This window comes from Mustela putorius, unplaced genomic scaffold, assembly GCF_011764305.1.
Source record: "Mustela putorius furo isolate JIRA1106 unplaced genomic scaffold, ASM1176430v1.1 tig00003898_pilon_pilon_pilon, whole genome shotgun sequence".
Lineage (NCBI taxonomy): Eukaryota > Metazoa > Chordata > Mammalia > Carnivora > Mustelidae > Mustela > Mustela putorius.
In genome coordinates this window covers 23,619,610-23,907,967 of record NW_025422047.1, presented here as the reverse complement: position 1 = coordinate 23,907,967, position 288,358 = coordinate 23,619,610, and the positions used below count along the sequence as shown (strand labels likewise).

Sequence of the window (288,358 nt, the reverse complement as noted above, 5' to 3'; positions counted from 1 at the left end):
TGATGATTGCCACATAAAAGAAGTATTTTAGGAGTTTTTACCTCTACTTATCATACTTCTTTGCACTTACTGGGTTTAAAATCACGACATCATTTTTTTGAAAATAATTTCTATGTACCCTATGAAAATTTCACTGAGAAATTAAGTTGGTAAGAGTTTCCTTTGGATGTTATCATTTTAAATCATTTAGAAAACACTCTGGTTTTGCTAAATGGTATAAGAGACAAAAAGCCTAAAATATTTAATATATTAAACTCTTTTGGCCCTTCTACAAATCATGTAAAATCAGGGGGCAGATGGGGAAGGAGTCTCAGGAAGGCAAAACTAAATTCAAGACTTAAATATTTCTATGTTGAAATTTAGTCCACAGTGATATATATACAAACTGACTTCTCATTGAGATGAATATCAATAAATTGACTGACCTGAGAGATAAATATTGATTTTAGCAAGCCCAAGGTCTGCATTTATACCAGACAATTCTTCTTGATATTTCCTAGGATACAGAGTCAATAGATGAATTGTTATATTTACATTCTGAATAATTTCCTGAGTCTGCAGGAAAGTAAGGTTTTTCATTCTGTTTTGGAGAAGTACTGACCAATTTACATCTGTATTTTGTGAAATGCTTTCTAAAAAAATACCCAAATGGAATATCACTGTATTTGTTGTTCTGATATTTGATTCACATTAATAACACTGAATATCATTCCCAATTCACTGCTGTTATTTATATTCAATATTTTTCCATTTAACATATTTCTTTTAATATGTTTCCATTATATTCAGAAGACTTTGACATGAAGCCAACACATATGGTCACTGAAGCTAGCCGGGAAAAAAAATAAAATTTAGCCATTATTTAGCCATAATTATTGTTTGTAAAACCAATTTATTGTCCTGAGTTCTGAATCCTAACTATCATTTTTCAGTCTCCATTCCTTTCTTTTTTCCTGGTTACTTATACTGTCTGCTTTACTTCACTACACATAAATCTTTCTGAATCTCAAAGTTAAAGAGCATTAAATAGATTCCCTGAACCTTAATGCTGAGAAGACATTAATGAAAAACAGGATGTCCATGTAATGTAACTTGTCACTATTCACCCCAAATCCTCCCTGGTGGATTCCCATGAGGAAATGGTCATGCCACATTTATACATTTTTTTGTTTAAGCTGCTCACCTAACCTTTAGAGAACTTAATTAAGACGTCGAAAAATAACAGCATATACTTCATAGAAATTGAATTTTCCATTAAAAGTTACCAAAATAGGGGCGCCTGGGTGGCTCAGTGGGTTAAAGCCTCTGCCTATGGCTCAATTCATGATCCCAGGGTCCTGGGATCCAGCCCCACATCAGGCTCTCTGCTCAGCAGGGAGCCTGCTTCCTCCTTTCTTTGCCTCTCCGCCTACTTGTGATCTCCCTCTCTGTCAAATAAATAAATAAAATCTTCAAAAAAAAAAAAAAAAGATTTAAAAGTTACCAAAACAAATGGATAAAAGCTTGCATAGCTGGAATGAAAAACAAAGTGAAGATGTCAGCTAAAGGGAGATAAAAGATAGAAAGAAAATTACTGTGTCATCAAAAAGATAATGAAGTTTAAAAGAAATAAAAAAATATGAGTACATTTGTAGAACATAAAAAAACAGTTTGTCTAGAGCCAATAAAAAGAAAGAAACTTTGTTGAAGGAAATGTCACTAATTAAGTATTGTTAAAGCTGAAATGAACATTTTATATTGTGTTTTTATAGGCTAACAATTTTTTTTTAAAAAGTACTTAAATAAGCAATATCTAGTCTTACACAGATCCGGGCACAGACTGTATGACATTATCTCTACAGGAATACAACCTAATCATGTGGTGCTATGACACCATGAGGCAAAGTGAAAATGCATTTTGGAAGAGACCTTGAATTTGTATGCTACATACAGAAGGAAGCAAATGAATTTTTTAATCCATGGAAAGGATGAAAAGGCAACCCCTTTGAAAGTAATCTACAAAGAAACAAAAAAACCAATTCTATCCCAACCATTCTAGCCTGAGATTAGTCTCATTATTAGCAGAAGTTAAAAATTATAATTATAACACAGAAATAAACCCACAATTCTATGCTCCATGAATCTTCAACAGAGCAGGAAAGAACATGCAGTAGGAAAAAGATAGTCTCTTCAACAAATGGTGTTGGGAAAACTGGACAGCAATATACAAAAGAATGAAACTGAACTACTTTCTTACACCATACACAAAAATAAGCTCAAAATGGATTAAAGACCTAAACGTGAGTCCTAAAACCATAAAAAAAATCCCAGAAGCAAGCCCAGGCAGTCAACACTTTGACATCAGCAAGAGCGATTTCCTTCTAGCTATGTCTCTTGAAGCAAGGGAAACAAAAGCAAAAATAACCTCTTGGGACTACATCAAAATAAAAAGCTTCTGCACACCAAGTAAACAATCAACAAAACTAAAAGACAACCTACTGAATGGAAAAAGGTATTTGCAAACGACATAGCTGATAAGGATCAGTATCTAAAATCTATTAAAGAATGTATCAAACTCAACACCCCAAAAAACAAATAATCCAATTAAAAAGTGGGCAGAAGACTTGAGCAGACATTTCTCCAAAGAAGACACAGAGATAGCCAACCAACACATGAAAAGATACTCATCGCTATCAGCAGGGAGATGCAAATGAATGCTACAATGAGATATCACCTCTTACCTGTCAGAATAACTAAAATCAACAAGAACAAATAAGTATTGGAGAGAATGTGGATAAAGGGGAAACCTCTTGCACTGTTAGTGGAATGCAAATTGGTGCAGCCACTGTGGAAAAGAGTATGGAGGTTCCTCAGAAAGTTAAAAATAGAACTGCCCTGTGATCCAGCAATTGCACTAGTAGGTATTTACCCAAAGAATACGAAAATACTGAATCAAAGGGATACATGCACCTCGATGTTTATAGAAGCATTATCTTCAATAACCAAATTTTAGAAAGAGCCCAAGGGCCCACTGACTGACGAATGGATGAAGAAGTAGTGGTCTGTGTGTGTGATGTACATATGTATGTATGTATCTATCTATATATAATGAAATAAAACTCAGCCATAAAAACTAATGAAATATTGTCATTTGCAATGACATAGATAGAGCTAAAGAGTATAAGCAAAATAAACTAGTCAGAGAAAGACAAATACCATACGATTTCACTCTTTTGTAGATTTTACAACACAACAAATAAGCGAAGGGGGGAAAAGAATGAGACAAACCAAGAAACAGATTATAGAGAACAAACTGATGGTTGCCAGAGGAAGGTAAGTGGAGGTATAAGGGAAATAGGGGATGGGGATTAAAGTGTACACTTACCATGATGAAAAAAAATAAAAGAAAATGATAAAAATCATAATTGTCATAATTATATTAAATTATATTTTCAAAATATAACCTTATACTGCAAGACAGTGTAATAACAAGTAATGGTGAGATGTCACTTGTCATAAGACTGACAAAGATGAAAATGCTACCAATAAACAGTGTGGGGAAACAGAGTTGCTGTAGTGTAGAACATGAACATCTTTTTGGGGGAACAACATGATGGCAGAAGTGAAATATTAAATATAAATATTCTTTAATCCAACAAGCCCATTCCTAGAAGTTCATTCTAAATAGAGATTATAATGTGGATGTAAAGATATACTTATAGTAGTGTTGCTTGCAATAGCAAAAAACAAATCAAACAAAACAAAACAAAACAAACAGCAAACAAAACAAAACAAGCAGCAACAACAAAAAATGAACCTAAATGTTTCATCAGTGAAACAGAGTTCATTAAATGGGATGGTCAGTATCCTTTAACAGTGGAGATGCCTATTCATTGATATGTCTTAAGGAGATCTTAAGAAAAATAAAATTTATATATACATTTATCATGTTTGTATATACATATGTATTTGCAAATGTGTGTATGTGTGTGAATTTCATTTTTCTTCTTTTATTACACCTTTTTGCATTTGCATTTTATACAATGAGCATATATTTACTTTTCTAAACAGATAGAGTAAAAAAAAAAGAAACAAGATATTGTATTGTATTGTATACATGGAATCAAGAAGCAGAGACAGAATGACCTGCTTCAAGGTTCACAGGTAGTTAACAACAGGACTAGTACTAAGGCTCAGTTTACTATGATACCTCAACCTGCATCCAAGGAATAATAGAAAGGTTTGAGTTTGTCCCCCATTAACATGCATTAATATACAAGATTACACTGCACTATAACACTTCCATTTGAAAACAGATAAGAAAGAGTCAAACAAGAGGGTAAAACAACCATAACATAAATCTTAAAGATCATCATTAATTCAACTTTGAATTTTTTTATATGACGACTATAGAGTTCACTCTGTGCCTATTATATTAGCAAAACCTCATGTTGCTGATAGCCAGCAAAGGAACCTCAAATAAAGTAATATACCCAAAAAATGTAATATATAAAATTATATATTTAATTATTAATATATAAGTATTATATATAAATACATAATTATAAATTAATATGTAAATATTACATATTAATATAATATATAGAAAAACATTATATAAAACACAAGTAGAAACTGAGGCTCAAGCCTGACTTCTTCAAGCTCACAATAAAATAAAATACCTTGTAAAATTGGAATTATAATTGAAATGGCAATCAAAGGAGTATAGAACATATTACATCTATCAATGGTGCATGTCATTCAAAGACAAATATTTATTAAGCATATGGAGCTTCAACTCCAGCCTGTTAATGTTTATTGGTGTCACTCTTTTGCTTTTGTAGACAGTTCAACAACTGACAGTTCTACAATTTATCTTTATATCTCCTCTGTCTCCATATCAGCACCACAGAACACAAATGATTTATCTGCCTAAAGGGAAACCACTCTAAGTCCCAAATGTAGATACTCGATTAAAAAAAAAAAAAAAAAAAGTAGGGACACCTGGGTGGCTCAGTTGGGTATGGTCATGATCAGTTCTGGGATGGAGCCTTATGTCAGACTCCCTGCTCAGTAGGGAGTCTGCTTCTCCCTCTGCTCCTCCCCACTGTTTGTACTTTCTCTCTCTCAAATAACTAGAGAAAATCTTTTTTTTTTAAGTATCTTAATGTCATATTCCCTCTAAGACTTTTACCTGGGAGAATTTACAGGATCATGGCATACAATCAAAATAAGTTAATACACATATTGGGGCACCTGGGTGGCTCAGTGAGTTAAAGCCTCTGCCTTCAGCTCAGGTCATGATCCCAGAGTCCTGGGATGGAGCTCAGCAGGGAGCCTGCTTCCTCCTCTCTCTCTCTCCATTTGCCTGCCTCTCTGCCTAATTGTGATCTCTGTCAAATAAATAAATAAAATCTTTTAAAAAAATAAGTTAATACACATATTAACAAAGTTAAAATTCATAATTAAATAAAACAAAATTGCATTAAACAACACTTCAATAAAGTACGAGAAATACAACCAGATATTTAGGCATAACTGGGGCTAACAGTAAATTTTACTTTCACCTTACTAATGGCTCAGTTATCCTAACCTTGCCCAGATGTCACAGGATTTAACTCTGTGACTTAATAGATTCAATGAGAGGTGGCTGCCAATATAAGAGTTTTCTCAGCCAGGATTTTGCCTCAATTGAATATACAGCCCAGGGAATCAGAAAGGCCAATGTTTACCTAGTTAGTCACAGGATGACTCGTGGGGGGTATTTATAAATTAAATAAATCATCTATGGCTCTCGCAGTAGAGCAGAGGAGATTCAAAAGTACGTCACAACTTACTCAGATCCATATACCAGGGAACACCTATGACTAAGTCCCCTGATTTGTCTAGAAAGGAGCACTAGGTATTCCTTAAGGTGACTAAACCCCTTGGATAATGTCTTAGCTTGGACTGCTATAAACAAAATGTCATAGAGTGGGTGGCTTTAACAACACATATTTATTTCTCACATTTCTGGAAGCTGGTAAGTCTAAGATCAGGGTATAAACAAATGCATTTTCTGCTGAGAGACTTCTTCTTTTGCAAACTGGTGTCTTTTCACATGGCAGAGCTAGGACAAGAGCTCTTGTCTTCCTTCTCCTTAAAAGGACAATAATCCCATTATGACAGCCCAACACTCCTGACCTCATCAGTATCTAAAAAGCTCCCAAAGGCACCACCTCTAAATACCATCACACTGGGGAATGGACTTCAACATATACATTTGGGAGCCGAGGGAAGGACATAAACATTTAGTCTGTAATAGATTACAAGTGCATTCCCAATTGGTTATTGCATACCAATCAGAATGGTTTGTTTCCTGGGACACAAAACAATTTTGGCTGAGGGAGAGACTGGAAAGGAAAGCAGAGGTGCTTACTCCCTCAGACCTGGAAGAAATAACAAGGCTATAAGTGCTTACTTCCAACACAAATGTTACCTAAGGATGACATAATCACAGTATAATTCAAGGGACAACAAGAAAGCTTCCCAACTACACTGTTTTCCCCACACAAATTCAAATAATCATTAGGTAGAAAGTAAACATTCCAGGAATGGATGGGGGGGGGGGATGATTACCAAACATTTCAACTTAGGTTAATTGTGTTTACTCAGATTTTTCCCAAAGTTAAAGTTCATGGGAGAGATTTTTGATGAAAGGAACTGAAGAAAGAAAAGGTAGTTTTGGATTGGGAATACTACAGAGAAAAGAGAGCATATGTACAGGGAGGGCACTGGGCAGCCAATGACAGACAATAGGAAAGCATGTATGTGAGGAATCATGGATGGCCAGAAGGAAAAAGAAAAGGAAGACAGGAATGTGTGAGGGAAAATGTGAACTTTTAGATTCTACTGATTAGCCCGGCTCTCTCCCTGCATGAACTAAAGTGCAGCACTCACTGAACACTTGCAAAGAACCCAGCACCCAGAAACCTTGAGATGCACCATGGTGCAACATAGCCAAGAACAGAAAAAAAAAGGGGGGGGGATGCTTGGTTAGGACTCAGAAGACTGTAAATTAATCTGGTGATTCTGGGATGTCACATTCCTTCTCTGGGGCCTTGTTTACAAATTGCACTCTCTCAGGAAGGGTTTTTCAATCTTAGAACTATTTATATTTTTAATCAGATAATTGTTAGCTAGGGGAGGTTATCCTGTGCATTGTGGGATATGCAGAAGCATCCCTGGCCTTCATTCACTAGATACATTAGCATTCCTCCAGTTATAACAACCAAAAATGTCTCCAAATGCTGCCAAATGTCCTGTAAAAAACAGCCTCTCTCAGTTGAGAACCACTGCCCTGCTACTTGTAATTTTTTCATTCTTTAATTGTATGTGTTTAATATGCCAAAGTAATATATAGTAAAGCAGTAAAGAGCATAACATCTATAGTCAGAGTACCTGGGGTAAAATCTCTCTTTACCACTTGGAAATTACTTTTGGCAACTTATTTAATTCGTTTGTAAAATGAGAACTGTAATACTACCTCAAAGTGTTCATTAGGGGATCAATGTATATAAAGTACCAAGAACAGCAAGTTCCTCTTTGCACACAATTTTATAAGTGTAGCTATTTTAATTATTATAGTCCCAATCTTTCACCTACAACATTGGGCTGGTACTCTGATGACACATAGAGGATTCTTTTGACTTGCTTCCCCAGATTAACTCCCCATATCAAACATGTAATATGCAAAGCTATCCTTTGGAGGAAATGTCGGCTAGACTAAAAGCACCATGGGAAGAAGAACAGATTTATGAATTCAGTTCTTTGTGTTCAAGCCCCCAGCATAAGACCTGGTATATAAGACACATTCAAGAAATAGGTGCTAATGGATACACCAACTGATACAAGAATGATGTAGAATACAGATAATTTCAAATGTATTGCTTGAGATTCCAAAAAGCCTAAAAGTGAGTAAAGTCTTATTTATATCTGATAGTACCCTTTATGCCAAAAGATAAAATCATATCCCCAAAAAATCATAACCATGTACTTGAACTTTACAGAATAGCATTACTCTGATATCAGTAGTAGCTATGAGAACAAACTACTCTTTAACCATATTTCTTGCAACACTGAGGAACCAATAAAGAGAATAAAAAATTAATTTGACTGCATCTGCAGCTTGTGCCCCACTCTCCATTAAGGACACTGGATTCCTGGGAACCTGAGTGCCTCGGTTAAGCAACTGCTTTTGGCTCAGGATATGATCCTGGATCATGGGATCTGGGATCAGGTCCCACATCGGGTTCCCTTCTTGGTGGGGAGTCTGCTTCTTCCTCTGACCCTCTCCCTTCTCATGCTCTCTCTCTCTCAGATAAATAAATAAATTCTTTTAAAAAATAAAGACACTGGATGCTTAAATTCTAATATAGCTATTCAAATCCCTCTGCCCTCTTCTCTCATGTTCTCTTGCTTTCACTCTCTCTCACTCTCTCTCTCCTTGCCAAACAGCTCTACAAAGGAAATGGAAAAACTGAGAGTAGAAACTTGTGAAATATAATTCTCCCAGCAATAAGGATTTTTATTGTCAATCTAAAAACAGCTGACACTGCCTGAAAGTAGGACCATAAAAATAAAATACAGCACACATCCCATTTGCCTACACTTGAAGGAAATGAGACATTCTCACAACTGTTATGGCAGTGAATGTTAGCACGTTTGGTAGTTTGCAACAATGGAAAAAGGGGGGCACAGGGGGAGATCTCCTGAGCCTTAGGATACCTCCTTGGTTTTCAAACTGCAACAGCTTAATTTAAGAAGCTATACATTGAAAATACATCTTCATGATGAAAATGTAGTTCAGCTTCTTTATAGTTCTTACTCAAAAATCATTATCTGCTAGTTATAGGAACAGAAAAGTAACTCTTGCACTAAGATTGTTGAAGTCATTTCCTTTTCTACTTTCAAAATTAAAATTCTTCAGAATCAAAATTTTTTATTCCCTCTCTTATTGGTCTCCCCAAATATTCTAAACCTTCACAACTCTTACCTCTACGGAAACCTTTCTTTTTCCCTGAAAAATATAGTCAACTATGCATTAAGTGCATCAATGTCCTGATTAGAAATGTATCTGTAATTTAGATGTTCTCAGATTAGCTATTTCTTATATCCTAAGGGACTGTGATCTATCAAATATTCTGTTTCTACCCAAACCTATACCCTCCTTCTCCTTCTCACTGTACTCTTTTCTTCAGAATCCAAATATGCATAAATTTTCCTAATCATAAACTTTTCCTCTGAATGTCCCTCTAGATTCTCTCTGACTATTGCTCTATTTATGCATTCCTTCAGAGTTAACATCTTAAAGGAGTAATCTGTGCTCTTTTTCACAGCCTCATTACCAACATGAATCTATCCATTCTAACGTAGCCTCTGATCCCATTCACTAAAGTCATTGTTGGGGAGGCCAGTAACAAATCCTACATTTTCAAAATCTATATTCTTCATGTGACAAATACAAAACAATTACCTGATGAGAATTATTAGGCTTTTCCTTCTCCAACCAAAGATGTATAGTTTTGCCCTGTTTCTCTTACCTTCCCTCTAAAGAAGATTCTTTCTTGCCAGATGAGTTTCTTTGGGATTTTATGATGGAGAATCAGGAAGGAAGAGGTAGGAATACAGGCCGAAAGGTAAAGAGCTAAAGATGGTGGAGGAAATTTGGGAGAACATTTTTTGAAAAGGTGCTATAAGAGCAGTAATACTGAGAGAAATAGATGAAACAGAATAAAGAATGTGATTATAAATTTACTCTATATTATTAGGCAAATAAATGGAAAACCAAGTTGTTTTGAAATTATTTTCCATAATGCTCATGTTTTTTTTTTATTATGACATTTCTCAGAGAGTGGACAATTGTTATATTTATCATATCTGATTTTTCGTCATTTGACATGACCAATTAAACCTCCATGAAGGTCTTGATTTTTTTCACTCCTATCATTTTTCTTCGATTTTTCTTTGACCTAGTTTTGTATCTCTAGCATCCTGATTAATACCATAAATGAACTTCTCTTCTCTCCTATCCAAAGAAATCCATGATTGGAGACTGACCTAAATTCTCTCCCCTCTTCATTAAGCCACCCCCCCTTGCAATGAGAATATACTTGTTATGAGCTGAACTGAATCCTCACAAAAGTCATATGTTTAGATACTAACCCCCAAAACCTGGGAATGTGAATGTATTTGGAGACAAGGTCTTAAAAAAAAAAAATGGTGAAGTCAAAATGAGGTCCTCAGGGTGGGCCTTAATCCAAACTTACTGCTGTCATAAGAAGAAATTTAGACACACAGAAAGACACCAGGAAAAGGATCATGTTAGGGCACATCAAGAAGCAAACACAGAAAAAAGACCATGTTAGGACACAAGAAAGCAGCCATCTGCAAGCCAGAGAGAGACATCTTAGAATGAAAACAACCCTTGAACTTAAGGCTTTAGACTCCAAAATGTGAGAATATATATTTGTTATTTAAGCCACCTACTGTATGGCATTTTGTTACAGCAATCCTAATGATACAACACTTAAATATTTGTTTTGGTATTAGACCAAATAAAGATTAAGTTACTACTAAAGTCTGATTCTAATTCTGTATTCTGAAACAAACTTACACAATACTAAAGCTGAAACTTCTTAGAGAGAATTTAGTTGTTTTTTTCATTTTGGGGGTATAGTAGTTTTTCATCTTCTGAGGGTGACTAGATTCCTTTTTAACACTTATGCAAGCCAGAGTCCCTTCCTCAGCATAGTGAACATTAGAACATATACATAACTTTGTGTATATTTTATCTTATTTGGAATTGATTTTATTCTCATATGAATAAAATTTTTATATGAATAAATTTTTTTGAAATTTATGAATAAATAATTCCCTAATTTTTTCATGAAAAAATTAAAAGTCACTTTCTGAAATAAAAGACAATGACTTGCATTGGTTAAATAAAAAGAACACTAATCTGGCTCTACAGCAAATTTCAGTAAGAAACCTGATGTAAAAGTTTTAGTTTACTTTAATACATCAGTATCTTGGATATTCAACAGATTTATGACTTTGTTGTAGTTTGAAAGCAGGAGGAAGTGAAAAAACCTAGCTTACTATATAAGACAGCACTGCCATATTACCAGAATTAGAATTAGAATAACTATTACTCTCTTTGCCAGTGAAGGATAGGATTGTGTGAAGAAACAAAACACTTTCCAAGTCCTTTTGAAGAAATTCTAGTCACATCATTTCCACCAGTCAATAAGGTCACCTTTGGCAAGCACTGCATCACTGATCCTGTCTATTTCAATGAGAAAATAAAATAAATCCATATTTTGATGTTAAGGTCATTGAAGCAGGGGTAACTTTCAAAGAAGTTTTTCAGTACTTGGATATATTCAAAGATTTCTGCCAATGTATAAAATGACAGGACTGTCAGTCTCACCTCCAGGCTCTAGAAGCACTAGGCCTGGAATTAGAAAGTTTGTATATTTGTCAACTCTGTCTACCTCTCATGATATGAAAACATGGCCAAAAGAGCTCCTTCTTTTCAATATCATTGACAGGCAATGTAAGTATCTTAAATCAGAAGATCTTCCCTCCTTTCTTGATCCAAATCATCTGACAGTGAGCCAATCTACAAATACATTTTTCCCTGTCAACTTTTTTTGTCACTTGGGCTTTTTTGTTCTCTCAAAACAAATAAACCTTCTGTTTAAAGTTTAGTGAAACACTTAAAAATGCAGCAAACTTTTTGGTATTCAAAAACTTTATATTATGCTTGAATTTGTGACAATTTCTTGAAAAGACAATGACTGAAAAACCTGGCTTTGAAAAAAAATAAATAATCTGACTTTGAAGAAACTGGCATCATTCATAATAAACAGAATTCTTTTTAAGATTGTTGACTGGGTCTTTGATACCAGTACATCCTAATGTCAAAAGCAATGAAAAGTGAAAATGATGTGGCTTCTTCAAAGTAGGAAATCCAGATGGTAGCCAAGCCTGTTGATGTTTCATTGGGGTACAAAAAAGCTAAGATGTTTTTTGCCCCTAGTCGAAGGCTTTCTCATTGAAGAAATTCTCACCATTTTGAAAGTGTCTATGGTCACTGACATTTTTAAAAGTAACTCAAAAATTAGAACATTCTTTTTGATAGTTTTAGTTTGTACATAAATTAGAAAACCAGTGTTTGGTAGCACAGAAAAATAAAAGTAGTGTCATCTGATTTTATACTGAAAGAAAAATGACACAGTTGTAAATTCCTCCTACTTCAGGGTATCAGAAAAAATGTCAGCAAATCTGATGTGTATGATGTCATTTGTTGAAGATCCTGTTTCCATTTTCTTTTGTGGCTTCAATCACAAACGAACTCAAAAATTTCAGAAGACCATGCCAAGTGTCTCCAGTTTTATTTGGCTTCTCGTTCTTAGCAATGTCCTAAGTGAAATCTGACCTAGAGAAAACTATGTAAAGCCAAAAACCTCCTCCCAGTGTCAAAGAATCTTGAGAAAAAAATCATCAGTAAAGAGACAGCATTGTGCTCATGGACAAGCTCTTCTCAACCACCAGGTAGTACTGGCCATTTTTCTCCCTCTGGCTCAGACTCCTGAAGCAACCAGTGGTAATGGTGTGACAGTGCTGCTTATGCCTATCCCGGCCATTTTGCAATTGTCCACATTATATATGATGTCCACCATTATATGTCAAGGTATCTCCTTCTAATCTCAAGAAAATGATACCTGCACCAATTGGATTCTTCTCATTGCAGAAGCTATTCACATGGCCAGTGAGCCCCAAAAGCAATCCAAGGCAGGCCCATGTTCTCAGCTGAGGGAAATAAATCCTTACAGCCTTGCTCTAAGTTATACATATGTTCTCAATACTGGCCAGAAACCTACTGTATTCATTATTTGCTTTCTCTCATAACTCCTATTGAAGTATAATCCTGCACAGAGATACAGGAACCCTATGTTCTTCTGGATGTATTGTCAGGGCATTTTTCCCTAAAAATGACAAATTAGAGTTTGTTTCTCTTGCTCTATAAATTAAACTTTGCTTTAGGTTGTGAACTGCCAAATGAGACTTTGAAAAAATTTGTAACAGCAATTTTTTAGCTAGTTGACATGAAACTGAGTAGCTATTCGAATAGCTAGAAGGTAGAAGCTACACTAATAGCTAGAAGCCACTAGTATTAAAGTCTCCCTATGCTCTAGGTACTGGTACCCATTTATATGCATTAACAAGCATACAATATTTTTTTATTTTGTAACTGTACAAGGATGCAAAAACTTTGACTGGAGTCAGGGCATTAGAACAGAGGAGGGCAGAGAGGGGATGACATGGCATTTAGCCCCGATCTACTTTCTGTGATTACCTTGGAACTTCTATGGACAGAGAGAATGAGGCAGAATCTGACAATATATTTAGGTGTTGGACACAAGTAAAACTGCTTTGGATCCAGGTATCAGGATGGAGTACAGAGTAGGGAAAGAAACCAGTTCCCTTATGTATTAGTCAAGGTTCTCCAGAAAAACAGAAATAGTAGGGAATATTAAAAATACATATATATATATATGGGGGCCTGGGTGGCTCAGTGGGTTAAATCTTCTGCCTTTGGCTCAGGTCATGATCTCAGAGTCCTGGGATCGAGCCCTGCACCAGGCTCTCCACTCCGCAGGGAGCCTGCTTCCTCCTCTCTCTCTTCCTGCCTCTCTGCCTCTCTACCTACTCTATCTCTAGCTCTGTCGGTCAAATAAAAAAATAAAATCTTTCTTAAAAAAAATATATATATATATATTTAAATATATTCATATCATTAAATATATGTATATATTTAATTATATATAAGATACTATTTTACATATATGTATCTATATATATACATATACTATATATATATGTATGTGTGTGTGTATATATATATGATGAAATATAAGGTACTGATTCACAGGGTTACAAATGCAGAGAAGTTCCATTCTGCCATCTGACTGGAAAGGATGCTGGTGGTATAATTAAAAGGCCTGAGAGCCAGAAAGCCAGCCTGAGTCTGAAGGCCTGAGAATCAGAAGCACCAAGCATAGGAGAAGAGCAATGTCCTGGTTCAAGTAATCAGGTACTCAAGTAGTAAATTCAACCTTCCTTGTCATTTTTTTCTACCCAGACCTTCAGTGAATTTGATGATGTCCACCCACATTAGGGAAGGCAATCTGCTTTTCTCTAAGTCTATCAGTTCAATTGCTAATATCTTCTAGAAACACCCTAGACATATACACAGAAATAATATTTGGGCTTTTGAGCATCTAACGGCCCAGTCAAGTAAACACATAAAATTAACCATCACACCATACTTCACGTGGAACTATGAACTGCTCAGGTGTCTTGAAGATTAGAAGTTTGGAATCAACTGAAACAGTAACTTTGGCTTTAGACCTGTGCCCTGGTGCTCTTATTCTGGGTACCGATAGCAGTGAAGTCTCTATAAGTAGCTCTGTAGAAAATAGAAAGTGAGAAATGAAGTAGAAGGAGCAGAGAACAAGGACACTGTGTCATGATAAATTCTTCTGATAGCTAACTTAGGGCCCATGAGATATTGCTTCCAAAGGAAACTCAGAAATAAATGGGAGACATTTTGAGGATGCTATTAGCAAGCACTCAATACAATGGGAATGCATCCCATTACACTTTAAAAAGAAAGTGCTGTCTTTCCTTATAGTCACATGCTGTTTGGTCTAGAACATTAGGATTATGTATACAGTACCATATAAGGTCTTGATTTAGCATACAGATAGACAGGAATCAAAGAATCCTGAGCATAAACATAACTGAGGTGATTAAGAAAACAAGCAGGATAGTGTAGCCATACTGTTTATTCAAAAACAACTTCTTTTTTAGATTAAGGCAAAATGATAATGCAAACAAATCATGAGCCAGTGATAATGAATAACACAATTTATTGCCCCTGAAGTTGAAATAAAGAAAAATAATCAAAAGATGACTTGAAGCCCACTAGGATAACTAGGGTATCATTGTTTACTTACATATTATAGAGTTAACTTTTCATAAACATTAAGCATTACCTTCATGATAGGTATGAATCACATACTGTATACCAAGTACAATTTATAATTATTTTAAGAATTCATGATATAAATATTGGACTTAAAATGAAAATAATATACATGTTCTGAAATATTGAAACAAAATGTTAGTACCATTTATTGTTTGATCCTATTTTCTTCTTTTCCTTATCTTCTGTCTTCTATCTTTCATTCTATCTTCTGTTTTCCACATATTATCATCAAAATGTGTTTTGTTTCCTACTTTGCCCCTAAACAGTACTAGTGGCAGTCTTCATATGAGTTTTTGAACAGTGCACTAGAGTTTCAGCACATAAAGAGATGAAGAAGTCAACAAGGAAAACTTGATACCTAATTTCTATCTGCTGGGTTCCAGTAAAGGCAAATCATTCCGCAGTGATTCTAATAAAATTACACTGTTCTCAACATCCTACAAAGTCCCTACCCATACACACCACCACAGGCATCATCATTGCCTCCACATTGTCAAGTGGCATAAGATTTTTTGTATAGGAGAAAGCTGTTCAAATGCTCAGAAAAGGCACTACAGGGCACCACATATCTCACAGGTCACTTCAGGAGATTATTCTGGATAAGCCCCAATAACCTAAAATGGCCCTTGGAGCAGCATCAAGTAGTTTTTTCAAGAGCTTATACTTCCTGCCAGTGACTTCAGTCAAGTTTTGGAACACCTCCCAAGGGCTTAGAAACCTCTAAGAAAAACCTCCTTTGTATTTCCCAGCTTTGTTTACAAGCATTGATAAGCACTTGGGTATCAGTCTGTTATGAATTTGAATACATGTGCATTTCCCAATTGTTGGTCATTAAATGTGCCTTAATTTTGATTGCAAGTTTACTGGCTCCCAAGTTCTAGGCCTGAATAAATTATTGGATTTAGTGACCCATTATTTAGAACAAATATTAATATATGTATGTATCTGCCAGGTTCTCACACCTATACAACACTGATGTATTTCTAAGATCTAAATATTAAAATTCATGCTCATCCAGAACAAAGGCACACAGCTATTTCATAACATGATGGCATGGCGGGGGAGGGAAGAAGACTTGAGAGTTAGAATTTAAACCACTGTGTTGCATCAGATCTAATATTATCAAAAAAGTTGTGGTTTCATGTTGTTTTAATATTAGGGGTTTTTTTTATTTGAAAAAAATTAAATGTATGAAAAGCTGCAACAACTGCCACATGTCTTTCACCTAGAAGCCCCATTCAAGAGTCATCAACTATGTGACAGGATCTTAAATCTCCATCAGTCCAGGATGGCTGATGTGGGCCACTTCCAAATCAGTCACCTTCCTCAAGAAGGTGCCAACCCCTGTTGTGTCACGCCTTTCAATCACCTTCTTCCTCTGGACCAACATCTCACACAAGGCCACTTCCGTGTTCAAGCCTTGACTCCTCCTCCCACAGTTACTTTCCTCACTCATTAGTTTAGACTGAATCATTTGCATGATACTATCTTCCTTTAAAGGGTGTCCAGTCCTGATCTGGCTGGCAGTTAAACTACTGGCAGGTCTTCTTGATCATAAAGGGTTTGTTTTAGTTTGTTTTAAAGAGGGCCTGTTTTGGCTTTATCTTTTGTCCTGGAATGTGTTCTTTATTTTCTAGCAGTTATTCCTAAAATAGGGCCTTTCTGCAGTACCGGCTAAATGGATAAGGTGTTTCCCAAGGTCCCTCTCACTCTAGCTAGTCATGAACACATGCCACTGCGTAACCTTTGGTACCTCCCTTCAGCTATCAGCCCTGCAGCAGATGTTCTCAGCTAGCCACAGTCTTGCCCTGCACAGAGGCAGCAATATCCTCATGGAGGACTATGTCCTCTATGTCCCACTGTTGACTTCTGGAGCTCTACTCCATAAAGCTCTTCCTCTAACAAATTCTAGCTACTTGAGCAGTCTCAACTCTCTACCTATTCAGCTCAGTGACACTGGCTCTGCTCAGGATCCATCTCTGCTCTTTAATAGTGAAAGTGTTCAGGCAGAAAGACACAGTGAACCTAGAATACCCTTTGTAGGTTTCCCTTTTTCCAAAGATTGGTACTGCCTGTAGTACCATCCCCCAAAATGGTGCATCATGGACTTCATCCAGTGTTGTAGCTGTTTATAGCAGGAGAGTAATCTTGCCACTAACTCTTCTGCTAGAAGAGGATCAAGTCTGTCGTTAAAGGCAAAATTAATTACTGAATAAAAATATAGTCAGATATACTAATCATAAATTAAATTGAAGGGTACAATTTTAGAATTTTTTAAAGGGTCTTAGCAAAAGGGATGAGAAAATTCTTTTTTAAAATAGTAAGTGAGGGTGCCTGGGTGGCTCAGTGGGTTAAGCCGCTGCCTTCGGCTCAGGTCATGATCTCAGGGTCCTGGGATCGAGTCCCGCATCGGGCTCTCTGCTCGGCAGGGAGCCTGCTTCCCTCTCTCTCTCTCTGCCTGCCTCTCTGTCTACTGTGATCTCTCTGTCAAATAAATAAATAAAATCTTTAAAATAAATAAATAAATTAATTAATTAATTAAAATAGTAAGTGAATTTGGGCACCTGGATGGCTCAGTGGGTTAAGCCGCTTCCTTCAGTTCAGATCATGATCTCAGGGTCCTGGGATCGAGTCCCGCATCGGGCTCTTTGCTCAGCAGGGAGCCTGCTTCCCTCTCTCTCTCTCTGCCTGCCTCTCTGTCTACTGTGATCTCTCTGTCAAATAAATAAATAAAATCTTTAAAAAAATAATAAATAAAAATAAATAAATAAATAAATAAAATAAAATAGTAAGTGAATTTGGGCACCTGGATGGCTCAGTGGGTGAAGCCGCTGCCTTCGGCTCAGATCATGATCTCAGGGTCCTGGGATCGAGTCCCGCATCGGGCTCTCTGCTCAGCAGGGGGCCTGCTTCCCTTCCTCTCTCTCTGCCTGCCTCTCTGCCTGCTTGTGATCTCTGTCAAATAAATAAATAAAATCTTAAAAAAAAATATTAAGTGAATTTGAATGACTACAGCAGTACTTTATTTAGTACAGTAATGTAGTTATGATTCTTCATAGTACTGATCAGCCAATATGGAAGAATTTACTCTCATGCAAATAAATGCTTAGCCCCTTTGCTGCAATTTCTAATCTCTTTCCTTTACTCCACAAAGGTCTCTTTTAGTGCTAATACATTCTATTACCTGAAGATACATTGATTATTTGGCAAAGAATAAGCAATCAGTTATAGCATGGATTGCATTAACATGTCACTTGGAGCACCTGGGTGGCTCAGTCAGTTAAGCATCCAATTTTTTTTTTTTTTTTTTTTTTAAAGACAGAGAGGGCAAGTGGAGTTGGTGGGTGGCACAAAGGGAAAGGGATAGAGAGAATCTCAAGCAGACTTCTCCACGCTCAGTGCAGAGCCTGATGTTGGGCTTGATCTCACGACTCTGTGATCATGACCTGAGCTGAAATCAAGAGTCAGACACTTAACCAACTGAACTACCCAGGTGCCCCAAGTGCCTGACTCTTCATTTTGGCTCAGATCATGATCTCAGGGTTGTGAGATTGATCCCAGTGTCCGGATCCACACTGAGCAAGAAGCCTGCTTGAGATTCTCTCCAGCCCTCTCCCTCTGCCCCTCCCTGCCATACACAGTCACTCTCTCTTTATAAATAAAGAAAAATAAAATAGAATAAAATAAAATAAAATAAATAAAATGCCAGTTTGGCTATGAATCTATCAAGTGTGTTCTCCCATTGAAGTACATAATACATTAGTGCTAACAAAATCCACCAATAGAACAATTCTAAATAGTAATGGCAAAATCCACAAATAGAATAATTCTAAAAAATATAGAAACACAAAGTCATCAACCAATACACCCATAAGAGCATCCTGATTGATTTGAATAAATGATGGTGTGGACGCAATTCCATACAGACCATGCCAAGTTAACTGTAACAGCATGGATTCATTTAGTGCTGCCATTTCCTGAAATGCATTCACACTTCTAAGTATGGTATAACTGGCTTATTATCAATGTATATCTTACTCTGAAATATCATCACTGAAGTCTGTCAGACTTTTCATGAGTACCTAAAAAAGGTAGTACAACTCATGGAAACTGATCACAATATTAAATTGTCATATACTTTATATTCATGCATAATTAGCTGGTTTTTAAACATCAACTTAATCATATGCTATGGTTGAAATGGATGTACTTGAGGCTTACCACTGGAAGAGAATGCCAAGGACTGGAAGAGTGATTAATGGGCAACTGCCCTAATTTGGCAAGTGGTGAGACATGTACGTCCTCTTACATACATAACCCCTATGATTTTCCTCAATGCAAGAAGCACTCTACGTCTATAGCTCTGATTTTCCACACACTACAGAGAACAGAATGCATTATGGCAGGGAGCTGACTTTTCTCTTATAGCCACATAAGATTCTCAACTAATTTCAAGTCTGGTAAAATAAAAGGGATCAAAACCACTTTTTTTTCCAAGAGAGACAGATATTACTAAACAGTTTTCACTGAGACCTAGTTTGGCAGAGAAGTTATTGTCACTCAACAGTACAGAATGTAAGCAACATGCAAAGCAGTCTCCTCAAAGACTATGGATGATATCTCAGGAATTACAGTCAGCAGGATTCAATGAAAATCTGACTACGGCGACTTACCAAAATATAGAATGATTTAATCCATAATTGATTTAGCTGCTCAAGAAAGTGTTCATGATCTATAATAATGATGTTTATAAAAGAATTCCCACCTTCTACCATAAGAAAAGTGTTTTTTAAGTTAAGAGATGTGTTTGCCATTCTGTAATGAATTAAGAGTAGTATTTAAAAACACATGGAATAAAGCTGTTTATAAAAGTTGTACATGAAGAATACTTTGAGAACTATGTTATTTCAGGGAATGGATATGATAGTTCTTCTGTAATGCAGTTAGAGAAGTGTTTAAAAACACACATAATAAAAATGTTCTAAAAAGCGATAACTGCTTACTATAAAGAAAAAAGTGCTTTTTAAAGTTAAGGGGTGTGTCTGGCACTCTGTAATGCATTCTGAGAAGTGTTTAAAACACACTGCAGATATTTTTTAACTGCTCATGGTTCTAAGTCTTTTCTCAATCAAAGGTGGCTATTCTACCACCAAGTGTATGTGTATTCTAGGCAGAAAGAAAGAGGAAGAATAAAGGGCAAAAGACAAAAAAAGTCAAAGAAACAAGGCGTCCTTTCCTTTTTAAAGTAAAGCCTTTCTTCAGAAACCTCTTCTCCCATACATAGCAACTTCTGAATGTATCTCTTTAGTCAAAATTATCAAAATTATTACAACTTTAAGATAAGTATTTAATTATATTATATCAATATATTAATTATATTATATTCTGTCATTAAACAATGGAAAAATAGCTATTGAATAGGCAGCTAGTAATGTCCATCTTAGGGTCACTTGTGTTAGATTGGCTGTGTCTGATTTAACCTTATTTATCTCTGCAATATCAGTTGAAGTCTTGAATTTTATTAACTACCTAACTATTCCAAGATCCAAACTGGTTATTCTGTGTCAAATTAGAAAATAAAGGTAAATTAAAAGCTATATATGAGGGGTGCCTGGGTGGCTCAGTGGGTTAAAGCCTCTGCCTTCGGCCCAGGTCATGATCTCAGGGTCCTGGGATCAAGCCCCACATCAGGCTCTCTGCTCAGCAGGGAGCCTGCTTCCTCCTCTCTCTCTGCCTGACTCTCTGCCTACTTGTGATCTCTGTCTGCCAAATAAATAAATAAAATATTTTTTTTTAAAAAAAGCTATATATGATTCGGAACTTTAAATAGGTCTGGCAATTTTTTTTAAAGATTTTATTTATTTATTTGTCAGAGAGAGAGATGGCACAAGCAAGGGGAGTGGCAGGCAGAGGGAGAAGCAGGCTCCCTGCTGAGCAAGGAGCCCAATTCAGGACTCAATCCCAGGACCCCAGGATCACAACCTGAGCCAAAGGCTGATGCTTAACAAACTGAGCCAACCAGGGATCCCTGGCAATTATTAATAATAGTAAAAACAGTAGAGTACTGATTATTAATGACTTAATGATTATTAAAAGAATATTATAAGTTTTTAAAATTACAGATTTTGTATATTAGCTATAAAATCATCTAAGCAAGATAAGCCTTAATAGAGTGGTTTAAAATTTATATATACCCATATTGAGCAAAGTAAAACCTTAGACATGTGAGCTAAAGTAACAATGGAATAAATACTGTGTCTTCAAAGCTCAATGTCACTGTTACAGGAATTAAAGTTAATGAGATTGCCCTAAAGAGAGCATGCCCAAGACTTCAACTAGACACAAAGCAACCAACCTAGGCTAAATCCTCTGAGGAAGCTGCTCTGTGCTGCAAAAAATTATTTTTGGAAAGAATTACTGCAGGTGAAATAGATGAGAAATGCTGTTTCCTGAGTTTATGGAAGCCTATAACTATCAATTCAAGTTGATAGTTGAATACATTGTAGACCCTACACTTTTTGTCACAGATACTGGATTATTTGGATAATCCTTTCTCTTACTCTATTGAGTGAAAAGCAACTAATTCTCTAAAGTCTTTTTCTGGGGAAACTTAAATATCAAGTAACCAGGCAGTTCACTTTAAACAATTAAAATTAAAAATAAAATGACAGTTTGCAACACGATGGTACATTATAATAAGTCTATTCTCAAAGAGAATCTAGCACCATAAATCTAGAATTGTTTAAGAATTCTTAAGAAAAACATCTAATATTACATAAGAAATTATTTTTGGTCAATAAATACAATGTTAAATCTGGACAGTCAGCAGTACTCGCTTATCTAAACCCTAAAATGAATCCAAGTATATCCTGAGGAATTCAGATAGGACAGGTCGATAAAATATAATCTACTCTGCCTTATTTTTTTAATTCTCAAGGGAGGTGGTGAAGAGTAGGGACCCTTGACTTACTAACTAATAATAAAACCCAGGACACTTTTACAGATGGAAAAAAAGGTGAAAACTGTCTACAGAAGGATGATTCCAGGGAGAATCAACTTGATTCTCATCTTGACAGAAAATCTTATTTTGGTAGTACAATCCTGGTGCTGATTATAAAGCACCAGATTATCTCTGAAAGCCAGAATGAAAGATGAGGCTGAAAGCACAAGGTTTGGTAGATAATTTGCTTCAAAAGTTCAAAACTTACTCCCCTAGTTCTTTCTGAAGTTGTTTCTCCCTTACCTACGAGGGATATAGATCAAGTTAACTTATAGAGAGTTTGAACAACAGATCTATAGACCTAGGAACATCAGGCAAAATTATCAGGTAACATATGGTCATACTCAAAGCAAGGAATTATGACATCCTCAACTCTGAACAAAGAGACCTTTGTGGTCCTAATCTGCTGACAGCCAGATAAACCAACAGAAAGGAAAAGGGAGGCTTCAGCTTTAAAAAAGAAGCAACCTAAGAGAAAAGACATATAGATACTAACATTTAGATTCCCAATGACAGAGTCTAGTTCTCACCCAATAACCATATACTGCAGCTACCTTATAACAACTCTTAGTCACACACAAAATTTTCAAACAGCTATTTGGTGCCTTACTCCTAAAACTATCAGTTTATTATCATCAGATATTCAAAGAAAGGTTAAAACATTAAAAACAAACTAAAGCAAACAAAAAACAAAAGGAAGTTTAAGAAGAAATAAACTTAAAAAGTATAAGCAATTAATGACATCAGAGAGATCATAAAAACACTAAATCAAGAAACTAATATTAGTAAAATATGAGAAAAAACAGGAGGAATCTTACTTTATAAGACTGTGTTGCTAGCAGACTGGCTCTGCCTCTTGCTGGCCTTGAAGAAGCAACAGAAAACATAGAAGAAAAAAGAATAGAAAACATTAACCCTAGGGAACAAAAAGTCATCTAAGAAATAAACATATAAAACACAGTATGGCATAGCCATGATAACATTTATGGACATAATGATGTAAATTCTGAATGCTGACTCTATAAAACTTCCAAATTGAGAATGAGGGGATAAGTACATATTTGGTATAAGAAAAATTTATAAGAAAACTAATTCATCATCTTCACAGTAGTAATAACAAAATCCATTTTTGGATTTCTATACTCGGTGCAATCTCTAAGCACCAAGATAGACTATTTCATACATTGATCAGTAGCTTTATTCATGCTTCTCAGCATTCTGAGCAGTACTTCCTCTTGCCCTCTTCCTTGACTTTCCATATCTACCAAACCTAACACTGTCTTAGCCATGCCAGTCCTTTTTGACTACTCAGCTCCTGCAACTCCCCTGACTCCTTCCTTTACTAAAAAGGCTATGCATTAAATGCTGGGTGAAGCCCTATGAAGAAAACTAATCTAATCTCCCCAGTGAGAATGAAACTATTTAGACCAAGAACACCAACTTCCTGGGTTATTTGAAATAAAAATCAAAACTGCTACTAGTTACAGCTACTGAATAAAACAATGGGTTTTCCTGGAGGTGGAGACCTGCAGAGCTCCACTCAGGACAATGCAACTTTGCTGAAGCTTCTGAGATTCTCCCCCAAATCCTAGCCACATCCCAATTAAATCTAGGGCATCACTAGAGGGGGAGGAGAAGACAGAGCTAAAATCAAAGTCATAGAAAAATAGTGAACAGAGATGTATTTTATAATAAAGTGTTTAATTTTCACTAAAAATTTTATTTTATAAAATCTGAACACTTTTACCTGTTTTATTTTTTAAACTATGTTCAAAATTCATGGAATTATATATAAAGCAAAATAAATATTGAAATGCCAAGATTATTGTTTTGCTTAAGTAGCACAATCAATTCATAACAGGAAGACAACAGATAGTACCTAAAATTTTGTAAAAACATTAATAGCCATAGAAACACACTATTTGCTAGAGCTCAGCAAGATGGCAGAGGAGTAAGAGACTTAAATTTCATGCGGTCCCAAGAACTGAGTTAGATATTATCAAACCATTCTGAACATCTACAAACGCAAAAAGAGACCAAAGAAAAGAATAGTAGCAACTCTGTGAAGAGAAAAGTGACCACTTTCTGGAAGGTGGGATGTCCAGAGAAGTAAATCCAAGGCAATATTTAGGTAGATAGACCAAGGTGGAGGGGGGAGCCTCCATCAGCTGGCTACCAGCAAGTGATAGAGCAGGGGAGTACAAAATCAGAACTTTTAGAAGTCAGCTCCACTGAGGGTCATTGTTCCAGTGGCTAAGTAAGGGGGGTGGAACACTCACTGGGACAGTGTGATCTCAGGACCCTCCAGGTCACAGAAAGACAAGGGGTGCCTGAGTGTGGCAGAGCTCCCAAATATCAGAGCAGGAAAACCAACTGCAAAGACGGAGCCAAGGAGTGGGCTCTCAGCTAAGGATTGCCATAAAACATGATCCTCAGCACAGTCGGGCCACTACTTTTCAAGCAGGGACCCATGAAGTGGCTGATCCAGGGAAACTCCTCTTCCTCCCATGGGAAGAACAGTACAAGAGCGCACCTCCAGAATCACCTGAGTTTGGAAACTTTAAACAGGGTCATATGACAGAGAGAGAAATGCTCAGTCACATGTCAGGTGAGCATGAAATGTGGCCAGAGAGCAGTGAGACAGGGTTTATTGACTGCTTTTCTCTGAGACCACACTGAGGAGTGGGGACCTGAGTTCTCGGCTCCTCTGGAGCCAGAGATTGGGAGGTTGCCATTTTCATTCTCATCCTCTAAAACTGTACAACGAGCTTTCAGGGAACAAAAGCTACCAAGAGCAAACCAGAGCAGATTACTTAGCCTGGCCCCTGGAAAGCACAGTGAAATTCCATCTCAGGCAAAGACATTTGGGAATCACTGCAACAGGCCCCTCCCCCAGAAGATCAGAAAGAACATCTAGCCAAGGCTAAGTTTACTGGTCAATTGAGAACAGCAAAAGTCCAGCACTAGGGAAATACAGCAAACAGAATTCATGGCTTTTTCCCCATGATTCTTTAGTCTTCCTAAGTTCATTTTTTCCATTTTTTTCTTTTTTTTTTAATTTTTCTTCTTTTCTTTTTCAATCAATATCTTATCAATTACTTTTTAAAAAATCTTTCCTAATTTTCATCTTTACAATTATACTCTATCCTTTGATTGTATTCAACCTTATTTTTGTATATATATAATTTTTTCTTTAAAATGAGATGTAGTTTCTTCTAACAGACTAAAATATATCCTAAATCTACTGTAATGATTTGTTCTATTCATCTGCCTGATCACATTCTCTCCTTTTGTTTTTTCTTAATTTTTCTTCTTTCTTTTTCAATCAACTTATCAACTCCTTTTTAAAAATCTTTTTGAATTTTTATTTTTAGTCATATTCCATTCTTTCATTGCATTTACCTTTATTTTTGTATTAAAAAAGTTTTTCTTTCTTTAAAATTTTGGAAGGCTGTTTCTCCTAACAAATCAAAACTCAACCAAAATCTTGTGTGTGGCTCTGTTCTATTCATCAACCTGATTATATTCTACTTTTTTTCTCTTTTCCCCCAGGTTTCAGGCCTCTCCTGATTTGTTTAGTATATATTTTTCTGGGGGATTGTTGCCCTTTTAGCATTTTGTACTCTCATTCATCTATTCTTCTCTGGACAAAATGACAAAACGGAAAAACTCACCTCAAAAAAAAGAACAAGAGGCAGTACCAACTGCCAGGAATCTAATCAACATGGATACCTAGTAAGATGTCAGTACTAGAGGTCAGAATGATGATTATAAAGATACTAGCTGGGCTTGAAAAAAATCACAGAAAATACAAGAGAATCCCTTTCTGAAGAAATAAAATCTAACCAAGTTGAAATAAAAAAGGCTATTAATGAGGTGCAATAAAAAAATGAAGGCTCTAATTTCTAGGATATAGGAGGCAGAAGAGGGAATTAGTGATAAGAGAAGACCAAATGATGGAGAATAAATAAGCTGAGAAAGAGAGAGACAGACAACTACTGGATCATGAGAGGAGAATTTCAGAGATAAGTGATACCATAAGATGAAACAATATTAGAATAATTGGGATATCAGAAGAAGAAGGAGAGAGGGGGGCAGAAGGTATATTGGAGCAAATTATAGTACAGAATTTCCCTAATTTGGGGACAGAAAGAGGCATCCAAATCCGGGATGTGCAGAGAATCCCCCTCAAAATCAACAAAAATAGGCAACACCATGACATCTAATAGTAAGACTTACAAATCTCAAAGTCAAAGAGAAAAACCTGAAAGCAGCTGGGAACAAGAGGTCTGTAACCTACAATGGTAGAAACATTATATTGACAGCAGACCTAGCTACAGATACCTGACAGGCCAGAAAGGACTGGCATGATAGATCCAGAGCACTAAATGAGAAAAATATGCAGCCAAGAATACTATATCCAGCTAGGCTGTCACTGAAAATAGGAGAGAGAAAACAAAACCTAAAAGAATTTGCAAACACTAAACAAGCCATACAGGACATACTGAAAAGTTTCCTCTAAACAAAAAGAGAGCCAAAAAGAAACATAGACCAGAAAGAAAGACAGACAATATATAGTAAGTCACTTATACACAATACAATGGCACTAAATTCATATATTTCAATAGTTACCCTGAATGTAAATGGACCAAATGCCCAGTCAAAAGACATGGGGTATGAGATTGGATTAAAAAAACAAGATCCATCAATATGATGTCTTTAAGAGACTCATTTGAGACTGAAAGACATCTCTAGACTTGAAGTGAAGGGGTGGAAAACCATTTACATGCTAATGGACATCAAAAGAAAACTGTGGTAGCAATCCTTATATCTGATAAATTAGATTTTAAGCCAAAGACCATAATAAGAGATGAGGAAGGACACTATATCATACTTAAAGGATCTGTCCAACAAGAAGATATAACAATTTTAAATATCTATGCCCTTATCATGGGAGCAGTCAATTATGTAAACTAATTAATAACAAAATCAAAGAAACACATCAAAAATAATACAATAATAGTAGGGGACATTAACACCCCTTCACTGAAATGGACAGATCTAAGCAAAAGATCAATAAGGAAATAAAGGCTTTAAATGACACACTGGACCAGATGGACATCACAGATATAGTCACAACATTCCATCCCGAAGCAAAAGAATACACATTCTTCTCTAGTGCACATGGAACATTCTCCAGAATAGATCACTTACTAGGTCACAAGTTAGGTCTCAACTGGTACCAAAAGTTTGCGATCATTCCCTGCATATTTTCAGACCACAATGCTTTGAAACTATAACCCAACCACAAGAGGAAAGTTGGAAAGAATTCAAATACATGGAGGCTAAAGAATGAATGGGTCAACCATTCATTCATTTAAATTCATCTTTAGATAAATTTAAAAAATTCATGGAAATAAAAGAAAATGAAAACACAACTGTTCAAAATCTTTGGGACACAGCAAAGCAGTCCTAAGAGGAAAGTATTTAGCAATACAAGCCTTTCTCAAGAAACCAGAAAGGTCTCAAGTACACAACCTAACCCTACACCTAAAGGAGCTGGAGAAAGAACAGCAAAGAAAGCCTAAACCCAGCAGGAGAAGAGAAATCATAAAGAGCAGAGCAGAAGTCAATGAAATAGTAACCAAAAGAACAGTAGAACAAATCAGCAAAACTAGGAGCTGGGTCTTTGGAAGAATTAATAAGATTGATAAACCCCTGGCCAGACTTGTCAAAAAGAAAAGAGAAAAGACCCAAATAAATAAAATCATGAATGAAAGACCAACACCAGTGAAATATAAACAATTATAAGAACATATTAAGAACAACTATAAAAGAGCAATTTTGACAATCTGGAAGAAATGGATGCATTTCTAGAGACATATAAACTACCAAAACTGAACCAGGAAGAAATAGAACACTTGAACAGACCCATAACCAGGAAGGAAAATGAAGCAGTAATCAAAAATCTCCCAACAAACAAGAGCCCAGGGCCAGAGGACTTCCCACGGGAATTCTGCCAAATATTTAAAGAGGAATTAATACCTATTCTCCTGAAATGATTCCAGAAAATAGAAATGGAAGGAAAACTTCCAAACTCATTTTATGAGGCCAGCATTACCTTGATCCCAAAACCAGACAAAGGCCTCATCAAAAAGGTGAATTACAGACGAAGGTCTCTGAAAAACCTGGATGCAAAAATTCTCACCAAAATACCAGCCAATAGGATCCAACCGTACATTAAAAGGATTATTTACCACAACAAAGTGGGATTTAGTCCTGGGCAGCTAGGTTGGTTCAACATCTGCAAATCAATCAATGTATTACAATATATTAATAAAAGAAAGAACAAGAAATAAATGATACTCTCAATAAATGCAGGAAAGGTGTTAGACAACGTACAGCATCCTTTCTTGATTAAAACTCGTCACAGTGTAGGGATGAGGGTACCTACCTCAATATCATCAAAACCATCTAAGAAAAACCCACAGCGAATATCATTCTCAATGGGGAAAAACTGAGAACTCTTCCCCTAATATCAGGAACATGGCAAGGCTGTCCACTATCACCACTGCTACTCAACACAGTACTAGAAGTTCTAGCCTCAGCTATCAGACAACAAAAAAGAAATGAAAACGTTTGAATTAGCAAAGAAGTCAAACTCTTTTTTTACACATAAAGTGTAAAACCCACAAGGCTCCACCCCAAACCTGCTAGAACTCATACAGGAATTCAGTAAAGTGTCAGGATTAAAAAAATCAATGCACAGAAATCAGTTGCATTTCTACATACCAACAAGACAGAGTAAAGAAATTAAAGTCGATCCCATTTACCGAAAACCATAAGATACCTAGGAATAAACCTAACAAAAGAGGCAAAGAATTTGTACTCAGAAAATACTCATGAAAGAAATGGAGGAAGAGAGAAAGAAATGGAAAAACATTCCATGCTCATGGATTGTAAGAACAAATACTGTGAAAATGTCTATGCTACCTAGAGCAATCTATGCATTTATTGCAATCCCTACCAAAATACCATCAACTTTTTTCACAAAAATGAAACAAATAATCCTAAAATTTGTATGGAACCAGTAAAGACCCTGAATAACCAAAGGAAGATTGAAAAAGAAAAACAAAGCTGGTGGCATCACAGTCCTGGACTTCAAGCTCTATTAAAAGCTGTAATCATCAAGACAGTATGGTACTGGCACAAAAGCAGATACACAGATCAGTGGAACAGAATAGAGAGCCCAGAAATGGACCCTCAACTCAACTTTATGTTCAACTAATCTTTGGATTAGGAAAAGAATGCCCACTGGAAAAAAGACAGTCTCTTTAATAAATGGTGCTAGGAAAATTGGACAACCACATGCAAAAGAATGAAACTGGACCATTTCCTTACACCACACACAAAAATAGGCTCAAAAATGGATGACCTAAATGTGAGATAGGAACCCATCAAAATCCTTGACAAGAACACAGGCAGCAACCACTTTGACCTCAGCCACAGCAACTTCTTCCTAGATATATCACCAAAGGCAAGGATAACAGCAGGAAAAATGAAGTACTGGGACTTCATCAAAATCAAAAGATTTTGCACAACAAAGAAAACTGTCAACAAAACCAAAAGACAACTGACACAATGGGAGAAGATATTTGCAAATGACCTATCAGATAAAGGGCTACTATGTAAAATCTATGAAAAACTTACCAAACTCAGCACCCAAAGAACAAATAATCCAATCAAGAAATAGGCAAAAGACAGGAACAGACATTTCTCCAAAGAAGCCATCCAAATGGCCAACAGACACATGAAAAAGTGCTCCACATCACTCAGCATCAGGGAAATACAAATCAAAACCACAATGAGATGGCCCTCACACCGGTCAGAATGGCTAAAATTAACAAGTCAGGAAATGACAGATGTTGGCAAGGATGTGGAGAAATGGGAACCCTCCTACACTGTTGGTGGAAATGCAAGGTGGTGCAGCCACTCTGGAAAACAAATGGAAGTTCCTCAAAAAGTTGAAAACAGAGCTACCTACCAATTGCGCTACTAGGTATTTACCCCAAGGACACAAATGTAGTGATCCGAAGGGGCATGTGCACCCGTGTTTACAGGAGCAATGCCCACAATAGCCAAACCCTGGAAAGAGCCTAGATGTCCATGGACAAATGAATGGATAAAGAAGATATGGTACATATGTGTGAGTGTGTGTGTATATACACACATAGGAATATTATGCAGCCATCAAAAGAAATGAAAGCTTGCCATCTGCAATGACATGGATGGAACTATAGGGTATTATGTTAACTGAAATCAATTAATAAGAGGAAGACAATTATTGTAAGATCTCACTGATATGTGGAACTTGAGAAATAAGGCAGAGGATCATAGGAGAAGAGAGGAAAATATGAAACAAGACAAAACCAGAGAGGGAGACAAACCATAAGAAACTCTTAATCTCAGGAAACAAACAGAGGATTGCTGGAGTGGAGGGGATTGGGAGGGATGGTATGGCTAGGTGACAAGACACTGGGAAGGCATATGCTACAGTGAATACTGTGAACTATGTAAGACTGATAAATCACAGACCTGTACTCCTGAAACAATACATTATATGTTAATAAGAAAGAAACAAATAAACAAACACTATTTTGTATGCAAGCAAATACCAGAAGGATTTGAAAGTTACTTCTTTATTCTACAGGACATTGATGCCATATTTCTATATGATATGGACTCATACCATTTTTAACATGCATTTGAGGTTATAATAGTTAAAATGATGTGATATTGGCCTAGAAGTCAATACACATAATCCACTAGAGAAATTTGAAGATTGTTACAAATGATGTTTGTGAAAAAGCTGATTTTTCAGATGAACTAAGAAAGAACTGATTAAATGACTGGCATACCTGGGTAGATGCCATTGTGTACAATCATAGGCCTCACGTGCAAAACTAAGACAAAATATTCTCCATGTGGAAAATAAAATTACACGTTTTTAATAAGCAATGAGTAATGTTTTGTTGATCTTCAAATTTGCTATTACACAGTCAGTGAACAAAGCCTACTCACAGCACTACCGTAAACTCACATATCCCCCATATTCCTCACATAGTCTCTCCCTCTTCTCTGCTTCTTTATTTTAAAAAATGAGATGAATAACTGCTGATAAAAGCAAGCTATATCATTTAATTTCATGGTACCCTATGTAGACCTGCCTTGAAAACAGCAAAGTACCTAAATGAGTGATTGTTATTAGTGTGATTATTGTTTAAAAGGACAAATTCATATAAAACCCTTAGGAGAAAAAGAATATTCTCAAGGTGTGTGTGTGTACGTGTATACGTGTGTACATGTGTGTGTATGCACACACACATTTCTACTAACAATGTTCTGATTAGAATATATTGCATTTTTATGGTTCTATTTTAGAAATAACACATTCTAAGAATAAATTATTTTACTTCTAATAAGTACTTGAATTCAACAGTAAGAAAATGAGCAACCCAATTAAAAAATAGGCAAAAGATGTGAACAGACACTTCACCAAAAAAGATAGACAGATGGTAAAAGCAAAGGAAAGGAGCTTAACGTAATGTCATTAGCAAATTGCAAATTAAAATAACGAGACATTATAATTTAAAAATAGGCAATTAAAAAAATAGGCAAAGGATCTGACCAGACACTTCACCAAAAAAGATACACAGATGGAAAATAAGCATATAAAACGATGCTGAACATCATATGTCATTAGGAAATTGCAAATTAAAATAACAATGAGATATTACACACCTGTTAGAATGGGCAAAATCTAAAACACAACACCAAGTGTTGGCAAGGTGTGGAGTAACAAGAATTCTCCTTTACTGCTGGCAGGAATGCAGAATGGTATAGACATTGTATATCTTTGAAAGACAAATCAGCAGTTTCTTACAAAACTAAACACCCTCCTACCATATGATTGGCAATTATGCTCCTTGGTGTGTCCTAAAAAGAGTTGAAAATTTGTGTCCACACAAAAATGTACACACAAATGTTTTAGAGCAGCCTTATTCTTAATTGTCAAGACCTGGAAACAATCAAGATGCCTTTTAGTAGGTGAATGGATAAATAAACTGTGGTATATCCAAACAATGGAATATTATTCAATATTAAAAAGAAGTGGGCTGTCAAGCTATGAAAAAACATAAAGGAAACTTGAATATGTATTACTAAGTGAAAGAAGCCAACTGAAAAGGCTATATACTGTATGACATAGCCTTTCACTGTATTTACATGACATAGCCAATATATTGTATAATATAACCAACTATATCACATTCTGGAAAAGACAAAACTACAGAGCCAATAAAAGAGCTCAGTAGGTGCCAAGGACTGGGGGAAGGTAGGGTTAGATAGATGGAGCACAAAGGATTTTTAGAGCAAGGAAACTACTTCAATCATACTATAGTGGAGAACAGATCTCATTATGCATTTGTCCAACCAACAGAATGTGCAACACCAAGAGTTAACCCTACTGTAAAGAATGGGCTTTGGGTGATAGTTATATCATTGTAGGTTCTTCAATTGTAACAAACGTACCATACTGGAGCACAATTCTTTTTTTTTAAGATTTTATTTATTTATTTGACAGAGAGAGATCACAAGCAGACAGAGAGGCAGGCAGAGAGAGAGAGGGAAGCAGGCTCCCCGCTGAGCAGAGAGCCCGATGCGGGACTTGATCCCAGGATCCTGAGATCATGACCCCGAGCCAAAGGCAGCAGCCTAACCCACTGAGCCACCCAGGCACCCTGGAGCACAATTTTGATAGTAGGGGAAGTTGGGCATATGTGGAGGCAAAGAATATATGGGAAATCTCTGTAACTTCTGCTTAATTTTGCTGTGAAACTAACACTGCTCTAAACATAAAATCCATTTTTAAAAATGTACTTGGGTTCCAAATATATATGTTTTAATTTGCTAGAAGCATAGAAATGCATTTAAATTAAAAGCAACACACGGTAGACAATTTAGGGTGTTTTAGGGTAGTTTTTTTAAATAACATGATATTTAGAATCCTAAACATATTTGACTTTTATTCCTTGCAAAGTTCAACATTAAGACAAATCCTTAAATGAATTGAGGAGACCACAGAAAGTATGTGAGTGAAATTCATTGGTTTTATGTATTTTGATTAGTTCAATTCCAAAAATTCCATAACAAAGGAGGTAAATCTGGGATGTTATCAACACCATTATCTGCTTAAATTAATTTCTGAAAAGAACAAATCTTAAAATTAAGCCAACCTGTTCACTTCAGAGTTTCTAAATTAAATGCCAAAAACTTGGAAAGTTAGTAAAACAGGCATACATCATACCAGGAAAAAAAATCTACTTGAACAGCACATTAGTTGGGACATTTTCAATTTCAAATGACAGAATCCCAACTCAAACTAGTCTGGATTCAAAATCCAGAGTGCTCACCATTATACCATGTTACCACCATAACTCAAATTAGCTTAAGGAAAATAAAAGGAGTTGGGAAATTTATCCTGTTTCCTGGGAAGAATGGGATAAACCAGATTAGGTTAGGATTAGGTTTCTTCTTCCTTCTTCCTGTGTCCCCAATCTTAATGCCTTCTTTCTCCTTCCCACTCCTACTCCATGCTCACAAATCCTGTGTTAGCCACATCAGAGGAGGACAGAATATTTATTTCTCAAAGCCACTATGTAAAATTCCAATGAAGTAATCTGACTGACTTGCTTGCATCATGTGCCCATCTCTAGGCCAAAATTATTAACTTCACTTGGCATAGAAAGGAAAATGCCCCAAAATGAAGAGGGCAGAAATGGAAAAAAAGGATGTGGAGGGAAATTAAGAAGACAACAGCTTGATTAATATATTTAATTTGATTGATTTTTTATTATACATTTAAGAAGCTGTTTTAACAATACTTTTATTAGGATGAAAATTGTATTTTTATTGGGAAATCCAGACATAAGTATTTCTTAAGATAATCTAAAACCTGATAATAAAGATGTCCAGTACATTAGCCAATCAGATGACATCAAGTACTTCAGAAAGCTTTTTCTTGAGGGGTGCCTGAGTGACTCAGTCGGTTAACCTACTGCCTTTGGCTCAGGTCATGATCCAGAGTACTGGAATCAAGCCCTGCATAGGGCTCCCTGCTTCTCCCTCTGCCAATCCCCCTTGTCCTCTGTCTCTCTCACTCTCTCTCTCAAATAAATAAAATCTTTTTTTTTTAAAGCATTTTTGTAAAAACAAAATGTGGCTAACCTTGTCCTTTATTATTAACTATACCCTCCTGTCAAGATGAACTCCTTTTTTTTTTTTAATTTCTTTAACGATTTTATTTATTTGACAGATAGAGATCACAAGTAGGCAGAGAAGCAGGCAGAGAGAGAAAGGAGGAAGCAGGCTCCCTGCTGAGTAGAGAGCCTGATGTGGGGCCCTGGGATCATGACTTGAGCGGAAAGCAGAGGCTTTAGCCCACTGAGCCACCCAGGCGCCCCAAGATGACTTCCTTTTTGCACTGGTCTGTTTAGATTTTTTTAAAAAATTTTTTCACTTTAAGGCTATAATCAGTCTGTAGAGCTCTGAATGATTATTTACATGACAAGTGACTATGGATTAGATTGCAAAGTAGTAACATATTTACATTAAAAATATTCTCCACATAAATAAAATTATTTTAACCTTACTTCTGAGATGAAACCAAAGTGAAATATTAAATAATTACCATACATTCCATGGATAATTCAGGTTTATAAAATTTTATTTTCCACAATTGGATATCCTGGAGGTATGGAAATTTGCCCAATTTTTTTTCCCCAAATTAATTAACATTCCTTGCCTTGTCTTGACAGTCCAGAACTCAACATTATAGTAAATATTTACTCATTAACAAAACCCTCATCTTCCTTAAAATAGCTATTTTCAGACCGAATTCCCTAGAGTTTTTCTTTCATAGAAATGTTGATTGCAATAGGCTTCCGATAGTGTCTGCTCTGTTCAATTAGATCTGACTGAACATGACAAGAGAAGATGTAAAGTAAAATTAACCTTAAATTCAATGATTTCCCAAAGATCTGAAGAATACTGCTCCTCATAAATGTCTCCAAAATACTAATTCATAACTTAGGAAAACAAAGTAGAAGTTTGTTCCCAGTAGCATTTCCATATCCAACCTCAGTAAAAGTATAAACTCAGATAGCTCAGTGGCATCTCAAGTTCCAACAATGTCACCACTAACACAGCTCACAAATACCCTAAAATATCTTTCCACCCTGACTTTCTTGCAGTGCATTAACTATTCATGTATGTATACGGTAATGAGGTTTGGTAAAGAGTTTGGCAGTGGAGGAAGATAGGAGATTTTAAAAGGATAATGCCTCTCATTATTTACGTTCTTTTACAGTGCTTTTAGTAACAATGAAATAAGAGAGAATACCAACTGCAATTAACTAGGAGCCCACAGAGAGACTGAATTTACACATCCCAGTTATTCAAAAACTGAATTGAATTCAACATCTCTTGGGTCTGGGATCATAAATAACATCTGAAGAAGGATTTTTCCAGTATGGGGAAAGAATATTTTTTCTGTAAGTCCCTTACCTTGACCTTGCTATCCTAGACCCCCAGCGGTTTGACTCATTTCTGGATACCTGATTGCCACTGTTAAATGCATTCTGTTTTCACTTCAACTTCTTTGGTTACCTGGATGCAATTCCTACATTCTAGCTTGCGCCTGCATTTCTATATTTACTTTCCTTTTGATCCTGATTTCATTGGTTGAAATATGCATATTTCAATCCTGATTGAAATATAACTGATATTAAAATGTTTGCCTTTCTTGAGTATACAACAACTAATGGCAATAGGAAGAACGTAGGGAGAAAGGCATCCTTCAATTAAACATTCTCTGTGGAGAGCCTAAAAATGATACTAATACTGCTAGACAATCAAAAGTTGTTTTATTGAGGGGTTGACTAATTATTCAATTCTTTTGAAATTATTCAATTTTTTTATTATCTGAAACATTTCTATTTCTTTTTTTTCTGTTATCTACCTTTTTAGCATTTCACTAAGTTGAAACATTTAACATTCCTTAAATCAGTCTCAACAATTAGATTTAGAATTTGTGAATTTCAGTGATTAGTGCACACAAGAGTCAACGTTCTCTGAAAAAAATACCCAAACTTTAGATAGTTCTAAAAGATTTAAGTATTTTATCATTCTAAAACTCTGGTTTTCAGGGGGTGTAGCAAGGAGAAAATGTATGCCAAATTTTTCTGAAAAATAGTGGGGAGCCAATTTATCAATGCCGGTGGCTAAAACATTTCTTTAAACTAGCATGATTTCCTTTTGGATAATTTGTACATTACATTTTCCATTCACCTATCTTTATCCTTATATGTGTTATTGTTTCTGGATGTTATTATATAAAATATCTGTTTCAGTGACTATTTAAAATTCAGGGGCATAATAATCAAAAACAATTTAATCCTTTAGCATTTTAACTTTTCACTACACAACAAGAATACACAGCATTGAAAAAACGAGGATATCATTTTTATCCTGTTTTAATCTTTTATCTATTCTTATATCTTAAATCAGTTTTTTCTTATAGTTTAAGCTATTTGAGTTTGGCTGCTTTGTTAGGCAGGATTTTTTTCCAAGCTTCCTTTTTCAGTTGCTTTCCAAAGGTGCAAAAATAATCCTGTCACAACAGAGAAGAAGAGCTTATAAAGATGCTTTAAAAAACCTTATCACCAGGAAACAGTGCACAGTGTATTGTATAATATAGTGTCTTAAAATACTTCTGCTTACCTCCTCATTGATGCTGCTACAATATTTACATAACACTGCTAACTAATTCTTCATTATGTAGATTATTTATCCTTTCTCTTGGAGGCTGTCTTCCCAGCACATTTAATATTATCGAAGTGAGGCACTGTTTTTATTCCTACCTGTTTAGCTGCAGTGTATCTCTTCTTAGTTCTGGGCTCCACTGGTGGGTCAGGATTCATGTTTATTGCTCCTTGGGGTAAGAAATGAAAAAGTAGGAGGAGGTTTGTGGCAGGACAGAGTCTTGGCTAGCCATCAAGACAAGTTGTTTATGGCTGCAGGATGGGTTATTTCAGAACCAGAAACAAATAAAATAAAGGAACAGTTGTGGTTCAGAGGAACAGCTGTCCTGGGAGCAGAAAAGTAAAAGTGGAAACTAATATTTTATAAAATATTTCAACAAAAAGACACTTTAAGTATAAGATATCTCAGAGACTAGGGAAAATTATTTGAAGCATTAAGTATTTTCAAGACTTTTTGTGTGGAATACATTTTCAAACCCTAGGCTAGATGTTTTTGTTAACATTTCATGTTGAAGAGTTGATTCACATCAGAAACAAAACAAAAAAATCCTATTTCCATGTGACCAAGGAGAACTCCAAGGCAAACAGAATGTAGGCACTTGGCTCTACCTAGTTTCAATCTGAAGGTCAATCCAGATGGACAAGATCTCTTAAATTCCCTCTTTAACACTTCAATACTCTGTAAAGCCTAGTTTCCCATTAATCTTGCCACACATGTGTCTACCATTATAGCACAGTGCCTCAGGCTGAGAACCCCTAGCTTCCAACACAGTTATTAGTTACCACTCCACAAATAAGTCACCTCATCAAGCAGCAACCAACAATGTCTTGGGTCATACCCACACTCTAATCTCCTCGAGCTTAAATACACTGCTTCTCAAATACAGTCCTTCTCCAGGAGCTGGGGAAATGAAACCTAGAGGTCATTTACAAGGTATGTTTTTCCATGTGATTTCTACCAGTTCCCAAAACAGCCCCAAAGGCAGATGTCTACACTCATAGAGTTGCTGAACTGCCCTAGATTTGTTAGAAAGAAAACAATCCAGGTTAACATTTTTTTCTTAGCGGAAACAATAAACATCTAAATTTTAGAGGTTCTATAAACCTGTATAGTTTTATGTACTAAACCTAGCTGTGTATATATAAAGTAGCCATGCACTCTTTTTCTCACCAAGTCAAACAATAAAATCAGGATCATTCTGCCAAATAAATGCAGTAGTAGTCCTTCCAAAACTAAATTCATATGGCCATTTAATGAGCAAATTAGACCTCTTAATATGTGTAGCTAAACATTAAAGTTATGTGATAATCAAGGCATTGACTATAAATTACTAGAATATGACATTTCCCTGTTTCTTATAAAAATAAAAAAAATATTTATTGACAAGTAGGAAATGACACTTAACTGTGGGGTTTCACAAAGTCAGCTCTCAGTAACACTATGAGTTGGATTTTACCCTCCTGAGACTGAGAAGAAAAACAGCCTCACAGAGAACAAGTGATTTCCCAAGGTTACTCAACCCCCTTAATGAGCTCTGAATCAGTTCTTCTATGTCCAGCCCCAGTGTTATTTCCACTACTTGATGCTGCAACTCTTTATTTGAAAATTTAATCATAAAGAATACTACATCATTAATCTACAAACATGTTTTCATTCCACCTTATAAAATATGCTGAGTATAAAATGCTGTCCTCTGTTAAACTGCATAACCTTGGTCAGGGCTAAGGTAATTCTGATCTACTGAAACAGACCTGATTAAAAACCTAGATCAGAATATAGAACTAAGAATTTGAAAAATAAATGTACATTTTAAAGCTCATGTACATTTTAAAGCTTACACTTTAAGATCTGTTTTCAGTGAGAATGTTTTTTGATGATTTATAATGGGAGTTTTTCAAATTACTTATTATAATAAAAATACTTGATTGTGCTTAGTAACTGTACATAAGCATATTTTAAAGCATTTTAAGAGGATGAACATGATTTAAAACTCCTTATACTAATTTCTGCCTGATGTAGAGGACTTTTAACAGATGCATTAAGGAGATTTAATGAACTTCACAAGGATAAAACTTACAACAGAGCACTTTCTTTAATGCTGAATTTTAACTCTTATACAACACTAGTTTAAAAGTACATTAATGAGCTTTTAAAAAAATCTAAGTAGATTTTAACACGTTTAGGGTTTTACTTTTTTGTCTATCCATAATGCAGAAGGGTGTGTTGTCTCATATGAAATTTTGTTGAACTGTAGATAAGTCATTTTTATGATCCTGTCAATAGCACTACACATTATATTAAGTGTGTTCAGTATGTGTTGAATAATAATTTTCACTTAGTCCACAACTTATATGCAATACATTATTTTAACTTCTGAACCAAACAATGGTATGCCAAAATGCTATCTGACAATGGAACATAACTGAATGACTACTATTCTGTTAAAAATAAAATTAATGAAAGGTACAGCCATTTCATAGCTACTATATTCATCTCTGCTGTTTAAGATTCTTAAGTGATTTAGGCTGTAATATAAATACAATACCATCCTTCCTCTGTGATCCCCAGTGGGCATTTGTTGGCCTTTCCTCTACTTAATATTAAGCATTGTACCATTATTTATAAAGATCAAAGTGGGATGAGAAATGAAAGAGAAAAAAAAAAAAAAGACAAGCTATGTTTTATAGTTTTTTTTTTTTAAATACAGGGTTAATCATTTTCCATAACTATCAGTTACTCTAATTAGCAGGTCAATTATTTAATCATAGCCCCCCTTTTTATCTTTAAATTCTCATACTAGATTCTTGGCTACCTGAGACAATGGAAGTTTTAGGACTTGTGAATACCTTGGTCTTCCACTTATATTTAGTTTAAAAATCCTTTTCAGAATTTTTGTTTGCTAACAACTCGGTGCAGATAGAGCCTACACTCCCTGTATAATCCAATAAAAATAGCTTATGTGTGTTTAAAGTGCTTTTATACATATTAATACTCTTACCAATACATTCGATCTTCCAAGTCCAGAAAAATATTTAGAAAGTTTATATAACTTACATAAGTGCCATCCATTTAACCACAGCCCTGACTCTAGAACACTACCTTCCAATGGGAAGAACCCTGGTAGAAACATACGTAATTTAAAAAAACCTTGGAACGGTAGAAAAACAAAAAGGAACAAATGTACAAATGGCTTAGAATTAAGAAATGTTCCCAAGGCTGGCTGCTGACTTCCAGGAAACAAATTCCTAAAGAGTTTAACAGTCACCCTACTCAAATGGACTAATTAGTCTCTAAATATTCTGAGCCTTGACATCTTACCTATATAAGAAAAATAATACCTGATATAGCTAAATCTACTTTGGTGTGCTTCCATTTCATTAAATCCAGATCTTCCTGAGCAATATGGAATTTTATGTAGTTTTCTATTTAATTACTATTATAAAAATATTGTCTTTATGCCATCTGGAGGATAATGAACAAAATCCAGTCCAATTTTAGAACCATAATCAAAACCTACATTATTGGAATAAGTTACATAAAATACAAAAAAAAAACCCACAAAAACTTTGTTTTTAAGATGGCCAAAGAAGAGCGTCTGAGTGGATCAGTCGTTACGCATATGCCTTCAGCTCAGGTCGTGATCCCAGGGTCCTGGGATAGAGCCCTGCATCTGGTTCCCTGCCCAGCAGGATGCCTGCTTCTCCTTCTCCCACTCCTCCTGCTTGTGTTCCCTTTCTCCCTGTCTCTCTGTGTCAAATAAATAAATAAAATCTTAAAAAAAAAAAAGATGGCACAAGAAATATGAGGTTATTTCCATAAAGAATATGATTTTTAAATGAAGAAAAACTAGGATGAAGAGAGATATTCAGAAATACCCTGACATAAAAGATTTTAATGACAAAGATTTCTCTCTTTCTCTTTCTTTCTCTGTCTCCTAATTTTACATAAGAACCTAGGAGCACAGAATTGATGATCATAACTCATATCTCATGGCCACACTAATCAATGGATTGTGAAAAGGAAAAAGATCGTTGAACTCACCTATAAAAAAGAACAAATACAAAAGAGAGGAAAAAGAGGTATAACCAACAACAAATATGTAAGTAGCTAAGAAGTATAAGAGTGATTTTGAAAACGCCAATAACAAGAATGCAGTGAGGCTTGCCAAAAATTCTAGAGACAGGGAAAGTAGGATTTTGAAGTTATGTTCAGAGAAAATGAACATGTTGCTGTAGAGTAACATTTTTATAATACATGACAAAGAAAAATCTATACCACTCAACTTTTATTTTATTTCCATCTTCTCTGTCAAAGATAGCAAAAATAATGTTAGTGAGAGGCAACTGAAACCCAAGAAATATAAGACTATAAGAAAGCAATTCTTTCCCTAAATGACTTTATATCTTTTGTGCTAGGCAAATTATATTCCAGGTTAAAAAAAGTAACTTTCAAATAAAATGTACCATTGAACTATTTCTTGAGGCATTGTGAATAATCATAAAGAGATAACCAAAATACTAAAGAAAGAAAAAAATGTTATGATTTCTTTTTAAATTAAAAATTAAGGACTCAGCCATAAAAAAAGGAATGAAATCTTGCCCATTTGCAACATGGAGGTATCTAGAGGGTATAATGCTAAATGAAATGACTCAGAGAATGACAAAGATATGATTTCACTCAGACGTGGAATCTAAAAAACAAAACTAACAAAAAACAAGACTCAAATATAGTGAACTTGTGGTTACTTTGGGGGAGGTGGGTGGCAGGATTGGTCAAAGAGTGAAGGGGATTAAGAGTACACTTACCCTGATAACCACCGAGTAATGTATAGAACTGTTAAATTGTTATATTATACATCTGCAACTAATATAACATTGTGTGTTAATTATACGTGAACAAAAAAATAAGTCAAAAAATTTAAAAATGGGGAAAAAGATCAAAGAATTCTGTGCTTTACTGGAGAGTCTGAAATTAATTCCACAGAAAGTTTTAGGAACTATTATTAAAATATGGTTTATAAACAATTGAAAACAAATGATCATTAGGAATTAACACGGGTTCACTAGATACAAATCATGCATGTCTCAATTCATTTTTTTGTTGACAGATTTAGCCCATTTATTTACCAGGTGATTTCTGGACACATATTCAAATTCAAGCAAATTATCAATTAGATATGACCTTAGATGATATACTCATGAACAAGAGAAAGAAATTATTCAATTCCATTATAATTTGCTACTAGTCTGAATGGTTGCACTAAAAATACATTATACATAACAATCTGGATTGACATTTTTAGTAGAACAAGATTGTGTTTTAGGTTCCATTCTCATCAGATGTATCTGAGAAAAATATTACATAAGACTGGATTGAACAGAGAATAGCAGTAGTGGCTAGAGGCCATGAGAATGTACCTCAAAGACTAACTACAGAAAGCCTAATTGACCAAGCACTTCTGATGCTGTGCTAAAATCCAACTGTGTGTTTGTGCTAAAGGTACATCTGCCAAGGCCTGCTCCCAATCAACCACTGAGCCTCTCAGAGATACTGAAGCAAGTCTGTCACTGGAAGTGGGACTCCCTGACAGGTGATTTTGGCTCAAGGCTCCCTAATGGCCTTGCTGAATCTTCCTTGTAATCCAGGATTAGATCTCCAATCATATTGAGGAAAAGATTACTTAGATCCGCACCAAGGTTATACACATGGATCACTGGATTTCAGGTCTTGGCTCCAAAAGAAAATTACAGTTGGAGCTCCAGATTCTAAGTATGAGAGTTTGACATAATTGCAAGCTCTATTCAACAGAAAATGATAATAAGACTATATATGTAACTTCCACAGAATTGAAGAGCATCAGTAGATTCAATGGGAAAGACAAAAGCTAATAAATGAGGGAAATTTCAACATTTTTGACACTGTATTAATCTAAAAGTAGTTCATGTTTCTTCAAAAGACATCAATTTATAAGTAAAATAGGATACATAAAAATAGTTTGGTACAGCTTTGGAGAAAACACACGTGCCCACACACTCCACTGATTTAAAGGAACTAGCCTTCCTTTCTTTTGTCAGGAAATCTCAAGTTTCCCTTCCCCTTCCTTTCCTATGTTGCATATAATGGATGGCTCCTTCTATTGTAGGCAACCCTTCTTGATGTGTGTTAGTGTGGCTCACTACCTGATCTGTAGAGATCTTTATCTTGTGTTTTTTTCTTTTTAACCAATCTGATGGAATGTGACTTTCCATTATTTATGTTTTTAGGAAGGACCAAACGATGCTTTATTTTCTCATTCATGGATAGTCCTAGTGGGCTTGACCTGCCAGCTCTTGAGATATATATCGATAGCCCTGAAAGCAGTTTAAGCTCTCAGGCTAGGAGCCAGAAAACATAATAAAAAACATTTTCAAAAAACTGCTCAGCAAGCATTTGAAATTGGAATTCAGAAGAAACCATGCCAATGGATATAGATTAAAGAATTATTTGCATTAAAATAATAACTGAAGAATCAGAAGAAATATATTTAATGAGGCAGGAAGTGTAAGAGAACACAGGGCCAAGACTGAATCTTAGAAAATGCCAGTGTAACTTGGGTTTGGGGACCTATTTGAGCCTCTCTACAGACAGCTCTTAAACCTTCCCATGGTCCCTACTAGTTCTCTGTGTTCTTCATTTCCTTCCATCTTTGCAGAAGCTCCCATAGACTCAGCCTTCTCCATTTGGTAGTTTCCACCACCATACCAACTCTCGGGATTCTGTTCATGTCAGCTACACAGTAGCACAATCTTCCCAACTTTCCTAATTTCCTTTGAAAATTATATTGACTCTTATCTTTCTCCTCAGAGTCTTTCTCAGTAGCCACTATTATAAACCACAAACACACACAGAAATATAAACTGTGCATGTGCGCATATGCACACATAAGGGATATCAAAAATACAAAGGACAAGAAACACAAGCCATTAAATGCAGTTTTTAATCTTTAACTGAACAAGTAGGGATAAATAGGTGACTGATATTCTTCATTTAGCCCTGTTCTCATTTTTCCCAGAGATTAGAGCCCATTACACCTTCCTTCTTCATTGTTTTGGTTTCTGGGGTTTTGTTGTTGTTGTTGTTGTTGTTTGGGTTTTTTTGCGAGAGAGGGAAAGAGCATGTGCACAAACAGGGGAGAGGGGCAGAGAGAGAGAGAAGCAAGCACCTCTCTGAGCAGGGAGCCCCAAGGATGTAGGGCTTGATCCCAGGACATGGGACTTGATCTCAAGACCCTGGGATCATAACCTGAGCTGAGGGAGACGCTTAACTGAGACACCCAGGCGCCCCACATGGTTCATGGTTCATTGTCTCAATCCCTCTTTAGGAGACATCATTTCAGAAGTTCTCTTGGACTCAGCATAGTATTTTTCAAAGTCTTTTATCCATGATGCATATTAAGAAATACATTTTATATCATTGCCCAGCAAGCACATAGCTGAGTATGTATACATGTGTTTGAAATAATTCCTATCCTTACTGCAACAAATATTTTTCCTTCTACTTTTTGTTTCTTGCTATTGGTTGTTACTTACTAAACTAATCTCATAGTCATCTACTAAACCTAAGAGTAGAGCCACATTTTGAAAAATCTTGAGCCAAAGACCACAATCATGCTTGAAGATAAAATACATGGAGAAGTAAAAGTGCTTGTTCCCTTTGTCTCAAAAGGGTCATGGGCACTTCCCAGGGCAGGCCTCATCCACAAGTCTTCTGCCCTGTTTAGCATTTTCATATATTTGCATAACTGAGTCTATGAAAAAAGGGTTTAAACTTCTGGTAAGAGGTATTCCTAATTACAAGAACACAGGATGAGGCCACAGAGTAATAGCCCTTCCTTCATATCTTTTCTCAAATGTCAGTTTCTCTATGAGGTCTTCTGTGGCTATTCCATCTAAAATCCAAACCTTTATAATGTGTATATTCCCATTCTCCTTCAATAGTTCTTTTTCCTTAGCAGTTGACACTATCTAATAGTCTATACATTTAAAATACATACTTTTTTTTTTAAATGAAATCGATGGAGTTTTTTTTTTTTTAAAGATTTTATTTATTTATTTATTTATTTGACAGACAGAGATCACAAGTAGGCAGAGAGGCAGGCAGAGAGAGAGGAGGAAGCAGGCTCCCCGCTGAGCAGAGAGCCCGATGTGGGACTCGATCCCAGGACCCTGAGATCATGACCTGAGCCGAAGGCAGCGGCCCAACGCACTGAGCCACCCAGGCACCCCTAAAATACATACTTTATTTATTATCTGCTTCTCTAATACAATAGTAACTCTAGAGGGACAGATGCAAAGAACAAGGGTGTTTTTTGAGAAAAACTTAGAAGCAAAGAAAGAATAAAACAAACATTTTTTTTCTGAACTCTCATTATCCAGGAGACGTATGTCTAGGCCAGGTATGGCTAGACTGCATACCCTATAGTAAACATGCAGAAGAGAGGAGGGTTCTCATTATCCCCATGTGTTCTATATGTTTATAGAGACAGGGAGAGAAAACAGCTTTGAATGTAACAATAGAAAATTCTGTTCAAGAAAGTAGCCTTCCAACTTTCTCTTAAAACCTACCAAACATTTCAAAGGAAAATTTTAAGGGAAAAGACATGATCAGACTTACCTTTCAGAAAGTATACTTTATTATAGTGTGAAGTTGGTCAGACTAGCTATTAGCAGTTCCTCTTGTCACTCTCTGTACCTTCTGAGAAACTGGCTAAGTCTTCTCTAGGTTAAGGAATCTGGCTGGTCGGGACCTCAATAAATCTTAGGTAGTTCAGGGAGACACTTGGCTCCATTTGCTGTAAAGAATTTGTGCTTGAGGGGCGCCTGGGTGGCTCAGTGGGTTAAAGCATCTGCCTTCGGCTCAGGTCATGATCCCAGAGTCCCGGGATCAAGTCCCTCATCGGGGTCTCTGCTCCTCGGGGAGCCTGCTTCCTCCTCATTCTCTGCCTTCTTCTCTCTCTGCCTGCCTCTCTGCCTACTTGTGATCAGTCTGTCTGTCAAATAAATAAATAAAATCTTTAAAAAAAAAAAAGAATATGTGCTTGAGTGTTGCCGATGCAGTCATTATGCACAAGACAGTCAGAAAAAGAATTACAACATAATTTTGTTTACTTTATTCCAATTTTTAAAATTATAGTAGACAAGTCAGGAAACTATTTTTTACCTTGTAACTCTAAGGAGACTAATCAAAAATGTTTGCTATTTGGTATAGTTTGTTTTTTACAGGATTTTAATACAATATGATTCCTTTCTACAAGGACTCTAAGATACTAAAACACAGAAAAACCTTTCCTTCTCTTATACCAATTAGGAATTTTATGAGAACCTTGAATTTCTTAAATCTTCTCATTTCTAGATCAGCACTATTCAATATAGAATGTGAGGCACAAGTCTATATGTTGTTTAAAACTTTTGTATACTACATTAAAAAAAGAAACAAGTAAAATTAATTTAATAATATATCTTATGCATGCTAACATATCTGAAATATATCAGCATGTAATAAACATAAATAACTAAATGAGATATTTTGTTTTTTTAATAGTCTTTAAAAATCTTGTGTGTATTTAATATCTATAGCACATCTCAACTCAGAACAGACACATTTTAAGTGTTCAATTTGCCTCATAATGCTTGTCATTACCATATTGGACAGACACATTTCTAGATCCTTTTCTGAGAGAAAACATTGATAAAACGAGAGCAGGAAAGCAACGTGTACTGAGTACCTACTGACAGCCAGACTGTACCAGCAATTTTACATAGATTTAAAATTTAATACTCATAAGACCATGTGAGGTATTTCTTAATATACTCACTTCAGATGAAAAAACTACCACTCAGTTTTAACAAATTTGTTGAAAGTCATCCAGCTTATAATAAGTCTATCTGGCCCCAAGATATCCTCTGGCCATTCTTCTTTCCTTTCTCAAAGCAGATTTCCCTACTAAACATTTTATTATTAATAAATACTTAAGCTAGAGTAATATTACCAAATGCCTAAATTGTTAACTATTAAGGCAAGGAAAGAGGAAACTATATTAATCTTCTTTATTATTTCAAAGGAGCTACATACATTGCCATTATATCATTCCACAAATTTAATTTTGGATTCACTGAATTGTGTATTTCAAGATATGTTTCTCACAGAGATCATAAATTTGGAATCTCTAAAATGATATTTAAAGCCGGTGCTTGTCAGCTTCAGTCATTATCAAATCAGTCCTTTTACAAACTGAACTTCTTGGCCTTGATTGTGAAGGGCATGTGAATATGGTCTGACATGGCTGAAGCAATATGTTTGTTCTGATTTGCTGTGCATGAAAAATACTAATCCCACAACATGTGGGCCTATATTTACAAGGCATTGCAAATTGATGCTCTGCATATTTTGGTCACAGATAATTCTAACATAGCTGAATGTGAAATTGGCCATGTAGTATTAAGAAGAAAAAAGGTAATTGTACTTATTTTGTTGTTTGAATTTGATACATACTACTAGTTAAGAATTACTTTATTTTGATAACCTGTCACTGATTTAAGAAAACAGAAGTTTTTATGAATTTATAAAATGTTCTATGCTCTGATTGAAAAACAAGAAAATAATTTCTTTCAAAAGTGTAAAATTCCAGATACTATTATTGTGAAAGAATAGATTTCAGAAAAAAGCTATTTTTGAAATAGAAACTGATTTCGTCCTATAGAAAAATGACACATGCATAAGAGATATAAAGATAATTTCATAAAAATATTCTATTTGAAATATTTTTAAGTTCTATCTATGATTTTAGCAAAACTGAAATGCAGTATGTATGTGTGTGTATATATATATATATATATCTGTGTGTGTGTATATGTGTGTGTGATATACACATTAGATAGACAATTAAAATAAATAAAAATCAAAAAGAATGATCTTTACTTTTGATAACTTAATAAATCACTGACTAATGAATAATTCATAATTTATTGGTGGACAGGAGTTCACTTTTTCTTGAAACACTACTAATTGTCTTTGGTTTCTTTTTAAATTTTTGATTATTTAAATATTTTCAATGTGTTGAGATAATGTTATCTCTAAACAACATGGTTTATTGATAAGAATATAGGATTTAATCCGAAGCCCTGAATTTGAAATGATTTTTGGTTGTATACCAGTTTTTGTCATGAAAATTAGATAATACAGAATTCAACATAACTATATTTGTTTTACATAAAATGTCATTTTTTTAAATCAAATCACAATGCCGATTAAAGTGTTTAAATATTATTTTGAAATTTTATTTACTTTGGTTTGTATTTATAAGAAAATCCTGATTCACACAGAAAATCAGTTCCTAAAAGCAACAGTTTTGAATGGCATGCCTTGCAAATTCATGACCCATTTGATCATAACTGATACACAACCATGAAAGAGGATTCCTAAGAAATTATATCAAAGTTGAATTATTACAAATTATAATAATGGTTAAGAGTATAACTTTTGAAGTCTGAAAGACCTGAGATTACAGTTCTGCCTCCTTCATGTAATTACTGTTTGACCTTGACCTCTTTAAACCATTTTTTGAGATGAAAATTAGACATACTAATCATACCTACCCCATACGATATTAAGTAAGATGGTATTTACAAATGGATTAGTTTAAGTATGGCATATAATTAGAGTCATGTTAATTTTGAAAAACCATGGATAAATGGGCTCAAACTAATTTAAACCTTCATAATGAAATACTCAGTTGTGTCATTTTTTAAAATTTTGTTAAATGCTAATTTTTTTAAAGTTTGCCCTCAAAATTTCAAAAAAATTTCTTCTTTCTATGGCAAGTGACTTAGAAAGTAATAAATATCCTTATATTCACATACAGTATAAAAACAAGTAAATGGACAGCTCTGAAATATTTTTTCTCTTGTCCAATTGAATTGTAAAGATTTCCTTGTATGTCAGCCTATGAACTAGTCAAGTAATTTGTATGCACATTCCTGTAGTCTCTTAGCTTTATTTTCATACACTGTACTAACTGTATTTTCCTAGCTGCCTGTTAATCTAATACAATTGTTCCAATATAATAGAATGTCATTTAATAAGTTCATTTTTAGCATCAGATTCAAATTGTTTGCATACATTTTTGATAACATTAAGCTGTTTCATTTATTCTGAAAGAATCTGAAAGCTTTGTTTTTATGCTTATTTTGTTTTGTTTCAAATAATGTAACTTGGCAGAGATTATAGAACTCTTTTCAAAATTTCGCTGCATAAACACACTGAGGATTTGAGTAATTTTTATTGCCATAAAAATGATCCCCAACAAAAATAATTTTAACTATCTTGTCATGCTTTTTCTTTAAATTTCTAGTGATTTTGTAGAAGAATTTCTGGAATAATGTTTTATATAATGGCATAATGTTAATATAGTACACATTATTTCATCTTAAGCCAAATCAAACTCACCATTAGATTCTTTCCTTTTTTTCAATTTTTTACCAATAGTTTTAGTTTTAAGAGCAATTATATTTTATTTGAAAAAAGGTAATAAATTTATGAAAGAATACAAAGATTATAAACTATCATAAACTAAGAAGAATCCAAAATTCAAAGTAAGTGCTAAAACTATTTTAACACTATGTGTATGAGTCAGAGTGCTCCAAAAAATGCAATTTATAGGATGATTTATATACATGTGTAGTCAAATGCTCTACCACTGAGCTATACTCCCTGATTTATAGACATGTTGAGAGAGAGAGAGAGATCACAATGAATTGGCTCCATGTTTATGGAGACTGACGAGTTCAAGTACCTACAGGGTAAGCTAGGAAGCTCAGACTCAGAAGAGGGTACAGTATAGTTCCAGTGGTGAAGGCAAGCAGGAGACCCAGGAAGAGTCTACCTATCAATCAGGCTTTCAGTTAAAAGATGAGATCCCATTCACATTACACAAGATAATCTGCTTTCCTTAGTTGGCCCATTTAAATGCAATTGCATCCAAAAACACCCTCACACAAACACTCAAGATGTTTGACCAAGTATCTGCACACCCCATGGCCCAGTCAAGTTGACAGAAGATTAAACATCATGCCACACTATACACAGAGTTCGTTATATCATTATTCACCAGTCCACAACAAAATATTACCCTATGATTTGATCCTGCACTCACAGATATGCCTGATCCTCGCCTGGCATTAAATTGAGTGCAAAGACATACACACATGCTATAATAGTTTTCTCCCTTTCACAGTTTACAATTCTTGGCGTGCAAAGGTCTGAACCTTTTTGGTACCAGTGTAGCATTAAATTATATTGCAATGACTCAATGAAAAGTTTCAAATACATGCACAGAGATGACAAACAAGCTTTTTCTGATAAACGTGAAAAATGAGTTAACCTGGCAAAGCAAGTTAACTGATGATCTCATTCAACATCCTTGATAGATTGTACTCCTTTACTTTATAGTCAAAGTTATTTTCTATTAAATTTTTACTAACTTTCACAGAATCTGAGTCCTCTTTGTACTAATCGCTAGCAGCCATGTTTTGTTCTTATTAATGGGTCACAGATCATTACTCTGAGAAAGTAGAGTTGAACATCAACTCTCTAAAGTTCTGTAAAATATCCACGAGCCCTTCTGGAAAGGAAGAATTTTCCAATTAATTTTCTACCTAGTTTAGAATAAGCATATTCTAAATTCTGGTAAGAATTTAAATAATCCTCATTGACAGTTTGGGATTAAAAATGAATACCTGTCTGGAATTCTTTCCTTTCTACGTATTTTCTGGGTATATTTGGTAAAATCATTGTAACAAATCAACTGTCATACAGGAGCCCTCTTTGTCCCATACATTTCCAGTTTCACACCCTATACTGGCAAGCAAAGTGCGTCTGAACATATATGCATTTTGCCATCTTAGTGTCCTTCAAAAGCACATCAATAGAAACATTTTTTTTTTGTCTCCCTTTAGAACACAAATTATATTCCTACCTGCTCAGCGTATTTTTTGGCCTTTGATTCTTACCTACGGCCTGAGTGAAATTCAATGAGACCTCTGACCTAGAAGGTCTCACTGCATTTTACTTAGAAGCAAATCAATTTTACATCTAAACCCAGAAGAGTTCTAATCCCTGGGCACCTTGTATGTGTATGCAAAATTCTATAGGTATGTGCACGTATACACGTTTTCCTGGGTAGAGTCTGTACCGTTCACTGAATCTTAACTATGTTCTTCATCCCAAATCAGTAAAGCCCTGAACCATTAGGAAGAACCAAGGTTCACCAATTTCCTTTTGTATTATGGTTCTCCAGCATTCTCCAATAAAACAGAAACTCTGTGTGTGTGTGTGTGTGTGTGTGTGTGTGTGTAAAAGAGTGAGTGAAAGAGGGATTTTAAGCAATTGGCTCATGCAATACAGAGGATAGTAAGTCTGAAATTCACAGGGCAGGCTATGAGGCTGGGAATTCTGGCAAGAGCTGATGTTGCAATCATGAGTTCAAAAGTAGTCTTTTTCTTTGGGAGACCTCAGTCTTTTCCCTTAAAGCCTTCAACTGATTGGATAAAGCCCACCCACATTATAAGAGTGATTTGCTTTACTAAAGTCTACTGATTTAAATGTTAATCACATCTAAAAAATGCCTTCATAGCACATCTAAGCAGGCATTTGATTTAAAAAAATTGGGTACCATGGCCTACTCAAGTTGACATATAAAATTAATCATGATACCTTTTATGCCCAAGGGCACCTTTCTGGATACTGTCTTTGATAGTAGTATCCTGACTCACAATAAACATTCAATAAATGTTAGCTTTGTATTTGCACATTTCAGCCTGCTCTTTGGCTTCAGATCTGAGAGGGATCACCTACCATACCTTGGCTAAGAGTAGAATGGACTACAATTCTTCACCCTAACTGTCCTCCGAAAGCTTGTCTGAACCTCTTGACCTCTGTCCAAGAAGGGTATCACGCATGCTATAAAACCTGTTTCCTATTGTGTAATGTCAATAAGATGAACTACTCAAGTTGAGAGATAAGTATACAGAAAAAGACAAACAAATAAAAATAGTCCATAATGAAAAACAGGAGTATAAGCAAAAAACAAAGGAACAAAATAAGGGGCAAATCCTTGTCTCTGTCCACCAAGTTACTCATCAATTTGCTTCCTGAAATAGGACAAAGACATAGAACCATGAAGACCCAGCTCCCTAAAAAATTTACTGCCTAAATTTAAACTGGCTGATCACTGCTATTTAACAATTCTGTTTTTAATTTACTTTTATTCCATATGAAAATAATTCTTAAGGTTAGGAAGGAGGTTAGGAGGAGAGAGATTATAGTTGAAATCATTTTCTTTAAGATGAATACAAGCTATCTTTGGAGGACTTGCCCAACCTGGGGAAAATACTTGTAGTAATCACAGTTACAGGTAAGGGTACATCATATTCCTCAGAGATGATATGCTGATAAATGTTTGAGACTACTTTTGTAGTAGAATCATACAAGTGTTGGGTGCCCAGGTGGTTTAGCCAGTTAAGTGTCTGAATCTTGATTTTGGCTCAGGTCATGATTTCAGGGTCCCCAAGTTGGGCTCTGTGCCCAGTGCAGAGTCTGCTTGTTCCCCCTCATCACCGCCATTTGGAATGGACTAAATAAAATTAAAAAATAAAAAATAATCATAAAAATGATTATAGTTGGAACGGGCCTCCGAGTTCATGATGTCCAATCTCATCATTTAACAATGAAATTATGATGTTCCAGAGAAATTCAGAGTCTTGCTATTATCACTCAGCTATAAGAGCTATTTCAAGCCTTTTCCATGTTTTTCAAGCTTCTTCTGGCTGCTCTCCACTCCCTGTCCTTGTCTCCTGAAAAATCATCTTGCAGTTTTCAAATTAGAACTATTATCTTCATTCTACCTTACCTCAGCTTTTTCTTGATATTCATTCTTTATCTTCCCTTACTCCTCAGGAAAAAACCTCTCCCTGTTCCTTGTCACAGCTAACCCCAATGAATAATCTTGGTCTTTCTCTCACCTCTCCACCCCCCTCCTTTTCTTCTCAGGAAAGACCTGAGAAGTTCAATATATGATCTAAGGATACCAGCACTTAAAACATCTTTTACTTATTTAAAGTTCTCTTTTCTGGTGTCTACTTTGATATTACTGAATCAGAATTTCTGAAATGAGGCCCAGAATTGTCATCTTTATCTAAATTCTCCAGATACTTCTTATGCACACTGAAGATCTGAGAAACACTGCTCTCTACTCTCTATCAATAATCACCTCTTTCTCTAACACATCCAGCAGCTTCCTCTTAACTGTCTTTGAAATGTGATTCTCATTCCTCAATATGGTCTACAAATTTCACTCAGAGATTACTTATAACCCCCTAACTGGGCACTAAAATGACCTTTTCCTAATCTTTATTCTTCCTGACCTCTGTACAAAATAAAAGAATATTCACATCATAAAGCACCGAACTTCTGAAATTTCAAAAGTTGGCCAAAGACAAAGGAAAGAAAATATAACATTACCACATGATTTATGTGTTATTACAGATGATGAACCTCTTCTACTACAAAACAGGAATCATATGGGCTATATCAAACCACCATGATCTCAGAAGGTCTCACACAGTGTGAGCTACTTGCTCACTGAGAATGAGTCGAGTATTGAAAATTATCTTCTACAGGAAACGTGGTTTCTACATGAAATTCAACTATGTCTTATGGTGCTGGGAAGGAAGAAAGGAAGGATCTATTTCAATTTGTGGAAGAAAAAAATTACCTGTGTTGGACTTTTATAGAAAAACTACGTGTCAACATCTAACATGACACTTATATGAAATAATTTTGACTTTATGTCATTTTCAACCTATGTCATGAAGAATCATAAGTAGATACCATAGATAAAATGAAAATTCACTATATAACTAACTATACTCTTTATTAAACCGTTTTATTCCTTAGCCTCAACAAGGTATTCTCATCAGGTTTTCTCAGTTCTTTCTTGGATCTTCCTGATTCGTTTCCCTAAATATGAAGGCATGCTTAACCCCATCTTTGTTCCTTTTGCCTTCATTTTCTCTAGCTTCTTCCACTAATGGGTCCCAATTGTAGAACAAGGCCATCACTTAGTTTCTGAATTAACTCCAACCAAGGGTAGAAGTCTTCTAGTAGCACCAATTCCACCAACTTAAGTAGATTTAATGCACTATAGAAATGATCCCTGAAAGTATAGTCTTTTAAGTAGATTTAAAATAAAGTTCGAGTTCCTAGGTAATGGATTCAAGTGACAAATGTCATAAATGTCAAGATGCTGTGTTGCTCCCCTAAGTTTCCTTGGTATCTTTGAGATCCATTACTTTTTTACTGGAGGATAAACTGCTAGTGCCTACATCATCTAGAAATGATAGAAAGTCTCTGTTCTCTCTTATGCTCACCTTGTCCACAGGTTTAAGTTTCTGCCTTGAACTTCACTTGGTGGGATGATTTGTTGGTCTAAGCTCTCCATTAGACACTATCAGCTTCTCTAATTTGAAGTTCTGTCAAATACTAAAGCTGAGAAACTGACCAAATGGCTGGTGAAACAGACCAAAGTCTAGAGATAGAGTTCCAGTGGATCCAGATATGGAGACTATGGTAGCTGAAAGTAAAAGAAATGGAGGGGAAGGGAGACTTACAGAAAGCTCTTATTTTACAAGAGGTTAGCCTTGAAGGCATTTCTCATTTCAACACTACTATCCAATATTAGACTGAACTTTAATAGTAACTTTTATAATTTATGATATGTTCTCACTTTTATTCAGAAAAGCACACATTTCTATGTTTGAAAATGTCAAAGAATCACTATGAAATTAGTTCTAATCGGATCCTTGCCATTAGTGAAGTGTGAATTCAGCAGCATTCAGAGGAAATGGTTTTCTGAACATAAAAGTTAATCTATCATGCTAAAAGATCATTGAAAACACTATTTTATAAGCCAAATTGATGGCAGCTATATTAATCAAAATATATTTGCAAAGGAAATTTTTAAGGAGTATATCTTTATTTCTACTAGACAAAAGTGCATATATGTCTCCACCCATACATAAGCAGAAAAAAATTACAGAATATTTTATAGTTGGGAAGGACTTAATTATGAAGGTTAGAACTTTTATTTTATAGGTAAAAATACCAAGGCCTAGCAAAGGCAGACTAAATAACAAATCTAACATCTAGTTACTGGCATTACCAACTCTAGACCTCTTCTCCAATGCTATTTCATTTATGCAACAGCTATCTGTTGAATACCTTCTCTGTGTTCTGGAACAATGATCAGTGGAAGGATCCCATATACCAGAAGCCCACAGTGCAAGAGGAAAATCATAAATGCAAATAATACAAACAAAACAGCAACTCCTTCAGCCATGAATTACTATTCTCCCCATATTTAAATTAATTCACTTAAGCTCCTATCTTGTGGATGATGGAAATCATAGCCTTCTTTCCCATCTATTGGCTTCTCAGAAAGTTTGTATTTCTCCCCCTGAACTTTTGCTGCAATTTCCTGCTTTTGATGAATTGTCATTTTTATGTTTCATCTTTCCCAAAGCACCCAGAAATGCAAGATCTTCATATTTATCTTACTTTCTAAAAAGTTGGGAACAGTGAAAGGGAATCGAGAACTACAGTTGTCAGGATCTGTTGGTTGTAATCAATAAAAGAAAAATATAAACTCAAATAGTACTAAACTATCCATTAATTCAATAAACAGTGTATTGATCCAGGCACTGGGGAATTAGTAATGAAAAAACAGTAAAAAAAAATCCCTGTTCTTGGGGAGATGAATTTTTCCTGGGGAACAAAAATAAGCTAGCAAATAAATAAATATGTATATGCAGCGACCACACTAGAGGAGAAAAGGGCACAGGCATTGCTTATTTATTTATTTATTTTAGTTTATCTGTTAAATAGGGGAGTCAACGAAGAACTCGTTGAAAGTGACATTTCAAGAGAAACTTGAAGGAACTGAGAAGCAAGCCATGGGAACATCTGAAAGACAGGAGTTCTAAGCAGAGGAAACAGCAACACAGAAACACTAAACATGGCAGGCTTGAAGAAAAATAAGTCAGTGAGACAGACCAGGAAAGTAGTATATAAGTCTGGAATATAACTGAGGTCCATATCAGAAAGAACTTCTTTTTTTTTTTTTTTTAATTTATTTATTTGACAGACAGAGATCATAGATAGGCAGAGAGATAGGCATAGAGAGAAGGGGGAAGCAGGCTCCCTGCTGAGCAGAGAGCCTGACGTGGGGCTTGATCCCAGGACCCTGAGATCATGACCTGAGTGAAGGCAGAGGCTTAACCCACTGAGCCACTCAGGGACCCCTCAGAAAGAGCTTCTTAGACCAATGAATGGACTTAGGCTTTTATAGATAGTGGAAGTTTATGACTGAAGACTGGCTTTGTTTAGCTTACAATTAGCAATTATATGTTTACTGAATAGAGAAAAGGATATCAGACAGGCATTTGGGAGGCATGGTTATAATGCAGGAGAGAGATAATGTGGATTTAGATTAAGTTAGTAGTAACAAAAATAATGAAATGGTGAGATTCTGGATATATTTTATGGAAAAGCTGACAAAATTTGCTAATGGATTACATGTGAGTTGTAAGAGGAAAGGTGGAATAAGTGGGAGGACAAAGGTGCCTTTTAACAAAATTACAAAAAAAAAGTAAAATCAATAGAAAAATTAGCAACAGAATCAACATACAGAAATCTGTTTTTTTTCTATACACTGATAATGAACTATCACAAAAAGAAAACTAAGAAAACAATTCCATTTACAAATGCATCAAAAAGAATAAAATATCTAGGAATAAATTTAACCAAGGAGGTGAAAAACCTGTACTTTAACACCTGTAAGACATTGTTGAAAAACTGAACACAGCACACCTGGGTGGCTCAGTCATTAAGTATCTGCCTTTGGCTCATGTCATGATCCCAAGGTCCTGGGATGGAGCCCCATTTCGGGCTGCCTGCTCAATGGAAAGCCTGCTTCTCCCTTTCCCACTGCCCCTGCTTGTATTCCTGCTCTTGCTGCATCTCTCTCTCTCAAATAAATAAAATCTTAAAAAAAAAAAAACTGAAGACAACACAATAGATGGAAAGATACACCATGCTCATGGATTGGGAGAATGTTGTTAAAATGTCCACACTACCCCAAATCTACAGATTCAATACAATATCTAGAACTAAAACAAACAATTCCCAAATTTGCATGAAACCACAAAAGACCCCAAACAGCCAAAGCAATCTTGAGAAAGATTAAAGCTAGAGGTATCAGATTCCTGGATTCCAAACTATACCATAATGCATAATCATACTAATACCATAATAATAAATCAGTATAGTTCTGGCACAAAAAGAGACACATAGATCAATGGAACAGAATACGGAGCCCAGAAATAAGCCTGTAATTATATGGTCAATTAATCTGTAACAAAGGAGGAAAAAATATACAATGAGGAAAATACAGTCTCTTCAATAAATGGTGTTGGGAAAACTGGGTAGCTATATGCAAAAGAATGAAAGCGAACCACTTTCTTATACCATATATGAAAATAAATTTAAAATGAATTAACAACTTAAATCTAACACCTGAGGTCATAAAACTCCTAAAAGAAAATATAGGCAGTAAGACCTTTGACAATTGGTCTTACTGATATTTTTTGGATTTGTCTCCTCAGACAAAAACAACAAAAGCAAAAATAAACAAATGGGACTATAATCGAACCAAAAAACCTTCACACAGCAAAGGAAACCATCAATAAAACAGGCAACCAACTAAATGGGAGAAGATATTTACCAATGACAGAGCCAAAGGGGATTAACATCCGAATTACATAAAAAACTCATAAAAGTCAATATCAAAATAAACAAACAAACAAAAAATCTGAGTAAAAAAATGGGGAGAGAACCTGAAGAGACATTTTCCTAAAGAAGACATACAGATGGCCAAGAAGCACATGAAGAGATGCCCAGCATCACTAATCATCAGGTAGATGCAAATCAAAGCTACAATGAGGTACCACCTACACCTGTCAAAATGGCTATTATCAAAAAGACAAGAAATAACAAGTGTTGGCAAGGATGTAGAGAAAAGGGGGTCCTCTTGCACTGCTGGTTGGGATGACTGGGATAGCCACTGCAGAAAATAATATGGAGGTTCCTAAAAAAATTAAAGATAGAACTACCAAATGATCCACCAATGCCACTGCTGAATGTTTATCTGAAGAAAATAAAAACACTAATTTGAAAAGACATATGCATTCTCTGTTCATTGCAACATTATTTTCAATAGCCAAGAAATGGAAACAACCTAAATATCCATTGACAGAAGAAGAGATAAAGAAGATATGGTATATATGCACAATGGAATATTATTCAGTCATAAAAATAATGAAGTCTTGCCATTTTTGACAACATGGATCAACCTAGAGGATATGATGCAAAGTGATATAAGTCAGAAAAAGACAAAAACCATATTTTTCTCATTTGTGGAATCTAAAAAAACAAAAAACAAAACAAATGAATATACAAAACAAAACAGAAACAGACTGATAGATGCAGAAAACAAACTGATGGTTGCCAGAAGAGCGATGATGAGGTAGGAGGATGGACAAAATAAGCGAAGGGTATAAAGAGCTACAATCTTCCAATTATAAAATAAATAAGACACACAGATGTAATATACAGCAGGGAATATAGTCAATAATATTTAACAACTTTGCATGGTGACACCTGGTAAATGCATTTACTATGGTGACCATTTCATAGTTCATATAAATATTGAATCACTATGCTGTACACTTGAAACTAATACAATATAGCATGTCAATTATTCAATCAAATAAGTCAATAAATGAGTAAATAAAATTAATAATCCTATGGGAGTTTCCTTGGAAGGTGGAGAATCAAGAGTTCAATTTTATTCAATAAATGAGATTCATTAGGTCATCTAACTAGAAATCTATACCAGAGGTTTGGAAGGCTTCAGGATGAGTTTACATAGGTCATTTGGTCTTAATGACTAAACCAAATCATCAAAGACTCGTGTTTTTCTTTCCATTTTTCCATCTCAGTCACTGTCTCCCTAAGGATGACCTCCCATATGATCAAAGGATAACTGCCATCAGAAATCGGAACTATGTCTCCACACGCAGTACAACAGGCAGGGCAATTCTCACAACTGAAAGACGAAAAGCCTTGAGGCGCTGCTGTGTAGATCTTTCCTAAAGGAACCCCCCTGCCTCGTCTGTAAACGTTAACTGGATTAGGCCTACTTTACCTTTCAAACTAATCACCATCTAAATGGTATCATGGGATTACCTGATTGTTTAGACCAATCTGCTTTCAGTATTAGAGTAAGAGGAAAGGTTAATCTTACCTAAACCAAAGGGTTGCTACATAATCAAGGAAGAGTGGAAGAGATGTAAAGACAGGCACAATGCCCATATTAATGCACAAAAGAGCAAATGACTTAATATTAAATACTAGATGCAACTATTCTTACAAGCCCCTTGGCAATTCCTATTCTGGGAAAATCTCACTGGCTGAATTTTTTTGTTGTTGCTGCTGTTGTTGTTGTTTTTTGTTTGTTTTTTTTTACCTAGGTTCCCCAAAACAAAGAGTTCCAAAAATCTTTCTTCTATTTCCTCTTCATATAATTTCTCAGGCTCCCTAAACCCCTCTCCCTAGTGTTACCACTAGAATATTCAAAATCCCAATAACCTGTCACTTCATAATGTGAGAAATTAGTTTCATGCCAGTTGTGCATACATACCAATTCATTAAGGTGGCTGTTAAATGAAAGACTGTTCACTCCAGGTATGAACTCCTTAGCACAACAGAAAAAATCTACAGAGGTTTTGAAATTGGGTCTTTTTCCTTTGAACACATGCAGGTTTTTATTCATCCCCTATTAAGCTCTGTAGGTGAGAGGAAGCTATATGGATCTTTATAAATAGATATGAATTGCCTTTAGAAAACAGAATTAACATAACACATAGGATTATTTATGTGTGTTTATCTGAGAATTTATTGTATTTACTGTTTTAAATAGTTTACCCCTTTTTCACAATAATTATTCAGTGAATCAAGATCTCTAAGTAAGGTATGTACAAAGTGCTACAATAGCTAAGTAAAACGGGCATCTAATTCTGCCCAACATGGTGATAAGAATAGGTATTAAGTATCTTTTAAACAGTACTGAAGCTATTACAGTTTCCAAAAGGCAAAACTGTATTCTAGAAAGATACTCCTAACAGTTATGGAGGAGCAATTAAGAGAATGATGAATAAAACAAGATGTCATACAGTCAGTTAGGAAGCTCCAATAACAGCCTAGTAAAGATAGAATAAGGAACTGGTCCACAACACTGACAGATTGGAAAGAGGCCCCAGTTCAAAGATAGAGCTCTGAAACTGAATTACTATTATGCTATTTCCCTAATATTTCATATAAAACCCAGTATAGCAATATGGGGTGATAACTTTGGAAGCATAAAGACTGAATAAACAATTTGTTATTTTTGCCACAATCTTCTGGAATTTGTTATTTTATCAATATTCTTTTTCTTCCTTCATTAACAACACCTGAATTTTGCTTCTAGAGAAATAATACTCTTTTCTCATCAGATACAATCTGGTTAGAGAAATCAAGAGGATCTGTTTTCTTTTATTCTCCAGTTTAGACTAATAAAATAGATATTCTCTGAAATTTGTGAGAGTGGGAGTGGAAAGGAAGGACTAATGATGATCAGCTGATGATGCAACACCTGATAAGACAGTCTGTTGTTACTACTAGAATTCAAAAACCCTCCCCGATTCTGATGGTTTAGATTTTTCAGATTTTAAGTAAGATATCCTTATATCCCCCTCCCTAGAAATTATTTTCTGCCTATGTAAGCTAGGATGGGTTTCTTCTATTCCTTACAACAAAAGCAGCTAAAACAAAAGTATGGTAAAAACATAACATAGCCAAAACATAACAGGGCTAATAATCCCAACCCCCTAATACTTGGTCCAGTAGCTTTTACACCATGCCATGCTGCCTTTAAATATTCAATAAGAGAAAATGTTCTTCAGACATAAAAAATATAGTACCTAATGGAAATGTATTCTTTAACACCAGAATAAATTACAAAGAAGGATATAATAACCGATTTAGATCCCATGAGACAATGGCAAAGAACAAACTGGATATTACACATGCTAGGACTTTATGACAGCACATCCTATCTTAGCCATTTCTGGAAAGTATAAAAGTACTCAGCAAACATAACAAAGTCTTGGGGGTCTGGAAGTAATGGACCATATGCCAAGTGCTTGGATCTTATCATTAAAACAATCTGAGAATTTCTGTACTCTCGTTGTTGTCACTACTGCAAAATTCTATCTTGTGGTTTGCGGGTGAATTCGGGAACCTTCAATCAAGACTTTATTTTTTTTTTATTTTTTTTTAAATTTATTTATTTATTTATTTATTTGACAGAGAGATCACAAGTAGACAGAGAGGCAGGCAGAGAGAGAGAGAGAGAGAGAGAGAAGCAGGCTCCCTGCTGAGCAGAGAGCCCTATGCAGGACTCGATCCCAGGACCCTGAGATCATGACCTGAGCCGAAGGCAGCGGCTTAACCCACTGAGCCACCCAGGCGTCCTCAATCAAGACTTTAAATTGGAGGTTTTGCAAATAATAAGAAGCCTAGTTAAATAAATTGAAAATCATCTTCTTGGTTCACTGAATGTGCAAGAATAAAATTCAGTGGAACCAGGAAGCTCCTTTCTGCTCAGTTTGCCCCCAATTTCAGGTGATGATCAAACTCCTGTGATCATACCTTGATCTTTCTGACTTTTCCAGGATGAAGGAATTCTCTGATTTATCTTCTAAGTGGGAATATGGCTCTTCCACAGTAAAAGTCAAGCTGAAATTTGTAATACAAAACTATTAGGAGGAGGGAAAAGATGAATTCAAAGAGAAATGAACCAACAGGCTAAACAATCCTGAAAGCTGACATATATCAGTGCTGAAAATATTGGCAGATTGCCAGAAAGTTCGGAGGAAGATATTAAAGTTTAGAAGAGCTAACTGGAATGAGAAAAGTAGAGAAAAATCACAACAAAATGGGTAAAGGGAAAAAAATGTAAAATATCATAGTTCAATTCAAGAGGACACTGACAGTATCTCTGCATTAATAAGAAAAATACCAACAACAAAAAAGTAAAAGTTCTTCTTTTTCTGCTTGAAGAATTACTAAAAATGAAAATCTATTACAACTACGCAACAACTCTGACGATTTATCTTATTTAGTAGACCGTGGTCTAATCAACAAGACAAATGAAGAATATTGGTAAGTAAAGTATAATTTCCTTAAGCCTCGCCGTATATACATTTGAAACGACAGGCCATGACCTTCCATTGATCTATTCTTCAAAGTTCCACCGGTAGTGGTGACCCTTTCGTTTTTCCTAGTAAAGTCATGTCATTTAGATTCCAAACAAACTGCAGAAAGGGTGACCACAATTTAATTCGTCCACTCACGAGCTGGGAACCCAAAGTTCTGATAACTGACAGCGGGAGCTACAGACAACGAGGGTCTGTGTTCTCGGGCCGTCACAGTTCGCCCACAGACCCGCGGGCCTGGCAGACTCAACGCAGACGCCCAGCACAAGTAGGACTCCGAGGGCCCACCGGAGTGGGGGTCCCTCCCCTCAAAGCGAGGAAAACCCAGCACCAAAATGCAAAAGGAAAGTGAGAGCTAAAACAAACCCAAGGAGAGGGGCAGTACAAACCTTTTCTGTGAGGTAGTCTCCACGTCAGTGCGTGCCCCAAGAGCCCGCGCACTGGGCCTGAGTAGACAAAACTGGCAAGGCTATTCGGCAGAGGCCGCAAGTGTCAGGACTCCTTGCGGCTGGAATTGGCCTTGGCTTGGGTTCCATGTCCCCATATACTCTTCCCGGAGGTCCAAAGCCCTCGGGGCTGTGGAGCACTCAGCGTTTACGAAGTACTTGTCCAGCATGAGAGGCAGCTTTGCCCAGTCCAGCTCTGCATCTACCATCGTCGCCGAACTTGCTTCCGGGTCTGCGTAATCCGGGTCCTTGCCTTTGTTCTTTCCACTTCCGGTACACCAAGGCATCCACCACGGCTCTGTCAAGGCGCTGGGCTCCATAAGGAGGGAAGTGACGCCCAGAAGGACAGTCCTGACATTCTGGGTGGGGTTTCACCGCCCTGTCGGTGGCTCCCTGTTCTGAGGACCAACGGTGGAGGGTGGAGGTGCAAATATCTTCCTTCAGGTAAATGTTGGGGTGCCACATCTTGGTCAGGAACCAAAAGGTCAGAGGGGAGAAAAGGCAGTCGATGGGGAACTGGAGGCGTGTCTTGAAGTAGCCACCGTCGTAGTTGATATTCCAGGGCCCAGAGGTGACCACTTCTCAGCTGTACATCTTCAACCAAAAGTCACCCAGAAACCCTCGACCTCCTGCAGGCCCTTGAAGCAGCTGCGCCTTCTGCGAGCCGGGCGCTAGCAGTCTTAGCAGAGAACTGCGGATCTTAACAACGCACGGTGTCGGGACAGCAGAGCAGCATTTCTAGATGTTTTTTCTTTGTACAGCTAATGTATTTGAACATTTTTATTGTTACAGAATAAATAATTTGACAAGGGATTTTGAATTAGTTGTGAAAAGCACTGAACAAAAGATAGCATATATACACAGTAGATTGACCTAATACTCTAAAAAGTGGAAGATGAAGGAGACTTCCTTGATGACCAACTGGAAAGCATTTTGATTCCCTATATATTGAATTTTCTCCATCTATGAAAGAGAATTTTGTTTGTATGTTGCTCATCTGGATGACCATCTGTACACAGGTGTAATGGTATGTTATAGATACAGCTTCACATTCTTTTGGCTTTAATTCCTTAAAACATTATTTTATGAGCTATCTAAAGTTACTTTAATAATTAAGCTATGTAAACTATAATACATATTTAGCTTATAGGTGCATTCAAAGTAGCAATAGTCTGAATGATCAAAATGGGATAGTAAAAATAAATTCTACAAGAGAGAACTTTATAAAATTCTTAGTTTGAAAACCTGAACTGAATGTGTTTCTTTCATTAGACATTTAGGCTTCTTATGACCTAGTTCTAAATTTTTTGAACCTTTGCTTCAACAGCACATTTTGAATTTTTTTAAAGCATGCTTCTATTCCCAAATACTCTCTAACATCGTTATAAATGAATCTGCATGCAGTACTTAATAACTACTATCATTTGTGTAAGCATATGTCAGCGATCAGAAAAATGCGGGGTAATTGGAATTTACCATCCCTGCCAATTATATTTCTACAAGATATTGATGACCCATGCATCAAATCTATTCCTGTTGCATAAGAGGATCAATTTATTAGATAATTAAAATTATCTAATTTTAATTGAAAATTAGTTCCTTTGCAGTTTTTATTTTTATCATTGTTTGAAATGTGACATCTACTTAAGAAGATACTGTTTTAACATTTAGACCTATTTCTCATTTGCCAGGACCCACTCTGTAGTTTATTATCTATGTGATATTCCCTCCTTTTTAACATTTTGTGCCATCCAGACCTATTTCTAACCTGGATAGAAAAGGTGTGATGAAAAGAAGCAAAGTTCCTAGACTTAATTGAGCTTTTCCTGTTATAAAGTATTAAAAAGACTACATTATTTTAATGACCAAAGCTTAATAAAGATATGTAACATAAAATATTAAAATAAATAACAACACCTTAATACCGCAAATACCTCCATCTGCAAGCAGTCAGGGCTTAGTTCAACCATATAGGTGAGGAGACTCATTCATGTGTTAGGAATTTCTCCTGGTCCATAATCATTCCATACTTTGGATTTATGAAGGAAAAACTTTTCACTAACTATAGGCTTATCAGAGAAAGGCTTTGTTTTGTTTTTTTTCCTCAGTTCTTCTAATGAATACTATAGTAATTCCACCAAATGACGGTTTTCCAAGGTCGTAACAAAATACTGCAACATGTAAAATATGTGTTTTTTCAATGCTGGGTTTTTTCCTCATTCATGGAATTACCTGAAATCATGCTTATGTATATTTTTAATTCCGTCCCAAAAGCTCCTTCAATTTGCAGTTATTTAATGATTAGTTTACATTGAGAGGGTCGTCTTTTCTAAAATCTGCAGTTGTATAACCAGATTGTCTTAAAGGTCCTTAACTAAATTGCCTGTGGGTCCCCTTTTTCCTTTCAATATGTTAAAATTACTCAAATTAGAAAGGATAGCTTGTTACACAGGTATACAGACAAATACTCCAATAACGTGGGGTCTCATTAGCTGAGCAATACTGTTTGTAGAAAGCACCTACTTTTCCATTAATCCATGTGACTGTGCAAGTCACTTAACATCTATTGTTCTCATCTTCCTTCTTTATATAGAAGTTGAACAAGATGGTCCTTTGGGTTATGTTAAGCTGTAACATTTTATTCTATTCTCAAGAGCACAATTCTTGAATGCTGGAAGTATTCCTTTCCTAACCTTGCACCTACTATGTGTTAGACTTTACAATAAATACTTTTTTCAAAATAGAGCTTATTTTTTAAAAACAGTCTTAGATTTACAGTTAAAAAAAACTGAGATAATACAGAGTTTATTTTTACCCTGCATACAGTTTCATCATTAATACCTGTATGACCATTGTAATTAAAGTTCATAGTTTATCCCAGTTTCCTTAGTTATTACCTTATATTCTTTTTCTGATCCAAGATCCCATCCAGGATACATGTATTTGAAGAATACATGTCAGGCAATTTGTGGGGATTTTCCCCCCTTATAGCTAGCTAGACAGGGGTTGTGGATTTTAGCAAGGAAAACCATAGAGGTAAACTGCCATTTTATCACATCATATCACACAAATTATCAACTTGATTTATAACCTAATACTGATGTTGATGTTGACCTTGATCACCTGGCTGAGGTAGTATTTGTTCACATTTTCTCATCCCATTATCCCCCCTTTCCATATTTTCTCCTTAGGAGAAAACTCAGTATACATATCCCCCACTTAAGGAGTGGGGATTTATAGTCCTCCCTCCCCCTGAAGGCAGCTTATCTACATAAGTTATTTATAATTCTTATACAAAGGAGATTTGCCTCTTCTTTCCTATTTATTTATTTAATCATTTATATCATCATGGACTCATGGGAATTTATCTTATACTTTGGATTATAAACTTATCCTATATTTATTGTATTGCTCAAATTTTTCCAGTTTTGGCCATTTGTAATTCTTTCAGTTGGCTCTTTTATCCTTTCAACATGCCTTATCAATGTAGGCTTTTGTTTTGTGATTTTTGTTTTGAGCACCCCTTAGTTCAGGCTGCTACAATAAAGGCTACCATAGGCTGAGTAGCTTATAAACAACACATATTTATTATTCACCATTCTCGAGGCTGTAAGTCTAAGATCAGGGTACCAGCACTGTTGGGTTGTGGTGAGGAACCTCTTCTGGGTTGTAAACTGCCAACTTACCATTGTATTCTCACATGGCAGAGAAAGATCGAGTGAGCTGCTACCTCTCTTGCCTCTTTTTACAAGTGCACTAATCCCATTTATGAGGGCTTCACCCTCATGCCCTAATAACTTCCCAAAGTTAAATAACTTCCCAAACCTCTAAATACCACTGCATTGAGGATTAGACTTCAAAATACAAATTTCGGAAGAACACAAACATTCAGTCTATAACACTTCCTTACTTCCTAATACTGCGTAATGTTCCAGACTTATATTAATTCCTGATCCAGTCCTAGAATCAACCATTTATCCAAGAAGCCCTGGTTCCTCTTATTGGAAACAGTATAAGAAACCAAAATCTGGGTGCTAGATAATCCTTGTTGTTACTGGGGTGTAATTGTTTCTAGAACATTTCAATTGACAGGTTAAGAAAATATAATTGTATATACTAATCTGTGTATATACACATATCTATAAATATTTCTGTATGTAGCCATTTATATCTATATTAAGCTAAACATGAGTTCACCCTGATGTTTCTGCTCTAATCTTTTACCACATGGATCATTCTTTTTATTTCTAACCTCCACTTAACAGTGAGAAACCTGGCTTCCACCATCTTCTATTCATTTATTTAATTGTTCAATTTGAGTATATATATTATAGCATTGAGTATATATATTTATCAGCATTGTTAATTCATACCTTCATGGAAAACAGCTAAAAGAACAGTTTTTTCCCTTAAGCATTACAGGCTCCACTCATTCCCAGCTATTACATTAGCACCTTTCCCCCTACCTCCTTCTTTGCGAAGTGTGTGTGTGTGTGTGTGTGTGTGTGTGTGTGTTTAATATACTTGTAATACAGTCAGTTTCTTTCATTATAGTCTATTCCAATCTGGAATTCTCCAGCCTTCTGGATAATTTTTAAAATATTTGCATACATAAGGGTCACCCTGTGAAATAAAATTCTAAATGTTTTTGACAGATGTTACTATTATGTATTCACCATTACAGTATCACACAGGATAATTTCAATTCCTCAAATAACAAACTATTTTTCACTTATTAGAACCTTCCTCCACCCCAAACCTCCAGTAACAACTAGATCTTTTTTAATTTATTCTATATTTTAATCTTTATATGCCATTTTAATAATGTCTTATAGTTGGAATCCTAATGTATGTAACCTTTCAGACTATCTTCTTTCACTTAGCAATATGCATTTAAGGATGCTTCATGTCTTTACCTGGGTTGATAGCTTATTTCCCTACCACCAAATAATATTCCATTGTATGGATGTACCACAGTTTGTTTATCATTCACCTGTTGAAAGATAACTTTGTTGCTTCCAGTTTTTTATAATTATGAGTAAACCTACTAAAAACACATGAGGATTTTTTATGGACATAAGTTTTCAAATCAGTTGGGTAAATACTTAGTATTAGAACTGTTATATATAGCAAGACTATATTTAGCTTTGTTTAAAGAAAAAAAACCTGCCAAAATGTCTTCAAAAGTGGGTGCACCATTTTACATTCCCACTAGCAATGAATGAGAGTTTCTGTTGCTCCATTTTCACAGTATTTGGGTTGTCAGCTCTTTGAATTTTGACCATTCTAATAGGTGTGTACTAGTATCTCATTGTATTTTTAATTTGCATTACTCTGATAGCCTATGAAATGGAACTACTTTTTTACATCTTATTTGCCATCATATATATTCTTTGGTGAGGTATCCAAATCTTTTGCTCATTTTTAAAATGAGTTATTTGTTTTCTTTTGTTTGAGCTGTAAGAATTCATTGTATATTTTGGATACCAGCCCTACCCCTCATATTCAGAGTAAGGAACACTGAGTGGTACAGTTCATATGGATAAGACTCACAAAGTGAAGATCAAAGATAGATCTGAGTAAGAGTAGTGCTGGCAAGAGATTTTTGTTCATGTCAATACATACAATCTCTTTCACTTTATATTACAAAAGAATGAAGCTGATGGAATAAAAAAGGTTAAAATTCAATTCTGAAAAACGTCCTAATCTCTCATTCTACTATTTTGCTATTTCTCCCCACATTCAAACTTATTTAGGGGGTGTCATACAGCACCAAAATTTACATGGCACATGTAAACTTAGAAACTGAAATAATGTAAACATCATCTAAATCTATAAACTTTATTTCAACATCAATTTACATAATATGTAAACAAACAGGCTTTCAATCAAAGTTTAATCAACTTATTATTAAATATTAATATAAAACTGACATTCCCTTTAATTTATGTAACTACTGATCAAGAAAACCCTTAATTTGCTTTGTGGTTTCAAACCTCATCTGTCGTCTTCAAGTACGAGGATAATATTCCATAGACAAAAGTTATAAAAGTCAATTTTGGAACATAATTTTACCATTAAGCTTATGTCAACTAGAAAAAGTGCATTTTCAACCAATTAAATCTAAAATAATATACATTCTTTTTAAAATTCATGTTAACCTTTTTAAAGATTTAAAGATACTCTGACCCTATTATTTGGGAAAACAACAACAACAAAAAGCCTTTGAAATATTTAAACTAATATTATTTTCTGATATAAGCATGTATATTTTTGTCTTAGAAATAACTACCACTTGAGATAAGGTGGCCAGATAATTTATCATCCAAAGTACAATTTGTGAATAAGAAAGGACAGTAATAAAAAAAAAAAAGAAAGAAAGAAAGGACAGTAATAATGATAATAATAGTGAAGAGACAATGGGCATTAACTGATTTTGTCTGGACAAACACAGATAAAGGGCTAAGCCTAAACTTAATTTAAAAAATCTGAATCAGGGGTGCCTGGGTGGCTCAGTGGATTAGGCCGCTGCCTTCGGCTCAGGTCATGATCTCAGGATCCTGGGATCTAGTCCCGCATCGGGCTCTCTGCTCAGCAGGGAGCCTGCTTCCCTCTATCTCCCTCTCTGCCTGCCTCTCTGTCTGCTTGTGATCTCTCTCTGTCAAATAAATAAATAAAATCTTTAAAAAAAAAATCTGAATCAAACATTAGCAAAAATACTCAAAAGTTTAAAAATACCTAATGTTAAATGGCACAAATATAATAATCTGTCATTGATAGTGAATACTTCAGAAGTAATTTATTTAACAAATTGCTGATATTCAACTTATTGTAACAATTAGACAATCAATTTAATTTTAGCTTGTTAATAAAAGGTAGGAGACTAAATATAAGATAGAAAAATTTTTGTTTTAAAACTATACTGAGGGGTGTCTGACTGCTCAGTCAGTGCAGCATTTGACTCATGATCTCAGGGTCAGGAATTCAAGTCCATGTCAGGAGTACAATTTATTTTAAAAAAATAATAAATAAATAGATAATTAAAAATATACTGAAAATCTTTAAAATGCTTTCCTTCTCCAAACTTCCCCACCTAACAAGTTCCTAAAAAATCATCATTAAACATGATTTGCTTTTGTTTAAGGCCACATTTTTCAAAGTTGATTCAAAGCATATCAGACAGACTGTCAAACGCTACTGGTTAAGGCAGAACCCTAAGAACATGTCCTACTTTAGGGCTAAGACCTTTTTTTTTTTTTTTTTTAAAGATTTTATTTATTTATTTGACAGAAATCACAAGTAGATGGAGAGGCAGGCAGAGAGAGAGAGGGAAGCAGGCTCCCCGCTGAGCAGAGAGCCCGATGCAGGACTCGATCCCAGGACCCTGAGATCATGACCTGAGCCGAACGCAGTGGCTTAACCCACTGAGCCACCCAAGCGCCCTAGGGCTAAGACCTTTTGATACAGATATTTAACATCTGTTTTTCCTTTTATGGAAAGAAAATGAGATTAACAGATCATACTGCCTGCCTATTGTTTATAAGCAGGGGTAAGTCAAAGTACCTCTTCTCAGAGATAAATTTGAAAGAAGGAAGGAGAAAGAGCCATATTAGAAGATTTCTACTTAAATCTCCCATATTTATTTATTTATTTATTTATTTATTAATATTTTTAAAGATTTTATTTATTTATTTTAGACAGAGAGCACATGCATGTACAAGCAGGGAGAGGGGCAGAGGAAGAGGGAAAGAATCTCAAGTAAACTCTGTGCTGAGCAAGGAGTCTGACAGCAGCTCAGTCCCATGACCCTGAGATCAGACCTGAAACAAAACCAAGAGTTGGACGCTTAACAGACTGAGCCACTCAGGCACCCCTATTTTCTAATTGTTTTAAGTAATCTTTATACCCAATGTGGGACTCAAACTCACAACCTCAAGATCAAGAGTTGCACGCTTTACTGACTGAGCCAGCCAGGTGTCTCTAAACCTCCTATATTTAGAAATCATGTCTGCTTGATTTCATAAAATATGGGAGATACCTTCCCTTTTTTATAGGAAATAAGGCAAAGGAATACTGATTTTCATAATAAATGCATGATAATCTGGGGATAGCAAAATAAAGATGTTACCAGTTAACAGAATCCAGAGGATGGAGCTGCAGGAGAAATTTTCCAGAGCGATGTAGCCCTCAAAAGGGAAGAACAACTTGTATCTAGCAAGGAGAGAGCTGGGAAATGTTTTAATTAACTATTGCTGCATAACACAACACCCTAAAACTTAGTGGTTTAAAACAACTATTTTATTATTGTTCATATTTCCATGGTTTCAGTGGGTGGTTTTTCTAATCCACATGATGTCAGGAAGGGCTACAGTCATTTGGAAGTTCAACCAGGCTGGAAAGTCCAAGATGGCTCTTTCACATAGTTTCCAGTTGGTAATAGCTATTAACAAGACACTCAGCTAGATTCATCCACCAGAGTATTCTCCATCTGGCCTTTCCGTATAGATACGGCTTCTCAAAACCTGGCTACTGGATTTTAAGGGGGTAGGTAGTAGAACCTACATGTCATAGGTTAAATTCTCCAGAAGAAGATTCTGAGAATTTTGGGGTACAGAATGTTTTGTTATTATTGATCCCTGGTGGTGGGGGGGATGTGGAAGTAGCGGGATTAGGCAAAGGAAAAAAATCCAACTGAGATGCAATTGGTTAACCATATGTAGCACATCAGGGCAAAATGTGTAGCCCTTTATACCCTCTCTTTGTTTAGTCTTCAGGGTAGGCATGACCTCAGGTGAGGTAGGTCTCTACAGCTGAGAGAGGTGCTGAAGGAGCTACACTTGATGTCTGTCTGCTGCCTTCATTCCTCACTGCTGAATAACAAGTTCCTCTCTAAAGTAGGATCTGAGTGGCTCATCTTAGATCTGTCATACTATCAGTCCTATTAAAGCCTTTCATGGCCATTGATTGATCAAAGTTGGTTACAAGGGCAGCCCATATTCAAGGAGAGGGGAAATAAATTCCACCACTTGAATTAGGAATAAAATGCATATAGAAAGAAAGGAGGAATTTGGAAACGCACTCCAGATTCTGCCTTCTGACTGTAATAATTCATGTACAAAATAATGTAATAATTCATGTACAAAAAAATTCACTTAACACCTCCCAATACTGCCACAAATTACCATTCCTTTATTGCATCAGCTCATAGACAAAACTCTTATCACCTATATCAGAAAAAATGTAGATGAGGTAACTCCTCAATCTTCTCAGGAGCACCTGTGAACTAAAAACTGAAACACCAACACAATCATCTGCCCCATACACTCCTAATGTACAACAATTAGGAAAGCACCTGGTAGCCTACAATAGAAACCTTCATTTTAACAGTGTAAAACCTAAGGCATATAACAGTTACTTGCCCAAAGCAATTCTGAAATACAGCAGGACATGTCACCATTCCCTCCATCTCCTGTGATAGAGAATGTTTTGGGTTTGTTGTTTTAATGTTTCTTGATTAGGGACCATCTCTGCCCCCTGAGGATGGTTTTTCATGGCTATGCCTCCTGTCATCCTTACTTTTCCATAAGAAGTGCAATGTGTTGCTGCTAAGTAATTTTCTTAGCTGTGTCCTATTCATATGAGATTAAAAACACTGAGGTCCCTTTCCATTTTCCATTTCCATTCTACATCTGTCCCTTTTAGTCTAAGCTCTTAAAATTTCCATTAAAATGTTTGGACTTCCTGTGTACCTAACATATTTTATGATAGATGTTTAAAGACATAACCCTCTCTACTTTGGATTTAAAATCAGAATGCTATAGGAATAACACCTTTAAGATACTTGAAAATCCTTTTTTCTAGCTGAATGGGCTTATGAAGCACTATCTGAAGATTTTTAAAAACTTTATTGTCTATCTGAGGTCAACAAGGCAAGCCCTTAAGATTCTCAAAAAGCCCTATTGTCTAGGAAGGTCCAAGGGACAGATCCTTAATCTCTCTGAAGGTTAAACAGTCTTTCAACTGCACCATTAAACAGATCTTCATGCAGTGGCTGTTTTTCTGGCAGCACTCTGGACTTGATCTTTATTCCTGCTTTTAATTTGCCCTGAAAATCTCATATGGGCTGAAAGAGATGAATATGAGAATAATTTATGTTCTAACCCAGCAAATCCTTATTTGAAAGTCTTTCTTCTAGATCAGAGGTTGGTCATCTATGGCCTACAGGTCAAATACAGGCTGTCACCTACTTTGTCAATGAATTTTTTTGTTGTTGTTGTTTGAGCACAATTACACCCATTCACTTAAAATTGTCTGGGTCCAGTATTGTGTTGTAACTGCAGAGTTGAGTAGTTGCTACAGATGCCATACAGCCTAAAAAGCCTAAAATATTTACTATCTGGCCCATTAAAGAAAATGTTTGCTGACTTACACTCTAGATACTGCTTGAAAATTAAAGGTTTCTTCTCTAATTCATTCCACCCCATTAATGGTCATGCACACCTGAAGAAACCAGTTGACTCTAACAACTTTCTGTCTGGAAACATTCTGAGCCAAATACACAAGGTCATTAGATATATTTTCTCTCATATTACCACAATTGCAGCATTGTCAAACATTCTCCCTCTACAAAATAGGGCATAAATTCACCTTTGCTCCACGCCAAATATCAATTTCTTCACTGTCTTACAGCCTCCATTGACCATCTCTGTGACCTTTCTGACCCAAACCCACTATCTGCTCCCAAAGCCAATGCCACATGTTTTAGGCTTTTGTTACAGCAGCACCTCACTTCTAAGTACCAATTTCTGTTTGGGTTATCTATTAACACAAAACAAACCATCCCAAAATTTAATGGCTTAAAATAGCAACCATTTTATTATCTTTAATGATAGTATATGCTAACTTGGGTTAGACAGTTTCTTTTGCTCCTTTCTTTTGCTGGGGCTATAATCATCTGAGGGCTCAATTTAACCTGTATGTCTAAGAAAGATGTATTAGTTATTGCTATGTAATCTATTACTCTAAAACTTATTATTTAAGATAATAAAAAAGTATATTGCACAGATTTTTGTGGTCAGGAATCTAGGAGCAGCTTAGCTGAGTGGTTCTGGGTGGTTGACTTGATTACAGTCAAGTTGTCGGCTGAATTGCAGTCATCTGAAGTCAGGTAGATCCACTTAAGGATTTGTAGGCAGGTTTCAGTTCCTCACCACAAAGGCTTGTATATAGGCTGAAATGACAACTGGCTTTTCCAACTGAGTGGTCTCTGAGAGGACCACCAATATGAAAAACACGGCACAGTTTGTAATGTTGGAAATGACAGATCACTTCTGTGATATTCAGTTGGGTCATATAAACCAGTACTGGTACAATGTGGGAGGGGTCTACATAAGAGTATGAATAACAGGAAAGCACCCTTATTGGGTGCCATATCAGAGACTGGCTACCACAAAGATACACTCATATGGGTGTCAATTAGTGCCCAATATAACTAGAATGCCTTGGTTCTCATTTTTGTGATTCCTCCATCTATCTTGGGCTTCTCATATCATGGTGGCTGAGTTCCAGAAGGCAGCAAATAGAATCTTCCAGTTCTCTTTGATCTGAGTTTTGAAGTCTCATATTGTCCTTCCGCCTTGTCATTCTATTTGTAGAAGCTAGTCAGTCATAAGCCATCTCAATTTCAAGGAAAGCAGCAATAAGCTCTAACTCTTGATATGAAGAGTGACATGTGTGTACACCCTAAAACACTGATGAAAGAAATTGAAGATGACATGAATAAATGGAAAGACATTCCATGCTCATGTACGGGGAGAACAAACATTGCTAAAATGTCCATCCTACCCAAAGCAACCTAGAAATGTAGTGCAATTCTGATAAAAACCCCCAGTATTTTTCACAGAACCAGAACAAATAATTGTAAAATTTGCATAAAGCCACCAGAAGACTCTAACTAGCCAAAGCAATCTTGAAGAGGACAAAAAAGGAGGTATCAGAATCCCAGATTTCAAGATATACTGCAAAGCTTAGTAATTAAAACAGTATGGCACTGGCAGAAAATAGACACATGGATCAATAGAACAGAGTAGAGAGTTCAGAAATAAACCCATGGGGGTATAGCTCAGGGGTAGAGCATTTGACTGCAGAAATAATCCCATGCATGTATGGTTAATCAATCTATGACAGTGAAACAAGAATATACAATGGAAAAAAAGACAGTCTCTTAAATGGTGTTGGGAAAACTGGATTGCGACATGGAAAAGAATGAAATTAGACCACTTTCTTATACCATATACAACATTAAACTCAAAATGGAATAAAGACCTAAATATGAAACCTGAAACTATAAAATTCCTAAAAGAAAACATAGGCCATAAACTCTTTGACACCAACCACAGAAACATTTTTCCAAAAATTTTTAAATAGTGGTTTGGAGGAATATTTGCATATTCTGGATGTTAATCATTCATTGGTTTTATGTGTTACAAATACTTCCTAAAACTCTCTGCCTTATGTTTTTCATCTCTTTAAAGTGTGTTTTCATGAGCAGACATTTTCTAAAATTAAGCAAATTTATTAATCCTTTATTTTATTATGCTTTTCATTTCTTATGTAAGAAATCTTCTCCCACCTGAAGAAATAAAGATATTCCACTATATTATCTCTTAAATGTTTCATAGCTTTGTCTCTTATCCATATGCATTTAATCCACCTAGAATTGGTTTTAGTGTATAACATGATATTGAACTCCATTTTTACTTGGTTAGTTCCATATGTGTATGTATATGAGTCAGCCAGGTGGCTTTCAGTCTTCAGGGTGGGGGAGAGGGGAATGGATTTTGCCACCTAGAAGACACCTGACAATGTCTGGATACAATTATCTTTATCACAATAGGAAAGAGAGTGCTTCTGGCATCAAGTGGGTAGAGATCAGGGTTGCTAATTTAAAAATCCTACAATTCACTGGAGAACCCCCCACCCCCCAACATCAAAGAATTATCCTATCCCATTGATAACAGTGTTGATATTGAGAAATTCTGCAGTAGATTATTCCCGGGTTTATAAACAACCCCAAATCTTTCGACAATAAAGATTATTTCTCCCTCACATTCATATCATTTGAGGATTAGTCAATGATGTATTCCCCAGCATGGGTCATTGCCAATCTCATAGCAGAGGGGAAAAAGGAATGCACTCATAACATATGTGCAGTGGTTCTACCAGAGTTGTCGCACATCTCTTCCTCTCAAACGTTTTTGGACAAAGTCAGTGGCCTAAGTCTCCAATGTAAGGAGTTAGGAAACAGGGCCAATTAAACCCAAACTAAATATAAGAAAATAGAGACAATTAAAAATAAGAATGAAACTCAGTGAGAAGAAAATAGTCAAACAATATAAAAAATAACTGAAAAGCTGTATTTTGGAAAGATCAATAAAACTGATAAATCATAGACACAAAAGAAAAAAAAAATAGACACAAATTACCAACATCAACACCACAATAGATCCTAAAGATAGTAAGAGGACAGTAAACAGGGGTGCCTAGGTGGCTCAGTCAGTTAAGTGTCTGCCTTCAGCTCAGGTCATAACCCCAGAGTTCTGGGATCTATCCCAGTGTTAGACTCCCTGTTCAGTAGGAAATCTGCTTCTCCCTCTCCCTCTGCCCATCCCCGCCCCCCACTCATGCTTGCTCTCTCTCTCTCTTTCTTAAATAAGTAAATAAAAATCATTAATTAAAAAAACAAAAAACAGGACAGTAAGTAAATATTATGAACAATTTCATGTCAATAAATTCAACAACATAAACAAAATGGGCAAACTCCTTGAAATTCTAAATGTAATATAACAATAATTTCAAAAGTCTGAACAGCTCTAGATCTCCCCAAAAAATTAATTCACAATCTTTTACAAAGAAACCTCCAGTTTTAGACAGCTTTGGAGATAGATTCTACCAAACATTCAAGGATAAAAGTATGCCAACCATATAAAAACTCCTTCAGAACACTGAAAAAATAGGTATACTTCCAACATATTTTATGAGGCAAGTATTACTCTGATACTAAAACTAAAGATATTTTAGATATCTATTACAGATATAACTGAAAGTTACAGGCCAATATAATTTATGAATATAAATTCAAATATTATTAAATATAATAATAGCAAATACATACATTATATATTTATATTCAACCTAGGAATAATTTCCTTTCTTTCTAGTTACTACTTAGTTCTTCTATGGTTGTTAACTAAGATAAAGGTAACGGAGGAGGATTTGAGGTACTCAGTTGTTATTTGTGCCTCTGTGGATGCCTGGAAAAAATGAAGTCAGAAAGGGAGGAGGTCAGGCTAGAGAATATAGATGAAGCAAGTAAAAGGAGAAATAGGGAAAAAAAAAATGGCCCAAACAGCACAAAGAAGGTGACAATGGACATTTTGTTGACTCCTTTCTTATGCCCCCCAAAATAAATTCACCTTTTCCTCACAGATGAAATGTTAGCTCTGGGGACATTATTGAGGATAAGGCAAAACTGTAAAGTGTTGAGAGTTGTGTACTTGTGTTTAGACAATTTATTATTTTAGGAATACCGGTGGGTAGTGGTTTTGCAGTGGTTTATTGTCTTCTTTTTAAGACCCTACTGTGATACACTTAACTAATTGTGATATTTAAAGACTAATATGATTACTGATTAGAAAATTCATAAGGTATATTAGCAATTTGTTTATATGATAATCTCTCAATTTTGAAATCTCACAAACATGTGATAATTCAGTGCTTTTCACTATTTTGACAGCATTAAAACTGATGAAAGACAATTTAGGTAATACAAACAAACACTTGGTGAAGCAGACTGTCTCATTTCAGAGACCTGCAAAATGAGGTGAAAGGCAAGAAGCTTTTATTGGTTAAAGAATGAAAAACAAGAGAAAAATAGAAAATGTCTGATTGGCTGGGGCCTCATACTCAACCTTGTTTAGCGTAAGAAGATCTAGAGTTGGCTTGGCATTTGGGGATTTGCTGACTGGATATACTGTGTTTTTGGTCAAGCAGAACATATATAGGGACAGAGAAGTTACATCAGTTTCAGTTTGCTTAAGTGGCACTTCAGGGAGAAGCAGAAGAGGGATCATCGGGGCGCCTGGGTGGCTCAGTGGGTTAAAGCCTCTGCCTTTGGCTCAGGTCATGATCTCAGAGTCCTGGGATGGAGTCCCGCATCGGGCTCTCTGCTCAGCAGGGAGCCTGCTTCCTCCTCTCTCTCTGCCTGCCTCTCTGCCTGCTTGTGAGCTCTCTGTCAAATAAATAAATAAATAAAATCTTAAAAAAGAAAAAAAAAAAAGAAGAGGGATCATCTTGGGCCTAGAAATTTGGTTTAACAACAGTAACTGCTATTTTTGAAATTTAAATTGTGTATTAAGTATACTACCTAAAATTTTTTTTAACTTCATCTTTCATCCTTTTTAATTACAAAGTAGTAGTAGCAACTGTGTGAATATAGTTTCTCATACTATATGGGCTATGGAACAAAACAGTAAATAGTATTAAACCTAACCATTTAGCAAATGTGGAGGCTTGTGCATATTTAACTTTAGGATGATTACAAGCACTGATCTTAAAATAGTAAAATAAGGGCTATCCATCATAATATAGCTGGCTTAAATGTAGTATAAACTTTACAAATTTGACTCTCCCTTAGTGGTTTGCATCTTCAACTGGTTCCAGATTTCTCTTTCAGAATTAAATATATTTTAAGAAAGGAGAAAGAGAAAAGGAAAGGAAAAATGATCCCAGTTTTAATCCTTTAAAAATCTAAGTTTACTAATCCTCTAAGTATTATTATCTTTTGCTAATTGGTTATTGAACAATATTTTGAAAACTGTATGCCTCCTATTATTTTCCATAAGAGCTGAAACTCTGCATATACTTGATTTGAACTTTTGAGCTTTTAAATATTTTTATCATTTCAAAGTCATGTTAATAAAATGTGTCAGCCACTAAATTTTAATACATTGGTGACCAGCAATACTTGGATTTGTGTAGTCATATATTAACTTTTTTTGTGGCGTTTGCTTTAGTGAAAAGCTTTTTCTGGGATTTCTGAGTTACAAATTTATAAAGTTGTAAAATATTAAAATTATAAATGTGTAAAGCTAAATTTATAAAATAAATATTATTTTAAAAATTATCATATTGGCAGGAAAAATGTATTTTTTAAAAAATCTATTACTACCAGTTGCAACTTGTCTGTGTAAATCAGGATTTTCTTGCTACTCTGCCACCAAATAAAGAATAAATCAGATGCTAAACCTGTTATTTACAACCTGTAATTTCAAATCTTTGTATCACTGAATGGTTTAATTTTTCTCCATAATTAATTTTAAAATAAATTCTATAAATTTAATTCATATAGTAAATTTATTTTACTAAAAGGCTCTTCCCTTCCATTTCATAAAAGGATTTTATATTTATTAGAAAAAGGATTCTACTTAAAATCACAACCTATATTATATATGTGTATATACCTTAACTTTTATTTCCAGTGTTTGGATATCTGAACAGGTTTGTGTGTGAGGGTGGGATAGTTGAAGAATCATAATTATGATTTAATGCTGCTTACAAGGTTATAATGAAGATACTATGTTCATTTAATTGGCATTCAAATTCAAATTGAAAAATTATAGTGCTAAAATTTTTCTGTATTATATCTGTGAAGAATATATAACTCAATGCCTGTCTGTTTGGACATATGCCAATAAAAGGCTGACGTTCATTCACTTCAGAAGTCTTGAAGAAATCATACTAAATTTGGGTGATTAGAAATCCAAATTCTTAGTTATAAATCCAGAGGAAATGTTTATTTGAATTCAATATTATGAGTCCTAACAAATGGAAGTAAACATACTAGCTGAAATCCCGGGAAAGTAACATAAGTGAACTGGTCCTGTATGAGTGATGGCAGCAAGGGCAAGGCCCCAAATGCATGCCCTACCTGAAGGGACAATTGTTATTTAGCATTGGCCAATCATTGCTACATGGAAATGTGGGACCAGAATTATGAGAATATGTGATTTTTCAAAATGACACTGCAAAGCATATATTTTTTACAACATGAAATCTATTTTTTTATTTAAATTCAATTAGCCAACATATAGTACATCATTAGTTGTAAATGTAGTGTTCAATGATTCATCAGAAGTCTTTATTTACTTTATTTACTTTATTTTATTTACTTTACTTTATTTATTTTATTTATTTACTTTAAGTGTTGGCTCCCAAATGGAAATATAGTGCTGGCAAAATAAAATAAGGTAGTTAGTTTGTAACCTCTCAACTATATAAATCAATTATAAGCTCAATTATTTCAAATTTCACAAATCCATTTTGTATGAATTACAGGAATACATATAAGTCTGTATGACCAAAGAATACATTCACTATTTAAAACCACGTGAAGAATTCAGGCTCATGCATAATATGTAAAGCTACTACTTTCAGCAACCAGTAATATATTACAAATCTATAAGTGAATATTCTCCCCAAAAGTAATAGATTTAAACTTAACTATTTAACTCCTTAGAAAATAGAGGTGCATTTCCCTGACTTCTTAATCATATTTCATAGTGTTTTCAATTTAACCTTACAGAAAGTCAAAACTATAAGGATTCTTAAAAATAATTTAATAAAATCCTTTATGTTATGGATGAATAAGATCCAGAAGGGGGAAGTGTTTGTCCAATGTTACAGATCATTAATAGGAGAACCAAAAATCCTTTCAAATAGCACAAAGTTAAGAAGTAATATTTAATATTCCAAACTGAGATTATGAAAAGACTGAAGCACAAAGAGAGCATGTGAGGAAATGTAGAATATGTAGTAAGTTAAAATATACAATAGATACATACCTGGGCAAATTTTACTAGGAGGTCTAACTAAATAAGCTGTCTTATTTTTAGTGGACATTCACTAATATCTTTATGGTTGGCATAAATTTTAACTTGGAAAAGAATTCTGGATGGATGCCATTTGTGAGCATCTGGGGGAATTTCAAAAAGACTTGTGGCAGTGGACAGAGCTGGTGTCCTGACCCTCACTAGTAATTAAACTTAGTATCTGTCATTTATCTCTGTTTTGCAAATAAGCTGGGAACTCAGAGGTTTCTCATTGACAGAAAAATAGAAATTTAGTGGGTGGTTCAATATATAAAGGATTTTAGAAACTGTAAAAGATGAGAACTCTGCTTCTGTCAGAAGAGCTGACAGGATTCAGACAGATTTCAGCAGGAAATGATGGCATTTTCTATCAAAACCACGGAGCCACTTGAGAGACCGGGACTAGATATCAATGTAGCCCGTATGAATTTGCTCCCCATACTAAGTATCACACTTTATTTGTTCTAAAACAAACAAAATTATATTCCAAATCCATAACATCTTGAGTTGTATGAGATTGTATTTGTTGCATTAAATGGAAGGAGCTATATATATATATTTTTTGATGGGCAGCAAGGGAAGGTTTATTGAGTGATTTATTGAGCAATAGCAAAAGTGATAGTAGAAGGCCCCCAAGGAGGGAGGTGACATGAAGAGGTTTCCCAAGGAGGGTATTTTCTTTCCTAGGAATATCAAAGAATCTGGAGGATGTATAGTTGGTACCTGTCCAGGAACTGGGGACATGGGGATATGGGCTGGTCTTTATGTTATGACAGTTATTATCTCCTTATGCTTCATGATGCTGTTATTGCAGTTCATCTTCTGCTGTATGCTGGACACCGATTCACTGACAGGATCAATGCTTGCCATGATGACACCACTCATTGAGTGCAGCCTCAGCAGCAAAGACCTACAGCACTGCCCTGTAGGCTGCAATGCTAAGTGGTTAGTCTTTTCACAGCATCACTTGGTCATTCTCCATTAAGAGAGCTGCATATAAAATGTCATTTTATAACTCTCCCTGTCTCTCAGATAACATCTCTCTTCTTTTGAATGGGCTGTCTTGCCAGTTACCCAGCAAGTGTTGTATTAGGGACCTGAAACACAGAAACCTTTACATCCCCCCACTTAAGGCAGAAATTTCAGATTCAGAATGCTAAACCTTGATTATCTTCTGATAGGAAAAAATTCTTTCATCCTTAAGAGTATCCTAGAGTATCCAAGGTGATACAAAGTAGATTACAGCCCAATAAATTCCCAATACACCAATTCAGGTAAAGGAGCACAGTTTCAAGATAGAACTAGCTTTATAGCTGGTCAGTAAAAATGATTCAGACAAAGACATATGATTGAGTCAGGGACTGGGTGGAAGATTGTGTTAATAAAATAAGCAATTGCAATCTTTGAAATTAGGGACAGGGAGCTGGAAATAAACCTGAATATTAAATTGACAAATTTATTACCTAACTGTGGGGATAATTCAAATCTATGTCCAGCTAATAACACCTGGCTAAACATGCCACCATTGGCGTATTTGAAGTAAGAAAAAGGGAAAAAAGCCCTGCTGTTCCATAAACATATACCAACTAAGCCAACTTATGGATAAATTTCAGTTTACAGGGAACACATTAAACTTTTATTTTTCTACACTTTCTGATTTTTCTCTTCTTAGTTTCCAAAAAGTTCTATTAGACAAAGTCCAGTTTTCCTCAGTTTAAGAGGCAAAATGTTTTGTGAGACCAAAGCCTAGGTATAAAGGAGATCTGAGTGTTCATGAAGTTTAGCATGATGGTAGTACCATTCATTGTGGCTTAGCACTATAAGATGAGTTAGTGGAACAAAGAGATGAAAATGTAGGATGGGAAACATTGGAACACTGAAATAGGTATCTCTCATGTGGTATGATAGGGCTTCTGGAAAATTGAGGGTATATAGAGTCATTTTGGAGGCTCTGAAATATACCATTGGGATGGATACTGATCATTCTGTTCAATCTAAAAGAGAATCTTACCATCTACTTCCTTATCTTTATCCTCCTATTTTATCTTCCTCCTCACGTACAAATAAACAAGCTTTCCTAAATTTTAATAAAGAAAGAATTTCTAATATTTAGGTAATTAGGAAGTTATAACTGCAACCCTCTGGCTTCTCATGATTTCCATGATACATGACAAGAAAAGTTAACTTTGTGCTGGAACAACTGGATTTCCATATGTAAAAGAATGAATTTGGAACCCTACCTCACACCATATACAAAATTAACTCAAAATGAATCAGTGGCCTAAATATAAAGCATAAAATAATAGAATTCTTAGAAGAAAACATAAGAGTAAATCTTTATGACTTCAAATTTTGCAATTGAATCTTAGATATGACATCAAACAGCAGAAGCAAGAAAAGAGAAAAAAATAGGTAAGTTGGAGTTCATCAAAATTGAACACTTTTGCAAATTGAGGGGCAGTGTCAAAAAGCTGAAAAGACAACTTACAAAATGAGAGAAAATATTTATAAATCAAATAAATGCTAAGGGACTGGTATCCAGATTATATGAAGAATTCCTACAACTCAACAAAAATTTAAAATGAGCAAAAGACTTGAATAGACATTTTTTTCAAATTAGATTATAAAGGATATTTGCACTATGAGATGCATAGTTTCTGAAAGGAAATGTAATATACTTTTCTTTAAATAATATTTTTGACAGGAATTAAAACCTAAACAGAAGCTATTGTGTGTGTGTGACCAGGGTGTATGGGGGGGGTTATGTGTGTGTACCATATTCTTTGTTCTACCATTGTAGAATAGCCACATAAATATGATAAATACGTTCTCATTTAGCAAGTAGGCTATATACTTTATGTTCAATAAGCATGTACTTTATGTTCAATAAACAGCATGCATATTATATTTTCAGTATAATGTGTTTGGGTTTCATCCATATTGTGCTTAAATAATATTCCATTGTGGATGATATATAGTATATGTTACATGAGTATAACACATTTTTTAATCCCTTCATTAGTTGGAGATTTGGGTTGCTTCTACTTTCTCACTGTTGTGAATAATACTTCTATTAGAACTCACGTAAAAGTATTTGTTCGAACCCTGTTTTCTTTTGGATAACAACACATCTAGGAGTGGAATATCTGGATCATATGGGATTTCTTTGTTTAGCTTTTTGAGGAACAACCAAACAGGGTGGCTAAAATTCATAGGTAGCAGAGTACTAAGAGGAAAGAACTCCACAGAAATAGACCTTTGGAAACAGGAAAGGGTCTCCTTGGGTCTTCAGCTGAGTACTAATCAGAAGACGCATCGGAGGGAACAACCTAAGGAAATGAGGTAACAGTGCCTGGTGCTCACGCAGAGCTAGAAATAGTTCCTGTTCCCTCTACTTGGAATGGAAAACCTCATAATTCACTGTATATTAGCTAGAGTTAAGAGGGTTTTGCCTCAGTTGTGGGGCAAGATTAGCACTAGATTAGATGATCTGGTCCCACCTCATAAAGCAAGACCACAAAATACTGGACTGTTTCCAATAACCACATTCAAGGGTTAGGATTAGGGTTAGGGTTCACCTCATAAAGCAAGACCACAAAATACTGGACTGTTTCCAATAACCACATTCAAGGACAAAGCTCAAGGATATTTGTAGTAATGCAAAAATATCCAGCATACAACAAGGTAAAATTAATAATGCCTGATATCCCATAAAAATTACCAGACATGTAGAAAAGTAGGACAATATGATTCATATTGAAGAGAAAAAGAAATTAAAACTTCAGAAATGACACATAATGCAGCCAATAAACAAAGATAATAAAATAATAATTGTAACTGTATTCCATATGTTCAACAATCTATAGGATTTATTCATAGATTAAGTGGATACTTGGAAGATATATAAAAAATACCTAAACTTAATTACTAGAGATGAAAGTTACAATATCTGAGATGGGAAGCCTACTAAATTCTTACTTGATCATACAGGTGGAAAGTCTAAGTCTAGTGACCAGAAGTCTGACTTGAACCACCAAAACAAAGAGTCACGGCTCTTCAGTCAAATTCTGGACCTGAGGCAATTTACAAATCCAAGAAGGAGACCTTGGGAAAGGATCCCGCTATACTATAAAATTTTTATATCATGTGACAATGAGCTCATACTCAATGGAATTCACTGGTCTTACGTCTTCCACCATTCTGAAGCAGCTGGCTTGATAGCACTGTGGATTGCCCTTTTGAAAATTAAGTCATGGTATCAGCTAGGTGGCAATACCTTGAAATACTTGTAATACAATGTCCCTCAGGCTGTGTGGTCCATGCTCTAAATCAGACTTAGCGTATAGTTCTATTTCTCCCATAACCGGATTTATAGATCCTTAAATTATTAATGCAAGGCGTGGAAAATGGAAGTGGCTCCTCTCACTATTGCCCTTGGTCTAGAGGTTTTAGTTTCAAAGCAAGGAAGGCATCCACCAGATGACACAATAATGAATGGATTGAGCTAGAAGTTGAGACTGCCATCTGGCCACTTTGGGCAGCTCAAGCCCGTGAATCAACAGGATGAGAAAGTAGTACTGTGCTGGCTGCAGTGACTGATCCTGGATATCAAGGAAAATTGAGGGTAAAGAAGATTTTGTTTGAAATACAGATTCCCTAGAGCATCTCTTTCATTCTCATATCCTTTGATTAAAGTCAGTGGAAAACTACAACTCAATTCACATAAAATTTCTAATACCCCCAGATCCTTCACGAATTAAGATTTTGGTCATCCCACTTGGCAAAGACCCACAACCAGGTGAGGTGCTTGCTGAGGGCAAAGGGAATACTGAAAAGATAGAGGGAAAAGGAAAGGAAGAACATTGTGGAAGAATAGAAATACCATCTATGATGATGTGACCATATGAGGAAGTGAGGACTATAATCATTATATTTATTTTCATGTGATTGTTTATATTATGTTTATGTGTTAATTACTCATATTTCTCTCTTCTATCATGTAAATGTGTTAATAACAGTTACTATTTATATTTTCATATTTAATTTACAGGATACCACAGGACTGGAAACATCACCCAAAGATTTTGTATCATGTCCTGGGGAAAGGACTAGCATGTTTTTAGTCTTATGTGGGATAGTTCATTCTGTATATCACCATTTTTATTAGAAGTATGATTTTGCTATTGTATTTCCTTGGTGATTGAAAATGCTTTAAGAAGCTGAGCATGGGTGCCAAGGAGAAAAGGAGTGGGCTATGATAGCTTTGTGATTTGTCAACTTAGTTAGGCTGAACTACATTTCTCAGAATTCCTTGCTAAGTTTCTAGCTAGGGTAGTCTACGGGATATTCTTTTGTGAGAGCTGGAGGATAGAGAGGAAGTAACAGCCATTTTGCAGCATATATACAACTTCTCAGAGTTATTCAATCAAGCAATAGTCTAGGGCCTGATGTGAAGGGGTTTTGGAGATATATTTAAGGTTTCAATTTTCAGTTAACCGAAAGGGAGATTACCATAGGTGAGTCGGGCTTATTAATCAGGTGGTAGCCATCAAAGCAACTAGGTCTCTGAAAATCAGAGACTTAAACAGCACAGTTGGGCCAAGCAGTTGCTCTCCTGTCCCCTTGAATCTTTCTTTCCTGAGCGCCCATCTGTGGACTTTGGGCTTCCTTGACAGAGCCCAAAATTGTGTGAGCCAGTTCCCTTAACATCACTATCACTATGTAACTCTGTATATGTGCGTGTGTGTGTATAAAATATAAATTTAAAAAATATATATCCTACTGGTCTGCTTCTCTGGTTGAAGCTTGACTTACATAGATTAAAAGCGATTTAAATAACATATGAACCCATCGTAATGTATTTATTTAGGTAGAGGTTTAAACACGATGTAAAAATATTATAAGACCATTTGAGAAAATTTAAAGACCATGGAGACAATATAAACACAGACCAGATATTTGATAATACTAAGGAGTTTTTGTCAATTATTTTCAATATAATAATGGTATTATATTGGATTTTTTAAGGTTTATTTTTTCAGAATAAAAACGTATTGACAGGATTTCTTCAAATTAGTCTGAGAAAAAGGTTAAATTGAAACCACACTGATCAGGGGTTTACAGTATTGAAGGTCAGTATACAGTACCTGGGGTCCATTATACTATATTATCTCCTTTTGCATAAGAATTTTCCCTTATAAAAATAGAAATTAAAAAAATTATTTTCTTAAAGCCTACAAATATTTGACCCTGAGAAGAAAAGGTTATATGCATTTACTAAATTTTCTATCCCTACTACAGACATTAGATAGACCTGCTGTACCCAGTCTCCTATCTCCTTCTGTCTCTCTCTCTCACACACACACACACATCCCTCTTCTTTCTACACCATATACATCAAAACATCCGTATGTAAAATATAGGTTTTATTAAGTAAGCCCTATACATTCTCAGTTATATGAAATGAAACATGGATAAAATAATTTAGAATTACATGAAGTCAATTAGACACCCCTGACCTACCATAGAAATGCTTCCCTAGTGAAACCAAAAGACTAAACAGCAAGGCAAAATCTAGCAAAGTAGAAGTATGGTAATGTATTTTTTGTTAATATACATGGATACTAATTTCTTCTTCTACTTATAAATCTATGTAATATTATTATAAGACAAATGGAACTTTTTATTATTTGACCTGTAATAAACAGTGGAAATAGCAGATAACATTAGAAAGAAGCCTTGACTGGAGCCCGTAAAACCTTGTCTGGAATTTAAGAAGGACTAAGGCTTATTTGAACAGCAGGAAGTAAACACATCGGAATCTGAATAATCCATAAAGTAAGCAATTCCCTGATGCCATTTGTGGGTCTAATGGTTTATCGTTTGAAAATATATTTCACTATATTTATAGTGTCTCATTTATTATTTCTTCAATTCACTTCATCTTGCCATAGTAATGAAGAATCATCTGATCAAAATGGTTTTTTTCTACAGTAAAATGTGAAAAAATAAAATTTTAAATTCTATCCTACTACTTTTTACCTCTGTTCTTGAATTCTAGTCTTAGCTCTAGCTAAGAAAAATATAGGTAGGGAATAAAACATCATGAAGAGTAGAGGATGTAGGGATGTACTAATTTATTATATCATAGTGTAATATAAGAGTGAACAATAATAAACATTTCTACTATCACACATGGGGAAATTGCCATATAAAAGAATCTGATGAACAAAAATTTTTTATGGTTTATAATTGGCAGGCTAAAACAAAAAGTCAAAACTCTTGAGTATTATTCAAGTGACCATATAATTTACTGTTCAAATTGGGACAATTTTGAAAGTATTGAGAATTGCCCGGCCATATGGCCTAAATCAGGACCAGAGCAAATGGAGACTCAGGATTACTCTAGGCATTACCAGAATAAAGTATGTGTAGATGAAGATATGCAAAAACAGAGAATAAATATATCACATATATTCTTTACAGTATCAAGATTGTTTTCCTTGGCATATCATCTTCCACTGTGCCTACAGTATATCTTCAAAAATGTGTATCATTAACAGATTTAAAGATCCTTGTAAAAGTACACAATATTCACTCTGATGTTGACAATTTTCTTTGTAAGATTCTATGGTCATAAGCATACTAAGATAGAAATTTGTTTTTAGAGATGTAGAAATATCTACCAACCCTCCCATTTACAGATTAAGAAAACAAAACTCAGAGCAGGTAAATGAGTTATTTTAGGCCACAAAATCAGTAGGTAGAAAAGTCACAACCAGATTATCAATTTAAGGTTCTTTTTATTTTAAACTTTTAAAATAATTTAAAGAAGAGTTCCAAAGATAAAAATTCCCCTGTTCCCATCAGGCGGCTTCTCCTAATGTTTGCCTTTTACATAACCATGTACCAATTATCACAAGTTTCTTTTCATTGCATCATGTAAAGTGTTAGTTCAGATTTAGTGTCTCTAAGTGCCAAAAGATGTATTTCATAATATTTAGAAAAATGCTCAAAAAATTATTGATCTATTACAAACCAAGGAAATGTACTCAGTGCCAAAGAATTTAGGATTCTTTCAAATATTAACATATCTCTTTATGTATTGGGATGAATATTAAGGCTTGGGAACTTTTTGGAATAATGCTAAAAACACATTTATATTTCCATATAAATTAGGGTGAGCTTTCATAGACTATTTCATAAGTATAGTCACTAACAATGAATTTATGTGATTAAATACATAAAAACTGTTTGAATTTTTAAGAAGAGAAAGTTTAATAAGTAATTTTTCTAAAAAGTGCAATCTTGGAAAGGCATTTCTAACCACTATGTCTATTTATAGAACTTGTTATACAAACCCAAGATGTGGGATTAGGTGATAAACTCTTCTGGTATATATTTGTTCCTGTTTTCTTTGTGCCTCGTAGGATGAAAAAATAATCAAAATATGTACCATATCTATATCTTAAAAAATTAGAAATGTGTTTTTTAATGTGTAGGGGCAGAATAGACTCCAGCTGTCAGAGAAAGTCAACAGAAAAAGATGCAGCTCTGGCAATTGGAAGACTACCAGCATGCATGCATTGAATTAATGCACCCTAGGAAAAGAACTCCATTAATGACTGAAGGGAGTTGGTGTATATATACCTGAGTTTTCTCACACTTTGAGCTAATTCTGAAGCTACTGTTTTAAATGGTTTCCCAGGAATCCCAGTAAGATTAAGCTCTGTTTGCTCACAATGAAACTTGCTTGGTAATTCACCCTTCATTGCCTTCCTTCCATTCCCTGTCTCACTTCCCCAAATCCCTACTGTTTTCTGAAATCACTTTCTAAATACACTATTTGCACTTGAATACTTAAGTCAGGATCTGATTTTGGTAGAACACAAACTCAGAAAAGTTTCCCAAAGCATAGGCTGGAGAGACACTCAAGTAGAGGGAGTATTATGTCGTATAGTTAGTAGGACTCATTGTAGGAAAGGCAAAAGGAAGGAGACAAATGGGTTTTGCAATCTTCGGGGACATCGACTATCTGTGTTTTCTCTAGAAAGCCAATCATTACTACTGAAAATAGATTATCTTATGTCCATGTTACTCTGACTAAAACATAGGAAAGAAAAAAACCTCTACTGAAAGCCAATAAAGACCAAGGATTTTATTCTTCAGATTAATAAAATTTTCTATCAGAGTTGCTTATGTTCATAACTCATCAAGTAAGCAAGGAAGCACACACATTCTCCTGTATCTTAGGGTGTTAGAAAATATTATTAAATTTGTACTGCCAATTGCTTGGTTAATTAAAATAAAGTATTTCTTTTCAGAGAATTAAAATATGAAAAAATGAAATATTTCTATTACATTTTTCAAAAAGTTCATTCAAACAGTTTATTTGTATCATAAGAGGTATAGCATACTATAAACTGGGAAATGATTTTAAAAATTTTTTTCAGTTTTATTAGAATAGATAAAACGTTTATGTCTATTTAATCAGAATGATAGAGGTACACTTAGTGTGAAATGGAGAAGTATGCTTTTTTAAAAAATAATAAAACATAATAGAGAATGGAGAATAAATTGTACTCTCTGATAACCTTCATTGACCAAATCAGATCATAGCTAACTAACCCTTAGATGTCTGACCAGGTCTTAAGATAGTCTCTGAAATTCCTGGCATATCAGAGTTAAATAAATTATTAGTAAGCATGCTATCCACATTTAAAATCATACCTTCTGCTCCTAGTCCCCATGGAATGGTAGGTAGTATTTAAATATTAAGTCTGAAGAAGGAAATAAGAGAAGGGTCAAATAAAAATACAGTGTCATCTCTTAGGAAGCTTATGTCTCAGTAAGGCAATTTAACTTAGAAAGCTCATTTTCAATTTAACTTACACATGGCAATGACAGTGTAATTTTCTAAAATATTTTAGAAATATTTTTAGAAATATTTTTAGAAATTTCTTAACATCAGTTTCCAACTCTCAGGCTTACCCCAATTCAGAAATACTTTATGCTGAATACTTTTGTCCAAGCTTTAATACAATACAGATTTGAACTATCTTCATTTTTGAATTATCTTTGTCCCTGTTTTTTTTACTGTTTTAAAACAATTTAGTAGCAAATCCTAGCCCTCTTCTAATTTTTCATTTGAAAACATCCTTGCATATTTTTGGTACACTTCACAGAACACTTTGATTACACAATGTCTGCCATCAGCTTTTTCTATCTTGACTACCACATACTTATTCCAAACCCTGATTTTCTTTCATCACAGCTCCCTTGTGTTGTTGTTGTTGTTTTTTGTTTTTTGTTTTTTTTTAAATCCAATTCTGTGTATAAATCGTCTTTATTTTGGTCATGAAGGCCATATCAGGGTTTCCTATTACATCATATATCAGATAGAATTCTGGACTTTTTAAAGGTTCACAGACCTTTACCAATATGTACTAACTTACCGGCTTTCCCTTTCTTTGAGGTCTCAGCATATCTTCTTCTCTGACTTGAGGAAAAGTATTTTTCATACTCCAGATGAACTTTTATTCCCAAGCCAAATGTTATTGTTTTCCCCTTGTTCAGTGGACTTTAATCTGTCTTTCATCACTTAAAAAGCGCCAGAAATCCCAGTACCTCCTAGATGTTCCCTGCAATAAAGGATGCTATGAGAAAGGTTAGTATTCTTTTCCATTTCTTTCCCTGTCAGGAATTAAATTTTATTCTATTCTCTTTGGTTATTGCCTCAGATATCCAGGTATTCTTGGTTAGAATATCATGGAATTACAGTTAAATTCTTTATTATGCTAGCTTTTACTGAAGCTATCATTCAGGTTGAAGTGCTATAGTGAAAAGTCCGAGGAAGGAGCATCTTTGTTCTAGAAACCGAGCAACTATGTTTATACCTTTTCACATCTCAAAATACATTTAACATCTTACATTATCTCATTTGACTCGTAAGACCTATGGGAGGTAGAGTTTCAGTCCCTGTTTTAAGTGCAAAGGAGATGAAACTCTAGTGTACTGCAGCATTCAAGAGGGCAGACTTTGGAATCGGGAAGACTTGAGTTTGAATTATTGGGACAATATTTATACCTATGTGACTGAATTATTCATATTGCTAAGCCTAAACTGCCTCATAAAATAGGGACAGTAATAACTCTACGATATTCTACACATAAAGAGCACCACATGTAAAATGGATTGCTTGGCACATGGCAAAAAATAAATAGCCAACATGTTAAAGGATTTTCCCTACACTTTTAGAACATGACTGCAAGGACTTCAAACCAAGACTTCGGGCTCCGAAGCCCATGTTTTTCCATTATCCCTAACTGCTAGCACCCTGACTAATTAAACAACTAACTTGGTAGATGACCTTGAGAAAATACTTCACTGAATCAACTTAGTGATCTGTAAGCTGAGTCTTTTCAGACTTTCAGAGTCTATCGTAGCTGTTATTCTTTTTCCGTAGCGTTGTACACTTGAGGTTCAGACACCCTATATATCCATAAGCCGTGCACATTGCAACTAGTTTTATTACTATATTCATACTTTCTTCAATAACTAGTTTTGTGTACACTCATTCAGCTGTTGCCTGCCTTTAGTCTGCCTATTAGCGCCTCGTGAAGGGAAGACCCATATACCTAGCTTTATTTATACCCTTGCTTGTTCCCGAAAGGATTAAAGGCAGCGAGTAACACTGTAAGTTCCCTAACGATGTTACACTGTACCACTAATGAATACTCTTTTGATGAAACAGCCCGTAGAAAACCGCCGATGAGTTGAGATGCTGTCTTTTCCCTAACTCTTAAAAATAAAAACTAATGTACCTAGCTAGTAGTCCTGGAAGCATAAAGTTAAAGGTTCTTCCTTCAGCCTTGACGCTGTCTCCCCCGTTGTCAACGGTCACTCGAATGCCCTTCTCAGACTAGCCAAAACTGTCGCCGCTCCAGCCGCGGCTTAACCGGGATCCCACCCCGCCCCTTCATTCCCTCTCATACCTAAGTTTCCTGATTGGGAAGGGGCCTGGAGAGCCTGTCCCACATTCCCATTTTATTGGCTAGCATGACTGTCAGTAATCTCTGCTTCCCGCCTTCTAGCCTAGCGCGTTTCTTAGACCCCTTGGTTTCTGCGACAAGCCGCTTACGTTTGCCTGAGCCGTGTTGCCGCGACCGGCGACCTTTCACCCCTCCCTTCCCACAGGAGCACCCCAGCCTCCATCCCCGGCGCGCACCCCCGGGCACGCGCTTAGCCCGCGCACACACACGCACGCGCGTACACACTCTCACACACACCCTCCCCCGCCTCCGGCGGGGCCCCCTCCGCCCCCGCAGGCTGAGGCATCAGCGCTGGGAGGCGGCAGCGGCGGCGGCGGCGGCGGCGGCGGCGGCGGCGGCGGCGCTGCTGAGAGGCAGGGACCCGAGCGCGAAGTGTGTGGGAGTCTACGAACTCAACCCCTCTCTACCCTCCCCTCGCAGCCATCCCCCTCCCTCCCCGCCAGCCCCCCCTACAAGCGGGAGAAATAATGAGCGAGACCGGGCGGCAGCAGCAGCATCGCCGAGCAGCCCAGGCAACGGCAGAACCGCTCCGGCAGCGGCGGCGGCGGCAGCACCAGCAGCGGGAGCGAGCGCAGCGCTAGCGCGGCGCGGGGATCGCCGCGCTCCTTCCCGGCTCCTGCCCTCCTCCGCCGCTCGCTCCTCTCTCCGCATCCTCCACCTTCCCCTCCTCCTGCTCATTCACTCTTTCCCTCACTCTCCCCTCCTCCTCGGCTTCTCCCCGCGCCCCGCCAGCCCTCGCGCTCTCCCACTCCCTCTGCCCGTCCTCCCCGCTCCCCTCCTCCCGCTCATTCACTCGCCCCTCTCCCTTCACTCTCTCCCCCTCTCTCCTTTCTTCTCCTTCTTTCACCCTCCGTCTCTCACACCCCCTCCATTCCCCTGTCTCCTTTCTGACACTGCACTGCAGCTGCTCCTCAGCCCTGCCCCCTCCCCAGTGAGAACAAACCAGCAACATAGCTTTTTTTTCCTAAAGAGATTTCTATTGATCCGATTAAAAAAAAAAAAAAAAAAAAACCTCAAGAAACCCCAAACGCAAAAAAAAAAAAAAAAGAAAAAAGAAAAGAAAGAAAGAAAGAAAAGGAAAAAAAAAAGAAAGAAAGAAAAGAAAGAAAAAAAAAAGCCAAAACAAAAGGGAGAACCTTCTCCCCGTAGCAGCGGCAGGAACTGCAAACATGATGGCGGCAGCTCCCATCCAGCAGAACGGGACCCACACTGGGGTTCCCATAGACCTGGACCCGCCGGACTCGCGGAAAAGGCCGCTGGAAGCCCCCCCTGAAGCCGGCAGCACCAAGAGGACCAATACGGGCGGTGGGTATCGCTTCCACCTCCCCGCTGGCCCCATCCCCCGCCGCCCGCCCCTGCCTCCCTCCCTCCCGCCGGCCTCCCTCCCTCCCGCGGCCCGGACACCTCTAGCCCGAACCCGGCGGCTCCCGCGCCCCTGCCCCGCGCCCCCTCCCCTGCACCTGCCCGGCACCTCGCCGTCCCGGACACATTTCCATTTCTCTGTTTATCATTCATCAAAATGGCGACCGGTTTTTCGGAATAGACCTATCTTTCCATTTAATCGGTCTAAAGACTGACCATTTAAATATCCTAGACCTGGGCAAGGGGGTCCGTTAAAGAGGAGGAGGATGCCCCCCGAGTGAGGTGATGGCCGTCCGAAGATGCGCGCTGCATTTAACAGTCTGATAAAATAAATAAATAAATGGCACTTGGGTAGCGGATAGCAAATGATTGGGGCACCGGAGAGTTTTCCTCTCTTCGTCCCCTTGCTTTGGGCCACAAGTAGTATGCAAAATCTTGATGAGTGCATGCTCTTACCGCACTTATATTGTCGTTGCAAATATCTCATTGATTTGTCTTCAGAGGTGTGCATACGAGGGTGGGGGTGTCTGGTACTCTGACTTGTTAGTTTAACATCCTGCGCTTCCTGGGAAGATGAGTTATAACGGGACCGCTATCGCTTCTTCATTTGCACTGGAGTCATCTTAACAATGCACCCAATGCATCGAGGCAGAGGTGAATTTATCTACAGCATGTACATTAGAGACGGACGGGGGTCTTGGAATGGCACACCCGCAAAATTTGGAACGTTTATTCACATAAGGAAGCTGGATTTACCGGGGTGTTTCCTATTTAAGACTAGATCAGTTTGTCGGAAATTAAAGTTTATGGAGTTGGCTTTATTTTCTAAAACATTTCATTTCACTCTTTCTTGGTTCATCCACCCCCTCTGCTTTAAAAACTGTGGCTGTTTTGGAGAAGGAACATAATCTGTTTGGTCACTTTTAAGTGTGTTTGATATAAATGACTCCTAAGCTTTTTAGTATTGGCAGAATTCTTCTTAAGGTCCTTTAATTAATGAGCTTAAACGAGATCATGGTAGACTAAGAAGTGCTAAAGAAATACACCAGGATTAGTTAGATTTGCCAGTTCACATCACTTTGAGTTATTTCCTGGCAGTTATTACAGGCTTGGAATACACCCTACAGTTTGGGTGGATTATTTGGTAGGAGAAATGTTTGTTTTGCATACTTTAAGTAGGATATAGTCAATGGCTAATTGTAGTCCTTAGGTGTTTGCTAATGTCAAACAAATATAGCTCATCACTATTTACAGTCCTTTTACTTATTTATATTGGAATATGTTAAGCAAAGGTTTGTCATCATATAAATCTCTGAAGTTTTGTTAAAGGGTCAGTTCATTTCATTTTACCATAGTAACCACAGATAGAATTGGAAGTCTTCCATGTTTGGAATAACAACTGGAATTTAGTCATCAGTTTCTACAGTGCTGCAAAATGATAGAACATGTTTAGTTTTTAATTCCAAGTTTGAAAGTATAAATCCTTCAAAATGGGAAACATTTTGTATCTCTTTATTTTTCTTTGCAATTAGCTTATTTTTGTTCTTTAAAAATTTAACCCCATATTTCCTGCAGCTGTATGCCCAATGTTTTAATTGCTGTTTTCCCTCTTGAGGGTGGAGAGGGGATACAAAGTTTGAAATTATCATGTTAACCAAGTATATTTCTTTGCATTTTTCAGAAGACGGCCAGTATTTTCTAAAGGTTCTCATACCTAGTTATGCTGCTGGATCTATAATTGGGAAGGGAGGACAGACAATTGTTCAGTTGCAAAAAGAAACTGGAGCCACCATCAAGCTGTCTAAGTCCAAAGATTTTTACCCAGGTAGGTGCAATGGTGAAGAGATTGTTTGATAAATCCCCAAGGAAAAAAAGGAGAAGATCTACCTGTGCTGTATGTTGTATTGAAAGAAATTCTTAATAGTATGACTTTATTTATATATTGTATTTGTGGAAAATTTTAAAGTATATTTCTACTGTTGGTGTTATGTTTTGTTTCAATAATTGATATACTGTGTCTGATTTAGAACAATTATGAGATGAATCTTTTGGGTATTTCTAAATACTTCTTTCTAATTAGGAAAAAACTCTGAAATTTAAAGATAGAAACATGGACAGCTGGCATCAGGAAATAGGGTTCTTTTGAAGTTTTCAGACATCATTGTAATGACAATTAGTCTAGAGTGAATTCAGAAGAGGGGGTAGGAAGGCTTCTTAAAGAATGGACCATTTACTTCTAAATCCATTATGTACCTCTTTCTGCTTCACTGCTTTGTTTGTTGGCCCTGGAGTGAAGTAAAGAGGACAAGTGCTGCCTCTTCAGATTTTTAAAATACTGCGTTTTTAATGTAATTGTGATAAGGAAATATATTGTTATGTAAGAAGTAAAGTAATACTTCAAAATTTGTGTTATGAACAGCTGTATTAGATTAAAATATGTTAACAGTTGTGTGGTACTGTAACCTGCTGGAAAATGGCAAGTTTCCTAGGTGGTATAATTTTTTTTGTACTTTTCAGTGTTTGTTTTTTATTTCAAGTGTTATATAGTTCTGCGTGTTTTAGCTTTTTCTTTTTTATTATTTTGCTACTTAGTGTAAGGGTTTTAAGTTTAACTAGAAAATCCGCATAATTGAGTAGTATATCTCTTAGGTAAAACATTAACTGATTTGCTTTTACCCAGGTGTAGCTTCTGCCTTTTTTGTTTGTTTGTTTTTGGTTATTTTGTCTCTATGGCCATAAAAAATATTTATTCACTGCTGAGGGGACTGATAATGCCTTTTTTTTTTTTTCCTGGTAGAAAAGAAAAGCTTATTTGCTTTCAGTGATCTAATTTCAGTAAGAGTTCTTTAATAGAGGATTTCTTTTTCATAGCCAATTGATTGGTGGTAGAAAATGAACTATTATGCTAGATAAGGTTTTAGAATGGTCGACAGTATCATTTAGTTATACAAATTAAACGTAGTATATTTGGTAAACACTACAAATAGTGAACTAAAATGTAATGTATTAGATATGCTGCCCTTCGAAAGTTTGCTCCTGTGAGTGTAGTTTTGTAGATGGCTTTCCTTGTCTCTGAAACTTTCCTTATGCATTAAGAAAGTTTACTAACATATTCACATTTATGTGTTTAAAAGGTATATTATGATGAAAAAAATCAATGTGGAATTGTGAAAATCTTTTACAAATAAAAGCACTCAAAAGAGCTTGATTGCAGAATTAATAACGTGATAGTTCTAGGAAAAAAGCTGCAATGGTAAATTAAATTCACTGTCAATAGATGAAAATGAAATAGCTTTTTTGCATTAAACATGAGGTGGTATCAGATGTGCAGGGATGTTACAGAAAATTGGTGTTTATCAAGGATATTCCAAATAGTAAATTAAATGCCTTTTCATTTGAATATAGTTTATTTTCAGTGGGTTGGAAAGGGTGCACCGAGAATTAGATCTTTTGTTTTTAGTCCACTTAGTTATGCATATTTTTCTTATTACATTGAAATTGCTTATTTTATTTATAGTTAGTTCTGAGACACGTTATTCATATACAGCAAGAATATCCGTTGGAAAAAATGGAAAACTGGAATGCGTTGAACAAAATTTTGTGTGTGTAGTGACGTAACCTGATCAAATGTGATTTGAAATGTCTGGTTAAAAGAAAGCATATACGCTCTGCCTGTAACAGGTGGAAACCAAGCACACACTGGAATCAATTTTAAGGATAAAATAAAGCCTTGTAATTAATAAGAAGCCGTACTAATTCTAAACACTTTTTTATTTAAATATGATATTAACTAGGTTATTACCTGTTCAGACAGATACATCTCTCTTCTTCTGATAGACTTCAATTTTAATAGTTTTTCTGTTCACACTTGACCACAAGCCTGTGGAATTATCTAAGGTCCTGGTATTCTTCAAATAGAGCTACTTTCAACTTCTCGTACTCAGAGATATTTAAGCAATACTTACCTGCTCATCTCAGACAAAGTAAATTATAGAACTGTGATTCATATCGCCGAGTTATAAGGACTTTCATGTAGGATTATGCAGTAATTTATTTGGAAGCCCATTTTTGTGTTTCATTTATGTATTTATGACTCCTATTTGATTAGAATGAATATGTTGATGTTTATTTCATGAAGAAATTTTCTGTTTCTCATTTGGTAAGACAGTTTATTTGGGGAAAAGTATACTTCAGTTGTATAACCTAGTGGATTTTCTCAAATTACCTAAGTTTTGAAACAGAATGTAATTGTATTCCAGAGGTTTAGTTAACATACTGATGTATCTAAGACAGATTTCCTTTAGGATATATAATGCAGAGTACAGACACACTTTGGGGCTATTTTAATAAATTTCAACTCAACTGTATGTCCATTGTTTTTATTGTAGCCAATATAGTCTACTCATATTTATCACATTTGTCTGTTTTTTATGGTTTTTTTTTGTTTGTTTTGTACTTAGCTGTATCTTTAAAATATTTTAAGCAACCTTGCTTTTTTGAGTAATTTTAATACTTATGGTTGAAATCTAGAAAATATTTCATGCACATTAATTGGTATGATTTAGAATTTGTAGAACTGTATTTTATACTGTGTACTTCAACATGTCAGCATAAATAAAATAATTTGGGGAAATTGTGTGGTGAGGATTGTAAAGTGCATTTTTAAATTACTGTGATCAGAAAGAAAAGATCTACGAGTGGACATGCTTTATTTTTTGCTGTGCTTTGTAACTCATTTTTTCTTTTCAAAAATCTAAATCGTACAGAATACTACTTATTACCTGTGATTTATGAATATATCTTTTATTCTTACTTGATTAAAACAGCTTATTTATTTGTATATCTTTTCTACAAATAGGTTGCCTAAAGTTGTTGCCTTGTAGTAAAAAACAGCTTTCTCGTTTTGGGGAATATATTAATGAATGCATTTTCAGAATGGTAATAGTGTTCTCTTATTCTTTTATTTGGCATCTGAAGGTGTGTTTAGTTTTCATTAATAGATAGATTGATTTTATTTATTATAAATAATACATGGTTCAGGTAGATAATCCAAAAAACTTATTGAATACATTATTGGTTGGGAATTGTAAAGGGTTTATAAAATGTATTTTTCATATGTGTTTTAGGTTTTAGAACATTTCATAATGTACCTATTGTTATTCCATTATATGACAGTAGAGATATTCATTATATCAAACAGAAATAATTCACTGTAATCTTAGCATATATTAGTCTGTATCTTACACTGTTTCCATATTCATGGTTATACAACTGGATCACAGTTGATGTAAAGCATTTACTTTTATGATCCGTAAGTTAAAATTTGAACTTATATTCCTAGATTTATTATATCATAATCTTAGCATTGTCCAACTTGGGTGATTTTTTTTTTCTTTTAATCACAAGCTGTTTATGTGGTAAAATTTTAAAACTCATGAAAAAGCAGACTGTAACTCAAATACCCAACACTGCCTTAATTTTGACATGGGAAGAATTCAGTGGCCCCCTCCCTTAACCTTTAGGCTCAGGACCGTATAGCAAAGACTGATCATTTGTTTGGGAAATCAGATGAGTTGATAAAGTTTTAAAATAGATCACTTCTTTTTGTTTATATTGTTGAAGGACAAGTATTACAATATTGGTGGTACAACAGGAATATTTTAGTTACAGCTTTTAAAAGTTGCAGTCTAAACACTTTGATCTAGATGCCAAGCATCTTCGAAATTTATTTATACATATTTTAAGGCAAAATTAGTAGATAAATAGAGTTGTAAAAAGGAAAAATAAAGTAGTATAATTTCTAGTATTGAGTTTAATACGATGGTTATCATTACACTGTGTTGTACCTTTGATTTTAGTGTGATCAAAGAGTTGCTGACACAGAATGTGTCTTCCTTTAAATCTTAAACTTGTAATATTTGTCACATTACCTGTTGTTGTGGGTTACTTTATATTTTGTCTCTTTATACCCTTAGTTGGTGGAGGAACCATAATCTTTCACTTAGACATCAATGTCTCTGAAAATTTACTGTTTTTTTAACATTTTGTTTCTCATTTGAAGCAATAGGAAATCTTAACATATGAAGGAATGTTACTGGCATAGCACAATCTATGTTAAAATTGTCAACTCCAAAGGATACAATTTTGATACTTAATCATGTAAGCAAATATTTTGTACCATGGGACTTTTAAAAAAATTTAATTAGCATTAGAAATCTTAGGTTTTCAATTTACTTGATTCTTTTTTTTATTTCATTCTGATGTTGTATCTTCTATCATTGACTTAGTAAGTTGTGGAACATTATTTACACTGTTGGTATTTTCATGAATTATAATGTACAATGTCTCTTTGATATTTGCTATTTCAAGCCTTCTGGATTTTGGAAAAATAGCTCATTTAAATTTGTGACTTTGTGAGGAAATCCAATACATCTAACAACATTGCCTTGCAAATATCCTCCCTAAAGGTTTCAGGAATAGAGTGAACACAATTGGTGAAATAGTTCAGTATTCAAATATGAGAGATGTTTTGTGTAATATACAAGAGAAAAAACAATCTGTGTCTTGGGAACTCTAAGGAGTTTGTGGTGACACTAAAAACCTGAGCAATAAACCACCCATTGAAAACTTGCTATTTTTATAGCTATTTTGTTTTGTTTTGTTTTGTTTTGCTCTGGCTTAAGAGAAATTTTAAACTTTTCAATAACACGAATAACACTTATTGAACACAATTACGCCACTTGTTACCTAAAATTCAGTACCTAATAAACTACTTTTTACCATGGAATTTAGTTTTAGTTGTTTTCAGTTTAGTGGAGCTGTTTTAACCCACTTTTATGAGCAAGTGCAGCTTTTTAAAATAAAATTGGGGGGACAAGGGTGGGAGATTTATGCTTGATTGCCATCTCATTTCCATCTTTGGATACAGCTCTAGCATAAAGTTAAACAACATCTGCAGAGATCTGACTGACAAACATCTCTCTGGGACTCATCATTGCAGCCTGCAGCAGGTGCATTCAGCTTGCAGTCCTTTCCAAAAGGAGGTTAGTTTGTTCTAACATTTATCAGTAGACCAGTGGGAGCAAGTGACTAGAGAGAAGAGGTTGGTTGTCACTTGTCCAGTGCTGGAATACTACAGGTAATTGGACTGGACTGGTGGGAACCGCAGCAGTGTGTGTCTCACATTGCACTGCAGCTGCTATGGAGCTTAATTAACCTGACCCTCAGAGACTGAAGTGTCATGGTATAAAACACAACATGCAAGAAATGAAGCAGTACTTTTCAGTACTTCCTGATGCTTGGGTTGGTGAAATTTCCATTTTCTTCATCTTGTTCTTAAAAGATATGGCATCGGCTTTCCTACTTTTTTATATGAAGTTATTTGAAACTAATATGATTTCTATGAATGTGATAGAATACACACACACATACACACAAATGATGTTTGTATAGAAATAGAAAGAAAACAATCTTAAGTCAGCAGTATCTAAATTTCCCTGTTCCACAAGTACATTTTCAAATCACGAGTGAGCAAAAATAAATGGAAGTACACTGTAATTTTTTATTAGTGTTACCGTAGCTTAACATGTGTTTATTCTTATATGAGAAATAATCCATGTAAAATTAAGTTGTATCTTTAAAACATGTTAGAGGCAAGCAAACTCTGCCGAATCCTTTGAAGTATTTCAACAAACAAGACAGGTATAGCATAAACACTCTAAAAAAATTAATCTGTCATGTATTTCTCATTTTAAATTTCTTAATCTATTTGAAAGACTGACTTCAGTATGCTTCCAAGACATACATAGAAGTTTTGTATGTCTTCTAATAGTATTTCCACTTACTGTAGGGGTGTTATGACAGTGCTATTTTATTAATTGCCCTTGAAGGAAACTAATTCCTAGCAGAAAAATGTCTTTATATTATATCTGGGAAGGTGCTATACTATTTTAAAATAGTTCTTAATTTAAAAGTATTATTTGGAATCTTGTGAAGGAGTTTTGTAGTTTTTACTTTCTTTTTTACTAATTTGAATTTTTTGGTCTTTATTGAATATAACCTGTCAATTACCAAAGAGGAATTAAGTTCTGGAGTTTGTACAGGTTTTTTTTGCGGCCTATATGCTTTTCTTGAAAGAATTTTTACCATTATTGCCAGTAACTATTACATTCTGAAGTTACTCTTTGCAAGAAGTCTGTTAAACCTTATTTTAATTAAATTATGAATAGTTAATAATTTACTGGTAATTACAGTAATCCTGGGAAATGAGATTAAAATAATCATCTCTGAAAGTTAAGAGAATCATTCCCGTACTTTTAAACATTTTTCATTTTTGACACCTTGAATAATTATTTTCTTATCAAATCTTATCAATATAGAAATGATTCTTCACAATTCCACATACATACTGCACTGTCATTTTTAAATTTTTGATAAAATAATTGAATGAAAATAACCATTTAAGACTAGAAAGTACAAAAAAGGAATATTATATACACTGACAAACTTTATGTACACTGACAAACTTTCTGAGATATTTTCAATATTCCCTGAGTTTCAAGCTACTATATGGATATCCTTTTCCATAACAAAACTTGATCATGAAAACACATCATAGCTACACTCCATCATTGATCTTTTGCTGCTTCCTGCAGGGCCTGTCATAGCATCGTTGACAGGACCAGATGAAAAATGAAATCAGTATCTTGAGTTTTTTAACAGCAAAATGATTCAGGTAAGATTATTTGGTGTGGAAAATAAACCTTTTTTTTTAAAAAAACCATTCTTAAACTAATTTTATTTAATAACTGATATTTAAAATTAATGTATTTTTTCTCTTTTCAAGACCTGTGTCCTACTGATGTTCAGTGGATTTGTAATTTACAATGAATTATATTCTGAACTCAGTAATTTTTAAAATTTATAGACTATAATGTTTTTTTACTTTCCTTGTAAAATTGAACCACCTTTTGAGGTTTTGAGGAATAATTTTTCTGTTTTAAAGGTTTTAGAGAACAGTTTTCCACTGAAGATTCCATAATTCCTTTGCAGGAGAAATTTTCACATAATGTCATAATGTACTTATTAATTAAATAGGCCTTCAAATCCTGTATTCCCTGTAGGATATAATAAATGCTCTCAGTTGATTCAATTTTAAAAATCATTCTTATCTTAAAGAAGAAAGTTGTTTTCATTTAAATTGTTAATATTTTGCTGCTCTAGGAATTAGATTCAGTGAATTTTTTTAAGATCTGTAATTTGGGGGAAGGGCAGAAAGAAAGGAATTGGGGTACATTTTGTTAACACTGAACATAGTGGGAACGTAGTATAAGTTTTTGTTATATATTACTAAATATTAGAAGAATTCAAACTTTTCAATTTTGGTTATATTCACTCTTGAAATAATGTTTTTGAAGGAGTTAGTATTAGAAGCAATTGCGTTTACTTGGAGATTATAAATTCACATATTTAGTCTTAATTATTCTTTATATAACTGTGCTTTTATTTTTCTAAGACTGTTTTTATTTTAAAGTCATGGAAGTGCTTTTTAAAAAAAACTGGTGTGAAATCTGTCTGGAAGCTTTTTCTTGTTAATTATTATGTGTATTTATCAGATGCTTCCTATGAGCACAGGTGTAGGCAGCTCTTTGCTCATCAAGACTTAGAGATATTACAAAGCATCTTTTTCTTTGTTAAAGGAATATGGGAATGTTTTGCTTTTCCCTAAAAAGCTGTGCTTTAATTGTTGCTGTCTTCTTAAGTTTTAAGTTTTTCCCTGTTATATGGCATCTCTGTCAATGTCTTAATAAGGACACTTAGAAGTAGCAAAGAGGCTTTCCATTTGAAGAGATTGGAAAAATCATGGAATTGTGGAACTAGATGAAAAAAATGGGAGTAGATTTGATCTCTTCCAGAATCCCTAAAACTGTTGAGAAAACCAAGATACCAGGAGATTAAGTGATGTAACTTAATCCTATAATTTTAAATATGTTTTCTGAATTTGGGGTACAATTTTAATAGGTAATCCATTCTCTTCTTGTTTTGCTCCACTGTTCTTTTCCTACCTCCCTTTTTGGATATGACCCTTGGAGGAAATAGAGCTTTACTTTTTCTCTTTCCTAGTTTTAAAATGAATGTGCCCTCTCCCCCATTTTGAAAATTAAGTTGAAAGCTCATTACGTATTTTAGGACAATTTTTATTGGAGATTTGCTGTACTGTAGGGCCAAAGTCAGGTTCTCTTTATCATTATCATACATTCAAAAAAAAAAGTATATGATAGATTATATTTGTTTAGAATGTAGCCTGGTCATTTTCTGGTTTTCCATAATTATAGTTTGAAAATGTCAGTATTTTCAGGGTGATTTGATTTCTGCACTTCGTTATTTTTTTTCATTTACAAAGTTTGTTTTCTCTTTCTTTTTTTTTTCTTTTCTTTTTTTTTCTTGCTTCCATTGTTCCTTAGCTCAGTTTTTAAGAATTTCTTTATTTTGGTTTAGCAGATTATTGACCTTAATTTTTTAAGAATGTGTACACTTTCTAATTCAAATTCTGTTTTCAAGGACATATGTATTTTCCATATTTATTATGACTTCTATAAAAATTTCCTTATGTATTACTTATTTGCTTATTTGCTGTTACTTATTAACAGTTGGTTTAAAAAGGACAAAATATTATGGTTAAGAAATATGCAATAGGCTAGTTGTAAGGCAGTCTAAGTAAAAATGAAGATATACAATAGTTATTAATTTTAAAACGTTACCATTTTCTCTTTTTTTAAATTCATTTCACTAAATTGGTCTGCTTCTCAGTTAATTAGAGTTCTGATGATGTTTGCATTATATTGTAAATTTACGGACTACTTTTTAACATAATTATAAAAGTACTTAATGTGATTTCTGAGGATATATTTTTCTTCACAGCTTTAAAGTAAAACAAAAATCTTTTGTGATAGTTGTTACTTACATTGATTTACTAAGCTCCATTGGTATGAAGGAACTTATGTCATCCTTCATGCCTGTTGCTGTATGTTCAGTCTACAGCTCAGTGCTGTAAAGATAGGTGGTAATTAAATTTAAATGAATGTATGTATGAATGAATTAATGACTGATTTGAGGCTTCTTCTGTGATGTGCTCGTGCAATATCAATACAATGGTTGGAGAAGGCGTTTTGTTTTTAGTTTTTCATTGTATTTCTAATTTACCTTAATTGGGGCTGGTGTGAATATATAAAGTCTGTATTTTAGATAAGTGAACTAATGAGTTTAAATATTGAAACAAACCAGAAATGGTCATAGAATTGTTAAAACAAGTATGGGCCAGGCATTAAGGAAAAAGAGTGTAATGTGAAAAAGGAGTTTTGCTTTGTATTTAGCGTATTGGGAAACTCAAATTCCAGTATTGTGGAGAATATGTCAAGCCATCAACAATGAAGATAACTTTTAAAATATTCTGACTTAAGCAACATGAGCTTAATTAATATTTAGTAATCTTTGATTTTCAGGGTATTTCAAGAAAAGTCATCAGCCAGCAGACTGTTCCTTACTTGCACAAGTAGCCACATGGCCGTAAATAAACTATAATGTAACATAACTGTAAAATCTTATAATGTAGGTATTTCAGAGTACTCTTAGCAATAAAAATAAGTTCATGTTGCCTAAGTCAGAATAAATATAACTAAAGTTACATAATTAAAAATATGATAAATAAATGTTTTATTTTTAATGTATTTTAATGTCTTTTCCCCCACCTGTAGTGGTGAAGTTATCATGTATGAATATATTATGATTTTAGAAGCTGGGCTATTTAATTTTCTTATTTGTGAAGGGAAAAAGTATATACAGCTTAAACTCTATAGTAGCTTGGATTTTGATTGACTTGAATATCAAAGTATTAGTATGTGTTGCTTTATTTGAAACTAGAATTTTAGGGAAGTTACTAAATTCAGGCTTCTTTAGTCTTTTAATACTTTTAAAACACTTTTTAAGCAGTTAAAATTTAGAGAAATGCACAAAATATTAATGCCCTGTATTAGTACATTGAGTTCTGCTACAATAAACCAATGAAAACATCTAAGATTTGGTAGATAAACCTATTTAGTCTTATGTTTAGCCCCCTACAGTTTTATAAATTCTATTTTTTTAAATGCTGGTGGAGAACAGTTAAAATAACTCTGTTGTAGTGTTTCTTTGCCTGGCTGCTTCCCCTGCTACTACCATGGCCAGATTTTAATATTTTGTTCAATGTTTATCTGCACCTTTTAGGTTAGAATTAGGTATACAATGCTCTGAAGATCTTATTCTCAAGCAAGGAAGCAATAAGAAACAAGAGATGTAAATACCTGGTTATAAAAAGGTTTAATAAATGTGTAATGATAGAATTGTGTCTTGAAGTTGAAACTCTATCTGTGACCAGATCTTAAGAGGGGAGGGTAGGCTTCAAAGAAGACTTCAAAGAGGAGGGGTGTTTTGAGGGTTGGATTTAATTGGCTGGATGGACAAGAGTAGAAGGTCATTTGAGACTGAGAGACAAAATATATATCCATGTAGATATGAAAAATTCCTTTTATATTCAGGGGTCCAAAAGTAGTTTGATATTACTGGGTTAAAAAGTGGATATTTTGGGGCGGGGGAGGGGTGGATGGGGATAAGAAGATACTATAGATATTTGTACAGATAAGATAAAGTGTATTACGTGTGAAAAAGATAAAAGTTTGATTGAAAAATACTCAACTTGGATACATTTATTAGTAAGAATTATTTTAAAGAAGAAATATGTGTTGCATCTATAATATGACTGGCAGTGGTTCTGTAATTAAAATTTATGTACCTATTTGTTTAAATGTAAACAGTGATTCTTGTATTTTGGAGGATTACTTTAATTACCTATAAGTAGGGCAAGCAATAGGTTGAGGAGTATGACTTTCAGCTTAGGCAATAGAAGTAGAATTAAAAAGAAGATTAATTTGTTTAGGAAGGAAAAGACTAAGGGAAAGGTGAGGCAAGTAGGAATTCAGAAAAAAAGAGACATTAAGAAATATGATTGTTGTCTTTTATGAAGCGATTATGTGCCAACGGTAGAAGAAAAAAGGTATGGGGACCTAGTGAAGGACAATTGCCAGTGAAGAATGTTGCTGTATTCAGGATTAGTATGGATAGAAATCCGGTTTTGACATTTGTTCACTTTGATGTATCTTGTCTGTACAGGTGCATTTGAAGTTAGTGACTTGAATGGCTTCTTTTACTGGTTTACTTTTGAATCATAGCAGTTTAGAATCCTATATCTGATAAAACTTTTTTCATTTCTTAAATTACATGAATATGTAGGCCTTTTTAGCTCTCTTGGCATGTGAACAGATGTATTCACTTTTAATCTGATAAAAATTTGTGATTTACACAATGTATACTTTTATTTAATGTGTGAATTTGATGTCATTGGAACACTAAAGTTTTGGTATGTGAGAGAGCATTGGTATGCATCAGGTCAATGAAAATGAAAACTGAAACTTCTTATTCATTGTTCTTGGATTCTCTGTTATGTAATTATTTTATTTAGGATTTTATTTGATTATTGAGATTAAACAGGATTCTCCATCATTGATAAATATTTATTTCATATAGGAATCAGTTGTTTTTTTTTTTTTAAGATTTTATTTATTTATTTGACAGAGAGGGAGGGAGGGAACACAAGCAGGGGGAGTGGAAGAAGGAGAAGGAGCCTCCCTGCTGAGCAGGAAGCCTGATGTGGGGCTCAATCCCAGGACCCTGTGATTATGACCTGAGCCAAAGGTAGACGCTTAACGGCTGAGCCACCCAGGCGCCCATATAGGAATCAGTCTTAATCCATAGTCTATCAAAATCAGATTAATTTTAAAAAGGCTGAAAAATATGGCACTGTTTTTCCATTTAGAAAATGAGATTAAAAATCTATCTAGCATTTTATACTGATTTGTGAAATTATTGGCTAGTTGTGTAGAGAAACATTTAAAAATTGAACAGCTGAAGTGACATTAAGCACCAGATGGGAATTTGAAATAAAAATATTCACTGTGTAATCTTTATTTAAGTGCTATTCATAATTCAATAATACCAGTTGTGTAACTCAAAGTTGAATTCAATACAAAAAGGAAGCACAAACGAAGTCTCATAGCCTTCAAACTGATGTGCATATCATGGTATGATAGGACTCATTCTTAAAAGGGATAAATAATATAGGTAAGACAGCTGCATACTTTTTTTTTTTTGCAGAGGCAGTATAATTCTCTTTGAGAAAAATTTTGAAGAAATTTTGGGTTTGTGAATTGTTTCAAAGTAGTGTTTATTTAAATTTAACATCTTTTATGAATTCTGCCTTTAAAATGATTCTCTATTTTGTATTTACTCACATCTTCTATGCTAGAAATTTCCAGCCAGATTTTCTTTCTGGTAATAATTTAAATTTCTTCTGAAGACTATACCTATTTTGTTTAAGAAAAGGTATGTTCTTCTGGAAGCTTTATCACATTTTTAGCTACACTGGTGTATTTGACATCTTGTTTAAGAACTAGAATGACTCTGGATATGAAAACACAAACTGTGATAATAAGCTAGATATGCCATATGTGGCAGTTTAGGTTGGCATATATCTCAAATGGCATGTTTAAAGTACTGTATTACTAAGATTAGTAATTTTACAGTGGAAGGCTGCTACTTTTATTGTATAGTTTCATGCTGGTGGCCTTAGAATGCTGATAGACTCTTTACTTGGTAAATCCCTGTTTTCAGCCCTTGTGAAAGTCTTTTCACTGTTGAAATGATCTACATGGGATCTGTGTTAGTAACTTACCTTCTGAAGTTTATAAAAGTTAATGAAAATATTGCAAATAGTATGTAGTTTGACAGATGCTTATGAATGTGAATAGCTATCCTTATGTTGTATTTTGTTAAAGAATAATAATGTTATCTGATAAAAAATGGTTTAGTAAAATAAATAGTTAAGAATCGAAAACAGTGTTTTTGTTTTTAGGAAATGTACATATGTTGATAGAGAAGGTTTGAGGTTCTCTAGAGTCTTGGCAGTGAAGCTGTTTGAAACAAACTGCAATAAATATTGCCCCTTTATGACAAAATACCCAACTTTCAAATATTATTACAGCTTTTCTGAATATAATGTTTTTATTTGATTTTTAAAAAAATTGATTTTATCAAAGATTTTTCTCAAGGCCCTTCACATAATTTAGCAGACTGCATTAAAAATAAGTAGAAACTGCAATGTGATGGGGATAATTTAAATTTAGAGAGAGAAATAATATAGGTAAAGAATATGTACATTTTTTGGCCACTCAAAATATGCAGGACAAATGCAGTTCTGCTTGAGGAAAATTTTTAGTTGGGGAAATGTTTCAAGTAACAGTTATCGAAATGCAGTATTTTTTAAAGTGCCTGGCTCTGAATTTCTTTATGTGAGTATTTAAACTCTCTCTATTATTGTTAATGGGAAAAGTGATGATCCTGTTTTTAAAAGTCTAAAACCTTATAGCTAAAACTTATTTAATAAAAGTAAGTAGTACATAAAAGTAGTTTGTTAATCATGGCTTAGTTAGATCTTACATTCTATCTCTTATTTCAATTCTTAAAATCTCAGGGTAGGTTCCTGTTTTTAGCAAGAATTTTTGTCACTGTTTTATAGTTCAGGAAAAATAAGATGGTGAAACTTAAAATGATTTGTGATGTAACAAGTTAATGAGGAAACTGTTTGTCTGCTGTTTGTTCTGTAACTTTTTACATCATATTACTTACAAGCTTGAGTTCAGAAATACAGTATTCAAAATTTAGGTAAGAGTCACCCAACTGCCACATTGGTCCATTACTGGGAAATAACATATTTTTGATGATATAATAATTTTCCCTGTTTATCTAATAGGAAAATCTTACAAATTTGAATTTTGCCATCAAAAGAAAAACTGTAATGAGCAAAATAGAGACATAAAAACAAGTTTTCTGGGGGCACCTGGTTGGCTCAGATGGTTAAACATCTGCCTTTGGCTCAGGTCTTGATCTCCAGGTCCTGGAATCAAGCTCCACATCTGGTTCCCAGCTCAGCGGGTATTCTACTTCTTCTCCCTTTGCCTCTCCCCCTGCTTGTGCTTTCTCTGTCTCTATGTCTGTATCTCTCTCAAATGAATAAATTAAAAGAAGATAAAAGTCCACAGGTTTTCTATTCTGACGAGACCTCTGTAAACATTGCATTTTTATATATTTTATGTACTTCTCCATCTACTAATTTATATAAGATCTTTAATATAGTTTGAAATTTCACTTTATCTATGAGAGTATTTATGTGAAGTTATATAATTCTTAGTTTAGCACTTTTTAAATCACATAATCAACACAGAGAACATAGGAACATAGGAAGGTGTAGTCAAATAACTATGACAACAGTTACTATAATCAAAATTTTTGTGAGGAAAATATGTTTTGGACATCACATGGTGAAGTTTATTAAGAAATTATCAAATCAGTTCAGTGCTTTTTAATGCTTTCTGGGTATGTAGGGTGGAGACCCCAAGGGAACATGTGGTAGAAGAACAGAGTTTGTATCTGGTCTCTGACACTATAGCTATATGATTTTTGTCAAATCATTTAATATACTTGTACCTATAATTTTCTCTAGTTTTCTCATCTGTGTGATGGAGATATTAGTACCCCTCATATGATTATAAGATTTTGGTCCAGGCACCACAAAAGGGAAGATGTAAAAGTATGTCACATATTACTTGACATAATAAACATTTTATGATTATCTTTTTTAATCTCTTCCTTCCCATGTTTGTTACATTTGATAACACTAAACATACATCAGATATTTTAATGTAAAATAAATTACAAAAATTGTTTTCATAATAACTTATTAAAATGCAGACAATACAGAGAAAGTTAAAGCTAATTTCTCATCCCACTCTCTTAAGATAATTAATATAAATAAGTTGGTATATATTCATTTAGGCTTTATAAATGATTTTTTATATTTTTATACATTCAATTAAATTTTTATATATATTCAGTTTTCACACCTTCATATTTTAATAGATAATTACAAGTGAGATTCATTGCTACATACAGGAATGAGTTTTTAAACACATCACTTCTGTTGATTAATAGAATATAGAATTTCTAAATACTCTGTTAGTTTCCTTCTATTTGTGACTGTGTTGGTATTTTATGTGAATACGTTTATATGCATAGCTTAAAAACATGTTCTATGATACCCCTGAAGATACACAGAGCTTTATTGTTTGTTTTTTACCCATATCACTGACCTGAAAACTAAGGATATGAATTTATAATATTGAAGCATATCAAAATCTCATATAAAGCACATAGGCTTCTTTGTATTTAAGGCTCTTGAAAATTAACACAATTTGTTAATCCTGTCTTCATCATTGCACAAATATAAAACATTTAAAATATTGATCAGGGCTTTAATAAGAAATTAAGTAGTATATAGAATATTAAATATTTCTGTCATAATTTTTTCAAGATATCAAGACTTCTGAAAATCCTTTCCCTACTAGTCAAAAAGAAAGTCATAGTGTATTAAATGATGAAGCTAGGTGTTTAATAATATAGGTGAAAATTCATAAGACTTATTTTTCAGCTTTTTTTTTAAGCTTAAAAATTGTTTTAATTGTTTCTATAAAACACTTTAGTTCATGTTCCGTCAACTTCCATGAATGACCCAATAAAATTTAGTGGTATAGTTTTACTTAGAGTGTGTTTTGGGGTCATGGTTTATTACTTTCCATTTCTTAACAAGTATTCATATTTTAGATGATTCATCACAAAATTCTTCATTGCCATTATGGCGAAAACTTTTTTATGATATGTCTATTTTGTTATAATCAGTGTATAAATTTAATGTATTAAAATGCCTATATTAAATATTTAAGATTTATTTAATGCCATAGCAAGAACAACTGTAGATACGATATTTTTGTGTGTGAATGCACCTTTAAGGACAATAATGTAATTAAAATCATACTGATTCTTATTGCTTTGTGAGAAATATAAAATCTTAGTGAATATCTGCCATAGTATAGAGTAAATTCAATTTTATATTTAGAATTTACACTTTTGAATATGTAAGAATATTAAATATTTTAGGAAAAGATAAAGTGAGAAACTTTTCTAAAGGTCATTTAATTCCAAAATAATTAAATATTGTGGGCCTAATCTTTAGAGTGATGGGTTTATTCTTAGATACTTAGAACATGTAGAGATATTCGGAGTGTTTAAAGTCTGATTAGATTGAGAGTAATACTGAATGTTGGCAGTTTAGAGAAGAGGAAGCTGAATTAGTGTAGGGTAGAGATGACTGAGGCTTATCTTTAATTATATTAGCGTACAGTTTTGGAAATTAGAGAAATTTGAGATGGTTTGTGAAAGCTGAAAATAGCACAACTTCCTTGTCATTTAGAACATTTTCACTATTTTTTGGAACTAAGGCAGCAGGCTACATAATATATGATGAATTTAAGTATTAAATCCGAAATTTCCTCTGTTATCCTGAGTGATGATCTGATGTCCTGTGTAACTGGGAAAATAAAGGTAATTAAAAGAAATTTCATGAGCTCCTACTGCCAGATCTGCCTAACTGTATCAGTTCCTACATAGTCTGTATTTTCTCTTATTCTGATAAACTGTCCTTGTACCTAGCAAAGGCTAATCCTCCACTTTTATTCTAGATTACATTCCCTCATAGCTATTCAGGCATGTTGTAGCAATTCTTTTCCTTTCTTACATTATCACTATACCAGTCAACAGCTGTTGACAGCGATCACTGTCTTCTCTTTGAAGCATTTCATTTTGCTTCCAGCACACCTCTGCCTCACTGATTGCAGCCTCAAATTTCCTTGGCTGTTTTCTTCTTCTTTTCCTGAGCTCAGTCCTTGGATTGCTCTCTTCTTTTTTCTATACATATTTACTCCCTTGGTGATCCTATTCAGTGTCATGGCTTTAAATAATCATCTGTTCTTCCACGACTACCAAATGTTTATATCCATTTTGGACCTTTCACCTGATCTATAGACTAGTGATGTAGTTACCTACTTAATATCACTTGAATGTCTAATAAATATGTTAAAATTAAATGCTCTCATTTTTCAAATACCTAAATTTAGTTCTCCCACTATCTTCTCCCTCTTAATTACAACTTCATCCTTACAATTTCTAAGGCCAAATATCTTGGAGTCATCCTTCATTTTCTTTCTTTCTGTCAAACTTTACATTTAATCCATTCTAATTTTGTTCAATATATGAAAGCCAACAACACATATTAGAAACACAAACAAATGTTGCAAAAACACATTCTGCTCTGATTAGCCAGGATATGGATACTCTAAAAATCTCCAAACTCTGGAGATTGGCAGAAAGTAGCCAGTCCCAATTACTAGGTTAACCAGACTGAAATTGTTTTTAATTTCAAAAGAAATTAAATCTAGATTCATGTTTCATTTTTTGTTACAGGGAAGTCTGTAGGAAAGAATCTGAATTCTAAGGAATATCAGTATCAGTATATCCATTATAGTAGCATAAGTATATACCTGCAAAAATTGATTTTCAAAGAATAAATATGAAGCAGTAGAATTAAGAAAACTCTAAATAATTCCAGTTCACTAGATTGTATCAAATTGAAATGTATTGATCCTTGAGGGCACAGTTAGCTTAAAATGCAAACTGTTAGGTGGCATATATACACATTGTGAATGTATACTGAACTACTTGGAATCTTGTGCTAAATCAAAATTTCATCTTTTTTGATGATTGTACATTAAATCGTACACCTAAATAATAAATTATCTTAGTGGTAATTGTTTTTCTATAAAATATTTTGAAATACCTTTATGCTTGTCAACTGGGAATTTCCTCATTTTACTGTCCATGAAAAATTATTCTAGTTAATGGACTTCATTTCCCTTTCTAATTTAAATCAATTAGTTTTTCCTTTACTATTTTGTGGGGTTTTTTTTGTTGTTCTGAACTAAGTTATTAAAAGAAATTGCATTATTTCACATACAAGGAGAAAAAATAATTGAGTTTTTATAGCACCAATATATTTTTAATGAATAATTATGTAATAACAATTTTGACTTATTTTCTAATTATACATTTCATTGGTATGTATTACTGGCAAAAGATACTTGATCTATGGAAATAATCTGCCAGAATAAAGCAAAATCAATCTGGATACCTGTAAAATATATAGATGATTCAGTAGAGGAAGTTGTTTAGTCACTGTTGTAACTACAGGGGCAAGGACGGTGGATTACAGGGGCAAGGATGTGTCTATGCAGTTGATTTCATTTTTAAATTGAGCATTAAAATTTAATTTTGTGACTCAAAATTATACCCTAAGATTTATGACTTAAAACATTTTATTTTGGCATGCGTATTAATTACATGTTTCTTTCTTAAATCATCCCTTTTAGTGTTCATTTATGTGGGATGTGAGTTTGCACATCATTCTTACATACTATTTTGGAAATACCTATATTGTGCTATTTTCACACAGCTGATGGGGATTTTATACAGGTTTTTCCTGATTCAAAAATCCCATTTTTGGGGCACCTGGGTGGCTCAATGGGTTAAAGCCTCTGCCTTCGGCTCAGGTCATGATCCCAGGGTCCTGGGATTGAGCCCCGCATCGGGCTCTCTGCGCAGCGGGAAGCCGGCTTCTACCTCTCTCTCTGCCTGCCTCTCTGCCTACTTGTGATCTCTGTCAAATGAATAAATAAAATCTTTTAAAAAAAAAGATATCAGTGATGTAGCTTAGCCTCATACTTTTATTGTCATCCACTTTATGTACTTTTGCTCTGGAGTTGCTGAGCATCCCTACAAAAAGACTAAAATTGGACCACTTAATTTCTCCTATTCAGTCTAACGTATTTCCAGTTGAAGCCAACTCTTGTTTTATCCTTTCAGCTATCTCTGTTTAGTTTTCTATCCTGTGCCTACTTTTCAAACTTTTCATTTTTGTCAACCTAGAAATTCATCCCAGCACCTTCCTACTCTGTAGATGAACTTGCTTCAGGTTCCTTAGATCATCTTCAAGGACTTCCATCAGCTTCTTTTATACTTCTTATTACCCTATAACTTTGCCTTTAATCTTTGCCTGCACTTACCTCTTGAGAGGGAATTCTCTCCTCATCTGTGAGGCTGTATTTTATCCTGTTTCTTTTCACCTTTTTTAGACTCTTGTTATATTATCTCATTCTTTGGATCTTTTTATTTTTTCATTAGATCCTTCTTTCTGACTTAGAAATATGCTCAGTTCTTATTTATCTTAAATTATAGAAGACTAAATCCTTTCTTTGATTCTGATAATTCTTTTATGATTACTGCTTCCCTCCCCTCTGCAGATTTCTTGAAAGCATAATCTGTATGTTAAGTTTCAGTTTCCTCAGCATTGTGCTGCTCCTGAAGTTACTCAGTTCTCTTAAAATTTTGTTATCTCTTGGTTCTTTGACTCACTGGACTAACTTTCTCAGTCGTCTAGTCATCACTCTCTTAATCTAGTTAAGGGACCCTTCTTTTGTGCTCATGAAGCCTTCTGTACTTCTCATGTTCATTGTAATTGCAATATTGTCTAGCTCTAGTAGATTACTAGTTCAATGATAATACGATCATATCACCTTTATTTAAAGTTTTTCCCTAATATTTGAACATGGGTTCTTAAGTGAAAATGTTGTTTCTTTCATCTGATATAGAGATCATTTCCTTTTTCTGCAACACCACGGGGGTCAAGGTACTCCCAAAAGAGGAACTGTCTGACCTTAGTTGTTTTCTATTCTCTTTAGAATGGAAAGTTACTTATTTTCTCCTTGTTCCCTTCTTTGAGTCCTAGTTTCCAAATCTCAGGGAATAGGAAAGGCATCATTAGTCATTCTATTACATATATACCAAAGTCTTTTAATCCATATTAGTCTCTAAACCAAAATAACACATCACCAATCATTGCTTTTTACTTCACCAGTCTGTAAGTCAAGTCTGTGGGTTGATAGAGAAGAAGGGAGATAACAAATTCTGTGACCCATCCAGTTCTACATATATGTGGACATTAGACAATATTTTTGTTATCCATATTTATAATTTGTGAAAGGAACACTTGCACAGAATTTAAGAAGATTAAACAAGGGAGAACATAAATGATACATTGAGGGGCACCTGGGTAACTCAGTTGGTTAAACATCTGCCTTTGGCTCAGGTCCTGGGATTGAGTCCACACATCAGGCTCCCTGCTCAGTGGGGAGCCTGGTTCTTCCCCTTCTCCCCACTTGTGCTCTCTCTGTCTAGATAAAGAAAACAAATAAGATTGAGAGGCACATGGAATTTTTAGAAACTACATTGGGAATGTTCTTTAACACTCAAATATATCAGTCCTACCCACTACTCGGTCTTTGTTAATATTTTAATCATCTGGTTTTTTTGTCAAGAAATAGGATTTAATATACTGCGTGAAAATGCAAACTATAATTCAAGCCTTTAAATAATTCAGATTTCTTGCTCATGTAATCAAAATGTTTGTGTTTTGAGGAGGAAAATGGGGAAGAAATGAGTTAAAATATGGTATGATATTCTATGTACAAAATACTTAGCTCAGTTCTTTAATTTCAGTTATTTTTCATTTTAGAAGTGCTATTTGATTCTTTTCCAGATCTCTTTGCTCATGTGTTTGTAAGACTGAATACTTATTTTAAATTCTCTGTGATGTTTCTGCTGGCTCTCTGTCACGTAGCTGTGCTTCCTTCTGAACTTTGTTAATTTTTTATTGTTGTTAATTTTTCTTAGTCATTTATCTGGGAATTTTTTGAAACCTTGGATAAAGGTGGTACCCTTCAGAGTGGCTTTGCACGTACTTTCGTAAGATGCCTGTGGTCACTCCTACTTGGAACAACTTGACACTGAATTCAGGCTGAGACCTACTTGAAGGTATAAATTCAGACTGAAAACTAGCTTGAAGGTGGACTTGTAGTTATGAATTCCTAGAGATTTTTATTTCCCTCTTTTCAAGCATGTATGGTGGGGGAATTGTCATAGTGAGGAGATGATTCTGTTTAACGCTTACAATTGTGGCATGACATATTAGTGTCAGGATTATTGGGGACCCTCTTAGTAATCTTCCCACCTTGAACATACTCTCTACTTTTTATCCTAATCTTCATATTCAGAAAGATAAAAAGACAGAAGCTCGAGTTACATTGGTTCATCAAGTGTTTTCAAGATAAATATTCTCTCAAATGCTCTACTTTTTCCTCTGGGTCCCCACATTCATTTAGGTCTTGACTTCAATATTTATTACTTTCTTGCCAGCTAAAAATGCCGCTGAATGATGTGTTAATATTTTTTCCCAATATATTTAGATGTTTCAGGCAGAAAGACTGGTCTGGCTCTCTAACGTGTATTATATTGCCAACCATAAAAGTATGCTAGATTTTTTTTTACAAGATTATTTTACCTGTTTCCCCCAGGTACTCTGGTAGTCTGTACATGTATTCTAACCATTTCAGAAATGAGGTTGCCTGACCTGAGTCATGCAGCTGGTAGCTGAAGATTACTCTACATAGATTGATCTGTCTGACTCCAGAGTCCATGCTCTACATTGTACAGCACTGCCTACATATGGGTTTAGATTCTTTATCTACAAATATTTGTTCTACATAGCATTTATTTTGTTGATCATTGGTATTGTATATAAGGAAATAAAATCCTGAGTTATTATCTACAAGGAGTTTTGAGAAAGAAAATTTAATAACAGTTATTGTTCTATACTGTTGAGTTAGCAATATGTGTCAAAACCAGGTAATTAGTACACTGTGATTCCCTTAGAAAAAAAATCTTTTCTATTTTCCCTAAATCTCTCCTGTTATTTCAATATTGTCTGCTTAGTTTTTTCCAACATCCCAGCAGATCCTTTCCTTATTGCCACCTTTTTCTTGACTTTCTGCTTTAGCAATCCTATGAGTATTTTTGTTAGGATGTGTCACATAGTAAATATCAAGAGAGTCTTCTTGGTGTTACAAATACAGGCAGAAATAAACATAATACGGTATTTGTTAAGCCTTTCTCAGTAAACACGCAGTAGTGCAGAAAGCTGTATTGATTACCAAATGGAAAACTTAAATTTAAAAAAAAGCATTACTAGTTCATCTTGAGCAAGAAAAAAATTGCTTAAAATGTTATCAGATGTTTTGCATTTTGAGATAGCTACTTTAGATTTAATAGATTTGAGAAAATGGAAAGTTAATGAAGCAGAAGAGTGGAAGTGAAACAGGTATAAAATAACCCTCTACAAAATACAAGTGATCTTATTAACAGTTGTCCAGATTAGGTTACTCTAACCACTAGGAAACTATTCAAATCAAGCAAGACCTATGAATGTCATAGGATAATCCAAATAAGAGAAACTATAAATAAATTTTTCTGAAGGCATTCTTTGCAAGCTACATTTAAATGGATTATACTTATTTAGAATTAGATTTTTAAATTTAAATAAAAAATATATAGACTTTGGGGCACCTGGATAGCTCAGAATTCAAGCATCTGCCTTCAGCTCAGGTCATGATTCCAGGACTCATGCTCAGCGGGGAGTCTCCTTCCCCCTCTCCCCTGGCTTTTGTTCCTTCCTTGCTGTCTCTCTCTGTGTATCAAATAAATAAATAAAATCTTTAAAAATATATATATAGACTTTAATATATTAGTTTTTAAATAATAACTTAGCATCTTTTGTGAAGTTTATTAAAAGTGGGCTGGATTGATGGCAACTTTTTGTAGGAAATTAAACGGATTTTTTTTTCATTTTCTAGTTATTGAGCTCATCTTATGATTTCTAAATACTGTTGAAGATTACTTTTGGGGGAGTGAAAAGAAAAAATAGAATGTCTAAGGATTGGGCTGGTTTCTTAGGAAAGACTTAGTAAAGTAGTATTTAGCCCTTTAAAAAGTATGTAAATGGATTTTTTTTTTTTGCTTTTCTCATCTCTTACTATAATGACTTCTATTTTCTTATAATTTATATTGATAATGGAAATTACTAGTGTCAATAAGAAATACCAAGTAAGAAAAAATAAATGCAGTGAGTCCTCTTTCTCAGTATCTGTTTTTTACTTTCAGAACTATAATTTTTGTGTCCATTGTCTTGGTCATATTATGGGATTAACTTTATTAGTTAAAAGAGAAATATTAGATGAAAAGGACAAAGTATAGCAAAATAATAACAATAGTAGTAATATAGCTGACTTTTCTTGAACGTTTACTATTTATAAGGCCATATTCATGTACTTTATAAAGCCATATTCATGTATTCATGTACATAGTATTTGTTTTGCCCAATAACTTTTTGAAGTAGGGTCTATTCTTATAAATAAAAAACTGAAGCTCAAAAGTTAAATCACTTTCTCTGGATAGTTAGCAATAACCATTAGAGCCAGACTAGATAACATATGTATATGGCACTCTAAATATAGTTGATTTTTAATAGTAATTCTTTTTCTGATGACGATGGGTTAGACCTGGAATTTGAAGCTGATAAGTAGAATAGTTCTACTAAGAGTCTTCAAAATAGGTGTGATATTTTCTTAGAAATTGCAAATCTGTTACCCTGTATCTAACCTTAAGCTTTGTTTAAATTCCTTAATCATGACATTTTTAAGATTTTGCTTAAATGCCCTGTAATGACCATAGAGCACTTTCTAAGTTATGTTTATTTTTCCTATATGGATGGCCATTTTGTAATGTCTTAATTTAAGAACTTTACCTTGGGTTTGCATTCTTACACTCATTTTTTCCTCTGTCAAATTTTCTGCACCAATCAGAGATTGAATAAGAGTAAAAATTAAAAAATAATAAAAAAATAAAAAGGAGTAAAAAGAAAACTAGTAAAAAAGACAATATGGTGGTCCTGGTTTTAAATTAATTAATTTCATTTGTTAGTGATTCATTTTTATTATGTAGTTAGTTCATCTCCACACAATATCATTTGGTCCTTACTATAAAGAGTACTCAATGCTAGATTACAAAAAATGAATGAGTCTTCTCTTTCCTGTCTCTCCAGTCTCTTATCATGTCTTGGCCTTATATCACACGGAATTTTTGATCTTTTATATGTGGAAGACAAGAAGTAATAAGATAGATATTGAATAGGTAGACAAGAAAGAAAAAAGTTGGGGGAAAGGAAGAAGGGAGACCATAGTAGACTGTGGGAGCAGGTGTGTAAGCGCTATTGTGCTAGGACCACAGCAGAGACAGCAACACAGAAGGAAGGCACTGGAGGACAGAAAATAGAATGTCTTTGTAATCCTGGAAGAAGAAAGGGTCTTAACAGACCTCAAGGGCAGCACTATAAAATAGTAAAACTCCCAGTAACAGGGTGATTCCACATCATCTTCTTTGGGGGCAGAGGATAAGTCACATAGCTACCTAGATACTAAAAAGGATAACATTCCATTATTATAAAACTGTAGGGACTCCTGGGTGGCTCAGTTGGTTGGGCGGCTGCCTTCGGCTCAGGTCATGATCCCAGCGTCTTGGGATCGAGTCCCACATCGGGCTCCTTGCTCATCGGGAGGCCTGCTTCTCCCTCTGCCTCTGCCTGCCATTCTGTCTGCCTGTGCTCGCTCTCTCTCTCTCTCTCTGATAAATAAATAAAATCTTTAAAAAAAAAAAATAAAACTGTAGAGTCTAGATACAGTAGGTATGGATGGAGAGCAAAGTCAAACAACTGCTGTGTTTTTTTCAAAACAGAAAGACCAGGGGCGCCTGGGTAGCTCAGTGGGCTGAAGCCTCTGCCTTTGGCTCAGGTCATGATCCCGGAGTTCTGGAATCGAGTTCCACATTGGGCTCTCTGCTCAGTAGGGAGCCTGCTTCCTCCTCTTTCTGCCTCTCTGCTTACTTGTGATCTTTGTCTGTCAGATAGACAAATAAAATCTTTAAAACAAAACAAAACAAAACAAAAAAAAACAGAGAGACCAAAGACAGATGTGAATTCTTTCAGCATGGACTTCTTAACAGAGTTGCAGAATTCCTACAGATTTCAGTAGCTCTTAAGTTTTACGTTGTGCTTTTGCACTATCTTGCCACACAGTATAATCACTGATGCTTGCAGTGTTGACCCTAATGCATCAGGAAATGTTTAAATTGTGTACCTCACATTTTAAGAAGTTAGGGATATGTGTGATATGCTTTAGAAAATTTTCCATAAATGCATTTAAAATTCAGGTATAGTACTTAAAGGTTTAACTTTTTTAAAAGTACTGTGATGAAAAAAACACAGTCCCTACCTGAAATCAGCCTTACATATCTCATGTGTAATGGAGAGACCTTCAATTAAATTTCATTGTGAGGGTTTTTAAATAATTTTGTCAAAAAGGACTTAAGGCATTTTACATAAATACAAATTGTTCATTAATGTAATTTTTTTGTTGAGGCGTAAATGACGTATAACATGAGTATGAAAGGTTTAGCATTCTTATCCAGTAGAAACACTTAACCAGACATATATGTTGGATGTATTTTAATAACTAAAATAATCTTTTACCGTATTGTTTATATATTACTAATAGGGGTAGTTATGGTCAGTTTTTTGTTAAACTTTTCACCTATTTAACTAACTGACTTATTCAATATTTGAAAGAACAAGGGCTTTGAAATAAGGCATAACTGAGTATGAATTTCTGCCTTATCATTTGCCAACACTGTGATCTATTAGCAAGTTGCTTGATCTCTTTGTTTTACAGTTTCTTAGTGTATACATGGATATGGTAGTACTTGTTGCAAGGAGCCATACTGAGTGATGGTGTATGTAAAAAAAAAAAAACTTTATCAGAATGCAGACTAAGCCTTCAGTAACTGGTATGGTCTTAGTATAAAACAGCATGTGGTTACAAAATGATGTAGGAATGGCTTCTTGATTTTTACCTTACTTAGCTGTGCTTGAGGTTCTCCTTATTTACCAAAGAAGAATGACTTGGATCCACATAAAAATTATTGGTAAAGTTAATTGTAATCAAAATTGTGTGGCATTTCCTCCTTCAATACTCTGTTAATTAAAGTAGCCATTGGAGGGGCACGTGGGTGACTCAGTCAATTAAAGCCTCTGCCTTCGACTCAGCTCATGGTCCCAGGGTCCTGGGATCGAGTCCCACATTGGGCTCTCTGCTCGGTGTGGAGCCTGCTTCCCCCTTTCTCTCTGCCTCCCTCTCTGCCTACTTGTGATCTCTGTCTGTCAAATAAATTAAAAAAAAAAATCTTAAAAAAAAATAGTATCCATTGTACATCATTTCTTCAGGCATGAATTTGAAATTGTGTAGCGAAAAACTTTGGAACTTTTGTTTTTAGAAAAGAATTATTATTCTACATCACATGTATGCCAATTTACTGCTTAAACATCTTCCATCAGAACTGAAAGTATATTAAGGGTTTATATCCCAAGGGATTACAACAGAAAGGGTGAGAAGCAGCTGAGCAGGGAATTGAAGAATGAATGCTGACTAATTGTCCCATTTATGCTCCTTATTCACTGGCAACCAAATAGTTCTACTTTTAATTTTAGTCTTTATTCTTATACAACCAAAGAAACAGTAGGTTCTGTTTACAGAAAGTGCTCTACTTAAAAGCAGTTGCAGTTTCAGAGGAGAAAAAAGCATTAGAAGTTATCAGGTCTTAGAGAAAGGGAGAAATTATGTGTAGTGATGTGACAGTACTATAAAATATTGAAAAACCTTGTCTCTGAAACTAAATTTCCTACTGAATTTGGAATTTTCTGTCTTGAATTCATTAGCCGGTCTATGCTTCAGCAATTTACTTAATCTGGGTTTGAGTTTTCTCATATGTAAAATAGTAATAGTAATAATACCCAGCTCACAGGATTGTTGTGAAGATTATTTTAGTAAATATGTATAAAGCAGTTGGAATGAGCTTGATGTATTGTAATGTTCATTACCATATTTAGTTAAGTTTAAAGTACTACTACTTATAAGATAAACTATTACTTTATGTACCAAGAAAGTAAACTAATGTGGAAGAAAATGTGTCTTAGAATTAATGCATTATAATACTGTTATTAGATAGGTAAGTTTAATAAGCTTTTCATAATGTGATTCTTTCAAAGGCAATGTTTTTCTTCTTCCATGTTATATTGTTATATTCCATGTTATAAAGTTTTATTTCATAGACTTTACCAGATATAATAGTGGTACTACTATTTTTAGGGGCAAAATAGCAAATGACAAACAATGAATGGAAATACATAGTTTATACATATATTGTTTTGTCAACTTATAATTTTTATAGGAGAATTTTTATTTTAAATTTATAAGGTGAATATTTTTGGTATCTGGCATTACATTAATTTTTAAAGTTTGTTTATTTATTTATTTTTAGTTATTTCTGCATGTAATGTGAGGCTTGTACTCATAACCCTAAAATCAAGATCTACATGCTCTTCTGACTGAGGCAGCCAGGCACCCCAAGCATTCTATTAATTTTTAACACACTTTCATATATCTCTAATACGCTCATAATAATATTTTGTTGTTATGTTCTTTAGATCCTATAAAATCCTAAAGTGTTTTCTAAGTAGTCAAAAACAATATATTGTGTTCAGTAGATTTATAATGCTACGTTAGAACATAGCATAGCAGTAATGATAACAGCCTTCATCCCATCAACACTTTTGATTATTAGCTTACAATTACATAATTACAGCATAATTATAGTCTATAAAATAATTTTTCCTTAGAATTATGAAGGCACTGCTCTCATTCTCTTTTCTCTCCTTTTTTGTTTTCTCATTTCTTTGTATTCTACTTAGTAGGACATTTCCTAGACTTTCTGTTTAATTGAATATTTTATTTCAGCTATTTTTATTTTCTAAATGTTCTCACTGTTTCTGTGATTATTCTTTTTTTTTTAACATAACACATTGTTCTTACTTTATGGTATAATGATCACTTTTTTATGTGTATGAGGATAATTTTTTTTAAGATTTCTTCTGCTCTTTGTATTGTATTTCCTTAGAGTACTTCATTTATATTGATTTAATCTTTCATGTTGAAGACTTTTCTGAAAGCCTTAACTTAATGAGGTGTTACAGATTTGGTTGATAGCTGTATTTCTGGGGACAAGAATTCAAGAATTCTTGCCTAGATGGCTTCATGAAGACTACTAAGCAAAGAGCCAGAATTTTTCTTGGAGGTGCCATATTGTGGTATCTATATTTCTCTTCTCTGGGGTCTTAAATGTTCCCCAGTGAATCTGCAAATATTCTTTCTGATTGGTTTACATCTACCTACTGACATGTAGGAACCAGTTCAAATCCAACTGACCCTTGTTTCTTGATTCTTATCTATGTTGTGCTTGTTAGTTCTAAGTCAAGAACATCTCTGTTCAAAACATTCAAACATCTGATCTTCTAGAAGTGAAAGACATGTGGAATAGGATAATTAGTGTATGAAAATGTTCTCTATATAGACTTCTAGAGAATCCCTCAGTATTCACTGCTAAAATTGCCTCTGCCTTTCTGGGGTTCTATTAGGCAAATTATCTTGATTGTATTATCCTTTTTTCCTGCCACTTAGTTTTCAGCTTCCTCTGCTGTGCTGAATCACTGGTCTTCCCCCTGAGTTGTTCATTTTTCGGAACCATGTTTAATTTCTCGTTTGCTATTGTCTTTTCTGCCATTTTCTTTGTCCTTTTGTTTTTGCACTTTTTTGTTATTTTAGTGGAATTTCAGAAGGGAGTGTGCTGAATCTGCCATTCTTAACCATAATAGTAATATTATTAATAGTAATAAAAATAACTAGCATTAATCAAATACTTTACCATGTGCTAGACTTGTCCTAAGTATTTTAATGTAGATTTTCATTTAACCTTCAAACAAATTCCATTAGGAAGACACTATTATTATCCTCATTTTATAGATGAGGGGACAAAATAAGTAATTTGACTAATAACACATCTAGTAAATGGCAGAAAGACTTGACTCTGGGAACTTACCTCTAGAACCTGAGATTGCTACTTTAGCATTATAGACCAGAAGTCTACAATACCTTCATAACATTTGGAGTTATTAAAACTAACATACATCTTATAAATCACTTTAAATAAGGTAAATCAATGGAGTATTTAGAGGAAACCCTAGTTGTTTATAAATATGCTGCATATAGATATGCTCACAAGTATACATATAGACCTACTTATTGAATGAAGAGTAATTTTTCTCGTAACACAAAATTAATATAAACTACTAATTTTCATTTACCACCGTTTCTCCGAGTTGTTTTTTTTTTAATGACATTTTCTGTCTGAACTAGGACACAATGTTCTACACACTAGGGATAACTAAATAAAATCAGAGGATTGATAAGTTTTATTGTATTAAAACTTTTCCTTTCTTAAAAAAAAAAACTTTTCCTTTAAAATTTTCAGGAAAAGTAGAAATATGATATTTGCAGGATTTAAAGATTATGAATAAATAAAACTTTTATTTTTAAAAAAATATTATGATCAAACACTTGATATTTAGAATAACCTTAATTCTACTTATAGTATCACCAGCTAAAAATAAACTTGATTCAATATAGTTTGGTTTTTCTTTTATAATAATAATGAATCATTTCTATTTGTGTAATTTTTCTATCCTTCTATTTCTTCAGTATAGACAGAAACCTATTGCTTTCCTGCTGAGGATATAATTTCTGAATCTAGGCGATGTACTGTCAGCACAGTGAAGCAGGAAATTATTCTCCTGTGTCAGCTGCTGCTGTTAAAGAATAAAGAAGGTTTGGGATAGGATGCAATTCTGTTATCTCTACTCACAAATCTCATATGACATGCAAATAGATTTTAAATTCAAGAGAGTTCAAAGTATTTTGTGACAAGAGATACTCCCTGTTCACACTTCTTCCTCTAAAAATCCCAAGTATATTTCAAAATTCCATGCTTTTTTTCTGCTTCAGTGGCAGTAGTCTCCAGACTTATTCACCTTATTCAAGTAATAGAATATAAGTAAGTTATATTCTTCAGAACATTGGGAACATTGGTATATTAAGATTAGTAGAACAGCAGCAATGATAATAATAATAATAGCTAATAATTATATGAACTTTCTGTGAACTAGGGACAGTTATAACTGCATGCTTTCTTTATATTAACTGAATTAATTCACATAATAATCCTGTGAGATAAAGTGATTTCCCAAAGCATATATGTATGTATGGTACATATATATGTGTTTGTGTGTGTGTATGCATATATACATATCAATAAATATATACAGACATACATTAATTATATTACTTAATATATACACATATACAGGAAAGGTATATATGCATCTATACATATGTAAATATATACATATATGTGAAATATATATATGTGGTTTTTTTTTTTGCTTATAAAATTAGTGGCAGAGATGGGATTTGCTCATAATCTGCCCCCAAGTTCTCATAACTACTATGTTTTGTTAATAGACTCTTCTAGGATAGGCACTTAGTGGGAGTTACCAAATATTAAAAATTAGATAAAATCTCAAAATTTGGCAACTTTATCCCTTATTCTAATTTTCCTGTGAACTGGGTAAAGACTGCTATTGCTTGATTTTTATCTCCAGAAACCTCAGGAGGTTATAGATCATTACTTTAGTGATAGTCTCTGTATTGTTTCTTTACCTGGCTAGTTAACAAATTTATATTTTCTTATTCAATAAAGTTTTACTAAATTATCACAACAAATGATTTCAATATTATATTCCTTTAACTTTGTGATAGAGGAACCTGTAATACTTATTCTTTTCTATTTGAGGAAATTTTTAAGGACATGTATTATTAAATATGATAAAATATATTATAGACATTGTAAGGAGTTCTGAGAGATTCATGTACATTTTTGGCATCCTTAAATTAGGGGATGATCTTAGAGTCACGATGAAGTATAAATTCATTTTTAGTGTGACTATAAAATATAAATTTGGTATATGATCTCCCTTAAATATCACTCATGGATATTTAGATTTGGATATGTCAATAGCAATTGATAATAAGAGTCTCAAATATAAACCTGTCTACATCATATATAAATGATATTAAAATTTATAGTTATCCCATATTTTTAAAATAGTTTTCAGTATCCTTCCCAGAACTACAGGAACCAATAAAGTATTTAATAAATGATGAAGTAAGATTAATTCTACATTGTTGGATCCAAACCAGATTTTATCTAATTATTCTCTTTAACACAGCTTCCAGAGTATTTTATATTTGCCTAAACTTGATGGTTATTTCTCATCTAATGAAAGACACACTAGAGTCATATGTTACTGAAGAGTTTTAAAAATAAATAGAATATTGATTGCACAGAAGTATAGATGGAACTACAGATCTATACACTTTAGAAAAATAACTTTTTAAAAAAAATTTTAAAGGGTAGAGAACTATTTCTCTCACGGTGAAAATTCATATCATGATTAATTTAAAATTCCCTTGTCCACTTAAATTTACTGTTGTGTCCAAGTAAGACATGTAGTATGTAGCAGGGAGGAAAAACTTATTCTTGTGTTCTTCTTTTTTTTTTTCTTTTGTAATTTCATTTTGTTTTTTAGTGTTCCAAGATTCATTGTTTATGCACCACACACAGTGCTCCATGCAATACATGCCCTCCTTAATATCCACCACCAGACTCACTTATCCCCCCACCCCCATCCCCTCCAAAACCCTCAGTTTGTTTCTCAGAGTCCACAGTCCATCATGGTTCATATTATTTTAATCAGAAGTCTTCTATTTCATTTTGCTGAAACAATATCACCTAGTTCCATCCTCATACCATCAGGTAAGCTAGGTAATTTTAGAATGATTAAAGTAAGTATAGCATGGATATTTTTAAAAATATAACCTCAAACTCTTGATACTGTTCTATCCATGACATTATCTGGGTTTCTGAAATTAAAATAGCACATTAAACCTAACAAAATGTCTTGGCCTATTTAAACCTTGTTTCTCAGATACAGCTTTCCTATATATAGATAACAATTTTATTGAGTTTGTAGCATAAATTACCTTTATAAACATATAGCTTAATATGTGCTGAGATCCTACAAACTGGAAATATTACTTGTGTATGATGAAAGCAAGTTTGGTTAGCCATATGTTTAAATTTATTTCTTACTTTGAATACATGAGATGCTTATTGTTCTCCTTCACTGTATTCCATTTCAAGTGAAATAACTTGAAAAAGAAGCTTCAGAATGAAAATGGTTTTTGTTAAGACCATAAAAAAATAGTTTTACAAAAAAATATCAGTGGAAAAATGAGGAACAAAAAAGTTTTACCTTGGTAAGCTCATTTTCATATCAGCCATCATTACAATGTTACCATTGTTTCTCTACCTGTATTGCACTCAAATCACATAATTTAAAATTAGATATAATGTATCTCTTGCATAATTTACTTTCATGACAACTACTGAAAAAATAATATTGTCATCATTTGCATGATGGATTTTTAGGCCTACTTCTATTTCCATATAATTATCCTAAGCCTTCCAATTCTTGATTGTCTTAATATAACAACCACTTTTTTTTTTTTTTAATTATCAGTCTTCAATTTTTAGAATAGCTTTAGGCTTGCAGAAAAATTGAGTAGAAAGTCCAAGGAGTTGCCATTTACCCTTTTTTGCCCCATACCTTTTCTGTATCCCCAGAATACTGTTTCTCCTATAATTAAGATCTTGCTTTAATAGAGTAGCAGTTGTTACAATTTTTGTCCCAATATTTGTATATCAGTAACTGAAGTCTATAGTTTCCATTAAAATTTGCTTTGTATTTTTACCAATATATAGTGGTATTTATCCACTATTACAGTATCATACAGAACAATTTCACTCTCCTAAATACCCTCTGTGTTCCACCTATTCAGCCCTCCCTCCCTCCCCATGCATTTCTGGCAGTCACTGATTGTTTTACTGGCTTTAGAGTTTTGCCTTTTCCGGAATGTCATATATTAGAAATCATACGAATTGGCTTTTTTTTCATTTTGCAATATGCATTTAAGGTTTATTTGTTTTTTATATCTTTTGATTCCATGATAACTCATTTCTTTCTGTCACTGAATAATATTCTGTAATATGGTTATACCACAATTTATTAATTCATTCACGTGTTGAAGAACATTTTGGTTGCTTCTAAGTTGTGGCAATTATGAAGAAGGCTGCTATAAACATTTGTGTGTAGATTTTTGTGTGGACATGTTTTCAACCCATTTGTGTAAATACCAAGGAGTGTGATTGCTGGCTTATGTGGTAAGAGTATGTTTAGTTTGAAAGAAACTGCCAAATGTTTTCCAAAATGACTGAACCACTTTTCATTGCACTGGCAATGAATAAGAGGTCCTGTTGTTCTACATCATTGTTAGCATTTGCTGATACCAAGTGTTTTGGATTTTAGCCATTCTAATAGGTATGTAGTAGTACCTTATTGTTTTTTTTTTAATTTGTAATTCTCTAATGACATATTGTTCTGAGCTGAATTATGCCTGCCAACCCAAATTCATGTTTTGAAGTCCTGACCCCAGTACCTCAAAATGTGATCTTATTTGGAGATAGGGTCTTCACAGAATTAATAAAGATAAAGTGAACTTATTATCGTGGGTCCTAATACAGTATGACTGGTATCCTTATAAAAAGGGAAATTTGCACACAGAGATATGCGTACAGGAAGCATTCCATGGAAACATGAAGACTGCCATCTATAAACCAAGGATTGAGGCCTGGAATTTGATCCTTCCCTCACAGCCCTCAGAAGAAACCAACCCTGCTAACACCTTGATTTTGGACTTATAGCCTCCAAAATTGTGAGACAAGTAATTTCTATTGCTTAAGCCATCCAGTTTGTGGTACATTATTATGGCAGCCCTTACAAGCTAATACACATACAATGTTTACCATCTTTTCATATGTTTACATGCCATATGTAAGATATCTTTAGGGAGATATCTCTTAAGATCTTTTGCCCATTTTTTTGTTGTTGTTTCCTCATTGGTGGATTTCAAGAGTTCTTTGTATTTATTCATTCCTTCATTCATTTTTGTATATTTGAATGTGTGTTTTGCATGCTCTCTTCCTAACTGTGGCTTGTTTTTTAATTCTCTTAACAGTGTTTTTTTGCAGAGAAGAAGTTTTAATTTGAATGAATTCCAATTTAGGTGTTTTTGTTTTGTTTTGTTTTGTTTTGTTTAAAGATTTTATTTATTTATTTGACAGGCAGAGAGAGAGGAGGAAGCAGGCTCCCTGCAGAGCAGAGAGCCTGATGCGGGGTTTGATCCCAGGACCCTGGGATCACGACCTGAGCAGAAGGCAGAGGCTTTAACCCACTGAGCCACCCAGGCACCCCTAGTTTTTTTTTTCTTCTATGGATTATGGTTTTGTATTGTGTCTAAAACGTCATTGTCAATATACCAAAGTCACCAAGATATTTTCCTATGTTATATTCTAGGAGTTTTATTGCTTTGTCTTGATTCATTTTGAGCTAATTTTTATGGAAGTTTTATTATCTGCATCCAGAATTTTTTTTCATGTGTATATCCACTTGTGCCAGCATCCTTTGTTGAAAATGTTATCCTTTCTTCATTGAATTTTGTTTGCTCCTTTGTCAAAGATTGGTTGATTATATTCATTTGCATTTTTTTATGTTCTCTTCAAGTGATCAATTTGTTCTTTAACTAATACCATAGTATCCTAATTACTGTGGCTTTTTTAGTAAGTCTCGAAGTTTGGTAGTAATCAGTCTTCCAACTGTATTCTTCCCCCTTAATATTGTATTGACAATCTGGCTAATATTATTTACTAACAGTGAACTAACATGTGAGTTTGGATGACTTGAGTTTGTATGATTTTTCTTACTTTGCAGTAAGTAAATTTAATTTATAACCTATAATATTTATTCTTATATTCTGTTAAAAAATAAACTAGAAAACAGATACAAATATAGAACTTAGATTTGTAATTTTGACTCACATTATTTTCTTTTCATTATGTTGTATCTCTGAGAAGAACTGACTGGTAAAATATATGTTGAAAATACATGACATAGTTCAGGAAGATGAAAGAGTATAAAATAAATGGGAACTTTACATAAATAACCTCAATGTAATGGGATCCTGAATTCTCTAAAAATGTGACATTTAAACAGAGATAAGGTTATGTATAATTTAGTCATGTAAAATGCTGATACTCCTTAATTTATTTTAAAGGATATATTTGAGTTTTTAGGAAATTCCCATTAAATTTTAAATACTAAATGACTGGAAAGAACATGATTCTGTTTGAGGGAAATTCCTAAGTTATTGAGCTGTGAGTCAGAGCAGACTATTCTCTGAAACTATGCTTTAAATTACTCCATTGTGAATGTTGAAAGTATTCCTTTAAAACAGTAAACATTTTAATCTTTTTTTTCTTTCTTTCTTTTTGCTTTTTCCTTCACTAGAGCCTTTTTGTTTTACAAGCTTTTAAGTTTGGGGTCTTTTTTAGGAGATTTTTACTTTATAGATTCTATACAACCTAGTATTTGTTAGTTTTTTGTAATAAGGTCTACAATTATTTATAAATGTTTGAAGTATTTAATTTTTATATAAGGGGAAAATCTAAGAAAGTCCTTATAAAATGCATGTAGTTCTGTCCTTACCAGGTTTCTTAAGAATAAGAAGTAAGACTGATAACGCAGGCATTTAGCCTGATAGTGGTAGATATTTTAAAAAGTCAGAATCACTTACTAGCTCATTGGTGCTAACCATTTCATAATACAATATGAATTGAGATGGAAAATTAAGTGGGGTTGGAAACATGGAATGGTTCTATTTTTTCTTCAGTAGCACCTTTGTTTATGATTGGTAAGTCACTTTGTTTCTTTACTCATCTCAAGAAAGTGTCATAACTTTTTGGGCACTTCAGAAAATTAGTTTACTCTGACTCTAATCTACTAAAGTCAGTTTAATCTGAAGTTTGACTTTTAACTCCACAGCCCAATTTACAACTCAGATTTTCCCCCTTCTACTCAGTGCCACTTAGGCTTTTCTAGACACTGGAGTATAGAAAGAGTTGTATCTAGTCATTCAGTCTGTTCACAGACTGAAAAAGCAGATCACTTTCTGGAAATGAAATGGAAAGTGATCTGCTTTTTCATTTAAATTCCTATTTCTCCTCCGGGGTTCTGATACCCAGAGAAGAAAGATGAAAAGGGGAGAACTTTTGTTTTTCTTTTTCTTATTTCTGCCCCTCTGCTGAACACTGATTAGACAGTATGCCTTCTGTAGGGGAAGAGAGACAAATACTGACTTTCTGATGCAGCACATGTGTAAAACTTGCTTTGAGGGTAAGATGTTTTTGGAGTGTCACACCATCCAGTTCTGACTTGTCTTCTACTCTTTCTGAGTTTCTACGTCTCCAGTGTACTCCCAGCCTCTGGCTGCTGGGATCGCCATTGTCTGGAGGCTCGCAGTTAAACATTTTCTGCTATTACAGACAGTGACTCTGGGACTCTGGTTTGCCCTACCCTGCTTTCCAATTTGAGGGTTCCCCCCACTCCTCAAATAAGGGTGAGGAAAGGGAGTAGGCATGGGATGGTAAGCAAGTGTAAATGCAAGTAGTCCAAAACTGAGAGATAATGTAACAGTCTTCCCTCTTACCAGTCTTTTGAAGCCCCTCTTACTAGATTTGGATTCTTTGACAAAACACTGTCTGACAACATTAAGATAGTGAAGCAAACTAAAGTTGTTGACTCACTCAAATGGAACAAAGGTAGGCAGTTCTGGGGTAAAAAGGAACTGAGGAAAGTAAACGTTTCAGTTATGGAGTAGCAGTTGGTTCTCACATGTTTGGTCGGAGTTCTGAATGTTAAATGTGATTGATGATTTTTTGTTCTTAGTGTTGAGTTCTGATTACCAATCGCACCTCATATTGTTATGTAAATTTTATCATAGTTTTGCTAGTACAGTTGAACCAACCAGGATATATCTTCCAAGACCACCAGTAGATGCCTAAAACCACAGATGGTAATGAACCCTATGTATACTGCTTTTACCCATACATACACAGCTATGGTAAAGTTTAATTATAAATTAGACACAGCAAGAGATTAAAAACAATAACTAATAATAAAATTGCATAATTATAATGGTATACTTAATAAAAATTATATGAATGTGGTCTATCTCAAAATATTTTATTGTACTGAGCTCAACTATCTTGTGATGTGAGATGATAAAACACCTGTGTGACAAGAAGTAAGGTTAGTGACAGGCATCGTGAGCAATGTTAGGCTACTGTTGACCTTCTGATGATATTAGAAGGAGGATCATATGCTTCTGAACAACAGTTGACCAAGGGTAACTGAAACTGTAGAAGGTGGAACTATGGATAAGGGGGGATTGCTGTATTTCCATGCTTGCTGGCTACCATCAATTCTACCACAGCAGCTCTTGTGGCCCTTACAGAAGATTAAACATGTTCTATCACTCCCCCAGTCAAAACACTCGGTTTTGTGGGGTTTTGTTGTTGTTGTTTTTTTAACAATCCAAAGGCCTTATGTATGGTCTACGAGGTTCTGTGTGATCTGACACCAGGTTAAAAATTTAATCACTTGTTCCTGTCTCAGAACTTTGCTCTTAATTGTCTTTTATGTGTAGTGTTCTTACCCCAGATAGTCTGTGGATTCATGTCATTCCATTCTTTGTTCGCATAATGCTGCTTCCTCAGGGTTTCTCTGACTAGTCTGTTAAAATAGTGTGTTTGTCAGTCTGTTCCTATTACTTGCTTTTTTTTTGTTTATACCTGAAGCATTTTTCAAACTTTTTATTATAATCTAATAGTTTATTTATTATCTATCTCCTTCATTAGCAAGTAATCTTTGAAAGGGCAAGTTATTGGCTCCTTTGTTCAGTGCTTTACTTAGTGTCTTAAATGGAACCTGACTCCTAGGAAGACAATTTTTTTGTTGTGAGTAAACAAATGAAGGAATGCTAGTTTTCATACACAAACTTTAGAAATAGCTTTGACTTATCTCACAATTTTTACACTCCTAGTGTTTTTACATAGTAAGACATTTTTGTTTTTTATAGGTTATTATTCCCAATTATATATTCCCATTGTTGTCATCCCAGTTGAACCATCCACACCTCAGTTCATCTTCCATGCTGCTGCTAGAGTCATTTTTGTAAAATGCTTCTCAAGATGCCACCCTTTGGAATAAACTATTCTAAAATTCTTTAGCCTAATTTTTTTTTGTTTATACCTGAAGCATTTTTCAAACTTTTTATTATAATCTAATAGTTTATTTATTATCTATATACAATAAGATTCTTCACTCTGGTCAGAAAATTTAATGCTTTTTTTTTTTTTTAGATGACAATTCAATGGGGAAAAAACAAAATAGGTAAGAAGGTAAGATATCAGAATTGAAGCACAAGTGAAGCATATTAAGATAAATATTTTAAAAATGTAAGGAACCCCATTCTGAAATTCCAAGTTACTTTATATTAAAAAATGTAGACTGTAGGAATAAAGAGGAGTGTTCCAAAACGTGTATTTAACATTTTTGTGTCTAAGATAATATAGAAATACATAGCTTGTGATATTAGTTTCTTTTAGAAGATAAAGCTAAATGTAAGTAGAAGACACATCTAAATAACAGCCTGTGCCTGTTGTCTTTCTCCTCACTGACATCTGCATGTACTGCCTATTCTACTCCTATGCTCTTTGTGTTACAGTACTCTAAATGCTTCTCTCTTACTCCTGTACCTTTACGTAAAGGCTTTTCCACTTTTATCTTACTGCTATATATTTTATTAGTGTTTGAATACATAAAATGTAACTCCTATTGTGAGAAGACTCTAGAAAATTTGAAATAATTGGGAACCAACTACATAGTTGCATTGTATCCTGCTAATTTACATACGTAAGCAAACCTTTCCATTTCTTCACTGAGAATCTTTAATACATGGTAAAAGTTCCTTTGTCATTTTTGATGGGTATTTAAAAGTTGCTACAATCTTGAAGAGCTCCATAAACACTATTTTGTAATGCTCTTCTTAATACTGTGAACTTATTTTAAGGGTATGGCTAATCTACAGATGTCATAACTCAAAGATTCTTTTTAGAGGATATGTATGTATGGTTGTATATTGAATCATTTACCTTCAGAAAGACACACTGAAAGGAATAGGGAAGATGATTTATGAAAGTAAGTGTATTGTTTGTAAAACCTCTTCAGAAAATGTGATCCCTTGATAGCTTCTTTAAATTTAGAATTTTTTATTTGTATTTTTTAAAGATTTTATTTATTTGACAGAGAGAGAGAGAGAGTGTGTGTGTGTGTGAGCACACACGCAGGCAGCGGGGAGTGGCAGGCAGAGGGAGAAGCAGACTTCCTGCTAAGCAAGGAGCCTGAGACTCAGGATTCTATCCCAGGACTCTGGGATCACGACATGAGCTGAAGGCAGAGGCTTAACTGACTTAGCCACCCAGGCACCCCTGTTTGTATATTATTGTGAGAATGAGAGGAGATACTGATAAAGGAAATGAAATTATTTCATATAAACAATTAAAGCTAAATATTTTCCATATCTGAACCTTTTCAAAGTAAGTACAATGTCATAGAACAGACCAGTGTGACTTTGTGGAAAATGTAGACTGTAGGAATAAAGAGGAGTGTTCCAAAACGTGTATTTAACATTTTTGTGTCTAAGATAATATAGAAATACATAGCTTGTGATATTAGTTTCTTTTAGAAGATAAAGCTAAATGTAAGTAGAAGACACATCTAAATAAAACTAGTATGAAGTTAAGTAGCAATAAACAAAGAGGGGACCCTATAAGGAAGTTTTAGTTGTTTGAGATAGCTTTTTTGAACAATTATTAATATTACTGATAAAAATAGGTCAGGTACTGTACCATGTATTTATGTGGATTATTTCATTTAGTTGTTGAAATATTCCTGTATCTGTTACTGATAATACAAAAGAAGAAACAGCTGCTCAGAGTTAGACATTTAATTTAAATGATGACTGCTGCCTACTCAGTTAGGTGTTTTCATTTCACTTATCAGTAGTTCTTAAATTTTAGAGGGGAAGTCACAGAACCTTTTGAGAAGCTCACTATAAAGCTTATGGCCCACTTGCCCTAGAAAAGTGTGCTTGTGGGCTCATATAATATGTCTTTATTTTAGCATGCTGTTTTGCAGAATTCCTAGATTATCTAAATCCCATACTTGGACTCCAGATTAGGAATCTCTGATCAGTGCCTTCTTTTAATAAAGAGACTGACGAAAGCTATATATTTTTTCTTCCTCTACTACCTCTTGTCACTTAAGGGAAGTGATATTTACACTATGCCTTATTCTAGAGAGAATTTAAGGAAGCTGAGAGAAAACTGTCAACTCTAACTCTACTGAATATATGCCAAATTAAATACATAAATTCTGTTATGGCAAGTGAGACTCAGAAGTTTGATGGATAGGATGCTTTTTAATCATCAGATTTGTTGGGCTTTGCTTCATAGCACCTTCAGTCTGTTTCACGAATCTAAAGTGAATATTTTGAAGTAGTGTAAACTGTTACTTCTTCAGAGTAGTATAAACATAATAGCTGAACCTAGAGATAAAAAAAAAACTTGAAAGATAGTGCCTTCCAGCCTTGTGATTGATTCAGTGATATTTCTCAGAAAATAATTTTTTAATTTGGGTGTTGTAGTAAGAGTAGGGTGGTAATAATTTTCTGTATTAATGAATTCAAGTTATTGTGCACTTAGTTAACTCATTGGTAGGACTGCATTTAGATTATAACTCTGACTCTGGAGAAGAAAAGTTATCGTTTCATATTAGTTCACTTTTACAGCTCCAGTATATGAAAAATAAACTTAACCATTGCTAGTTATTGGAAGACTAGTTATTTCAAATAGTTGTTTTTTTAATATAAAGTAACTTGGAATTTCAGAATGGGGTTCCTTACATTTTTAAAATATTTATCTTAATATGCTTCACTTGTGCTTCAATTCTGATATCTTACCTTCTTACCTATTTTGTTTTTTCCCCATTGAATTGTCATCTAAAAAAAAAAAAAAGCATTAAATTTTCTGACCAGAGTGAAGAATCTTATTGTATATATTTTCTTGGTTTTATTAGGTAAATTACTACAGAAATAATGTTATGAATCAGTATACAATGTTTGGGTTTAATTTTTCAACATATGTGTTTTAACGTTGACTTATAGTTACACTGTGAATTGAAAAATGTATTTCTACTTTTTTCTTCGATCATTCTTAACATCGAATTTTTAAATGAATGGTAGCCGATCTATGTAGGGCTTTTGTGACTGAATGATGTATTCTGTTTTGCTGTGGCACAGTTTTTGGACAGCCACTTTTGTTGTTAAATATTTTCATTTTCTATAGTACTTTTCATCCCTGTATATATGTACAGGAGTCACTTCACCCACCACCGAATTGCAGCCACTTCTGAGGTGGAACGCAGCAACTGTTTAACAGCGCACTTTCCCCTAGGTGCTGACAGCTGCAGAAGAAATTGTACATGGTCCTGTACAGAAGGTATTTCTCCACTGTGCCATCTGCAGAGTGAAACTGACTAGGAGTACTACATAGACTGTAAGTTTTTTGTGTACCCGTCCTAGACTGGAAAACCCATTAAGAGAATAACAAATAACTGGGAAGCATCATTTAAAAATGTATTGAGGTCACTTACACTTAGTGCTGCTTTCCCTGGCTCTAAATTTTATTTTAAGGTCATCTAATTTGTGATTGGTACTTAATTTAATAACAAACAAATGGATGCACTCCTTGGCAATTATTTTATTCTAAAAGCATATGAAACTAAAGTGCTTTTATAAATACTTCACTTTTAATGAAGCTTAAAAGAATCAATTTATTTTTAAATATTTTCAAATAACTGAACCAATATTATCTAAGATTTTAGAGCTGTGTTCTTAAAGTAACAAATCTACTTAAAATTCAACAGGAACATCCTAATTAGCTTTGCTTACAATGTTTCATGTCTTAGTCTTAATACTTTCATTCTTTGGTGAAAGCTTTGCAACAAAGCCAGTTTATAATGAACCTAGTTTTGATTCTTTGTTTTAGAAGCACTAAAGAAAAGAAAAAAAATTTTTTTAAAATATTGAAACAAAGCTTGGGAGAGAAGAAACAGTAAATATTTAAACTTTCACTTAGTGTATTTTAGTCTTTCTCTCCCATTTCATTTTTTAATGATTTTCTTTTTCCTTTTGTAAAAGCATTTTAATCAGAGTGCCATCTTTAGTAACCATTTGGCATGTTTATGCCTTATAGGATAAGGAAACTGCTATGTCTATTGTTAAACAATATGATATGGATTGTTATATTTCATTGTTTTGCTTTTCAGGTCAATAGTATGACTCATTATCTGGCTTTTTTGGTGTCTGTGCATCTGTAGCCATTTCTATGGCAAGAAATTAGGATCTCTTAGTCTTTGCAGAGTCTTAATTATATGAAATACAGTGTCATTTGTTTTAGGTAACTTTAAATTTTATCATAATTTAAATGATATTTGTGTACATCTCTATGCCTATAGATTCTCAATGAAAGCAGATAAAAGCTTCTCTGGGCCACATTGTAAAATGAGGTGGGTGGAAGAAATTATATCCACAGAGCCTTTCTTTAAGTGTTTTCTGTTTTCTGTTTAATTCAGGGGCAGAATTCTGTGTATTCAGAATTGTACCTTATATTATGTAACTAAGATATTTTGGTGCAAGTAACTTTGGTCTAGTTAGAATATTATTTGTGATAATTAAATGCCAAGGGGTGGTCATTTAAAGTCAAAAGAAGAGGTATGTTTTGTTACCAAGATTTTTAACTATCTCTAATTTTATAGTGGCGCTACCCTACTGTTTTTGAAATAATTTTTTTGAGAGTAAACAAAATTCTCAATATCTTATTCATCTGGTATTTTTTTTTAAACTAGGCTTTATTTACTTCAAAGTAAAGTTAAATATTATCAAAATCTAACTTTTTAATGAGATTTTCCCTCTTACTTAGACTTGATACTTCATTCAGCAGTTAAAGCACTAAAAAAGTAAAATTTACTATTTTGAAGAATATCATTTAGACATCATGTAATCTACTTGTTATATCTAACAAGAAGGTATTTTGTCAGTATATGTAATATTTGACATGCTATAATTGGTTCTTTTGCATTTTCTACAAACAGTGTAATTGTAAGTATTGCTTAATCCCATTTATCTTATTAAATGAAGTTACCATATTTGACAGGATAGACCATATGCTTTATATACTGAATTGATGAAAAAGTAAAATTCATACCTGTTGTGCATATCTGAATATATATTTTTCATATATACAGAATTGTTACATATTATGCCTTTTGTGTATGATGTAAGTTTAACAACTTATAGATTAAATTTTTAACCCTATGGATCTTACACTTTAATATACTTCCAACGTATGTTATTTGGAAAAGGGAATTAGATGGAAACTGCATTTTTATTGAATATACTTGTGTATTATATGAATTTAATGAACATGTACTACTTGTATAATCAAAAATAAAGGAAAATGTTGGTATTTCATTTAAACTGTATATTTGGAGCATTTGTTTAGTTTATTTAGAAATTATCTTCATCACATAAAGTATCTTATAGATACTTAATATCTCTATTTGATTGTTCTTTTTTTCAAGGAGGGCTCTTCATCTTATTACAGAGGACCAGAAATGTGGCTGGGCTTATTATATAATTTATATTCATTTAATAATTTTGGAATTGAGAAATATAGATTGAGAGTAATTAAATCATAAATCTGTATTTTTTCATCTTTCCCTAGTATAGTCATTTGATTGAAATAAGAAAAATGAAACAAATACATAGATAAAATGACTTTTTATTACTTAATAATATGTACTTAGACCTCTAGTTGTAATCTTCTGGCAATGCCTAGCTTTCAGTTGGAGGCTTTAAAAAGAAATATAGCACAAACTGAAGAAATAGTGAAATTGATGAGAAAATGAAAGATAAGAAAATGTATTTTAGGTGTAGATTTTACTTAATTAAAACCAATTTTAAGGAATGTACATTTTCATATAGAGTTTAAATCCATATTTTAAAATTCTCAATTACTCTTAGTTTTATAAAATATACACTCTTATCTTTTCAGTTAGAGGCATATATTTATATTCATCCTGAACAGGTTTCAAAAAAACTATTTGTCTTGTCAAATTTATCTGAACAGATTCTTGTCATGTGATAGGGAAATGAAACACTTTCGGATGTTTTATTGTGAATAATGAGTTGATTTTGCAATTTAACATTAGGTGGACAATTACTTTTACACTAAATGGTTCATATTTGGGTTACTTTATTTAATGAACTTTAGTATTCAGGGATTATTTTCTAATATCCCAAACATAATTTATATCCATAGAACAATACTTGCAGTTTGAATTTATATACTTCAGATATAAATGTGAAGTTGTTTTTTTTTTTTTTTCAAATAACCTCAGGCCAGTCATATGAAGATAATAAATTCATATAATTATGTCACTGTTATTTTTGTTTTATATACCAACCAATTCCTGCCATTTTTATGAATTTATAGTATTTCCCATATAAATTTAATTACTTGAAAATTTTAAAAGCATTAGTCTGTATAAAGGACTACTTAATGCCACAAATATCTTTAATACTAAGTTAACATTTATTACTTACAGTTTGCCTTTAACTCTGAAATTTCTGTGTGTTGTAGGTGAAGTGTGTGTGTGTGTGTGTGTGTGTGTGTGTGTGTAATGTTCCCAGTATATTTTCTGAAGCATGGCCTGGAATCCTGACTGCTACTTTGTAGCTATTTAATAAAGTATAAATTTCTTAAGAACTGTAAGGGTTTTTTTTTTTTAATCTGTTAGTAAGAAATCATTATACCTACCTCACAGGGTTGTTGTGAGGAAAACCAATAAAACATATGTGAAAGAGTGCTTTGCATATGTCAGATATGCAGTATATAAAAAAATGAGTGTTACTAAAACTTCAGTGGACCTCATTTTTATCTTATGATAAAATCTAAATTTTGTGCATGTGATCTGGCTCCCCACTTATGTCCTTAAACTTAATTCTTTCCTTGCAAACTGCATGTATTGATTAATTAATATTCAACGCTTTGCAGTTCCTAGAATATGTTGTTTTCTTTGGGCCATTGCCTGAAGCTGTCTTTCCAAACACTCACACACCTCTTTATCCATAGGCCACTATCATCTGTATAATTCAACTTCATCCTTCAAGTCTAACTTTTTAGATTTCCCCTTAACCAAGATATTTCTTATATATTTATAGAAAAGATTTTAAACTCCACAATAATCGTATCAAAATTATGGCCTTTTGGGACTTTTGGGTGGCTCAGTCAGTTAAGCATCAGACTCCTGATTTTGGCTCAGGTTGTGATCTTAGGGTAGTGAGATCGAGCCCCACATTGGCTCAGCACTCAGTGGAGAGTCTGCTTGAGATTCTCTCTCTCTCTCCCTCAAATAAATAAATCTTAAAAAAAAAAATTACAGCCTTTTAAAATCGACTACTTTGCTCACCATCTATCATTCCTAATGGATTTTTTAGGAGGTGAACTCAACCAGGATACAAGTTGAAAGTTACTTTATTCTTCCCGGTCACTATACCTGAAATCCCACCCAGAATATTTCTTTTCTGCCCCTTGATACATGCTGCTCAGGTGATTTTTTTTTTCTCTGCTCTTGCTCTTCTTCCTCCTCTTTCTCTCTTGTTCTTTGCATTCTCTCTTTAATTCTTTCTTTGCTCAGTCCCTGGCATTTCAAAACACACTTACTTTTCAGGTAAATTTTTTTTAAGAAGCTAAGAAATTAAAATTCTAAAACCTCATCCAAAGTGAAAATTTTTCCTTATATCAGGTTTGTTCAAAGAAGCCTTAAAAACCAGAGTGGGGACATGCCAAGTAGTAGACATTTGTATTAATTTCTTTTGCCATAGTATTTCTCCTATTCCTTGTTCTATTCCTGGGCCTTTTAAAGTCTGAGGTTAGAAATAGAGAAGAACTAATTGGTAGTAAAGGAGTAAAGGTATAGTGAAAATGTACCTTTCTTTTGCTCTTCTGAGTTTACAAAGACTCCCCAATTTTAGTTCTTGGTTGCAACTGATACTTCCTTTGTTTGTCTTCTTTTGACTATTATCCATAGTTTTCTGACTTTCTGGTCTGCTTCAAACCTCTCTCTTCTGGAATTATCTTGTTCCCTTTGCAGTCTGTGTAGAATTCCTTTAAAAATGGCTCAATGCTAGTTCCTTTCCCAGGGGTCCTAACCTGTCCCATTGGAAAATACAGTTCTTCACTTTACAAATTCTTAAGTGTTGACCATTTGTAATGTAGTAGCCCCAGACTAAAGGCAACTTAACCTCTTGCCTATAGATTATTTTTAGGCCAAAGTCCAGTTCCTGTGTCATTCCTTAAATGTCCTGTTCTAATGGTCATAGGGTAAACTCTGAGTGAATCCCTCTTCTATTTCTTCCTCAAACAATATAAGTTCCTCTCCTCCTATATACACACACACACACACACATACACACACATATATATATACACATATATATATGTACACACACACGCACACATATCAGTGTGTGTGTGTGTGTGTGTGTGTGTGTGTATTTTTTTTTTATGTGAACGATGGACCAAACAATGCCTGAGCAATTTTTGGCCACATTTCCAAATGTTGCATAGATGATCTGCTATCTCAGTTCTAGTACTTAGAACCTGTTGTTCTCAGCTTTGGATCCTAACTGAAACAGAGAAAACAAACAAACAAATCCCTTTTTAATATCCTGTTACATGATCTAAACTGAGGCCATAATGGGCAGCTTGCATTACTATAAATTTCTATGAACATTCATCCATTTCTATATTTGCATGCCTTGTGTTTGGCTATTCTGTGAGTTTGGATATACTTTTTCATCATGATGGAATTTTTCCCAGTCTTGAAGTCCAATTTAGGGGAAGTGCTACTGGTCTTTGCAGTTAGAATAAATCCTTCCTTACAGTGTTCTCACAAATACTTTGTGTAAATTGTTAATGTATCACCTATAAATTTGTCACTCTGACTAGATTGTGAGCATTTTTGAGACAGCCACTGAGTTATTGGTGAACCCCTTACCACCTACTCTCTATGATGTACTCCATACATTATTTGCTAAATAAATAAATCTCTTCCAAACACTGAGATTGAAGTTTGTAAAATTATTGTTGAATAATTAATACTTATATTCTTAATTATTTCTGTCCCAAGTTTTCAAAAAATATTTGAGGGGGCAAGAATTTTATTTTATGCCTCTAATTTTTTTTTATCCCAGTGATATTGCTCTTTATCTATTTTTAGACACATTCCTTTTAGGGTTTAGTTCCATTTTGGACTCATTTTTGTCCATTTCTCCCTGCATTCTTTATTTTTCTTCCTTGTTTTATTACAGCTGATGGATATAACTATGGTAAGTAAAGATAACCAGGTATTCCAAGCAGGTTCAGTGTTCAGGTTGAAAGTTTAAAAAAAAAAAAAAAAGTAAATATGGCAGATTTCAGGATTAGTTGAATTTCAAGCAGTATAGATACCAGGAATTGTAATCTGTGTGATTATTTTTTTGAAGTCATATTGCTTATACCAGTAGATTTTTGTGCATATGTTTTCATAAGAAGCAACAAAGTATAAAAGATGGCCAAGTGATTGATTCTCAGTTTTAGGTATCCAGAAACACTGTTTATTCCTGTTAGTTACCCCCATCTTGAACCACTATAGTTAATTTATCTCACATAATTTAAAATTAATTATTATTGTATTTTTCATTTAGTTTAAGGTGAATATTGCTAAGTACAGACATTTGATATTAGGAAGAACAAAGTTGTATTTTTCTAAGTTTTTGTGAGCATATTTGGGAAAACTTAAAATCCAGGAGAATTTCCAGGAAGCATCTGGTATGGACCAGTTATCAAATAGGAAAATTAATGTTAAAAATAAAGTTTTCAAAATATATCATCTCAAGTGTAGTTTGCTTTAAATATTTGCTAGTCCGTTTTCTTTTCCTGTTAAGAGGCTGTTTTTCAGTTGTGGTTTTGTGTAAGACTTTAATTTAGAATCCCTCTTTTAGTGGTCAAGTAAAATGTTTAAAAAAATAAATATTATAAAGAGTAACATTCATCAAAACCTAGTTCTTTATTTTATACTTAAACCTAGGTAGTGTTCTATGCAAAATACATTACTTATATTACAGATATAAGTACACATAATAAGGAAATTGTCCAGGGGTGCCTGGTGGCTCAGTCGGTTAAATGGCTGACTTGTGATTTTGGCTCAGGTCATGATCTCAGGGTCCTGGGATTCAGCAGCATGTGGTCATTGGGTTCTGCTCAGTAGGGAGTATACTTGAGGATTTTCTCTCTCTCTTTCTCTGGAATAAATAAATAAATCTTTTAAAAAATGGAATTTGCTATGCAGCCATCAAAAAAACCGAAATCTTAACATTTGCAACATTGTGGGTGGAACTAGAGGGTGTTATGCCAATTGAAATAAGTCAATCAGAGAAAGAAAATTATATGATCTGTCCGATGTGAGGAATTTGAGAGGCAAGGTTGGGGGTTGTCGGGGTAGGGAGGGAAAAATGAAATAAGATAGGACCGGGGAGGGAGACAAACCATAAGACACTCTTAATCTCAGGAAACAAACTGAGGGTTGCTAGAGGGGAAGGGGGTGGGAGAGATAGAATGACTGAGTGATGGACATTGGGGACGGTATGTGCTATGGTGAATGCTGTGAATTATGTAAGACTAATGATTCACAGATCTGTACCACTGAAACAAATAATACATTATATGGTAATAAAAAAATAAAAAATGGAAAATTTTTAATTGATATTTCTTTTTCTTTGCTTCTCTCTGAGATTCTGGCTCCACTTTTTCCCCCTATGCTGAAGGTTATGACGATTCAGCATGTCTGAAACCAAAATAAATCTTTATTTCTCAATTCTCATTCTGCCTCCCAACTCAATCATTCTTGCTTAGGACTTCACCATATATCTTGTCACCGAGGGTCAAAATAATACCACTTTCTCCTCTCCTTTGACAAAATGTCATCCTACTTATTTCCAGATCTTAATTATTTTGTTTTTAATGTGTATCTGGAATCAGTATGCTTCATTCTATATCCATTGATAAACTTTAGTTCATTATTTATCACTTGCCAAGATTCGTGTACTAGATTTATCTTTCTGTTTATATTAAATTTTTCTTGAAGATGGGAACGTCATTTTTAACCTTTGTGCTTTCCATGGAGTATAGTCTCAGTAAATCTTTTTTGGTTTTAATCAACTAATTGTGAAGTAGTTGATTCCTTTTGTTTAAGCCTTAAAAATTGTTTTTTAAAGATTTTTATTTATTTATTTGACAGACAGATCACAAGCAGGCAGAGAGGCAGGCAGAGAGAGAGGAAGGGAAGCAGGCTCCTCACTGAGCAGAGAGCCTGATGTGGGGCTCGATCCCAGGACCTTGGAATCGTGACCTGAGCTGAAGGCAGAGACTTAACCCACTGAGCCACCCAGGCGCCCCTAAGCCTTAAATTTTTGAATGGATTGCTAAAACACAGAGCAGTGCCACAGTTAAAATTAATCATACATTATTCCAACTTGATGATAAACCTATTAGAGTTAACACTACCAGGAAAAATGCTTTAAGTGAATTCTGAATAATCTATTGATTACATTTGGCTTGGTCCTCATTATGTGAAAACAGATTTTCTTGACAATATGCTAGTATAGATGATGATTTGTGGGGTTTTGCTATAACTAAACAAAGTTCAGGGTTTTTTTCTCTTTGATCCCATTTTTAAAAATATCATTATATGCCATCTTGACAATGTAATTTTAACGGAAGTCTCGGTTACTTTGCTTTTTACATTAGTCCTTTTGTAGCTCTTTCAGAGGTATGAAATCCAAATGGGAAGCAAGCTTCTTTTGCAATCTTGCAAAAGTCTTCAGCCTAGTTCCACAGGTGGATCTGATTGATTCTAGTACGTGGAAATGGCAACTCCTAAGAGGAATAACAGTGTTACAGGCTGTTTTAGTGATTCCTGTGCTAGAACTTTATAGAGAATTTATTTTTTCCTTTTGCCTCTTCTCATTGTAGCCTTTGAAAATAATCACTGGTTTCTGGAAATTTACATTATGAAGGTGCTGTCATTTCAGATTTGATCGAATTTGAAAATGTGCTTATTCTGATTATTTCTGGAGTATTTTGTAAAATTATTGGAATGAATGTTAGTGTTATACAGAAATAAGATGACCTTTTAAATGTGTTCTCAAAAATATTTTCAGTTTATAATTTTGATGATTTTGATCAGTATGTTCCTATTTCTTCCTTTTTCCTCTCCTGTTTCTTTCTGTGTGTGTGTGTGTACACACCTTTATCCAGATCTATCATTTATCTGTACATATATATGTGTGTACAAAGAACTTTTAATTTTGTAAATCCAACTTCTTATATTCTCATTTCTCAGTTATTTCTTTGAAATGATATAAACTTTCCAGTTTAATTTTACTTTTGCTATATAAAAATAAAATTTGAAGCCTAGATAGATTTTTAAAATCTATTTTCAAGTTTTATGTATATATTAATTATAGCATAAGTTGCTTTTATACCCTATATATTATATGATACTTACGGTTTTCCTGACACTGAATAAGTTAGATATAATTAACATTTTGTTATTTGTATAATATTCAATTATTTTTACTCTTCCTTCATTCAGTAAATGTTTATGTAGGGATACTGTGTGCTAGGCACTGTCCTGCATGCTGGGAATGTAGGAAGTCTTTGCTCTTAATGGAGATTTTATTTTGTTGCCGAAGAGGCAGAGAAACACTAAATAAATACATAATTTTAAATAGGCATAGGTACTGGGAAGGAAATAAATGCATATGATAAAAAATGTTGAGGTGGAATATACTTTAGCTAGGATAGCAAGACGAAGCATCAAAGATGGGACATTTGAGTTGAGCTCTAAATAATTAGAAGGAAGAAAATCACATTCCCAGAATCAGAAATAGGAAGGGCAAAGGTCTTTGGATCTGAGTGAGTTTGACCTGTTGAAAAAAAAAAAAAAAAAAAAAAACAGAATGTTGTGTATGTTGAACGTTGTTGGGAGGAGAAGTGGGTGAGAGCGTGGCAGGAGGTGAGGTCTTTGAAATAATTCATGGACCAGATCAAAGGGGCCATAGTAAGAAGTTGAAATTGTATTATAGTTACCATGTGTTGACATTGGATACTAGAGTTTTATGATGATTCACACAGAGGACATCACTCTTCTTGCTGTGTGGAAGATAAACAAGGAATAGGAGTTAGGGTCTAAGAGAGGTAATTATTAGATATATTGCAGTAGTCCCAGAAATTATGATGTCTAGGATTAGGGCTTTTGGCAGTAGAAATAATGACAGGATGTTTTAGAGGAGCACTGGTAGAATTTGTGAATGGATTAGAAATGGTGTAATCAACAATATCAGACATAATTAAACATGAAATATTTTTTGAAGATAAAGTTTAGTGGACTTGGACTTTGCTATGGTAAAAATGTATCATAATTTATTTAAATTATACTCTATTTTGATATTTTTCTTACTTTTTGCTAGCATAAATAACATTAATGTTTCATCATTTTATCACCTCACTGTCATTATATATAAATAATGATTTCTGATGGCTTGTCAGTTTGAAAGGTAGAAAATTTTATCTTTCTTACTAGCTAGATTGAAATTTAATGTGTATATTAACAGGTGATGGTTTTCCAGTTGTCAATTGTTTCTGGCCTTGTTTATTTTGAGATGTTATTTATCTTATTGATTTGAAAGGTCACATTAACTATAGAGATCTAAACATCCCAACATCATTGGGCCTTGAGGTTTTTAAATTTATCTTTTGTTAGTCTCACCCATGTCCCTTATGCTCTAGACACTTCAGCGATTTCTCAAACACACTAACCTCTTTCTTGCCTCATGAAATTTGCACTTGTGATTCTCTATTTTCTGAATCCCTCTTCTGCCAGTCTTCACATGGTTGACTGTCTTGTCATTCATGTTTTAGCTCAAATGTTACCTCCTTAGAGGAGCTGTTCCTGACATAATATTGCTTCTTACACCTTCCACATTCTGCCACATTACTGCCTCTGTTGTGCTGCTTTTTTAACCCCCAGGCATTTTAGTCTTCATAGCACTTACCACTGTCTGAAGTTATTCATTACTTACTTATTACCTGTTGTTTCCAATGAGAATGGAAGATTCATGAGGGCAAGTGTCTACTTATTGCTGTGCCCTCTAAGGCTAGAATATTGTTGGGCAGTAGTATGTAATTAGTATACATTGTCAAGTGGATGATATAAGGATGTTAGCTTGTCCCATATAGTTGTGATTTTCCCCTTTTGTCAACTGCCTTCATTCTTGTTCATGGCACTTTTTATATGAAGAATTTTCTACTTTCACAGAGTCAAATCAATGACTTTTTTTGTTTGTTTTTGTTTGCTTTTTTGTTTTTGTATATGACCTTTTCATTGCTTTAGAAAGAAAAGAAAAACTTCCCAATATGGAGACATTCCATTTTCCTGTATTCTAATTAAAATGTTTCTGGATATAAAGTTATCACTTATTTTCATGAATTAAGGAAGGTATTAAAGATAAAACTAAGGGCGCCTGGGTGGCTCAGTGGGTTAAATCCGCTGCCTTCGGCTCAGGTCATGATCCCAGGGTCCTGGGATCGAGCCCCACGTCGGGCTCTCTGCTCAGCAGAGAACCTGCTTCCTCCTCTCTCTCTCTGCCTGCCTTTCAGCCTACTTGTGATCTCTGTCTGTCAAATAAATGAATAAAATCTTTATTTAAAAAAAAGATAAAACTGGGTCTTATAAGTGTGTTTCTGTTACGTCTAATCTTTTTGCACATTTATTTATAAAATAAAGTTCAAACTATATAGAGAGCTTTTCATCTTTTTTCACTTAACATTGTATCCTATCCATTATTTAGATGATACATTTTCATTGTTCACAAGTGTGATTTTTTTAAGGTCTGTAGAGTATTCCATCTTGGGCATTCATTATAATATATTTATTCAGTCTCTTATACTTGTTTCAATCTTTTTTTTATATATAAATAACAGTACATAGTATTATATTTAAGTCTTTGTGTACATTTATGATTGTGTTCATTATGATTCATTTATGATCTCTTATAAATTATTAAACATAGAATAATGGATTTACTGGGTCATAGGAGTACATGCAGTATTTTAAGACATTTAAAGATTCTGAGGACCCTGGGTGGCTCAGGCAGTTAAGCGTCTGCCTTCAGCTCAGGTCATGATCTCAGGGTCCTGGGATCCAGCCCTGCCATGGACTTTCTGCTCAGTGGGGAGTCTGCTTCTCCCTCTCCTTCTACCCCACCCCACATTTGTCCTCTTGCTTTCTCTCTCTCAACTAACTAAATAAAATCTTTTAAAAAAATTAGAAGCCAAATTAAGAAAATTAGAAGCCAAATTAGAAGCCAAATTAAGAAAACTTAAGTAAGTTTACACTCCCAGTAGTAGTGTATGGTTGTGTCTTTCTTATCCAGTGTTCCGATTCCCAATAATTATGTGCTTTTAAAATCTTGGCCCATTCTTCCCCATCTGTGTCCCCACCAAATTATGTAAAACAATTATGGTGTTTTTTCACATACAAAATTTAGTATTTTTTAATGGTTGTATCTATCAAGTTTTCCCTTTTCTTTCATGTCCTTAAAATAACTTTCTTCATTCTGCAGTTAAGTATATGATTACTTATGGTTTGATCTAATATTTTACTTTGTTATTCTCTATTTTATATAGAATTTATTTTTAGATATTTGAGAGAAAAAGTTCTCACTGTATTTTCTCTAAGTAATAATTCACTTATGCTAGCCATATAAATTAAAGTAATCACATATACTGTTTTGATGCAAAATTTCTATGTATTCCTGGGATTTGGGGGAACAGGTTATTTATTCTCATCCATTGTTATAATAATTCTTATGTTACTTATTATTGCTTTGTAGTATCTTTACATTTTGAGTTATCTACTGGGATAATAATTCCCTGATTCTATTATACTTTAACAACTATTCTAGGATATTATTCCATTTCTTTTTACTTATGAATTTAAAATTCATTTTGCCAAATATACTTTCCAAGTGGGACGCCTGGGTGGCTCAGTTGGTTAAGCAGCTGCCTTCAGCTCAGGTCATGATCCCAGCGTCCTGGGATTGAGTCCCACATCGGGCTCCTTGCTCCGCAGGGAGCCTGCTTCTCCCTCTGACTCTGCCTTCCACTCTGTCTGCCTATGCTCGCTCTCGCTCACTCTCTCTCTGACAAATAAATAAATAAAATCTTTAAAAAAAAAATATATATATATATATACTTTCCAAGTAAGGTATTCTTGCTTTCTGTGTTAGTGAAATTGTGTTAAAATTATTAACTGGTCAAAAACAAAACAAAACAGACAAACAAAAAAACTATTAGCTTGTTTGTGCAAGATAGTCTTACAGTATTTAGGATTTTATATATGAACTGAGGTTATTTTTTCCATTCTGTCTCAGGAAAATTTTTCTATGTAGATGACCAACTCATCTCATTTAAGATCATGCTTAGTTGTTTAATTTAAAGTCATTGCTATTTGCTATTTTATATCTTTATTTCTTTATTTATTTAACTGTTATTGTAGTTCATGTATTAGTTTTCTGTGGTCACATGAGAGTTAACACAAGTTTTGTGTCTTAAAGCAGCCCAGATTTGTTCTCTTAAAGTTTTAGTTGCCAAAAGTCCAAAATCAGTTTTACTGGGCTAAAGTTAAAGTATTGACAGGGCTGGTTCCTTTTGGAGGCTGCAGGGGAGAGCCCCTTTCTTTGTTCTAGCTTCTGAAGGCTGCTTGTTTTCCTTGGCTTGTGAGCCCCTCCTTGAATCTCTACAAAATCTTGGCTTCTGTCATCACATTACTTCCTTCTTTGACCGTCTTGTCTATAAGAACCCTTTTGCTTATATTTACAACCATCTTGGGTACTCTAGGATAATCTCCCCGTCTGAAGATTTAACTGAATTACATCTGCAAGTTTCCTTCACCATAAAAGAGAACATTCACAAGTTCTAGGAATTAGCATATGGATATTATTTGAGAGGCCATTATTCAGCCTACCACATACAGGAAAATTATTAAATTTAAGTACCAATTTGCTTTTTTCTATTCTATTGAACTATTACATTAAGTATGGTGGCATTTAGTTCATTTCCTAAACAGTCATAAAATCATAAGTAATCATAACTTCTTTTACATGGTAACCTTATACCTCTTGTTTCTATTTCTGTCTTATTGCTGCTTTCATTTTTTAATGTAAATGCCTAAGATAGTTTCCTTTTAACTATCATATTTGCTGTTGGTTTAGGGTAGATATATATTTTTTAACATAGGTCAGTAATTTGTTCATTGTTCATTATCTCCCTGCTCCCTGGTCTTTTGACATATTTGTGTTATATTTACGTACAGCTGAATATTAACCCACACTTGCATTTCTCGATTAAGGTACATTTGACTATAGTATATCAATTTTTCAATAGTGTTGGATCTAATTTACCAATTCTTTATGATTTTTTCATTGTTTATATTAATAAATGTAATTTATTATGTGTGGTTGGTTTTGTGTTTGAGTTGCTTTTCCATTTGGAATAAGAGTTATGTTACTTAATAAAATTAATTTGAAGGTGCTCGATTTTTCTCTATCAATTGGAATAGTTTTTAAGTTTCTTTTTTTTTTTTAAGATTTTGTTTATTTATTTGGCAGACAGGGATCACAAGTAGGCAGAGAGACAGGCAGAGAGAGAGGAGGAAACGGGCTGCTTGCGGAGCATAGGGCCTGATGCGGGCTCCATCCCAGGACCCTGGGATCATGACCTGAGCCGAAGGCAGAGGCTTTAACCCCCTGAGGCACTCAGGTGCCCCAGTTTTTAAGATTTTATAGCATAAAAATTGTTTGAAGTTTGAAGTCTGAAGATCATTTAAAGTTTGAAAGATCACATAAAGCAATTTGAGCTCAGAGCTTATTTGATTGTAATTCTTGGACAGACTTTTAGGTTATTTAATTTTTGTTGGAGTCAATTTTGAAAATTTACATGGTTCCCAGTGACATGTCCATTCTGTCAAGATTTTAAAGGAATATTTGTCATTCTTACTCTGTATTAAGCATTGTGCTAGGTTCTATACATGCAAAAATAAAGAATATAGAATTCTTAATCTCAGGAGTCATATCATAGTGAGAAGAAAGTTAATTTTGCTAGGAGGAAGCAAAAGAAATAAAAAGGAAGAAATTGACACTTAAACAGAACTTCTGACAAAGATTTCATCATGAATGCAAGTAGCAGGAACCAGGGCCATAAAGAGTTGAATACAAGAAGGATTGAGAGAATTGCAAATAGATCATTACAGCTAAAATTTAGGTCTGGCCAGGAGGGAATAATAGATAGGAATTAGTTGCTATATTGTAGATTATTCCTGAATTTGTACTTTTTCCTGTAATAGTCTGTTACTAATGTTAATTCTGGGTTTTTCATCAACAGATCTATGTTTTTAAAAGATTAGTCCACTGGCAACATGTAGGACTCTACTGAAGCCAGTGGGAAGGTTACAGACAGGTTAGCCATTGCATTACGACAAAAGAAAGAAGTGCCTCCTGAAATAGTGATGTAAGTAGAGATGGAAAGGAAGAAAATAGATGGGAAAAGTGCTAATAGAATAGAATCATCAAAGACTTGTTTACTGGTGCATACAGTACATGAGAGAAAAGTTAAGATTGCACCCAGCTTTTGCCAGGTATATTTGGGGTTGAAGAAGATGTTTGCCTTATCTTTATTTTAGAAGCTATAGCTCTGATTTCATTTGAAAGGCTTCTTATATTGTTGGTAGGCTAACTGTCACTAGTGTGCAAAGTTAGAATAGGAAAACCAATGTCTGAATCATACATTTTTGTTAGAAACCAAGGTTATCCACTACAAACAGTATGTATTGGTAGTTAGCCAGGAGAAAAGAAATAGATATCCTAGTAAGATTTCTGAACCATATAACATGAAGGCTGATCTAAAAAAATCACATTTTATTTAATAATGTTTTCTGTAAATCTTTATCTGGAAAAATGAAATAAAGAATTCTATAGTGAGGGAGTGTAGACATAATATTAAAATTTGTTTGAAATAATTTCTTACCAGATGTATATAGACACGAGATATGGACATCAAAATGTAATATCTTCTGCCTCAAAAGTTATGAAAGGCTTATATGTTTTATAAGGATGATTTCAAGGTCACTACCTATGTGCCATATTTATATAAGTAATACAAGACCATGAAACTACCACCCTAGTCAAAATTTGGTATATTTCCATCATGCTCGATATTTCATTGTGTCCCTTGCCAAACCATCCTCCCCTTTCCCAGTCACCTCAACCCCTCCCATACCTATACCTACTCTTGTCACTGATAATTAGTGATCTCTTTTCTGTTACTATAGATTTATTTGACTTTTCTAGCATTTTAACTTAAATGAAATCTTACATTGTGTAGCCTTGTATCTGCTTTTGCTTTGCATGTTTTTCAAGTTCATCCCTGTTGTTGTATACATAAATAATTTATCCCTTCTTATTGTTGAGGAGTAGTTATTGTTTGAATATGTAGTGGGTTTTTTTCATTCAGGAGTTGATGGACATTTAAGTTGCTTTCTGTTTTTGACTATTAGAATAAAACTGCTATGAACATTTGAGTTCAAGTCTTTGTGCAGACAGATGTTTTCATTTCTCTTGAGTAAATACTTAAAAATCGAGTATCTGGATTATATAGAATATTTAACTTCGTAAGAAACTGCCAGTATACTAAAGAGGTCATGCCATTTTACATTCCTACCGCCAATATATGAACATTTAAGTTGGTCCATATCCTCACCAGTGCATGGTAGTGTCAGTCTTTTAAAATTTTTGCCATTATAAATTGTACGTAGTTGTATCACATTGTGGTTTTAATTTGCACTTCCCTAGTAGGTTTTCTCGTGTTCATTGACCATTGATATATTTTCTTTTGTCAGCTGACTCTTCAATTCTTTTGCCTGTGTTTATAGTATTATTTTCTTCTTCAAGTTACAAGAGTTCTTTATATAATCTGGATACAATTCTTTCTCAGATACATGTGTCATGAATAGTTTTTTCCACATATGGGTTATGTTTTCATTTACTTATTTGCGCCTTTCAAGGAGTAGAAACTTATAATTTTCATGAAGTTCAGTTTATAAATGTCTTTTATATTTTTTGCTTTTTGTGTATTAAGAAACTTTTGCAAATGTCAAGTTTTCGTCTGTGTTTTTTCCTAGCAATCTTATCATTTAACTTTTTAGAAATGTTTTGAGTTAATAGTTGACCGTGGTATGAAAACAAATTTGATTAGTAAGCATGTTCACAGAAGGCTGGAAGAGTTGTCTCCACACATTTGAGAAGCTTTGAATATAGAGAATTGAGTAGGCAGATTTTCTTTTGAATTTAAAGATAGATTTGGTATTGGTTCATGTAAGAAATACTATTCTAGCTGCTGTGTCCATCCAGCAAATAAAAGGGTGCTTTTTCTGTCTTGAATGAATTTGTACATATAAATACCTTATCATTGCTTTTATCAGATATAAAATATTCAGTAAATATTGTTGGGTGCCATTATTGCTAGCATTGTTATTGTTATATTCAAACTTAAGGAAATTTAATGAGGATGGTATTTAGATGAAGTAGATGTGGATTCTAATATCTATTTACTTAACACATAGTGGGCATACTTTTTTATGTTTTATGTTTTTGCTCTTCTGCCCGCCAACAGAGAGCTTAATTATTAATGGGTACCAATAAATATATACTAGGAATTATTTTAATCACCTCTTTCAATTGTATGGGTAATTCATGAATATTTTGCTTTGAAAAGTTCAAATAATATTGATGTAGAATAAATAGTGAAATACCTTCTTAACTACTCCTTTGGTCTTCTCCCAGAGAACTGTTAAAGATTCAATGTATTCTTTTCTGATTATTTTTAACATATTTTTACTAACAAATACTTTACATAGGTATACACATTTGTAGGGTTTTTTTTTTAAATACAGACTTGAAATAAGCATGCTATACTTGCTTTTTTAAAATCTTAGCAACATGTCTGATAAATCTTTTCATGCTGATACCTTCACTCATTTTTACTTCTGTATAGTATTTAACAGACAGAATATACCATAGTTCATATTTCTTTGAGGCATGTAGCAGACAGAAAGGGCAAGGGCAACACTTGACTGCAAAATCTACTGGTAAACATAAAATGAGCTACTTTTAGATTCAGTTTATTACTAACATACACAACAAAGGGAGATCCTTTTTACATTCCCAGGTCCTTGTTCCACACAATAAAAGGACAACATGAAAACAAAAGATGCTGGATGACCGCAGTATGAGTAATGGGATAGCCCATTACTGAGGACCCAATTATAACTGCAGCTAAAATACTTACTAGTCTATAACTATCCCCTAAGGGGTTGAGGATTGGGTAGGATGAAGTAGGAAACCTTATAACTAGCTCATCAGAACCTGCAAAGATATGAGAAATTATCTCATGATAGCGGCCCTGATGGATAGGGAGGTGAGTTGGGGGTGGCCTTATAGCAGCTCCTCATAAGCTTCCCATTTTCCCTGTTCCAAAAAGATTACAACACATTCTGGAAAGATGCGCTTTAGCTGCATTTAAAAACATTGCCAGCGTGACCTGTGAGTACCCATTCACAGATTCCAGGGCATTATGGTGGAGCCATTCCCCTACAACTCCTGCTCCCAGCCTTTCCACATTCAGATAACAAATCTCAAGAGGTTTAACCACATTATCAGACACTTCCCTTAATTGTCCTTACATGGGCTTAGGTTAAATATGACGTCCAATGGGGCAATCAACACTTTTTGGAAGATAGACCTCAGCCAGTCTCATCCATAGTCAAGCCAGTTAAGTATGTCATTAATCCAAGTGCAGCAAGAGGTGTTGGCAATCACACATACCCCACTTTAGTCAGCAGGGAGTCCAGGGTATGGCAGTTTTTCATCACTGCTTGGCCTAGAGAGTTTAGAATAATCAGCTATAATCTGGGAAACATGCAAAGAGTTTGTCCTCTCTTAAGTAGCAGAAGGAGACCACAAGTTATCAACAATAATAGAATTAGGCTAAATAGCATCATAATAGTGTCCAGAAAGTTCATCTTATTCTACTCCCTGTTCACTCCTGAAGTCAGCAGTTTCTGGGAAATTTCTGAGAGTTCATAATGTTCTCTGGTGGTCAAGTTAAAAGTGGTAGCTTTGAAAGTATGTGCTCTGTGGATAAGAGCTGAGGGAATGATTTCCCCTCTCTACCCCTGGACCACTGCTGTCTAAGTTGTTCACTTTTTTATAGTCAAGGTTGTTGCTTTCCTTCCGTGGCCATGTGACTCAGTCTCTGCTGTGTGATTGGTCCCATCAGCAATCGCTTCACCCTTTATCTGATTCTCCCTTATGTCTTACTCACACTATAAGGTCTAGACTCAGTGGTAGGTGGTTTACCAGAAAGGTGTCTAATACAGCCAGTGCTCTGCAGTATCCTCAACAGGAGAGGAGACCTTTACAGTGTATTTGGCAAGATTACACAGGTCTAGTGTCCCTGCCTATATGCATTAAAATTCCCTTTTCTACTTGACTGTGAAACCTCTCTGTCTGGACATATTTGCCAGTCTTCCTAAGCCTCATGTGCTAGAATCATAAGGCTTTGTTTTTTCAACCTTTTCTGAATTGTGGATGAATTACTATGCCCTGGACAATAGTATATCTGGGTGGCTGTGGTTCTTACCTGGGCAGTGAAGATCTGATCAGCTTGTTGATTTTATTAATGTTCATCCTCAAAGAGTTCTTTCCCAAGGGTATCCTTGTAGATCATGAATAGGGAATAGGGAGTGCGGGTCTCGCACAATCTGCAACGGTAATATTGCACTCCACACAGACGGGGATTTGATTATCTAATTGTCCCACTGCCAGGCCCCAGAGCCATTGAAATTGTTACAAACATTGATGGCTATTTTCCAGGGTAAGCAACACAGCTCATGTCTTTACCCAGTGAATAGAATTCCCTTTTCCATGCTGAGTTTTAAATAATTTTCTATAGGACTGCACAGTTGCAACACTCAATACCCTCCATTGGATTTTAACATATCTGATTCCTATGTGAACCAGATCTAGGCATTCTTAGGAACCTCAAAACACTTTAGCCTTCCCACGCTCTCTCAGGTTTAATACAGACTCTGCATCTGGGATAGCCTCATTCTAGCAATGAGTAGACACTTTTTTATGTTGCTGGTATATCTGATTTTCTTTATTTTTTTAGGCAAACAAGGAATTTATTTTATTTTATTTTTATTTATTTTTTTAAATTAAAAAAAAATTTTTTAAAGATTTATTTATTTGACAGAGATCACAAGCAGGCAGAGAGGCAGGCAGAAAGGGAGAGAGGAGGAAGCAGGCTCCCCACCGAGCAGAGAGCCTGATGCGGGGCTCGATCCCAGGACCCCGGGACCACGATCCGAGCCGAAGGCAGAGGCCTTAACCCACTGAGCCACCCAGGTGCCCCTAATTTTTTAATTTTTTAAATTTCTTTTCAGTGTACCAGAATTTATAGTTTATGCACCACACCCAGTGCTCCATACAATATGTGCCCTCCATAATACCCACCACCAGGCTCACCCACTTTCCCGCCTCCCGCCCCTTCAAAAACCCTTAGATTGTTTTTCAGAGTCCATAGTCTCTCATGGTTCATGTCCCCCTCCAACTTCCCTCAATTCCCTTCTTGCCTCCATTTCTCCATATCCTCTGTGTTATTTCCTATGCTCCACAAATAAGTGAAACCTTATGATAATGGACTCTCTCTGCTTGACTTATTTCACTCAGCATAAACTCTTCCATTCCCATCCATGTTGATACAAAAGTTGGGTATTCATCCTTTCTGATAGAGGCATAATACTCCATAATGTATATGAACCACATCTTCCTTATCCATTTGTCCGTTGAAGGGCATCTTTGTTCTTTCCAGTTTGGCAACCATAGCCATTGCTGCTATGAACATTGGGGTGCAGACAGCCCTTCTTTTTACCATCTGTATCTTTAGGGTAAATACCCAGTAGTGCAATTGCAGGGTCATAGAGAAGCTCTATTTTTAATTTCTTAAGGAATCTCCACACTATATTCCAAAGTGGCTGCACCAACTTGCATTCCCACCAACAGTGTAAGAGGGTACCCCTTTCTCCACATCCTCTCCAATACACGTTGTTTACTATCTTGCTAATTTTGGCCATTCTAACTGGTTTCAGGTGGTATCTCAATGTGGTTTTGATTTGAATCTCCCTGATGGCTAGTGATGATGAACATTTTTTCATGTGTCTGATAGCCATTTGTATGTCTTCATTGGAGAAGTGTCTATTCAGAAACAAAGAATTTTTTATTTTACATACAGGGTTTTATTAGCTTCTGGTATACAATATGGTGTTTCAACAATTCCATACATCACTCAGTGCTCATCACAAGTCCACTCCTTGATACCCATCACCTATTTCACCCATCCCCCCATCTACCTCCCTCTGGTAACCCTGAGTGTGTGCTCTGTAGTTATGAGTCTCATTTTTAGTTTTTCTTTCTCTCTCTTTCACTCTTATTTTTTCCCTTTACTCATTTGTTTTGTTTCTTAGATTCCACATAGGAGTGAAATCATATGGTATTTGTCCAGTTTTCTTTAGTAAGATAAAATCTATGTTATTCATTTGCAAGAGCACTGTCTTGAAAGTAGGTTTGTCCATAAATTATTTTAGATCTTTTGAAGAGAGAAGGTATTATTAAAAAATAAAGACAAATTGCTTTTAGTTTTCTTCCTCTAGACTGTAAATTCATTTGTATTTTTGTATGTAGAATTTTCTACGTAAAAATTGTTTTCACCATCCAGTATTAGTGTTAGTTTCAGATACAGTATAGTCAATTACAGAGGAATATGAATAACTATATATAGTTCATTTGCTAATAAAGTGAGTAAGCATGTATGTTTTTTCTAATCTTAAAAATGTAACAAATTATTCCCTCCTCACTGTGAGAGGGACAGATACAAATTAACTTTGTCAGATTATCACAAGGGCTAAAGAAATCCATGACTATAAAGCACTTAGTATTGTGTAGGCAGTAAATGCTCAGTAAGTGCTGAATGGAAAAAATATAACAAATTTTTGAATAATAAAAATGGTTTTTTTGTTGTTTTTTAAGAATATTTTAAATTGTACTAGAACTTTTAAATAAATTTAGGTGTTTTTGGTCTAGTTCTACAGTTATCTCAGTTTAAAAATTATGCCAAGAATTTTTTTATTTCTTCCTTTTAAAAGACACAGAGTGTTTATATGGGTTTCTAAGCAACACCAGCTTTAAAATTGTAAGAAGGATGACTGAATAGAAAAGTAACTGATCCAAATTTGTTATACTTTTGGTATTTAGTAATTGATGAAAAACAGAACCATGTTAGTCATCAATAAACCCCACCCAGTTTGCAGGGTTAAAAATATATTCTTATGTTGAACATTTCTCAAATTTGAGCTGTTTACTGAGCAATATGAGGATTGATTTCTCAATATTGTCAGTTAACTTATTTATTAGCACATTAAGAGGATTCCTTAAGTTAGAATGCAGTTTTTTACTTAAACTGAACTTTTAACTTAAAAGAACAAACAAAAAAGTAAGAATTGTATAATTTCCAATACATATTACAATGTAAACTAAAACTACCAGGTGGAAAGAATGTCTTATAGTTTACATTTTTGTTAGTAACACTTCAAATTTTAGAATCTAAATTTAAAAAACGTTTATTATTGTCCATAATAATTCATGTCAAATGAATTTTGAGTCTCCCCAAAACAAATACATTAACATTTTTCTTTATGGGCTACTAAGCAGAAAAAGAGTGGAGGCAAAAATTCTGCAGAAACAAAGAAGGAGGCAGATTTAAGAGATGAAAAGGACTTTTGACAGGAATATGCTATAATGAACTTTAGAGAGAGAGCTTTGAATATTAGAGGTTGCTTACTGCATGTTAATCCAGTATTAAGAATATGAAATTATTACACGTGGAAGCCCATGGGACTGTAGTTTTTAGCAAAAAGCTTTTGATTGCTTTACATATATATTCCCATTAGTGATTTGTTTTGATGTTTATGAGAAGTACGGTTTTATGAATTAGGTATACTTTGATTCTAGGTGGTTGTTAATCAGATATACATTTACTGACGTAAATCATTAAGGTAGTAAGAGAAGAAAAGAGAAAATGAGGACTTATTATGATTATGAGGACTTATGAGCAGAAATGATACCATGATAGGAGAATGTGATTTCATTTTCTAATAACTTTGCAAGTAACTTTTAGACATGTAACTGTAATATGAAGTGTGTCATAGTCATTTAATGAAAGTGTGATAAGACAGAAGTGTTTTTACAAAGATTGTCACAGAACCTTTTCTGAATCTTGGTTTTTTCCTTCATTATAAATATAATAGTAGGACACTTGAGTCTTAAAAAACTTCCTTTTTATATGAGAAATGGAGGAGAAGTTAGCAAAGTTATTTGTCTACTACCGGAAAAAGCTCTTGTAGGAATTGGCCACATCTATTTTAATGTTTATAGCTGATACATCCTACAAAATAAGTTGGCTGATAATAAAAGTACAATAATTGCTAATGTAAAACAGACAAATGTTTTTCTTATTACATAGCACTGGACAGATGTATTTTGGTAAAAGAATGGAAATTTTTAACAAAACTAAGATGCTCATGAATGTGTTACTTTGAAATCATGTGTTAACTCATGTAAATATTTTATCTCTCTAAAAATGTATATGTGAAATGATTTTTTGTTGTTCTTTTATTTTTGCATTATACTTTCAAGTGCAGATGGGACTAATTGCAGCTTATTACATTTTCAGTAGTAATATTTCTGTTAAAAGAATTATTAATGTACTACTAAAATTGTAAAACATCCTCTACACTGTTAAAATATTCATTTCTCTGTTTTTTTTAATACTTCCTATAACTTTACTTTAAAGTTTCACTTTTTATTTAATGATTACTTGAGTTATTCCCTTGGATGTCTTCTTGGGTCTCCCATCTATATATCTACAAAACCACATTAAAGAAAACATTTCATTTCATTGATTCCATCACATTTTGCATAGGAAAAAGTGTTCCAAATACACCTTGAAGAACTTATAGGATATTCGGAGATATTCTCTATTATTACTCTAGAAGATGACCTATGAATACTAAGTCATTTTGGCTGCTTTAATAAGCTGACCAAAGAAGACCCTCTGCCGCTTCCTGTGATTTGACAGAAGTAAAATATGTGATGTCATTTTAATATTGAGTAATTAATATTATCAATATTAATGTTGAGTAAAATTATAGTGGCACATGTCCTTTGAGTCATTTTTATGGTAAACTTATGTTAGCTTATCTGAATTCATAAACCCCTTTAACAACACCAACAAATACAAGTGAAAGTCTTTCTGCAGTGTGACTTACAGTCACTGGTAAGAAACAGTCTCTTTTATTCTCCAGAGATATTTGATCTTAGAGGCATCAGATCCACAGACTACTTTCCACCATGTTCAAACTAATTAAGCTGTGATCACTATGTTTCAGAAACCCTTTTTAGTAGACTTGGTTTTATTTATACCTGGGGTTGGTAGACTTTGATCTGTGAGTCAAAACTGCCCACCGTGTCCCCACCATGTCTCTATGGGCAGTAGATTTCCATATTTCAAAAGATTTTAAAAATGGTTTAAAATCTTAAGTGGTTGGGGTGCCTGGGTGGTACAGTTGGTTAAGCATCTTGGCTCTTCGTTTGGCCTCAGGTCATGACATCAAGGTCAAGAGATTGAGCCCCACATTGAGCACCTCTTCTTTTGCCTCTCATCCCCCCTAAAATAAATAAGTAAATCTTTAAAAAAAAAAAACCTCAAGTCTTTCAAAAAACATTTAAAAGTGGTATTTCAAGAAACTGAAAATTATATGAAATTCAAATTTCAATATTTTAAATACAAATTTATTAGAACATAACCACACTGCTTTATCTGTGGCTGTTTTCATGCTACACTGGCAGTTGAGTAGTTGCAACAGAGATCACATATGGCACTCTCATCCCTTCTCACTACTTCTCCATGCACTACAGATCATAGCAACACTGTGATAACTCAGCAGTGTTTGCTGTACTACAGCAATTTACTTATTTGTTTTGACCAATGCATATCCATGTCAAAACAAGGAAAGAAGAGAAATGTGAACTTCAAGTGTTGTACTTTTAAGACATCATGGGGTGTGAATTATTTTGTTACAAATTAGGTCACATAGCATTGTGTTATTATGCAATAAGACAATTGCTGTGTTAAAAGAGTAAATGTCCACATTAACAGATTTTGCACTTATCAGAACATTCCCAACACTCTAAAATGCAACAGTTAGAAAAGTTTTAAATAGAATATCTTATTTATGAAAACAAAGTGAAATGAGGTTGCCACCAAAGTAAGTTTATGAGTAGTTAATTTGTTAGTCAAGCAAAGAAAGCATTTCCCAATGGTAAGTAAATTAAAACATGTCCAGAGAAAATAAATTATTCAAGGAGTTAATTCCAGTTTTTCTTGAAGGAATTAATGTGGTTGATGAGTAATATTCTGTTAATAGTCTGTGATACTATTTTGAGAGAAGTTGAGGAAACATCAGTTCATGACGACTTTAAGCACAACATGATAAGATGTATTATTACTGATGGTAGTAAAAAATATGTTTATAAATATACAAGGCTTATGGAAATGTGTTGAGAACCTGTGCTTATTCAGCAAATACCTTATAGAATATATTTGAATCTATTATGTGTTATCAAGCCAGTAATTTCAGTGGTCGACTTCCTTCACTCTCTTAGACTTCATCATTGTTCATTCTATGGATTTTATTAGAAATAAAAGATGACTGTCCTGCTTTGCCCTACCACATAGCATAGCTCAATAACTTAGTGATAAAGTGCATTGAGGTTTATTGAGCTCAGACCAATGTGGAAATCTTAGTGACTGAGAAAAATGACTTGACCCTCAACCACTGTTAGTGGCATTAAATAGCTGTGAAAATTAGCTTTTGATGTAGACTTGATAATGTTTGTAATGAATTCAACCCAAGATTACATGGCAAAACAATACTTCTGTGCAAGACATAAAGTTGCATTAAGTTATTCCTACAGTAAGTTTTTGGATCACAAGTATGTCTTTTCTGTGCAACTAACAATTAAAATAAGAAGTGAAATCTCCATTCTTACACAGATTTGCAGCACATGTATTTTCTGAGTTCAAACTATACTTCCCATAACATCTTTCAGATCCCAATGCATTGTAGAGTAGATTTCCATATTTCAAAATCTATTTAACTGTGTGGTTGAGCTTCCACTTAATCTTCAATAGGCAATGATTAATCTGTAATGTAATGACATGCCTTCCGCTCGCGTCATGGTCTCGGGGTCCTGGGATCGAGACCCGCATCGGGCTCTCTGCTCGGCGGGGAGCCTGCTTTCCTTCCTCTCTCTCTGCCTGCCTCTCTGCCTACTTGTGATCTCTCTGTGTCAAATAAATAAATAAAATCTTTAAAAAAAAAAAATTAGGTCACCTGGCACACACATTCACAGCTTATGTCAAATAAGGCAATGCTTTGCCTTCTTGTTTCAGCTTTCATATTCTAAACAAGTGTACTTTTCACAGTTTAGTGCTACATCTTTCACAATTTTGTGCTTTTCGCTGGTGATTACACTGTTAAAATGGCCTCAAGCACGGTGCTGAGTGCTCTCTAAGCTGTCTAGTGTTTCTCAGTGCAGGAGGTGTGTGTTGTACTTTGCAGAAAAAATACGCCATGATGGGTAATCTTTATCCAGGCATGACTTACAGGACCATTGACTCCAAGTTCAATGTTTATGAATCAACAATATATACTAAATAAGGTTTCCTAAGCAGAAACACTGATAAAACACAGTTATATATTGAAGGTTGATGAAAATATGTGACCACAGGCTCTCAGAAACCTAAGCCTGTATTTGCCTGAAGAGTTCTAGTTCATTGTTCCCTGTTTTAATGTTTGGGGAGACTGTGTGGATAGTAACTACAGCAAATAGTGAGAATTGACTCCATATGCGTATCAAGAGAAATTTAACCCATTCATTAACTCATGAAGTTTACCATAATGTTTTTCTTCTCAAGACCATGCTGATGGGGATGTAAATTAAGAAAAAACATTTCCCCTTCTGTTACTTATTTCAGAAAATATGTTTTCTTGTGTTGTTTTTCAGATAATTACTTGTTCCTCTTAAGGTCATATAGCTTTTGTTTTTATTAGCCATAGGGTGATGCTAGGAATCCAGGGGTTAAGAAACTGAGTCATACGAATCTATTACCATCACTAGAAAAACAATTCAAAATACCTATTAAGGAAGACATATTTTATTTCAGTCCATCATTTTTGGAGTTTGTTACCACTCCTCACCCTCCTTTGGTTATTTGGCCTTTTCTTCCTATTTTTTTTTTCATATATGTTAACAGCCTAATTTTTCTAAAACAAACTTGAATGACATCATTGATCTCAGAACTCATACATCAAATCCAAAATCTTTTGTCTGAACTTCACAGCCCCTTATAATCTGGTCCTGTTCTACCTATCCTTAATCTGTCCTATTTATTCTCTAATGCGCATCATTTGCTACTATCTCAATAATCGTCTCACTGTTTATCTTCACTTGCGCTCTATACTCACATGTGCTTTCATTCCTGCCATCTTTTCTGATCCTTCAGAAGATTCACAGATTGTAATATGATTGGTTGAGGTATGAATGTAACTTAAAAATTCTAATCTGATTGCTTGGGCATTGACAATGTATTTTACTTTTTAAATTCTACATTATATAGTTATGTTGGATGAACTATAATATGTTCTAAATACAGTATTAGAATATTTTACATGAAAAGATGAATAAATCATTTAGGTTAAAAATATGATAATATCTTAAAAGGAGAAAATGTTTTCTTGTTAATGTATCCATTACAAAGTTTTGATACTAATTTCAGTATTGAACATACCTATTTATTTCCATAGATAGCCCTATAGAAGTACAAAATATTAGATTTTAAACAGATATGAAAAAATATGAAATGTAGACTCATATTTTACAAATGAGAAATTTTAGCAGTAGTTCCTTATTTCCCAATATAATTAAAAAGATTAGATTTGATCTTCTTACACCAATATGCTTACTCTAAAGCAAGAAATAGAGTGAAATTTCAAATAATTTGTTATGTCATAAAAATGATAAAAACAGGTGGTTATTAATGAAGGAGGGCTTGTAAAATAAGCTGACACCTGCAATCTGATTTATAGAATAATGACAACTCTGTTATTTTAAAATGCTTTTACCATAATTATTATAGTTGTTTGTAAGTGTACTTATTTATAGACAATTTGGACAACAGAAAACTATAGAAAGGAAAACAAAATTCTATAATCCCTACACAAATACTGGTAAAGTTTTAACTGTTTTCTTTTGTGTCAGATTTATCTTTTTATCCTTTTCTCTAAATAATTGTGATTCTCAGATTACTTTTTTATTCACATATCATAAGCTGCATAATATTCTACCTAACATAATTTGTCAACTATTGATCTATTGTTGAAAATTAAAGTTCATTGTATTTTGTTACATTCTTTATGAACTCCTTCCCCCCGTAAATATTTGCATTTCTGAATATTTCTTTGTAGAGATTCCCATAAAAAGGATTAGAGAGCCAAATAATATGAAAATGTAAAGCTCCTAACTTGTATTGTCAAATAACTTTCTAAAAACATAGACCTTTAACTCTTGAATATACCTAGAATGTAAGGTGTTCTGTGGTAAAACTTGCAGATCCACTTTTTTCTTTCTCAAATAGCTTTTCCTATTTCATTCTTACAGAAATAGTCTGAGTTCCTGTTTCTTTATAACACCTTATCCTATACATAATTTATTTTCCAGAGTATGTTTCAGGCTTTTTTCTTCTGACCCATTTTTGTTGGTATGATGGTGGATAAATACCAAAATATTCTAATTATTATAGATTTAGACTTGACAGGATAATGTATACTCTTATCTGTATCCTATTTCAAAAAACATGAAATTATGCCTTTTTTCTTAATGAGCATTAAAATCACCTTTTCAATTTCCAAGATCAAGCCCAATAGGAATTTTTTTTAAATTTCTAAGTTTAATGAAATTGGGAATAAATACAGTCAGAATATGAAATTGCAAAGAAAAACTCAGTTACTTAATTTTTATCATAAAACTATTTCAAGAAATCAATTATTTTATTTCATAAAACATTGTTCATGAATTTTAATGTTTATTATCATTTATGATACTTGCTACTTGGGAAAATTGTGATTTTATTTATGGTGATACTATTAAGATTTTGTAAATGTCCACATTTAGTTAAATAAGTAGTCCGGTGTTTTTTTTAAGTTCTTACTCTATTCACCACAACTAAAGTGAACCACTAATGAAAATTTTTATCAGAATTAAAATATCTTTATATAAAATGTTTCTTCACTTTGGCATAAGCATGTTTAAGAATATTTCATTACAAAATAACATTATGATTTATTATTAATTTGAAATGTTATTTAACATACAGTATTGGATTTATGCCGTGTTTATGATAGCGATTAAAACTTGGGAATGCATTTAACTGTATAGTCTCATTTATAAGTGACATTTCATCAGAATAGTTGGTGTTTTTCCAGTCCTGTTTCCAGCCCAGATTTTGCATATTTGTTTCAACAGACATTTCCTGAGAATTTAAAAAAAAAATGCATAGTATCTTTTTTTTTTTTTTTTTAAGATTTTATTTACTTGACAGAGAGAAATACAGCGAGAGAGGGAACACAAGCAGGGGGAGTAGGAGAGGCAGAGACAGGCCTTCTGCTGAACAGAGAGCCCAATGAGAGGCTTGATCCCAGGACTCCTGAGATCATGACTTGAGCCGAAGGCAGATACTTAACCACTGAGCCACCCAGACGCCCCCCCAAAAATGCAGAGTATCTTTATTCTGAAATTGAGGAAGAAGAAACTGGTAATAGTTTGTAAACTTATTTGAGTTCAAAGGATATACTTGTTGATACAGACTACTGACTTACATACAACCATACAACGTGGTATGTATAACCTATTGATGAGTATAATTTTCAGACATGTTTTATTGATGGTAAAAGTAGCCTCTCGATTTTAGCTGGAAAGTGACAAACAGTAAATTTGGTATTTATAATAAAATTAATTACAACTATTAAATTATCTTAATCAGCATTCTGAGGTACATATTTCCATTTAGTCTTTTTTTTTTAATTGGCCTCCTTGCTAATCCTTGACTCCAATAGTGACTCTCCTACCCCAGAACATAAACAATTAATCTTGGAACACTCCATCAATAACTATTTTACGTATTTTATGTATTTTATGGTGACTAGCATAACACAATTAAAAAAAAAAAAGAAGGAACAGGCAGTACAAAAGTCCATTTAATCTTTTCAACTTACAATTTTGTTTTCTTTCAACCATAGTATACAGCCTTTAGTAATTCTTACATTAAACAAATATTTAATGAGCACTTACATATCCAGGTGCTTGAAATAAAGCAGTAGAACAAGACCTGTAGGGCACCTGGGTGGTTCAGTCAGTTAAGCATCCACCTTCAGCTCAGGTCATGATTCCAAGGTCCTAAAATCGAGTCCTGCATTGGGCTTCCTGCTCAGCAGAGAGCCTACTTATCTCTCTGCCTGCCCCACCCCTCATGCTTCCTCTGCTCCTATGAAACTTGCATTCTAGTGGCCAAGAAAACCAATAAACATCTAAATTACTAACATTATTTGAAAAAGGGAAGGAAGCTTTGTAGGTAACCTGAATAGCAAAGATCTGTCTCAGGACTGGTATTTTTGAAGAAATAAGCCATACAAAGGTGATGATGTTTGGGGAAAGAACATTCTAGCAAAAAGAACTAGGGTTTGCAAGAAGGCCTATGTAGCTTCAACATACAGGGCGAATGGTGGTGGGGGGGGGGGGAGTTGGAGATTAAGATATAAAATAAGATCTAAAATCAGAGAAGTAGACAGTGGCCAAAACATGAGCAACATTGTAAACCCCAGTAAGGAGTTTGGATTTTATTCTGAATACACAAGGGCTGTGACCAGGAAAATGATGTGGGCTTGAGGGTTGCTTGGGGGGAGGGGGGTTGGGAGAAGGGGGGTGGGGTTATGGACGTTGGGGAGGGTATGTGCTTTGGTGAGTGCTGTGAAGTGTGTAAACCTGGCGATTCACAGACCTGTACCCCTGGGGATAAAAATAAATGTTTATAAACATAATGAAGACACAGTTAAATGACTTACATTGCCAGATACCCAGACCCATTGAGACAGTGTGGTATGCTTCGGAATAGATGTAGTCCAAAAGAATAGAAAAATCTGTTTAATAAGGAAACCAGGTTCAAACTCCAACTATATAGTTAGTTCATTTGTGACAAAGTTGACCCGATAGTGCAGTTTTGGAAAACATAGTCTACGTTAATTGAGTAACCAAATAGGAAAAAATATGTACGTTGGCTCCCACCTCACACTATTGTTAAAAATCAATTACAAATAGATTGCTGATCTATATGTCAATTTTAAGAAGATAAGGGTGTTGGGGAAAAGCACAGAACATCTTTATGACCTTAAAGTAGGTAAATGTTTCTGAAATAGGACATAAGCTCTAACCATAAAGGAGGAAATGATATATTTGAACCATTACTAAAATTAAGAATTTTTATTCATCAATAGGTATCCTTAACAGTAAACAGACAAGCCAAAAAAGGAGGACATATATTTGCAATACATATATCTGAAGATATATTTAGAGCATGCAAAAAATGCTTTCAAGTCAAAAAGAAGCTACAACCTAGTAAAAAATGGGCCAATTGAATAGGAATTTTACAAAAGAGAATATCCTAATGGTCAATAAACTCCTTAAAAGAGGACAAATCCATTAGTTATGATACCACTGTACATTCACCAGAATGACTAAAGTGAAGAAGACTGACAATACTATGTGTAGGCAAGCATATGGATTAACTCTAAGTTTCATAAACTGCTAAGAGTGTCAATTGGTACAGCTCGTTGGAAAATCATTTGAGACTATCTCATAAAGCTGGACATATACTTATCATATGACCTAGTACTTCCATTCCAATGGCAGAAATGTGTACCTATATTCACCAAAAAATATATAAAAATATTCACACTGACATTATTAGCAATAGCCCTGAACTACTTAAAACCTCTTCAACAGTAGAGTATAAAAATAAATTCTGTTAAACTCACACAATGGGATACATAACAACAGTAAGAATGAGTTAACTACAAATACAATGTCACTGATCTTACAAATGCAATATTCAGACAAACCAAACATAAAAGAGTTAATGCCATCTGATTCCATTTATATATAGCTCAAAATCAAACAACTAACCTCTGATAATAGCAGTCAGAGATAGTTAATGGTTAATTTTGGGGAGAGCAGGTAGTGTTAGAGCAGGGTGCAGTGGGACAGCTTTTAATGCCCTATTTCTTGATCTGAATGCTGGTTACATGGATACGTTTTTGAAAATTTAAGATGTATACTGGTGGCTTTTCACCTTATGTACACATATATACATATCCCAGTAAGTGTTGAAATAGCAAATAATATAAGTAGACATTTATAAATGTGAGGAGAGAAAAATTCAGACTTTGTAAGGTGTTCCAAGGAACAACCATGATGTATTTTTCTTTACAGATAAAAGTATTGCAATAATTGTCATGGGAAAGTAAATAATTTAACCAACACTTGTTTTTTCTTTTGTCATTCATTCTTTATCATGCTTTTAATAGAAGGAGGATGCATGTTCATGATCTCATATTATTATAAAACTGTAAAATAACTTTGAGTGGCCCAGTCCATAAAGCATCTGGCTCTTGTTTTTTGCTCAGGTCCTGACCTACAGGTGGTGAGATCAGTAGGCATCAGGTTCTGTGCTCAGTGCAGAGTCTGCTTGAGTTTCTCTTTCCCTCTCTCTTTGCCCCTCCCAACTGTGCGTCAGTGTGCGTGCTCTCTCTCTAAAATAAATCTTTTAAATAAATAAATAAATGTTTGTAGAAACATTGGAAAGAAGAGTTAAATACATGGTGAAAATAAAGGGGAAAATTATTAGATATAAGTAGAAGGATTGGTAACATGGAAACTTTTATTTTGATTTGATACTCTTTTTTTGTTTTAATTTAAATTCCAGTTAGCAAACATACAAGGTTATATTAGTTTCCAAGTGTTTTATTTAGTGATTCATCAATTCGATTCATCACCCAGTGCTCATGATTTGATACTCTTTTGGAAGAAAAAGGCAAGGTAACTACTTACGTCAGCTGTCACATGAATATACACATTCCTTTATTGAGATTGAAAGAATGAACCTTAAATATTATCTATTTATAAATATTCAGTGTCATAATTTTAAGCATTTTACCTAGTATTATATTAATAAGTCAATGCTTATCTGTTGGAGAATTCTATTCTTTTATTTAATCTAAATATTTTGTTGTAATTATGTAAAATAATAATCTGTGACAGTACATGTACATCATAACTGTGAACATGAGTTTTCCCTCATGGATATCATGCATGAAAAACTGTGCTTAATAGAGTTCATATATAAAACTTGTATTTATTTATTTTAATATTGACAAAATTCAGATAATGTGAGAGATCTATATGTTGTTGCCTGTGTTTAAACTGATGACATAAACTGTTAGCTATATGATTTTGGTATAATTTGTTTAGGTATTTAGTGTTTTACTGATCCTGATTCCATGAATTTTTTTACTTTAAAGCTATTTTGCTTAGAATTTTAAAAATAAGTGATTTATATTAATATTAAGTAGAGTATCTTTTAAACATTTTAATTCTGTATTGAATATTATATTAATAAATTATTAGAATATTTTGGCTTAAAGTAATGCAATAATATCATATTATACTATTTTAATAATGGCATTAGCTCTTCTGAAATATTTACTAGTGGCAAATGCTATCTGTTGTGTCTATATTAAGTATAACTTAAGTGTAATTTATATATTATTATGAACAGCCTGATAGTTTCAGATTTGAACTTATCAAGCAGAAAGATTGATGAATTTGTAGTTTCTTTTAATAATAGTGTCATTTGGGGCACCTGGGTGGCTCAGTGGATTAAAGCCTCTGCCTTCAGCTCAGGTCATGATCCCAGGGTCTTGGGATTGAGCCCCGCATCGGACTCTCTGCTCAGCAGGGATCTTGCTTTCTCCTCTCTCTCTGCCTGTTTCTCTGCCTACTTGTGATCTCTGTCTGTCAAATAAATAAATAAAATCTTTAAAAAGAAAGAAATAATAGTGTCATTTCCAGTTCCCCAATTATTGTTTGAGAATACTTTTCATTTGTTTCAGTACAAGTATCAGTATTTTTACCCTGACTTCTTATTAACAAGTAATATTTGTAGAAGTGGAATGAAAATTTTAAAATATCTGTGTACTTTTCTTCCATTGTTGGTGTTTTATTTCACAAGCAGCATTTTGTGTTCATTCATTGTTCAGAAGCACTGACATTTTCTTCTGGATTTATTGCCATTTATACTGCCTGTTTCCATGACAACCGGTTTTCTCATGCATGCTTCCAGATGATTTTTTAAAAATCAGATTCCTTATTTTAATATGTTAATAATTTTTTAAAGTTTTGCTAAATGGTTATCTGTGTTCCTGCTTTGTTTCAAAAAATTAAATTTAGTGCCAATGGTAGCATTTGAGACCTTTTTATACTATCTTATTTCTAGAAAATTACTCACTCTGTGTTATTTTCTAACAAATTCCTTAAATGAAATCTTTAAATTGAACATCTTTCATTAGGCTTCACCAGAAGTAATTTGAGTCTATTATCTTTTAAAACATGAAAGTAAAATGTCCTTCCTATTAAATGCTAAATCACTCTTGTAAGAGCATAAAAGATCAGTTTCTGTTAATTGTTAAAATAGGGAAGGCAAAGTGCAATAGAACATTATGTACAGTTCCCAGTGTCCTTTTTTGGTTTTACAGATGGAAAGTTCAGACAAATCTGTAATGTTTAGCCTTTGTATATACTTTTCTGGATATTGAAAGCAGTAGACCTTATTGACTGGTGGACATTACATTAATGTAATGTAGACATTTTTAAAGTACTTTTATGTACTTGAAAATTAGTTGTAGGTAAAATCATCCAGGAAGGATAAAGTATAAATCGTTTTATAATAATTTATAATGTAATGTCATTACATAATGTAATGTAATTTTATAATGTAAAATTTCAATTACCATCCTATACTTTGTAAATTGGAAGTAAATAGTGTTTTTGATACCTCTTTAAATAAAATCTGCTAGTGAGAACTACACAAACATATTATTCTGCTTTGTAAATCATGACATATCTAGAGAAAGTAAAACCACAATTTTAAGAACTTTGTTATTGGATAAATACATTTATTATTACATCATATTGTGTGCATACTATAGCTCTTTATAATCTTGAAAGCTTTTAATACAGACATTTAAAGAGTATGATGAAGTGTGATTGTAATATCAATTTATATAATATTTTATAATTTAAAACACTGGAAATTTAATAATTTGATTTTTTAATACATGTGATTTATTTCCACTTTCAAAAATGTCATTATCTATGTAGTTTATCCCCTGCATAAACATTCATAATGCTTATATGTGAAGGTATACTAATTGCCTATATTTATTTTGCTAGTCTGATAGCAGTTATGGTGAATGAGATATGGTGGCAGGCAAAATTTGCATTGCTTCATTCAAATTTTCCATAACTTCTGAGCACAAATTAGTCATTTGCAGTTGGAATAATCAGTTAATTGTTGCACACAAAATATTAGCATTATTTAAATTTAAGGAAATATTGCAGAGTGAGAAATGTAGAACTTGTACTAATGCGTAGGCATCATCTCATAAATTTTGTGCAAAATATCATTTGATTTTAAGTCTCCTTTTTTGCTTTTTATTCTAGTTTTTAATTTATTTTTAAAAGTTAAGCATGTTTTACTTTGTAGCTTTACATTTTTCTTACTGTTTTGATATCTTAGTTAAAAGTGTCACTTATCTTTTCACAACCTTCTAAAACAAAGGCTTTTAACCTGGTCTGTAAAAAATTGCATCTTTAATTTTATTGATCTCCATCTGAAATTAAGGATTTTTGGCAATTATAAATTTAGGCCACAAGCCATCATATTATTGGTGATATCTGTGATATCAGTGCTGATAGAAAACCTGATACTTTAACATCATATTACAACCATTGAAGGTAACTAGAAGTGAACGTAATTCTCAGTTAATATTTATTTAAAAAAAACAAACAAACAAGCTGTGAGCTGAATTTAGCCTGCAGATTAGAGTCTACTGACCTCTACATTAGACTGTTTTTCCTCAAAATCACTTTCTCCCCCAGTATTCCAGTTTTTGCTTTTTGCTCCTTTATAGTTCGAAGTACTTCTATGAAAAAGTATGAAGAGCATTTCCCAAGTAATGCAAATAACAGAACTGACTTTGCTTATTAATTCATAAACTTGACCTTAAGTCTTAACTAAGTATATTGTGGAATTCTGGAATAAGTAGTTTCCCAATGATATGAAGTAAAGTATATATTCAGATTTAAAGCTCATTGTATTCTTTTTTTTTTTTTTTTTTTGAGGGAGATTGAATCTTAAGGAGGCTCCCTGACACCGGGCTTGATCTCAACTACCCCAAGATCATGACCTGAACTGAAATCAAGAGTTGGATGCTTAACCCACTGAGCCACACAGGCACCCCCAGTGTATTCTTTTTTAAATGACTTTATGTTATATAGGCAATAATATAGACTGTGGAACAGAAGTTGGAACAGAATGAAATTCTCCATGAAATGGTGTTCTTTAGTCAAGCACGTTTGAAAATGCTAGAACCGTATTTCCCCCAAGAATTCATGATGTGCAATATTGAGTTAAATGTGCAGAAAGCCAATAAACAATTCTGTTTAATGATGTTTACACCTGTCCTATATTTACTACATTGCTAAACTGTGAAAGCTTCTGCAGTCAAAATCTCAATCTTTATCTTCTTCCTTTCATCCTTTCTCTCTCCCACACACACTTAAAAAACCTATTGGTATAATTTGGGACACTCTTCTTTAAAAAAATTAATACTCTATCTATAAACTCAGTATGAATTAATTAAAAAATAAAATATACTTGAAAATGTAATAAGAATAGATGTATTTTGTTTTAGTTACTGATTTTTATGTGGCTAAGAAAATATACAAATAGATACGTATTCTCTCTGACTTCATGAAATAATGTAAAATACCTTTTTTTGAGTATTAAGGATATTAGTTTGCCATACTTTCTGTACATCTGGGCAACTTAGCTATGCATGTTGCTCAGAATTGTCAATATTAGTAAATAATTGGTTAGGGGCACCTGGGTGGCTCAGTCGGTTAAGCATCTGTCCTGGGCTCAGGTTATGATCCCGGGGTCCTGCTCCTTGAGGAGCCTGCTTCTCCATCTCCCTCTGCCTGCCCTTCCCCCTGCTGGTGCTCTTTTTCTGTCCCTCAAATAAATAAATAAAATCTTAAAAAAGAAAAGAAAGAAAACATTCTGTTAGATAAAAATAGATCCTAGTGAGAAATTCTTTACTCCTTGATTTATTTAACAGTATTAGTTGGACATTTTCAATGTGCCAGATACCATGCTAGATGCTAGTTTCTTGAGACCTTTTTCTTAATGAGGACATTATCAAGATAGTTAAAAGTCCATGTACAATGTAGTATGATGTTTTCTTATAGACTTTCTATTCTGAAAATATTATTTCCTTATATAATCTTGTTTATTGAATCACTGAACCAATGATAATCTGTGTGGTTTGGGTATTTATAATTATACATCAATGTGAAATGCTGTTTGAAAATTACATTTATTTAAAAAATACACTTATCATGGTGAACATTGAGTAATGTATGGATTGTTGAGTCATTATGCTGTGTGCCTGAAACTAATATAACACTATATGTCAACTATATTTCAATACTAAGTAGTAAAAAAAAAAACTTTAACTGTAATTTTGTCAAAATGATTTGCAGTCTTATTAATGAAAATATGAAGTAAATCTGTAACTGACATGTAGTCTTATATTTTATGTTTAATTCAGCATCAAGAAATGAAAGACTTTTAGTGAAATGTATATGAAACCTTTGTGTCCACATATTCATTTTGCCATTAGTTTGTTCATGTTCAGATATGGCAGATAAAGCATGCTGACTCTTGATTTAGACATTTTCACTTTATCTTTAATTCATTTTTTTCTTTTAAATACTACTCACTCTCTCCTCCAATATTTTTTTTTCTTTCTGCCAAGTATGTGGGATTTTTTTAAAAGAAAATATGTGTCTTTGGCCTCTATAATTTTTAACTTTCCTTTTATTATTAGTTCACTTTACTCTTTATTTTTTTATTTGCATACATAGATACTTTTATATTATTAACTGAATTCTTTCAGAAGTTTCCTTGTATCCAGGAAGTAAATATTCACAATGATATGAAAAGATTTGTGGTTACAAAGGCTCTAATTGCTGGTTTTATCTAAGAATATAACAATCCTATCCTACTTGTGTTCCATGAGTACCAAGATTCAACAACAGATGTTTTTGTAACCTACATACAATTTGTAAATACTTAGGAAAATTATATACTAATTACTTAAGAATGTTACACTTTATGTTCAATAAAAGAGCAAAATATTATTTTTAGAAAGAAGGTAAGAATGCTATATTCATCTTTGTAAGAGACACCAAATAATAACCTTATTTCTTGCCAGTCAGTACCCTATTAGTTATTAATTAACATATTATCAAATTAATATGAACACATAGCTATTTGGTCTTGTTTTATGTAGAATTCTCTTCCTTTCACTAGCTTCATTTCTTTATCAAAGGAATGAATTTTCATCATGGATGTTTTATGTGGTACTGTTAGAGCAGTACATTTATAATGGTATACACTTATGTGTTGATTTTGTTTCTGGGTCTTCTGGTGTAGAGGTTAGCATGATGCCCCTGTGGTTGTAGTATAATGGAGAAACAGCAGAAAACATATTCTTTTGGGGGGGGTAATTTATTTATTTGACAGACAGAGAGCACAAGTAGGCAGAGAGGCAGGCAGAGAGAGAAAAGGAGGCAGGCTCCCCGCTGAGCAGAGAGCCTGAAGCGGGGGCTATATCCCAGGACCCTGGGATCACCACCTGAGTGGAAGGTAGAGGTAACCCACTGAGCCACCCAGGTGCCCCAAGAAAACATATTTTTGTTGAATATGTTCCTTGGTTATTTAGAATATTAGTTTGACCTGACAAAGCAATGAATGTAGGTGATCCAAATGAGGTGATCCAACGCTGTTTAAAAATGTATGTTTCCAAAGGATAGAATTCATGAAATTCAATAAAAATAATGAAATATGATGGTTAAGCAAAGATTTCGTAGCATCTGTTATTTTAGTTTCAAAATTTATTTTGGACAACTTCATGAAAAACACTTTTTAAAAATTTGAATCAAGTCAAGATGTCTCTCTTTACCCAGAATCTATAAAAAGTAACAGCCTAATGGTGAACAAAAGGCCACATAGCTGGAAAAACTTCAGTTAGCCATTCGGATCTGTTAACCAATCTGACAAGATTTGCAGAAATCATCAGACATGCTTTAAGCCTAATTTTGCCATTAATCTATTTTTTCAAGTTGATAAAATATATATATTCCACTGAGGTATTCTTTTGCAGTCATCCCAGTTAAGTAGGTGTTCCCCTTATTTGAGTGTTAAATAGCTTTCTTAAAGTTTGGAAATTGCACTAAACTCTTGTTTATTATAATATTAAAATAGATGTAACCTATGCTAAATCAATATTTAAGGCATTTCACATTTCTAATGGTATTCACTTTAACACATAGCAACCAGGATACCTTCAGTTAAGACATCGGGAACTGCTAATTGGAACATGCATCACAACACTAACTTGGAACTCTAAGGCATCTCAAATCACTGATACACACAAATAATCTCTTGCAACATGTCAAGTAATTTTTTTTTCATATAGAAGTTTGTTTTTAGGGGTTTTTATTTAAATTTTGTTAACACGCAGTTAAACAATATTGGTTTCTGGAGTAGAATTCAGTGATTCGTCACTTACAACACCGAGTGCTCATCACAACAAATGCCCTCCTTAACGCCCATCACCCATCTAGCCCATCCTCCACCCACCTTCCTCCCTCACCCCTCAGTTTGTTCTCTATCATTAAGAGTTTCCTATGGTTTGTTTCCCTCGCTCCCTTTTTTCTTTTCCTCCTTTCTTAAATTCCACATATGAGTGAGATCATATGGTATTTGTCTTTCTCTAACTGACCTATTTCACTTAGCATAAAACACTGTAGCTCCATTCACATCCTTGCAGATGGCAAGATTTCATTCTTCTTGATGACTGAATAATTCTCTATTGTGTGTATATGTCACATCTTTATTTATTCATCAGTTAATGGACATGTTTGTTGTCTCTGTTGTTGTTTCTCCCTCATTTGGCTGTTGATAATGCTGCTATAAACATTGAGGTGTCTATACCGCCTCTGTAGTTTTGTATCCTTGGGATAAATATCTAGTAGTGCAATTGCTGGATCATAAGGTAGTTCTACTTTTAACTTTTTGAGGAACCTCCAAATTATTCTTCAGAGTGGCTGCACTGCTTTGCATTCCCTCCAACAGTGCAAGAGGGTTCCCCTTTCTCCACATCCTTGCCAAGACCTGTTGTTTCTTGTGTTGTTAATCTTTTTTTTTTTTTTTTTTAAGAGAGGGAAAGGTGTGGAATGGGACAGAGGGAGAGGCAGGCTCCATGAACAGTGCTGAGTCCAACATGGGTCTCCATCTCACAACCCAGAGATTGTGACCTCAGCAGAAATCAAGAGTGGACGCTTAACCAACTTAGCCACCCAGGTGACCCTCTTGTGTTGTTATTTTAGCTATTCTGACAGGTGAGAAATGATATCTCATCATGGTTTTGATTTGTATTTCCCTGACGATGAGTGATGTTCAAGTAGCCTTTTTATATGAACAATCTTTGGATTAGGACAAAAATGAAATTCAGGAAATTTCAGATAACTATTGGCTGATTAACATATTCCAGATTTTTATTTTATTTAGTATCTAATATCTATCTAATACCAAATATGATTATGTTGACAGTCCTTAAAGGACAGTTGCTTCTCTTTCTATCTGCAGAGACCATTCAGTTCAAGGTCAGCAACGCATCAGGATTTTTTTTATCAGTGACAACTAGAAGACTCATGAGAGATGAAAGGAACTATGGTTTAAATCCAGCATTGTAGCAAGCCTTACTTAAATATGAAAAGTTCTTGGATTTCTTAAAGGAAATTTCTTCCCCAAGTCTATTTTGCTGATTTGAATTTACTTCCTTTTATGAACTCCACATCCAAATTATTCTTTTAAGGCCTACTGAAGTCGTTTTAAGCTCTCAAAGATTACCTCGTCTAATTCAAAAATACCATAAATTCCTAACCTGTAAAAATGATTAGCTAATGAAAGACTAGAGTTTATTCAGGTATTAGTAACACAGCTTTGGCCTGAGAGTGAGATTTCTAAGAATGAGATTTGTTTTCTGAGAAATGATAAATAACTTGGTGTTTTTTACTTTTATTTTTTTAAAAGATTTTATTTATTTATTTGACAGACAGAAATCACAAGTAGGCAGAGAGGCAGGAAGAAAGAGAGGAGGAAGCAGGCTTCTGGCTGAGCAGAGAGCCCAATGCAGGGCTCGATCCCAGGACCCAGGACCCTCGGATCATGACCTGAGCCGAGCAGAGGCTTTAACTCACTGAGCCACCCAGGCACCCCAACCTCTGTTTTTTATAAGGCTGTGATTACTATAATGTAAATGTTATTTTATCTCTAACTTTTTTTAATCTGATAGCATTATTTATTTATTTTATTAATATTGATTGCTCCAGCTAGTATGTTTTAGATGGCCATCTATTTTTATGTACAACTGATTTAAAATTTTTTTAAATTTCACCAAATGTCTAATTTTTTTTTAAGATTTTATTTATTTATTTGACAGAGTTCTCACGTAGACAGATAGGCAGGCAGAGAGAGAGGGGGAAGCAGGCTCCCCGCCAAGGAGAGAGCCCAATGTGGGGCTCAATCCCAGGACCCTGAGATCACGACCCGAGCTGGAGGTTTAACCCACTGAGCCACCCAGGCGGCCCCACCAGATGTCTAATTTTTAAGATCTTAAAGTATTTTAATACAAATGAAACAAGGAAAAAGATTTTTCAAAGATTGTTTAAACTTCAGTCCTGTTTTTCTAAATGAATTATAAACTATAAAATCAAAATATTTCTAACAATATGTTTTAATTATTTACAATGGTGTCATTTTATTAACATGTAGTATGAGTCTCAAAAACACTTGAATATTATGGGAAAATTTTAAGAAGCAGTTGAGTAAAATCAGAAAAAATTAAACCAAATCATACTGTTGAGAGATTACTTTTTTTTTTTTTAAGATTTTATTTATTTATTTGACAGACAGAGACCACAGGTAGGCAGAGAGGCAGGCAGAGAGTGAGAGGGAAGCAGGATCCCCGCTGAGCAGAGAGCCCCAATGCGGGGCTCCATCCCAGGATCCTGATATCATTACCTGAGCTGAAGGCAGAGGCTTTAACCCACTAAGCCACCCAGTGCCCAGGGAGATTACTTTTAAAATTTGGTATCCAGTATATTATTTCATACTTTTACTTATGCATATATATGTGTGTATTTTTATATATTTTTCATAAAAGGAGATTGTGCTTGGTAGAAGTGAATTAAAGCTATGTTTAGTTTACTCTTCAGCTCATTCATAAATTTCATATCAACACAGTTCAGCTGTTGTTATTTTTTTTTTTTTTTTTTTTTTTTTTTTTTTTTTTTTTTTTTTTTTTTTATGGTTTCATATGACCATAAATCCTTTATTGTATATTATCAAATTTAATAATGAATATAATGTACTTCTTTGGACAATTTTTTTTTTTTTTTTTTTTTTTTTTTTTTTTAAAACCCAACTTTATTTATTTTTTTTTTTTTTTTTTTTTTTTTTATAATTTTTTATTTTTATAAACATATATTTTTATCCCCAGGGGTACAGGTCTGTGAATCACCAGGTTTACACACTTCACAGCACTCACCAAATCACATACCCTCCCCAATGTCCATAATCCCACCCCCTTCTCCCAAACCCCCTCCCCCCGGCAACCCTCAGTTTGTTTTGTGAGATTAAGAGTCACTTATGGTTTGTCTCCCTCCCAATCCCATCTTGTTTCATTTATTCTTCTACCCACTTAAGCCTCCATGTTGCATCACCACTTCCTCATATCAGGGAGATCATATGATAGTTGTCTTTCTCTGCTTGACTTATTTCGCTAAGCATGATACGCTCTAGTTCCATCCACGTCGTTGCAAATGGCAAGATTTCATTTCTTTTGATGGCTGCATAGTATTCCATTGTGTATATATACCACATCTTCTTGATCCATTCATCTGTTGATGGACATCTAGGTTCTTTCCATAGTTTGGCTATTGTGGACATTGCTGCTATAAACATTCGGGTGCATGTGTCCCTTTGGATCACTACATTTGTATCTTTAGGGTAAATACCCAGTAGTGCAATTGCTGGGTCATAGGGCAGTTCTATTTTCAACATTTTGAGGAACCTCCATGCTGTTTTCCAGAGTGGCTGCACCAGCTTGCATTCCCACCAACAGTGTAGGAGGGTTCCCCTTTCTCCGCATCCTCGCCAGCATCTGTCATTTCCTGACTTGTTGATTTTAGCCATTCTGACTGGTGTAGGTGATATCTCATTGTGGTTTTGATTTGTATTTCCCTGATGCCGAGTGATATGGAGCACTTTTTCATGTGTCTGTTGGCCATCTGGATGTCTTCTTTGCAGAAATGTCTGTTCATGTCTGCTGCCCATTTCTTGATTGGATTATTTGTTCTTTGGGTGTTGAGTTTGCTAAGTTCTTTATAGATTCTGGACACTAGTCCTTTATCTGATATGTCGTTTGCAAATATCTTCTCCCATTCTGTCAGTTGTCTTTTGATTTTGTTAACTGTTTCCTTTGCTGTGCAAAAGCTTTTGATCTTGATGAAATCCCAGTAGTTCATTTTTTCCCTTGCTTCCCTTGCCTTTTGCGTTGTTCCTAGGAAGATGTTGCTGCGGCAGAGGTCGAAGAGGTTGCTGCCCGTGTTCTCCTCAAGGATTTTGATGGATTCCTTTCGTACATTGAGGTCCTTCATCCATTTTGAGTCTATTTTTGTGTGTGGTGTAAGGAAATGGTCCAATTTCATTTTTCTGCATGTGGCTGTCCAATTTTCCCAGCACCATTTATTGAAAAGGCTGTCTTTTTTCCATTGGACATTCTTTCCTGCTTTGTCGAAGATTAGTTGACCATAGATTTGAGGGTCTATTTCTGGGCTCTCTATTCTGTTCCATTGATCTATGTGTCTGTTTTTTTTTTGCCAGTACCATGCTGTCTTGATGATGACAGCTTTGTAATAGAGCTTGAAGTCCGGAATTGTGATGCCACCCAACGTTGGCTTTCTTTTTCAATATCCCTTTGGCTATTCGAGGTCTTTTCTGGTTCCATATAAATTTTAGAATTATTTGTTCCATTTCTTTGAAAAAGATGGATGGTACTTTGATAGGAATTGCATTAAATGTGTAGATTGCTTTAGGTAGCATAGACATTTTCACAATATTTATTCTTCCAATCCAGGAGCATGGAACATTTTTCCATTTCTTTGTGTCTTCCTCAATTTCTTTCATGAGTACTTTATAGTTTTCTGAGTATAGATTCTGTGTCTCTTTGGTTAGGTTTATTCCTAGGTATCTTATGGTTTTGGATGCAATTGTAAATGGGATTGACTCCTTAATATCTCTTTCTTCTGTCTTGCTGTTGGTGTAGAGAAATGCAACTGATTTCTGTGCATTGATTTTATATCCTGACACTTTACTGAATTCCTGTATAAGTTCTAGCAGTTTTGGAGTGCATTCTTTTGGGTTTTCCACATATAGTATCATATCATCTGCGAAGAGTGATAATTTGACTTCTTCTTTGCCGATTTGGATGCCTTTAATTTCCTTTTGTTGTCTGATTGCTGAGGCTAGGACCTCTAGTACGATGTTGAATAGCAGTGGTGATAATGGACATCCCTGCCGTGTTCCTGACCTTAGCGGAAAAGCTTTCAGTTTTTCTCCATTGAGAATGATATTTGCGGTGGGTTTTTCATAGATGGCTTTGATGATATTGAGGTATGTGCCCTCTATCCCTACACTTTGAAGAGTTTTGATCAGGAAGGGATGTTGTACTTTGTCAAATGCTTTTTCAGCATCTATTGAGAGTATCATATGGTTCTTGTTCTTACTTTTATTGATGTGTTGTATCACATTGACTGATTTGCGGATGTTGAACCAACCTTGCAGCCCTGGAATAAATCCCACTTGGTCGTGGTGAATAATCTTTTTAATGTACTGTTGAATCCTATTGGCTAGTATTTTGTTGAGTATTTTCGCATCTGTGTTCATCAAGGATATCGGTCTATAGCTCATATTTTTTTTTTTTTAAAGGTCAATCAAAGCTTTATTTTGCACCAAGCATCGAGAATCAAACCAATCATCAAACAGACCGGTGGGGGCAGCCCCGCTGTTGTTATTTTTCTCAAATATGTAGTGATCCCTACGTTCTATTCTTTACATATGAGGTTGCCTGTTAGTCTCTCCGAGTAGGAGTTACTACAGACCTTCCTTCGTAGTCATCTCTTTTACTTGAGTATGTCTAGTCAAGCACTCCCTGCATCTCCAGCCAAAGTTTCTGTAGTCACTGCTACCATGTAGCCTCCGAAGCCCATTTTTCTACTTCTTGGGACAAGCAGAGAAAGGGAGAATGCAAGGGATTAATTCCCTCCTATGCATATTTCAAAGAATTATGCTATCTCTTGCTCTACTAACCTTCCCGTACTTCTATTTGCTACCTAAGAGTTTGAATATCTTCTGTTTTCTGTGAGTCTAGGGCTGTGTTTTACTTTTTCTACTCCACTCATCATCGTTTGCTCATTCAGCAGTTATTTGTTGCATATTGACTGTGTATAAAAAAAGCAAAGCACTGAAGAGACAATAGTGGCAAGTCGTACAAGACTATTGTCCTTAAGGGAAAAGAAAGAATTGAACAAATAATGAAAAGCATCGGTAATATTTTACAAAAACATAATGTAGTACTAGAGTGAAAAGGGGTATATACATAACGATGAAGAGGACCTGCTTGGTAAGAATGGCTATCTTCTTTACTAAGGAATTTTTCAGAAACTCTGGACCAATAAGATAACTTTCTATGATTTTGAAAACAGGAAAAACAGAATGTTGAAGTATCTCTCCTTAAACTACATCTACCTTTGTTTAATATGCAAAGATCACTGAAAAAATTTGGAAATAAGTTTTTTGTTAACTTGGGTTACCTTTTGTGTATATAAATAATGTGTATAAAAACTGTAAGCAGTACCACCGCCACAAAAACAGATACCTATTGGGGCGCCTGGGTGGCTCAGTGGGTTAAAGCCTCTACCTTTTGCTCAGGTCGTGATCCCAGGGTCCTGGGATCTAGCCCCACGTCGGGCTCTCTGCTCAGCAGGGAGCCTGCTTCCCTTCCTCCCTCTCTGCCTGCCTCTGCCTACTTGTGGTCTCTGTCTGTCAAATAAAATAAATAAAATCTTTTAAAAATAAATAAATATAAATACCTATTTAATGGAAATAAAATATTTTGAATATTTTTGTAATGTCCACATGTAAGCAGCATGGTACAGTTTTAGGCTGCTATGGACCATGAGATAGTTAGTTGACATTGACCTGACATTAGAAAAGCCAACTGACATTCTACAAGTGAGTTATGCATAGTATGTAAGTTATGAGTTGTTTATAGTAATGATTAACTTACACTTTTATCTAGATATTAAATGGCTAGTATGCCTTCCAAAAAGTTCTGGTATAAAAAATTTCATGTTATGCAATCCCTTAATTCCATTAAAAGATTATGCTCACTAAACATTGAACAACTCTTTAAACATATTATTAAAGAGGTACCAAACATGCCCAGGGCACTCCATGTTTTGGTTTGTTCCTGCTAATTATGTTGTCTGATTTTTTTTTTCCTCATTTAATTCATCTTGAACCTCTTTCCATACAAGTAAATAAAATGTCTTGATTATAAATGTAATTATGGTTTATCATGATTAATCACAATTTACTTAACCAAATTCCTGTTGTTGAACTGTAATATTTTTGCCATTAGAAAAATGTTGTTATGAACAAATCTGTATTTGCATCTGTGTATTTTTTCGGTTGTTTCATGTAAATTTAAAAATTTGTAAATGAGATTATTAGGTCATAATATTCTTGATACTTGTTGCTAACCTGCCTTCCAGAGTGTACCAATCTGTAATTCCAGCAGGATTATTTATACTAGAGTACCCATTCCTATATATTCGTACCAAACTTTTATAATTATTTCACCAATTAGAACTATATAGTAGGATGTGATTGCTTTGCTTTTTTGAATACAGTGAACTAAATATTTTTTTCATTTGATAAGCAAATCAGACTTTCCTCACTTCCTTCCTTTGGTTTCTCTTTCTCTGGCATGATTATGATATAAGGAAATATTTGCATATGACTGAGTGTGCGTTATGTATGTGTGTGTTTCAAGAGAGTAAATGAAATGGTCATTCATGTACCTACTTCATTTTTCTGGTCGATATATATCCTTTCCTTAAGGATTTTCAAAATACTTCATATATTAAGGAATATTATATTATATATATATATGTATATATATATAAGGAATATTATATCAATCTAATATTATCACATGTTGCCGATTCCCCCAATTTGATCTTAGCCTTCTAATTTTGTTTCATATCTACAGAAGTAATAAATTATATGTTAAACTCTTTTGGAGAGAATGTATGGAAACAGGGATTTTTATACATTGTTGATGAGAGACTAAGGGAGACTAAGCAGACATGGAAAGAAATATGATTTATAATCCTTGATTGATGTTCAATTAAGGGGAGTAACAACTAGGAAAAACATTGTTTAATGTAACACTTTATTTATATAGAAATAAATGATGTATCTCTGATTCTAAAATGTCATTGTAAGAATAATAGCACAAAACTTGAAGGTAGTAGTATCATTGTATGTATCATATTTCAAGTAAGTGAAATGATGAGTTTTTTTAGAATTTACTAGGAAACTATAGTTGTTACAACCATTTAATTAATAAAATATAATTATTTATATTTGAACTTTGCTGCACAGTAAATTTTAAATTTTCAACTCTCCAGTTTCTGCAATATAGCTACCTAACTGTACATAATATTTTTTTTTATTTTCTAGAAACATTACCTTCAAAATCAATTATGCTTATAACTTATAATAAAATTTACACTTGGGTAAATGATATTCTAAATTACTGTCTTTTGAAAATATGGTCTTAGCAAGTTAAAAAAATGAATATCATGTAATGCTGACTGTTTTGCACTGAAATACAATTGAAGTGGTATAAAATAAATTTAAATTTTTTTTTTTTTTTTTTTTTTTGCTCTACTATGGCTTTAATAGTAGGGATGATTACTTGCAAATGAACAGCTGCATCTTTAGCACCACAAGCTTAAATTAAGGTCCCAAAGTCCCATAGGTTTTACATTCCATGACATGTTAGCAAGAAACTTACAAATATAGAAAGGCTCATGTTCTAAGATAGAACACAATTCATATAATATCCATGATTAGCAAAGCATATAAAATTCAGATCAACAGTAAGCTGTATGAGAGAAATAGGAAATGATGAAAGAGAAAAAAAGGAAGAAGAAACTTTGGTTTCTGTTAAAGTTGAATAACAGTAAAAACAAACTGTTTTCATCGCAGTAACAGTGTAGAAGAAATTGATTTAGTTTATATTATTACTCTGAGCAACTGATTATTCTAAATTTCTCATTTTGTTCTAATCTGAAATATCTTCACATGGCTCTTGTAATACTTAATGATATAAACTCCTAGACTATATGAATTTTTCCCTTATTTTCATTTTTATAAATGAGAAAAGAATGACTGAATGTTTTCAATTCATCATAAGCAAACACTTCAAGTTAAGGTTTAGTTATTTTAATAGCTGAAAACTTTTATAACAGCAAAGTATTTTGTTCTGCTCAAATAATGACTAACCTTTAAAATCTGTTGTATCAAGTATAGTGTCAGTTTTGCTTGAAGTTTACTGAAAATGAGAATGAAGAACTCCCAATCCAAAAAAAAGGATTGTACTTGATTGTTTACCAATACCTGTGTGTTTTTCTTAATAAGGTAATAATTAAAAAATGAACTTCCTAGTTGGATTAACAAGAAACTACAGTAATCTGACCACTCTTTCCCTATACTTAAAAATTATGTCAAAATTCAAAACAAAACTATTGATTATTTCAGGTAGGCATACTTCTAGTAAATTTTTCATTAAAATAACCTTAACAGTTGGCATTCATCAGCCCTTCATATTGGGTTGTACACAATATATGTATTCGCAATATGGGATTTGTATACCTGTTCATATGCTTTAAAGCAACATATAGCTCCTCTTTCATAGCACTTGTACAATTAGATGTCATTATATGGCCTCTATTTGCTCTAGCCCTAGATACACTAGCAAAATAAGACAATTATCTTAGCAATATCTAGACAATTGTAATGGAAATTATTTCCAATCTTTTTTTTTTTTTTAAGATTTTATTTATTTATCAGAGAGAGAGAGGGGGGGAGAGAGCGAGCACAGGCAGACAGAATGGCAGGCAGAGGCAGAGGGAGAAGCAGGCTCCCTGCTGAGCAAGGAGCCCGATGTGGGACTCGATCCCAGGACGCTGGGATCATGACCTGAGCCGAAAGCAGCTGCTTAACCAACTGAGCCACCCAGGCGTCCCGGAAATTATTTCCAATCTTAAATTGATATTATATCTTCCTTTTTTAACGTCTTGTCTTTATGTTTTTACAGATAAGAGTGAATGGCTTTTTTTAAATTATGAGCCCTTCAAATATGAATTTGATTTGTGGCATTTTAGTGTTGGAGAGCATGTTCTGCAAAATATTGCTTGCTTGGGTAGGATGTTAACAGGTGTTACATGCAAAAAGCTGTTATGGATAAATACATTTATAAAAAGTTATGTGGGGTTCTTTATTGTAGGACTTCATATTTTAATATGCTAACATGTATTATGAATCATTCAGAGAGGAGGTTATTTTACGCAGTTTTTCCCCTCAAAGTATTGGACCAGAAACTCCTGTTTTTCATAGAGCATATTGTAGGGCAAGTGTTATGTAAAATTTACTTAGAGAAGTGCTAGACTAGCATTTGGGGGTTTTAATGCTTTAAAAAATCTTGTATCTTCCTCTTCAACTTATCTTTAAAAAAGGTGATTGTATAACACAATTATGTTTTTTTTTTTCTTTTAAGAAATACTTCTCACGATTCCTGAATTTTCTTGAGGTGGCAACTTCAAAACTTTTACCAATGCAGTCATAGTATTCAACTCGTAATATCTGTTTTTCTTATAAATATTTTCTGTGATCACAGAAATATCTTTCTGGGATAGGTTCTTCCTTTCTTTCCATCTTCATCTCTTTTTGTATTTCACTTGAACTTTTTTCCCAACTCCGTAGAGCTACTTACATGGGACATTATGGTTCTGACAAACCTTTGGTTCTCAAACTTCTTTACCTTAACACATGTAGTTCTCTCTTTTGGAATAGCCCTTTCTTACTTCATATCTGCTGGTGAACTCTTCCTTCATATGACTTAAAACTCAGGTTGAGAACTACTCAGTAAAGCTTTACTGAGTTAATTGATACCTGCCATCTATTTATACCTCCATTTAGTCACTTATTAAAGCAGGAGTATTTATTAAGTATTTGACACACATGCATGTATGCAGGATGCTGTGGGCAAGCTTGGAATGGATAAGCTGTGTATACCTCTTCTGCTAACATGGTATCTGAGGAACATAGGAGTACATAAAGTCATGTGTATCTTCTCCAGAATAAGTGTATTCAAAGTCCTTGTAAATTTTTTTACAGCTACACACTATTGTACCCATGAAGTTTCTATATCACTTTGTTATTTTTCTTTTTTGAGTTACAGGTAAAGAATAGTAGCCTAGCTTTAAAGTTTCCTATCAGTAGAGCCTTTCTCCCTTGTGTTATTAGAAATTGGACACAGAAGAAAAATTAATCTGTGGTGTCTTACACATTCACATTGTTTTATGTATAGTTCGAGGTTGTTGGTCTCTAATTTTAAATATGCTGGAACAATTTGTAAGAAGACTGTATGTTTATTCCTTTTAAATCAGTTCACAGAAAATTTCTTAGTATTCCCAGGTTTAACCTCTCAGGGCTCTTTTGTAGATCTTATTCAGAAATAAGATTTTTATAAAGTATTCAGAAATATTTACTCCTAATGTCAAATTTGTGTTGTGTTCATTTGTGTTTCTGTGATATTTCAGCTTGGTGTAATACACTATATTTGCTTAGAACATATGCAGACACCTATAATTTTGATTCAACAAAAGAAAAAGACCAGGGATAGTTTTACTCTAATAAAATTATTTTACTATTAAGGTTAATACATGGACATTTATTTTCAGAATATTTGGATTGATTATAGATGCTTATATAATAATCATTTCATTGGGTCTGTTAGAGACTCATTGAATAAATAAATGTTTTTATGGCCCTTAAATTTAAAGTCAGATGTTCTCAGATTTTTACATAGAAATGGTCATGATCAATACATTAAAACTTTAATTTAGCTTTCAAAAAATGTAGCAGAATTTGATCAAATAGTTTAATTGAAAAAAAAAAAGACATTTATTTTTTTTCCTAGTAGTGGGTAGGTAGTTTTGGTATTCTAGTAGGTGCCAAACTTAAAATGTCCTACTTTGATATACAACAGTATTATACGCCTTATTTTGTGGTCAGGATTTGATATTTTATCACTATAATTATCAAGTTTAATTGGAATGTTTCAACTATACTCTTTATTTGGCTAATGCTGAGAATTGGTTTACTAGGATCTTTTTCCTTGGGAAAGCCCTTTATAAAATTACTCTGTGGAAATGAGTGTCCCTTGGAAGTAATAATCATAAGACATTGAGCTGAGTTCCTATCCATTGATGTTTCTAAATGAATGGGAAAGAAGAACATATCTTTTGAAATAAAAGTGTATGGTGGATGTATTTGTTTATAGATTTTAGTAGGAAATCATGTATGATAATGACCCTTAGTAAATAGAAAATAGTCTAATAATGGTCCTTTATTATACTTGGTTCTGTTGGTAGTTCATTTGTTTAATATTTCTCTGTATGTATTTCCCCTCTTTTGATATTTATAATAGAGTTTAATGTAATCAATATGGATCAGTAAAATCTTACTGTAATATGGTTTATCAAAGGCCCCAATTTTAATCCATTAAATAAATAATTCTTTATTAATAGTCTGCTAAGTTTTGGGCTGGGGATATAGCTGAGAACAAAACAGCCAGGATTTCTGTCCTCTTTGACCTTTTGTTCTAATTGGGAGAGGCAACAATGAAGTAAACAAATAATAACAAAAGAAGAATTTCAGAAAGTGATAAGAATCATGGAGAAAGTAAAGAACTTAAAGTGAATGAGAGTGAGCTATTTCCTGGATGTTAAGTGAGAACTCTTTTTTGATGTGGTGTCACTGAACCATGGTCTTAATGTGAGAAAGGGGCCCGCCATAAGAAAAGACAGAGGAAAAATGCTCTTAAGGTAGAAGTCAGTAGGAAAAAAAGGCCTAAGTGAGAATAAGCCTTGGCATGTTCCAGTGACTAAAAAAGACCCAGCTCCCTGGAGTGAAGAAAAAGAGAGGGAAAGTAATATGAGATGAGGAGTGAAAACTAAGCGGAGGCCAAATCATGATTGGTTTTGAAAGCCAAAGTAAAATTTGGATTTAGCTCCAAGATGAGAATACATTGATTTTAAACTGGTAAATTATATATGATTTGCATATTTAAGAAATTACTTTGAGCAAGGAGTGAAACAGCCTGTCCTGTTTAGAGACAGTGATGGCTTGGACTAGGGAGGTGTCAATAGAGAGTGAATTCATAATATATTTTTATGGTATTTACAACCATGGAACTAAAATAGTTAATGTGGCAAGAGTATAGCAACCAGAAAGCCAAAGGAAGAAAGTGTTTGCATAAGGCAGAAATGGTTAACTGAGGCTACTGTATGGAGAGGAAAATAAAATATCTTAATATTATACCATTTACTATTTGTCTTCATTGCTATAATTTAACAACATCCCTATCATTCTGCCTTGTTGACTGAAAACTTTAGCATCTGATTTACTATCTACCTTCATACCTGTACTCCTGTTCAGTCTTTGTTTCCAAAAACTTTGAGAGAAAATGTAATGGCAAAGACAGCAAAGGAGTGGCAAAGTGGAGCAAGGGAAAGATCTAAATAGTTTGTGGCCCTGACTAACCCGGGATTTGCTCCAGTTGAGAGTGTTCCATGGGACCTAAAGAATTAAAGGAACAGACAAATTTAATCAAGGGGTGAAACTAAAAGGAACATTCATAGAGGTTTGGGATATGGAGCACGTGTTGAAACTGAAGTAACAGAAGGCACATTGAAGAGGTTTAGGGGACAGAGAAAGGTAGGGAATTGGGTCAGATTTAGAGGAGACTATTAGTGTAGACTATTAGCAGATACTTCTGCTGGTAACTTAGATATATAGGAAATGAGGAATGGAAATCTCTACTAGGAAGATGAACAGCTAAAAGTTTAGTCCTGTTTATTATTTTAAAGGTCTTATACCACAGACCATTCTTTTCTGCTCCTTAAAATGATGTATTGTTTTTAATGGGAGAGGAGCAGGAGTAGTGAGATACTGAGGTGTGGTAGCCACTGGACAGGGGAACAGTTGACTCAATCGGAAGGAAACTCAAAGACTGATTTACAGGGAAAGGTTAATGAGTAAAAGCAGGAGACCAGAAACTACATAGAAAGTGAACAGGAAACCTAAGAACTGAATCCCTTCTAAAAGAAAGGAGGCCAGAGGAAAGAAAGCCAGTCATCTGTCCTCACATGGGTCAGAAGCCAGTGGGTAACCAGGAGTCCAAGGATCTGTCTTCAAGTGGATTAGAAGTCAAGAGGACTATCCAAAGAGTCAGGAGGTTTAAGTCTATGGAGACTTTAGTATTCCTATGATAGTGCATGAATATATCTTGACAAGGAATCACTCTTACCTGCAGGTAATATCTAGCCTGAGATTTCTCCTGTTGACAAAACTTATTCATAATCTTTTAGTAATTCAGAGTAAGAGAGACAAAGATAGGAGAAGGGCGTATATGATACAGGAATTGGAATTACAGAAAACTATTCTTATAGAAACACAGTTTTGCCATTTTCTAGGACTTTTTTTTTGAAACTAAGAATATAATGGGCAAGTCAATTAATTTTAGTTCATGATGTCCCAGAAACTTATCTGAACAGTAGCTTCCTGTTTTGCATTACAGTCAAACTGGTGTTAGATGTAGTCTCTATTTTCATATCTCAACTTTAGCCCTTTTAACTCTAATATAGTCTGATATTCTTTAGTTTTTAATTCTTTAACACTATGTCAAAGACATGAATTGACAACATACACCATTTTCTTTTTACAACAGAGAATATGAAAGTAATTTTTAACAAATTGAAGAACTTTGAAAAACTTCTGAGCCTCAACTTCAGCCTCCAAATACATTGTGGAGTGCTGCAGCCACTTATTTAAATAAGAGATTTGGCTACTTATTCTCAACATTATGGTCATAGCAAAACTATCACGCACAGTGAGAGCATATAGATTAGCAGGATGTCTTAGTGGAAAGTTTGTATTTTCTTTCTTAATAAATTATTGCCATTTGTTTTCAACATGATAAAAGACATTTATGGAATCCAAAGCTAACATTACATTCAATAGTGAAACTCTGAAAGCTTTAATCCTAAAATCAAGAACAAGACAAGGATACCCGTTTTCAGCACCGTTATTCAACATTGTACTGGTAGTTCTAGCCAGAATGATTGAACAGGGAAAGATTTTAAAAGGCATCCAAATTGGAAAGGAGGAAGTAAAATTATCTCTTTTCACAGATGACATGATTATATATATATATATATATTGCAAAGAATCTGTAAAAAACTACTAGAACTAATAAATTCAGCACACAAAAATCAATGTATTTGTGTACAACAGCAATGAGCAATTCCAAAAGGAAATTAAAAAAGCAATTTCATGTGCTATAGCATCTAAAAGAATAAAATACCTGGAGATACGTTTCTAAATAAGTGGAAAATCATCCAGTGTTCATTGGTACAAAGACTTAATATTGTTAGGATGCCAATACTACCCAAAGCAATCTACAAATTCAATTAACTCTCTATTAAAATTCCAACAGCCTTTTTTTACACAAATGGAAATCACAGTCTTCAAATTCATATGGAATTTCAAGAGGCCTTGAATATCTAAAACAATCTTGAAAAAGTACGAAGTTGGTAATTCACTCTTCCCAGTTTCAAACATTACTACAAAGCTACAGTAATCAGAACATTGTGATACTTACATAGGGATAGACATAAAGACTAATGGAATAAACCTATATACATGAAGGTATTTGTAAATCATATATATATACACTAAGGCTTAGCATATATAAAGAACTAAAACTCCACAACAAAAAGACAAAAACCATATTATGGGAAAAGGGGGTGAATAGGCATATCTCCACAGAGAATATACAAATGGTCAATAAGCAATGACCATTTGTATATTTAGTAATGTTTAGTAGTTACTAAACATTATTAATCATTAGAGGAATGCAAATCAGTTATACAAGTGATGGCTAGTTATTAGAAATAAAGAAAAATATAGATGTTAGTGAGGAGATGGTGCTTATACATTGATGGTAGGATCATCCGCTGCATCATGGTGCATCATCTGTGGAAAACCGTTAAGCTCTTCCTCAAAATTCTACGTATAGAATTGCCATATTGCCCAGCAAATCCACTCCTACTGCAAAGAACTCAAGACATAGACTTGAGGACATAGACTCAAGCAAAGACATAGACTCAAGAAAATACCTGTACATTAATGTTAATTGCAGCACTATTCACAATAGTCAAAAGATGGAAACAACCAAGTGTCCATCAGCAGATGAACAGATGAACAAATATGATATATAGACATAGGGGAAATTATTTAGCCATAGAAAGGAATGAAGTTTTCATATATTCTACAGCATAACTGAAAAAAATATGTCAAGTGAAATAAGTAAGATAAAGGGCAAATAGTGTATGATTCTACTTATATCAAATATTTAGAATAGCAAATTCATAAAAAACAGATTAGCGGTTACTAAGGAATGTGGGGAAGAAGTGATAGGGATTTATTTCTTAATGGTTACACACTTTCTGTTTGAAATGATTAAAAAAAATAGAAATAGTGGCGATATTTGTACAGCCTTGTGGATCAATCAGTGCCACTGAATTTTATAATTAGAAATGGTTTAAATGGCAGGGGTGCCTGGGTGGCTCAGTGGATTAAGCCACTGTCTTCGGCTCAGGTCATGATCTTAGTGTCCTGGGATCAGACCCACATCAGGCTCTCTGCTCAGCAGGGAGCCTGCTTCCTCCTCTCTCTCTGCCTGACTCTCTGCCTACTTGTGATCTCTGTCTGTGTCAAATAAATAAATAAAATCTTAAAAAAAGAGAGAGAGAGAGACTGATACTGAAAAAAAAAAAAAGAAGTGGTTTAAATGGCAAATTTTGCTATATGTAACTTACCACAATTTAAAATATTTTGCTGTTTTATCTCAACACAAGTTAAACTGCTCAAAATTAATACCTTTTTTTAAAAATCCTCTTTAATGAAGGATTCCATATACTCTTGAAACTTATCATTTTCCCAAACTTTACAAATTTACCTTCCCATATTCCTTCCCCCAGCAAGTTAATGGGTCACAATTCTTCATGCTTCCTCTACATTCATTCGATATAGTGCATGTGAGCAACAGTATGACATTTGTTATCTTTCACTAACTTGAATAACTTATTCCCTCTTAAAACCTATGCAAATGTGGACCTTGACTTTGTATTTGATTTATAAGCTCCTGATAAAGATGGGAATCTTTTTCAGAATAACTCTGTTTTTAAAGAAAATATGGAATAAGGTCACCGATTATACTTTGGTAATGCATAAATCTATATTGCATCTCAAAGTGACAATTTATATGTTAGGAACAGGACTATCGCCAGAGATGTTTATTTTGTTGCCCTCAGCTTGCATCAGCAGCACTTCGATTTTTTAGGATGCTGCATATCCACTGGTATGTTTCTTTCTTTACCTTCAAATGACTTTGATTAGCTATGCATGCTACCACTGGTCATGCCTCTGAGTTTCTAAGCTTAGTTTGATATCACATGTTTGTTCCAGCCTGTTTTTCCAGCTTCCAGGCATGGACTGCAAACTTCTGCAAGTGGATTCCTATTACTACATAAGGAATAGCTAGAAAAATTCTAAGTGCAATTTTTCTGATAGCAAAAATTTATGAATACAAAATAAATGTCAAAAATGGTGACAGTGATTGATAATGGAAGGAAAATCAGGCTGTTTTACGAATACATATAAAAACATAAACTTTTAATAGAACTTAGTCATGGCAGTTTTATATTCCTGTAATCATGATGGAAGTTAAAAGGTAGTAATACTAACCAATCTAGGATTCTAGGTCTGAATTTAAAAGCACAACCTATGCTAAGGATGAATGAACAACTGGTTATCATTTTAACTGTTGCCTTTTGCGTAGCCTCAGAATTTAAAAACAGCAAATGAATTACAGTATTTATGAGAACAATTGCAATTGTTACTTTGAATTTTCAGATATGTCTACTTTTCAAACCTTGGGTTCTTCAGAAGTTAGTGTCTCCTATGCTCCTGATGCCACTTTATGGGAATGTCTGTAAATGACCATGCCATTTGCATGGATGGGACAGAGAATGAGTAAACAAGAAGCTGGAGATGTACTCGAATTCCCATTTATTCTCTTATCTTAAATTATTTGAAGAATGAGTATTTTCAGATTTTTCTTTAACTTATACTTTCATTCTTTGGCTTGACTGAGAATAAATCAGTGTTAAAGCATGCTCTGTAAACAGAATCAAGCCTTCGCTACATTGTAACTAAAGCATGTTATAATGGCCCTTTTCAAACTTTTACAGTTTAGAAGTAGAGACTTGATTGTATGGAGAGTTAATCACCTGAAGGAGAAAAGCAATTATTACTTTGTATCATAAGATGTCAATTCCTATTATTTCCTTTTTTTAAAAAAGCCTCTTCTTGAGACAGTATATTTTTTCCTTGAATTGTAGGGTAGGAGGAAGCATTATCAAATGTGCCTAACTATACAATGGTATAAAAGCTACAATTACAAATTGAACTTACTTTTTATAGCAATTTCCCTAGGTGCTTTTGTTGATTTGAAAAGTTGTTTTAAAAATTTTGCTAACGGTCCACACAGTTATTAACCATCTCCTGTGGTTTCTGTTCTCTGAAGAAAGGTCAATCACTTATTTCATTTTATGGAATAAATCTGTGAAGTGTTTCTAATGGTATGACTCAGTGTATGTAAAAAAATTATCAGACTTGGATGAAAATTATTTTTCCATCATCACGCTATAACATATGTGACTTTCTTAAACGGATGTAATTTGGTAGCTGGCCTAACATTACATTTTCAGAAGGTATATGGTATTTGACAAAACCTATATCTCTCTGCATTTGTTAGTTATATATGTCCTTGGCCCAACTACTTCAAGGTAGTATTATCTGCTCTGGTTATTGTGAATATTAAATGAGATAGTATATATATTAATAATATATTAAATACATGTATTTTTACACATTTTTTTAAAGATTTTACTTATTTATTTTTTTTATTTTTTTTTTTTTAATTTTTTATTTTTTATAAACATATATTTTTATCCCCAGGGGTACAGGTCTGTGAATCACCAGGTTTACACACTTCACAGCACTCACCAAATCACATACCCTCCCCAATGTCCATAATCCCACCCCCTTCTCCCAAACCCCCTCCCCCCGGCAACCCTCAGTTTGTTGTGAGATTAAGAGTCACTTATTTATTTGACAGAGAGAAATCACAAGTAGATGGAGAGGCAGGCAGAGAGAGAGAGAGGGAAGCAGGCTCCCTGCTGAGCAGAGAGCCCGATGCGGGACTCGATCCCAGGACACTGAGATCATGACCTGAGCCAAAGGCAGCGGCTTAACCCACTGAGCCAACCAGGCGCCCTTTACACATATTTTAATAAAAGTCATAAGATGGTTTGTAAATTTAACTAAGTATAATCAACATTTAAAGCACTCATCTTACAATAATAATCTGAGATACATATTGTAAAATTACTTAAAATTTTAAGTTAGTTCTTCCCAGTGAGTATAGGGACATGGAAAAGAAAGCAAATTAAAGGAAAAGATGTATGGTTGTGAACTTCAGAGAAGACCTTTGAATGGCTTCATTTCTTGAAATTGCTAAAGTATATATTTTCCCCTGAAAGAATGTAATACTACATTTCTATACCTACCAGACCTTTAAATATCCTTAAGTGGGGCTTTTGCTGGTGTAATTACCTTAAATACCCTTAAATGGGACTTTTCCTGATGTAATTACAGTAATAAATATGGAATGCATATAAGTCAACTATTTATAAAGGCATTAATAGGAATAGATGTTGCTTATATATAGGTCATTATAGAAGATACATATTAGAGACATGGCAACATTATCTGTTGAAAGGTATAATATTAAAAGCATGTATTTTCAAGTATTAAAATCTTTCAACAGTTTTAATCTGTTAAATTTATCATTACTATTACTGTTATTTGCAACTTTTAAAATAATTTACATTTTGTTCTGTCTAACCTGAAATTTGTATAACATGTTAGTACAAGTGATGGGTAATCTGTAGTATATTATTAAATTTAAACTGAAGGAAAGCTAACAAGCTACTGCTTCTGCTTTTTTTTTAACCACAAAAACATACGAGTAATTAAATTACCATGATTATAGATTGAAAATAGTGAAATACTCCTTGAAGTGGCTTTATCCATTTAAAAAAAAATGATACACTCTGTTTCAGTTTTATTGAAGTGTAGTTCACATAATATGTTATATTAGTTTCAGGTGTAAACATAGTGATTCAGCAATTCTGTTCAATACCCAGTGCTCATCACAATAAGTGTAGTCACCCTCTGTCACCATACAGTGTTATTATGTTCCCTATGCTGTACATTTCATCTCTGTGATTTATTTATTTTATAACATCTAATCCCCCCATTTCACCCATCCCCCATCCATTTCCCCTCAGGCAACCATCAGTTTGTTTTCTGTATTTATGATTCTATTTATGCTTTTTAAAAAATTTTTTTATTGTTTAAGAATAAATTCACTTGGGCGCCTGGGTGGCTCAGTGGGTTAAAGCCTCTGCCTTCAGCTCAGGTTATGATCCCAGGGTCCTGGGATCGAGTCCCACATCAGGCTCTCTGCTCCACGGGGAGCCTGCTTTCTCTTCTCTCTCTGCCTGCCTCTCTGCCTACTTGCGATGTCTGTATGTCAAATAAATAAATAAAATCTTAAAAAAAAAAAAGAATAAATTGACTTACATAAATCATGGGATTACCATTTTATTACTGTCCAGAACTATATAGTTGAGTCCAAGTTATTATGGAAGTGTTAAATATATTTGAATTATATAATAAATCAGGAGATATTTCTTAAAATGGTAAAAACTAAATGTTATATTGAAAAATTGAAACTTTATTCAGAATATATGCTGCTCAGAATAAGTAATTTCTCAGTCCTGTAAGAAGCCCTTATCTTACTGTAAAAATTATCAAAACATGTCATGCTTTATTCTAAATATGTTTTTGCCTATTGCAAAGTTAATTGGCACTTCCACTTTCTCAGTCCTTTTCAAGGCCAAAATCATTGTCAGTAGGTTATCCTAGAATTATTAATATTCTACTAGATTTTTATATTGGTTTTTCATTTTGAGATGTTTCACTGTCATTCATCCAACCAGATCGCTTACTTTAGAGTGATACTGGTATTTCCTAAAGAATTATATATTTGCATTCTTGTCATAAAATACTAGGATATATCTCAGTAATATATAAATATATAATATATAAACCAATTCATTTTCTTTCTTTTTTTAAAAGATTTTATTTATTTATTTGACAGAGAGAAATCACAAGTAGATGGAGAGGCAGGCAGAGAGAGAGAGGGAGGGAAGCAGGCTCCCTGCTGAGCAGAGAGCCCGGTGCAGGACTCGATCCCAGGACCCTGAGATCATGACCTGAGCCGAAGGCAGCGGCTTAACCCACTGAGCCACCCAGGCACCCAAACCAATTCATTTTCTTAACAAACAAAATGTTCACTAATTTTCATTACAGTTGGCAATCAGAAATATGTGGGTCAAATCATTAGTATATGCCCATTATTCTAGACTAGATTCATTCTAATGGACATGAAAATTTATAACTTACTATACTTTTTGAAATCATTTCCCCAGATATATCTGTTTTATACACATTAACTGATCTTAGAAACCCAAAGAAGGTAACTGGTTTGTTAGACATTTTATGAATAAATAGTTCTTAAAACCAATCACATATGTTTTCAATATACAGATAAGAACATTTAGAGTCACTTTTTCATTTACTCAAAAAATAATTCTTTTTTCTTTTTAATTTTTTTCTCAGTGTTCCAAAATTCATTGTTTATGCACCACACCCAGTGCTCCACGCAATACATGCCCTCCATAATACTCACCACCAGGGTCACACCACCATCTACCCTCCTCCCCTCCAAAACCCTCAGTTTGTTTCTCAGAGTCCACAGTCTCTCGTGATTTGTCTCCCCCTCCAACTCCCCCCAGCTCACTTCTCTTCTCCATCTCCCAATGTCTTCCATGTTATCCCTTATGCTCCACAAGTAAGTGAAACTATGTGATAATTGACTCTCTCTGCTTGACCTATTTCACTCAGCATAATCTCCTCCAGTCCCATCCATGTTGATACAAAAGTTCGACATTCATCCTTTCTGATGGAGACATAATACTCCATTGTATATATGGACCATATCTTCCTTATCCATTTGTCCACTGACGGTTGTCTTGGTTCTTTCCACAGTTTGGTGACTGTGGCCATTGCTGCTATGACCATTGGGGTACAGATGGTTCTTCTTTTCACTACATCTATATCTTTGTGGTAAATACCCACTAGTGCAATTGTAGGGTCATAGGAAAGCTCTATGTTTAATTTCTTAAGGAAATCTCCACATTGTTTTCCAAAGTGACTGTACCAACTTGCATTCCCACCAACAGTGTAAGCATCCACAGTATACCAGGCACTATTCTAGATACTTGAGGATGTAGTAGTGAGCATTACAGACAAGGTCCTTTTATATTTTACTTTAATTTTTATCTTTGCTCATACTGTTATTGTTCCCCAATTTTCTCCATAGCATGAATTCATTTCATATTCTCTCTATATATTTTATATGTTTTATTTATTTGTATTTGTTTTATGTATAGTGTCTATATGAACTAGAATATGAACTACAGAAGGATTTGTCTGGTCACTCGACTTCTAGTGTAGTACCTAAAATTTAGTAGGTACTTAATAGATTTTTGTCAAATGAATGAATTGAATAAAATGAGGACAAGGAGTGTGTGATATCCTGAAAGCTAAGCAGAATGTTTCTAGAACCAAATGGTCAACTCTGTCAAATGCTGCTGATGGGTTGAATTACATAAAGACATGAAGACTGGATTTACCCAGGTATAGCTATGACGAATGATTTGTATGGGGTGAGGGACAAAAACCCTGTTAGAGTACATTCAAGAAAAATGGAAATGGTGAAGAAGCAAAAAGAGAGTATTTTTTAATATATCTATATCTATAGATAGATGATAGATAGATAGATAGATGGAAAGATATCATTCAAGGAATTTTGAGGGATAATGAAATTAAGCTGTAACTGGAGAGATGAGTATGAGGCCAAAAAAGCCTTTGAAATGTTTTTCTTATATTTTGAAAATTCCAAATCTACAATAAAAGAGTATACAGTGAACCCCCTTATGCCCTTCACATATACCAGCAATATCACGATTTTTGTTGACTTATTTTTTTTTTTAATTTATTTGACAGAGAGAAATCACAAGTAGATGGAGAGGCAGGCAGAGAGAGAGAGGGAAGCAGGCTCCCTGCCGAGCAGAGAGCCGGATGCGGGACTCGATCCCAGGACCCTGAGATCATGACCTGAGCCGAAGGCAGTGGCTTAACCCACTGAGCCACCCAGGCGCCCCATTTGTTGACTTATTTTATTTACTCATTTTTGTTGTTGCTGCAGAAATATTTTGAAGTGAATTCCAGTCATTTTAGCTGTATGTACTCCAGTATGCATCTAAAAAAAAAAGAAAGAAAGAAAAAAAAATAGCAGGTTTTTACACAACCTGATGCCATAATCACTCCTAAAAGTAACAGCAATTCCTTGATGCTATCTAATACCTAGTTCTTACCATATTTCCACAATTGTTTAAAATAAAAGTTTTTTATTCTAAGTCCAGTCAAATTCTAATTTACATTTGATCATTATATCTCTAAATTTTCTTCTAGTCTAGAGTACGATCCCTCTTTTATTGATGAAGCAAGATCAATTGATCGGTAGACTGTCTTACATTCTTGATTTGTATCTTGGCTTCTTCATTGTGTCATTTTATTTATTTTTCTGTTTGCAATATTATTGTAAACTGTAATGTAGTGTAAATGTTTGATTAGACTTTTTCATCTACTTTGGGAGACATACTTCATAATCGGTGCCCTGTGTGTCATATTTCATCACATCAAGAGACACATTGTTCACTCTCATTCTTTCTTAAGGTAATGTTGATCAATGAAGTCAATTGGTGAATGCCTTATGTTTCCATTCATAATTACCCATTAACTTTTCATCTTATGATTTGATGATCTTGGCCTAATTCAGTTATTTCACTTACTTTACTAGAGGGTAATTTCTTAATTCTGTCATAAAGGAGGGGTCTTTAAAAATTGAATAAATTGCATTTTTGCTGATGGAAATGATCTAATAGAGAAGGAAAAATCACAATGTTAGGAAGAACATCAATACATGAAAAAATGGCAAAGTTGGTAGGTAAGAAAGAATAGAGTCCACTGCATAAGTGATTAGGAAATACCTCAGGTAGGAGCAGGAACAGTCTAAGTAACTTGCAAGGTTACAGTAGCACAAAGTAAGTATATTTTATTAAATTTCTATCAGAATTTTTCTATAGAATCGTTTTGATAATTGTACCTAATTTTAGAGCATGCATTTTCAGTTTATAATATTGTATGTGAAATTAAAACTGAAACCATTTTAAATTTCACTGCCTATATTTGACATTGACCCTATTTGTTAGAGTTTTTCTAATTTCTTCCTCAAAAGTGATTTTTAAATTAATGTGTCTTATACATCTATATCCTTACATCATAAAAAATGGGGACATATACTTTTTTTATGTAATTGTTTTTCAGCTTTTGTTGCTAGTCTGTTGCGAAGAGAAATAAATGCTACTGCTAAACAAATAAAATGATAAATAACTGGCAGTTTAGTTTAGCCACTAATGGAGACTAAAAGTCTTTAAAATGACAAAAACAGCAACTTTTATGATTTATAGATGCATTTTCATTACACAGTTTGGTCATATACTTGACAGTTTTCTCTCTTGGTGACTTTCTACTAAAAATTATAGTTTTGTGTTATCAGAGTGAAAAGGCCATTAGAGTTCAATAGAAGAATTTGACAGCATCTCTTCTGAAGCTTACAACAATTCCCATTGGTGGATGTACAATCTCCTTTTCCCCATTTTTTAAAATAGTAGTAGTTCTAATGATAGTAATATAATTTATTCTCGAAGAATACCTACTACAAATTTGAACCTATGAACTATCTCCAAATTGTCTCTCATATGCTATATGAAATTCAGTTTTAGACAATCATATTTCTTTCTTTTTTTTTTTAAAGATTTTATTATTTATTTATTTGACAGAGAGAAATCACAAGTAGATGGAGAGGCAGGCAGAGAGAGAGAGAGGGAAGCAGGCTCCCTGCCGAGCAGAGAGCCCGATGCGGGACCTGATCCCAGGATCCTGAGATCATGACCTGAGCCGAAGGCAGCGGCTTAAACCACTGAGCCACCCAGGCGCCCCTAGACAATCATATTTCTTTATGGCTCAGTGATTTCCATTTACTACCTGTTGGTCTCTACACTCTGAAGAGTATTGTCACTCTTTTGGGGTTACTGTATTGTCTGCCATGATATGTACTCTACTATAAATTAGAATTTTAAAAGCAACTTGAATTATATAATCTCTTCAGTTACACAGTGCCATGTTATTGCTTTTTCAGAATCCCTGAAGCTGATTTCCTTTCCTGTTTTGGCATCCCCAAAAGAGCACTCTGTATTTGTTTTGGAGACAGGAATGTAATATGATGTTTTATTTTGTCTCCTAACTTAGATAGAACATATTGCATGAGCTACATTGACCAATTATTATTATACTTTCTAATCATTTATTGGACAGTTAATACAACCTTGTAAAGACTTCCCTAGATTATCCCTATAAACTAGATCATTTTACCCAAGAACCACAGAGATAGAGCTAAATAGATAAGGATGAAGAAAAGCTGATTGGGAGAAACAGGAAATATTAAGCCCTCAAACTCACCTGATATTTTTCAGATTCTCTTCATTTTTACAAATGACATACTTGCTCTCTACTGAAATATATTGTACAACTTAAGAAACTAAGTTTTTCATTGACTTGAATCTTTGTTTAAAACATGAAGGTTGAATTTAGATGTATCCATATAATATTTATTACTCTTTAAAATTTTGTCCTTTTTGTAGAAGTAAGTATGAGAATCTTTTATTGTTCTTCTAAAAATTCTAAACTACTAGAAAAAATGGTTCATTGAGGTAGTTAATCCTTAAGGCAATATAAACCCCTTATGGTTATTTTAATGTTGGTAGCTTTGCAAATTTGTCCTTCCAAATGTATTTGGAAAATGTTTTATAGAGTGGCTTAGAATTTTTAAACTGTATTACCAAAAAGAAATGTGTTAAGTACTTAGGATTTTTCATATTAATTGAGAAGCAATATTTTATAAATTTAGAAATAATCAATCTTTTGATTTTTTTGATAACTGTTTGGTAAAGAAATACTTCTAAGAAGTGAGTTTATATGTTGTGTTGAGGTGTTGAGTTTAATACCAACCTGCTGTAATGAGGCTCAGGATAGTCTGAAAACTCATCTTTTTTTGCCTTAAACGTATAAAATGTATACGTATAAAATGAGTTATAGGACCATTGTATTAGATTCAACCAATTTCATTTTAGTCTTGTCTCGCCTATTTCTACATGTTATTTACTAGATGTGAAATGAACACTGTTAATTAATCTTTATCAATTATCCATAAATTTCAAATTTCATAGGCTATTTTTTAAGATTTTATTTATTTATTTGTTTATTTTATTTATTTATTTGTTGGGAGAGGGATAAGCTGGCTCCACGCTGATAATAGAGCCTGACATGGGATTTGATCTCATTACCCTGATGACCTGAGCCAAAATCAAATCAGATACTTGACTGACTGAGCTACCCAGGCACTCCATAAACTATTTTAAAATTTTGTTCTTAACTCTGATATTCTGTCTTACTATTAAAAACAAAATAAAGGTAGTGTTGACTCATTTATCTAATAAATATTTATTGTGCACCTGTTATGTACCAGGGAGTGTTAAAGACTTTGGGAAACTATGGCAGAAAACAAAACAAGTTAATCTACTATCCTCTGAGAGTTTGCATTCTAGTAAAAAAGTTAAAAATAAACAAATATACAATATCAGGTAGGGTTGTTGCTATAATTAAGAGCATGGTACATGACTAGAGGATGATAAAAATGAAGAAATTTACCTGCTATGTAAACTTTCCAAGACTTCCTCTACCCACCAATTTAAATGCTCTTTTCACTCAAGATCATCCATATGTGCCATCCATGTAGGTAGGTACAGTCATTATTTCTAATATCATGCGATTAAATAATTTCTGGCCTGATGTTAGTTTAGTTTTTCAACCTTAAGACCCCCTCTCTGAAAGCTGGGTCCATTGATCTCCATCTATGTTTTATCAGTTTTTAATCCTAAGTCTTTTTGTAAGTGCTTAGCAAATACTTTCTTTGTCAATGAATGAACGATATGCTCAGAATGTCTTAAGGTCTCTGGCTGTACTGGAAACCCAAGGCCATTTTTGACACTTAGAAAAGACTGAGTTTAAAAAAAAAAATGGTAGAAAGTAACATTTATGTATGTATTCATTTTGTTTGGCTCAAGTGAACATTTTAGTTTATTAAGAGTTCTACATTTTACATTATTTTATTAGCCTAACTTTATCATCCTTTTTCATAGATTTTTGGAAAAAAAAAAAAAGAAGGAAAGTTTTCTGAAAATTAATCTTTTATCCACAGGTACTACTGAAAGAGTATGCTTGATCCAGGGAACAGTTGAAGCACTGAATGCAGTTCATGGATTCATTGCAGAAAAAATTCGAGAAATGCCCCAAAATGTGGCCAAGACAGAACCAGTCAGTATTCTACAACCCCAAACCACCGTTAATCCAGATCGCATCAAACAAGTGAGTGTTTAGTTGGGAAATCAAAGAGAAATATCCACAGCATAGCTTGAATTCCTTATAAAAGAAGCTTTAACATCTTAGCATATAAAGTTTTTCTTTTCCTAAGCATACTTAATATATAACAAAGTTGTCATTTTATTTACTTAAAGACAATCAGAGTCTCTTCCTTAGATTTATCAGTTGATTTATTGATTGATTGAATATCTCTTTTTTTTAGTGTTACACTAAGGAGCAATTATGTGGCTCATTTCTTTTGTCATTGCCTTTTAAAGAATTTATAGGCACAAATTTGATTAATTTATAGGAATTTAATCTATTTATATTACATTCAATTTTTAAATAAAGTATACAAATTGAAATGAAACTATATCCTCAAATTTCAAGTACCATATTTTAATAATATTTGTAGTCTTTAGTATAGTTCTTAGCCATATAAACTCCTGTTTTGTTAATTTGTTATATTCAACATTTTTTATATAAAATATGTATAAGTAAATTTTTGTACCTAGCAAATAGTCCTTTGTTACAAAACAGCTATTATGTTCTGTATAACATATAGTACTTACATATATATATGTCGTGAAGGGCCAGTGTTCATTTTTAATGTGTGAGATTTTCTGTAACAAAAATTTTACTTGATAAAAGAAAATGTGAGTTTTTAAGATTGATTAATGACTGACATGAGAAAAACAAAATTCTTTAATGTTAAATTAGGTGAATTCTTCCCCATGAACTCTTTAGATTCTCAAATTTTTTGATACCTCATGAATGTGATTATTGTTTCTGCATTTGCCTTTTTATGCCTTCAAAAGAAATGTATTATTCTTCATTAATTCACAGAATACTTAATTTACAGAATTTTATGTTCATTGTAATAAATTTGAAATGTAGCTCAAAATCTTATTAATTTCATGTTTCTGAATTGAGAAAAAATTTTAAACTAAACAATATATTATAATTTTACCAATATATAGATAAAAATAAGCCTAATTAATCATATACAAACATAAGAATTAATAATTAGGTAATATATTTCCAAATTATAGGTTAACAGTCAATTTTCTTTTAATTACCATTGAAATTTCTATTAATTACCATTAAAAAATTTCCCATGTTTTATCAGACAGCTGTTATCCCATATAAGATTGTTCATTTTATACTCCTTGTCACTGTCAAGATGGTTCAATTTGTGTACCCTTCACAATTTTTCAAGGACATATCTTTTAATTTTTGCATGACAGAATGTAAATAATTTAGAGGTCTAAACATCAGTAGATTTTTTTAATTCTTCACAGCCATTTATAGTTTTGAAATGTTTAGTTTAGCTATGCTAACTGAATACAAGGAATATTTTTAAAACTGACCCCAGAACTCTCTGGAGGTGGTCAGATTCTAAAACTATGAGTTTAGTTAAAGACCTCTGTGTTAAAATCACCTGGGGCTGAGATTTTACAGAATTGGCACTAAAGTGTAGGATTTATTGACTTTCTACCTTACTCCAACCTATTACTTCTCTCTTTTCTTTTCTAACTTCTGTGAGAAAACTTCAAGCATTTAGAGATAAGAGCGAACATCTTGATTTTTTTTAAAAGTAAAATATACAGTGTAGTTTGAGTAGTATGATATCACTGGTGGTATATTTAGGACAATGATATGAATTATTATTTATTATTTTTATTATAATAGGTAACACCATCATATAATGGAATATGAATAATTGTTATAATTCTGATTTTCTCTATGCAATATGAAATTTGAGGGCTACTTTATATCTAGTACCAATATAGATTGATGAAAACCAGAATTTGAAAAATGTTTGGTTTATTTTTACTTGCCTTATTCAGATAATGTTATTTAAATTTAAAATAAGTGTTAAAAAATAATAGTGATTGATTGACTTTTGTGTATTTTCATTCATTTGTAAGCCTTGTAGATATTGATGGAATTAAAATTATTGTTGGTTTTAATATTTTCATGTAATAATAATGTATGCAATTAGAGTATCATTTAAAATCATCAAACAAGTACACTAAATCTAGTAGGACAATATATTTAACCCTTAAACCCTTTATTAATAAATGTAAAAATTGAAAAATTTACTCAAAAAATCTGGAAAAAAGATAAAAAATATTTCCAAGATATTATAGATCAACAGTTTTATATGTTCTAAGTTTTCTATTTTAACAATATAAGATTTTTTTGTTGGGTTATTCTCCAAATAGTAAGTCAAGCATATAAATTTAAATGACCACAAATTTATTTCTGAAAACGCTGGTTGTCCATTATCAAATAATACGTCCAAACTTAAATTCTCTAGAATATATAAAAACATTTCATATGATATTTATATATGGTGTAAGCTATACTGCATAGAATCATAGTAAGATTTCTTTTAAATGATGGTCTTTCCTTTAACTTTCCTTTATCTCTACTTTGGGCTTTATTTAGTACTGAAGTTAATTTTAAAAACAATTTCTTTAAAGCATCTTCTTAGAATTTTATTTTAGTTAAGTTGTACAAAGAATAAAATTAGAATTTCAAAAAATGAGAGTGCTAGAAAATATAACTTCTGCATAGAAATGAATTCATGTTGAATATGAAATTACAGATTTTCTTAATGTTTATTACTATATATGTCTGTTGTGTTTTAAGATTGATAATTTTAAGGTCTTGCTTCTTAAAAACATACAAGTTATGTGTAACTTGGACTTAAAATAGGAACTAAAAGTTAGTTCTAGACAAATAAAAGTTGCTTTAAAAGTTATAATTTCAAATCATATATTATGGACTTTTAACAGAATATTATATTCTGAATTATGTAATCTAGTTACCATTGGTAACTGAATAAATTGCATGAACCAGAACGTTCTGCCCAAATGAAACCTACCCTTATTGACTGAATGAGTGCTCAAATATAGTTTCTTAAGAAAATAATGCAAACTGGTCTTGCAGGTCTTTCATATAATGGAATGATAAAATGTAGCATGACACCCTTATAACCAACCTTAGATGTTAGGTGTTGTTCCCTCTCAAATTTGTTTTGTTATTTTTTTATTTCAAAAACATTTATTTGCTAATAGAGGGATTCTAATACTTTATATATTCAAATGATAATAGTAATAATAATTAACAGGTATTGAATAATCAAAATATTGTGGTCTCTGTTCTATAACTCTAATTAGGATTATTAAGGTTGCTTTTGTTATGATGATGATGAGGAGGAGGAAATACCTAATACCATTGTGCTTATTTTACAAGTCAGTATGCTTAGAAATTGATATGCAACAAAAGCCAGTAAACCAAAGTTAAACATATTAATTACAACATAGGACATACGATTTCTTATTTTCAGGACATACAAATAGCAGAGACATTCAGTGATCTTCAAATGATTTAAACCCTGTTTGTAAGAGTTCTGAACTCATTCCTGGAGCATGTTTTCAGCCCAGATTTTTTAGTACACACATCCATTTCCACCTTTTTATATTTTGACCATGATACTTTTGTCCCTGCCTGGGATTACTGAAACTATTCTTCTTTTAAGTCCCTCAAACCCTCCTCTAAATATGGTTGTCTGTACATAATGAGTCAATACAATAAACTCTAAAACAAGGTAGAAACCATAAATCAGTGATATAGTTAGCATCTGTTAACTTCTTTTGTCTGTTACAGATTTTCAGCAGTGTTTTTCCCCTTTTGGCTCAAATGTATTTTTAAGAAAAGACACAATGTATTTTTAAGAAAAGAGCAAAGTAGTTATAGGCATTTAGAGCATTCTCTTATATTTAAAAAAGTCAAATGAAAATATCAGAAATGTTAACTTAGTCAAAGAATTTTGCTTCTGTCATAAAAAATTGGCAAAAATAGCACATAATGTGTTCATTATTCATCCATTCTGTCATGAATTTATTAAATTCCTTCTTGCTGAATTGTAAGATATATTAAATTGTAGCCCTTGCTCTCTAAAACTACTTTGGGAGAGATCATAAATGATTAAAATAATTTATAAAAATGTCAAACTGTATTATATACCAAAACTACAATATGAACAGTGTACTATAAAAGTTCAGAAGCATGTGAAAGCAATGTAGGCTGGAGTGACATTTGGTCTTATAAAATAGGTGAAGATTTGAACTGGGCCTTGAAGATGATATAGGAATTTCCTAAGTAGAGGAGAAGAAAGCAAAAAGCTTATTATAGGCATGTGAAACAATATGGATTTGAGGAGAAAGATACAATGGTTGAATAGTAAGGAGACTGTCATGACAGAAATGAAACATGTGGGTTGGAATTTAGAGGAAACTAATGTTAGAAAGGTAGGTGGGACCAGATAGTAGAGAGCCTTGGTGTCTGGCCAAGGGGCATTCTACAGACTATGGATACTTCCTAATATTTCCCAAAAGAGCTCTTTTAATTTCTCTGGAAAGTTAGAACCAAAGGAGGCACCTCTGCATTTTGTTCCCTTCTGTGCTAAAAATCCAGACTGACCCTTAGGGTTCCTGTGAGTTCAACTGTTGCTGGAGAAGAGAACTATGACAATTAAGTGAGTGATCTACTATGCAGATCTTTAGGTTTGAAGGTTTGTAAGATAATATTTTCTAAACTTCTTTCATGTAACACTCACAAGTCTAAGGAATGTTAAGCCTTGTCAGGCTAAATAAATAAATAAAGGTTTGGTAGTCAAGAATGAAGGATGAGTAATGGAATAGTGCTATCTATGATGTTATTCTTTTTCTGTGCCAGCCATTGTGCTATGCACTTGACATGTATTATCACATTTTTTTCCATCTTCATAAAAACCTATGAAGCAGGGAAAGAGTAAAGAATCCATGTTATACTTATGGAAGCTGATGTTCAAAGGAATTGAGTAGCTTACCCAAGGAAATTTAACTGGTAATTGATCTTAAGACTGAGCTCTAAGGCCTCCAATTCTGAGCAATGCTGATAAAATCAAATCCAAAAGATTTCTCTCTGGGGACTTTTCAATATCTGGAATAAGCTTTTCCGAGAAGGGAACCTCATTTAAAATAGAATGTCTTGGGTCAGGGTAAAGTTAAGAGACTAGGCAATATTTTAAGCAGATGACAAACACCTAATCTCTTTTGGTACTGAAGTTGAGAAGACTACCTGAAGCTGAAAGATATTTCGAAGTAAAATCTGTAAGGCCTTGAGACTGATTTGTTGTAGTTCCAAAATGGTGAGAAAAGAATGATAAATGATTATATATATGTATATAGGATTTGATCCAAGCAGAATGGTGAAGCCTAGAAAGCAGTAAGTGAATTTCAGTTAGGCGTTTGTTTGAGATAGTATTTTTATGTGTTGCCGACAGATTGAGTAAGTTGGAAGTAGCATGCTTTTCTCTTGAAGTAGTCTTTTATAGAAGTACAGGTACGAATATAAAACTGAAAATGTAGATCCTTAATTACATTTGAGGAGGTAATTCACTTACCATCTTCATAGTAGGAGAGGGGGTAAAAAGAAGCAAAGAATGAGATGAAGAAGGAGTTACCAGAAAAAGTAAGTCAGAAACATTATAGTATAGTAATTCAGTGCGTGGGATCTGGAGCAGGACTGCTCAGGTTCAATTCCTGGCTTTTTAATTTACCAGCCATGTAACTTTGAGTGAGTTGTTTTGCTTCTCTGTACCTCAACTTCTTTACCTATAACATGGGACTAGTAATAATAATCTATTTCATAGGGATATTGTGTTAACTGAGTAGAACTATACCTGGTTCTTAGTAAGTGCTCTTTATTAATCATAAAGATAAAAAGGAAATCAGTAATACTCTCTGTGATAAAATAAGGAGAGAAAGTTTAAGGAAAGATGCTAAAAAGTTTCAAATACCTAGAAAAAAAGAAAAGAATAATTTTTTTTAAAGATTTTATTTATTTATTTGACAGAGAGAGATCACAAGTAGGCAGAGAGGCAGGCAGAGAGAGAGAGAGGGAAGCAGGCTCCCTGCTGAGCAGAGAGCCCGATTCGGGACTCGATCCCAGGACCCCGAGATCATGACCTGAGCCGAAGGCAGTGGCTTAACCCACTGAGCCACCCAGGCGCCCCGAAAAGAATAATTTTTTTAAGTAGGAAATTATTGGAGAATTAAAGGCCACTGTTAATCATATGGTGAGAGCAAAATCATTATTTCGTACTAATATTATTTCCTAAAAGTGACCAGTTCCGTTAGGTAAAGAAAGAAAATGGTATGAAGGGTAAAAATGCTGATTTGGGATTTTGGATATACAAAGGAGTAAAATACAAGTTAGATAAGGGAGGCTCCCATAACCCCTGCTACTCAAGAGGGAATGGCTTGTGTTAAAGAATAAAAAGGAGCTTGAAAAGGTAGAGAAATTAGAAATGAGATTACTATGAGGGAAGAAGATGTCTCAGGAGTAGTAGAAAGTTAATATTTAAGGTGTTAAGGTCCTACTCTATGGAGGGTGGGAGGTCTAAGTATACAATTTTGTCTTAATGAAAAGAAAAGGAAGATGGAGGGAAAAAAGTGTTTTGGAAAATGGAAAAAGTTCAAATGTCAATTGCAGTGAGTAAGGAAGTTCGTTCTGAAAAATCATGATTTCTTTCAGATAATAAAGATTATCAGTTGAAAGGTAAATAAAATACATGGGAATAGACAGTTGATGAAAAGAATAAAGGTACAAAATAGCAATTATGAGGAAAATAAGCTATAGAATACAAATAAATTCTGAAAAACCTGGGTAGATTGGACAACATGAGTTTCTATTAGTGAGGAGGGGTTTCAGATAGTTCAGACATTGGAAGAAGACGAGGATACTTGTCACAATGAAAAACCTAAGATGACAGTTACATATTAACATATTTTATCCTTTTTTTAAAATAAAGCACTATACTGATTTATTTAACAGAACTCAAAACACAGATTTGGGAAGGTGTTTACTTCACTAATATTACTCAGCTAGTAATAGATTTTGGAATTACAATTGAGAGTTGTTTATTGCTGGTCTCACTATACCTATAAATATCAGAGGTTCTTGACAGTTTGTTACTGTAGATTTGCTTGGAGGTAAGCTGCATATATTATAGAGTTTATTTATAGCAATATTTTCTGGTCCAGCAAAACTGTCACTTGTTAACAAGAGTGCATTTTACAATTTGTAATTACTTTCTAGTTCTTATTCCCAGAAGCCTAGTTATATCCACTTTTAACTAAATGTCTATTGTCAAATCATTAATATTTTTAAACTATTTCAAAGGATCCACTATTTTGAAGTTGTAAACTACTTTAAAATTTTCTGCAATAGTAATTCAGCCTTCAATCTTTAAAGCAGAATTCTTAAACAGTAAATACGTGTAAATAAAAACATATTACACTTTTCCATTTGAAAGATAAAATTATACTAAAAAATGACTGTCCTTCACAATCACTATTTCATAAATGTAAAGAAAGCATTTTAAAGGAGGATGTACTTCATTCATTTTTTATAATAAATATTTTAATATACTATTGCTTATATGGATATTCAGTTACATCTTCATGATGTGTAACAGAAATTTTACTAAATGATTTTTAATCTGAAACCACAAATTTTTAATCTGTGTAGTAAGTAGGAGTAAATGCTTTGTTTATAAGATACAGGGGAACAAATCTATATTGTACTTATATTGTACCTTGAACTATTTCTTATGGATTCTTTGGTTCTATTTCTGTTGTTAAGAAAACTATAAAGGCTGTTTCATTAATCTAATTAATAAACATTTTAAATTAAAGGTACTATTCTAATATATTTACATTTATCTGTTTTTAGACCAATTTTTGTAGCTAATACTTTTTAAAAAATCAACCAAAATGAAAACTTTCTGGAATCCTTTTATTGTTGTAAGTTACATTAGTAAAGAGAGAAGAAGATATTTTGTGTTTAAAGTATCTATATGAATAATAGCTTCAAAACTCATCATGTGTTTATTTCATTATATGTTCATTATTTTAGGAATTTAAATGAAGAAAATATATTTAGAGACAATTTATTGTGATATTTTGATAATCTTATCCCTTGAAGCTCAAATTTATATAATTTTCACCAATTTATTTGAAATATTAAACTTTAATTTCTTATTAGATTATGATGTTTTAATAAGCAAATTTTTAATGATTTAATCACTTACTATTTTACCTGAAGTTTAAACTTACTGTTTTTTGTTTCTGTGAGGAATAAATAGCATCAGAATTATTAAGGGGATGTTGATGACTATCAGTTGTATCAGTTACTAATAATACATGTCCAGTATTTCATATATATGCCAAGCAAAAAGAAAGGGATTGAATAAATCGACAGAACATAATCTTGATCTAGGTGACTACAAATTCTGAACCACTTCATATTGAACTTTTTCCACATCATTCTTTGCAGTGTTTTAATACCTTATTGAAAATTCATATCCAGGGCAATGTGGATGTCCTGGTGAACCTATCATTCTTCAGGTGGATTTTACCCTGATGGAAATCCAAGAACCCAATACATACTTAGTGCTTCTGTAGGTTAATGAACTTAAATTCTAACCTGTTTGGGGAGAAATGACCTCTAGGTTTATTTCACATCTGTTTCATCAGCAACCTCATAATCTGAGATAAGTACAGAACAGATTTTTAAATGTATGTTAACTACTCGCAGGAATTCTCTGTAATAACGGTTGTAACCAGAGGTGGGAAAATAAAATCTTTACTGCTTATCATGTAGTAGCATGAAGTCAATATATATATTCCAGCATAAATTGCATGAAAGAGGAAAATATTAGAGCAATTTTTAATAACTGAAAATGAAACTCTCTCTGGAGAAATCATGGGAATTTATTACAAAGAGTGAAAATAGAAAACAAAGTATTTGAAGATTTTGTTTCTTCTTTTATGAGGTTTTATTTCTGAATGTAGCTCCTGTCCCCTTTTTAAATACAATTTAATAAAAACCTTGGTATAACTCAACATTAAGTCTAGTTTTCCTCAAAGTATTTTACGTTTTAACTTTAGAAGAACCAGGAATAACCTGAGGAGTGGACCATAACCTGATTTATTGTTAGAACCAATCTTACTTTGTTACAGGAGAACAGTAAGTTAAGTAGAAGCCTGTGAATTTTCTATCCTTTCTTTTATACTTAATGGCTTTGTTCTACTCAAATCAGAACCTTTGAAATCTCAAATGAAGAAATGTGATTTTATAAAGTAATTTTATCTGCTTTTGCTGACATTGCTGAACCTTTAAAGTTATGCTTTTGCTCATATCTGAGTAATTTTGGTGCATATCTATTAATATAAAACAAAATGTCCACACAGAATTGTGTCTATACTATAAAACTACCCCATTTCACCTGTTAGGAAATATTATCTTTTGAGGGTGCTACTTAAGCAATGCTATTTGCTAAGTGAAAATATACTTTAAAAAAAAGTTTAACTTCTTATACTTCAAGGTTATTCTATTGGACTTGAGAAGTTTTTTAATATATATTAACTGATTGTTCAACAAGTAGATTATGGTCTTGTACAACATATTTTATATATACTATGTAGAAGCATTTCAGAATGAAGTGGACAATAAATATGATTCCTAATATTTTTGTACTTATTTTCAACACAGGCTGATAATGCTATAATACATTTATATTAAATTTTTAGTCTTCAACATAAATGATAAAAATATTATGGCAATTTGTTAAAATTCTGTTAGTTACTTGTTTATTAATATGAGGTTAATGTTTACATTTTCAGACGGGCTCTAAATTTGTTAAAAATTAATATTTTAGAAGATAATGTGATTTAAGAACTCAGAACTGCAAATTTAGTTGCTTTTAAGTGTGGATCCCTAAATTCATGTGGAATCAACTTGTTGGTGATGTTCAACATATTAAGTAGGTGGATGCTTTTATGCCAAAGTAAACTTCATTTCACCACTTCTTCCAATCCCCGACTGTATTCATTGATAGGAAAATGATTCTTTCAGTTTTACTCATTGAATTTCTTGAATTTTTGTTTGACATCTCTTTTCCCCCAAACAAAAAAGAGGGAAAGAAAAGAGACTACTATTCATGAATATGGTCAGGATACCTTTAATACTCATGTGAATTATCAGTCACCATCATGATTTCAAGTCATGAATTTATTTTTACATGCTTATGCATGCATATTTACATGCATTAGTTACTTAATTGATCTTAAATTCCATTAAATTTGAATGAGTAGGAGAAAAATTTGTTCATAGGATTTTGTTCTCGTTATATTACATTTTATTTTATTTTGTTTTATTTAAATAATCAGTTTAAGGCTTTTAAAGGTTGATTTGCTCCTGAACTGCTTTGTTCCCAGACATTGCCATCTTCCCCAACTACCACCAAGTCCTCTCCATCTGATCCCATGACCACCTCCAGAGCTAATCAGGTACAGTATCATCCTGTCATCTACACCATACTTTTCACGGGTGATTGCCTGCACACTGGAGAAAAAGATAATGGTGGGTTAAGGATGTATTCGTTCATTCACATATGTGCACCATAATCAGATTCCAAATAACCTGAAAGAGAAATATCAATTAGTCCTGAAAATTTCTATGCATTTTTTAACTTTAGATAACAAAAATATATTCAGAAGGTAGACTACTCGAATTTGGGATTTTCCCTTAAGATTATGACTTTACGGAGCTCTGTGGGTTATTTATTGAGTCACTGTTTATAATCTTCATTATTTATTCTTCCTAGAATTATTGGTATATAAGTTAAGAGTATCATATATGTAAAAAAATGTATAAATACGACTTATTGAGCAAAGGTATATCTTTAAAAGTGAATGCATTTTCATTTGTTTTTTATTTCAGACATGCCTTACTGTGTAAACAATTTTCAACTTTCGGTGAAAAACATTTCTAGCAATCTAGTAACTGAAAATTGGTGTTTGTGATAATTTTATTTGTTTTACAAATTAGGAAATGGTATATTCTTCTAATTTAGTATGACCATTTTCTTTGGTGGAATGGCAGACTTTGCAATCAGAAATATATTAGTTTGATTTGATGATTATTTTGGTACTGAATATTTGTAGGTCATTTTTCAAATATGTAGCTATTTTTGGCACATTTGAGTAAATCATCTAAAATATTTTATGTAATTCAGAGCCATACTGTACTTGACAAATGTTGAAAATATATTCATTAAAATGATTAAACACATTTTCATTTTGTCTGAGTTGAGATTCATTTAGGTGAGAGATGATATTTTCTTTAATATTTCTACTTTTTCACTTAATACAGGCCTTGTGGGATTATTAAATTATTAAATAAAAGCTTATCTTTTTATATATTTTTCATATAGTTGACCAATAAATTATTAACTTTGAACTATATTTGCTAACTACGTTAAATTTGCCTTTTGCATGTAATCCAATCTAAGATTGTCAGAATAATTTTGCTTATTTATTGAGTTTAATAGTTTACAACTTCAGGAAAAATGTTAAAATGATAACTAGAAGCAAAGTAGGAGATTGAGATTTTCATTTTATGCAGTAGCATTCCCTTTAGACAAAACTGTAACACTCACATTTTAGTCCCAATAACTTGGTTAAAATACTACATTATCTCTAGTGATGAATCCCAGCAATTCTTGTTGAAGGAAATGATACAATGTGAAGTGAGAACAAAGCTTGTAATATTAATGCATGAGATTAAAAAGTGTTTATACATTTTCACTCTATATACCTTATCTCTTAAATGAACCTTAATTACATGATATAGAAAACTACTGGGATAACAACTAACTTTATTTTTTAATTATTTCTCTTACACTTTATCATCCTTTACTTTCCAAACAAAACAAGACAAATGAGTGCAGCAGCAATAAAAACAAAACTACTGATTTTTCTGAATGAACAATGTAAAAAATCCTAGATCTGGAAAGAAAAACTATCTCAGTAATTTGGTCTTTGAAATTAGATTTGTATTTTCTTTTATTTAGTTTCATGTGCATGTGAATTTCTGTTAAATCATTTCTTAAAAAGGCTAGTTTATAAAGTCTACTAATATTTTAACCCTCCAGTATGTTACTGTGTCCACCTCTGCCAATTATTTTTCTAATATTTGAGATAATAATTCATTGTGATTTTGTACTTCATCTACTATACGCAGTTATAGTTGTTAAATATATTTTATTTATATTCTGGTTTCTTCTGTTTTTATACAAACAAGCATAATATCTCCTGGATAACTTGAGGCAAGATATATAAGAACCAAACAAGATTCTTAAATTTATTAAAGGAATTATGGTCATTGTCCATCATTTTTTTAGTATTTTGTCATCATTTATTCCCTCAGTATTTCCCAGTGGATTCAGATTCACACTATACTAGCTTAGATCTGTAAAAGCAATCAAGATAGAATAGTGGGTTCTAATATGATCATCTTAAAGTTTCCACAATTAAAATGAACTTTTAAACCTGTAAGAAAATTATTTTTATGTGTTACAGCTAATATGATACCCTCTGCTGTTAAAACTATAAACTTTTTCCTTGTGAACTTTTATAAACCAATATAAAATATGTCCAGACAACTGTTTGTGTTATTTTCATCAATAACAGCTAAAAGATATGATTGAGTTCTATTTCCAGAATAAATAGTCTGTGTTATAGTGATGTCACATTATCACAGTAGTGTGATAAAAAGGTCTAAGGGACTATTAATATTCAGAAAACCCAAAAGTAAAAAGCACAGAAAATATACCAAAGAGAAAGTTTTATTGCAGTTTCAATGTTAAAAGCTTTTCTATTATTTTAAAAATGATTACGTGTTTCAGTACATACTAAATTTTACTTTTTCTACCGTCATGTTTCTACAGGTTAGACTATTTCCACAGGTCAGAGTGGCAGACTGTAAATACAGTAGTGGGTCTATAATAATTTCCCCCTGAAAACTGAAGGACTGTCGCAAAGAGAAGTCCTCTAGAATGGTGGTTATAAGTCAAGACTGGTGCCAAATTGCCTATGATCAAATCCTTGTTCTGGCACTTACTTGCTGAGTAAATTGGGTTTCAGTTTCTCCTTTTCTGAAATTCAAATAATTGTAACATCTTCATAGGGGTGAAGAAGGAAATAAATTTATTGTTCTTGAACAGTAGAGCATCTAGAATGTAATGTTAACCATAAATGTTAGGTTATGTTTATTTTATTTTTTTCTGAAGTATCTTTCAAGTGATATGAAAAAGAGTATTCTTTAAGACGGTAAATGGCATAGCATAGAGCTTTTGAAAACTGAGTTTCCCCTCTAAAGAAGAATTCTAAAGTACTAGTGTTGCTGCTTTTTTAGCTCCAAAATATTTCTGTAAGCAGAGTCTCTGTATTCTTTTTCTAGATAGTTTAAACTGCTCTACAGTTATTTTCTTCACTAGTGAGAGTACTAAGTTGTATGTTGTCTAATGATAAAGCAAACTGCTATTACTTCCCTAGTAAGAAGGAAATGTTAGTAGGGCTAATAGTTTTACAACTTGGACTTTTTTTTTTTTTTTGCATGTGTCACATATTGTAAGGTACAACTTTGAAATTTCTTACGTATGAAATTTTAAGTATGAAGTAAATATAAAGCTATAATAAATATAATTAGATTTTTTAAGCAATATGTTTTCAAAAACCTTAAAAACAAAATAAAAAACATTGAGTTGGGTTTGATCATTAGTTCTAAGTTATTGATACTAAATTTTTCAGTCACTTTCAAATTCAACAAAATGGTTTTGCTAATCAGTCAGTGGTGCTAAAAATTAAATTCCAGCTTTAATTTTAGGTTCCTGGTTGTTAGCTCTCCTAGAAGTCTTCTCAAATTTCATGAAGATAAAAAGGAAAAATAATGATTGCAAAAATATGTAATTTATAGACATTTGATTATTTACTGATGAATTTGAAATTATTTACTAAGATATAATAAAACATGAAAGTAGGTGACTCGTATTTAGCACCCTTGCTTTAGTTACAGAAAAACACAGGCAAAACTCAGCTGGTCTTTTAAATTCATGACTGTAGAGCTCAAATAGACCTTTAATTCTTTCAGTCATAAGCCCATTCACTTTTTTACTTTCTAGATGGCTATTTCGTAAGTTCTCTTCTTTTAACCCCTGTGTTAGTTTTCTTTTGCTGTGTAACAAATTATGCAGTGATTCAAACAGCACCCATTTATTATCTTCTAGTTTCCATGGGTCAAGAATGCAGGCACTTCTTCACCAAGTTCTCTGTTCGTGAGCTCACAAAACTGCAAAAAGTACTGGAAGAAGTGCATTCTCATCTAGAAGCTTGACTGGAGCCTAACCTAATCCCCTTTTAAGTGGATCCAGGTTGATGGTAGTATTCAGTTCCCTGCAGTTGTATGGCTAAGGGTGCTGACTTCTTACTGTCTATTGGCAAGAGGCAACCTCAGATTCTAGAAGCTGCCCAAGTTCCCTGCAGTATGACACTCTCTCCAGTGGGCACTTTGACCATGGCTGGTTGCATCTTGCAAAGCCAGCAGGAGAATCTTTCTTCGGTGTGTGCCACAAGATGGAATCTTATATATTGAACCTAATTACAGGAGTAACTTCTCACCTCCTTTGCCATACAACATAACTTAATCACAGTACTGACCTTCCATCTTTCTGACACATTCTGTTGATTAGAACCAAGTCACAATTTCCACCCACGTTCAAATGGAGAGAACTGCACAAAAAGTAGCACCAAGGAGGCAGAGATCATGGGGCTATCTAAAGAATTGCCATAACAAACCCCACAATATCTCTTACTCCATCCCCATTCCCAACTGATGACCTTACTTCCTACTTCACTGAGCCAGTATAGCACATTCTGTGCTATTATCTTACCATCTCCTACCAAAAGCCAGTAATTTCAGTTGCACGTTAAATCTCATCTTTCTTTCTTTACTCAAGGACATCCCTTCAGCAGTTCTTCCTTCTTTCTCCTTCATCTTTCAAGTTTTTTGTCTCTGTGGAATCATTGCATCAGCGTACATATATGTTTTTTTCTCCCATCTTAAAAGACAAAACAGAACTTCTTTCAATCCCACTTCCCCCACTAACTAATGCCCCATCCTTATACTCCTTTGTAGAAAAATTCACAAATTATTTTCTCTACTTTTTTCCAGTATCTCTCTTCCCGCTCTTTCTTAAATCCACTCCAACAAGATTTTTTTCCTCCACCGTTCCACCAACACTGTGTTTGCCAATGACATCAATGATGACCACACTGCTAATTCCAGCTGTCTGTTCTCAGTCCACATTGTTACTTGGCCTATCAACAATATTTGTCATAATTTATCACTTCCATTTCCTTGGTGTGCCTTCTTTACTTGGCTTCCAGGATCCTGCACACTCATGATTTGTCTCCTGCATTATATCCTGTGCTTTGTCTCAGCATCATTTGCTAGTTCCTCCCCTCATCCCACTTACTATTGGGAGTGCTCCACATCTTAATATTTGAAATGACATCTGGATTTATACTTTTCTTTCTCCTTGTCTAATACCATGGCTTTCATATGCTGACAATCTGTAAAATTTATGTCTTTAGTGTGAGATGGGTTTACTATGAACCAATGAAACTTAACCCTTAAGATTTCTCATCTACTCAAGCTTATGACAAGACACTGTACCTAGTTTTGTGTTCATAATTTTGAATGCATTTCCCAAAGATGTCTCTTAAAATTGTACGATTCAGGTTCCACATAACTTAGGTTCATACTTATCTCTAATCCAGGTCTCACATGAAACTATAGATCGTATTCAGTTTCCTGTACAGCAGTTTTCACTTGCTTATCTAATAGACTTCTAAAATTCAGCAATCCAAAAACTACCCCAAACCTGTTCCGACTATATCAGCATTTACCATCTTACTGGAAGACAATGCCATACATCCACTTGCTCAGAACAGAAATCTTGGATTCACCCTCATCTTTTTTCTTTTGTACTCCCAAGTTCAGTTCCTATAAAAAATAATAGTGACTCTACCTTTAAAAAAGGGTGTAGAATCCTAATCACTTCTCATTATTTCTGCTGTTATCCTAAATCAAGCCTGAATTATTGCAACAGCCTCCATATATGGTTTCCTACCTTTGTACCTTTGCTCTCCATAAAGTCTGTATTCCTTCTAAAGTGTGTCAGGTTTTGTTTTGTTTGTTTTTCCTTTGCCTATACCTGTAATAGTTTCCCATTTCACTCAGTAAAACCCAAAATCCCTAATGACACCCATTAAATTGCAAGGTCTGGCCCTCACCACAATACCTCTTTCACTTCATTTCCTACCTCACCTGCCCACTCACTCTGCCCCAGGCCAAACTGACCGGCTTGCTTTTCATTGCAGGCATTAGGCATGCTCTCCCCTCAGCAGTTAGCTCTTGCTTTTCTCTCTGCATGAAGTTCTTTTATCTTAGAGATCTACTTGACTAACACCTTAATCGCCATCCAGTCTTAGTTCAAAATAAACTTAATAAGGCCTATCTGACCACCCTATATAATACTGCAAACTGGCCTCCCTCTTCTCCCAGTACTCCTGTGGTTTTTTTCCCATCACCTCATAGAATACCATGTACTTTGTGTATTGTCATATTTGCTGTGTATCGTCTCTCTCACTTTCCTAGAAAGTAAGTTGCATGAGAACAGGGATCTTTGTTTTATTCTCTTATGTATCAGAAGCAGTAATCTGGAATTTAATGGGTTCTTAATAAATATTTGTTGAATGACTAGTATTAGGAGGAGAGCAGGCTTACAACCTGTATGTTTAAAACTTAATTTTTGAAAATCTCTTCAAATGAAATTTTGAATATAAGTTCTCCAAAAATATAAACCAGCTGGAAAAAGGGTGTTTTTAAAATTTTTATTACTTAAGTTTGGTTGACATACAATGTTAATTTAGTTTTAGGTGTGCAACATGGTGAATTCAACAATTCTATGAAAAGTGTAGTTACTGTCTGTCACCACGTTATTACAATATGATTGACCCTATTCCCTATGCTGTGCTTTTCATCTCTGTGACTTATTCATTTTATAACTGGAGGTCTCTAATTCTTAATCCTCTTCACTTATTGTACTTATCCTTCCTCCCCTCCTTTCTGGCAACACCAGTTAGTTCTCTGTGTTTATGTGTTTCTGTATTGAATAAAGAGGTTAATAAGTTAAAGAGACAAAGCCTTCTTCATTAGACTTCTGCTTTACTCAGAACACAGTTTGAAAGCCAGTCAAGCTCTTATCTCTTGTCTCAAGAATTGTCATAATTCTCTACCAAAATATCAAAATTAATTTTCATTTCCTTCAGCATGTGTGTCTCTGAGATGTCAAGGTAGTGTTCTTTAGAAGTGTGTTTGAGAAAGTTCTAGAAAAATAGTGAAATCCAAATGTTCTTTTTAAGTGAACTTACTAATTGTGTTATATACAGTAAGAGTTTAAGTACTTTATTACTAGGAAGAGCTTTATGAAATGCTAGTACTTCTTTTTTTTTTTTTTAAAGATTTTATTTATTTAACAGACAGAGGTCACAAGTAAGCAGAGAGGCAGGCAGAGAAAGAGGGGAGGAAGCAGGCTCTCTGCGGAGCAGAGAGCCCAATGTGGGGCTCGATCCCAGGACCCTGGGACCATGACCTGAGCTGAAGGCAGAGGCTTTAACCCACTGAGCCACCCAGGCGCCCCTAAAATGCTAGTATTTCAAAAAATTGCTAATATTTGAGGGCAGTTTCTTGGTGTATATCATATACATATCTAAATCTTCAAAATTTCCCAAGAATAAACTGAACCAAAAAGGCATAGAATCCCTATTAAGAGAATGTACAATTTCCAGATAAGTACATAAAACATTTCTTTAATGAATAGACTTTAAAAAATTTTGGAAGAGATGATTAAAAATATCAATACTTTAAAATGCAAATGTATTGTAATTTTCATTTTCTTCCAAGTTTTTTTAGTTTTGTAGGAGAGAGAAACAAAGGCAAGTGATTTTAATATCCATATGAAAAACAAGTGCCTAAGAAATACCATAAGGCTATTATTATTAATAAAAGAATTTTCAAGAAAAATATTTTGTAGGATGACATACTTCACTCTATTAAAATTTACTATAAAGCTATCATAAATAAAAGGAATATATAGATAGAGTTAGTGAAACATAATAGAGATTTCAGGAATCTAAGTATATACGGAAATTTACCGTATTTTATTATACATTAAGAAAGGTAGTATCATTTAGGCAGTATGAGAACGGTAATCTGGAGTCATAATTCATGGCTTCAAGTCAAATCTTTGCCAATTCCTAATTTTCTGATTTGAGGAAACATTCTTAACTTTGCCATTTGTGTTTCTCATTGTAAAAGGTGGGTAACAACAGTGCCTAGCTTGTCAGAGTTGTCATGATCCCTAAATTGAATGAATACATGAAAAGCATTTAGAACGCTGTCTGGTCCTGGGTAATATTTAAGTGTCATTTTAATTTATTTTAGAAAGGATGTTTTATTTAATAAATGGTGCTGATATACTTGACTACTCACCTGAAAGAAAATAAATTTAGACCTCTACCCTGTACAATATGCAAAAATAAATTTCGGTGAATTCAAGATTGAAACTGTAAATTATAGTGTTTGAAATAAAGTTCAGGATAGCTTTTTTAAGCAAGAAGAAAACCCAAAACAAAGGAATAAGTTAAGATTTGGGATATAAATACTTTATATTTTTGGTATGGCAGAATACACCATTAGTAAGCAAAAATAGCAGTATCTTTGGAAAAAGATACATTGCACACATATAACAATGAATTAATAACTCTACAGGAACTCCTATATGGGGGGGAAGGGAGAAAAATAGGCCGATTATGAAAAGGCACTTTATGGAAAAAGAAATAGAAATATCCAATGAACATATGAAAACATATTTAACCTCACTAGGCATCAGGGAAATATAAATCAGTACCACAACATTCTACTTTTTTTTAACAAATAGATAAGATTCTATGTGTTTGTAATACACATACTTTGGGAATACAACGTGTGTGTGTGTGCGTGTGTATTTATAAATTTAAAGTGCTGACACAGATATGGGAAATAATAATTCTTATACAATGTTGATATAAGTAAGAAATGCTACAAAATTGCAGTGTTTGAGAATTCATCCAGTAAAACTTAATGCACCAATATACAGGAATATAGAGACAAAGGATGTATATTACAATATTATTTGCAGTGGCAAAGCTTAGGAAAAAGTCTGACCTCTTTAACAGGAGAATGACTGAATAAATTATGGTGTTGCAGAATATTATGTGGTAAAGCTATTAAAAATAATGAGTTAAAACCTCATACTTTGGCCTAGAATAGTGTTCATAATATATTACCTAAAGAATATTAAGCTGCTAAGACACATATGACCCTATGTTTAATAGTCAAAAAACATCTTGTGTGTGTGTATCATCAAGGTGATAAGGATTATGAACATTATTAACTGTTTTGTTTTCTCTCTACTTTGTTTTTAAAATGTTAACTAAGAGAATGTAAAACAAGATGGAGAAAATAATGCCTTCAGTTGTGATTTATACTGTGTTTTAAAGAATAGAAAGTGGGAATTTCCCAAAAGGAAGAGTAGACCATCTTTGACATCATATATTTGTTTGAGCTACTTGGCTCCTTCTTTTAATAGTCATGGAATGCTTTATTGAGGAATTTTAAGAAGGATCATGAGAGAGGGTTCAGGCCTAGAGAAGGCACTTATTAACTAGCAAATGAAATGACAACTGTTTCATATTTTAAAATTATGTCAAATTAAAATATGTAATATTTACAATATTTTTCTTCATTCTTTCTTAATTAATCTGTCAAAGGTTCTCATTCCTAGCTTCACATCAAAACTACCTATGGAGGTATTTAATTTAATAGGTCTAGCACAAGATTGTGCATGTATGTTTAAAAAATTAGAGAAATGTTTTCTGAAGTTGTTTACCATATGAAAACTGCATATTAGTTGACTAAAATGATTATGATTGTGTACAATATTAACACTGTTTCATCTCTCAAACTTTAATTATGAAAACTTTTTTCATGAAATAACACACTTTATTTGAAAAATATTAAAGAAAAGTATTAGATTTGTGCAGAAGCTGAAGGGTAGGTGTTAGCTTTGAGTTAGGTTTAGCTTTGAGAACAGTAGAGTTTACTAACTAGTACAATTTAAATCTATGAAAGGTTATTATACAAAGGATAGTTATCTTTTCAGATAGCATTAGTAGTCTTTGATGATTCCCAAGTTTGGTCAGGAGTTCTCTTACTTTGGAGATCTTTATATGCAGATTAAGTTGTATTCTTTTAAGATTGTTTAGCAATATTCTTGCCCAAAATGGTTAAATCAGTGCTTCCTGACCATATTTGCTCCATTGCAAACTTCTAAGTTTGCTCAGTTGCTATGTTATAGATAGTGTGTTCTTCACACCCAGTGATGAGAATCAGAGGATCCGCCTGAGGACAAGGATGGCTGCTGAAAGCACATAATTTATATGTTTATAACACATCATATGGTAAATACCAGATTATATGACCTTCCAAAGTCACTTTTGAAGGTATGATTTCATATGAAGATATATTCATGTTTATGGGAAATCTAGGGCTTTTCACCTATTTTGATTGAAGACAGTGGTACTCTTCAGGAGAAAAGAATGGATAGTCACTCTGTAACGTTGCTTATTTTACATACTGTAGATAAATCAGGCATTGGCTCCTAAGTAGGCAGGCTTGCAATACTCTGTCTTTCTGGACTGCCTACTAGGTAAAGGTGATTTGTGTATTTCATCAACATTTTCCTTGTAGTTTTGGTTTTAGTAGTTCTTATACCACAGTATGTTCTCAATACAGAACATTATACATGTGTTTATATAACCAAAACCCTGATTGCTCTTTGCTCCAGATGTGTATAAGTCCTTCTGCTGTGTGTGTTTGTGTGTGTGTGTACAGTTAAATAGATTTTTTTCCTAATCTTTCAAATAAAGCCATATAAGCCATATAAAAGGGGTAGTTATCGTTTATTTTCAACATTTTAATTTTCTTTTAAAATGCTTAGAAATAGGAATCAATGTCTTTGCATTTTCTTTTAAAGAATAGTTTTGCCAGATGAGAGAATTTGACTCCTGCTCACTATAGAATAAAAAATTGTTTCTCATTTTTAACTTTTCTAATTTTTTTTCTTTGATTAGAGAACATTCTAGGAAATAATAAGTTGATCTTATTAAAAACATCTTTTCTTCTGAACTTAATACCTTTATAATTCATTTTATTAAGCGTTTATTTACCTATTGGTTTTTTTCCTTCAATTAGATGATACAGTTTTTAAGTTACTCTTTAAAAATATTTCTGGGAAAGGAAGTCTTTATCTCAGTAACTAACTGTGAATTGTTTCTAGTCAAATAATAGAAGTTATAAAATTAATGTATTTTTATTTATGATTCATTAAATAGAAGTAAACTACTTCAGTCCACATATAGGTAAAAAGCTTAGCTTTGTGACTAAGAATACAGTTTGTTAAATTACAGACATTCTTCTGTAACCTTTTATTTAGTTAATATTTGTTTATCCCGTGTTAATTAAATAAGAATGATTTATGGATTTTCATTTTCTTAACAATAGTCATTTGTGATAATAAATTATCAAATTTTACTAGTAAGATACTGAAATGCAAATGTGTTTGTTTTTAAAAAATAAGTATTGTCTTCAGAAAAATTATTGGTAAAATTAAATATAAGAAATGTATTAACAAGATTAGAAAATCTAAAATACCTACAAGCACCTATATTTGACTTCAAAGATATCTTTCAAAATAGCTTAAGTCTTGTAAAAATATGGCACATCAATCTTTCCACCTAAGTAATAATTTTAATGGTAAAAATGGCTTAATCAAAAATTTGTAAAAACAAAATTTAAAACCCAAAATATAAAAGGTTCCTTTTTGATTAATTATCTAGTTACATAAGTTTAAGTAGAGATTGATTTCAAACATAGTTGAGACCGTTACTTCTAAAAATATCTAATTAGTTTGGTTACATCATAGAGTGTCAAATCAGTCCATCAATAAACTCAGAATTTTAAAAACCTTTAAATTCCAAAATTACCTTTGTGGTCTTCATAAACAAGCATTTATTTTAATTACATGAATCTTATTTAAAACTATGATTTTAAGCTTCCTTATTAAAATTTAAAAGTATATTCTAAATCCCCTGTCATCTCTCAACTAATATTATAATATAAATTTAAATATTTGGTAGTATTTATGATACCACCTAACTGTAAGTTTCATAAAGTGAGGTCTTATCCTTTTTATTCACTTCTATAAAATCACCAACATCTGGAACAGTACTTGGCACACAATAAACACTAAAAAAAAAAATTATGTAGTGAATACTGGAAATCTACTAAAACTATTTTAAACAAATTATTTATTTTGCTCTTGCAAGATTTATTTATTCAGCAGCTTAGTTTGGGAGTAATTTTTTAATTTCCTTTTGTTAAACTGCTTTTAAAATATTAAAATAAGACAAAGTCTATATGGTAAGGGGAAAAAAGCTCACCTGAAATTCGATTTCTACTATTACCTTCATTTCAGTTTTACCTGCATATAATTTTACACTATCTAATCCAAGTCTATGTAACATATTTATATAAATTTTAGAATTTTGTGTCATTTTCCACAATATTTTATAATTGCATGTAGTACCTGTGCACTGCTCTGTGTGTAAATTTTCTGTGATTTGAGTTATTTTCCAGAAGGATCCCAAAAGGAGAGAAACTAAAGATTATGTTCATTTTACAACTTAATGTGTACTACAAAGTGATTTCTAAGAGGTAATACATACTGGCACACATTTTTTAAAAGAAAAAGATTAGCAGACCATTCATGATTCACTTTATTTTAGTGATTAATTTTGCTGATCTACCTTGAATATCTTTGATTGATTTTAGCAGAGTAATATTTCTTGTCAAACACAGTTCTTTACTGTTCACTATTTAAGGAATTGTTAGTCACTTTTATGGTCCCCTAGACTACCTTATCCATTCCTGTTGCTTTAAATAGCTATCTCTATGTTAACTCTCAAATTTCCTCTGATCTCTAGACCCATAGCCAATCACCTACTCAATATCAACACTTAAATGTCTGATGGGGATTTCAAACTCAAAATACCCAAAATAGAACTCTTGATTCCTTCTACTCTTATTTCTCATCCCTTTTCATTATCCACTTCCATGAACACAGCCCCTACTTTAATGTTCATAGATATTTTTCACTTTTTGAATTGACATTAAAATCATTAGAATATTAAATTGAAAACATTAGTTTTCATATTAAAACCCCAAATATTTCAAATACATTTTTTCACTAATCAGAATTAAGAACACTAAACAATTACCTTATTACATATATTCTGAAAAAGCTTGTCTAAGATGAGATGATTTAGAATAATAACAGTAATAATAATAATTTCTAAGAGACTTTTGATAATTTCACACATGGACAATGATGACAAATGGGCTTCCAGAAATTTAACCTCATTTTAGTAAAATATAGTTTAGTAAGCATTAAGATGACAGTGCTCCAAATTATTTTCATTTGTAAACAATAGGCTGCCCTAAAATGTTTATCATTTACAACCCTTGTGTTTTCTTTATAGTTATTTGATTTCTAGTATTTTTTTCTTTTTTGACATAATTATGTCTAGAGTACCTAGCATCTCGACATAACAGAAATAGTTTAAAGTGCTTTTCTTTTCCTTGTTCTTACCAATAAAATATTGGTTTTTCCTATTTTTCTTATACTTAAGTTACCCCTCTCTGGAATGTGATGTGATGTATCATTAAAATATGCAGCACTCTGGGGCACCTGTGTGGCTCAGTGGGCTAAAGCCTCTGCCTTTGGCTCAGGTCATGATCCCAGAGTCTGGGGATCCAGCCCCGCATCAGGCTCTCTGCTCAGTGGGGAGCCTGCTTACCCCCTTCTCTCTCTGCCTGCCTTTCTGCCTACTTGTGATCTCTGTCTGTCAAATAAATAAATAAAATCTTTAAAAATAAAATAAAATATGCAGCAGTCATCAAAAGAAAGAAAACTTTTAATAATCCTTCAAGGGGCAACATGAAACAATGTATTAAGTAGAAAAGTTAAGTTAAATATTATTTGTCTTTAGAAATTTCATGGGCATAATCGTTCATTTTCTGTCTTTTTCCAAAGAGACACAAAAAAAGAGGTGTACTGTCTGTCATTCTCTCTCATATCTAGCAGCCAAAAGGGCAAGTAAAATAAGGCCCTTTGAAAAAAGATGCAAAATGAAGTACAATCTTCACAAAACTTTTTGAGTTAATTATTCTGGAGTAAAAATGTAATTGCTTAAAGCAAGGCAAAGGATAGGAGGTAATTGCATCAATTATAAATTGTGATTATGACTCAGTAGAAACTGTCATTTGAGTCATAGTATTGATCCAGTTCATAACTTAATCAAGTAAACACAGATATGTTTGTATTCTGGACTTTCACAACCAGTTTGGCTACACTTTTTTTTTGTTTGTTTGTTTTGTTTTGTTTTGTTTTTATTTTATTTATTTTCAGCATAACAATATTCATTGTTTTTGTACCACACCCAGTACTCCATGCAATCCATGCCCTATCTACCCACCACCTGGTTCCCCCAACCTCCCACCCCCCACCACTTCAAACCCCTCATAATGTTTTTCAGAGTCCATAGTCTCTAATGGTTCACCTCCCGTTCCAATTTCCCCCAACTCCCTTCTCCTCTCTACCTCCCCATGTCCTCCATGCTATTTGTTATGCTCCACAAATAAGAGAAACCATATGATAATTGACTCTCTCTGCTTGACTTACTTCACTCAGCATAATCTCTTCCAGTCCCGTCCATGTTGCTATAGAAGTTGGGTATTCATCCTTTCTGATGGAGGCATAATACTCCATAGTGTATATGGACCACATTTTCCTTATCTATTCGTCCATTGAAGGGCATCTTGGTTCTTTCCACAGTTTGGCAACCATGAACATTGCCACTATAAACATTGGGGTACAGATGGCCCTTCTTTTCACTACATCTGTCTCTTTGAGCTAAATACCTGGGAGTGCAATGGCAGGGTCATAGGGAAGTTCTACACTTTTTTATAGCTAAGAAGCCACAAAACCTTAGTGAGTAAGAAACTACAAAATATCATAGGAAAAACATAGTACATCAATGAAAATTTAAGAAAAAGGCATATAGTGCAAGTTTAATATTTATTATAATATTAGTGATTTTTCTCTTTTTTTTTTTTTTTTTACTATTTTCAAGGTATATCTTTTTTCTTGTATTTTTTTTTTTAATGTTTCAAGGTTTATTTAAATTCCAGTTAGTTAACATTGGGTATAATATTTGTTTCAGATGTACAGTGATTAAACATCACTATAGTGATTCCCATACAACTTGCTTTTCACAAGAGCACTCCTTAATCTCCATCTCCTATTTTGCTCATCTCTCCTGCACCTAGCCACTTGCCCTCTGGTAACCATCAATTTATTCTCTCTAGTTAAGAGTCTCTTAATTGGTTTGCTGCCTCTTTCTCTTTTTTTTTTTCCCCTTTGCTTGTTTGTTTTGTTTCTTAAATTCCACATATGAGTGAGATCAGATTTTTTTTTCTCTGATTTTACTTCACTTCACTCTAGCTCCATCCACATCATTGCAAGTGGCAAAATTTCATCTTTTTATGGCTGAGTAGTATTCCATTGTATATCTATGCCACATCATCTTTATTTTTCATCAGTTGATGGACCCATATGGACCCATATGGGCTGGTTCCATAATTTAGCCATTGTAGATAATGCTGTTATAAACATCAGGGTGCATGAGTCCTTTGCATTAGTATTTTTGTATTCTTTGCATAAATACCTAGTAGTGCAATTGCTGGATTGTAGGGTAATTCTATTTTTAACTCTTTGAGGAACCTCCGTACTGCTTTCCACAGTGGCTGCACCATCTTAGCTTGCATTCCCACCAACAGTGTAGGAGGGTTCCTCTTTCTCTGCATTCTTGCCAACACCTGTTTTTTCTTGTATTGTTGATTTTAGCCATTCCTGACAGGTGTGAGGTGATATCTTTTTGTAGTTTTGATTTGTAATTTCCTCATGGTCAGTGATGTTGACCATCTTTTCATGTGTCTGTTCATCTGTGTGTCTTCTTTGGAAACTTGTCTGTTCATGTCTTCTGTCCATTTTATAATTTTATTATTTGCTTTTAAAGTTTTGAGTTTAATAAGTTCTTTATAGATTTTTGGATACTAACCCTTGGATATTTCATTTGCAATTATCTTCTCCCTTAGGTTGTCTTTTAGTTTTGTCATTTCCTTTGCTATACAGAAGCTTTTTATTTTGATGAGGCCCCAGTAGTTTATTTTTGCCTTTGTTCCCCTTGCCTGGAGAGATGTGTCTAGAAAGAAATTACTGTAGCCAATGTCATATTTTACACACACAACACGCATGTGCACACATACACTACATACGACTGTATGGGGGTGATGGAATCTTTTAAATAGCTTATTTAGTTCTTATTAATCTACACTTTTGGATTTATTTTTTAAAGTTATCCAATTGATAACGTCAACTAAGTGCAAATAATAATACAAAATTAAATAAGATAATGCCCATCAGGAAGATAAAATTCTGTAAGAGAGGTAAATATCTGTTCTATGCTAATATAAGGCAGCCTTGGATAAGTAATATAATAAATGCAGAAAGTATTTTGACACTTTGGTTTTCAGGAACAAGGATTGAGTTTACAAACTATACTGCATTTGAACTGTTCTGGCAGGACATGGAAGATTTCACAAGGAAAAACTGTCTGTATTTTCAGGGAAAGAACAGTGTGGGAATATAGGTAGATAACACTTCAGTCATTTGGACCAAATGTATAAATAACAAAGCAAAGACATGGAAAAATGACTAATATAGAGTAAATCCAAGAACTAGAAGGTAAAGTTTGGATTCAGCATGGTATACCAGTCTTAAAAGATGAAGCTGGGAAGACAATTCAGGCACAGGATACAGAGAATTTGGAATGTCTACGTAAGGATTCTAGATACTTCAGTGGGTAACTGAATGGTGGAGTTGTCACCGACATCTGTTGAGCAAGGTTTTTTATGATGCTAAAATAAAAACTCTTCATCCATAATCTTACCAAATTTTCTGATTTTATAGATGATGCAACTGAAGTGATTTTGACAAAGGTCACACAGCAGAGCTGGAGTGAGAGCCTATATCTTCAAACTGCCTATTCTAGATTCTTTTTATAATACCATGCATTTCTTTGGATAGGATAAAGCAGTAGGTTTGAGCAAGAAGCATTTCAGGGAGAAAAAAATAAAATAGTACATAACAGGATGTAGAGATCTAGGGAGCAAGAAAAGGCACAGATGGCTTCCAGGTTTGAAACCTGGTGTTGGCAGTGGTGAGGGAAGGACTGGTGAAGATACATAAGAAAAGACAGCATGGTATTTTACAATAATATTATGCATGCTTATGAAAACTGTGTTGCCTTTGATTTGATTATCAAAAGTGAGTAGATTTAACAGACTAGTAGAGAGAGGAGTTGCTTTTTTGTTCTCTTTGTATACTTGTATTCATGTAGCAGTCCTGTACATCTTTTGCCATATCAGTACTTTTCAGAAAGGAAGATATTTATGTATATAAAATCTATAATCAAAAGAAAAGTTTTCAATTTACTTTGCTCCTCAGTTCAATATAGATCCCCAAAATGACATATGCATCTTCGTTGGACACTACAAAATGGTGCCTCAGTAGCCTAAGTTGTAATACATTAGGGAAGTGATATTTATTTTATTAGATCATGTTGGGTATATCTTGGTAAAAGGTAAATTAAGGAATCTGCTTGTGTTTCTTTACTAGAGCTATAATGTTTTGACTTGGAGCATCAAGAGATGCAACAAAGTGTCCATATTTCTTTTGGATAGGCAAATAATATAGGATAATAACAAGAATGTAAAACCTTTTTCTAATCTACTACTTGCCTGGTTATAAATTATAGAAATCCAATGCAAAGTGGCTTAAAAAGGGAACTTTATTGATCTGTGCTAGCTTTAGACATGGTTAGATTCAGATACCAAAATGGTGTCAGAATTTTTTCCATTTCTGTAGACTCTTTTCTAGGTTAACTTTATTTTCAGGCTGGTTCTTCTTTCCATAGGGTGGCAAGATAGTCACTAGGAATGTCAGGGTTGTGCTCTACCAGATTAGAAACACAGGTATCTCTGTCCCATCGGTTTTACCAAATTTAACTCATTGGACCATCCTGGGCCATATCCACAATCCCAAATCAGTAACTGCCAAAGTTGTGGAAATTGTGATGTGTCAGGCTCTGTTAGGTCTCCACTCCTAGAGCATTGGAAGGTTGTCGGCCTTACTTGAAGCACATGTACTAAGAGTGAGAGAGGGTGTTTCCTAAAGGAAAATTAGGGTCTGTTGCCAGAAGAGGGAAGATCAGTACGGCTGAATAAGTGACAGAATAAATGAAAGATATCCACTATTGCTAGGCATTGCTTTATAAAAGTCCCTGCATATGTGGTATATAATATAGCAGCCCTTAAATAGTCCATATTGTCAATTGAGATATCTTAAATTGTAATGGAACTTATTTTGAATTTATATGAAAGTATGGCTTTATGAAATAATTAAATAATTTTCCTGCCATGATAATGAAAAATTATGATTACAGACACTTTCATTGCTTTATAAGACCATAATGAGTTTTACTTCTTATTTGGAAAAGGAGTAAATTTGTTTTGCTTAATATTTATTTTTAATCAGAAACATATCAACATTAAAGCCTACCTATTTGGTACTTTTAATACTTTTCATAGGATACCCATAGAGGTTCTTCTTTGGCTGCACATACAGAAATAGTCATTTTACTACTTTTTTTCTGAAAAGCAGTTGATACTAGTAAAATTAGCATAATTATATTGTTAATCTTCTCATAATTATAAATCTAGAAGTAGGGAAAATTTAAGTAAACATTTTTTTCTTTAAAAACAGTACTTACGCACATGGTCACTATTAAAATGGGTTTAGGTGTGAATGGAAACTCTCCAACATAGAGATAACAGTTCAAACTTACAGGAATGTCTGATAAATAAAGAAAAGGATTATTTAAAAAAAAAAAAGAACAGGATACTTAGAGAACAAAGATGTCAAAGATATTTAGAAACATAATAATCATTGTCTTTATTCCTAACTCCCAACACAGGGCCTGGACCACTCAGTAAGCATTCCTTAAATGACTGAACTGATGGTAGCAACTGTAGAGCATAGTACTGAAAACTGATTTGTAGCTGTCAACAGCTTATCTGATTTAGTTGGTGTGTGTTAACCAAATAATTTATATGCTGTTTAGGATAAAGGTTTTTTTAATTCCCTCAGTTCCTTAGAAATAGTATATTTTTACTTATTTGAGTGTGTGAATAGATTTCACCAATGAAAATGAAGCCATACATTTAACCAAAATTTGCTATTTATCGTCTCATTGGGAAAGCAAACATATTAGTGCACAGACTTTTTCTTTGGTAAATACCATATTCCTATGTCTAAGGAATAAACAAGTAGCCATCTTCTGTAATTTTCCACCCTTTCTTTCCCTCCCCTCCCCCACCCAGTATTCAGTAGCCCATTATCTCCAAGCTTCCACACTAATGCCTCATTTCTTGGCTCTGATCTGATACAGAAGATGGAGATAGAACACTACTTTTTCTAAGATACTATGCATATGGGCCAATTTTTCTTTTTGTCTCAACTTACTCTTTTCAGAGAGTTTTCTTTCCTGATTTGCATCCATATTAGATTAAGTGAGCAAATAGATATTTTTTTAAGTCTTCAAGGAAAAAAAGTATAAATCTGAGAGGTTTTCATTTCCTTGGGTCAAAAATAAAAGTTAGGTGACGTGTTCCCTTGACTAGGCTCTTAAGTTTTCACATTTAAAAAAAATATTGATTTAATAACTTGTTATATTTGTATTTTCTTTAATTTTTAAATTTGATATCTGAGATCAGTAACCTTATGCAGAATTATTACTATCTAAAGTTAAGAAATGCTATTGTAAATCTTAATATACAGTCAGTAATGTTTTCTCTTAAATCGCAACCCACCTTTATGTAGTTATATAAATATAAAATCTACCAATAAAAATTGGGAACCACATCAGTATTTTGTAAAATAGCAATTATGGCTGACAGTAATTTATAGAAGATTATTTCAAACAGTTAAAAATAAAATCCAGCGAATAGTACTTATTACATGAAGATATCTTTTGTGTGTATAGTCTGATGGTAATTTGAATTAGAAGCACATCTTTAATATAAAGATAGATGGCATGGTGTAGTTTTTCAGTTTTCAAAGTGACAGATTTTTTGGAAGATGCTTACAGTTATGAGAAGTTCACACAACATTTCTGAACTATGTGTTGTTTCAGAATTTTTTTTTTGAATGTTGAAAAGAAAGGAAAAGGGAAAACAAGAAAAGAAGGGAGAAACTAATGTGCAATAATAGCAATGCTGTGCACACATCAGCAACTTCTTGTGGAAGCATAGAACTAGTACTAAGGTTTTTACAAAATAGCTGTGTATGCAGTAAATATGGTATGAGACTGGTGTGCAGAGTAGTATAAATTAATATCATCTTCATACATCTCATAGAAGCTTCAAGTGATTTTAGAATGGATGTTACAAATTTATATAAGACATTGCTTTTTATTGACAGTCTGTAGGATAGTTCCCATAGTTTACCTTTCATGTGCTCTTCTCTTCTTATGTTATAATCATGAGGTAATCATTACATTGGGCAAAACAATAGCGATATTAGAATTTAAAATAATTTAAGAACAACTCTTAAGAAAGTATTGGTCAATTAATGGAGACGTGAGTTGGGGGAAATTGGAAGTGGTAATGAACCAGGAGAGACTGTGGACTCTGAGAAACAAACAGGGTTTTGGAGGGGAGGAGCTGGGGGATTCCGAGGGTCTGGTTGTGGGTATTAAGGAGGGCACATATTGTATGGAGCACTGGGTGTGGTGCATAAACAATGAATCTTGGAACACTGAAAAAATTAAATTAAATTTAAAAAAAAACAACAAAAAAAGAAAAGTTATGGATTTCCCAATATTTTGTGGGAAATTAGTATTACTACATAAAAAATTAGTGTATTTTTCTTCATAAAAATTATGTTAAAACATAAAAATTGTGTTAAAAACCACAGCTTGCCAATATGTAAATGTTTTCAACTATATAAAAATGTTCTGATTTTGGAAAGAAGTGCTTATTTATAAAATACAATCATATTTAGCATTCTGATATTTAAAGCCTTAAAAGTAAATTTTCCCAATACTCATGTGCACAGGATAAAATGTAAAGATGATTCTAATTCATCTTTATAATTAGTGTAAGGAATAATCATGGTTTAACTTTCTAATTATTATACTTTAACAAACTGCAGCATTTCAGACAAATTTTTTACAAAAAAGTCTGTGAACAAAATTAATAAATTAATATGTTTTTAAAAATTATTTCTCATCCTACTTCTTAAAACTAAATGCACTTAATCAGGAGGAATATGAAGGATATATTTGATATTCCTAAAAAATGTTTCTAGAAAATTTAAATTCTTTTCAATAAAATTCTATTTCAATAAAATAAAATAAAATTTCTATTCTTTTCAATAGACAAATTGGAATGAAAAAAAAATCTGTTCCTGTAAATTTATATATGTGGCAAGAAAAGTTGTGTGTGTGTGTACATGTATGTTAATACATATAAATATATTTATGAGGTGACACAGTCTAAAATTCGAATTTATACTTCGACTGGTTTCTACCTTGAAGAGCAAAATTGCCAGAAATGCATGGCTGTATTTCTTTAAAATATTTTTACCAAATCTCTGTTTTAAAGAGAGCATGGCAATACATGCTAAAAACTAGTTAATGAAATTTTCATAGAATATCTCATCTAAATTCCTGCTCAAATTTCAACAAGTTCTTCAGCCTGCCCGTTTTAATATCCAGAACAAGGAAAGCAATTACTTTAGTGCTTTGTCAGTGACACAACCCTCCCAGTTTTTTATCTACTGAGTCATAAAACAGTGCCATGCATATCTTTGTGCTACCAAAATAAAATTTTTAATATTTATATTTTAATTCCAGGGGTTACGGGAAATACCTGATTTTATCCTTTTTACAATAGTATTTGACTATAATTAAATAAATCCAAATAGTCTAGGTTTTGTGAATGGATATACAAATTAGTTAAAATGTCTCTATTCATATGGTCACATTGTATCGTAATTATTCCTGTGACTCCAGTAAATTTTCAGTAACCTTTGATAATATGGTTATAAGCCCTATTTTTTAAAATGTAGCTACGGCTGCCAAAAAAGAGAATTACCTATCTAATTAAAATAGTCATTTTACAAATTTAAGTAGAACATCCCGGCAATATCATATTCAAATCATTGTTCACCTCCCTAAAGTGATTGAAATTTTTTATATTAATTATTTAGAAATATCTGGGTTTTTTTTTAAATACCTGTTTTTTTTAAATACCTGAATTAAAATCTCTATTCATATGGTCACATTGTATCGTAATTATTCCTGTGACTCCAGTAAATTTTCAGTAACCTTTGATAATATGGTTATAAGCCCTATTTTTTAAAATGTAGCTACGGCTGCCAAAAAAGAGAATTACCTATCTAATTAAAATAGTCATTTTACAAATTTAAGTAGAACATCCCGGCAATATCATATTCAAATCATTGTTCACCTCCCTAAAGTGATTGAAATTTTTTATATTAATTATTTAGAAATATCTGGGTTTTTTTTTAAATACCTGTTATTTTTATAAAGTTATGTGTTGTGTGTCAGTTTAGTCCAAAAATCAAAATACCACTAGTAATAATCTTTTTGCTCTCTGAAAATATTAGTCATGAAACAAGTAAGGTTTGAATAATACAAAAATTGCTAGGTAATAAGGAACATGAAATTAATTTTCAGAAGGGACTCGAGCTAGAACTTTAGTACTTTTATCTTTACTAACTTTGCATCATAATCCTGTACTCTTTGTTTTTATACGTTTTAGACCAAAGGTGTTCTTAAAGCTACACTAGGTGAAGAATATCAACAGTATTTTTATTTTGGAGCTATATAAAAATGTTACCATTGATGTATAGTTATGATATCCTTTCTTTAGAACATACTAATTTCTTAAAACTTCTACGGCAATGCACAAGGACTCCAGGAAAATTTTTAATATTTTAAACTGAAAATTGCTTTTGCTTTTGGACGTTCTGCTTTTATAAGATACTTGTATTAAAATGCGATAAAAGTCACTTTAGAAGTTGTGGTATTTCTATCTTTCATAACTTATGTTTAAATTAATTTTCAATTTGTTGTTTTACTTTTTTAGGATAGTAAAGTAATATAATGTGTATGCGCAAAACAGAAGTATTATTTATACGTATTTTTTTTAATTACAGGTAAAGATTATAGTTCCCAACAGCACAGCAGGTCTGATAATAGGGAAGGGAGGTGCTACTGTGAAGGCTATAATGGAGCAGTCAGGGGCTTGGGTGCAGCTTTCCCAGAAACCTGATGGGATCAACTTGCAAGAGAGGGTTGTCACTGTGAGTGGAGAACCTGAACAAAACCGAAAAGCTGTTGAACTTATCATCCAGAAGATACAAGAGGATCCACAGAGTGGCAGCTGTCTCAATATCAGTTATGCCAATGTTACAGGTCCAGTGGCAAATTCCAATCCAACCGGATCTCCTTATGCAAACACTGCTGAAGTGTTACCAACTGCTGCCGCAGCCGCAGGGCTCTTAGGACATGCTAACCTTGCTGGCGTTGCAGCCTTTCCAGCAGTCTTATCTGGCTTCACAGGCAATGACCTGGTGGCCATCACCTCTGCACTTAATACTTTAGCCAGCTACGGATATAATCTCAACACATTAGGTTTAGGTCTCAGTCAAGCAGCAGCAACAGGGGCCTTGGCTGCAGCAGCTGCCAGTGCCAACCCAGCAGCAGCAGCAGCCAATTTGTTGGCCACCTATGCCAGTGAAGCCTCAGCCAGTGGCAGCACAGCTGGTGGTACGGCGGGGACATTTGCATTAGGTAGCCTGGCTGCTGCTACTGCTGCAACCAATGGATATTTTGGAGCTGCTTCTCCCCTAGCTGCCAGTGCCATTCTAGGAACAGAAAAATCCACAGATGGATCAAAGGATGTAGTTGAAATAGCAGTGCCAGAAAACTTAGTTGGTGCAATACTTGGCAAAGGAGGGAAAACATTAGTGGAATACCAGGAGTTGACTGGTGCAAGGATACAGATCTCCAAAAAAGGAGAATTCGTACCTGGCACAAGGAATCGGAAGGTAACCATTACTGGAACACCAGCTGCAACACAGGCTGCTCAGTATTTAATTACACAAAGGATCACATATGAGCAAGGAGTGCGGGCTGCCAATCCTCAGAAAGTGGGTTGAGCGCCCCAATTATACATCAGATTATTTTAACCCCTCCTTTACCCCATTTTCAAGAAGGATGTACTGTACTTTGCAGAAGTGAAGTTTTTCTGTTATTAATATATAATTATGCAAATGAATGCGACTATGTTGACAATGTGTATATGTAAATAATATGTGTTTTACCAGATGTTTCATAGAAAGAATTTTTTCTTGATCTGTTTTGTTCTCTATACTTTGCTTGTGTATATTTGTCAGAGGTGTTTCTAGTGTAAGATTTAAGCCTGCCATTTTACCAGCATTATTGTAGTTTAATGATTGAATGTAGACAGGGATATGCGTATAGTTTTCAGTATTAGTTCTAGATAACACTAAATTAACTACTGTTAGGTTGAGTATGGTGGGGTCAGTGACCTAAAATGGAGTGAGGCCAAAGCACTGTCATGTAAGTCTTACTTCCTGCTTAGGGCACAGTGAAGTAGGAAACAATATTTTGAAAATAAGTTTTAAATTTAAAATGATCAAAAAGCAATATAGTTGCATAAAAGCACTGTAAAATATTTAAAAGGTTAAAACTGTGGAAAATTATATTGGTAAGTTTACAGATCAATAAAAGCACCTGTTCTCCATCTGAACTAGACAATGGAAATAATGCTGCATGCTGGCCATGGCCCATTCTTCATCATTTGTAAGTTCAACAAAAGTTCTCACATGGAGTCCCACCTCTTCAGAGGTTTGTACATTTGTTTTTAAGCACTGAATTCACTACTGATCCCATCGCCTGGCCAGTAGAACAGTCATTACTCCATTAACATCCTCACTGTTTAGACACATAACTGTGGTACAGTGTATTGGAAATTTTATAAACAAAAGTGAAAGTGCCAACAAATTATTGATAGCTGATAATGTTTCATTATCTGCAACTGCTTGATAAGTATGTTGCATTTTAAGAGCTTATAATTGTGTATAATTTGTTAACACTAGAAACCTATTAGTATTGTGAATGTAGATTTTACTGTGAAGCTATCTGTGATTTAGCTGTTTGCTCCCATGATGGAGTCTTTGCAGCATGGCGCTAGCAGCCAATGCAGTTTCTAATACTCGGTAATTTGCATGTTTTGTGGAGCATTTTTATGTCACCAACCAGACAGTATTTCCTGCATGCTTATTTAGAAGAGGCAGTTTATCTTGAGAGGTAGTGTGATCTACCTTTGTCAGGCTTTTTGACAGGTCATTTCAAAGTAAGCCTTTGTTCCCAAGACCCAACAACTGTCACCCTCTTCTGTACCTCTCCTGAGTGCCAACTGTCCAGGCCATTTGACACACCATCTGTTAACCTCTGAGTTTGCCCACTCAAGGCCACTCATAGGGGCATCCATCCCCAAGCACCTCCTCATGCTGTGCATGCAGTCTTAAATTCAATGGACAAAAATAAAATGCTGGCTACCTCTGGATCATCTGGCTGAGCAACTGAATTACAAAAGAGAATTACTTCCATCTCAACTTCAACCCATTGATTACGTCCATCCTAGCAAGCTAAATGGCATCCCAGCTGCTCCTTTCTGTGCAACCAATTAAAGAACAATGAGTGTGATGCTCCATGTCTGAATTTCGTCCAGCCTCTCTCTGAACTGTGATCTTTGTCCTCATGAACTTTCCCTTTTGTTCATTGAACTATATGGACTCTTCATTTCATATTGATTTACTGTGCAATTTACTTTTGGACATTGAGAACTTGAAATTATTTCCTGATCCCTTCCCCTTCCACTATTAATAATTCATTTCTGTCAAACTGTAAGAGTAGATTCATTTTTTTTTAGTTTTTAACATTGGACTGTTATTTCATTTAGAGTTCTCTATCTCTAAATATTTATTTAGAGAATGATTTTAAAAGGGAATGATATGCTTGTTTAAATGAAAGAGAAAAGCTGTAGTAAACTGTGTTAATTGGTAATGACTATTTATCGTCGATACTCTGTAGCTGTGTAAGTTTTGACAAATAGTGTATCTCGTGGAATCAGTGGTTAGCATTGCCGCTATTATATTTACTCATTTTATCATTATAAATGTGCTTAGTTCATCATGTAGCATCACTTGTCTCCCGTCTCATTTTTTCCTTGCATGTCACAAGTCTCAGATCATTTATAATACATTAACAGTAAATAATATCTATGTAAATTTCTTTCACCGTGCTGTCTCAGAGTCAGCAGTGAACAAAGGCAAAGATTGGGGCCCCACTTAGTTGAAAAAGAGAAAGGAAGTGATATAGGATGTGTATTAGAAGCATTTCAAATGTTGGGTCTTTAAAATGTTTTGTTCAGTCGTAGCAAATCTTCAACCTTTTATTTCAAAATTCCAGTAGTCCACTGTGGAGCCCATGCATTTCATCTGGAATTTAATGTTACTTTGAAGCCAAACCATTTAAACAATTATGTGTATTTTACTAGCTAGTATTGCTGAAAATGCACTCAGTTCAATTTTAATTGTAAATGGGAATTTTAAACTTTTGCTAGTTGGCATGGTTATATGTTAGTTAAATCTGAAAGCTAAATTGAAGATATTTACATTTTAATTTATGGTAACAGATAAGGGTTTGTGTGCATTATGTGTAAATCAGCTTCATGCTGTCTAAAAACTTATTCTCTGAAATTTATAGACCATGTAGAATTGATTTGTGATGTGATGCTTTAATTTACTGGAAGAAAATTAGTATGGCTTCAAACTGCCACAGGTAGGCATGTAACAATGGCTGTTCAGCTATACTGATCCAAAATGGAGAAAACTGATGATACAAGGGCCAAACATCTTATGAAATGCAACTATTTATAGACTTGTTTTGCTATAGGGAGGCTGGTGAACATGCTGAATACGAATTACCTCAGTTCTGCAGCTTTCTATGTCTTTTTAATGCATTCTGTTTCAGGGTCACTTTCAATCAATATTTCATTTACTTACTGAGATTGAATGGGCGCTCTGAGACACAGTGTGCTGTTTATCATACAGATTGGACACCTCATTCTAGATCCAAGATCTTTTCCTCAACACTGGGAGCTGTCCTTTCAGCACCACAAAATTACTGCTTGAAGTTGCATTGCAGTTTTTTTTTTTTTTTCCTTTATCACTGGGAGCTTTTCTTTCAGCACCACAACATTGCACCTAGACTTTTTAAACGGCTGCCTTCCTCTTTGCACTGAAGACCAATTTCGTCTGCACTTCCAGTTATTGCTATTACCTGTAGGACTTTCAATCCTACTTCACCTCACCCACCCCACTCCTGAAACAGTTAAATGTATCTATTTCTGTGGAAGTCATTTTCTCATTGAATGATCAGAAACAAAGATAAATTCTAACCTGTAACGGCTCATTTCGACTCATTGCTTACAATAGATCTAAGCTCTTTTTTCTGCTTATTCGACTCCTTCCAGCTTCCCATCACATCTGTAACAAACTTTTAAAATTATATTGCCACACCACCATGCACAGCCTACCTGCACAGTAGAGATGATAGATTATTCCATCGTATTCAGATGGTTAACAGAGGTTAGCAAGTCCTGTATTATATATTTATATCGCTTTCTAAGAAAGTGCATATTAATGTTTACTTTAAGAATGTGTAAATGGTGCTATCAAGAATCTGATAAATTTTATCCCAGTTTTTTGTGTACCACTTCTAATGTATGAGATTTATTTTTCTATTGGAAAAAAATAAACAGTATGAAAGCATTAAATTGGTAGATTTTAGTAATTTAACAATGAATGGAACCCCTATGTTACAGGCCCTATCTTTCCTTGGAAATTTTAATGGTGGTAATAGATTTCAACAAAGGTACTGATAATCACATTTTTTTAATCCATTCTTATATTGCATTCTTGATTCATGTGCTGATTCCTCACTGAGTCCTTAAGTAAATTTTACTTACTGTAAGTCTTCTCCAAGAAGGGAATTCTTGCTTTCCAAGGCAGCAATTGAAAGAGATAAAAAGATAATTTAATACTCCTTACATCACAGACACGATTTGAGACCAGTTACTCTGTTAGTAGGAGAAATTCATCACTCATTAAATACAGGGCAAGCATGGCTATCCATAATAATTTTGGGTGCAATGCAGTCTTAGAAATTTAATGTACACACTTTATTTAAATGATGCAAACAGCCATATGAAATTGCACATGATTAGAAAGCAGAATGAACTCATTTTGCCTCCTGCTTGGTTTCTCATAAACATGAATACATAATATTGTTATGCACTGTTGTTCATAGATGTCTTATTACATGAAGGGTAAGTATCATATTACTTTAACGGGTTATTTTTGGAATTCTGCATGTTATTTTTTGTTTCATCAGATATGTGCCCCAATAAAATAACTTTTTTTCCAAAAAACTGAAAGTATTAGAAAACTTGTCATGTTAATTTTGAAAAAAAAAATGAAGTGTAGTACATATTACTAGATAGGATGTCATTCCACTGGTCTATATATTAAAAAAAAAACTGTTCTTGAAAATTGAAGCATTACCTTGTGTAATTAATAAAGTAATCAAATCAGATTTGTAAATAAAATATTGTTTAAATCTAAAGTATTCAATATTTTGATTAGATTATTTTTTTAAGGAAAAATATTTAACGTGTATGTGCCGAATTTTTTTTTAAATAGTTTTTTATAATTGCAATGGAAGGGCAATTGTCTCATTACAAGTGGTACAGAAGCCAATACTTGGGTTACCATAGATATATAAACAAGTAAAAAATTGTGGAACAAGTTTTAAGTTCATTTTGGAAAAAAAAACAGTTCTGTAGAAATGCATATTTGTATTTGTTTCTCTAATAAATCTGCAAATAGCTTTAAACACAAATTAGTTTTAATTATTTAAATTATGAGTTCTCTTAAGTAATTAAACATCTGTTTTGCCTTACATTTGTGAAAACATTGTCTCATGGAAATTAATAGAGACTTATTGTGAAAAACAAGGTAGGTCGGCATTTATTTGAAAGAGTCAGGTATTTAGCATTCAAGTATGTTTACCTCTATGAAATGATTAAAGAATTTTTACAAAAAACACTTCTCAGCCCCTCCCCAATCACATCATTTTGGCTACTCCCCAAAATTAAAAGGCCAATTTGTATCAGCTTTAATTCAGTACCAAAGAAAACAGCAAAAAATAAGAGATCACATGTTCAAATGGTTGATAATAAAAAATATTATTTGATACAGATAATTGACTTCTTTATATATAGCAATGAAGAAATTTGAACTCTTCTGAACTGCAGTGCCTCAATCTTCTTTAATGTGATTTACATATTGTGATTAAAATTGCTATATAAACTACATATATTTCCCTTGAATTGTGACCTTATAATAATTTATGTTGAAAATGTTTTAGGGTAAAATAGTCTCTATTTCTGTTTTAAATCATATAGAGTCTCCATTTTTGAAAAAGTGTTTTGTAAATGATAAAGATACTAGATATGTATGTATGTATCTATCTATCTATATATTTTAATTGTTATTCTGCTTGAGCAGAAATGTCAAGCTTTTGATTAAGGACTCAATTGAATATTCCAATTCTGCTCAAACTACAAAGAGCATTCAAATTATAATCACTTTACCAAATTAATTTTATTAGTAATAAAATTTTTATGGAGATCTGGCTATTGAAAACTTAAGGCATTTTCTAAGATTGTCATTCATTAGTTTATCCAGTTTTATAGCTTTAGATGAATAACAAAAATAGTGCTTCTGTCAATATTTAAGATGGTGGGTAATTATATCTTTTTTTCTTGTAAGAAATTGTAAACTAAATTTCAAAATGACTTCTCAAAATTTCCACACTTTTAATGTTATGTCAGTTTTTTAAAATATTCATATATATCAAGTCTTTAATAGATAAAGTAATGTATTAACAACATTTCAATATGTTTACCAAAACATCTTAGATAGATTTTATAATTTTATATTGTTTATATATTTTACATTGCCTATTTTACAATATAAGTGCTGAGAAAGTTTCTGATTGTAGGAAACCCATACACTTGTAGTGAGGCCAATTCATGCTGAACTTTTTTATTGTAAAATAAACCATTACTTTTAGGACTTACGGCAGAGATAAGAATCGAATTGTAATTTTTAAAAATATTAGCAGGGTACAAATCAACCTATCTCATTTTTAAAAATAAAGAGGAAACCAAACAAACCATTTTGAGTCCAATAAATCAAAGCCTAACCACCATGTTTTCCAAAATATCTTAGAATAAAAAGTAAAAACTCTCTCTAGTCAGTTCTGTACAGGATGTATTTGCAGGGTTCACATCGTCAGTAAAAGTATTTGTTAGTAAATGCACCACTTACGTGACACAACTCTTAGAAGTTTTTAACATTTCTAACATCAAGATTATATGTGGGGTTTCTTTTCTCGGGGCAGGGGGAATGTTTATGCCTAGGCAAATAGAGGATAGAAGCAATTATAAGAACTGTTTGCATTCAAACTACTTGTTTTTTTTTTTTAAGATTTTATTTATTTATTTGACAGAGAGAAGTCACAAGTAGATGGAGAGGCAGGCAGAGAGAGAGAGGGAAGCAGGCTCTCTGCTGAGCAGAGAGCCCGATGCAGGACTCGATCCCAGGACTCTGAGATCATGACCTGAGCTGAAGGCAGCGGCTTAACCCACTGAGCCACCCAGGCGCCCCTCAAACTACTTGTTTTATAAAAAAAATTATTTGGAAGACCAAATTCTCAATTAGCTAGTTTCAAGGAGATTTCCCCATTGCTTTGCCAATAGAGAGAAAACCTTTGAGGTTGAACTTTCTCTAAAGTTTGACTTCATGAATTCTAGAAAATGTTACTTCTATCTACACTAGAAAGGCTTAATCTAAATGAGAGAACTTTGTAAAATTCATTTTTTATGTTCAAACTCATGAAACATTTTACATATTCTAGCAGGTAGCTAAATATAACCATTGTTCATTGTCTTAACATGATTATAATTTCAAAGCTTTAAATAATCACTGATGTTATTTTTGAACATAAAAATTCAGTGAAATTTTAAAATCCCTTTTTAAGACTTTTATATTTTTCTTGTAACCTGTCTTATTTAGGAACTGCTTCATTTAAGATAATTTAATTGGATAGCTTTTTAAAAAATCACACATTTCTTTCATTGACATCTCAATTTGTTTTTAGTTTATGCATTAACTTTTATTATTTAGAATAGTTTTCTCTTTCTATTAAAAAGATATTTGAAGATTGGTTAGAAGATTATAATGGTGTGCTTTTTTTTTTTTTTTTAACTTTCTGGAATGAAAAATACTGATGAAACAAGTCACCCTCAGTATGCCAACAAACATTGAATCTGTTAGGCGTTAGTTTTCATGTGCATTTTTTTACTGTGAATGAAGTCAAGTATTTTAAATACCTAGCTCAGACAAAAACGGGGGGAGGTGGTATAAGAAGGCAAAGCACTGGAGAACAGTCTTTTGAAGAGTGGTAGAATAATTAAATTAGAGACCAGAGCCAACCAAGGATACCTCATTCTGAGACCTTGATGTTGCTTAAGCATACAGAGGTTGATGACAATGTGAGGTTATCTCTGTTATGCATTTTCATATTTGGTGGGTTTGTCAGATTGAGTATTATTTTCAAATAATTGCTATAGTGAAAAGTAAAGATAAACACTAATTAAATTACCAATGAAGTGACATGTGAAATATAATGATACTGAAAAAAAGTTATTACATTATATTGGTACTACTGCCCAGGTATCTTCATTATATCAGATATTTACAGATTTACACACACTTTCTGGTTATTTTCTGTCTTCACTCAAATCTGCATCATTTTTTATCCTGACATGAAGGAATCATGGAGAAGAGAGACCGACACGAATTTTGAAATCTTAAACAGTGTTATATTTAAGAGTACAAAACTGATAACAAAAAGTGCAGATACAAAATTCCTATTTTTCTGAATAGTAAGTTATAACAATCGTTATTGTATACTCGGTATATACTGATTCTGATTTTGAAACTGAGAGTACATTATTTTTGCCAACAGTAAGAATGTCATCATTTGTCTGTGATAATATAGCAAAAGTGGTATAATTAAGCTAATCATGCCTTTTTATATCATTTCAAATGTTTAAGACAAAGTTACAGTTAAAGCATAATATTAGTTATGATATTTTCCTTATTAGCACAAACTCTATTGCCATTAACCCTTAAGTATATTTAAAAGGTTGAACTTCTAAAATTAAATAAAAAGGAGACAAGAATTTTTCTCCCAAGTATTATTGGGACAAGTATTTTCAAAACAATTGCCCAATATAGTGACATTATAATAATTAATGTTTATATTATCCTCTTTTATATACATGACATACTTTTATTTTTTATTCTTACAATATTTTAAGGTATAGATATTAATCTCATCCCTATATCTTGGAAAATGGAATAATATAAACTGCTGAGTCTCAAGCCACTAAGATAAAACGAATAAATTGAGGTTTTATCCTATTTTACTGAGAACATAGATTTCAAGTTTATAAATTAAAATTATGAAGAAAATGTATTAGAAAGTCATTGAACACTACATCAAAAACTAAGGGTGTACTATATGTTAGCTAATTGAATTTAAATTTAAAAAATAGTAACTTTAACACAATTTATGTTTTTGTTTCCAAAAAGTTTCAATAGTCCGAAACTTTCAGAACCATAGCTTTCACATAAAGCAAAATACTCTAGTAAGTGTGTTTCCATTTAAATGTAGCTTTAGGGCTGTCGCAGTATATGTTGCCTCTTGGGGATACCTTAAAAGTGGAGAAATAAAACCGTAAGCTTTATGAGAACTAAAACATTTTATGGGAATAACACATTTAAGCAATTGGAATAACATTGCAGGGATATATGGAATTATTTGGGATAAATGTGTATCTCTTCATCTGTCCAATGCATGATTACTTTTGTGGCCCTAGAGAAAATTTATATTATTTCATTTTGAGTACTCACAAGATGCAATTTACTACAGAGTTTCAAAGCTCTTTCTAAGTACTCTTGTTGGTCAACTTTGTTCTTAGAAGTTTTTTTTAAAAGTTTTCACTTAGTGTATTTTTCCAATTAAGAAATATAAATTATTTCAAACTATCAAATAATACACATGATGTAGAAGAATCAAATGATGGAAAAATTAATAACATTTACATGGATAGTTTGTCTTCTAAATATGTGGGGAGGAAAGTGAGTTAATAATATACATTCAGAAAGTGTTTTAATTTATTTAGGAAGTACACATTATAAAGCCAAAAGAATTGATCCACATTAATATTGAATAACACATAATTGGAAAAACAAATGACTTCATTTGGAAGTTATATCTCAGTTTCTTTCAAGATGCATGAGGGTACTAGTTTCTTGACAATTCTGTCAGGAATCTATATTTTCAAGTATTCATTTATAAGAAGGATTTTGATTTTTTTTTGGTTAATTAAATTCTTATATATTAAATTATAAAGATTATTGTATAAAAATATATTATTAATGTGTTCTTATAAATAAAGTTAAGTGTTATAAAAAGTTCAGAAATGACATTTTATGAGAAGCTAGTTTTAAAATGGGTACGATCTAAAGAAAAATTTTTAAAATTTTAGAATAACAATTCGTGGTGTACTATTTGTTGTCCTTTCTCTTTCTGAGAGGCAGGAAAGTTAAAAATATGTGGCAATCTCCATAGCTGGTGTTAACTGATCATTAATAGTTCATCATTTTTTTCTAGTATCCTTAATGGTCAAATACATTCTTGATATATTTCATCTTTCCTATTTATTCAATTATCAAAATAGTTGTGAGAATCAAATTTACTCTGTTATAGACAATTTTATCATCACATTTAACATACCCAGAGATATTTATTTCTTTGTTGAATAAGTACAACACTTAAAATTTCAAGTCCTAGAAATGGCTGAATTTTTTTAAAAGGATTATTTTGTTCACACATTCCTTATAGCTAGTTTTTTTTTAAATTTCTGAAACAGAATTAAAGGATAAGAATTAATATTAAAGGAATAAAAAGATATTTCCTAACTTTTTCATTGAATGATGATGCTGTTTTCCAGTTAGAAAACAACCTTTGTATATTAGCTATTAAAAATATATTTATGTTCATTTTCATAGGTCTTCAGGAAAAGCAAAAGTATATACTCACTGAAAATGCTCCTAATAAAACATTCTGATTGCCTTACATTTTAGAGTGATAGGAAACGTTAGCATTAGTGTGGCCATTCTGTAAATGGATAATTATTTTCTCTAGAATAATAATTATTAATCAATAGCATGTCCTACTAGGAAAATTACCATTATTTAAATCTCAAAACAATTATTTCCTGAACCTTGTTCTCCAAATGAAAAGTCAGATAAATTATTTATTAGATCTTAGATCTTCCAATTTTTAGTCTACTCTAAAGCAGAATTTGTGCTGTCCTAAGCAAGAAGTTTGGTTTGTCTATCCTAGTAGGAATTGAAATTAATTCTCTAGAATAAATGATATACAAAATGAAACATGGTAAAGAATTTAAGAGTTATAGATATGGTGTCTATAATTTAAAATAAAAGCAGTAAATGCCAGTGCGCTTATTTTATAATTAGGAAAAAGTTTTGTGACTCTTCTTAAGAAGTTAAGTTTTTATTATCAGAAGTTTTAACTAAAGAACATCAGCTAGAGGATATAAATCCAACAATACTTGATATAGAGGAGCAAGATCTTAGAGTAGACAAAAAGGGATTTGAATCTTAGTTTCACTCCTATTACTGAACATTTTGTAAATGCCAATATCATGTATAGAACATGGAGATCACAATTATTCCAGGATATAAAAATTAAATGAGATATTTGTTTTAAATACCTAATTCTCAGTGCCTAAACTCAGCCTCAAGGAGACAAGACAGTTGACAAATATCAGTTGCTTCTAAAACTACAGGGGAACAAATTTATAAAGGAGTAAAATTTAAATCGAGCTTGGTAAAATTTGTGAAAACACTTTACAAAATATATGAGCATGAAGGAAACTAAGATGAAAACCTAAATTTGAAAACTTAGATCTCATAGAAACATGCCTACATATAATACAAACACAAAAGAGTCATTATATATTTGCTTATACCCATTTATTTGTTAAACTTTCATCTGGATGATCCCATATACATATTATAACAGATTTTTTATTATCATTGATAAAAATGCCCATATTGACAAAAAAAACCCAACTGCAATATCCTAAATTAATCAAAGAGAAGAAAAAAATTATTATATAAAAAATATAGATTTTTAAATTCTGGATTATTAATTCAATAAAAATAGAATCCTAATTACAGGTACAAGGGAATGTTTATGAACACTCAAGGAAAACACTTGTTATCTTATTTTTCTTTGCCTATGTATAAACTTCAATGAGTAAATGGTAGAAAGTTCACTCTTGTGATATTCTAAAAGCCTATTATAGAAAAACTCACATTTGATAAAAAGACCTGCTGAAATGAGATGAACACTGACAGTTAATGACTTTGAGACAGTAAGTTCAGTGAACTGACAAGTTTATCAAATGGTTTATTAATAGTCTTATTTTAACTTAAATCTTTCATAAACCTCCCCCCAAAAAACTGATGCTTTATCATGTCATATAAATAAAATAATGAATAATGAAAAGCTAGAAGTTCATCAATAATTGTACTATGTTTAATGTTAATAAAATCTGACTAGTAATATTACCCAATTTCAATAATGGGGAGAAAGACAGAGCAGGCATAACTGTTTATTCACTGCAGGAATATTAACACACACCACTTTGTATGTTGAGGTATTCAAAGATAGCTCTTGGGCAGTTAAAAATCCCATATTGGAATGTTAAAATTATGGGCAGGTTCTTCACCAGCATAAAAACAGAAAGTGAGAGGTAATTAGGACAATCCCACAGGAAAAACTGGAACTTCAATTAGTATTAAGCAGGCTTATAAATCCTCAAAATGTCCGTAATTTTAGTGATAGCTACTAGTTGTGGAATATTTAAAACTCCAATGGAAAAATATTTTTAAAACACTCATTGCCCCATCTAATTTAAACAATCAATACCTTTTCTGAAATTGGCTCTTAAGTTTAGTTACCATATTTGGGTAAGAAGCAATCATCATTATGCATCTGATTTGGTGTACAGGCAAAGATTTAAAACACGGTTCAGCATCTTTTTTCTGCTAAAATGTGTTCAGTTTTATTATGGACATAAGATGTTACTAGCTTTGTAGAAATCTGATTACAAAATTTACATGATGTAACGATGTTTTTGAAAAGCATTCAAAATGGAAAGTCAAGGACACAGATTTGCTTTTCCACTCTGGGCAAGAATTATTCACTGTAAATGATGATGTCTCAAGCACTGTATAGAGGTTAACCAAAATGATATTCAGCATAACTTATTACATAAGAGCCTAGCTCTCCTGGGTAAAAGTAAAGTATGTTTACTGCCATTAAAATGTTTCCTAAGACCAACGGTAATGGGAAAGAAGCAAACATTGGGAACATGAGAAAAGGACAAGATGTATATCCAAACATAAGCAAGGCATTGTTAATAACTCTTGATATGAAAGCAATGAGATTTTAATAATTAAGCAGTTTTTCATTCTTATTAAATTGAAATATGAGCCATAGTAATCTCAGAGAATTTTGCTTGCTATGGTCTTAAAGCATTAAATTGAATATTGTGATAAATGTTCAAAATGCGCTGTTTTTCAAATGGTAAGAAAGGGTTTCTGAACAAAAACAAGTCTATGAATATACAGTTAATGGAGGAAAAAAAAGAAATGAATTATTCTCAAATTTAACTATGAAGCTTAACTTATTTAAGCTTATTACTATTTTTGGTGTGTAAGAAGCAATGGTAATCATCTTAATCATTTTGGATAGGTGATTATATTCATTAAGAAGACAGAAAAAGAAAACGAATATTCTACAACCTAGATATAAGAATTGACACTTAAAAATTATTTCTCAATGGCCTGAATGTAATATGGTGACCAATTCTTATTATCATTGCCAACAAAGATAGTTCTAAAACATAATGTACTTTCAAAGGTGATTTATATAATAGAATATGGAATTCTGAACAGTCTATAATGAGTACAATAAAAATGAACTACAGATAGTGACCCAAATAAAGGATTACCATACCAAATATTATTAACAGGTAACTTTGAAAGTAAAATATATTTTTTAACTCTATGAAATTTTAACCATGACTTTAAAGGGGGGAGGTGAATTTGAAGGAATTTCCTTATTTGTGACTCAGAACCCTTTGCTATCTCAGTCTTTGGGTATTTCAAATGGAAATTCTCAATGTAAAGCTTAGAGACACTTCCTTTGATTCACGAGAAATATTTTTCACTTCAAAAGTATAAGAGGATAAGAGCATTTCAATCCAAAGACCTATGTTTACTGATCTAATTAAAGGGTTTTTTAAAATTTTCAGTTACCAAATATATTAAAGTTATATGTCAAGTTGGTTACTACACAATATAAGGAAACACCTTTTATTACACCTTTTGTTATTATAGCAGAAGCCATACATAGACACACACAGGAAAAGAATAATCCAACTTTATTTTTCTTGATGTTAGTTTTCTCTAACTTCTCTGTCTGAACGTGGTATGAACTTCACTAGAGAAAATTGCATATACATGAAAAATATGAAATATGAGCCTGGCATATTGAGAGAAACAGCAGTTCCACACTGTGGGCAGTGAGAAGACTGAAGATGATCTTCGGGATCATACAACAAAGAGGAAGATGACAGTACCACCTCACATTTGCATTTTATTTCACAAAGTGCAGTTATCTTGTTTCATCTCTCATAACACTCCTTTAAAGTAGCAAAATTCACCAAAATTAAACAATATGAAAATTTAAAGTGCATATCACACATCGTAGATTTTTTAAAAAATCAAACAAAAAAATTACACTTTCAAAATCTAGCCCATAAATTGGGTTTGCTCAAATTTATGCACTGTTATCAGCTTTACACTGTTTTGAGAGAAAACTTTCCAGGAAAACCTTCAATAAGAAAAGAATGAAATTTTCTTTTGTTTATACTATGTCTTGACTTTAGTACTATTGAAAGATATCAGAAGAACTAAATTAACAGATAGGAAAGCTTTACGCCAGCTAGTCTCTTCCCTTAGTATAAAGACTGAAGAATGTACCTGAAAAATAAACACAAACAATCCCATATAGCACACTCTTCCCCCCAATATTTAAGCCTACAATGGGTTGTGTATTGACGAAATTCAAGGAGTAATAGGTAAGCTTATTTTTATCTTTTATCATTTTATCTTTTATCATTCCAAATTTTTAAACAAAGAATATTTCTCTTGACCTATTCACAAATTTCATTTCTAAGTTGGTAAAGTTATTTAGAATTTGGAATTTTTGTGTCCTGGCTTTCAGCATAACCCAGAAAGATAATAATAAACACTAAGAAAAAATTGTTTTTACCACGTTTATTTTTTATAAAATGTCATAAATTTTGTTTGATTAACTTTGAAATAAAAAAACAAAAAAATGCTTTGTGTAAATTCTTAATGTGAATATCAATTAATTTAAAATATACTGATTCTTATATATACCCTTATATATACCCTTGAGTATATATATCACTCAAGAATAAGTTTCCTTGTATTTCTGTCAAAGATAAAAAAATATATATAATCTTAAATATGAATCTTTACATATACACTTATGTAAAGTTCTGACAACATATATGCTGAATACCTGACAATTAAGGCCAAATCTTTGAGTGTCCGTTAACTTTTAGTGTGCATGAAGAATATGACACATTATTCAGGAACAATGGCATAACAATATTTAAAGGTGTACTGTATTAAAGTTTTAACCTGTTTGGTGCCTACTTAGATCAGCAGCTCCCCAAAATAATCCAGAATCTGAGAAGGTAAGTTAAAGTGTACTCGGATTATGTACACTTTATGTCCTAGTGTTCATTATGGAGGTCTGACTTTCAAGCAATGAGTAAATATATCCACCACTGACATAATAAAATTTTAAATGGCCATTTGATGTTACATATTTCATATAGCACTATTAAGTAATTTAAGACATAAAAAGTGGGAAATGGGCAGTGTAGCACCCACTATACAAACTTTAATTATACCTCTTTTAAGGTGTTTTCCTTTTTGCATTAAATAAGCCCAGATTTGGGGGCATGGCAGCTGACTTCAAGAAGTGTGACTGGTTGAGGCCCAGCTCCACCCCTTTGACCCCACTGTGGTCTTAAATGTTTTTCCTGCTGAATGATATGGTGAAGCATAGTAGGATGATATCTCCTGCCTGGGTGTAAAGCAACTGACTGCTAATCAAATTTACACTTAAAACTTTCTAAGAGCTCTTATTTTCAGGGGAAGAGATGCTGGAGGTTGCTTATGCTTATAGACTATAAAATGACTATATAAAATTAAACAATGCCACAAATAGAAAACTCTTGCCCCCTATAGACATAGTTCAAAATCCACATTATGCACAAACAGATATGGTGGTTCTCTTCCCAGGCATGAAGATGATCAACTCTCTTGTAAAACTACATGAATATAATTGTGATATTATTCATATATTTCTCAACAACATGGTCATTGATTAGATGTGAAAATAAAATGAGAAATGGGTCAAAAACTACTTGATGGCAGCATCAAACCAATGCACATCTATGATGGTAAGTTTTTATACTAACATTCTTAAAACACCCAGGACACAAAAACCCAATACTAAAAATCTGCTTCTAGGACCAGACTATACAATTTTGATTCTACAAATTATGTAAGCATTCACATTCAGATTCAAAGTAAAGAAAACTTTACTTTTACTTTTTTTTTTTACTTTTAAGGAGTGAATCCCTTGAGAATTTTCTCTCTCTTTCTCCCCATCCTCTCATGTTCCAGTTCTCTAAGGTCTTCTGTGATGGGTACAGCAGCAGCACCACATTAAGATTCAAAGTAAAAAAAAAAAAAAAAAAAACCCTAAGGGAACATGAAATCACCTTCACCTGTGTGTCATTTCTGACGCTACCTTCAAACCACACTCCAACATTACAATCAAGTTATTCAAGTTGAATTCCTCATACCAACTAAAAATGAACATATGTTTAGTTCCTGAAACAAGGGCTTACATTTTTTTCTCATATTAAATACTATCTTCCAACTTTGAAAAAAGACTTAAGGATTCAAGAAATATCCCTTAGTTTCCTGAAAAGGAATCAGAAGTTTCAAGAAAATAAGAAGTTACATTTTTAAAGGTTCATATCTTTACAATGCTTTCCCCAAAAAAGATAGCTGCAAAGCTAAGTATGATAAAAATTCACACCAAATAAGATTTTTTTTTTCCTTTAGCATATATTCTCTTGTTTAAAGAAGGTGGAATCTCAGGGTAGGTTAATGATAATAAAAGCAGCTTGCATTTTAGTTGCAATTTTGTCACATCAAAATACAGGGCATTTATATTTGTTGAGTAAGTCTCCCCAGTGTCACATATGGAAGTCCCCATTATTCACTCAAGGGTTTTTTGAGCATCTACTGTGTGTCTCTCTATAAGGCAGATTCTAGATGGAACAAGACAGATAAGTACCCTCATGACAGAGCTAACATTTCAGTGGGGAAATAAAAAACGAAACCAGGAAGATAACAAAAGAGGGTAAAGGAAGAGATAATCTTATGGGAAAGAGGTAGAGAGGGATTACTATATTATTTTTTATTTATTTATATGGCACAGAGAGAGAGAGAGCCAGAGGGGAAACACAAGCAGGGGGAGTGGGAGAGGGAGAAGCCGGCTTCCAGCGAGCAGGGAGCCAAACGTGAGGCTCGATCTCAGGACCCCGGCATTACGACCTGAGCCGAAGGCAGACGCCTAATGACTGAGCCACCCAGGCACCCCGAGAGGGATTACTTTAGACAGGGAGTTGGAGAAGGCCAGTTGAAGAAAGCAAGACCTCCTTTATGGAGTCGTTCAATCTGTCTTATGAGTTAGAAAGAGCCAGAGGAGGTTAAATTATTCCCTATCTTTAGATGAACACGGAAATGCATAGTAGAGACTGCTTATTTTATCTATTATCTTCATTCTTTAATTCAATAAACATTATGTGTCTGCAATATGCCTGGAATTGGAATAGGTTTTGGGTTTATTAAGATGAAAAAGAAATAGATATTGCCCTGACATTGGAGAAAACATAAAGGGAGACCAAAGATTCGAGTACACTATAACACTTGATATAATAGAAATTTCTGATAAGATCATTGCAAAATTCATAGGAAGACACAAAAGAAAGACCCTAGTAGGTGAAGTGACCATGTAGACTTCTACTGTATTTTATTTCATTTCATTTCATTTCATTTATTGCCAATTAGTTAGTGATCACATGGGCAAACACATGAGAGAGTCGTGACTTGAAATCAGGTTTTCTGTTCCTCAGTGAAGCTTGTTTCTTAGTAATCCATTCCACATCCATAAATCTAATTGGGGAAAATTTCATGTTGATATAATGCCTCTATAAAAGGGAGCCTGCTTTTAACATTTATTAAGGCATATCATAATCCAGAAATGACTGAAAAAGAATTTGAAAAGAAAAATTTAATGTTCTTATGTTGAGAGATCAGAATTAAAAAAAGAAAAATTTCCTGTACATTAATATATCAGCTGCTACATTTGAGGTATTTCCATAATCAGTCTTGCAGTGGTATAAACTGTACTCTGTTCTAATATTCATGAAACCCAGGTACACACTGAGAAGAATAATAACATTTTCTAAAGCTAGATAGAATGGGGAGTGGAGGCAGCTTTTAAACATTGAAACAGATAGTTACAATTTAAATTATCTATATTTTTAGGAAGAAATGTCTTACTTTCAAAAGCCAACAATACTATAACGCATCAGCCATAAGACTGTGAACAATTAAACACAGGCTCAGGGCTGGCAGGGACCTTAAGTAAGAGCTTCATTTAGGAGTATATAACGTAGGCAGAGGCCTTTGAGTATGAATTAAAGAATCCAAAATACCTTTTTCTCCTTTTTCCCTATCACAGACCCCCCCAAGTAACACAGTTTTGGGTAGGCTAAAATACCATTGATGATCTCTGTTAACAATGCAAGTTTATTAGAAAAGGCACATTAAGTCATTCTCATCATTACGGGAATTCATTCTATTGGCCCTAATGAAGGCAGAGATTTGAATAAATAGAATCTGAAGAACTTAAACCAAGAAAAATGGCGAAAAAGTAAATAAGCACAGTATTGCCAAAACAAAGATCTTGCAAAGGAACAGCGAAATGTGGAGGCCGGCTATAATCTTTTTTTTTTTTTGGTTTTACTTTTTTTTTTTTTTTTTTAATTTTTTATTTTTTATAAACATATATTTTTATCCCCAGGGGTACAGGTCTATAATCTTTTTTAAAACTGGTCAGGGTTTCGAAATGTGAAGCCAGAATGCCGTTAGAGAAGGAGCGGTGAAAGATATTGGAAAGGCAACAGCACTGCTCACCTTCTTCATGGGATGCCTCCTCCTATGTTTCTCGATTCTTACTTCACTTCCTTCTTTCAAATCTTTCCCTCATCTGCTCCTTTCCTACTCTCCTACTTCCTGTTTACCATATATCTGTTCTTCCTTTATCTATCTCTTTTCATTCTCTTCAATCAAGAATGTTGCCAGTGAAAACATCGAAGCTCAAGTTGGTGTCCTGTATCAGAACTCAGCTGAGCCTGATGACTAGCAAAGCAGAGGGCAATGCTGGTTGCCAGTCAGAACCCACTCAAATAATGAAACCGCCTATAATGAACCTTCCCCTCATTTCTCAGTAATAAATCTGGCTGCACACAAGAGGCCATTGCAGTTGGAAGGAAGAAAGAAACTATATTAATCAGTGACTATATAATTTATTTTCCATACCAGGCTGCAAGTCAAAGATGAGCTAAATAATTAACAATGTTAACAAAACACTTAACCAGTTCTAGCAAACTGGAATACACAATATAAAGTCACACCAACCAGTAGCTGCCAAGAGTCAGCTTTGAATCACACTCACAGAGACAAAAGAGAACCACTCTAGTCACCGAAGTGAAGGCCTAAGAATATAAAACAGACCATTGAGGTCAAATAAAAGAATGGAGAGAAAAGGCTTGCCGTCTCTTTATTGTAGTAACAACAGTTTGCCTTTGCAAAATAGTATTTCATAGGATAAAGATTTGAACAAGTATATCTTAAAAACACTGATACGAAATATATCTACTTCGTAAGAACATCTCCAAGTGTAAAAACTGTCAGGTTATGGATTTTTTAGATGGTGATTATTGTTTTGATAAGTCCTAAATAAAGGAACACCCTTCTAGCATCCATTGAGCTTAAGTCACAGAGAACATTCATATTTGGGCATAGAAGGAATTTAAATTAGGATTCTACCATGTTCTATTTTACTGCATTCCTGTTGACTTTGGAACAACTGGTGAGGAAACCCAATGAAAAATATATTCTCACTCCACTGAGTTACTCTTAGGAGTGTGGTGGTGAGACATGCCTAATGAATTTATTCATAGTAAGGAGCCTGCACATAGCCTCTAGAATCTAGACTAAATTTCTAGCACACGTGGATCCAATGGCTCCAGTTACCTTCTACAACTACCTCAGGCCCCCTGGTACATCCAGTCTTTTCTGACACTTAACCCCTGGAATATCTTGTGAGAGAATGGCCTTTCTTTTCTTTTGTCCTACTGCCCTCACCCACCCTTATTTGTTTATCTTGTCTTCAAATAACATATTTTGGGGGGCACCTGGGTGGCACAGTCAGTTAAGAGTCAGACTATTGGTTTTGGCTCAGGTTGTGATTTCAGAGTCCAGAGATGGAGCCCCAGTGCAGGCTCCGCACTCAGTGGAGAGTCTGCAGGAGATTCTCTCTCTCTCCCTCTGTCCCTCCCCCTCATGCTGTCTTTCTTTCTAAAATAAATACACAAATCTTTAAAAAAATAACATATGTTTTTTGAAAAAAACTTATCAGCATTGAAATGTGATATAGGAAATTTCCAAAGAGAGTCTTCATCAAAATTAACTTATATCCAGAATCAAAGTCTTAGTAAGGAAAGGTAAGGAGGCTTAGGTTGAAGGAGGGATGACTGGCAATATTGTGGTAACCAGCTCTAACTTTAGAAGGTCAGGCAGGTGAGTTCCTAAGCAATTGTATTCTATGTCTCTAGAATGGAACAAATTAGAATAGTCTTAAATTTTAAAAAGAAGTTACCTGGTTAAGGAAATGGATTCACTCAGAAATATGCAGTACTATGATTTTTATCATAAATTACTTCTTGTGGAATATTTTAAGAATATAGCAGTCATATTTTCTTCTGAGTTATCAAAAGGACAGATTTTCCATGGCAGCAAAATGGTGTAGTGGCTTTCTAAATTTTATTTTCAAGAAGATCTTCTGGCATCCTGATAATTTTCCAGTCTCCTCATATTGAATTTAACATAAAATTAAGAAATTAAAGTATCTGCAAAGAAGTCACTTCCAAACAAGTTTTCTTCTAGAGGATTATTTCCAACCATCAGTCTATCACTCAACAAAAATCTCGTGAGCACATAAATATAGCAATATTTCTCCTTAAAGACAGTATCCGTTTCTCTGCTGAGTTTTGCACATAATAAGTATTCTATTAATATTTAATGAATGAAGTGTTGAGAAGTGTGAAGACATATCTAGAAGGAGAAAAGAGGAATATTCGTCCTAGGACAGATTAGACTCCATTGTGTGTTTTATAATCTTGGACTAAGTTTATCCACATGAGGATATTTTATAGTTGACATTTCTTGTTGGCTTACACCTCTTATTATAATAATTCATTTATATTCACAACCAATCCTCTACTTAAAGTACAAATAATCCTGGAATCAGGTGTGACTGGTTTTTAGTGTTCTAATTATATAATGCAAAATTTTTGGCAAACACTATGGCAGAATTCAGGCTTATTCTAGTATTGCTAACGAGTACAACAGTATGCACTTCCTCTGTCCCATCAAGGTTTTCCTGGTCCTTAAATTACCATTCATTCATTAAAGACTTTTTTTTTTTTAGTTAGAAAAATAACATAATGATATATTTTAGAGTTAGAGAAAAACATTTTTAAAACATATTATTAAAAGAACATATGTCAAAGGAGTGAATGATTTTGCAGATGAGGAAACTGATAACAGTTTGAGATAAAATAATTTGCCCAAGATGGCATGGCTTGTTCTAGAAATAGAAAAAAAAGGTAGATTACCTTGAGAATAGGGCTTAATACAAAATCTGGTGGTTCTTCCTACCCTGCTACTTTGTCCAAACTTGACTTCCAATTTCTATTATGTAGCGTTTGGCTCATAGACCTGAGAAAAAAACTTCAGGATAGCCCCTTCTTATATGTTACTGGAAGAAGTCACCGAAGTTTTGATTTATCTTAAAATGAAAGGTAATGTATACAATTAACTGCCTTTCAGGGATATCACCAAAATAAGTGAGGTAGAATTAGAAATATTTAATCTATGTTAGTTGTGAAGAGGCCAGAAAGACAAAAACAACAACCAATCCAACCATGTACAATGTTGCATTTGCCTGTAACATGTTATATTTCTTTATACATTGTGTTTAGGAGGATAACATTTTCTTGCAACTGATAGCAACAGAGCCCTAGAAGTCAGGTAGCAATTAAGCTGCTGCTATAAACAAGTCAAAGAATGGCCAAGACTTTCACACACAGATTTTCAAAAGAGTGAATAGGCTGCTTCTGAATGTGCTTTTCCATGAACGCCAAGGCATTGACATTGTGAGTAGTAACTACAGGTACCTATCTGACCTATGCACCAAAGTGGAACAAATTTGGGCACTCCCTAGCATTTAAATCTAACTTACCGGTTCATCAAATGTGATTGATTTCTTGTCAGCCTAACAAAGTATTAGCTTTCATTTTCCTTATTCATTAGCTTATGTAAACTCCTGCCAAAGACCTCTTACAGGCTCTACTTTGCTAATGCATGAAACTAAGAGGTCTCCTGATGCATTTTTTGCTTCCCAAGAGAGAGTCCACTTCTTGGTATTATAGTTCATTACCTTTTCAATCATATTGTCTTGTCTAGAATGCATGATAAACAGTGCAGGATCCAAGTTTTGGTGCAGACTTTATATATATGTGAAATATATATATGAAATATATATATATACCTATCTGTTTATATAACATATATAATATATACATATACATATATACATACATACCTATTTGCTGGGAAATCAATCATACACAAAAATTACATTTTCAAACTCCTTTACTTATAGTCATTGAATTTAAAGCCAAAGTACATTTTACATAGTGAAATACATGTCTCTCACTTCACTCGCTGCCTCCTTAAGATTTTAAGTCCCTTGATAACAAGTTTCTTCCCTCAAAACCTTAATTCCTGAATATCCTCAATCATATTTAGAATATAAATTATTATTAAGCCTCACTAAACTGCCCATAATGATTTTGTTTTTTGTCATCAATTTAATCCATTAGATTTTGAATTTAATTTTTAAGAAATGTTGGAAAAATAACATTGTATAAACAAACATAAGGAACCGACCATGTGTTGTAGGAATCATTCCTTTTTCTGTCCTCTCATGAATAAGAAAAGAAATGCAAACCTCATTGTGAATAACAGCAAGTTTATCTGGTTGGTTGTCTGTCTGGCAATCTTTAGTTGCCATAGTATTTCAATCAGTGGAAAACTCCTTCTTCTCTCTATACACACATTGTCAGGATTGTGCATCTCAGGTGAGGCGTAGAACCTCAGAGAACAGCAGCACTTATTATGAGTTAATTTGTACCTCTCCCTACCCCTGAGCCTCTCAATTTTGTCTTGTTCACATCAATTATAAAGAATGAACTGTATTTTTTAAAAAAACATATTTTTCAACGTCCTTTCTCGGCAAAATGGATTTCTTATCCAGACTACATCATACATGTATCAACACCATACCAAAAGAAGTTAAGGGAAGCTTCACCAAGTAAGGCCTTCAGAGTGTAATCAAATTCATATCATATATTTTCTTCTTCTCATGCATGAAAGACCTGAGACCAATGCTCTGTGGACCTTGGGATCTTTTCATGAGAAAGTATAGGTATATTTTTCTTGGGCTAAGTAGTAAACTCATGGAAGAGCATCTAATCTGAGGATTACAGTCTAGAAATAAAAATAGGCTAAGAAGCAAAAAATATGGTTGATAAATCCTGATGATGAAGGGATGCTAAGAGTGCTTAAAGTCTATGTCAGGTCTTATGAGGTACCTCATATAAAAAGCAATTACACACTCCCTTAAAATGACCTTTTGGCCACCAACTTTTGAACACCCTCAAGTAGGATACCCTATCTCATTCATCTCCCTAGCCCCAGAAATAATGGTGACCTTAACATGGAGTTAATGCTTAAATTAATAAATTAAACAATCAAATGAATGAATAAATGAGTGAGTGAATGGATGAACAAATAAAACTTACTTACTATGGTTTTAAAAAAGAATAAAAGAATTTTACCAAATCTAGCCAGGCGGCTAATTGGTCTGATAGCAACGGCAGTTATTTTGTTCTATGGCCAAGAACATGGAGGATACAATGAAAAGAACGAGTATGTTTAGAAATAAAAGAGACAAAACCCTAGAAACAAAAACAAAAGTTTAAAGGCATTTAAACCAATTATGTCATATCAAAAGAGAAGTTAAAATATTCAAATTCACACTAACTACATGAAAATCTTCGTGTATGCGGGAGGAAACAGATCCAGGTTTCAGAATTCATGTTGGGGGATGCCTGGGTGGCTCAGTTGGTTAAGCAGCTGCCTTCAGCTCAGGTCATGATCCCAGCGTCCTAGGATCGAGTCCCACATCGGGTTCCTTGCTCAGCGGGGATCCTGCTTCTCCCTCTGCCTCTGCCTGCCATTCTGTCTGCCTGTGCTCTCTCTCTCTGATAAATAAATAAAATCTTAAAAAAAAAAAGAATTCATGTTGGACTAATAGAACCCAAACAAAACCCACAATTGGACAACAGATTTTTTTTCCACCCCTATATGTGGCTTATAAAAAGCAAGTCACCCAAAAAGAGAAAGTGACTTGCTTTCTGCAGTTTTAACTGCAGTTTAACTGCAATTTTAAACTCCAGTTAGTGGTTTTACTTGATTATGTAACCGTTCAGGAAAAGAAATTGTATTGTTTACAAACTGTTTAGCATTCTCCAAGCAACACAATAAACAAGGAATTAAAAAAAATAGATGTCAACAAGTAAGTGTTAAATCTTACACCATGTAACATCTCAATAATTGTACATGTTGATGGGAGCAGCAATAAACACAGTCCATCTGTCACATTCCGCTTAATCTGTTCACAGAGTGGAAGCCTCTGTGAAAACCCACTTTCCTCTCAAAGCTGTCAGAAGGAAATTAGGCATATATTCCTGCCCCAATTCAGCCAGTGACCACATGACAGTCACCAAAGTATTTAACTTCTCCAAGCTTTCAAAGCCTGATCTCTATAAAGATGCCTTCCAGCTCTAGACAGTATTTCATGTTTTAGTTATAGAAATTAACTTAAAAGCCATAACGCTTACCTAAAGATTTACATAGAGTTACCAAAAATGACTTTTTTCTTCATTTTAGCCTTTTCTCTTCATTTTAGATTCATCATGTAAATTTGTCACTAATTCATCTGTAGTACAAATTTACCATTGAGCCATTCCCATGTCTCTTTTGGTCCTTTGAGTCCTGGATGAAATAGTCTATCATTTATCTATTTCATCCTGAAATTTCCTCTCCTTCCTTGATTCCAAGCCTAGTTTCTCAAGGGGTAGTTAAAAAAAGAAAAGAAAAGAAAAAAAAAGCTGGGATATATTGAATTCCTAACTAGCAAATTTTTATTACTTTGGTCCTAATATTTATCAGGGCTTCTGCCATTGCTGTTTTTATTAACAGCATGTCTCAGAGATATAAACAATTGAGTATTCATATTTCAGAGGCTATACTATTATAATTCTATTTCATTGATATTAACTTCAAAGTAGTACGCATTATTATCCTCATAGACATCATCATCACCATCATCACTGTGGCCATTACTCTCTGCAAATCCCACTTTATTTTCATTGATGTCTAAGAAGATATTATGGAGTTTGAGCAAAAGCCAGGGCTCTTTTCTTGTAACATCATTCCCTTTTTGGGAACCACGTGCCCTCTGAAAAATGAGTGAGAAATCAAATAATCATTTGTCTTTGGTTTTAGCATGTGACTGTCCTTAATCTGCTATGATACAAATGTTAAAAAAAAAAATCACAAACAAACCTCATCTCAAACAAGTCAGGTCACATTATCACGTGGAAGACTTAACCCAGATATTTTCTTAAGTATCTGAATATGACAGTATACAACCGCTCTCTTTCCACTAAGGGAAGAGCTACAGGGATTGGGATTGAGCCATATTGTTTCATGTAACTGCTTCCTGATTTTAAAGCATCAGGCAAATTGAGAAAAAAGTATAAAGAGAAGTTTATTAACTTCTCCTTTCCCTTCTAATTGTACTGACTGTACTTTTGAACAGAACTACCTTTGGGAACACACCAAATTTAGACTTCATCTGATTCAGAAATTCACCAAGGCCAGTCTTGGTTGAGTTTTTCCAAAACTATCTCAAAAGCCAGCTTTAGAATTCACATCCCAAGCTGTTGATCTGACTTCCAGTCTCACTCATTTTACCAAGGCTTCCATGATTATTATTGGAGATGGGACTGTCTGAGTGACATGATCTCAGGGACTCCATGGAAACCAGCCATTCAAAAGATCTCTCAGCCACTGCTGATATTGTATAGAGTTTTGCTTCTTTAATAAGAGTGTTATCCTTATAAAAATGCAGTGAAATAAGAAAAGAATGTGAAATAAAAGATATAAAGAATTGAAAGAAAACAATAATTCAGCTTCCTTTCTTCACTTTCCTTGGACTCCTAATGGTTAATAATTCTAGAAGTTGTCAATTATTTAATCCTTAGTGTACATATGTTGCCCAACTAGACAGCAACTTTCTTAAGGATAGAGAGCATGTCACATTAATTGTACCAAGGCCTGACCCTTTCTTTTTCTAATTCTCTTTTCCTCGACTAACCAAGAGGTGTGTTGACATATACCTGGCATTCTGTAAATGATACAATTGAATACAATTAAGTGAAATTCAGTTTTTGTTTCTATTCAGCCCAGATTTTCATCCAGTACCTCAATAACAAAGAATGTGAAATAGTCGAAAACTTATTTCAAAGATGAATAATTAAAGAAGTAATCTGATACACTTTGTTATTGTTAGCCAACCCTTGGCACTAACTCCAAAATTTCTTCTATGGCTAGTGAGAACTCCCTTCTTTATTCAACTGTTAGTTTTCCCTGAGGCATAATCTATTCTGAGAAACTCTGAGTACTTTACAGTTCACAAAGTTTTCTTGGACACTTGGACACTTATATATATAAATTTCCTTTCATTTGAGTTTAGATATTATTTCTTTCAAGAAAAAGTCACTAAGAAGGAATATTGAAAATATAGTTGTTAAATATAAATATAGGTGAAAATTTATCACTCCCTTTAATGTAAATGTGGGCATATTTTCAAACTAATATTAGAATCTGGCAAGACTCAATATCAAAAAGAGAGTCCATTTCTTTGACTTTCCTGTTCATATCTTTTTAATCTACATCTTTTGCTTTTAGCATCCATTTCCATAATCCCCACTTAACATTGATCTGAGATGTCTGATCCTTTCTTTTTATATAATAAAGAAGACTTAATATAACCAACTTCACTCTTGCTGATAGAGTGAGGTTCTCACTAATTGGGCTCACCTAAACCTTTAACAATCTACTTAGAGAAAATTTAATTGATAATTAAGAGCAATTCAGATCATCACCCCAAAGGACTTTTAAAAAATACATGAAAAGCATATGGATCTTTGCTTGGATTAAAAGAAAGACAAAAAGATTTTTTTTTTAAATTAGGTACACAATTAGGTAGAAAGACAATCTTGATTACTTAAATCAAAGCTTACTGTGTTACCGAGATGAATGAAATCTATTACATGAAGGCCTCTTTCATGGTTAAATTAGCTTTTACACACTAATATTGATCATGCCACCTGCAGTAACAACATTATATGTGATTATTATTGTTTATCCAAACAGTGCAAATATCATGGACTGTCCTCCTTAGAGGAAGGCCAATTAGACCCTCCTTGTTTTCCAACAACGAAATATACAACACACGACCAGGCACCTCAGCAAATAGATAATTGATCCTTATCCTTCGTATACTCTACCCTCAAAGGGACTTATAACAGTATCATTTGTCTCTTTGTAAACTTACTGCATTCTTCAGCTCACAAAACTACATGTAAAATATTATGTGTGTGTATTTATATTCACTTTCTTGAAAGAGGGTCTGAAGCTTTCACCAGATTCTCCAAGGAGATGATGACTACAGATGTTGAAGAATCACTTCCCTCTGTGAGCACGTACCAGGAGTGGGTCAGAAGAGCGATACGGCTGCCTCATGTTGGCCAGAACACAGTGGAAGTCCTTCTCCCTAAACTGTTGCTCCTCAGACTTTATAAAACACTGAAATTTTTAAATTATCATGTCCAAAATAGTGTCTAAGATTCTGAATTTCTAACGAGCTCCCAGGGGTTACTGATGCTATTCGTCTGTGGATGGCACTTTGAGTAGCAAGGTCTATGCTTCGTGTCATATTATACCCCCTTATTCAGTCATAGGCTAATCAAAGGCAAACACTTACTGGGCATCTATTTATGCTTTATTGTGCTGGATGTTGTAGTAATAGAGAAGACATATAATCTTTGCATGAGAATTTTCACAATCTAAGTGCAAATTTAAGTGAAATGAACATAAATTAGCAATTTATATCAGATTGGATATAATTAAGCATGAAATTTTGTGGTGTAAATTGTATGTTCTTAAGGGTCTAAATTAAAGGAAAGAAAAGCATAACTTGTAGAGAGGAGAGTTAACGGGAGAGAGGTAGAATTTGATCTTGAACTTGAAGTTACATGCAACTTATGGTCAGGAAAAGAAAGACGGTTCAAAGGAGACCAATAACTAGCTCCAGAAGTGAATCTGGGACAGTGAGAAGAGTAACCTAATTCAATTTAGTTTGGAGATAGAGTAGAACAGAAAGCTAGCTAATAAGAATAAAGTATTTAGGACTAGCTATAATTATGTACTTTATTTCTCACATAAAAGTTGAGCCACATTGCGTAGTATCTAGTTAATTTTTAACATATCAGTTCACATGGAAAAGAATAAGGCAATTTTTCAATTATGCATGTAATAGCCATGGCCCATTTGAAAGACAAAAGATAAAGCATTAACAATGAAATCATAAAGGGCATGATGACCTTGCTGTTGTCAACTACAGTAACTGTCTCCATTCATTGCTTTGCTTTATTTAACTCACACTATTTTCTAAAATGTGTCAGAAACATTCAGAGAAACAAACTGTGAGGTCTAGGGGTGCCTGGGTGGCTCAGTGGGTTAAAGCCTCTGCCTTTGGCCCAGGTCATGATCCCAGGGTCCTGGGATTGAGCCCCACATTGGGCTCTCTGCTCAGCAGGGAGCCTGCTTCCTTCTCTCTCTCTGCCTGCCTCTCTGCCTACTTGTGATCTGCCAAATAAATCAATAAATAAAATCTTTTAAAAAATCTTTTTTTAAAAAAAATTGTGAGCTCTACAACATTAAATTGCACAGACCTTTCTATTCAAAGGGTTAAAAATAATTTGGGGAGCTTATGAAAACTTTCACAAGAAGATTTTGCATTCATGATTTCCTAAAGTGAGTGTGATACAGGGAATGAACATCTTGGTTCTAGGCTTGCTTTTCCACTAACTGGCTCATATTTCTTAAGCTGTAAAATAAACAGGCTGAATAGGTAGTCCCTGAGATACTATAAAAATCTAAAACCATGAGATGGTATCACTTAATGGTGTTTTCTAATATTTTAAAGCATTATTGATGGGCCGTTCATACCAAAAACAGACACCAGAGGGTCTGCGGAGTAAACAAGGTAAAATTTCTATTTTCTCCATCTCTACAACACAGCCAAGAAGAACATCCATGAATGAAAAATTCTAAGAAGAGTTTCCAGGAGTGGTGAGATCTCTGCTTCCACTCAAAAGGAGAAAAAAAAAAAATATATATATATATATATATATATATATATATATATATATATCAGGTCATAAGTAGACTTCGGATAAATACCTGATTGCTTTCACAGGAAATCCAAATCTGGCAAAGTTCTAGATTATTTTGCTCACCATGCGTGGCTGAGTTGCATTAGGCACAGTATGTCCCCTGCTTAAAACTAGGAACCAGAATTATCTCTCCAGTCTACAAAGTGTCTCACATAGAGGATGTTTTCCCAGGTAGCTCTCCTTAAGCACAACCTCATCATCACCGATGATGACCCATCAATTGGTAAGGATGAGAAATACAGATTTTGGTGATTTTGAAAGATGGGTTTAGTAGCACAAGGCTTTGCTGTTTCTCACTACTGGACCTAGAAAAATCAGGAGACAGCACATGCCAGTGGGCTCCTGAGCAAAATAAGGGAGAAATCCAAAATGCATAGGAATGTATCCACATGTGAGGAAATCCTGGACGCAGAAATTAAGGTCACTCCCTTCAGTTTTTCCAGCGTCAGATTTGTATCCATCTCTGAATGGGGGGGATGAAAGTGATCAAGGGTCTTTGCACAGATGTGTAGAATAAGTGCAAAGAAATATGCAGCTAAGGAATACAGGACTGTCAGGCACCTAGTTCTGCAGCCTGTGGGAAGATGGATTTTTTCCTTTTTTTCACTAGAATCTCTGTTGTGCTTTTAATTAACCTTTGTTAGGGTTGGCTTCGTATTCACTTGGGTTCAGGAGAAAGGAATGTACGCATGGGTGGCTTGCACTTTGTAATCTGTTTACTGTTTTTATTGCTATTTCAAAGAACATTATGCAAAACGGAACTATAAAAATCAAGATCCAAGAGGGTGGATCTGTTGCCCTGAGACTCTGCCCAGCACAGTCCAGCACCTGGCCACAAGCCAATTGACGTCAGCTGTAATATTTGACCTCACTAGGAGCCCGGCCAGTTGAAAAAAACTGTCAGATAAGCTCCAGAATTTACTAAGAATTTGGTCAGAGAAGTGTTCTCTGGGCAAGAGCTGTTTCTCCTCTTCCTCTGCATCCCACAGAGATGATCTGAGCCCAGAGCCTGCTTTGATGTCAGTAAGAACTTGGCAACCTGATCAGTTTCATGGGGAGCAGAATAAGACAAGCAAGAAGCATAGCGAGGAGCCCCTGCCAACTATGAAAATTTCTAAAACGTAACTGAAGCACACACAGAGATGCAATACACAGCACTCACACAATTTGCAGATGAGAAATGAGATCAATATAATATCAGTATCTTTGCCTCTTCCAATGCACAGATTCCATCTATTCTATAGCAGAATACGGTTGGAAATGAATCCATTCTGCTTCACCAAAAAAAAAAGAAAGAAAATAATTCTTAATTTAGGTAGAAAGAGTGAAGGAGGAGTAAGAAAAAAAGGTGTTGTAAATCCATTAGGAATGCAGTGCCTGCTTCCATTCCTATTTAATATTTCTTAAAGCTATAAAATTGTATTATATTAATGAAATGTACAGGTCAAGTTGTAACTGCAGCTACTGTGGTTACCTCTCACCATGCAAGAATGCACTCAGAAAAGCTGCTGACCCATCACATGCCTTTCAGTCCAGCTTTTCATGACCCTGGGTGGTTTAGGAGCACTGTACGTGTCACAAGGTGACTGGGGCCCCACTGTCTCCAGAGAGCTCTTTAGTTGCACAGGAATGGCCCAGCCTCAGGCTTTAATGTTAATGTAGCCAGGTCTTGTTTAGAACCAGTCTCATAAGTACTAACTTGTTTAACAGAAATTAGGAATATCCATTTCATGTCTCTTTCAGCTGGATCCCCCCTGTCCCTACCTCTCCCACAAAAGACACAGCCACTTCTATGGCGCAGTAAAAGGATAAAATCATTGCAAATGGAAGTTTACAATGAGGCAAGGGGGAAACAGTAGAGGGTCTTAAGTATCGGACAGAAAGTAAACACTACCCTGGAAAGGTAGTGTTCACTGAAAGAAGTGGAAAGTGGCATTTTAAAAAGATTAACAGGAAATCTGCATGGAAGATTGCTTCAGAAAGAGGAGGGAACGAGAGACCAGTTTTGAAGCAATTACCCTAGACGGATAGGTGAGGTGGTAAGGATCTGCAGGAGGTAAAAGCAGTGAGAATGGAAATGAGGTCAGCATTCAAAGGATGTTGTGTGAAGACTTACTGATGATAGTAACAGCTAACACGAATGTGGCACTTACTATACTTCTAAGTATTTTATGCACATTATGCAGATTTAATTCTCTTACCTCTGTGACATAAACGCTGTTAGGAGGAAAGACAGGTACGGAAGGCCGAAGAAACCTGCCACCATCACACAGGTAGTTAGCAATGGAGCTGAGAGCTGAACCCAGGTAGTCTAAGTCCACAGTCCCTGATGTTAATCCCTGTACCAAACACACTTTACTGCCCTTCTTGGTAGTCATCCCCATGTGCTCTTTTAAGCTTTATGTGGTGGCATGAATAGGCAATATCCGTTATTTCACAGAAAGCTGAGTGCTGAGGGGCAACCTTTATCCTTACTGCGGTAAAGCACAAGGCTCCCAGTTAGTGTATCATTCCCCCTGGAGAAATGCAGGGTAGAACAAGCACTTCCTGACTTCCTCATTTAATGGAGAAACCAATGTTTGCAGAGAATTGCTGATTTTCCAGAAGAGCCAGCTCCTTTTCCAGAGTTGAGAAATACGGACCACTTCCAAGACACTTTTCTTGACTGCACCCCTGCAGATGATAAAGAGGGAATATCCACCAAAGACAAATTAAACATTTTATTTACTTGTGATGTGGCAGATTCCCTGGAACCAGGACCAAATCATAATAGTTTACTCCTCAGGAATCCATTTCTCTTCTTGCCCGATACTTGCATCCTAAAAGCACTGGTATTAAGTTGATTTGTTAACTTCTATTTTATTTTTCATACAAAAAAATAAACAAACAAAGAAGCCTAAAGAAAAATTCCCCCTCTCTTTTGGTAAGTGACTCTGGTCCATTGTGGTTTGCTGAGTATCTGGTTAAGTCTATAAAAAAGGCAGAAAAACCTGGGAATGAAATCCCCAAAACCCCTAATTCATTCACTTTGGATGTTCCATGAAATTGGTGAATTTATAATATATTCCATTTTTTTTCTTAACCTGGTTGGGATTTACTTGCAACCCAAAGTACTAATTAATTCAGACTAACTTACTGACATGACTCTCTTGACCTGGCCCGCATTTGCAAGAAGAGAATCTGACATATCTCATTCAGGTCAACAAGAACCTAGTGCCCTAGGTGCCCTAACTTTTGGCATTCTTGGGCCAAAAGTTTCATCTATAGGGTATAAGTTCAGAACATGAAGACAGAGCTGTTCAGAGGCAGCCCTCACACAGTGAAGATACCGATGGGTGTGGCCTAAGAGCAGAGCAGAGTTCATTACTAAGGAAATGAAGTCATTCTTGGTTAATGAAGAGGCACATCAGGAACATAAAAGTTGTCCAGCTTTGGGACCCATGAAAAGCCAAGGGGCATGAACAAGTAGGGAAAGAGCAGTTTAGGCTTACTACTCCTCAAAGCACATTTGCATAGTCTCTGCCCTCAAGGAGCATTTAACCCAGTTGAATTGGGGCAGAAAGGAATTTTTAAGATTTACCTAGCCCTTCCCTCAGACTGCAGGCAGAGCTACTTACTCTGTTATACAGAGAAACCCTTTTTACCTCATCACTGGGTAAGATCACTTCCACAGAGGAAGATGAAAATGACACACACATGTGTGTGTGCATAAATGCACATACACCAGTGCTTAAATGTAAATACCCCTCACCTCTTCCAGAATAAATTTAAGTGGTTTACGAGGATATATAAAATATAAGCATGATGATGTCACAGTTATCCTGTTAGAGTCTGGAGTTGAACTAGCTCTATCCTGACCTCGGATCTTAGAAAGTGACTTACTCTCTCTGCATCAGTTTCCTCATCAGTATAATGAAGATAATAATAGTCATTATTAATAACTAGTACTGATACTAGTACTTATTATAGCAGCTATGACATAGGGTTTTCCTCATTTTAATTAAGATAACCCAGATAAGACCCTTACTACAGTGATTGGTACTTAGACTCTGCCCTCCACATGTTTGTTTTTACTATCAAGAGCCTGTCTTTAAAGAAATCTCAATTCCCACCCCCAATAGCTAGAGGAAATATTAATATGTACAGCCCTTTTGTTCCCTTATATATAAAAAAGGGGACAATAATTATTACTAGTATTTTGGAAGAATTAAATTAGCGCTACATACTGAGCTCTCAGCAATATCCTTGCAGATATCCCCGCAGTAAACACACAATAAATGGAAGTTGTTATTATTATAAACATTACTATTGTTATTATTATAAGATGGTACAATTTAAAAGCAGGGGTAAAAAATAAAGAATAATATGGATGGAGACATAAAACTAAGCTTGGAAATGTGCCGAAATGCATTTACAGTGTCTGCAGATGAGTATACCATAAAACTGGATCTAAGTTTTCTGTTGTCACCATAAAAATGGGATTTACACCATCACTGTGTAAATCACAATTGTATTTATTCAACAAGAAGTAATCCTTACAGAAGGTGGAACCACCCTGGTTACTAAGACTTGGGAGTCATTTCTCTGAGGGGCCCTCATAAAGAGTAGACTGTGTAGAGCAGAACACACTTCTCTTGACAGCATCCTTCCCATAGACATTTTCTTGTGTAGTGTCATAGCATCACACCAAAGCATAATTCAGCAAAATAATTCTATAGGAACAGAGGGTGGTGGCAATGGACCATGCTTCAAGTACCTAGCTCCTTTTAAATCCTATTTAATCCCAAAGAAACTGGATAATCTGGAAGAATTTATTCATAATGAACTTCACATTCTATAGGCAAGCCTTCCTAAGTAGTGTCTTCCTCAACTGAACTTTTAATTACCATTGAGCAAAAAGATTAAATAGGCAGACAGAGAGTGAGAGAGAGAGAGGAAGTAGTATTTTACAACCTATTATGGAGACCATATAGTTAGTTTCCCTCATCAACTAATTCTAATACTCAACAAGTCATCATGAAGGAAGTCTAAGTTGAATTCCTTTAAGAAAGTATAAGCCCATTGCATACTTCTCCATCCTCAGAGAAGATGGAGAACATCTGGTCCATATTACCTAGAGAATAACATATTATGTACTTGGAGATAACTCAAAGTTTCCTTCTGGTCATTTTGATACATATGGCATCCATAAGTTGCTGTTGCTTGGATGGATCAAAAAAGCTGTGGCTCATCATAAATACTAAATACTCATACTTTGGAAGATGAACTCATCCTATTAAATATGATTCACACAGATTGAGACAAAATATTTGCCTGAGAGTAAAGGCAAAAGCACACATACTCTCTCCCAGATAAAGTAATGAACAGTTTATTCAATCATAGGTATTGCATCTGGAAAGCAAAGCTCTAAAGAGTTGTAGCAAATACATGTCTGTAAGAAGAGCTAGAAATAATTCTTCTTAAGCAAACATTATAACTGAGCATGTTAAACTCTGTTAAGCTTAGTTCAAGCTTGCCTAACAGTATTTACCTTGGGGCTGGATGTATTAAATTCTGAGATGCAACTCAAGTCAACAATTCAAGTTCTAAAAGATCATGCTTAAAATTGATGTTCTCTTTTCATAATATAATTTTTCAAATTATTTTTTATTGTCTTGCAGATTTCTAGTAACCACTAGCTGAAAATGTGATGAACTTTAGGTGTTCACAGCTTAAATAGAAAAAGTGTGTTCTCAATACGCCTATCAATTTGCTATGTAATAAGGCAACATTGGGTGGATCTTTTCAATTTTAGAAAAACGAGTCTAATTTCCATGAGACAATTGGAAGCACTGTTTAATAGGCTTTTACTTGTCAGACATATGCGCAGGGGGGAAATTGCTATTCTGGCTTACCCCATGCAATGACAGTAAGGAACACACTTCACATGTACCTCACTGACTACAAGCTTAGGTTTGTAGAGATGTCCTACTCTTCTTTCCAATGCAAAGCAGAAGGCAACAATGATTGAGCTTCAAAATGAAAAAGAGTCATAAACAGGAAAGAAGTCTCCAATATTTTACCTTCAGATAAAATAGCTTTACTACAGGTAAAAAATAGTATTTTCTTCAGCATGGAAAGGATAGATCTGATGCTTTCTCATGCTCACATCCGCTCTGTCAAGTGCTCCAACATGTCCAGATTTATTTCTGACACAAACTCAGGTTGAAAGGGTTAGAGATGGTATCCCAAAATCCAGTATCGTTTGCCTGCTTTGGAGACAGGGTCACAGTTACTGGGATTTCCTGGACCTGAGCATATGTATGTATATTTTGAAGGACATAGGCAGAAAAGTGGTTTTTTTGTTTTTGTTTTTGTGGGGATTTTTGTATTTTTAATTCTTTTTCTTTTGTATTTGTGTGTGGTTGTCATGCAAATCATGTAGCAGGTCATAAAAACTCTTCTTTGTCAACCAAACATTTTAGCTTTTATTAAAATCCTAGTTTTTTATTTGTGACTTGCGTTGGGTAAGGTAAAACATGGATATACAAGCAGCCTTCACATGGTTAGAAATGAGACTCACAAGTATTTTTCCAAGTAACATCTGAAATTATAATAATGTCTTTCTTAAGATTTTGTCCAATTCCATCTCTGTCTATATTCTTTCTTCCCTTGAATTACAATTATAGATAATTAGGAAAAATGAACATGTAATTTTTTTCTGTAAATAGCTGTAAGAGACTATGAAAATCTATAATAATTTTCCAAGAAAAACAGGTAAATACAGAAAGAGAAAACAGGAATTTCCAGTATCATCTTAGTCAGAAATAGTTCATTTTATCAGGTAAGTGAATTCTACCCAATTTGGGGAAATGGCCAATAGATGAACATGAAGAAATGAGCCACCTGGGTGGCTCAGTCAGTTAAGCATCTGTCTTTGGCTCAGGTCATGATGTCAGGGTCCTGGGATGAAGTCCCTGCTTGTCATCACTGTCAGTCATCAGGTGCGCTGCTCAGCTGGGAGTCTGCTTCTCCCTCTCCTTTTGCTCCTCCTCCATGCTACTGTGTGCATGTGCACACTCCCTTTCTCTCAAATAAATAAACAAAATCTTAAACAAAACAAAACAAATGAAGAAATCAGATCTGGTCAGAGAATCTGAATCTAAGAATGGCACATTTAGTGCTAATGGGTATTTAACAAATACTTCCCCTTCCAGTCATCTATTGCTGCCCAACAAACCATCCATATACGTAGTGACTAAAGACAACAATATTTCATTATTTCTTGCAATTCTCTCACTCACATGGCTGCAGTCATTTGGCAGCTTCACTGGGGCTGGAAGGTCTAAGATGGCCTCTCACAAGTCTGGCAGTTGATGCTGGCTGTTGACTGGGGCATGTCATGTGGCCTCCAAGTGGGCTAAACTGGTCTTCTTCATAGCCTGGTGTAGTCTTTGGGTTCTAAGATGGTGAAAAAAGAAACAGTAAGGCTTATCAAGATTTGAGGTCTAGAATTTGCACTTCATCATTTCTGCCACTTACTGGTCAAAGAAAATAACATGTTTGGTTGATTTAAGGAGTTGGGAAATAAATCCTACCTCTTTTTTAACCCCGTAACCCTTTTCACCTATTTTGTCCTTCATCTTACCTCCCTTCCCTCTTGACGGAAGAAGGAACAAAAACCATCATAATTAGAGGTCATTATTCTAACAATCTACAACACTTCTGAATCACATAATTGATCAAAATAAAATGGATTCTATAAAAAAATTGTTTTGGAAGTGTTGCTTTCTCATCCCATAATATGAACACTAATAGGTGCTCTCTCTACCCAATACTCAGCACTTAGCAGAAACTCAATGAATTTTTGTTGAATAAATGAAAGAAGAAATAGTGATATATAGTCCAATTATAAATATAAAAAATCAAGTCAAAGATACACCTGAAAAGCAGTTTTTAAATTCTTCACCAAGAGTTTCATTTAGACTTCTAGTATATCTATGAGTATATCCATAAGATTTCCTAGGTTTTTAAATCTTGAGAGAATGATGTAAAAACACATGGATAATTGAGAAAATATTTACAAAAATGGCACTAATATTCCTATGAGTCAGTCAGGGCAATGGGAAGTGACTGGGAGTAGTAGAGCCTGAGATGGTGTTCCTTCGTAGACAGCTATGATATTATGAAATTAGACTGTCCTTGATGCTCAGGCTCCTACTCATTATCAAAGCCTGGTTTCTCAGGAGTCAAGTTTGTAAACCACCTACTATCCTCTCAGGAATTTCCTTTCTGACTTAATTTTGTTACTCCCTGATGCTTGCAACTGAGCGTTGGCTGATACAGGGAGTCACATGTTTTTATGTTTTCTTCATTTAATTCCACCCTTCAAACTGATTTTAAAGTGAATCAAATGGATAAGTTCAATGAATAGCTGAAATTCTGCCTATCTAATTTTGAAATCTTCACATCAGGAATTAATAGAATATAATGAGTTTTCTGAAGGATTAAGTATTTTCTGGAGGATTTCTTTTGACCAGAGTTGGCCAGCTTATGAAAAGGAGCTATTGCATCCATATGTACTTTTGGAGATTTGGGGGTACCAAGCACTAACATATCAGCCTCAGTAGGGCCCTTTAAATGAAAAGAAATAAAGGAAACCAGATGAGATCAAAGCATTTGCTACATTATTCAAAGAAGAAGGCCCAGTCATTAAAAAGCACTGTGTCTTCTTACACAAAATGCAACACAGGTTTGCACAGCAGAGAAAAGTCAGATTCTGAAGCTAGACCACTAGGGTGCAAATTTTTGGTTCTGCCACTTAATAGCTGTATGACTTTGACAGCATCACTTCACGTCACTATACTTCACTTGTCTTATCTGAAACTCTATAGTCAATGGTTGCATAAAAGTTAAAGCACTTAATATTTGCAAAGCACATATGATCAGCACTTGGTTGTCACTACAAAATAACTATGAAATAACTAGTGCCAAAGTGAATGCTGCAGAACTGTATCGCATCTTATACAGTTGTATCTAATATCAAAACATGCCATAAATTACTACTATGACAAAAACCTCTCCCTTTTTTCATAGGTATGAAAGTCAGGCATTAACATAGAATGAAGTCCTCGCTCAAAATCTATAGGGTAAAGCATTCATTCATTCATTCATTCAAACACAACATAGTGAGAGCCTGCTATGTGCCAATCACTATGCTACCCCTTGGCATGGAAAGCAGATTCAGAGTCACTATATTCAAGGAAGCTTCAGTTAGAATCACTTAAATGTCCTTACCCTAAATAGTTGAGATAACCAAAAAACCATACGTGAGAAATCTACCTACTCCCTGATGCCCATCTAAATCAGGGGTTGGCAAGCTGTTGATTTTTTCTGTAAGGAACCAGAGTAAATATTTTCATCTTTGTGGGACTTATGGTGTCTCTTTGCTATAACCATTCTACTCTGCCACGGTAGCACGTAAGCAGCCACAGACAATCCATAAATGACAAAGACAGAGAGAGGACCAGACTGGGCTCACAGGCCACCGTGTGCCAATTCCTAGTCTAAAGACATGATTGCCATTTTTATTAAAGAGTTAGTTACTCCTGAATCCTAGGAGCAAAAAAACTCACCATCCACTTTTATTTATTGAAAGACTCTTCTTCAAGTCTTTGTCATTTAGAACAACTACAAGAACAGAAAAAAGGACAAAGAAGCAGAAACCTACGAATGCCCTTTTCAAGGTTTCTACGGTACATACTGAGCAGGCGAAACTTCAAATTCTGAGTTGCACATTTCAATATGTTGCTAATCATGATTAATTCCTTTTGTATTCATTGTAGGAACATTAATCATGATTAATTAATTTGGTATGAATGTGGATATAACATTTAATTTCTCCCAAATTTCTGGGGAGCCTACTTCAATGAATAATTGAACAAAAATGAGTTGCTGAAGAAAGGGAACAGAAAGTTTGCAGTGCCAACCACAAAATGCAAGATGAAACAGTATAATTGGCACTGTTTTAATGATATATTAATAAGGGATGGGTTCAGTAGGATATAAACACAGTATATGTGTCTCTTAGTAATACCTTATACTGAATGAATTTTTGTAGGAATACAAGAATTCCCTCCAGAGCTAGGGAATGACACATCTCAGGTTCAGGCAAAATTGTTGCTGACCCTCTACTCCTCACCTCTGATCCATTTTCCAGAATTTCTGACAGAGTGACATTTCTCAATCATAACAGAGAAATATTCTCAGTTGAAACTGTTGATGTCTGAAATTGTTTCTCTATACTGTGTGTTTGTTTTTTTTTTTTTTTAAGCAAGGTCAAAACAACAGTTTGTCATCCTCTTTTTCTCTGTTTAATATGCATACATTAGTGTCTTGGCAGAATATCAATTAGTGGAAAAATAATATCATTAATTGATCTTGCCTTCCCTTCCTGGTGCCAAATCAATGTTTCAGCTTTTAAAAAAGCATCCCCTTTTTTCTAGGTGATATCACACATTATACCAAGAATTACCATATGGCAAAAATAAAATAAGGTAAAAAACAGAGACTGAGACAAACCATAAAAGACTGTTAAGAGTAGGAAGCAAACTGAGGATTGTTGGAGGGGAGAGAGATGGAGGGATGGGGTCACTGGGTCAAGGACATTAAGGGGAGCACGTGATATAAGGAGCACTGGGTGTTACATGCAACTGATGAATCCCTCAATTCTACCCCTGAAGCTAATAATACACTACATGTGAACTAAATTGAAATTAAACATAAAATTTTTAAAAAGAATGACCATCTGGCACAGATTGAGGGTTGAAAAATATGAAATGGGTACAAACTAAATTCTATTACAATACACCGAATTAACCACATTCTCTTGCTAATTTTAACTGTAAATGTTATTTTATGCCTCACCATTTTCTGCTCCCATTGGTGACATCTTAAGACCGAGCCTACTGAAAAGTTTAAAAACAGAAAATGAGGGGTGCCTGGATGGCTCAGTGGGTTAAGCCGCTGCCTTCGGCTCAGGTCATGATCTCAGGGTCCTGGGATCGAGTCCCACATCGGGCTCTCTGCTCAGCAGGGAGCCAGCTTCCTCCTCTCTCTCTGCCTGCCTCTCTGCCTAACTTGTGATCTCTCTCTCTGTCAAATAAATAAATAAATAAATCTTAAAAAAAAAAAACAAACAGAAAATGAAAAGGTTTAGGCTGTAAAATCACAGGACAAACAATTGTAATCAAGCAAGGAAACAATTCTATGTCCTTCTCTGCCTCCCCTCCTCCCGCCCTCCCTTTCTCCTTCCTTCCCTCCTGCCTTCCTTCCTCTTTTCTCCTCCTCCTCCTCCTTCTTCTTCCTCTTCAAAAAATCAACTTGCTTGCCCTGCAACATAGCTTCACTAGAACATACTGCTCACATTCTGAGGCCACCATGCAACTTGGGCTATTGTCACCTCTACAAGAACCAGCCCAAGTGTGGACGCCTCAAATTTCTCTAGGTTGATTCAGTTGCTCCTGTGTACCCTTGGGTATATGTCTCTTATCTCCATAGACTACCTGCCAGGTTGGATGGCAATTGATATCTTCCTATTTACCTGCATTTTAAGACTGTGAGCTCCTTAAGGACAGGTTCGACACCTAATTCATTATTGCATCCCCTCTCCTAGTTTTGTATCTAGTACACAGCCTCACACATGATCTAGTATGTGCTCAACATATGTTTTTTGAGATGATGTCCTCATATCCTGGGCACTGGTTTGACTTCTTTCCCTTTGTCTTCTCTTTACGTCGATCATCACCCCCCCAAACTATGGTATATAGAATGGAAGATTTCTCAAAAGCATGTCAATTTTCAGTCTAAAAATTTGCAGCAGTTTGATATTTTATATTATCAGAAAGCCTATGTTGCTCAGTCTTTTGCTATCTATCATTTAATCTCACCAAAAAACTCCTTACTGTTATACCCAAAAGAATAGGCACATGGTTCCTTCTCCCCCATTCCATCCCCAGATGATTGATTTCTCTGCTTTTACACTTTAGCTTTTCTCTTCCAATTCTGAGTTATTTCCTACTAAAAATACAAAATATAACAAACCAACAACAGGAATAAGAAAACTGCTCAAACTTTCTGTTCTGGGACTCTTCCATTATTTATTTCTTATCTTACAAATAATTTTTGCTTACTATCCCTGCTTCAGTTCTACCTTGGGTGTGCTCTTTTTTTAAAGAAAGATTTTTTTTGTATATTTGAGAGAGGCAGAGCACATGAGTCGGGGATAGGGACAGAGGGAGAGGAGCAAGCAGACAGCTCTGAGCGCCGGGCTGGAGGAGGGGCTCGGATGTTCACAGGGCTCCACCCCAGGACCCGCAGGAATGTCAGACACTTAAATCTACTGCATAGGTGTATCTTTTGCTTCCTTATCCCTATTACATATTTCTTAATTGACATACAAGCAAGAATTTTGTTGTTGCTAGTTCTTCTGAACTAGTTTTGGGGGCAAAACATCTATCTTCCTCATTCTCGTCCGGTGGTGTGGGGGAGATTGACCCACCCCCAGCTCCAGGTGTATACTCTGATTGGTCCACTTCGGAGTGGCTCAAGGATGGGAATATAATCTTATCATACTCAAGGAGTTAATAGGATATATTTCTTGGGATTCAGGAAAAAGGAGCATCTCTCTTCTCTGAGAGTTAAAAAATCAGTCTTTCTTTTCTGGTTGGCATGTTGAAGACATGCCATCTAAAACCACTGGGGAGGCATTCTGGTATTTTGTGAAACAGCTAGAACTGTTGTGCCCAATGGAACCCCCATTTATGAAAGATAAGGGGTGGATAGACTGCAAGAAATTATGCTCTTGGTGATATCATTTAAACTGCAGGAGCAAGCTTCCACTGAAGCCAGCCTCTGGCTTTTCCAGTATATGAAACAATAAATTCTCTCTATTGTTTGAGCCATTTTGCATTGGGTTTGCTGCCACTGAAAACAAGGCTCCTTATCGATGTGGACAGCATGGACTGTGAGTCAGCACAGACCTGTATTTGAATCCTGACTGCATCCTACTATATCCTGAACAGTCAGTTAAACTCAGAGTCTCTGTCCTGGTTTTCCCATCTGAAAATGGACATAACATCAGTTTTTCAGGGTTTATATAACAATAAGATATCTATAAATCTCCTGGCTCATGAGGGGTTCAACCAATATCAGCTGTTGTTATCATCAGCTATCAATTTACAACTAATCTAGTCCTAGTGTTCTACACATTTATGGGCAATGCAGTTGACAGAAATGATTGTTAAAAACACACATGCACACATTTGTACATGTACATCTATGACGTGTGTGTGCACGTATACACACACCTATCAGTATTCTGTACCACATGTGTGGAATGAGTCATGATTCACCAGAGGTAGGTGGCGAGTAGCTATTTGCAAAGCTGGATTATAAATCTCTGATTTAATAAACCTTTCTAGAGCCACAGAGTTTTATTCCCACTCGACGAAGATCTGTGGAGCTCTTACCAACTTGTGACAAGAGGCTATTTTTCCCCACTTTGATGAGCTCATACTATTGCTGGGCTGTATCTTGTAAATCAGGGGAAATCATCATACAAATTTTTCTGGAGGAATTGGATATGTCAGCTGATCTCTGCCCCATTAATTTCCAGTTGCTCATTTTACACAGATTATATTAGTTCCTCCCTGGGGTTGGAGCTGAAGGCAGAATGAGGGAGAATGTGGGAAGGAGGAGAGGTTAATGGAAAGCTATACTATGTTTTCTTGTTTTTTGCAGCTACAGTAGGAGTAGAGGGAAACATCTTACCATGGATATATGGTTCAGAAATATTTCCACTGGGGTGGCTAGACTTTCATCTAGAAATCAAGAGACCCAACCTTGGTTTTTAGCTCTTCCTGGGAATATAGCAAAAACCAGCTTAATCCTCCGTTTCCAAAAGGAGGGAAATGCAGCCACTGTTTTCCTGGTGATGGACCAGCACCTATGAGTGGAAAGCAGTATCACAAGTGCTTAGGGGCAGATGGCTGATTGCACAATCATCTAGAACCAGGACCCGCTAAGTGTTTACCATCCAGAGATGTGAATGAGGACAAGGTGCTGGGGACGTAACTCCAGGTTTATCTGATGGCTTGTCAGCAAATGCTGTAACATTTTCATCACCCAGGCTGACAAGTTTTGCCGAATCAGGAAATAACTTGTTTTGAGGCGTGCAGATGTCTGTGTGTGTCTTGTAAACAATCTAGGGGGTGGGGGAATGAGACAACAAAGGGCAGCTTTGCAGATCACAGCCCAGGATGATTGCTTGACAGGTCTGTGCCAACTCTGCTGGCGAACAAATAAAAATGAGCCATTCCCCTTCTCTGAGGACTCTGTATTTTTAAAGGGGGATAATAAATGCAAAGCTGTGTGAAGCCTGGCTGGGGGAAATGTGAAATCCATCTCCCATCATTTGCATAACATAATCAGCAGTGCTCTGATAATCGGGCAGGGGGAGGTAGTCGGAACATGTGTTCCATAGAGAGGTCCTGGAGCAGACCTCAAAGTGCCTGCTGCACGTTCCTGAGGACCCCAGGGCACTAGCACCTTAAGACACTTGCCCTCTCTAGGATTGAAGATCTCTGGAGCTGGCATTCTCTCCTCACAGGTGCCTCCACTATAAGCAATGACCACACAACAGTGAGTTCTGCCTCTATTACCCATTTCTGTCCCTTGAAAGAAGCTGACATTTGTCCAACTCATAACCATGTGCATGGTGACATGACTGAGTGGGAGCATTTCACACTATTTCTTGCTTTGTGCATGAATGACTCATTTTTCAGGGATGTAGCTCTGGTCATTTCAGAAGGTGTCTCGAGACTGAGGTAATTCATATCATTGTAATTCTCCAGCACGAAGTGCTACAGGGTCCACTTTGCATTAATGTTTCCATGGCAATCAGATACTTGACATTTTATTTAAACTATTAATCTAGAATGGCTCACCAGCCTATGAAAGGAAAACCAAAACCCACGATTTCACTTCTGGAACCAATACTAAACTAATAGGTAAGGTACGTAATAAACTTTCAGTTTCAGAAATCCATAGTTGCTACAGGTACTAAACACATCACGAAATATAAGCTCACCCGGGTTGTTCCCTTTGAGGCTCTCCTTTTGTTACTTACATTCAAAAGAAATCACCAGGGCAGGGCTTCTGAAGGTCTGCAGTCCCCCGCCCCTTGCCAAGGCCCTCCCTACCAGCCTCTGCACAATGCAACTCTAGAGTCAATTCTAACTGCATATGATTAAAAGATGGAAATATTCCCCATGGACATTGGGCAATTTATTTGTGAAAAAGATTTAATGAAGAATTTCAAAGCAGCCAGTGCCCTACAAAGAAAGCTCATTTGTGAATCTCTATGTTCTCTCTGCTGCCCTGAGAGCATCTGAGGGGAGGAGGAGGAGGAACTGGGGCCCCGCAGCTATTGCCAAGTGTATCACATGTGAGTTTCTCAAGATATAAATATTCCCAGGCAGCCAAAGGCATTAGAACAGGCTGTTTTTAGATGGTCACCTCTAGTCTGGGCCTCCGTTGGCCAATTTGGGAGAAAGACTGTCTGCCTTCAGTTTCTGGAACTGCTAACTTCAGGATCCCAGCCTCTAATGGTATCCTCCAAACCTGGATATCCCAAGACAAAGCCCCATCTGTCCTGCGAGATCTCTGCTTTTTGCACTATCACCAAATCACCTTGTCTCACCTTACTATCATTTAGTATTTGGATCCCAGCACACTCATAGGATAATGGGTAAGAAAGGACAGTAAAATCCAGTTTCTGGAACTTTTAGGCTTCAGAGTAAAAGGAATCTGAATTCAAAGCCTCCCTTACCAGCTATCTGATCTTGGACATATTATTTAAACTCCTTGAGCCTTAGACATCTCGCATGTAATGTGGAAAAAATAATTTCTCACTTAGGGGGCTCTTTGGTATGTGTGGCCTTAATAAGATTATGAATATAATACTCTTAAGTGCACTTAAAAATACCCGTTATTATTTGTAGCAGAGGAAATCCAATGACACAACATCTTAATCCAAACAAATAAATTCTAATGGAGAATTGACTGGACCCACCTTCCCACATACAAGGGAGGACTGGTCAAAGGGATGTCTTTCAGGGATCTCACAAACACATCAAAGAAGTGTTATCCACAATTCATTGTAATTCCAATCAAAATCTCCGCAGAATTTTTGTAGAAATTGATAAACTGACTCTAAAATTGATACGGAAATGCAAATGATCTAGAATAATCAAAGCAGTCTCAAGGGGGGAAAAAGAGCAAAGCAAGACTTAAACTGTCTGGTTTCAAGATTTACTATAAAGCTACAGTAGTCGAGAATGGTACTGGCATCAACATGTAGATCAATAGCACACAATAGAGCATCCACCAATTAACCCATACCTAGTCATTTGACTTTTGACAAAGATGCCAAAGCAAGACAATGGGAAAAGTCTTTTTAATAAATGTTCCTGGAACAACTGGATATCCATATGGAAAAAACAACAAAAAAAACCCCATGAACTCCCACCCTACTTTAAACCATACACAAAGATTAATTCAAAATAGAACATATCTAAAGTAAGAGCTTTTAGAGAAAACACAGAGGAATATCTTCATGAGTTGGGGATAAAAAAAGGTTTCTTAGGTCACAGAAAAGAGTAAAAAGTGGGTAAATTTAACTACATCAAAATTAACAACTTCTCATCTGCTTAAAAAATTCATTGAAGAAAATAAATAGGTAAGGCACAGACAGGGAGAAAGTATTTGCAAAACATATCTGACAAAGGACTATCCAGGGTATATAGAAAAATCATATGCTTCAATAATAAAAACACCAACAACTCGATAGAAAATAAACAGAATACTTGAAAACTTGTCCAAAGGAGATACACAAGTGGCCCATAAGCACATTAAAAAGTGCTCAACATGATTAGACATTAGGGAAATAGAAATTAAAGCCACAAGGGTACTAGCAAACATCCATGAGAATGGCTAAAATTGAAAACACTGACAGGAGCAAGTGTTGGCAAGGCTATAAAGGAACTCATATATTGTGGGTAGGAAAATTATGCAATCACTTCAGTAGAAATTCTGTAAATTTCACATACCACCAAACATATGTTCAACCTTACCCATAATCCATGATTCCATGCCTGGGTATTCCCCTAAGAGAAGTGAAAACTATGTTCACAAAAATACCTGTACAAAAATGTTCAAGGAAGCTTCATTCGTAATAGCCTCAAACTGGGACTAACCTGGGTATCTATCAACAGGAGAATGGGTAATCAAACTATCGTGTATTCATGTAATGGAAAGGTACTCAGCAGGAAGAAGAAATAATAACTTGTATATGCAACAACATCAACAAATCTCAAAAACATCGTTTTGAGGGGGAGAAGCCATACACAAAAGAAAAATACTGTATGATTCCATTCACATGAAATTCTGGAATAAGTAAAACTAATCTATGGCAGACAATACTATAATAGGGGTGTCTGGGTGGCTCAGTCAGTTAAGCGTATGCCTTTGGCTGAGGTCATGATCCTGGGATCCTGGGATTGAGTCCCTTGTAGGGCTCCCTCCTCCCGGGGGAGCCTGCTTCTTCCTCTCCCTGTGCTTCTGCCTCCCACTCCTCACCACCCACTTGTGTTCTCTCTCACTCACTCTCTCTCTCAAATAAATAAATAAAATCTAAAAAAAGGGAGAAAATATTATAATAGTTATTGGAACTGAGGATTAACTATTAAGAGGCATGGATACTATTTTTATCTGAATAGCAATTTGGATAATGTGTACATTTATTAAAAATTCATGAAAGTCTCTTAAAAGTCATACATTCCATGAGCAATGAGCTTTACACCAAAAGAAAAACTTCAAATAAATATAGAATTTTAGTTAATGATAAACATGCTGAAATGTCTGGAGAAAGTTTATTGCTATCTGCAGTTTGCTTTGAAACGTGACAAAAGTCTCATGGTTGTAAGTATATCCAGAACAATGGCTAAAAGAATACCCATGTGATGAAGTAAGCACAATGAAGTGTGAATGGTAGAATCTGGAGGGCGATCACGATAAAATTCCTTCATGTGTATGTTTCAAATTTTACAAAATAAAATGCAGGGGAAAGTATTACTGCTTCAGTTCATTTGCAGTTACTCAAAGAACTCTCAAAAGGCAGTTTCTACATTACGTGCTTTGGTCTTTAGATGGATTAAATTCTATTTATCATTTATTTGACAAAGAATTGGGGGGGTGGTGGTGCTCTGCTTTACCGCAGGCACTAGGCTTGACACTGGAGTTCCAGGCGTGAATGGGATAGTTGTAGACTTTGCCCACGGAGCTCACATCCTAGTAGGTACCAATATGTAATGAGCAGTTAAAAAGACTATAACAAATGGTGATCTGTCATGAAAAGAATCAACCACAGGGCTGAGACTGAGGAGGCCAAGGGGACAATCCATCTTGCAGAGGATGGTCACGGAGGTTCTTTGCAGAGGTAGGAAAAGAACAATCCAGTGGAAGGTCTGAGGTGTGCATGACCCCGGCCATCCTCAAACCGCTGAAAGACTACTGAGACTGACGAGGGAGTGGAATACAAAAGGAAGACGGGGAGTCTGACAGGAACAGGATCAGGGGGACTCATAGTCATCGAAAGGAGTCTTAGTCTAATGCAAGGGGAAGGCACTGGAGATTTTTAAATCAGAGGATGATATAATCAGATTTATGGTTTAAAATCATTGTCCTGGTTATGGTGAGCAAGCACGAGACAGAGTGCTAGAGTCCAGATGGAGAGACCAGTTGGAGAGACTGGCTGAGAGACGGCAGGAGCCTGGGCTAAGACGGTGG

The 288,358-nt window shown here is 34.1% G+C and overlaps 1 protein-coding gene and 1 long non-coding RNA gene across 8 annotated transcripts; one reads left to right on the top strand and one right to left on the bottom strand.

The window, feature by feature from the left end:
- Positions 1–73,771: 73,771 nt before the first annotated feature.
- LOC101691503 lies at positions 73,772–93,002 on the bottom strand. 2 transcript variants are annotated; one of them, XR_199649.3, is made up of 4 exons: positions 92,618–93,002; positions 91,250–91,450; positions 90,525–90,574; positions 73,772–74,618 (listed from the first exon to the last, which is right to left on the bottom strand). It is a non-coding gene; the product is annotated as an uncharacterized LOC101691503 (long non-coding RNA). The 2 variants fall into 2 exon arrangements; XR_001179931.2 differs by having other exon boundaries at positions 91,250–91,435.
- Positions 93,003–93,036: 34 nt separating this feature from the next.
- Positions 93,037–242,198, top strand: NOVA1 (NOVA alternative splicing regulator 1). Of its 6 annotated transcripts, none has more exons than XM_004755160.3 (5): positions 93,037–94,150; positions 95,889–96,032; positions 205,416–205,582; positions 215,914–215,985; positions 239,124–242,198. In XM_004755160.3, exons 1-5 carry the CDS (start codon positions 94,015–94,017, stop codon positions 240,126–240,128), a joined length of 1,524 nt encoding a protein of 507 aa, XP_004755217.1. In that variant the 5' UTR covers positions 93,037–94,014; the 3' UTR covers positions 240,129–242,198. The 6 variants fall into 6 exon arrangements, with proteins under 6 accessions (XP_004755217.1, XP_044923630.1, XP_004755218.1 ...); XM_045067695.1 differs by lacking the exon at positions 239,124–242,198 and adding an exon at positions 216,419–216,762; XM_004755162.3 differs by lacking the exon at positions 93,037–94,150 and adding an exon at positions 94,328–94,861.
- Positions 242,199–288,358: the final 46,160 nt, after the last annotated feature.

Excerpts from the sequence above, each read along its gene's own strand:
- NOVA1 (XM_004755160.3), top strand. The coding sequence starts at position 94,015 with ATGATGGCGGCAGCTCCCATCCAGCAGAACGGGACCCACACTGGGGTT. Across the intron at positions 96,033-205,415 it reads GTCCAAAGATTTTTACCCAG|GTACTACTGAAAGAGTATGC; the intron begins GTAGGTGCAATG and ends TTTTATCCACAG. Across the intron at positions 215,986-239,123 it reads CCACCTCCAGAGCTAATCAG|GTAAAGATTATAGTTCCCAA; the intron begins GTACAGTATCAT and ends TTTTAATTACAG.